Raw genomic sequence first — 288,358 nt, 5'->3', positions numbered from 1 at the left:
TTTCCCTCTCACTTCCCCTCTCAACTTTCCCTCTCCCCTCCCCCTCTCCCATACCCCTCTTCCCTCCCGCTCTCCCATACCCCTCCCCCTTTCCACTCTTCCTCTGAAACGCGGGCTAGACATGCCGAAATTCTCTCCTGCGCAACGCCGCGATGAGCTCGAGCGCATGCGCGTCCCTTCCCCTTCTCTCTCCTCTCCTACGCTGCCCCCCTCCCGCCCGCCTGTCGACCGCGTTCCCCGCTCGCCCTGTGAGAATTAACGGCCAGGCACAGGAAGATACGACGCGCGTAGCGTCCCTCCTCGCGTTCCACGACGCGAGGTCGGTAGCATGCCCAACGAACGCCAACTGAACGCGATCGTGCAAGTGCTCCGGCTTCGCATCGCCTCATGGTCCCCTTTAGCGGAAGATGGTGTAATTTTCTTATAGGACACTAGGGCCGAAACGATTAAGGCGGTGCACTGCGCTAGGCAAGGCCTAAGCACGGTTCTCGTGGAAATGGTTTTGCGTGACTGAAATGTCTTCCGATGCAGTTCTTTGCCTTGACGGGGCAGGCCAGACATTTTTCTGCACCGCTGGTTGTAGCACAAAGTGAACTGTAATAGCATTTTCTACAAGAGTGTCATATTACTTGTGGACCATAAAAAGTCACATTTTGCCTCGACTATTCGTTTGTCTGTATCTACGCAGCAAACTGGCGCTGAACAACATGATGCGGTTTCGAGTGATACTCCGGCATATGCTGTACGGCCAGCGCACCACGTCGCTGGCGCAGCTCTACTATCAGTACACACACTTCATGAACCAGCCGCCGCACGTAGAGATCCGCTGCCTAGATGCGTTGGAATTCATGGTGCGACCCTACTACCTCGACTTTTTGCGCCGACTTCACGTATACCAATACGGAGACATCCATCCCATGGTGCAAATACAGGTGGGTGTCTTAGCTACACTTTGGTGTGTATGGACAATAAAGCCGATTAGACTGTTGACTAAGGCTCTTAAAAGAGAGAACACGCAAGCAAATAAGACAGAGGTTTCCAGTAGAGCATTTTTGCTCTCTTTTTAATTCTACCTGTTCAAAGTGGACGGAGAAGGCATCAGCATTAGGATCTCTCTCGTTATTATTCAACATCGTGCGTGAACGAGACACCAAGGGAAAGGAAGCAACATTCAACTGCCTTTAAACCTGTTGAACAGTACAGCGGTACGAGGTTAAGCGCCTGCGGGTTCGGGAAGGATCGGTGCCGTTGATCTTCGTTGAAGCAACGAAAGACGCAACAGCTTGAATTTGGTTTTATATATGGACAGGAAAACCTTATCGCTCATAAGGGCAATTGAAACAAAACTAGAAGTTAATGCCGAGAAAGTGCTGGGTATCAGTACGCAGTAAAAATAATTAATGTAGGCTTCTGATCGAGACTGGGTTTCTGCACAAACGAAGTACTTCTTTCAGCAGCCACATTTCATCGACACACTAAGATTTAGAAGAAAAAATGGTGTCCTTTCCGGCGCTTTAATGAGGTAATGACGCTGGCTAAATTACCTTACTGTGATGGTAACTCTATGAGGAAAGTACAGATCCTGTAAACTTCGAAGGCCCTTTGTGCAAACTGATGGACCGTGCGATTGCACGCAGCTCGCTAGGACCTCGTTGTTTACCGTCGTACACCTCCAGTGTACGCGAGTAGATCGAGCGCAAGCCAGCGCAAGCGCGCACACCTCTTGCTTCTGCGGGATCTGTCTAGTCAACTGCTGAAGTGTCCGAACATATCGGCGCATGCGAGCTCCGAATGCCACAAGAGTAGCGGACAAAAGAGACGAAGGTGATGCGATCGTAGCTCCGAGAGCACAGCAATCGTATGCAACGCGCCTGGCGCGCCCCGTGACGTTAGCGCAGCTGCGCGTACACAGGCGCAACCGGCGCCAGCGAGCGTGCACGCGCGAGCGATGCTAGCGCCGCCAAGAGAGCGGACGGTGCGAGACATGCTACGCGCGGGCGAAGCAAGTTACGTCGCCCCTTCCTTTAACCTCAAATAAGTGGAAGTTTAGAGTAAACTACAGTGTAGGTTATGTCCAGAGAAGAACGAAAGGAAGTTCTGGCAACCATTGTCGATTTGGACTAAATTTACTTATAGGCGGAGGTTTTAGTCCCAGAAGAGGGATATCGAAGTTATTTTTGCGCAAAAATATTTGGTCGCCTGAATAAAGAATATACAAATTTTGCCCTCAGAAAACACTATTCCTCCAATTTCACAATTTATTAGATTTGAGCGTACCTAAGAAAAAAACGGTGCACGTCAGAAAACGGGCGCGCGTTTACAGACTACACTGAAACTCAGAGGCAGAGATCGCAATGATACAGGAAAGCTTTTGCTGGCGGGAAGCGAAATAAAGGGCTAGGTAGTTGGATGAGGAAAATTTTAGAAATGTTATTTACGCACAGTGTGCGTGGAATGTGGAAGATGGCGACAGTATCTAATCCGCGTAGAAGTCAGAGAAGCACGCAGTGAGAAAACTCCATAACATCACGCCTCCTCATTGTGGAATGTAATTACACATTGGATGTGGATTTGGATAGCGCCAATTTTGACAACGTCAGCTAAAATATTTGCTCGCGGGGCATCGCACGCTCTTGACTAGCGTATGATGAAGGGGTAAGTTGAGGTTGTAGGCTGAAAACTGCGTACGCGTTAGCCCTTTAGAGGGAGGCAGCAGCCCACCACCGCACACGCTAGACAAAAATAAGACATAAGAATACTACTTGGTTAAAGACAAGCCACCAGAGTGAAGTTCTGTTGCAGCAAAATAATGAAAACTGTAGATTTACTCAGAATGCATGCTGATAACAACCAGCAAAGGCACTAAATCCCGCACGCTGAGGATAGAGGATACCACTTTGGCCCGCTATATTAACGTAATATCGTTAAAGAGCTCGTTACGCAGAAATGCTGGTGCCGGCGTCGGTTGTCGGTTGTGAGCGAAAAATGACCGTTGTCCGTGAGCGAGAATTCTAGGTAGATACAAATACGGTTCGAGTGGGAGCGGGGTTTCGAACCTGCGACCCCTCGCTCTGTGGCGCGAAGCGTTTAGCCGCTCGGCCAATTTGCATACATCATCCGTGACACTAAGGTCAAGTTATTCATGTACACCATTTACCGTTGGCGGATGTGCCACAGACGCATAACTATCACCCGCGAGATGGCGCGCAAAGGGCCCACGGGCGCGCTTTTAAACGGTATCGCGCCGCCATGTTTCGTCGCGCCGCATGCATGGATATGGGAGCTGGATGGCGCCCGCACTTTGGCACTTGGGCTTTCTTTGCGGTACAGTTTAGGTGTCTACCGAGAACCGAAGTCACGCTATCGATTGGGAAGGCGATACGAACCTGGTGCAATTATGTTATCCCGTTGTACTCTTCAAATCGAAGTTCAAGTGTCCTTCTTTTTTTTTTGTTTTGTGAACAAAGCAGATGGGGACTTAGAATATTCAAACCGTGTTTTGGCTAACACAAGCGGTCTTCGATCCGAAATGTTCGTACAGATTTGGTTCCATGTTGTTCTATTTCATTTGTATTTAAATGAGCTTTTTGAAGAAACAGGACAAAACAAACTTTTAATTGAACATAAGTTATTGGAATGGGAGGAGCCTTTGTCGAGGGCCCACTGGCCTTAGCCGCCCCTTCAGCTGGTCGATCAGCGCTTGCTGGTCGGCCAGGTCAGAGCTCGACAGTTGCGCCTCCCACTATTCCAACGTGTGCGTTGGTGTCATTTCTGTGTGTTTCAGGTGTGGAGGATGTTTTAAGCAGCCCCAGGTCATGTGATGTAGTGTAAAACTCCCTCCGTACCAGGGGCAGGAACCTCGAGCACGTCAAACTCACTTCGTTAATTATCTTTTTCTTCTTTCGCGCTTCCTTTAGGGAGACAATATCTTGCTTGAATGCTGCAAAGGCTCCTTGCTATATTTGACAGTTTTTTGAAGTTTATGTATGGAATAGGAAATTCGCTAAAGCGCATCAAAGTTAGCAATCTTTACTTATTCGGGCCGTGTTAGCCATGTTTTCACTTTTATTTTTATTTTGTGGACAGCATAAGGAAAGCAAGGATGTAATTCACAGTGATGTGTATTAATACCCACAGAAAAAACTTTCAACACAACATTTATAATCTACGTTACGTTGGATGGTGAAATCGGAAAATATTGCTGTAAGAAATTACGCGACGCCCGCGCAGCCTCCTTCAACTTTTTTTTTTTTTCATGCTGGGAACGTTTGTTGGAAATTGAGCTTTTGGTTCCGTGTTCAAGGAGGAACATTGCGCCGATCCTCACCGTCTTGCGTGCGTATAATCATCCAAACCGCAAATAAACTTTGCAGCGGGATATCTCGGAGCACACACGTGCTAGAAGAATTCTTGCAAGTGGAACTGTGTGGAAACGCGACTGCCTCCAACTTTTAAAAACAAAAATTCCCGCTTGCTGCACTCATTAAAAAGCTCATTATTCAATCTAAGTTAATTGGATGGCTGACAGCAATAATTATTGTCTCACTTTGTGTCCCCCTGGAGGCATAACTTATATGCAAAGGTGTTTTTCACGTTTTTCCTAGTGCTGAATTTTAACAAAACCATAAAACCTAACTTTCAACGCCCGGTATATTAATATGATACCATTTTTGTCGTGTGTAACATCAGTGGCCTGCTCATATCTTTTGCACAATGGCAGTCACTTAATCATTTTGTATCTCTCTTCCTACAGGCGGAGAAGGCGCTGAAGAAGCTGATTGAATATATTTCGATAGAGCTCGGACGATCTGTTCTTGATGAGGATGACGTCATACAAGCAAAAAAGTTGGTTAGTTATTCCTCATAAAAGTAGGCACTTTCTTGCGTCAGTATGCAGTAAACACAGGCATTGTATCCATCCCCCAGCTTCCTTCCAGAGAGACAATTGGAAAGCCCGGTTCTTAATTCATATTTATTGCTTCAATGCACGTATAAGTACAGACTTTCTTTCATTTCCCTGTACTTAGCTTTTCAGCATCTTGAATGAGGGTGTAATACGTTTGCGTCACAGTCTCTACGGGCTTTTAACAGGTCATTATTAGCACTCAAAGAGCCGCTATGGCACTGTGGGTGACCAACAATCACGCCAAAAACATGGCAGCAGAGTTCATGACGAGAGATCATGTCTTTCTTGGTTTCTTCTTAACAAGAAAATCATGTGGTCATAGGAACGTTGGCCAATATTTTCTGCATCCTGTGTTGGTAATGCGACGGATGCATTCTGCTTAAATAACGGTTTTGCATTTTCGAATTTTGAAGGGACAGCTGGATAAAAACGTTTTAAATATAACGGTTTAGCATTTTCAATTTCGAAGGGACAGCTGGATGAAAAGTCCATTATTAGCGATGGCTGGAGGCGCCGCCGGAACCGTGCCTTTCGTCGTATGCTGTGGAAGAAAGTGTAGTCACAAGCAAGTAGTGTACAGCTTTGAAGTCATGAGAAGTGTATCGCAGCGAGAAGGTGCAGGTACTTTAATATCTGACAATAGAAGGATCGGAGCTAAAAACGGGCTCTTGCTACCGACCGGCAGCCTCCGGCTTTCCCAAGAGCGCGGTGGCACTTGCCGCGAGGGGCGGGACCGTCTGAGCCGCTGTTTCTGTTCAGTACTAGGCAGCCGAGCCATCGCATTGCCAAGACTCGGCGACCCTTGGGAGAACCGTTGGGCACCTGAACCTGCATGGTGATTACAGGACACCTAACCGAGTTGTCGTCCTTTTCAGCAGTAGTAGCAGCAACGTCGGTTGATTTCTTTCAGTGCCACCTTGGATGGAGAACGACTCCGCAATCACTATGGAAGCATAGCAGGGTCATCGCTAGGAATACCTAAGACCATCGACTTTCGGTAACGCGTTCGGAGGTCTGACGACAACCGCCCATCCATTTCAAAGATGACACGAAAAGAATAAGCAGTGACTCCATTGCCGGCCCTTCTTATAATTTTTCTTTGTATGAGGGCTAGTCCTTTTCGTTCCGCAGAAGCAAGCCGGCCCCACTATGCACTGCTCGTAACGAGCACACGACTATGCCCTTCCTTAATAGACCCCCGTTAGATTTGGGCACTGCAAAACCGCAAGCGTGGTGCCCCTTGTTTGTCGGTGTTGATCGCACCTGCATGCCTGTGCACAGAGCACTTAAGGTCGAAACTTGGAACAAAAGGGAACGTGCTTTCCTTCTTGAGGGAGATGCGAGAAAGCGCCGACGCAATAGGCGCATGGCTACAAACAAGCCCTGCACGGAACGTCACTGAGTATGACCGGTCGCTCATGCAATGAGAAGTCCGCAAGCGAGCTCCGCAAAGAAAATAGAGAAGGGCTATGGCTTGTCACGTTCATATCGCGCGCTCTCTGGCCTCTCGCAGTGGGAGTACGCTGTGCTAGCAGAGCACAACTGTGTCAAAGGGAAATATTATAAACTTCGGCAGTAAAACCCACTTCGAGGTGTTATTGTAAAAAGTGCGCTGCGCCATGCTCCCTCAAGCGCTGCGCAAAATTAGTGTCACTTCTTCCCCACAGCCACTACCGCCACTCATGATCAATCCTTAGTGGCTCCTTGCGAGCTGCCCGTCGGGTAAATCGGGGGCCGCAAAAAGTGACCTGTAAACCCACGTTACCACATGCGACGGGAGCGGCGTGTGGTTTATGGTTAAGGTGATAAAAACTGATAAGTTATTCTCTTATGGTGAAAATAGCAAGATTCCAAGACCTGTTCAGAAGATAACATGGCGACGGCGCTCTGTGCAACGTGCAAATGTAGAAAATGAATGAAACGCGCCTTGTGAACTGAAGGACTACTTATTTTTAACAGTATAGGTAAAGCCAAACAGTCAATATTTCATAAATGCAAGCTGCTTACTTGTATTTTAGTTGCATCAAAATACACGGATGTTGTTCCCGTGTGAAACTCCGCCATTCGGTGTCAGCTGCAAATGTAAATCCCGAGCAGGTGAAGAGGTTTCTTTTTCTAATATAGCCGAATCGATAACCCAGAACACGTAGGCTGTAATTTCGGTTTTATTTCCTAGGTACAAGTTCCCCATAAAAGAGTTTCGTCTTTAGCAGCTTCACAGCCATTTTCCTCACCGTCACGATCATGCGGCAACATAATAATAGGGGTATTCAGTCCCAAAGCCGCCATGTGATAATAAGGTACGCCCTAGCGAAGGGCTCCGGAAATTTCCACCACTGGGGCACTTTAACGTGCGCCCAAATCTTATATTGGCTTCTTTCATTCCGCCTCTATCGAAATGCAGCCGCCGCAGTCGGAATTCCATCCCGCCAACTTCGGGTCAGCAGTCGAGCTCCATAACGCACAGAAAACCACAGGGCAGGGGCTTACCCGGAAATTTTTTCCGGGGGAGGGGCACCTCCTTTATCTGAAGTGGGGGTCGGGCAGGGAAATGTGATCGAGTGTCATTTTCACCTCTGTATGCCATGGCAAAAAAAATCTGGGGGGGGGGGGTCACGGGCCTGGTGTGCCCCCCCCCCCCTCCGGGCTACGCCACTGCCGCAAGGGATAGAAAAGGGTTTCAGAAACCTATAACGAGTGCACTTAGAGACACTGACGGACTTAAGATAGATTGTGGTCATTGACACAAAGTGTTGATTTGGCAAGACGTCAGCTCGTTCGTGGGTATCAGCCTTTTCATTGCTGGAAACTAAACGAATACCAATGAAAACTGAGACACAAGCAGTGTCAAAGCTGCATTCGGTCACCGTCTACTTCACTTCCGAGTTAGTTCTTGGCACAGACAAACATGAAGTGACATAGTGCCATGCAGGGTTACTTCTTCATTTCCTCGTTACCGCGATTCACGCACAAAAGTTGTTACACGTGTTACCATGCGCCGCAGGCTGCGCCAGAATTAATGGGAACCTTCGCAATGGTTTTAGAAAGTTATCAGAATATACGCACGAGCTGAGTGATTGACTTGATTTTCTAATTTACAAACTTACATTACCCCCAGCGATAACGCTGAGATGTGCGAAGCCACTGGTGTAAATGCCGACGTGTGTTACCCGCTGAACAGATTATTGACGAGCGACGACTGTGCTCCCCGCTATTTTTGTAATTTGATGTGTCTTTTCCTGGGTACAGGTTTACTCAATAAATAACCTAACCTTCATGCTTCGTACTACTTGATTATTCACGATCACAACAAGGAGACAATATGATTAATAGAAATGTGGAGGTTCAGTGGATGCTGTTCATAAAATATTCCAGTCATTCCCGTCGCCAGAATTACCGAATCATTGCTGTTTTACGTGCATAGCAGTAGATTTCTTATCGTAACAAGACTGAAACTTTGCCTAGTTGGTTGTACTTCATGATGGACCGGCAGTGCAACCATACACAGGCACTAAACACAGCGGCCGCGCTGTGTTTTCGTGTTCATTGCTTTCTATGTCTGTGTGTGTTTTCGTGTTCCTTGCTTTATATGTCTGTTTCTATGTCTGTGTGTGTAAATTAATTTACTAAGCCTTGTTCGTCATTATATCTAGGCATTTCTACAGATTTTCAGACCGCAATCTTAAATAAATATCGAGTATTGCCACCTTACCTTTAACAGCGAAGATGTTTAATAACTGTGCGGCCTACCGGAAAACTGTCATCATAATGAACGGTTATGTGCCACAGAAACTGTGCAAATCCCACTGCTCAACTCTTGCCCACTAAAAATGAAGAAGGCAACACTCAGTCCAAGAAATGACTATCGTGACGGGTTCACTAAGAAAGAGAGAGAGAAAGCTATAGAAAGAAAGAGAGAAAAATATAAAGAAAGGGATGAAGGGATAAATAATGAAAGAAAGAGCGAGAAAGAGAAAGAAATAGAAAAGAAGAAATCCCAGCTGCGCTCTTCCTTTAGGATTGGCTCTACCAGTGCGTAGCTGCCATACTAATTAAAGGGAAAGGCAGCGGCGGGTGCGAGAAGAACTCGAAGCGATGTGAGCCATACGCCAACGTCGACGTGCCCGTAGATCTATGAGAGGTGCGAACGATCGGTTCTGGACATCCATGTCGTGTCTAACCTAGCAAAAGCCTAGCAACTACCTAGAAGCAACTAGATTAGACTTTGAAATCGTCCAGTTTCGCTGTTTCAAGCATTGCGCGACCTGGTGCAAGCTTCCCCTTTTTCTTTTTCGCGAGATCGCAACAAAAAAAAAGGAAACTCCCTGATTACTTTACTGAGAACTTGTGCGGGGTTGTTGCCGCTCCTCTTTCGTACAATAAATTATCTTCTTAATTGTCGAAATAGCATTCTGCGTGTAAATTACTTCGAATGCCTTGCAATTTTGGTTCTTGTTGCCAGCGCACATCACCACCTTCTGAGAAAGAGAAATAACAACCGTTTCTTCCAGCTGCAAGAAGTTCAGTTCAAACTGGTATACCCCTGGAAGCTAGGGGACCGTGGATCACATGCATTTGTGGATCGGCTCTTTGGCTTAACTGTAAGTATAATGGGTGTATCTTGAAATGATGCACTTTCTCCACTTGTGTATGTCCATAAGAGACGGCTGTACTAGTTAAGCACACCGTAATTTGTTTGAACATTAGGGCGTGGTAGTTTTTTTCGGTTTCAATGGCATATCATTTCGAAAATAAAAGTCACCCCGTTTATTCAAAGCAACGATGTAATTTCAATAATCTACTGCGCTGAATGGAACGGTAAACGTTTGCCGGCTTATTGACATTGGCGTGTTTTTTTTTCATTCCTATAAATTCAACACAGAGCCTTCTATTTATTATTGCTTCTCTTATATACATGAAAGTAGCTGTTCACTTCTTTCCTTTGGTGTTTACAGAACGTCGACCGCTCCACATAGGAAGTTTGTTTGAGTTACTCTCTTCGCTGTAACAAGTATATGCTCTGAATGTGTAAACGTTCGTCACGCAACACCTATTCAGCTCCAAAACTTCCTTTTAAATATACATAATCTTTTCTTTAAAAACTCTTAAATTTGTTCATTTGTAATTAAGTGCGTTGAGTGCTCCGTACTCAAGTGGCCTTCACTGTGCATATTAACTGAAATTTCCTTAACATTTCTTTTTAAGTTTCAAGCTGGCATATAAAGTAAAAGGATTCCCATAAACTACAGTGTTTCAAGTATCGCACGCGAATTTGCTTAAGAGATGCTAAGTAGTTCTGTCTTTTCATAGTAACAATAATCTCGTCGATTCACGTGCGTCGTATCTTTTTATAAACAATACGTTCGTTATTGTCATTGTTAGTATCAATTCCATGTGAACTAATGTCAAAATTAAAATCCAACGAGTCCTGGCAATTAGCATAGCCAGGAAGGTCAAAGACAAGTTAACTTGCTCATCTCCTCAAACAATAAACAGAAATTTTTAGCCCTGTCGTCAGCAGCTGGACGATATTCGAGGTGAGGGAGTGAGGATTTTATGAGCGTGAAGAAATCATAATTATAAACTTCCTGCCCTTAATTAAAAGAACAAGTTAGGCGATTCTGAACTGAGGTAACTACCAGATTCGGGAATGTGACTGGAGAACTTTAAGACAGCTAAACAGAGAAGTATTAGCACCTAAATGACACTCCTGTATCTTTTTTTATACGGTCCGTTTTTATAGCGTACATTTCTTCCTTCCCGGTGCTCGAAAACAGTTTGTAATGCCGTGGTGGTGCTGTATTATCTAAAACAGTGCTCCTATAATCCTTCAGACTCAAGTCAGTGATCTAAATCACAAGTCTCATCTTAATATGACGTCGACGTCTTTAAATATAGCGGGCTCCGAGAGCTGCCGCAATTTTAGGCTACCAATTTATTTTCACAACAAAGGCATTTTACCACGCTCTAGCACTAGGAATCGAGCGGCTTTGGATGCTAAACTGCAATAATGCTGCCGACGCGGCAGAGCATCGATACCGTTATCGCGTGCTCTGCAACATATATCGCCGTAGGGCGATTGCACGCTAGTCGCGAATAATCGATATTGTATCTTGCAGATTACTTCAGGTGAAGATGCGTTTAAATCCTTCAAGAAACTTATTAATCTGGGATTTCTGGACAACTTCAAGTACCGCGCCATGTGAGTATTACTAGAAAGGTACATGGGCTCTAGCTCTCGCATGATGATGCTTCAAGTGTATCGAATATTATCTATGGACAATGAAACCAATAACTGATCCAATATATAGCAGAGAGCCGGCACAAAATGACACAGGTTCAACGCAACGTGATGAACTTCGTGAAAACATGCAGCAGTTTCTTTTTTTTTTTCCGGCGAAGGGGGGGGGGGATCTTGCCTGCTTCGAATTTCATAGTCTCGAAATTAGAAACACAGTAAAAACAGGCTGGGCATGGATAGTCACCGCGACAGAAGTGGCTGAAAGGATTTTCGGACGGGTGTGTGCTTGGTGGCTGCATGTGATTATCATGTGACGTGATGGCCATAGCGATGTTCCCGGAGAGCTCTGAACCACCGTTTAGAAAGTGATTCGACGAGATCGAAATGCTGAAATCTGCAAAAGCAATTCCAACAGGGTAATTAAACAGATCCAGCACACAAGACATAAGTGCATCTTCATCCTAACAGATGCAGAGAGTATAAATGACGTCAATAGACCGTGTGTCCCAACCAGCTTGTGCCAAGGCGTTAAAAATGCAATACTAGAGGCAGCCAAGTGAAATCAGTTGCATATTTCTGACAGCCACGTCGCGCACTGTGACACCCGGCATAATCTGCGCACTGTGACACCCGGCTGTGACACCCGGCATAATCTGGATATTGCCTTTCAGCACAACAATCATGCGGGTACCAGACAGTGCAAAACCACGCGGCAAACGCAACGACGAAATACATTGTATCCGATATCGGCTCACCTTACCACAACTTTGCCGCAGTGGTCAGCGCGTTTAGAATCCGCGTCACAAAAGCGAACGTACAAAAAGCACACGCCGCGGCTTCTATAAAGCCAGCGTCAGAGTACAACCATCGGCTGGCAGCTTCCACTGAGAGTGCGCAACGGCAAGCGTGAAGTGTTTTTCTCTTACTAACACATTGTTAAATTTTTAAACCTAATGTCGTAATATCGGGACACTTCAAAGTGCCTTCCATGGACTGGAAACCCCCCCCATTTGGCACACGGGGAATTTCCCTAGGAAGGAAGCTGTCCTGGTCTTTTTTTTTTTTTTTTTGCTAGCGAATACATTTTTTAACGTACTCTTGGTGTTGATGAACACATATCAAGTCATAAATGGCTGTTTTTCTGCTGCTGCTTGTGTCCACCTTATTGAAAATATGTCAACCATATGGAATGGTGGATTCCACCATCCTTCATTTTGCTGTATTATGGTGCTGGATATGGTGGCATATGGTGCATGCTGTAGGATGCTGGCGTATGACGGATGCTGAAGAAAATGGAGCGTGGCGTCAACACAGGAACGCACCGCCAATAAACCTCTTCTCATACTGCTCAAAGTGACGCAGTTGGGTGTCACTTAAAATGCCTATATATGCGACACTGACAATTTGATAATCAGGTGACCTCTTGTCGAGTTACAAAATTAAATATCAATAATTCATTAAACCTCAATAATGAAAAATATAGTAGTGGCTACTCCAGTGTACTGGGAACAATATGTAATAGGTTTGCTTCGCGTAACGGAGTTCTTTTGAAATCTTGGTGCTCGATAGTTGGGACACCCTTTCTATTCTGTGAGGCAAACCGCGTAATTTCGGAGACGAATTGTTGAAGGTTCAGGAGTGGAGCCGAGCGTGGGCGTATAGAATAATGGCAAAAACACTTTCATTGTCCCTTGCACCCTAGTTTTTGCTCCTACACTCTTTATGACGAAGAAATAACACAGGCTACGAGTTACATGTACTTCAGCATTAGTCTTTAGGCTTCAAACTTTTCCTAGTCGGTTCATGCCTCCAATATATGTGCATTAGCGTTGCAGATTTTGTGTTTTCTAAGGATAAAACTAAGAAAGTTCCAGGTCAGCTAGCCTTACTAGCATACTATACTGATATGAGAACCAAAATAGAATATGCTGCCGTAATTTGGGGTACCCAATCTAAGCAGGGCATATTTAGAGATTTCACAAAGAAATCCCATTGATAGACTCATTTTCGATAAATTTAGAAGTGGTGACTCTCTTACTAACCAAACATAATACATGCTTTATCAGCATTGCCGATGGACCGATAACATGTTCCCGTAGTGTTATTGCATGATACAGGATGTTTTTTTTAGAATATACAAATTTTTTATCAAAATCCTATGACAGACAGGCTTCTGTCATTTTCGCACATGCAATGTCCGGGCGGGAACACTTTGCTACATCTAAAATTATATGTGTCTTATTAACGAAAACACGATAACTGACTTTTGAATTATTGAAAAACACCCGGTATATTGAAAGCTAAATTTCACATACCCATACCTTCCTACCCTGAACCAATGAATACCACAGGCTCGATAAACCTATTACGATGCACTAAAATTAATATTTCATTTAATTAACGCATTAGTCACAGTTTCTTTTCTTAAACTAGTTCACATTGAAACTATTAATGAACACTAACAGACAATAATGCCAAGGAAAGTATAGGGGATGTTATTAGTAGTAAATGTAAAGTAAATGTCAAGAAAGAAAAGTGGACGAAAAGATTACTTGCCGCGGGCAGGGACCGAACCTGCGACCTTCGAATAACGCGTTCGATGCTCTACCAACTGAGCTACCGCGGCGGCCATCCCCCCCCGTCCACTTTATTGGGTATATATGTACACTTAAACGTGGGAGCGTCAGTCAGCGCCGCCAGTAGCCTTGACGGCGAGTGTGGAACACTCTTTTTCTGCCTGTTGGCGTCACGTAGCACGTGAACTTATTACGAGCTGGCAGCTAACCAATAATCCCTCGCATACTACCTGAAAGCATCAAGTCGCAGGTTCGGTACCTGCCCGCGGCAAGTTTTCTTTTCGTCCACTTTTCTTTCTTCACATTTACCTTACATTTACTACTAATAACATGCCCTATACTTTCCTTGATATTATTGTCTGTTAGTGCTCATTAATAGTGTTACAACAAAGAAAAACGAGCCCTTAAAATTAACACTTCTTTCCTTCATTCACATTGAGACGGTATCCTTAAATACATTCATGAGGAGGTGGATCTTAAAAAGGCAGTGGAATATGCTGCTCCTTTAGTCTTTTTTTATATTTGTTTTCTTCAATTTATATATTACACCTGCAGTGATATAACTCTATTTGTTAGTGGCGCTATTGCCTTCGTGAATTGAAATTGTACAAGTTAACGTTTGATATTCCACTCATGCTTGTCCCTGTCTCTCTGGCAGTATCTTGAAATAAGTAAAATAAACGTTTCTCGTGGAGAAGCGGCGAACGAGAAGTCAGTCAGACGCTCAGACAGCGATAGGGAAAGATCAAGTAGACAGCCCGTCTGGGTAAAAAGGGAATCCGCCACAACAGCGCTGGGCAACGAGACCCCACATGCGTCACCATATGCGCAAGAAATGCCTTCGAGAAATGCTTCAGGATAACGCCGCCGACTGTTGACTGTGAATAAGTGCTGGCGAATATAGAAAGATCTTAGAGCTAGTTCTTGAATGTTTTCTCAAAGGTGTCCTTGTGTTTTTAGAGCTTGTAGGTCTTTGTTTACGACATTTGTAAAAGTACACATGAGATACATTGTAATCTAATCAGCCAAGTGTGTTTGTGTGTGGAAATGTTTGTGACTGCCTGAAGATTACAAGCTTTTTGGGTTGTGTATACTCTCAACATGACTTGGCACTTGTACGACATCCGGAATTGACTGGCGCACCAAACGACCTATTCTTAATTGTCTGCACTTTCGGGCGATGTTTCGATGAACAAATACATCCGTTTAATCAAAGATTTGTGGCGCACACTAAGAAGGAAAAAAGAAGTAGAATACAGGTTAGACGCCAGGAGAGGATTTGAAGACACGATAGGATTCGTTAAGTTATGCACCAACTCGCCCAACGGTATAATCTGCGAAATACTTTGAACAGTCCTTGGTAAATACCCGGCGACTGCCTCTCAGTTACTCGGTGTGAAAGTGTATTGTGGCTTTAGGGACAGAACCTTTTTTGGTGAAACGTTTGTCTATACGAAGGGAGAAAAACATCGGTTCGTACACATGTCACCGTAAAAAATTTTGCTTGTTCCACCACGTTTGCGCGAACCTGTGTGGAGAGAGCGTCTCGACAGTCGAAATATACGCAGGCCTATTTTTCAACGCACCTCGGTTTTGTTTAAAAGACGCCTTGCATTTTGAGAATCTCGTTGCCCTCAGTGAAGAAATGGCCTTTCAGCATTACGCTAAGAAAGTGGCTAATCCAAAGACAAATAACAGCTTCAAAGAAAAAGCAGCTAGCAGCTGAAATGGCGAAAGAAGAGATAGAGGCGAAGGAATGGCAGACAAAAGCTGAAATAGCTGAGAAATAAATATGGACATCATAATTTTGTGCTCGAACGACTCCGAATGCAACAGCACCTACACGTGCCCGTCCAGGCCAGATGCGACGAGGAAAGCGATGGAATTAGCTTCGATTTAAAACCAACAAAGCTGCTTGCAGCGTTCGATGAAAGCAAATATGACCTGCACGCTCAGTTTCACAGGTTTGAGACAATTGCTGAAAGCCAAAATTGACCATAGCATCAATTGGGCACGGCGTTTAGCACGTGATTCAGTGGCGAAGCATTTGAGAGTGTAATCGACGTAATCTTCTGACCAGCTTATTGCAAATAAGCTTGCAAGTATGCTTTGTGTGGCTTCGTGCTGCAAGTGGGTGGTTGTCAATTTCCCTTTCTGATAAGCTTAAGCGCGCAACGCGAACAGTAGTGTTTTTTTTTTCTGGAACTAACCTTGCCAGCAACGATAAAGCTGGAATCTTCGATGTCGCGGGTATAAAATTCCGGCGCGCTTTACTGCTGATCAGATTGACCGACGACTGTTCTCGCCGCTATCAGTGAACAGCATGATTTGCTTGTAGAACCTTGACTTTTCTTTTTCCCGGCACAAGTTCGCCCAATAAAGAGTTCCGTATTTCCCAGTCTTGCTGCAGCCTTCTTCGACGTCACAACCACTTGACAATATTAATAGCGGCCTAGTCGCACTCAGAAGCGGTAAACCAATATCGGTCGTTAATGCCGCAATGATACCAGGCCTGGACTTCTGGGTTAAAAGAATGCCTGTGCTTGCTCGAAAAATTTCAGAATAGCATATTGTTTTCAGATTATAAGGCAAGCAGCACTGTTAATATGCGAAGACACTTGGCCCACAAGAGCGAGCTCACGGGAATACCAGCATGGGTTACCCGTTCAGTGGTTTAGCCATGGCTTGGGTGATGTGGCGCGCCGGCTGGTTTCACTCAGCCCATAGAGTTTCATAGCCCTAAAATGGAGGGCAATCTGGCAATAGTATCTACGCCGGTTCCATGAGTGGTGCTTTAACCACTCATGTACAGGTTTCACCCGACGCGGTGGTCTAGTGCTCATGGTGCCTGACGTGAGTGCTTGAGTGAAAGGCACCATTATTGAAAACGCAAATTTATGCAGTTCCTTCATTGATTCAGGATGCAAGATCTTTGCGGAGTGGAGCGAGAGCGATGCTTTGCTAAAGCTCTCTGATGAAACCATGCAAAACTGCAATGTCGCCCCAAACCAGAAGACCTAGGGCGATTCAGCAACTTTCTCAAAAACAAAGCTTCAGTGCTTTGCGCTGCACCGCAAAACAATCAAGCAGTGCTAGAGAACATTACGCTAGAGGACCCACGCTACAGGACATCATACGCATTGCGGCATGACGAAGCAACTGCACGTGGAACGAGACCGAAAGATCACCTATCGATCGCTACGACGACTTTTAAAGCGAAATCGTTTTCACGTTCATGTAATAGGGTTTTCGATTTCTGTTGTAGGGCGGTCGCCAAGGGGAGCAATATTGAGAACCAAATTAGCGAGGCACCTTATGTGATCTGTACGTTATTACCATTCACGTTTTGGTCATGCTATAAAAATTGAGCCATATAATATGCAGTGATTACATTTTAAAGATCGCTTCGTCTTCCAGGGCTAATAAGGCACTTTGCTTTTTCTGTTTATTTGGGGTCTGCTGACTGTTGCTTTATTGATTGAACTTTTCAGCTGGCCTCTACACACGTTCGCTCACGAGCCAGTCTACGTTCACCACCAGAACACGCTCTGTACGTACCAGTCAAATTACGTTGTACTGGCGGAATGTAGGTAGTTTTCTTAGATATTGATTCATCATGCATCTCGAAACAATTATTATCAATCATTCAGTTATTGCTTTACGATTAAGTTCGCAGGTACCAAGCATTTCAACGCCTTCGAAACGGAAAAAAAAAAACATCTGTATACAGGCACTGTAGCTGTTTATACAGTGTTTTACCGCTATTTTTTCTTAGTACACTGGAGCACAGCGCATCTGCTTTTATTACCAGCTACAAATTTTACTTATACGGTGACGTGGATTCTCTTTGTCCTTGTGCCACATTAACGCACCCGTCACCGCTCACACTTCTGAATAGCAGACGGTAATTTATCGTCTACACACCGAACAAATACTTGCCTGCAAACCCGTTTTTGTATTCTTTTAGGGAAGTTACTTAAGCCAACGGAAATCATGCCACAGTATTCAAAAGCTCCCATTGAGGAATGTTCGCTACCATTCTCATGATGGACTTTTCACCCATGATGCATCTAGCATCAGGATTGACAAGGGTTTACACTTAAGAATGACAATAGCAAATTCAATAATAATATGCGCGTACCAATAAAGCGTTAAAAGTCTCTACTCAGGTTCTAGCGATTTGCTTAACCAAAACAAGTACCCCAGGCGATTGCTGCCTGCGTATAATGATGCCTCAAAAATTATCGCATGGTTGTCATAATCCTGTTTCGTTGACGCCTTGTTTTCAAGCATTTTTCCTTACAGATGTGCCCTACTCTGTCTTCGCGTGGGCCTACATGGACAGGAATAGCAAGCTGTAAGGCTTGCTTTATTTTGCACTTCATTATGACTGTGTGAGATCTAAAGTGTGACACCGGTCGTATACATTGTTACGTAGAAAACACGCGCACAGGAGCACTATACGCTAAACTAAAAAAAAACTGATCGCCATCTTCGAGCTTCGTTCAGCTCGTCCTCTTCTCTCCTGAGCCTGTTCTCCTCTGCCATCCCTTATGGCCTCGTCACGTCTCTTCTACGGGGATGGGGGAAGAGGTGAGGTCGGGGGAGGGGGGGAGACAGGGGGGGGGGGAGCCGTACTGTAGAGGAGTATAGGGGAATTATCAGCTGCAAATTCAGCTGCAAAAAGCGCTTCGCTCCGTTGCTCTTTCCGGTACTCGTCTGCGCGTTGACGATTCATCACGGTGTTCGATTTCTTTAGTGGATAGCGCGTTTCATGTGACAAATGTGCTGAGGAAAAATATGGCGTGTCCCCGGCGATCGGTGTTCAAGCAAGCCTTCCAGGCGGAAAGTCTCGTGCCCCAAGCGGCACACGACGCGGTAACGCCCTCGGGATCATGGAAGACATTTTCTAGGGCGTCCAGGAATGCGTGCTAAGCGTCAAACCAGGGGCGTAGCCAGAAATCGCCAGGCGTCATTTTGGATACGATTGAGGCGGACGACTTTCCTAAGCACTGCTTGCTTGAGCACGGGCACAGGCGTCAACAATGTGTTGACTGACTTGGAGGCAGCTCTGAGCAATTATTTCCGGCGAATGAGCAGGGCTATTTCACGGCAATCCAAGCTGCGGATCAAAAGAGATCAATCGCGTTTGTCCGTAAGCAAGCGAAAACGGGTCATTTGCGTCGTTTCTCGCATTGCTGCTCTGAGGGAAAAAAATCATCGGGAAGAAAACATGCCCAGTTCGTGTGTGAAGTGTTTACGCACGTTGCCAAAACATCGATGAGTGTGGTTTACCTGTTCAACAAGGCCGTCGCAGTGCGAGTAATTCACCAATTTAGTGGCGTGCTCTATTCTATAAGATAGCAATGCCGCTTCAAATTCTTGCTACATAAATTTCCGTCGTCCCTGAGCATGCGTTTGGACTGCCATGCCGCGACACAAGTTTGCATCGCAGGAATTGAACGGCCTGGTGCGCAGTCGTATCATGTACCGCTTCGGCGTCGATGCACTTCGCAATGCAATCGACGGTGACCAGGGTATATCCGTAGTCATTTTCGGCAACAGATATATCTATTATTGTCTTCGGAAAAGGGGCGACGGGGTCCATTCCCGTCATTTTAAATAAAGCGGTAGGCGGTCAAGAAGACTGTAATGAGTTTCGGAAGCACTGGTTGAGACTCAGCGAAATTGTGAAGTTAGGCATGCCGCGACTTAGGCTTTGACACTATTGCACGTACATGATCTTCCCCCAAAACCACTCGGAGACAGAGAGAATCAGCGAGAATTTCGGCACCTTGTTAAATATGAGAAAGATTGTGTCAGACAAACATGACATCAGGGCGAAATGTTTTTATTGCGCTGCAGGCGTTTCCGCGAATATTGCTACGAAAAAACAGGAACGTTCGTCACTTAGCAGTTATTGATTCCTGCTGAAAATGCGATTGTCACGCGCACTGTAAGTATCCCAATGCATTCTGTATAATAATATGGCAGTGGAAACAAGCCCTGCTTAATGATGCCAGAACTGCTATATCGTTTTTATTTTGCTCAAAAAGGTTTCAATTCAGATCGTCTCAAATAAATCAACTTTATAATCAATGCACTTTCCTGCTGAGTGCGGAACCATGAGATTTGTGGCGATTTGGGCCTTTTGGCTGTACATCAGAAACGATTTGTAGCGTAAGAAACACAGACACAAAAGAAGACAAGAGACATAGCGCCCGTATGTTGTCTCTTGTATTCGTTTGTTCCTGTGTTTCTTGCGCTAGAAATCGTCTTTGAATCATGAGATGTTACGTCTCAGCAAATTTCGCTGCAACAACGATCGCCAACGTGCTTAATTAAATTATTTGAATACATTCACCTTGCAGCCCCTTCAATCTCCCAGTCTACGGATTCAAGATTGTTCGAGAACTGTTCAAGGTCTTTGACTACCGAAGTAAGTCTCCGACTATAGGATGAAGTCACATACACGCGCTTACGCACACACCCGCGAGTGAGTGAAACCAAGCGCAATAGTGGGGTACATCTTTACACGTGGGTGCGAAAGTGTTATACCCATAGGTGTGAGCAGGGTTCCCCTTCGGGGGGGGGGGGGGGGGGGGTAGTCGCAGCGCCCCCCCCCTCTCTATTTAGTCAACGTATGGGGCAGACAATGCCCCCCCTCGTAGGTGAATACGGGGGGGGGGGGGGCGCCCGCCCTCCCTGCCCTCCCCCCCTTGCAGACGCCTATGGTTATACCCTTGTCGAACGGGCACTAGCAAACTCCGTTAAACTTCATAAATGTCAAGCTCTAGTCGACGGAGTTGGAGTCATGTCGCACGGTGCTTTTACGAACATTGGACAGAAACCGCAAGGCGGCCCATTAGGCACTCTTGCGCTTACGTCTGCATGTAATAGCTTAACGAAATATTTGTGGCGCACACTGAGACTCAATGAAAAGAAGAAAAAACGGGAACACAGTATAGGGCGCTAGGCCTTTATTAAACCATATCCTATGAACCTTGCATGGCTTACCGTAGAGGTGATGAGCCTAACATTGGGGTGGTGCTGGGTTGAGGGAAGAGGCAATAGTAAAGGGCCTTACGAAATACATATGCAGTATGACTTGGCGTTTTTTCTGGCTAAATTTTGCTGCGACGCGCCTTTTTTCACAGGTCGTCACGTGAGCCTTATGGTCTGACGTAACCCAGATGGCGCTTTTCGTGCACGCCCGGACCGATGTTTCGTTATCGCGTGGATTTCGGCCCTCACTTTCGATTATTCATATTTGAAACTACGTGTGCTTTTTGAGATTTCACAAAAAAATGAGTATGCCATCAATTGTCACGTCCTAAAACTTTTTTCAAGATAAATAATTGCCCTCAAGTTGATAATTGAAAGTTATTTAGGGACATTTTTTTGGTAATTGCTCATTTCAGTGAAAGTTTAAGCTGCGGCAAAATTTTTCCACCTCGGCGTAAAGTTCGTTTGCGATGGCGACAGAGGCCTGACAGTCATTGCATTTTTATAAAGTTTCTGTATTGTCTAAAAAAAACAATCAAAAAACAACCAATCAAGCCGAGCGCCAAAAACACGTATGACACAGAGGCGCTAACTTTAGCGCCTGTGTGTGACCGTGTTTTTGTCCTCGTCTGTTTGTGCGCTTAGAATTTATTGGTCACGTCATACCAACACGCCCAAGCCGTCACAACTGTATCCTTAAAAAAAACACCCTGTATTTCGTTAAGCTATAGCCCAACTCGACCAGGGTCTGAATGCAAGATTTCACGTCTAATCAAGCTGAAAATATTCTAAATAGCACGTGTAAGAACTATAAGTTATGCAAATCAAATCAAAAAATATTTTTTTGGCTTTTGTCACAGAAGCGTCTAACTGCAGGCGTGTTGGTAGCAATGTTTGCAGGCATATTGGTGCACGCTACACGTTTATTTTGGTACGCGTTTCCTCTACGCGCGTTGGTTCTCAACACACCGCAAGTTGTCATCGATTTCATTGATTCCGCAAGTGAGTTGCCACCTAGATCACATTGTCCTTCCAATATTGGATGAGCACTGGATTCACGTTCAGTCCATGAAGCACTTGCTGTGCATTGGTCCCACAACAGTTCGCATGTGCTGCCTGCACGACTGTACGAGGTGCTGCCTGCACGACGACGAAGAACCCGCGTCATTCACTACTATGACTTTTACGAATGTTGAAGTAGAATAAGCAGCCCGGTAATAATAACGGAACAAGGAGCACAGATGTAAAGGCAACGGCGCGCACCGACTCGGGGACACTTGTTCAAAATGGCAGCACGATGTTTTTTCGTGAGGCATTGTGCGGAAAGTAGGCGTACTTATATGCCTAGTCTTTTTAATATTTTTAATAGCCATAAAATTTATCTTTGTGATGATTGAGTCAGTTTTCTTTTCGTAACTGCAGACTGCTGGGGACGATAGTGCTTCATTTTGCCACTAATTGAAATCGCTGAGATCCTTTTGCGAGAACCCCAATTTAGCTTCCTTGGCGAAATGGGGAATGTGACGCGGACCACACATCCTTAGACGTAAAGATGAGGGAGTTAAGCGGAGTTCGCGGCTGACCGTGCGTCAGGGCTATTACATTAACTTCAAATGCGGAAGAATTAGGTTATAACGCTTACACCACCTTTGTTTGGCTCGGGTTCACTATCGCTGAATATAAGCGCTAGCAGCAGAGAAAAGTACAGGAGCTGCTGCATTTACGCAAATCTCTCACGCAGGTCAGTGGTGGGTCACTCAGCCTACGGGAACCATCGGGAAGTACCAGCAGGTACAGCAATGCGTGGAGAAACTCGAGAACCAGTGGGGGGTAAGCCAAAAGCTAAGCGAACTGCAACTTTTTACGGTTTCTCTTGCAACAGACACAGTAGTTGTCAGCTGGAATTTTTGGTCATAGTTGGCCAAGCTAACAAAATTTTACTGTTTACCGAATAAGTTTAGTGCGACTAAACTGTTTAATTAGCATTAATGCTGAATCGCATGAAAACTGTGATGCAAGAATAACAAGTGTTTCCTTTGACCTCGACTAACACCACCGTATGCTTATTCAGTCGACTGCCGCAAAACTTGCGGACAACGAATCCACTACTTAGAAGTATGCACTGCGTTTAGAACAATGCGAAGACATCCATGTTTGCATTTTCACCTTTGTCAATCACGTTTTTATTCGCATCACTTCTATTGCATCATGGCAGGCGTGTAGACCATGGGCTTTCGCTTCTGGTAGGACGATTTCCAAGCTTCAATTGGAAATGATCGATCAGATAATCCCAGAATTACTCAGCTGATACTGCGCTCAGTTTCGCGGTTTCGTATGGATATAGGCACGGGACCAAGAAGTCCCGTCTTCCGATTGAGCGAATACCTTACGCTACACTTGCACTGATGGGACAGGGGTGCAGGGTGGAAGTGAGCCGCAGAGCGGTGCTTCCTTCCTGGCACCAACTTTCGCCTCTCTCCGGCCTTCGGCATATACAAGACATTATTAATTCGGAATGAGTAGAAAGAAGATGCCCTTTTTTTCGCGCATTTCGGTGCAGGTGAAAACGGTAATTGTACATAGGGTAACATTGCCCATGTTTGATCTGATGTTGAGCTCCTTTTCAGAAAGTGCTCTTACTTGACAGCGTCAGGTTACGTCATTATAAGTCATTTGAAGCGTATTATCAGAGTTGGCAGTGAGTGAGACAACCAAAAATTCATAGACGTTTTCTAGGTGTCCCGCATTGCGGATTGCGGTGGGGGCTCGGGCTAATGTTCAATGAGAATGAGCGCTTGTGTTTTGAGATTCTCTAGCATGGCGAGATCTATTGTCTTACAACTCGAGTAAGCCCCTTCTGTGTTTCTCACCGAACAGCTATCAAGTTATGAGAATAAGTGCTGTTATCTAGTTCATGTGCCCTGACTTTGTCATCTTCGTCATCGTTTATCCTCTTCCCTCAAAAGCGCTCAACATGAAGCTTGAGCACATGTTTCGCGGGGAGGTGCACAACTCGGTTACCAGTGTAATCTGCTCAGATACCGAATGGCTTATCTGTCGCATATCCTGAAACAAGTTTACTACCGCTGCAAAGAAATATTACAGGTAGCCACAGGCAGATGATGGCACAAATAAATTTGCTATTTCCTGTGCCGGAAGACAATTTTTTTTCGCGCCGATTGACTTACCGAGTTCCGCTCCAATTGCTAGAAACAGAATTAAAGGCCTCGTTACGAATAGCGAAGGTGACCATAAAAAATAGATATTGCTTCACTTTTACATGAGAACTGCAATATATGCAGTTGGATTAACCAGCGTCAAATTGTACGTGAGCATTTGCAACCATACCATAAATATAAAAAATATTCCTAGCCTAGCTTACCGCACTCTTACTCAGTAGGCCATTGCTATAGGTACAGGTCAGAGTTCATAGTTATCAGCACAATATCATAAAAAGGGCAATAAACTGCGAAATTATAGGTGCTTTTTCGATCAGGAAATGTGAGATAACTGCCTAACTAAATTATGTGTTTCTTTAACAAAAAAAACGCCAGGCCTGCGCGGAAAGCGCAGCACAGTCACAGCGAAAGCTCGAAGAGCGGCATTTCTAGAGCCCGCTATAAACTCTCTTGTGGCTACTAATACAACTACACTAGCAACGTACCCACTACGCCACAAACGATAATTTTTGTGAAGTTGGAAGCACCCACCACGACATTACTCGTCATTCTGCGGAAAAGCGAGGTACCATCTGTAAATCATTATCTGCAGTTCCTTGATGCGACAGCTGATGACGATGAAGAATTATGACTGAGCCTTTTGTAATGGGTTGGAAGCTTTAAATGACCCACTAGTGTACGTAATCCGCATTGTGTGACGCCCGGTCGTTATTTCATTCTCCCACCACGCTTTATATCTTCTTGTGTTTACCGCGCAACCCATAGTTTCAGTCAGCACCAAATATACCAATGTTCCGTTCTGAACGAACCCGTATTTCTTAGGCTCTTACGCTGCGTTTGAGTTTAATCACTCTCGTTTATGTTTTCTTTCCGCAGGTGGAAAACTCTGTAGAAACATACGAGACTATCGCTGAACTCGCCGCTGCCAACCTGCTACACGACGTGAGCAACAGTTCGTGTTCTTTCACGCGATGCAATATTCGATACCGGCATTCTCAGACGCCTTTAATGAAAGTTTTACTGACGCTACATAATGAAAGGATTAGTGAAACCGCCATGTTCTACGACTGAAAACGACGACTTCGAAATACCATTGGTTCGCAACTATTCCCAAGCGGATCGTTTGCTAGTTGCTATGGGCATCTTTCCAATTAGTGCAATTCACGCGTGCTTTGACGCGCTGGCTCTAAGTAAGATCCGCAAATCTGAGACTTCACATAACATTCTTTCTGGGTCCACCATGCACGCGCGCTTACTGTCTGCAATCTTCATTTTTACGCCAGCCCTGTCATTGTATGTGTACTCGACTAATTGAGGGAAATTTCTTCAGACATTATGATGGCCGCGTCAAGCCACGGATTCTAACTTCGTATCTGAATGTTTGCTGCTATTTCTATCCTCTCCATAAAACGAGAAGCCTACGCTTAATACTAATGCATTATTAATTGGCTAACTGTTGTCAGTGTTACGGTGGTATATCTGAAAATGCATCATTCTTTTACTGGATATAGCCAAGCCAGGATATAGCCAGTATATTAGCCTTTCAGCACGAGCAAATTGGTGAGCTCAGCAAAGATTCATACACGCTCCTTCGAGAAACCATGCATGAGATCCGCCTGTGCCTGGTTTCTCGACCCTCGGGCTAAAGAATCGGCGGCCTTATTGCCAGGGTTTCCCGAATGCGCGAGCACCGAGATGAGCTCAGCACTCCGGGAGGTAGGGATGCTCTGGATCAGTATGTGGAAGGTGGTAAGGAGAATTCTGCCCCTTGTAGACATAGCGCAGGCCTTTCTGCAGAGAACAAATTGATGAATCGATGCAAAAAAAAAAAAAAAAAAACAGAAAAAGAACATGCAAGATACTTCCCTAGTGACGGAAACAGTTTAGTATATCTGAAAATTTTGACAGGTCGTTATTATAGATATGAAAACAAATTAAGAGCCACAGTGAATTCACGAATACTCAACGGTCATACAGCTATAGCTGTGTTAAAAGCGTTGCAAGCTGCTGAAAGCCGAGGTGAATCACTGGGGATCGTCGTCTGTACTTTCTAGACCTGCTGTGCCTAAGGCACCGCTGGTCTAGAAAGCTGGACCAGTGAAGCCTAAGGGGAAGAAAAGCAGGGGTAACGCTAAGTGATTACGATGGAAGGCTATTGTAGCGAGTCCGCGGAGGGAGGAAAACACTGAAGAGAGGGCCTGCAAGCTCGCGCGCAGGAACAAAAGTGTGCAGGAAACGACATCTTAGCGACCTTTTACACTGGGAACATTGGCGGCGTTGGTATGGTTATGCGGTGCGCCATGTTGTGTAGCGGCGGCACCATGTGTGCTTCCGTAGGTCTCGTACCGAAACGTGGCGGAGAGTATCTATTTTTTATGCGTCGTTGTTAGCTCCGCAGGGCTCTCCCGGTGGTTACTGTACCCGGCAAGGTTTACAAAACCTGTTTATAGCCACGGGGTCTGAACAGTGCATGGAACGGCCTAGCAGGCAACCGGGGACGTAGGCAGGACGGGGGGGGGGGGTTTCAACCTTTCCCCAATTTTGGGGGATTTTGCATATGTATATACACACGCACACTACAAACGCACGCACGAACGTACATAACGTATGGTTGAAACCCCTACCCCCCACCCCACCCCCCAACTAAAAAAAAAGAGCAACAATTTCTGGCTATGCTACTGCGTGCAGCGGATGAAGGATATCAAGTACCGAAAGATATGAAGTACCTGTAAGCCAAAAATGCAGAACGCAAACCTGACATCAGCGAATTCACACAGAGAACCGAAGAAGCATGGCAGCTGGCACGAAACTGCATTCAAAATTCAACAGCAACAGCGCATCGACGCGAACGAATACAACCCGCGGAGAAAAGAAGGTGACACCAGGTGACAGAGTACGGATATGGACTCCCGTACGGACGTCTGACCTCTCCCAAAATCTTCTGCGTCGTAATTTCGGTCCCCAATCCCCCGTGAGTGTATCGGTTGAGGTGTCCTCACTTGAGAGACAGTTTATCGTGCACTCCACACCCAATTTCTATTTTTATTTCTTTCTTCCTTTTAAGAATCACCCCCCCCCCCTTACCAAGTACTTCAACGAATCAGCACCTTGAACTACGAGGTGGCGCCAGAAGGACAAGTGCGCTCATCCCGATGCCGACGTCGCACAGAAAGTGTGCATGTGGTCAGAATGAAGCCATATTAGGACAGGCGATGAGGATTCTGCTAAACAGTTCTACTCATTCTCCAATATAACATTGAACAATGCAGATCGTGGACAACACCTGGTCAATAACCTTGCCACTGCATGTATCGGGACGATGCGTTCTTGGAGGGATAATTATACAAGACAGACATCGTCTTTAACCTACGCACGCAGGTCCGTGCGCCCTCTGGGAGAAAAACGGCAGGCTAATCAAACAAGGAAAGGCCGTGACGACACGCGCCTTCACCGCACGCGATTCTGCAAAGGGAAGAAGTGAAGCGCCGCTCGAGGACATTCTGGCATTCTTGATCCCCTACGAGCATCTCCCACTTACTTTTCGGGCACAAGGAGGAAGCCCACGCATAATGAATAATTATTCGCAACCTACCTGAATTGTGCGTTACAACAAATATATATATATATATATATATATATATATATATATATATATATATATATATATATATATAACCCGGAAGGCGCGAACTCGGCACTGTGGGGGAATATAAAACAAGAACTGTGCGCCGAAGTCGCAAACCTACTATTCAGTTGTAAGTCATCTTTGCCATCGAATGCAACAAGTTCATTTAGTGGTGTATTGTAGCGCCGGTGTGTCTATTTGTTATCTGATATCATTATGTCGATAACAAATAACTGTATTGTTTTCTATAGGACTTTATATAGTTTGTTGCGCAATACTAGTGAAAGTTGTAATGGCTTATTGACGTAATGCTTCTACTCACTGCGAAAGCTAGCGGCTCTGCGGCATGCGGTAGTGTTAGAAGCTAAAGCAAAAACGTTGGTGCCGAAGCTACACGACCACTTTTGCTCAAGTGCCGGCCTCTGCCCTCACGAATTCTTTTGTTATATGTATTGCTCTATGTTCATGTCTATGCTCATGATAATGCAGCGGTGGCATACAGGTAGGGCATCAGCCTCACGTGCAAAAGGTCCATGGCTCGAATCTTCGTTCCGCGTAATTCCACACCTGATCGAAAAAATGCGCGTGTTGCTGGAATTCCACAAAGAGGCCTGGAGTGCGGCCTCCTACCAGTGACCACAGCCAGAGAGTTTCATAATAGCACACTAGAGGTTAATCTGGTAGTGTCTATGGGAGCTGCCACGCATGACGCTTCGGCAGCATGGGAAGGATGGGTAGTGTATGGATTACGTAAGCTTCGTTCTTTCGGCTCCATTTGGCTCCGTGGACTGCAGCCGCTTTGTCACAGGATGAAGTTCAGTAAAAGCTGAGCTGTGCCACTGCGATATCTTGACCCTTTTAGGCTCACCCATTTAAATAAGCTCACGAGGGCCTTTATTTTATCCGAAACAAAAGCCGAAACACAACAATAAACAGAGCTACAAGTGCGGTCGAAGCCGCAAGCACGAATATTAGGCAAATCAGTGTACTACCCATGATTACTACGGTTGCTGAAGGATCCCAGCGACACACTTCCCACTAGAAAATGTTGTAGGAAACCCTCTGACAACAGCAGGTAATGCAATCCCTCAACAGCCGCCGCGGTGGTCTAATGGTTACGGTACTCGACTGCTGACCCAAAGGGCGCGGGATCCAATCCCGGACGCGGCGGCCGCATTTTTGATGGAGGCGGAAATGCTAGAGACCCGTGTACTTAGATTTAGGCGCACGTTAAAGAGCATCAAATGGTCGAATTTTCTGGAGCCCTCCACTACGGCGTCCCTCATAATTATACCCTGGTCTCGGGACGTCAAACGGCAACATTTATTATGATGATTATTCCCTCTCCATACAAGGATTAGCCACCCTAGTGCAGTACTTCGTCTCTACCTCTCGTATGAATTTTCATGTTGTGCTAAGGTGCATGTACCCTTCGGAAAATGCATGGAAATTACCTCATTAGATGACAAGACCAACGCGACACAATTTACTTGTGATTGGCGAGTAGAATATTGCAAATTGCAACTATGGTAGCGCACTACGCATTTGGGCAGCAAGTAGAATGGATGCACTGCAGTATGACTTGTAAGGATGTTGTCGGTACATTGCGCAGATCTTTGTGGAGCAAGTGAACTTCAAGAAGGAAAAATTCGAGGATATTAGATTGCCTTTCCTAAAGTCGGTGCCTTCCACGACGCAATTCTATGTGGCTATGGCTTCGGTAAGTACAAGCCAAAAAGGCTAGTAAAGTTTCCGTACTTCACCGGAACAGCAACAATGCACCAATAACACCATCTTGACTATTGTGACAACACGGCATAAAAGCAACGCATGGCTCACAGCAAGAGCACTTTAATGATATCGCCTACATGCCACGCATTTTGCCGCAGAGGCATTCGGACTAACTTGCCTTGTCTGCCATATACATGAGATGTCTGTGCACATGACATGTATGTGCACCTTTATGTGCACATCATGGGCACTTTAGAAGTTGTTGAATGAACAGATTGTTACATGCTGTGCAATAGGACAAGCGTTTGACAGTCTTATTTGTGCTTAATCTCTGGTTCTCTTCGATGAAGCCTAAGGATCTATTGTTAAGGGCGCGAGCGTGACTGGAAAAAGGCAGACAGAAGCAAGTGGTGCTTCCCTGAGAAGAGTAGCACACAATGCGATAACATTTCAGCGATGGTGAAAGATGGGAGGGGGTGTCTTGGCTGCTGCTGTGCGACCGTGAGGCTGCCACAGATTTCAACCACCATACACACTAAACATTTTTACACCCTTAAGGGTGTAAATCAGTTTGTCGCCAGACGGACACCCTTAGGGTGTTATTGACTACACCCTTCAATTAGGGTGTTAATTTAACACCCTAAAGAAAGGGTGTTCAGCAAAAATTTTATGGGGTGTTAGGGTGTTAGCTTGTATTAACACCCTTTTGTGTGGGTGTTGGAAGGGTGTACACCATTCATTTCGCGTCATGTGTAATGGCCGAAACAGAAGCTTTAGATGGTCACAAAGGGCGTCGTGCATGTGTTCCTGCAGATGTCATTAATTCGGGGTGTACTACCGAAATTCCACAAACGCGTCTTCATATTGGTTTGGCAAAGGTCGTGTTCGCATAAGGAGGGCTTGGTTGGAAAGACACCCCGAATTAGTGAAATCTGCAGTGATCCATGCGTAAGCCTCGTGTGTTCATCTGAAGCTTCAAATTCGGTCATCACCCACTTGTGCTGCATAGTAAGGATCATGAAATGAAATCAGAAGTAGTGCACACATATAAATATGTATATACAACATCATGTACGAGCATATGTACATACAAAGCAATGCTTCATATGGCTTCCACATCCAGTCAAACTGGTCTGCAAAACATAACACTTGATTTTCAAAAAAATCTAAAATATTTATTGTATGCTGTGATACAGGAAGGTATGAAAATTGGGAAAGAACAGGTATGGGTAATGATCACACTTTTTTTACGTAGAAGAAAATTTGCGTGTTATGTTCACTTTGACAACAAACATAAGCTGATCGAACCTGCCAATGAGGGTGCCTGAAACTTGAAAATGATTTGTTAAATTAAAATAATGAATTCCTTATTAAGATATCTTGAATAGTCAAAAAATCTAAAACGTTCTTACTGTGCTCGAAAACTAACAACAGACCTTTTATTATATCAACACTAAAAATATAATTCAAGCAAACAGATCCCGAAATTCGCCCGTTGTACTAAAAATTGCAAAACTGAAACGGGCGCTTTCATACAGCAAGTCGTTTCATTGTCCTTAACAGAAAATGTTCATGTTTGACCTCGAGGTAGGGGAAATCCGCAAAACCACAAGTAGATGCACTTGGAACCACTGGAACACCACTGTCTAGATGATGCAGCATATGGCACCTCTGAAATACCACTGTCAGTAGATGGAGCACAAGGGATTGCAAGAATGTCACCCTGCATTGAAAAATAATATGCATTGTGAGTGTGTACTGCATATGCACCTCGTACTACAGCGCAAACACAATCGTAAACACGTTCCCGCTATTTATTGTGTCATTGTGTGTTCGAGCACTAATACAACGTGAATACACACCTACTTCCCCAGACCCTTTTGCTACAGTATATTGTTCATTATTGTCCTGTACACTGCAGAAAATTTAGTGCCAGTGTAATGGCATGCATGATTAGTTGCGCAGGGAACAAACGGCAAAGGGAACAAAGCTGATGCTATGTGCGCTACTGGTCTCCCTGTGCATTAAAAAAAGAAGGCGCACACAGTGATGAACCTTTTCTACAGCTGCTTCTGTTCTACAAGATGGAAAAAATTGTTAATAAATGTGCACCTACTAGCTCTGTGATCAACCTGGGCGAAATATTGTGCTGTAATAACTGTCATATACGCAACAAATGAAACCAACAGACAATATTAAGCTCTGTCTAACAAAGAAACTAGCCCTCGAACAACTACTTTCCTTTAATAACAATCATAGTTGTGTACTTGATCGGTAGTACATAGGTGTGAGCATGTATTCAGAATTTCGAATACGAATCGAGTACTTCGATAATATAGATGGCTTGCACTGACGTCAATGAGACAGTCAGGTTGGAGCACCAACATAACGGGACTTGAACTCGGTGACGTCACGTTTGTGTTATCAGTACCTCGCATGCTGGTTCCTTCGTTATTCAAACACAGATGCCCAATGACGTTCCAGCGACGTCGTTATCACACTGAAGCAGGTTAATCGCCGCGTGATTATACTGCTTTGACGTCATCAAATCCACCATGTTGGAGCCATGTTGCGAGACCTTAACGTCACGTGCAAGCCATGTATAATAATTAGCATATTGGGCTAAAAAGTGTGAAATCACGCTTTTTGGAACATTCGGACAAATTCGAACAAATGAACACTTGAGTGCTACGCATTCATGTCTTTCAAGTAAGATATCACCAGTGATGCTACCGAGGACTTCTGATTTGGAGCAATTTTTGGAGCAGCAAAATTTCCGTTTTGGAGCACTTTGGAGCAGCAAAATTTTCATGTTGGAGCACTTTGGAGCAGACATTTTGCATCTGGGAGCACTCTGGAGCAGCGAATTTTACATCATGGAGTGCACTACAGAAGCATATTGCAATAACATTCAAGCACCGGAATATTACTATGGGGCTCTTATGAAGGCTAGAAATATTTCGATTCATTGCAAATCTCATGGAAAAAATCATATCCGGAGAACTCCATACTTCACTCGCGAATGAAAAAACAAGGGCTCATGCAGTTGAGTGTTCTGAATTAACCTCTTCGGCGATTATTTTCGACACTAGCAAATAAACAGAATACCAGATCAATAAAATTGCACTTTATGAAATAACACTCTAAATACATCTATGTGGTTATCAGCAGACATTGTAGACAGACGCCGTGATGTACAGCAGTGCCTCAATGCCAAAGAGCCAAACTGTCCCTAATGAATTCCCCTAAGAAAACTCCTAGGCGAAAGCCAGGTTCTCTTTCTTCTCGATCGACGGGTTGATCCTCCCCCTCCTTCTCTGCAAGCTTTCTGCACCTCACCTGGTTTTGCGCTAGCTCCATGATCGGCGCACCGATTACGGAAGCAGTGTAAAGCGACGATGACGTGATGGCGTCATCACCTGACATCACGATATATGACGCCATGATGACGTCACAAGTTTTGACGATCTATGACATGATGATGACGCCATCACATGATTATTTTTGCATCAATCGATTGTCGCCGCCGACGGTCAATTTTCGTGTTTGATAAAGCATATTGCGTATTGAACGTTAACAACCTGGCCTTACATACCAAACTGTCCTCCACCATACAATTTGATGGTATCGCGCACTCATTGCTTCGCCCTTAAGCGAAACTGAGTTTTTTTACCCGTCAGCTATTGACCCCCGAAAGCGAGGGGCGGACGTGTAACATGGGGTAGCCGCTTCACTGTGGGCCGTCAGCGACGGGCCCGCTACTGACAGCTGCGTATTTGCGGCTGCTCCGATCAGGATATATGCTTTTATTAATGAGATGACATTTTCACAAAGCAAGCAAAAAATTCGAATTGGAACCCTAGCACGTGAACTCAAAAGGGCAGGGCCTTTTAGGGGGTATTTACCGCAGAGTGATTAAACTCGGACGTGCTGGTATAAGCAATTACGAAAAAGCAATTACGAAAAGATCCATGGATAAAGTATATCTGAGGAAAAGTGTGAACGCGTTTCCACCGTTCGCGTGCCCTTCCATAAACGCGAAGCAAGGAAAATTCGATATTGTTCCATGTATATACTGCTAGCGATCCCAGATTTCATTCCGCGATGTCCGGAAACAGAAGTGACAGACATTTTAGCAGCATACATGTAGTTATTACTGAACATTGATTTCCTTACGTGCCGTGCGACGCTTGAAACGAGCTATCAGCAGCGTTTCTAGAACAGACGACGTCCGCCGATGAATCACCGTCGCACTTTTTCGCTACCGAGAGGCCTAGACGTCACGAGCCTCTGCGGAGAGCGCGTTTTGCTGTCGAGCCGACTTGCAGAACAGAAGCTGCGTCGGCACCGTGCATGGCATCGTGGCTTATTCGGGACGCACGCGCGAGCGCTGTTTATTCAGCGGAATAATTCTTGGTCCATGGTTGCGACTTTGGCAGCCCCGAGATCAAGCTGCACATGTTCTGACGCGCCGGCCGTGCGATTGCCGGTGATAGACGCCCCCCAAACCCGAGGCTTTGGCGCAGTTTGGCGCAATTTTCGTCGATATTATTAGGCTGGCGCAGTAAATACAATTTGGCGCACTTTGGCGCAGGAGTGGAATCACTGTATCACTAACACGTAATCGTTCTAAGCCTGCTAAGGTTAAAACGTAATTGCGACGAATCGCCCCTGTCGTAGTGGCTGGCCATATGCCTACCGGTTGGCGCATGCCGCTATCACGATTTCTCGCGGAAAGATTAACCGCGTCCCTCAACTCGTGATATGGCCGACGCCACGCAAAAGGTATTTCGTCCTTTGGGAAAGCGAAAGGCCTATCAATAAGTCTGACTTCAGCGCGAATGCATGCGGCAACGCCGTTACAGATAAACACCGGAAAGCACGAAAAACGCGGTTACGGCCACCTATGAACTTGCCAGTACGGCACAGCCCTATAACCATAAGAAAGTGAAGCCATCTGCCACAGCGCTGTTGTATGCGTGCTGCGCAGCGTAAATAGATGACGAGCCAAACGCGCCTGGCCGACATTGGCTGTCGTTCCTTGTGATGAACCGCGAAGTGCGCGTCCGTCGCGGAAACTAAAACAGCTAGCCTTCGCAAGGCCTTTCGCTTTCCCAAAGGACGAAAGACCTTTTGCGTGGCGTCGGCCATATCACGAGTTGAGGGACGCGGTTAACTTTTCCGCGACAAATCGTGATCGGTAGGCATATGGCCACCGGTAGGCATATGGCCAGCCACTACGACAGGGGCGATTCGTCGCAATTCCGTTTTAACCTTAGCAGGCTTAGAACGATTACGTGTTAGTGATACCTTACTTAAACGCGGCACCTGCGCTCTGATAGGAGAGGAGCGGGTACGAAGAATATTCTACAACAGGGGGTCGGCCAACTGAAGCCCGCGGGGCAGCATTATGTGGCCCCCCACACAACGTCAGGCCCTCTCCCCCCCCTCCTCTTTTCACTACCTATATCTGAAGGCCGACATGGCAGTTATGACCTCAAATGGGGTTTAGATAAGAAGAAAAATTGCTTGCGGTTGGCATTACAACGATTGTTTGTAAATTGCAGCCTCAGGAAATGCGTGCTAAACACAAACGTGATTTCTATTCCAGTTTTGCACGTTATTGTTCGTTCCACGAATTCGTTTGCTTTGACTGCAAACCGTCCATAACGCTGAGTACATGGGCCGTCAAAATAAGTTACGCCGCGCGCGATAGAGGCCGAAAGGGGAGGATCAACCGGTTGGAAAACGTGAAACTGCACGTGTCAAAGATGTGTGTGTGTGTGGGGGTGGGGGGGGGGGGGGGAAGCGACACCCGAAACAGCACAATGCAGAGAAAACACGAACAAGCAGCGGCAGCGAGTGTTTCGCTTACTTCAGTTTTCTCGTATTTTTCTTGTTTTGTGTGCAGCTTAACGCGGGCGTACTGAGTCCCCAAGTAGCCAAACTGTCGACCCTGTTGCATTATATAACCTAGGTAGGTGTCCCGCCGCATTGTACGAGCTCAGGCAGACATTCACTTACATCCGAGTATTACACACGCGCTTTGAGGTATAGTGACAAAATGGCTGTGCGCAGCGGTCCACAGCCTAATGTAACATGAAGCGCGCAACAGCCGCTGCCCGACAACGCGGACGGCGCACTTTCGACGCTGAAACGATTCGCTTCACGAAGGCAGAGAACAAGGCGCGGATTCGAAGCGCGGCCGGCGCGCCAGCAAACAACGAAAGGACGAAAGAGTTCAGAACAACGGGTGCTGCGCCTGCGCGAAATTCGTCAAAGGCGGCAGCGGCCGCCAAGCTTCCCTGTTCCATTCAGCAGTGAACCGCTCTGTACATACAATGACATCTCAAACAAGACACAAACGCTAAGCACAACAGCATAAAAGAGAAAGCAGGTACTCGCCTGGAACATTGGTGATGATAAGATCCCATACTGCCAACAATGGCGTCACAATGGCACGGCTGAATCTAGACGTATCCATTTTCGACAGCGTACAGCCACTTTCCCTACTTTCCCTGAGAAGACGCATGGCTAACGCACAACGTAGGGGCGACATCTTAGATCACACCACGCGCATATCAATCACAGCTGCACAACATATAAGTTAACACATCGCTGTACGCGAACAAAAACCTAACTATACCGCACGACGACGCACAACCACAGCCAAGCGAGAACGAAGCACGGCGCGGCCAGCGCGGCTTCCTCTGGCTTCCGGCCAAGAGCACCCCACGTGATTCTGCGCGCTATCACGTGACTGCCGACTGTTTTCATCGCCAGGAGCGCTAGGAGCCTTGGCTTCCTAATGGCTTCCGAGATGGAAGGTGCGCTATCTCGGAGGCGATGGCGTAGTTTGTAAGAATGGCAGACTGGGCGCGTCGGTTTAGCATATTTGAAGTGTAAGGCGCGGTAACGACGACGGACAGTACGCACACGCTTGTGACAGCGCGTGATGGGCATAAAAACTGTGCTGTTTTCGAAGTAAACATTGTTGAAAGTGGCGCTCTGTGTGTGTACCTTACCATGGTACCTTACACTTCAAATACGATGTCATAGCGTGCGTAGTTCTCGCTCCCTCCCGCAGTTGCCGTAGTCTTCGTCTTTTCTCACCCTTGAGCAGTGGGATGGGAGTTGGCAGTGCGTGCGCCGTGCCGTGCATCCAGCCATCATCGGGTTTACAGCATATGACTTGCACTTATTATCATGCCGTAAGTTTTACGAGCATGCGCGGTCATGCATGCGCTGCGCTAAATCGGCGCAGCATGTGAGGCGACATGTATACATGCATGGAGTTCGTGTGTCCTAGGAACTCTCTCATGCAAAGGTGAGCGCAGGGAGGGGGAAGGGGGGCGGCCGCTTTCTCAAGTAATCTGTAAGGGGGCGCCAATTCTGCCCCATACATTTACTCTGTTGAACCTATCGAGTCATCTTTAATGCGCAGGGTTATGGCTGCGCATGCTCTTCGACAATAATGTCAACCGAGGACCTTCGATGGTGAATACGAAGCGCAATTTACCTCCAACCTTTTTACCCCCGGTGGCCGTCGGGAGAAGCACGCCATCGCTTCATTTTCATTTTTGCGTCCATGGTTCATCCATGGTTGAGCTTGTTTTGTTCCTTTCCGACTCGACAAAGTGCAAAGGGGGGGGGGGTGCTGCAGTGAGTCTTGCCCCTCCCCCCTGATGGAGAAATCTGAGCACGCCTATGTTCTCATTTTCCTCGTTCGGTAGCGAGGTGCTAACATTATTGTTACTCATGTGTGTCCCCTTAAGGTGACATTAATTTCCTTCCGAGTCTTTGCTTACCTTTTCCAAGTGCTTCTGTGCGGAAATCATTAACGTGGAGAAATTGTGCAGCAAGTTTTTGGCTTGGTATACGGAACCGATAATGATTTCCCTGCAGGTTTCCCTTGCATGGATGGGTGGTACGAATTCGGGTGTTGAAGTGTTAGCTTCCGTAATGTTTACATAAGCTGCCTAATTAGTACCACAAGGCAAGTGTCATTGTATCCCATCTTGTTTAATGAACCTCAGTGAGGCCTCGGCTTACTCTAATGTTTGTGGACGAAAAATTCATACCACAGATACATTTTCCACTGCACGCACGTAAACAAGTGGGTCGTGAAACTTTATGCATCAGTGTGTAATGTATGCATAATTACGTATGTCAGAATTGCGTGCTCTATGTTGTATACATTCCACATGTACAATTGTACTATATTAGCCTATATCTTGGCCTGTTCAAAGTAATTCTTTTTTGTCTGTCTTATTGGCTAAGTGAACAATTAAAAGTGTTCATACCAAAACTTGTTAAGTGTTCATGCAGGCGGGAAGTCCTCTGTCTCACTTACAGCTTTATACCCAGAAAGTTTTTGTAATGAATTCAACTGTTGTTCTAAATTGCTTCTACATTTGTATACGTGCCCTCGTATAAATGTTCATGCCGTTGATATGTATAGTGGAAAATATGAAACGGTAGGGCACACCTCGAGCCTGTGCAAAAAAAAGTGTTTTCTGATTTTCTTGTACATTTTCGCGAGTCTTGTATTATTTTGTGAAGCAATGATACTTCGTCATTTGTCTATGGTATGGTATGGTAAACTTGATTGAGGTCCTGCAGGGCGTGTCTCAACAGGCAGCGGACCGCTCCCACGTAGGGACCGTATGTGAAAATAAAATATCACGAGAATTAACATTGTGCCAATGGCTCCACCATTTATTGTTTCCGTAATGTCACTGACATCGTAACGTTATAAAAGGCAGTACAACAACAGACGCATTGCGCAATGCACGCGATTTTAATATGCGTGCATGGATGCAGCTTACTGTTTCAATGTGCACCCTTCACTTCTTCCTTTAACACCCTTATGAAAGACAATAACACCCTTTTTCCGCGCACACCCTTCTCTTAGGGTGTATATAAAGAAAAAAGGGTGTTGTGCAATGGAAAAAAGGGTGTTAATGTCATTAACACCCTTCTTACACCCTTAAGGGTGTAAAAATGTTTAGTGTGTAGGTAACGGATTAATTTGCCAGATTTATTCCACAAGTGGCTCATATTGTTAAAACATATCGGCAGCTATATACAACAAGAATTATTCTTAACTGGTGGAATCGTGTTTCTTTTTAAATCTAAAGTGCCGCTTGGTATAGGTTACGTAATGGCTCGTGCTAGACGTACACCTGCGGCTAAAAACGTGCGCCTCATAGTATCAACGGATCAACGAGCCAAGCTTATGGGTGTAGTACTCGAGGCATACGAACAACTTCACAAAAAAGTTCCTTTTTCATAACATGTCCGCGCATCGGGAGCAGGGAAACTTGAGCAATTTGTTATCAGCGATCTTGCTGGCTATTTTTGTAGCGATAAAATACAGGTGAGGCTATTGCTAAGGCTTGAAGTCGCGATACTTTACCGGTCGTGCATTCGTTGTGATTCTCAATTATGTTTCTCTTTTCTTGCATGCGTGACCTTTCTGCAGGAACTCTGCGCTCGCACCAACGTCACAACTGCCTCGACTATGAACTCGGACTATGGAGTGAAGACGTCCGAACAGAGGCAAGGCAATCCCTGAGTGCTATTCTAGCTCCCGGGGAGTACTAGAGTGGTTATCGATTTAAAATGTAATAGTAGCGCATATAATGGTATGGATAATTCGAAATACAAGCCAAGCAGTCATGACAAGGCACGCAGTGACGCACAGCAGTTATACGAAGCAGGAACAATTTCACTGAGAGGTCCCTGCGTGGGAAAGTTGTTCAATTATTTAATACGCGTAAGTGGCTAAATTGTCATCATCTGACACAAGATAAGGGTAAATTGGAGGTCATTCAGAGAGGCCTTTGTCCTGCAATGGACGTGCTGATAGTGATGACAATGATGATGAATCCTTATATTTGCTTCGTAGATCTTATGGAACTGTTTCTACGCTAGTTCAAAAATTTCATTTTCCTTATAGCATTTACAATATGACATGATCAGAGAAGGTTTAAGATTAGGTTTTTAGAAAGCTTTCAGAACTTTGGGCTCTACACTGGATCATTTGCGAAAATTACTCTGCGAGTATGGTATTTCTTAAAGGTAATCTTTATAAGAAACAAAACACAGACGAGAATACATGAATTTCGAAATCGTTGTTGGTAACTGGAAAGTATGTCTTTCTGGCAGCTTAGGGGGTGTCCGTGATATAACTAGCTGTCGAACGTTAGCCTAACGACGTAAACATTTTGTCGATGCTCTGCAGAATGCTAAACACATATCGGTGCTTCCAAAACATTGTTAAAAAAGAATGAATTTATACCATACCGATTTCTACCGACAAGTGGAAACGCAATGTGCGAGAGAGCTTGCATAAATAGAGTTAACGGAGCTCTCAAACAGTCTGGCCGAAGTGTTTGCTTTGGCGCTTTGTGAACCGTGGCGGGTGTTGAAGGTCGTTGACGTTAGCTGTGGAAGTAGTAGGCTTCTGTTATCTGAAAGAGAAGGAACTGGTAAACAAATGACCACACGTATACACTCACAAACACACACACACACACACACACACATATATATATATATATATGTATGTATATATATATATATATATATATATATATATATATATATATATATAAATATATATATATATATTGACGAAGGCTGGCCCACCAGCCGAAACGTTTGTGATTATGAAAGGTGTTTCCCACGTATGTCATGTTTCCTCGCATCCGTTTTACTACGGGGTCAGTGTTATTCGTTCATACATATATATATATATATATATATATATATATATATATATATATATATATATATATATATATATATATATATATATATATATATATATATATGTATATATATATATATATATATATATATATATATATATTTTTTTTTTTTTTCGCAAAATTGCAGTGGCTTAGCTCGGCTATGCCAGGATATACGTAGCGTTAGCAAAGGTTCAGCTGATTATTCTTAGCTTTCCAGATTGTCTAGGATTAGCTTGATTGTCATGCTTTCTGCTGCTCCAATGACACACACACGGTATACGTATTTTGTGGCACATGCATATTTATTTTTGCTCTACGTCAGGTTGCTTCTCTATTGCCAGAAAGACGGCTCGGTGGTCAGTGAAGTAACACGCTGCCGTCTCTATGGCCGCTAATTACCAAACAACTACTTCGGAATCCGATGAGATAAGCTTCTCGGCTCTTCTGCGCCGTCGAGCAGCATTAGCGCTCTCCATCTCCAGGGTGTTACCCACCTGCAAACGCCAGTCAGAGGCGCTATCAAGCGGCCCCAGCGCAGTGTCAGACGGCGACTGCACAGCGAAGGCGAATAGCTAGCGCGCGCGCTGGCGCCACTGTGTCTCCGACGTCACTCCTCGAATGCGGCGCAGACCAGCAGCGGCGAGCCGCGCGCGGCGGTGTCGGAGAGCGCGTGAGATGCCAGCTCCGGTGACCCAGCTGTGTGACGTCACTGATCCTCGCGCATGCGCAGCACGGCTCATGACGTTCCACGCGAAATCGGCTCCGGCTAGGCAAGTGTAGCTAACGCTACAAATGTTCTGAAGGTCCGGTCCACATGTAGTCGCAGAAATGAAGGAGCACACTCACGAAAATTGCATATTTTTACTCATTTACGTTTCGGCTGTGGCACGGCCTTCGTCAGAAATGCAATTTTCGTAAGTGTACTCCTCCTTCATGTCTTCAAGTATATATATATATATATATATATATATATATATATATATATATATATATATATATATATATATATATATATAGTCGTGCGTGTGTCTGTTATGTTGTTAAGCCTTTAATGTAACACGCAAAGTATGACAAGGCGCGACTCACAAAGGTCAGTCCACCTATCTAAACACCGGTTGGCCTGTTTCGTGCACCATAACACTGGTTATCAATCTCCTGCAGGTCTTTATTAGTGTTTCGCACTTTGCGTTGGAACAACTTGTGCCCCAGCTAAACGCGTCCTGGTTGCACCTTTCTTGTCACGCATGCAGGCTTGCCATGATAGCGAGGCACATGCCGCAGTTCTCAGAGCACTTCGGCTGCACTCACAAGCACCGAATGCACGTGGTACGAAACTACCAGGAATGCCTCTTCTGGAAACGAAAGTAACCTCTTCCAGACTATCAGCAGTGTACCGGCTGTCAGTGCTATCCCCAACTCGCAGACAGAGACTAAAGCCACGTCGCTTCGACTGTCGTGCACTGACATGTGTGCCTGCAGTGCACCGCCATTGATGGGCAAATGGGTGCACCATTGTATTCTTGTAATGTGCTTTGTGAAGTCACCTTAGTGGACACTTTTATAGCGAATAATTTTGCATTGTAAATATATACAATTTAATTATCTTTTATGCCAGTCTCCTGACAGATGTCTGCGAATTACGGTGTTTCTGAGAAAAAAATATATATGTATAAACACTGTAGTCCATGGTATGTCCGCGAGTTTGGTGTCAGAACAAATAGCACTGTGTACCGTGACAGGCTTCCCTTATGTCGCCGGCTGACTGGAGGCGGCGAAGCGCAGAAATGACAAATGTTTGTCAAATGACAATGATCATAGTGTTCAACGAAGCGATGAAAACACCGCAAATGCGTATTCTCTGCGAACAGTTGCTGTCAAATCGAGTTCCTACATATTCTGGAAACGCTACGTAGTTTTATTACGCGAAGCGCAGCGAAATGAAAGCTGTACCTAGACCACGTGATGGCGCAATTCATTTTTGTCCGCTTTTACACGAGGCTCTCGCAAGCATTACCGATCTTTCCAATTACAATCAAGTTTTCATCTGTTTCTGTCGAGCATTCTATGTTGTTATTCAATTTCGTTTTCTTCCTTCATACACATATCTATTTCTATAAGATTCCGTTACCTACGCATGTAAGAATTCAAAGTTTAACATGATATTTCCATCTTTATTTCCACCAATATTCTAAACACCTTCGGCTTTTATCAACCGACGACCCATCCTCTTTGGACCCCGGAGGCCCGAAACGACGGTCTTTAGGCCGTTCTGAAAACTCAGCCATTCCGTTACAATTGCTTCGCCATACACCTGCATCATCCTGCTCTGAATAGCTGCTTCAATACAATTTGGCCCTTAAGCAATCAAGCAGGACTTCAAGTAGCAACATCTTAAATCTTATCTTCTTATAAGCATATATAATCTTGTCTTGCATTAGTAAATGATTCTGAGGTCTTCCTTCAATGTTTCGTATCAAATTTGGCATCGTTATTTTCCTTGTGAAAGACAAAACAAAGCAAAAAGACGGAAGACAAGGAAAGACGCAAGATCCAATCGTCTCGACACGTGTCATTGTCATTGCAAGATTTCTTCTGTATAATCAGCTTTTCGGTCCGATGCGTGCATAGAAATCGTTGCGTTCGGAGGAATAAAATATAATGTAGTTGTGAGTCAGCGCTGTATCAGCGCGTCCTTCCTTGTGTTCCGTCCTTGCGTGCTGTTTTGTCTTTCCCGACTTTGAAGCAGGTGCAATAATATTTTAGGTGATGACACTGCAGCTGGCGCCGCGTCCAGATTGTGTTCGCCGCCTGAGCTGTTTCCCTTTGCCGGCGACAGGTGGGGCGAACAGACATCACTGAGGAAGGGCTTCGATCGGCGCTGCGTAAGTTATTGCTGCGGAACCTCGCTCGTTTACCGCGCACGATATACCTATATGTAGGTGGATATCAATAGATCAATACGCTGGGCTTCTGCGCGAACGAAACTGATTATCTAATTGTATGTGCAGCTCATTTCTCATCGGCGTTTTTCTTATAAAAGTGCTCCGACCGCGACCAAACGTTGGTCTATATAGCGGTCACATTTTCTAGTTGCTTAGCAAATTGCAGCACAAAAACATCTATCAAAACAACGTGAATCAATGCAGCTTGAAGCTTACACTCGTTCTTAATCACAGACTTCAATCGACACGTCACCCCTGGCAATCTTACGCTTAGCGTTTCGCAAATGACTCCATTTTGGCCTCAGGCTATGTCAGCTCTACTTTGCGCCATTGCGACAAGCCGTGCGGACTTCAGCAGAAACGAGTGTGTATATCATGGTGTATATGAATCATACGGGGGAGCGAGTGATCCGAGAATCTTCCGCCATTGGACGAGGAGTCTTTGGTTTGCCTTATCATATTATTAAATCGTTTTGTGTCGGAGGTGCGCCTGCCTGGTTGCACAGTGTCGCCGGACGGTGACGAAGAGACGCAAGAGGTATCCTAAGGCGAGAAGAGCCTGCCTGTTAATATGAAGTCCCACTTACTAAGATAATCACATGAATATACCGAGCGTAAAAAAACGTGGCTTGGTCACACAGGTCGTATTCACAATGTTTTTTGTTCACTGGCTTTTCTAGAACATTTAATATTTCTTGCTCCTAATAAGCATAGATGACGCCGCTGGAAATCATGGCACCTTATAAAAGAAGAAATTACCTTTTCGGCTTGATAACTGAGTGCGTCGGTAGTGCATGGGCCTGCAACATATCACGCAGAATTCAAGGGAAACGTCCTGCTAGACATCCGAAAGAAACATGTGCTCTCTTCGGATGCTGTACCTACCATTTTTCCGGAACCGTCCGCAATACCTGACCGTGCAGTAAAAAGTGGAAACCTCTGCAAAAGCGGCAGGCTCTACTTCCGACGAGGAGCGCCAAGCGAGGAGAGCCAGAAGAGTCCAAAGCTTCTCAAGTAGCTCATCTCACCGTTGCAAGTAGGCTGAATTTATTGCGCGTAGACAGAGCGAGTCCAGGACATCATCATCATCATCGTCATCATCAGCCTGTCTACGCCCACTGCAGGGCAAAGGCCTCTCCCATGTTCCGCCAATCAACCCGGTCCTGTGCTTTCTGCTGCCACGTAATACCTGCAAACTTCTTAATCTCATCTACCCACCTAATTTTCTGTCTCCCCCTCACACGTTTGCCATCTCTTGGAATCCAGTCAGTTACCCTTAATGACCACCGGATATCCTGCCGACGTGCTACGTGCCCGGCCCATATCCATTTCTTCTTCTTGATTTCAACTATGATGTCCTTAACCCCCGTTTGTTCCCTGACCCACTCTGCTCTCTTCCTGTCTCTTAAGGTTACACCTATCATTTTCCTTTCCATCGCTCGCTGCGTCGTCCTCAATTTAAGTTGAACCCTCTTTGTAAGTCTCCAGGTTTCTGCTCCGTAGGTAAGTACCGGTAAGATGCAGCTGTTATATACGTTCCTCTTGAGGGATAGTGGTAGATTACCATTCATGATTTGATAATGCTTGCCGAATGAGCCCCAACCCATCCTTATTCTTCTAGTTATTTCACTCTCATGGTTCGGCTCCGCGGTTACTACCTGTCATAAGTAGACGTACTCCTTTACAACTTCCAGTGTCTCGCCACCTATCGCAAAGCGATGTTCTCTGCCAAGATTGTTCCACATTACTTTAGTTTTATGCATATTAATTTTCAGACCTACTCTTCTACTTTCCGTATCCAGTTCAGTAATCATGAGCTGCAATTCGTCTCCCGCGTTACTCATCAATGCAATGTCGTCAGCGAATCGTAGGTTACTGAGATATTCTCCATTAACTCTTATCCCTAACTCTTCCCAATCTAGGGCCCTGAAAACCTCCTGTAAACACGCGGTGAATAACATTGGAGAGATCGTGTCTCCCTGCCGTACGCCCTTCTTTATTGGGATTCTGTCGCTTTCTTTATGGAGGACTATAGTGGCTGTGGATCCGCTGTAGATTTCTTCCATTATGTTTATATAGCCTTCGTCGATGCCTTGATTCCGCAGTGCCTGCATGACTGCTGATGTCTCCACCGAATCAAATGCCTTCTCGTAATCTATGAAGGCTATGTATAGGGGTTGGTTGTATTCCAGGACATGTTGATGCCCAATCAACAGGCGCGCTATGTAAGATAGCGCGCTTGGACTTGAGCAGCGACGGGGCTCCTCCACGTGAAAAAAAAAAGGATATGCATTGCAACATGACGCAGACATTGTGAGTAGATCGCTTCCTATGGGAAGCGCTTCGCGCACATATGGTCAGTGGGCTGCAAAATTCTATCCTATCTCAGAATCGCCCATCGCCGCTTATCTAAACGCTCTGGTTCATGATGAGCCTTGCACATAAGGAGCGGTGCACACGCTCCGTACAAGTCCAATACCCTGCTTCCAATATGAGACAAAACACTTATTGCCCATGTCGAGGCGCAGCCAGCATGGACGCAGCTAACGGGCACTCGGCGTCGTACGCAGCGTCGACTTATACGATGAGTAAATCTCAGAATACGAATAAGCAAAACAAGTACACTCACAGGGCTCACGAGCACAATACAACGCGTGTATAAATCACGGAAAAGCCTTCACACTGCCAATGCGTGCGAAGCTCAGAATGCACGCCGCGCGGGCCCCTGAGACCCCATACCGTAGCGCCATATGTACTTGCGCGGCAAAAACTACTCATGGTTGCGAACACAATCTTCCCGCGCTCTCTCCTTACGGGGAGCGGCGAGTGTCGGAATCTTATTTTTCTTACACCGTGGTTTGACCACATTTTCCCAAGCATCCGTTTTAGCTGTCGTTTTCTCAATATCGTTTACTGCGATCGCTATTATATGGACGCTCCAGGCGCTTTTTTACCATTCCGTCGCTGTCAACGCCGCCGTGATGTTCCGTATGAAGTGCAGCCCGATACGCTTGCCCGGCGAGTCGTACGTTCTATGCGCGAGTGAAAGCGTGCGAAGGCGGCCCATGATCGCTCTGAGTGGAGAGTAAAGTCACTGGAACGGGAAAAGTACCGCGACCGTCCTGCCCGCCGCCATATTTGGTCCAGCGCGGCCGATGCTTCGGCGGCGCGGTGTTGATTTCAGCGGAGTAACGCATATTTTACGCATTCCGTGCACTTTTGCAGCCCCGAATGAAGCATACCGTTGTTCTCTAACTGATTCGGAAAGAAATTGCGGCAGTTTTCACTTGCCTACATGCGCGCGCACGCGTACTAACGCAATAAAGAAATGCGAACTGTGCGGCATTTACGCGCTTGGCTGTCGGCATTTATTAAATGGGAATCATTGCTTAGCGAACTTCTGCGACTTTGAGCGCATCTATCTATCTATCTATCTATCTATCTATCTATCTATCTATCTATCTATCTATCTATCTATCTATCTATCTATCTATCTATCTATCTATCTATCTATCTATCTATCTATCTATCTATCTATCTATCTATCTATCTATCTATCTATCTATCCGCCCACGACTATGTGCTCTCCTGGCCGTTTAGTTAATGGGACGTATACCAAATTCGGTATGACGTAACATGACTGTAGGACGAATATAAACTACAGGTGGTAACATGAAAACAATGACATGTACGGCATGATTTACATGCCACGCTCATGGAGCTCTCGCGGCCGCTTCGCTAGCGTGATACACACCAAAATTGATATGGCGTGACAAGAGTGTATGACGAACATAAGTTACTGGTCATAACGTGCAAATTATGGCAGGCATACCCTGTAAAACATAAGATACACGACATAGCCTCGGGGCGCTCGCGGTCGTTTAGTGAAATGCATATATACCAAAATTGATATGACGGCATATTTCTGTATGATGAACATTCGTGACAGGTGGTAGCATGAAAATCATGACTTGCATGTCATGTACAGCATCACTTACTTGCCACGCTCATGGTGCGCTCGCGGCCGGTTCGGTAGCTTGATATACACAAAATTTGGTATAGCGCGAGGTGACTGTATGACTAACATGAATGACAGGTGGTAACGTGAAAACCATGACATGCATTACATGTACGGCATAGTTGACATTACACTGTCCTTGTGCGCTTCCGGTCGTTTTGTTAACTGGATGTATACCAAATTTGGTATGGCATGACGTGCGTGCGTGACGAACATAAATTGCAGGTCATGCGTTGTGTATAACAGATTCTACATGCATGCATGTATGACAAACATGCGATATCTGGTGAACTAGATGTCATGACATCAATGAACATCAATGATTTCATCTGCCTCAAAGACGAACAAGGCGATATATGCAGCTCTTTGCTGGCTGCTTCGCATTAGATTGATTCCCACAATGCGTGGGATCTGCCGGATTGACACAAAAGGCACAATTATACAGCCACGTCACGCGCTACCAATCTTGGTGCATATCAAGCCAGCGAACCGGCCGCGAGTGCACCATAAGCATGGCATGTAAATCATGCCTTACATGACATGCGTACCATTATTTTCATGTTACCACCTGGTATTTCTTTTCGTCATACGGTCACGTCACGCAATACCAATTTTGGTGCATATCAAGCCAGCGAACCGGCCGTGAGTGCACCATGGGTTGGCATGTAAATGATGCCTTTCATGACATGCGTGTCATTATTTTCATGTTACCACCTGATATTTGTGTTCGTCATACAGTCAAGTCACACAATACCGATTTTGGTGCATATCAAGCCAGCGAACGGGACGCGAGTGCACCATGAGCATGGCATGTAAATGATGCCTTACATTACGTGCGTGCCATTATTTTCATGGTACACACTGTTATTTATGTTCGTCATTCAGTCACGTCACGCAATACCAATCTGTAGCAGTCAGTTTTCATGGCACGCTGATCATATGTGAGCCAAAAGGCGTCACTTTTGCGCCAAACATAATTAAGAGCTGCCCGGCAATGTTATTGTGCATGAACCTTCTGCAGCAACCACGCGAAACAAGCTGCACTAGTGCAGCGGAGACGCCAACATTCCCGAAACAGTATTTGCGAATTCTCAATAAAACGCTTGCCTCACAAAGGCGGGTCTAAGTCGTGGGAACAAATTTTTCGTGCCGTATTCTGTGCAGCCACACAGCCCGTCGCTTGGCATCCTTTTTCCTAATGGGAATAGCAAAGAGGGCTTTGCCCGCTTCCCGCCTGTTACTGCTCACGAAAGCGTAGCCGGCGCAGCGCCCAGTCCTTCTTCGATGCCTCAACAGGCTTGCGATGAAGTGTCAAAATGACGCGGGATGTCGTAATGTTCCTGTATGCTTTTCTGAGGCTATCAAAACAATCGCCCTTCAAAGCGCAGTGATTCGGCGGCCGGGAGACGCTAGCGAAGCGAGCGAGCTGGACCATTTATGTGGCGAAGCCGCCGAAAGGGCGCGGCGGCGAAGAGAAAAAGAACGCGGTACTTTTCCCGTTCCAGTGACTTTAGTGGAGAGTAAATGCGCCCGCCCTCTGTCGTCGCGCGAAAGGCCCGTGAGTGAAGGAGTAGGGGGGAGGGGGGCACCGCGTCGCTTCGGCAGGAACTACGTACTGCGATCTCTCGGGCGCAGTGGTGCGTGCCGTACCTGGGCAAGGATCACCTGACGGCTTATACCTTTTCACGTGCTGCGTTCGCACAGCTGTTTAACTTGAAGCGACAGAGACCACCAAGTAATCTTCTTTCCTTCATTCAGAGACCACCAAGGTCGCTTCGTCCGTTGCAGCGACAGCGCGGCACCGTTTTGTCGAGTAGCGCGAGATCGAATGCTAAAGGAGTTCTCTCCTCGCCTTACTTCGCATAGCATTACATTTTGTTCTCGCATTCACTGCTTCGCCCTTGCCGCTAAAGCGATGACTCCGAATTGTCACATACTTCGCACTTTAGCCGCGTATTTGTTTTCCTCCGCACTGCTAAGTCTCATTTGAAACCTAAATTTCCTGTGCGCTATAGAAGCATAGCCCATTTCATCTTGCACTGTTTAAATTGTAGTTGTCACGTGACCTATCGATTTCAGTCGGTGGCTCACTTTTGGCCAACTTCCAAACACGACAAAAGTTGTGAGTTAAAACACAGAACTAATTTTGTGAATCTTGCTTTTCGTACAATTACGCCATAACTCATTCCATGCACCATTTCAACGTGTAAGCCCGCATAGAGCACGAGATTTTTCTCTGCTGTTAACTTTGCTGCATTTTGCTTCGTATTGGTCACATTATCTTGTTGCAGTGATACGGAGGTCTTTCCTTCATTAATACATACACCTACCCTAATTCCTTTACAAACGCCGTCTGCCGAAATGATATCGTTTCACTACTTATTTGTCCGTTAAAAATTATTTCCTAATTTTATGAGCTAAAATTGCTTAATTGGCACATGTATTTGCGGCAGTATGCACATTCCTTGAGCTGTACACAGTTAAAACAATGTAGTCCGCGTGGATCAGCCCAGTGAACCTTTTTTGTCCACTCACGTAGATACTATGATTAAAACCTAATTCAATATTTTCCTGCCGTCGTTCTATGCCCTTAACATCAGGTTCAGTCTTAATGGAGATAGATATATCTAAGGCATCCTTTGTTCAGTCTACGGTGATTACGCTCTAATTCATTAGATTTCGGACCTTTCCAAAACAAATAAAACTCGTTTGCCTCTATATAACTTCATCAGGTTTACTAAATCGCCATCTAGGTTTTCGTGCTTGAATATACCCCATAACATCGCCCTGCCTAGGTTGTGGTAAGCTCCTATACCGGAAATGCTCGGCGCCGCTATGTGGAGAGGCAAAGATTTGCCCTAATCAAATTCGGATTCGGTGCCTTACACGGGTAAGTAAATATAGTAGAGCGGTAAGGAGGACATGAAGAGGAAATGTAACCGCATTCACTCAACAATGGTTGCAGAATTCTGTCTTGAGGGACAGGAATAGCACAAATAAAAGCTTGTGCATTGGGTTTCTTTGAGGCCACTGACATAGATCACTGTGCTCCTGCAGTGGACGACTCTTCCGGTTGTCCAGCACTGAGCACGTCACTTGCGTCTGGGCACTGTAGTGTGAGAAGGCATAGGCAGTCATGCAGCTCTTTTCAGCCCAGTGTGTCCACATGGTGTTGTCGGCCATTGCAATGATGCATGCACATATGACGCGATGCTGTAAAGGTATATTGTGGTCTGTCCGTATTTTCACACAGGTGGCATATATACAAACAAGGCTTAATATCGGGTTAAGATACGGATAGGGACTTCAAGTGAGGAAATAATTGTTGAACAGGTAATTTTGCAGGAACCCAAGTTTTCAAAAACGGGCTTGTCTTAGTCGGGGCCCTGGCGAAGACAACTCCACTTGTCGAAGCGTTGAATTGCCCACAAGGAAATGGAGCGCTCCACAGGCCATATTATACCTGTAGCGAAAATTGGTGCTCTTTTAGAATTACATGGACGGTTTCCAAGATGGCAAACCGCTGTTGAGGGCGGTGACGTTATTCAACTTAGAAAATCACACGCACAGTATTGAAAGAGCTGATGAAGCAGGGCTAAGTATAGATCACTGCAAAGTGGCTTTGACTTCAATTGAACATATTCTCATTATTATAATCATTACATGTTCTTAAGACTAAAATGTATCACACTCGTCAACGAAACATACAGTGTAAGAACTTCGACATACCCTCTCGCATTCTTCATATAATGCGAGTTCTGACTTTTTTAAATCTGTTTTGCAAAACGAAACAAAACTGTACAGCCGCACTACAGAAGTATTGTCTTTGCATACATCAATAATTCGCACACGCAAACGTCAAGCTTCAACGACTCAACAAAATAATACTAAACGACCACCGTATGCATCAATGCATCGTAGCGAGTATGAGTAGTATATCAGTGGCCCATTATTCATAACTATATGCATACAAACCATTCGTAGCTTGTTTATTTTATCATATGTTTCTATGTACAAAAACAACCTCAGTACTGAGCCATTGCTTTGGTAAATACAATTTTTTTGCGACATCTAGAAATGCTCTCCGCGCATAATGCTATACTGTCAGTTATACAGTGCACTAGTGGCTTTGCTTGACTGACAATGGGAAGGTTTCTTGACGCGGGATATCCACAGCACACTTAACAGTGACTCGGCCTACCAAGAGGAAAGCGTGGAGTGGCGAGCATTAAACGCCTACAAAAGCTTCGGTGTTGGCACTTAGAGATATCCGAGTTTATCATGCGCTATCTCACTTCAATTCATTATTTTCATGTTATGCAGGTGCTCGTCCACATTGAAAACAAAACAAAGAAGGCAGACTATAGCGTCGATATTTGGTGGTGATTGAGAAGATACGTAAATTACACAACGTTATCGTCGATTGCAGTCGAAATGCTCAATGTTTTGCTACATTCATAATGTAATAGTTTGGTCGAACGCATTCTATCGCTTAAGGCGTACGTGCCCTTCTCATTCTATGACACGGCATTGTCAAGATTGCCTTACACTGTCATTGAAGCACCTCCCATACAAAGTGATTGTCGTAGACCTCTACTGAATGAATTTCTTCAATGACACAGTGGCATGGAAAGATAAAATATTCCTGACTACAGAACGCAGAAAATGCTTTGGAACGTTCACATATTGTTTGTTGCACGTACTATACAGTCGGTAATATTTCGAAAACTTAGCTTCCATGCAAGGTTCTCAAAAGGACAAATGGCATCGTTTTCACAAGCATCAATTTCTCGCGCTGTAACAAGTCACTGATACCGTCGTCAGTGTCCTTGAAGCGCCTTTGCAGGGTCCTACTTAGTCCTTGAAGAAAGTATAGCTGGTGAGTGGCAGCATAGAAGTTACATTTTTCATATGTACACTCTCAATAACAATATGTGAAGCGTAGCGTGGGCGGCCTGTCTATTCCACCTCAAAGTTGAAATAGCGCGAACACAGCGGCTGCACACAGGAAATGTCCGCACAACACCACTCCACTGTATGGTGCTTGCTTTTGAGGAAGACGACGGTGGCACTACAGGAATCTGCAGTAAGGCTTGAAAGGAAGACAAGGCTGCCGTCGCATCTGTGATCCAGGGCACTGGGAGCGTGGCATTTCACAAGTCCATCACAACCACGACCATGCATCGCGCACATATGCTTGTCCTCCACATATTCCAAGACCACTGGTGACGTGACGAGCGCCCCAGCTAGACAGAGGATGCGTCGAAGAGGACCTTGACCTAGAAGTACACTGTCAGTTCGTTGTGGTCAGGAAGGTGGCTGGCAGCGGTCAGTGGTGTTACACTGAAGTCTGGATCCAGTGCCGTCTGAAAGAAACCACAAAAACGCAGTATCGGCATTATCACATATGTGTAAAATACTTTGCCGCCTTCTTTCGTTGCTTCATCGTGAGGGAGACTCGAAATAAACTTTCAATATTGCAAGTTCTGACATCCTAGGCATCACAGATTTCTCAGGACATTAAACAAATCAAGACACATGCAGTGTTACAGTATTGCAAGGGATGCGCAACTTTAGAGCATAAACTGGTCATAACTGACCGTGTAAAATTTTGCCACTTTGCCACGGTACATTGAGGCCCGATAGGTCCGCCAATATTATCGTGCTAAAACGATGCGCATGTAGAAATCTGATCTGTGGCTGATTGGACATAGCAGCTGCGACCGATCTCATGGGCTTTATAACGCGTCTACTGCAGCAGTAGGTAAGAGCGGCCTCAATAGTTGCACTATGGATGCTGCTTTAGACGAAGTAGATGAGGGTGACGATTTGCGCTTGTTGGTATGGTTGCATGATAATTGATAGCGCTGCGGTGTCGCATGTGCTTTCTTTTGTCCGTGTCTTTGGCCTGCGCTACCATCAATTATCACGTAGACGAAGTAGGATTTGTGTCGGCACCTGTTGGCGTGAATATTAAACGGAAAAAAAAGATCACGCCATATTCACGGAATGAATGATGATGAGTGGGGCGAAGCTCCAGAGGGGAGATCATCGGTAAAACCACAACTCTCCCGTGTAAGTTTGCCCATTACATCATTAAGAAAGACGTAAGACTCGCAAGTTCACTTCATAGAACTCGCAACTCGTAAGACTCGCAAGTGCACTTCATAGAACTAGGCGGTCACGTACCACGAAAAACATGCATGTACAGACCCACGGCTTTAGGATGTATAGCGTAGTGGGTTCCTCGCAAGTGCACTTAAAATTATGATGATTTATAGCGTAGTGGGTTCCTCGCAAGTGCACTTCGCTTCTAACATTATGATGTTTTATAGCGTAGTGGGTTGCTCGCAAGTGCACTTCATAGAACTAGGCGGTCACGTACCACGAAAGACATGCATGTACAGACCCACGGCTTTAGGAGCTTCGCCCCTAAAATATCAGCGTGGCCTGCGCGATCTACGGGGCTCCAGCGAAGGATCGCTGAAAGCGTAGCTTAGCACCCCCCCCCCCCCCCCCCACCACTCGGTGAAGACATTGAGGATAAAAAGCGTTGGCTGAAAAGAGGATAAATTAATTACCCGTACCTCCCTTGATTCAACATGTTGACCGCAAAGTAGAGCGTTAATGGACTGCTCTAGTTAGGGATCAGTCACTTACATAATTTAAAGAAACCGCCTCAGGGAGCCTTTGAGCGTGTTGAATTCAGTCTGCCGATTCGCAGAGGGCGTCCTGCTGTGTGCCCAGAAACATACCACGCAGCGATGAATGAGTAGTTCGCATTTACTGACCGATTCAAAGCTCACATGTACAGGCTGTGATGTCTTAGTACCGTGAAACGGCTAAAATTTCCGTTCCCGTTTTACAGACCTACAGCCACACTAGTAGCGCCACGCCCGTTCAGCGTAACTTCGGCCGTTAAACGTAACTTGGCAAATATTATAATTCTAAGAATAAGATATTGTAACCGCTGAGTACTACTTTGTATTTCCTCCATGGAACATATTTTATTGTCCCCGAAACTCTTCATGTGTCTGTCTAAGGAATAACAGAACACACCTTGGCCAACATGTGAACAAGCACCATGGTAGTCTCCGATGATAAAAAGAGGCAGGACCGATTTAAATATCGTAACCAAGGAGTGTACCAAACAAACAAGGCAGCTTCACGCCAGCGGTGCCAAGCCTGAACGAAGTGCGGAGCTGGGCGGAGTTGTGCGCTAGTCCGCGTCCTGTGTTCCTAGTCCCTGTCCGAGCATTTGCGCCATCAAATTCAACTTCAGCCATCTACCAACTAGCCCGGCAGCAAACGCTACTAAGGCCTTCTTTGTTTTAACAGCGAAGCTGTTAATGCTCGAGCCTTTCATGTCCGGGATTCGTGGCAACGCTTGTGGGCATCATAAACGGGTATGCGCCGCAGACATTGGGTAAATCCCAATACTCACCACTGGTCCACTAAAAATGAAGGCAACAATTAGCCCAACAAACGGGCATGTGCCATAGAAATCTGTGCGGCCTATCAGAAAACTATGATCATCATAAACGGGTATGTGCTACAGAAATTGGGTAAATCCCACTACACACAACTTCCGCTAAAAAGGAAGAAGGCAACTTTTAGCCCAACAAATGGCGTGCGCGTTGTCATAGTCACGCCACTGTCACGTAATACTATGTGGTCATAATAAATCGTGGGTATACTAATACCTCAAAGCTTAACAATGAGTGTTTAATAAAGAGCAGTGGTACAACCATATTAGAAAAAACAGCGTTTCCAGTGCCTTCCAGCGCACTGGGTCGCACTGGAAACGCTGTACAGTGTGTCCCAGTGTACTACAGCGGGCTGGGAGGCACTGGGACAGACTGTACAGCGTGGCCAGTGCCGCACAGTGCGCTGAAAGATGCTGGGAATACTGTGAAGTGTGGCCCAGTTCCTTACAGCGCACTGGGAGGCACTGGCCACGCTGTACAATGTCTGCCCGCGCACTAGGAACACTGGCAGCACATTGGAAGATAATAGGCGCGTCGGGTGGACCTCGTATGAGATTTGATATTGTATCGCGAGATGTCGAAAGAAAAAATTATCGAATATTTGCAAAGTATTATTCTATTCTGTGTCCTACACATATCTAGCTTTAGTTTGTTAGGCGACGGACGACGTATACGCTAAACACGTTCATCTGTCGAGCGCGCGCACGTGCGCTTTCTCTGAAGTGTACGATCGAGTGTCGTGAATGCAGTTCATATAACTGCATCGAAAGAAGTTATCATTCGGAACTCAATATGACAGTATTAGTCTGATAATCAACATCAACCGACTCTAGCTGTCAGTCCTTCCGTATGGGCTCGCGCCGCTGAAAGCCGCACGTCATCGGCAGCAGTTACCCGCTGTAACGCTCAATCTCGGCGTTTTTAGCTTCTGATTTGTGTAGTCAAAGATGCAAATATGACCTTGCTTGAGTCAGTTGTGATCGAAACTACATTTCAACGGTTATTAAGTTCTTCGTAATTGAATATCCACGATCTTCACGGCGATCGTGGCGCACGCAGTACAGCTCTAAGCCTAATGGTCGGGTCGGCTAGAGTGAACTATACCGCGGCTGTATAGTACGCGGAACGTAAATAAGACGGACAGAAAATATGGCCAAGCGGGTGACGAAAGCTAAAGTGTTCTTGTGCAGTTCAGATGCACGTTGTTTTCTACGCATAGATATGACTAACCGCTTAGTGATTCAGTGCGATTGCCGCAACCCATCTGCGGTTACGATAATATGTTTTGCGGCAAAACGTGCCAGATAGACGTTCTGATCGTAGGCAGCACATAATAAACAAATTAACTATCTTCTGTTGGGTTGTCGCGAGCACGAAGAGACTGAAATCTGAGTTTCTAAACGAGAAAATGGAAATACTGGCTACCGGAATTAGTTACAACATGAAGAATAAAAAGGCCGGCTCTTGTTTTCCAAGTGTGGTGTATCTGTAACGTGTCAGACTCAGGCTGTACGGTGCGTCGAAGTGGTCGGTTGGACTTCCGCCCGCTCGCTCGCATTTTTTTTTTCTTGCCGTAGTGCTCGTGTTTTAGTCCTAATTGCGATCTGGGCATGACCACAGTTTTGAAAAACAATTTAAAAGCCTGATTTCGCCCCGTAACTGGCGTCCCAGTGCGCAGCGAGCCAACGTCCCAGTACCCAGCGCCACACTGGCCCAATAATCATGCATGGCAATGGGACAGCGCCACTGCGTTTTTCAATACGAAACATACCTGAAAGACTCACAAAACATAGAAATGCGTCAGCCTGACTAAGGGAACGCCACCTGCTTCGCTGTTTCATCGGTGTCCGCGAAGCGGAGCTGGATGAATTTTTAAAAAAAATTTTATTGCTATTTCTTCTTCTCTATTTCTTTTTCTGTCATCTCACTATGTTTCTATGTTTTTTTTATCTGTGTTTATTTCTATTTCTCGCTTCCTCTTTCTTTCTATCTCTTTCTCTGTGTATTTATTTCTCTCACTTTCTTTCATTCTCTCTCTTTCTTTCTCTTTCTGTCTTTCTTTCCTTTCTCTCTCTCTCTCTTTTCTATGCTATGCTTAACTCTCTCCCCCTCCTCCTCTCTCTCCTGCTCACCCTCACTTCCCTTTCCCAACCCCCTTGATATACTGTACTGTACATGGCTATGCTATGCTGTGATTGCGTGCCTGAATAACTGAGTGGTCACGACGCTCGCCTTCGAATCACGGGCACGCGTGTTCGGTACTCGCCTCGCCAAGAAATTTTTGTTTGCCAAGAATTTCTCTTTCTTTCTATCTTTCCTTTCTCTCTCCCTCTTTCTCTCTTTCTTTATCTTTCTCTGTGCTCATTCTCTCGCCCATCAGTGTTATTGCATCTCACGCAGTACAAATCAGCGCACGTGTTCTGGGAGCCAAGGAGAAGATGAAGAAGAGGATGAAGAGATCGCGTGCCAGTTCAAGACGACGAATGTTTTCTCTTCCCTCTGCACGGACTAACGGTCGGCTTAAACAGCTCCGCTAAAGTTAAAAACGTTAATTATACCTTTCGGATATCGAAAAGTTTACGAATCGTATACCTTGTTAGGCTGGTCGTCCTCCCAGTTCAGGTTGTTTACTTTCATGGGCATGGACCCTACGGGCCACTGGATGTTTAACAGCTTGCCATTGCCCCTTAGCATTGGGCCACCCGGTGAAGTCATCGTCCCGTTGTGCAGCGGCTCCAGTCGGCCACTGGGCAGCGCCCTACCGTTTGGTAGCCGTCCGTTATTGTTGTTTATGCCGCCGTTTCGGATGGGAGTGTCCGGACTGTCGGGGAGCGTCTCTCGCTCGCTCATGTCCTCGGTCATGTCGTCCGACTTGGCGTCCGACAGACTGAAGATGGGATTTTCGACACCCGCAAGTGGCCTCGGCGGATTGATGAGCCTGCTGGTCGCACTGCGGGGAGCCTTTATTGTCGCCACCTGCATTCATAATTGGTGTTTCTGAACGCATGACTATGAGGTTTTGCCAATATATTGGTCACGTGGTTACGAGAGAACAACCGGAACACATTTTCGTCGCACACTGTTTTATAATTTCGGAAAATACCAAACAAGATGAAACTAAAACTGTGTGGAGTTCCTCGGGTCCCACTGGGCCAGTTAGAACCGCGCCTTTTTACAGGTAGATACTTCTTTGTCCGCTTGTTTTCTTTCTGTAATAGAACTTGTTTCAAGTATTAATCTACAACTATGGATTGTACAATTTCGTAGCGAAGTTTATCGTGCCTTATGCAGGCTTCATTGTGTCTAAAGGGAAGATTCCAATTCCTATTTAAGGCATATATAACGTCTTGTGTTTTTCCTCTTCTCTTTGTCCTCGTTTAAAACTCCGCGCTGTCCTTGACAAAATTACTGATCACCTACTCGCTCAAATGTGCATCCTACTGCATATATAACCACACTTCTAGTGCCAAAACATCCACCTGCCATGCATAACTTCACGAATAGTATGATTTCGAGAATAGCACACGCTCACAGTCAAATATCAGCCTGTGTTTACTCGGTGGAGCATGCATCGATTGCCACCACATGATCTGCAGGTTACACAAGCTCTATTGGAAATATAAGTAGTTATTTTCATTGCAATGCGGAACTGTACTACTTAGTACAGCTTTTTTATATTGTACTGCTATAAGCGCCATGTCGTCGGGTTGCAGGAATATGATGGATATTCAAAGCTCTGCCGGTAACCCATCCATAAGCTTGTTTTCAGCTAATGAGTTTCCTTCTACTTCGCCGTAATCTTTGCAACTTGATAATTTGAGGCAAAGTTGTCTTAAACACTGCAAGAATGAATTGCGTACTAGACATGGCAGAAAAGGGCAATGATATCTTATATCATTGTTAGGCGACCAACGCCTGCATAATTAGGTCGCACTGGTGTCATGCGTTCAAGACTCCGCGTGTCTATTCTCTGGAAATATTGGGGTTGATATCTGCAACCACATGTGGAAAATTATGGCAGTCTCAGTCCTAGCTGATGTCTAATGATGCCTTTGCCATTTGTTATAAATTTAGTAAGTAAAACTGGGATGTCAGATAGTTTGAGTGCCTAAACCATTAAAAGTTATTGGTTGTTGTAAATAATGTCGAGAAATACAGCTCTTTCAATTTTTCTTTCTTTACCATCCATTTCCTAAGTCTGGAACCGCTAAAGTTCATTTCGAAACGAATAAATTATAAAATAAACTTTCTAGTGGCCGTCATAGTATGTATAATCACGAAGCAGGCGTCCTAAAATAAATCTGTCCCGGGAACGGAGCTCATTACGCTGAAAACGAAACACCTGGCTTTTGTTTTTCAACTCAGACAATGCATTGTCTTATGCATATGTATAAGTGTTATCGTCATACCTTATTCAGCGCTGTGTGGCCATTGCCGGTGAAGGATAGCGGCAGCCTGCTGCGGTACTTTTTACTGGAAAACGAACCACAACAGAGAACACTTTTCACATACCATTCGAAATTAGAAGTTACTAGGTGCAAGATGTAGAACCATCAGACAGGCATTATCATACGTAGAATCATCGGAAAAAATTGAATTCTGTTAAAGGGACCCTGCGACACAAACGAAAGATGTCTTCAGTGCTTCCTCTGGTACTGTGCAATGTGGCAAGATGGAAACGCCAGGGCCTTCTCCGAAAACAATTTACTTATAATTTAATTTTAATTGAGAAACCCCTTCCTGATCCGGATAGAGCAACACACAGCACCGGTTTTTGGCATCTGAAGAGACGTTTCGCCATGTGACAGCGAAGGCAGTGGCTGTGCATTCTGAATCGGCTGTTTAGGCCCATTCGCGTGCGGAAGTCGTACGGTCACAGCTAACCACACTAATGTGAATTGAAAAATATCAAACATTCCTTATACTCTGTTACTTATGAAATATTTGTTTTTAAAGATTATATTTTGAAAACAACTACAACTGGACACAAACCGTTTCACGGGAGCGCTGTGCAACGGTTGCTAAAGGGCGCCACGAGGCGATACTTCCCGCGCGCCTCTACAAAAGGCTCGCGGTGATTGGTGGCAACCAGTGACGTCACTAAAAGAGTCAAATGCGACAGAATGTTCGCTCTCGTCGTCTGCTTTAGTTTTCAAATCTGAAGAGTAACACTTGCAGTTCCCGTGCACCATTTCTTTAAATAATTTTCTTGTGTTCATCTCAGTGTTCAATCCTACACACACTCTACTCCTACAAAGGGCACTAAAGCAACGTTGCCGGGCCCTTTTAAATATTTGGTTGTCATGTTGAAAAGATCAGCGCAAGAGGTATGAGTAGGGCTCCGTGTTTTCGGAGTTTATTAAAGACGATAGTCTTTCTTGGGGAACTTAAACGCAGAAATTTTGGTCTGTCTTTCTGTCTGTCTGTCTGTCTGTCTGTCTTTCTGTTTGTCGGCACGTCCCTCGATTAAGCCACTCTGCCAAAGTTGAACCACTTGCCCAAGGGCCAGCCGTCTTGAACTGGTACGGCTGTTCATACTTGTGAACGTTGTCGATCAAAAAGTAAATATCATGCATATCTGAGGTGCAACATCACTAGGTAAGTATTAGGTGGCGTGTTCCTTTAATAGAAAATGCATACATACGTAATTTTAAGGACCCTAGTTTCTTAAGCTGCGCTGAAAATGCATAAGAATGGAAGCTTGAGCGAGTTGGTATGCGTTCATCTTTGTTGAAACAGCGCTCACTAGACGACGACGAAGTAAAAAAGGCACAGGACAGGCGCTGCCTGTCCTGTGCCTTCTTTTACTTCGTCGTCGTCTAGTGAGCGCTGTTTCAACAAAGCTGAAAATGCGACTGCGCTGAAATTTGCCTTCCTCCGTGCTCTTCGCACGAGCCCATTGTTGTGTTTCGGTTTCGGTTCTGTATTGCACTGTACGAATGCCATGGGTTGGTGTTGAAAAACTTTAGTTTTGAGAAGGCCAAGAAGGTGAAAAAAATATTTAAAAAATTAAAAAGCAGCGTTGTGGGCGGCCTTCAGGCTGCCGGTTGTGGGCGCCGCTCTGGCGTTCCTGTTTTACCCAGGCGACGTGTAAATAAAAGAGTGTGTGGAGAGTACTCGTTGAGTGCGGACGTTTCTCTGCAAAGGTCTTCGCCTGCTGCTGCGCCGGGACTACCAGCACGCAACACAGCACTCATGTTTCCCGACGTATTGCCAGATGGCGTCCATATCTCACACAGCGCCTCTTCTATCGTCTTTACACGAGATTTGCAGCGAAGCACGCAGATACGCGGCCAATTTTCATCTTGAAATTCGGAGGATGTCTTTCGGAGTTTACTTTTTGGTGGAAATTTGGCGTTTAATCGGAGCTTATTTTGCGTACATTCTCAATTCTCCGAAATTCGAAGTTTAATTTTGCATTATTCTCAATACTCCATAATCTTAAATGAAATGTTATCTGAAAACGAAAGCATCAGAACGCACCAAGCGTACTTTAGTTGTCTGGGAGGTTTGAACGCACAACACGAGCACAAATACTCAATACAAAACACCTACGTTTGTGCGCATTACAACCTTGAAGCTTGTTGTAACATACGCAAGCATACCTTACGAAGTCCGTGTAATTGATGTCGTCTGATGTGGGCCCTACACGTATATCTTAAAGCCGTTTGTTAATTGTGCGATGGGTGCGGCCTACGAGATACTGTTGACAGTTAATATCGGGCAAACTGGCCGATATGTTAGTGACCACTAAGAACACGCTTTTTCGACAAAGAACAGGGTCATATTGGACATTAAGATCGGAGTTTGTCGTATAAATCCGAATTGTAAAAAATTTTACCGGCGAGTGTTTATCAGATTTTTTCGGATTTATTGGAAAACACGGAGCCCTAGAAATTAGGCATAATGCCAAGTGGTCTTACAAGACATCCTGGGCTGGGCATTTCTCTTTTTTTTTTCTCTCTTACATGTGTCTTGCGCCATCTTCTTAAACGGGGCTGCAACCAGGGGCGTAGCCAGAGCGGGTAAAGGGTTGTTCAGGCCCCATCCCCTCGAAAGTTTTCAGTGTTGCATGTGTATATGTACACGCACACAAACGTACGCACGAACGTACATAAAGTATGGCTAACCCCCCCCCCCCCCAAAAAAAAAGAAAAGAAATTGCTGGCTACGTTACTGCTTGCAACACTTGCCGAAGTAATCAGCAAATGAACTCACAATCGGAGTTTATTGCCTCATGAATCGTTTGCCATTAAGATTTTTCGAGTCTCACAAGTATGAGCGAAGTTGCAGGGATCCAGGGGCGTAGCCAAGGGTTGGGGGGGTTCACCCCCCCCCCCCCCCGTCCAAAAAAAATTTTTCAGTTTTGCTTGCGTATATATACACGCACACATACAAACCCACACACGAACATACATAAAGTATGGTTGAAACCACCCCCCCCCCCTCCGAAAAAAATTTCTGGTTACGCCCCTGCAGGGATGAGTCGCAGGCTTCAAGCGCTGTCTCCCTCCTTTAGTCCCGAAGAGCGCGCAAAAAGGTACAAAGGGAGCGATGACAAAGCGGCAAGAAGCCTCGGCAGCATGCGTCATGACCACCTTATTTTCGGTTGCTTTTAAACGCGTAGGCTCGTTTTCAGTGTGATCACGAGCGCGCTATTGTAATTCTACAGTGGGTAATTCTAGCACTTTTGGGGTGGGATAAAAGTTATTCAAAACCAAATCAGAGTGGGAACGGAGAGCACTACAGAGCGCGGATCGGCTATGTGACGGCACTTCGTGGCAGCCGCGGTAACTACGCAGCGCAAGGCACGGCTGGGCTAAAGGGGAGACGCGCGCTTTCACGTATCGCGTCTGCTCGCTAGCCCGGCCTTGAGCAAGAATGCACAAATCAGCCAATGGCCGTGTCCTTGCGCTATGTGTCCAGCCTTGCGCGTGTCCAGCTATGCCGTAGCTGGGCCAATCTATGACATAGCTTGTCGAGAGAATAGTGAGCGAATTATAGCCGAATATTAAACGTAATTGTAAATTACCTGCCTCGTGCTGCGCTATAATGTTCGGCTCACATGCCCACGGGAGCTTCGACTATCGATTGGTAGCTTTTAGATGCGAGGTATCTCTTGCTCTGGGGTATGTCACGCGGCGTGGTAATCTGCACGCGGCGTAGTAGTCCGCACTCACACTACGCATGCGCGACTCTCCTTCTTCCCTCTCTCCAACAGCTGCGCGTTACTCTTTCCACTTCTCTACCAGCACCTGCTTGCGCTTCTCCTGCGTTCTCGCTTCTGCTCTCACGGCGCATACGCTACTCTCCTACTCTAGTCTCCTATCCTTCAAGTGGTAGAGAGCTGCGCGCGTTCAGTCCAGCGCTTGCCTCGGTTGGCTCCTCTGAAATGCGGGCTCGACATGCCTAAATTCTCTCCTGCGCAGCGCCGCAATGAGGGCCAGCGCATGCGCGTCCCCTCCCCCTTTCTCTCATCTTCTACGCTGCCTCTCTCTCACGCGCCTGTCGACCGCGTTCCCCGCACGCCCTGTGAGAATTAACGGCCAGGCTAGAGGGAAGACATGACGCGCGCAGTGTTCCTCTTCGCGTGCCACGACGCGAGGTCGGTAGCATGCCCAGCGATCGCCAACGGAACGCGATCGCGCAAGTGCTCCGGCTTCGCATCGCCTCATGGTCCCCTTTAGCGGGAGATGGTGTAATTTTTTCTGACTCCTTCTACTCGTCAAGCTGAAAGGCACGTAACCTTGCTCTAAGCAAGCCATCGCGTATATGTGCTTATTGAACCTTTTTATAACACAGGCTTTAATCATCAATACCCAACAATATAAAATCGCAAAGAAATTTTGAAGACTACCACGAGGTGTGAAAGGGACTGCTCCATAAAAGAGGTTCCCGCATAACAAAGGGTACTTTACATTGCAACAGCGAACCAAACGTGGTAGACACGTGAGGACAACCCCACTTATTTTGGAGTACTTCCTAGCAGAATTTCCACGCTTAAATCAAATGTGTGCTAGGCCCAACAATACCTGATGGTTGTTATTTGAAAGCAATAGTGGTGTTTGATTCATTGCTGGAAGCAATGAAGAACGCTTGAGTGACTTCGAACGAGAGGGGTTTATCTGCGTACACTTACATATTTTAAACAACAGAGATGTAAAGCTACGGCGACTATAAATGAAACGCACGAAGCCCCAGTAAATGAGCCACTGCCACGCACGAAAATGTGTCGTCAGCATGCACGCATGAAGATCGTTAGTCCGTAATTGTTAGCTTTTGCGTGCGACAAGTCCGCTAGCAAAACCAACTGCTGGTCGTGTTCTCTATAGTTACTATAGTCAGCCGTCATGATGTACCCTTCGAAACCAGCCTGTAAGGTAGGTTGCATGTCGAAATACGTGAATGAATAAATGTATCAATGAACAGCCCTAGCGAAACTTCATTTGTCTCCGTGTTTTGAAACCGCTGCTGAAATATCAGATTCTAACATTTTCTCCACGGTATCCAGACATGCTTTACATAACCAGGAATATTGTGTTAGATATGAGCACATGCAGTCAACGCCTGCAAAGTTAGCATCACACAACATAACAGGGGGCAATTCGTGGCACAGGGTATTCTTAATGGCAGTTCATCGAGAAAAACAGGGCTTAGGTTGTAAAATTTTGAAAATATCAGTTACGAATTTTCAGTGGCATTACTACTAAATAAGAATATCCGTTTCAATGAATAGGTGATTGAATAGGACAAAGTAAGCGTTGCTGAATTGGGTCACTCTTCAATTGTTATGGGCAATAACTCTTGAAATGCTACTTGAGTAACATTACTGACATGTTGTCTAGAATTGAGGGTTCTCACTTCTTGAGTATGTACACAGTGAGCGTGATGATGACGAGTAGCAAGGAACCCAGAAGAGCGCCGAAGACGGTCATGATGACGAAGCTGCCCTCGTCTTCTCTGGGAGCCAGGACACTGCTGCTCATTACGAGGGCTTCGGGAAACTGCACCTCGACCAGCGCCGTGGACTTTCGGGGAGGGACACCGCTGTCAGTCGCCACGACCACCAGGTGCGTCCGCGATGAGTTCAGGTACTCGAGGTCCCGGATACGCACCTGATAAAGCACGTGCATAAAGTTTTATTACGCTGTAAGGTGACACAATTGGCTATTATAGTTTCATCGAGTCTTACGGAGTGCACGGCCTTCCATCAATATTTATATTTTCTGTACCGTCGCTGTTTCACGCAGCAGTGAAGTGAACGTTTGGACAAAAAAAAAAAGAAAGTGTGCGAAAACACCAACAACAATTATCTTGGCTTTCGAAACTTGGCTTTCGAAAGAAAAAAGTTTTCATCTTAAAAATTACCGCATATTTCGTTTAGACCGGCCCTCTCGGGGTGGAGGATTAGCAGTATTTATTTCTTCACAAATTGCTCATCGAGTTAAAATTACATGTCGAATAATGAACTTAGAAAGTGAAATTTTAGCTTTAGATATCTCTCTTCCGGGATGTCTTCCGTTTTCGTTAGTCAATGCATATTTTCCTACAGGTGTTCAAAATTCTACTGTTATTGATTCGGTGATATCTTGTTGCAGGAAAGAAATTATATTGGCAGGAGACTTTAATTCTCATCACATTTCATGGGGTTTTAAAACAGACATGAGTGGCAAGCGTTTGTGGGATTTGGTTTCCAAGAATAATTTATCATGCATTAACAAAAGAACCCCCACGTTAGTTTGTAATCAGTCCCGTTCTGTGTTAGACCTTACTTTCTGTAGTCCTAGCCTCTGTATTTCTACATGGTCTACATTGAACTCAGGTACAAGTAGCGACCATTTTCCTATATTGTTTGAGCTTGTATGCCCATTGACTTCAGTAACCTGCCATTCGATTACTCACGTAAATTTTAATACATTTCAAAAACTGCTACGTGCGGCTTTGTCGAAACGGACAGACGAAAATGATGAGAAAAATCCCATGAACTTTAGTGATATTGTCAAAGAAACGTTAAATAAATCTAAGTTCACAGTAAAGGTCTCTAAACGAGATTCTTTAAATCCTTGGTGGAACTCAAATTGTTCACGTGATTACAGGCTAAGAAAAGCTGCGTGGCGAAAATTGCTTTACAACCAATGTCCTAGAAATTGGATCGATTATAAATATGCGGCTGCAGTTTTTAAGAGGACGGTCGCCACTGCGAAGGAGGGTTATGATAGCCAACGTTCAGAGTTCCTTTCGAAGCCTGGCAACAGGAAACCCCTTTTTAAATTTCTTAGATCCAAAAAGGTAATCCCTTCCCCCATAAACATCGAATCGGTAGTTTCAACGCCAAATGAATTGGCTAGTTTTCTTGAAAATATTGCTAAAGGACTTGAAAATCGCTTCACAACTGCTTGTTCATACCTCTCACGGTCCCCTGTCAAAAGTGATGACTTTGAGGAGGTCACTGCTTCAGAACTAGCACAAGTTGTGCAAATCTTACCTAATTCTGCGCCAGGTCCTGATGGCATTACTGCATCAGTAATAAAAATCATACATAAGCTTTCGCCCCAAGATTTACTTGAAATTGTCAACCACTCTGTTAGAAATGCTTGGATCCCACCTGATTGGAGAATTGCGAAAATAATTCCTTTATTAAAAAAGCAAGGCTCTGGATATACTTTAGATAACATCAGGCCTATTTCGCTCACTTCTAATCTGGTAAAATTAATCGAACGAATATTGCACATTCGGATAGATAATTGGTTGAATGAACACATGATCTTGAGCCCATGCCAAATTGGATTCAGGCGGGGTTGTTCCATTTGGTGTGCCCATGTTGACTTAGAAAGCAGGATACAACTAGCCCGTGATCAGAAATACTTTGCCGCTTTAGTTACTCTGGATATTGCAAAAGCTTATGACAGTGTAGAACATGTTAAATTAATAAATTCACTTACATACGTAGGCCTACCACATTACTTCGTTGCATGGGTACACTCCTTTTTGAAAGACCGAAAGTTTTATAGCTCTCAATCTGGTATATCTTCTTTAAATTATAAACAAACTAGAGGTCTTCCCCAAGGATCGGTATTGTCTCCACTGCTATTTAATATTTTATTAAGTACCATTCCTATTCAACAGGGCGTACAGGTATATGTATACGCCGACGATATTGCATTTTTTGCTACAGCTGCAGATATACATACATTGTATCAAAACTTACAGATGTATATGAACACTCTTGAAACGTGGTTGGAAGGCATTAATCTGTCCTTGAACATTAGAAAAAGCGCAATTGTAATTTTCCCGCTCAGCGTTCCCGTTCAAATTTCGTTACTTTATCGCCAAGACGCTATCCCGCAGGTGGAATCGATTAAGTATTTAGGGGTTATTTATACAGAAAAACTTAATTGGGGTCCGCATATCGAAACTATGGCAGCTAAAGGAGCTCGTGCGGTAGGGATGCTTCGTAGGCTCAGCAATAAGCGGACAGGATTACGACGTGATGTGCTTCTTGTGATTTATTGCATGTATATTCGCCCGATATTGGAGTTCGGCTGCGTCTTGTTTTCTGGGGCACCTGCCTACAAACTTCGGCCATTAGTTCTTCTAGAACGCGAATCACTACGTTTATGTCTTGGGCTTCCTAAATTTGTTGCGAATAATATTTTATACAAAGAAGCGCGCCTGCCTTCTCTTCTTACACGCTTTCACATCCTGACAGTACGTACCTTCCTAAAGATATATGCATCACCCCTGAGGAGGTCGCAGTATGTTTTTATTAATCAGCCGATGTCATTTTTTAACCATCAGTGGTCTATATTACGGTGTCCACAAGTCATTTTCGCACAAAAACTCTTGGCAACATTACAAGTGAACCTTCGGGAAGTACTTGTGTCTAACAGATCTGTGCACCCAATTAAAATACAATTCGATGACATATTTCCTAAGAAATGCAAAGACTTACCTAATAGATACATAAAGGCCATTTTGGAAGACCATTTGTCAAAATTAGATGCTTCAGTTTGTGAAGAAAAGGCAGGAGTGGGAATTACATCATTATCTTTGGATTGGTCTTTCTCAATTCGTTTGCCTGATTTTACACCTATTTATCAAGCGGAATTACTTGCAATCATCTAGCTTTACGTAAATTACCCTTATCTATAACAGAAGTAGTCATTTTAACAGACTGTCTGTCTGTTTGTTCTTCATTGACGGCACCTAACATGTCATGTACCTTAGAAGTATTTTATTCTCTTGTCCCAAGACATTTACGTTTTATTCGCTTGGTGTGGGTACCAGGTCACAAAGGTTTAACCCTCAATGAATGTGCGGACGCGCTTGCAGTTGCATCACGTGATGGTCCCGTCATTTCTATTTTACCGACGTTGTCCTTTTGAAAAGGCGATTTGAAAAGTTTGCCACGTCGGTTGACATTGGTAAATCTCCTTTGTCAACATCCGAATTCCTTCACCTTGACTTTTCGTGGAAAAATCGATGGTGCTCCAGCAGAAGGGCAGAAATATCTATCACCAGACTACGATGCCGAGTTCCCCCACTGAACTTTTACCTGCACAGGTCTGGTCTGTCTCAGACACATTTATGCCACCACTGCAACGAGAGTGAATCTCTGCACCATTTCTTTATAACATGCAGATTGTACAAAAATCAAAGAAAAAGACTGCTAGAGGAACCCCTCCGAAGGATGGGGTTAAATTTATCCCTTCCGATGGTTCTTTCCTTTGGAGCAATTGAATTGAGCCACAGCCACAGGAACGTTTTCGAAGCCGTATGCGATTTTCTACGGGAGACAAAGCGAATTGCTTATTAGGTTATTTAATTTCATTTTATTTTTCAATCATACTGACTTCAAATATATATATATATATTTTTTTTTCTAATGTTTTTCTAGCCTTGAATATTAGTATGAGTTTTTCCTTACATATCCTTTTTACAAACATATTTGAAATGTAAAACAATTGTATCTCAAAAATAAGGTGCCGCCCGTTTCATGGCCGATCCCCCACAGTGGGTTGCGCCAGGTTGCCAAGGTCCAACTAAGCAACCAATCTCCTGAAAGGCACGTTACGTGCACCTCTTTGGGGACCAGGAAAACGACACAATCAAAGCAGACAAAGGCGCCGCATATTGCATCACGAGAGAGAAAGAAAAGCAAAGTGAAGGCTGGGATCAAGTCGTGTTTCGGGAATGATTATAAAGGAGTGATGGCAGCCTTATGTCAGCTTGATGCTAGTCAGCGCTGCGTGTATGTCGCCCTTTTTTTATTGAAATGATGAATGTATGGTGGCACCGGCTAGACCACCTCGCTTAGCAGAGGAGATATGAAGTAAGAAAATAATAATAAGAAAGGCACGAAATATAACACAGTAAACGACAAGAGGCGCAAATGCAGTACAATCGAGCGGCACATATGTCGCCCTTCGTCTCGTATTGCTCTGTGTTTCTTCCAATGTTTTACCAACACGCCCAAGCTTCTACACTAACTTGATGCTGGGCTGTTTGTACCCGCCATGGTAGCAAAGCAGCTAAGCTGTTGCATTACGAACTTAAATGACAGGGGTTCAACTACCTGCCATGACAACCTCATATTGATTGCAACGAAATTAGGACGGTGGTGCGCAAGAAACGATAACACAGGAGAAAGGAACCCGAAACCCTTTCTGTACTTAAGTTTATTTCCTCGTTAAAGAACCCTAGTTGGTCCAAATTTGTGCGGAGTCCTCCGAGACCGCGTCCCTCACAATCATGTCGTAGTTTCAGAGTGTAAAACTTCCCCACTCTTTGAATCCTCGATTTCTTGATCACAATGCCCGCAACATGATACAACCTACATGGGCGGCCTCCGACGAATGTAAACGTGCTCGCTTGTATAGACTGAAAGCGAAAAAGAGAGATTTCTACCAAAATAAATGTTATGTGATCAGCTAAAGTACTTCTTGCCCGCTGCTGTGCACACTCACATGGTAGATAGAAGCAAGGAAAGCAAGTGAAATAATGAACAACATAGTCATAATCATCAGCCCGACTACGCCCACTGCAGGGCAGGTACCTCTACCATGTTTCTCCAATCGACCCGGTCCCGTGCTTGCTGAGCCCACGTTATTCCCACAGACTTCTTGATCTCATGTGCCCAACTCAGTTTCTGCCTCCCCCTCGCGCGCTTGCCTTCTCTTCGTATGCAGTCTGTTTCTATTAACTACCAACAGTTATCCTACATTCGCTCTACATGCCCTGCTCTTGACCATTTCTTCTTCTGGACACCGACTAAGTTGTCTTTAAAGCATGCGTCTGTTCTCTAACCCACTCCGCTCTCTTTCTGTGCCTTAAAGTAATGCCTATCATCTTTTTTTTTCATGGCTCGCTGCGTCATCCTCAATTTAAATTGAAACATTTTCGTAAGCTTCCCGGTTTCTGGTCCATAGCTGAGTACCGGTACGATGTAGCTGACAAATAATCTTCTCTTGAGGATCTAGGTAAACTGCCATTCATGATCTGAGAATACCTGCCAAATGCGCTTCCCCTCTTTATTATTCTTCTAGTTACTTCAGCCCGATTGCTCAGATCTACGGTCACTACCTGCCCTAAGTAGACATATTCCTTTACCACTTCCAGAGCCTCGCTACCTATCGCAAATCATTGTTGTCTTCCAAGATTGTTGAAGATTAGTGTTCTGCATATTGGTTTTCAGACCTATCGTTCTGCTTGCCCTGTACAATTCAGTACACCTGCTTTGAAATGTGTCCCCTCAGTTACTCAGCCAGGCAATTTCATAAGCGAATCGCAGGTGACTGAGGTAGTCTCCTTTAACTCTTACCGCTATCTGTTCCTAGTCCAGGGCTCTGAAAACCCCTTGTAAACACGAGGTGACTAGCATTTGAGGGATGGTATCTCCGTGCCCTACACTCTTTTTTATTGGAGTTTTATTGCTTTCTTTATGGAGGGCCATGGATAAAATCTTGTATTGTCCCGAACAGAAGACGAAGAGGAGCGGTAGCGACAAGAGAAGACGAAGAAGATCGAATGTCGAGAATAAACAGTTGATCAGTCTCGGATCCCTATTTTATATTTGGCGCAGCCCGACAGGATGCGGATAGAAGTAAGAGTTGGTTCTACTGCTGCGGGACAACCGTACGTCACGTCCTACAAAGCTGAAGACGAGCAACAAGTCGAACTCCAGGAGTCAGCGACGTCACCAAGCCTGCTACAGTTCATCGCAAGCAAGGCGAATGTCAGCGAGGCGGACCTCATCAGCCGAGGTACGTGGAAAATCAATATCAAGATGTCAGGCTATGAAAAGCACTTCAGGCAGCTAACCAGTGACGAGCCGTTTTCAACTGGCACAAACCAGCACATAGCAGTGCTTATGGAGCAGCTGTTGCAAGTGCAGGCATTACAAACTGAGCAACATGGACGATTACTTGCTGTGCTAACGGAGACACTACGCGCTAACACAGGTCCCAAAAATGATTTAGTCAAACCGGACATGTTCGATGGGGCGTCCTCGTCAGCAACTACTTGGCTAAAATTCTTCGAGTACGCTTGTGAGAAGAATAGATGGACGACGTCACAAGACAAAGTGCAGAATATGAGGTTGTTCCTCATTCACAATGCCAAGAGGTGGTACGAGCTCCGAATATTAGACCATCAGGACGATTCCTGGAATCAGTGGACAGCAAGTTTCATCTCGGCTTTTGACCAAAACCCTGTCGACCGGCGGGACAGGGCTATATTTTTCAAGCAACGTTCAGGATCACTAATTGATTACTTCTATGAGAAGAGACGGCTGTTGCAGTTAGCAGACCCTGAACTGCCTGAATCATCTATTGTGCCTTTAGTCATCCATGGTATGACGAAGGAATGTCAAAAGCAAGTGCAAATAAGATCGCCCAAGACTGTTGAAGAATTATTGGGGTGTCTTAAGGACGTTGGCCATGAGACGTCTGGGCACTCTGCACAGCAGAACTGGACTCATTCAGTGAGAGTTCCTGCTTCATACTATCGGCCTAGCAACGGAGACCCCCAGGAGACAAAAAACTAATAAACGTGGGTGTACAGCCCCACCCGTGTAACCAAAATGAGGCTGTCTACTTGATTCAGTCAAATGTTTTAGAAACTGCACTGATTATAAATGGAAGAAAAGTAAATGCATTAGTTGACACAGGAGCTTCAGTAAGCCTGATCAATGAAATCATGGTGAAGCCAGAGGAGATGCGACGAGGTAAAACGATAACAGTTAAGAGCTATGATGGATCATCTCGTACACTGCATATCGGGACTAGAGCTAATGTACATTTGGTTGGGGAAGACTTCACAATAGAAGCACTGGTCATGCGTGATGTCGAATTTTCGTTTATACTGTCAAGACCCGACATGAAGAAGCTAAGAATGAATATTTCTTGGAAAGATGAAATCACTCTAGATTCCATGGTTTCATCTATCCAGATACCGACGCAGATGAGAACTGTCAAGTGTGCTCGTGATGTATGGACAGTTTTTCCGAAGCTTGTATGCTTGGACGCATATCCCCCTGCAGTTTTCGTACCCGAAGTACCTTTCGAACTTCGTGACACGACTATTGTGCGAAAAAGAGCCTATAGGATATCCCATGAAAAGAAGACATGGCTGAAGCAAGAACTGCAACAAATGCTAAACGCTGGAATCATAAGGCCATCGACGTCACCATTTGCGTCGCCTATAACTATTGTCCCCAAAGAAGATGGTTCACTGCGACTCTGTACCGATTACCGGCAAATAAACGCCCAAACAGAGCTATATCCATACCCTATGCCCTTTGTTGACGACATCATTAACGACACCGGAGGCTGCAAATGGTTTTCCCGAATTGACTTGTGCAAAGGTTACTGGCAGGTACCTCTCCAGGAAGAATCGAAGAAGTACACGGCATTTATAACGCCGTTTGATATATACGAATACAACCGCCTGCCATTCGGTTGGAAGAATTCAGGCGCTTGGTTTCAGCGCATGATGAACACTGTACTTAAAGAGTTCATAGGAGAATTCAGTTTATGACTGTTTGTGTCGATGATGTCATCATTTATTCTCGTACGGAGGAAGAGCATTGTTCCCACTTGTCTCGGGTACTAGAGGCACTGAGCAATTCACACCTGAAAATAAATAAGAAGAAAAGTGAATTCTTCCAGAGAAAAGTAGTGTTTCTTGGCAGAGTCCTCGATGGCTCCACAAAGACCACAAAGGAACAGTCCGTCCAACGCATCAAGGAGATGCAGAAACCCTGCGATGTCCATTCACTGCGCGTCTTCCTAGGGCTAGCCGGACATTTTAGGGCATTCATCAAATAGTTTGCAGCAATATCCAGATGCCTTACAAGACTAACTCAAAAGGAAGTCCCTTTCGTGTGGAGCGATGAGTGCGAACGTACATATCAAGAACTGGTGCGTGCCATATCTTCAGACCCAATCCTCATATTACCCGATTTCACCAAACCATTCGAGCTCTGCACCGATGCGTCCAATTACGGAGCAGGAGCAGTGTTATACCAAAGAGACATAACCCAAGACCGAAGCCACCAGTTGAAGGTCATCGGTTATTATTCCTACACCTTTTCAAGAGCTGAAGTAAACTACACGACCACGGAAAAGGAGGCCTTAGCAGTGGTGCTGGCGTTGCGGTACTTCAGAAGTTATTTGGAAGGCCGTCAGTTTAAACTTTTCACGGACAATCAAGCATTGACGTACCTTCTGAGCCTTACACAACCGAAGGGCAGAGTAGCAAGGTGGATAAGCGAAATTCAGCAGTTCACGTTTGATGTCAGCCACAGACCCGGCGACAAACTACCTGACGCGGACGCCTTATCAAGATTGCACATAGCGCAAACGAATGACTATCAAGAGGCGCACGTTGCAAGCGTATGGGAAGGCACCGAAGATTTAGAACTGATGAACGGAAAGTTTCTTGTGCCTCAAAGCTGCATATCAAAAATATTGAGGCTCTATCACGACAGTCCCCACTCAGGGGGCCACGACGGCTTTTGGCGGACGTACTGGAAAATTCAGAAACGTTTTGCTTGGAAGAACATGAAGGCCGATGTAGAAAATTACGTAAGAACCTGTCACCAATGCCAGACGATGAAAGCGAAGTTCCGCCCCAAAGGAAACCAGATGGTGATTCCTTCATATTCAGATGTGCCATTCGAAGTTGTCCACCTAGATTTTGCTGAGCTCAAAAAGAAAGGGGAGGGTGTACGCCGAACTCAGTCCTTTTTAGTGGCTGTTGACCAGTGCACACGTATGGCTGCGGCAAAACCCGGAAGAGAAGATGCGAACAGTGTCATTTCATTATTGGAAAGACAGGCATTTAGGCACACTAAGGTAATTGTTTCTGACAATGGACCTGCATTCCGCAGTGAGAGGCTACGACGGTGGGCAGAGGAAAAAGGTATCACCTTAAGATTCGCTACACCGTACCACCCCGAAGGAAATGCTCTCGCGGAACGCCTCATCCGTGACTTGAAGACTTTTATTTCCATATACGATGACTTCCGTGGAGGATGGAAGTGTGCCCTTGAGGCAGCGGTGAGGCATCACAACCAATCTCACACGGCTGGACTTAGCTGTAGCCCTCAGTTTGCTGCCTTTCAGAAGACGACGTGGCTACCAGCAGATTACGAACTTGGCATAGTAGGGAAGATCCATATTCCTGAACGCAAGAAGACGATCGAGGAAACCAACAAATATAAAAGTTCAATGAAGAAATACTACGACTTGCGCCATGCAACTCGCATGCCCAATATACAACCCGGAGACATGGCACTAGTGCGGAAAGGTCTTGATCATTCGAAGAATGCTTTTACAGGTCCTTATATCGTCTTCAAAACGGTGAAACAACAAGGTATACTGAAGTCTGTGCATTTCGAAGGACCATCAGGCAAGACAGAAGTGACAACTGTGAGTAACCTAGTGCCATACCATCCGCGGAGGGATGGCGATAAGAGACCCGGAGGATGTATTGTCCCGAACAGAAGACGAAGAGGAGCGGTAGCGACAAGACAAGACGAAGAAGATCGAATGTCGAGAATAAACAGTTGATCAGTCTCGGATCCCTATTTTATAAATCTCAGTGCCCTGCGATTCCCCACCGAATTAAAGAATAAATCCGCGTGTTGTGGAATAGCATAAAGTGGCCCAATGTGTGCAACCTGCTACCACACCTCCTCCTATACTACCACGCCTCCCCCCCCCCCCTCCCTCCATACTAAACTGCGTCCGCCTATGAGCAGGCAGATACATCGTACATGTGCAGTTATTGCATGAGAACTTTCCATATGTTTGTTTGAAGTGTAAAATTTCGCCCGATTTATATAGTGCCGAGGCACGAAATGAAGTCCCATATTCTTCAGTAAAGGTAGCTCTTGCGCAGAAAAGTCAGAGAGCGCCTGCAACGTGTCGTCAGAAAGTTTTGTTACATCACATATTTGTCTTGATCCCCACAACTTTCGTCAGTTTAGGCAACCTAAGCTAGTTGAGTGGCTCTTTGAATTGTTTTTTAAAGGTGTGTGTAGCCTGGCAATTTGTGCGCGAATTTTCTGCACCTGTTTCTCTGTTTCACTGTACGTCAATATCCTACAAAGTATATACATTATCTGAATATAGCGTAAATATTTGAATTTAATCTTTGACCCTTACTTTTCAATTTTTTTTTTGCCTTTAGAAGAACCTGAGCTGTTGCAGACACATGTAAAGAAATCAACTTTTTTGTGTGCAGTCAAGCAAAGACTTCCTTCTGGCATTGAAGCTCCGGCACGTCCAATTTAGCTAAGCTTTCCGAGTCACCATTTTTTTCCATTCTGGTAGCTGAATTAAACTTCCCTCTATTAATCTGTTTATTAAATATTGTTAGTTTAGGTGTCTGGTGCAATGGAAAACACACCAATATGCACTCGCAATGGCCAGTGTTTATTGTTGGAGTCACTGTAGAGCGTGCGCCAGGGCTCTCTTAGCAATCTGTTAGCCTTGACTGTCTTTTGGGGCGCTGTGCTCAGTGGCACCCATACAATATTAACATCCTCTGCATAACGAAAGAATACATCCCGCAGTATTGTGAGCAAAGTGAGGCATTGGGTTAGTTGGTTTTTCATGATTACAAAAACTGCGAAATACGAAATACGAAGGGGGAGACACGTAACGAAGTGGACACTTCGTTTTCAGTTCATAGTTTCCGCTTGTAGTGTCCGCAGTATTGTACTACGCGGATATTCCAATACCCTGAATATATATGCAGGTGTGTAACATACCACATGCTTGTGGAACCCCTGCCAGTGCGATGTTGAATAAATCGAAATGCGAGAAACACGATCGAACCGTAAGGCACGGCCCTTTATTGTTGCGCTCTGAAGCTGGCTGATGACGGCAGTTTGCTGCGCGCAGCCTGACGCTTCTATCACGTCTAGAAATGCAATCGTATTTCGTATTTGTAAAATCATAGACTTAGCGAAATTTAAAAATACACCACCTTCCAAGGCACCATGGCACTAACGCTGCCGCCCTGTTCAACACTCGACGATTACTCATCACTAGAAGCCCATATCCTTCTATCTTTCTTAAATTACATGAATATTTGCGGCTCCTCCGCGGCGTGCAATAAAATTACGCCAATTTGCTTTATTTATTGTTTTGACTTCGCTACTTACCTCTCCCTGGTTGTTAATAGTGAATAGGCGCGCCGAAGGCCCATCGATGGCTAGCTGCACAGAGTCACCGGCGTCCGCGTCCGATGCCTCGACTTGACCCACAAGAGAACCTTGGCGCACGGTGTCCGGCTCGGTGAGCATGAACGAGTACCGCGGCTGACTGAACTGTGGGTCGTTATCGTTCACATCCAGGACGCTGATGTTGACCCGCGCTATGTCGCTGTGTTTGCCGTCAGAAGCGCGAAGCTGCGGAAGAAAAATGCGACACAGTTGTCACACGATGTAGGCATTTACAATTGCTGCAACATTCCAAGTGCGGCACTTTGCCTGTATGATGTGCTCTTTACTCTGAAGTGACATTGTGTTGCTACAAAAGCCAGAATGTCACCGCCTCAACGGACTATTCTGATGTCAGAAACTGGTCTATATTTTTTTCCGTTTTAAATGCGAAGCATTTCTTAGCGAATCTTTGGCACTTTGAGCGTTTCCATCTACGCATCTATCTATCTATCTATCTATCTATCTATCTATCTAGCCGCCGACGTCTGCGTGCTCTCATGATCGCCTTCTTAACTTGGTGTAGACCAAGATTGGCATGGGAGGGTAAGAGGATTTGACAAATCTGACTGTCGGGTCATAACATGAATGACATGAGAATCCTGTCGCGTATGTTGACAAACCCTTTCCTCCAGACACGTGTGGCACATACCCGTTTACCACGAGCCGCGGTGTACGGGTATGCGCCACAGGTGATTGACAGTTTATATCTACCCAGGAACGGCGAGAACAGGCATTGATAACTTAAATGTGAGAGCATTAGGAAAAACCGACATCGGCAGCGTTGACCCGACGAATGGAAAGAACAAAGATTAGGATCCCAGCAGGAATCGAACCCAAGTATTCTGCGTGGCAGTCAGGTATTCTACCATAGAGCCACGCCAGTTGTATAAACTGGTTTGGAAAAACAGCCTATGCAGGCGTAATGTCAGTGCAACGACAATTGTGGTTGTGGTGCCGGCTCTAATTTTACAAGCAAGCCATAAACACTACACATGCACTCCTACAATACAGGCGTGATATCAGATTAACGCATGTGGTTCCATGCTGGCTCCGCTTTTATAGCAGTCTAATAAACATTACATTTGTATTCCTATGATTCAGCAAGCTTTACTGAAGCAGTTCTTGACCCGGAGGCATACATTAACGAAAATTACTTATGATATTCACATGACTGCACCATAAAGTGCATTCAGTTTCGATAATACTGACGTATGTACTCTAACCTGAGGGCTCACTTTACGTCGCACCATAAGTTACCCTTTAGACGCCAGTGTTGTCGACGTGCCTAGCAAGCCCACGATGTGCACACAGCTACTAGACTTACAAAAACATGTCGATCCACCTCGTAACACTTGGCTCAAAGCCACAAAATAAAGCATAGAAGTCCTCGCTGACTGCTCCGCATGAAACCGATTCCCACAACGCGTGGGATCTGCCGAATTTTTTTCTTCATAAACCTCGTGTACAATGTCAGCACTAAGTGTTGAGCCTATTAGGAATTCGCGTTTGTCGGCTACAAGCTGTTACCTCCGCTTGCGCAGTAGGAAACACAGAAAATAAGTGAAATCAGTTGATCGCGCGCGATAGTCTTGCGAGGCAAGGAAGAACGGATGGGTGGCTGCTGGCAAAGCAGTGCGGGAGACAATTCACAAGTGATATTTCGCTTGTGTGGGTCAATCGAAAGTATGTACCTAATGACGTCACGTTAATCACCGTTCTTGCATCACGAAGTGCGCCAGAAAGATTACAAACGCCAAGAGAGAATAACACGCTCGTTTTTGCATTTTTGGAGTCTGGTGAGGGGCCATTTAAGAGCGAGACCTTCCTGGCCCGGAAGCCATGCATCTGAACACAACTGCTATCTGACGTTTTCGTGTTAACACGACCATTCAATTCTGTCAGGAGCATCGGAATGTTTGGGAAGTCACTATGCTGTAATACTCCCATTCTTCTTCGATTGTAACAAATATTTCAATAATTCCACGGCTCTGTCTTAATTTTATCTGAAAAAGTATGCGCACTGTATGCAATGTGTTACGGTGATAAGCTTATTTCCACCAGGGAGAAGGACTTGTTCGGTCTGTGCAGAGGGCCACTCACTAGCTATATCTAGAGCACTTTATAAGCTGCATGGTAATGCCTAGCGAATTTCAAGTTCAGCTCTTCGCTGAATATAAAGTATATACAGAGCTCTTTTACCGAAAGATCTTCCGATGCTATCTTTCTATCTGGCTATATCAAGTGTATCTTCATAATCGAAATGTCAATGCTTTCGGCAAAACCATTCATCAAAACTAAGAGCTACGTCATAGTTACTTGCGCAAAGCTTGCAAAGGCCAATAAAGTGCAATATAGTCGATCCCACTTATAACAATACTCAAGTGCCACGAAAACTCCATTGCTATGACGGATAACTATTATAAACGGGTAGACAAAAAAACAACAAGGACAGAAGGACGGCAGGCTGTTGTAAGAAAACTATAATATCGGATGGAAAATGCCATTCACACCAGCAATAAGAATGGCGCAGCTGCCGTTTTTTCGCATGTGCTTGAAAATTCAGATGCTGTCACAGTACCGCCACGAGCCCCTTAGAGTCAATTTATAAAGAACTTCTGAAGTTTCCGACACTGAAACTCTTCCAAAGCTCTTCGAAGTCTCATTTTTCTGACTTTTTGCTTAGATTGCATGTCCGAAACTGCGTTAACAGAAGCAACTACCGCTGCCACGTCGATCATCTCTCAGGCTAGAACCAGCGCTGTCGCGAGTCGATCCGATTGCGACCATAGCGGATTTCCAAAGTCAGCTTTACCGCAATGCTGAATCGCTGTGCTGTGAAGCATGCCGTTAATGTGAAGGGGTGCGCATGGCTGGTAATAACGAGAAGGCTACAAAACAATTCAGGTTGCATGAGGGCGCGGTAGCCGTTGGGGTTGTGAGCTGGGGTGCTTGAATTTCTCGTTTTATTCTTTCTTTTTAAAAATTTCTCGTTCCATTACCTTTCGGCACGGACAACCAGCAGCCACAATTATCATACCCAGGAATTCGGGACATCGCTTCTAGTTCACCGTTTTTCACACCACGTGGCGTACGGACCTTCAACGTTCAAAATTCGCGCGATGACGCTTGCCGTAATCGCGCGGATTGAGAAAACCACAATACATAAAAAAAAGCACGACGGCGATATCCACTGCAACCAGCGAGCGCGAAGATCAGTCGCCGAGTGATAACCGCAACGCATGCGATGAGCGGCCGGTTGGGCTGTTCGACTGTGAGTCAGCAGTTCTGTTGCACTGAAAGGGTGCACCCATACAAGTCGCTTGGCTGTGCTTGATAACTACGAACTCTCGAAAGAGCGTGCTGCCCTTCTTCTCATCCCCTGCCTCTTAATATATTTCGTCCGATGATATTATTGTTGGCTCCGACGGGTTTCTTAAAAGAGACCGAGAACGCGTCCTTTAGCGCTGCTGTTTTTGTGAAGTGAAAAACCTAACTTCCAGAAAATAATGCAAGTTTGCGAGGCGGTGATGACGATCGCGGGTTTCCGAATGTGCAGAGTCTTGACGTCCCTAATTTTTGTTGGCCTCAATTTATAAAATCAATATTTTGCGCTATTATGTGAAGACGCTTGGCCGTCTTCTACTCGCTGCCACAGAAATTTTTCTTTAAAGCTCAATAAGCAACAGAAGTAACGGAAGAATACTTCTGCAAGCAGAATATTGTTTGATGATCTTCTTAGAAATAATGGTTTTAATAAAGTCGCTTTAGCTTTAACAACGCGCTTTTTGTTTCTAAATAACATACCTATACGTCGAAAGTGCACATTTACGCATGACATGCTACACAGGCCGCGTTTCTCTCTCTGCTAAGTGTTGGTGAAAGAGTAATGAGACAGATTAGATTCCTATAACGTATCGAGAAACCCGCCTTCTGGTTTGACTGCCTATGCTGGTCTGCAGAATTGTAGGACGTCGCGGATTGAAACCCCGCTCTTGCGGCCAGCTTTATTCGGGACAGAATAGCGCGTTTCTATTTTTACATGGTAAAGTTCGCTAAAAGGCCCCTCTTCAGGACCCGTTTAATATATTGATTACGAGCTGAAATATTTCATTTATTTGAGCAGGGGACGTGGAAAGGTCTCGAAAAGCCGTTTTATTTTTATTCTCTGTGTCGTGTGTTTGTTTACCGTAAGACAACGTATAGCACCTCACCGGGGATGTTTGGGGCAAGCTCAGCAACCTTTCACGAATGTCTTTTATTTTTTCTGTCAATAAGTTCGCCGTTCACTATTGCAGGAGTAGGAAGGCATTGAACTGCCCTGTTACTGTGCCACCAGAAGGTAAACATTGTTGTCAACGCAGGCATTGTCCGCCGCGGTGGAGCAGTGATTATTAAAGACGATAGTCTTTCTTGGGGAACTTAAACGCAGAAATTTTGGTCTGTCTTTCTGTCTGTCTGTCTTTCTGTTTGTCGGCACGTCCCTCGATTCAGCCACTCGGCCAAAGTTGAACCACTTGCCCAAGGGCCAGCCGTCTTCAACTGGTGCGGCTGTTCATACTTGTGAACGTTGTCGATCAAAAAGTAAATATCATGCATATCTGAGGTGCAACATCACTAGGTAAGTATTAGGTGGCGTGTTCCTTTAATAGAAAATGCATACATACGTAATTTTCAGGACCCTAGTTTCTTAAGCTGCGCTGAAAATGCATAAGAATGGAAGCTTGAGCGAGTTGGTATGCGTTCATCTTTGTTGAAACAGCGCTCACTAGACGACGACGAAGTAAAAGAAGGCACAGGACAGGCGCTGCCTGTCGTGTGCCTTCTTTTACTTCGTCGTCGTCTAGTGAGCGCTGTTTCAACAAAGCTGAAAATGCGACTGCGCTGAAATTTGCCTTCCTCCGTGCCCTTCGCACGAGCTCATTGTTGTGTTTCGGTTTCGGTTCTGTATTGCACTGTACGAATGCCATGGGTTGGTGTTGAAAAACTTTAGTTTTGAGAAGGGCAAGAAGGTGAAAAAAAATATTTAAAAAATGAAAAAGCAGCGTTGTGGGCGGCCTTCAGGCTGCCGGTTGTGGGCGCCGCTCTGGCGTTCCTGTTTTACCCAGGCGACGTGTAAATAAAAGAGTGTGTGGAGAGTACTCGTTGAGTGCGGACGTTTCTCTGCTTCAGCGCTTCGCGCCAAACCGCGTTTTCGGGCTGGCTGGCGTCCCCGCCGGTCGCGTTGGTCACCGCCGGTCTTCGCCTGCTGCTGCGCCGGGACTACCAGCACGCAACACAGCACTCATGTTTCCCGACGTATTGCCAGATGGCGTCCATATCTCACACAGCGCCTCTTCTATCGTCTTTACACGACATTTGCAGCGAAGCACGCAGATACGCGGCCAATTTTTGTGCTCGGCCGCTGACCCGAAGGTCGCGGCTTCGATCCCGGCCGCGGCCGTCGCATTTCGATGGAGGCGAAATGCTAGAGGCCCGTGTATTGTGTGATATCAGTGCACTGAAAGAACACCAGATGGTCGAAATTTCCGGAGCCCTTCACTACGGCGTCTCTCATAATCATATCGGGGTTTCGGGACGTAAAACCCCAGATGTTATTATTAACGCTGGCCTTACCTTTGCCAAGGCGATGCAGGGAAATAACTCTGCAAGCGGAGCTCTTTCCCTGCCTTCCCTTACGTATCGTAGGCAATGTACCCTGTTTTGCTTACGTGACGAGCCCCACCTTCTTTCTGTTTTTCTTCGCGGCGCCTTTAGAGTGACCGCATTGAGCGTCTCGCAATGGCAGGTTAACTGAAGTCACGTGCTGTAACCAATGACGCTAAAAGCAGTGTGCTGCAGTGCGCGACTCACATCTCGCAGGAAGTGTGGCGCCCTCTGAGATGCACGGACTACCTTTTATTATTTTCATACTTGGTAGACACGATGTTTACCTACCAATCTACTGACCTAATTGGTCAGAAATCTTAGATGGTGAAATTCTTCGGTTTCCTCGTATCCCTCATTATCATCGTCTCAATCATACAATAATGTCAATAAACACTTAGCACCGTCAGAGGGTGCTAAGTAACTATCATTCATTAAGGCGAGAGCGTTGTATGGCTCGTGATTTTAAAAATCCGGCTTTCGGCGGCGCGAACACCATTGGTACCAAACCTCGAGTGGGCCGATACCCGGAGGCTGTGCAACAACGGGTGAGGTGGAAAATGCTTCAGGGTGAGGGTGGGACGACCAATGGAATGGACTAAGGAGGACGTTAAAATAGTTTAATTAATGAATGTCTCTCCAGGGCATAGGCTACTGTGGTCTCCTTAGCGTCAGCTAAAGGGGTTAAATTTTATTACAGCGCCACCGACATAATGTGTATCCGCCGTAGGAGCGATTGGCAGATAAAGTGTGGCGCCGTTAAGCGCGAGGTAGCGGATTCGATTGCTTGCCATGGCGGCCGTATTGCTTTGACGTAGGACGCCATCTTGCTCTGATGTAGGTGCACGTTCAAGAACCCCAGGTGTTTAAACCTATTGCAGAATTCCCCACTGTGGCTTGCCTCATAACGACAATGTGGTTATAGCACGTAAAATCCCTTAAATTATTATTATTTGCATAAGCCGCTAGGGGACAACAGAAATAATACGTGAAAAACAACCCCGTACACACGCTTCATCATTAACGCGATAGTGTCACATACCGAGTTTTGCCTAAATTAATGTTGTGCATGTTCTATCATCTGCTTATTTTAAAAATGCGCAAGTAACCACGTGAACGCGCACGTGGATACTTCGGAATTACAGATGCTCTTGTTGCAGAATTACAAAAAAACATATATAAAGGGACAAGGTCATGATATTCCTCTAGCTTTGCTTGCTTTGCTCGCTAGGCTGTCTTCTGGCGCTGCTGTCGCATGCTAAAAGCTACACCGCAGTGTGCATTTTCGCGGGGTACAAGTCAAGAAATGGCTTCTCCTGGTCATTGTATTTTTTTTTTTTCAGTCATAATGCAAGATTAGAAATCCGTAACATGACTTGACCCCTAAGACAAGTGCGGTTTAAACCAATGCACTGAGGAGAAAACATTCAACCAGGTTGAATATAAAGGCTTCGAGCTTTCATTTTTGGTAATGAAATTTAAATAAACCAACACTCTACCAGTATCAAGTGTTGTAATAATAATAATAATAATAATAATAATAATAATAATAATAATAATAATAATAATAATAATAATAATAATAATAATAATAATTGTTGGGTTTAGCGTCCCAAAACCGCGATATGATTATGAGGGACGCCGTCGGGGAGGGCTCCGGAATTATTGACCACCTGAGGTTGTTTAAGGTGCACCTAAACCTCGGATTTATTCCAGTATTTTTAATTATGGTTCATCGAGCGCTGATTCCGTAGCGCCTGCGTAACTGCTGATACTCGACCGAATCAAATGCCTTCTCGTAATCTATGAAGGATATATATAGGGTTTGGTTATATTCCGCGCATTTCTCTATCGCCTCACTGACAGTGTCAATGTGGTCTATTGTCGAGTAGCCTGTATGGAATCCTGCTTGGTACTTTGGTTGACTGAATTCTAATGTTGTCCTATTTGTATTAGCTACTATCTTTGTAAACAGCTTGTATACAACGGACAGTAAGCTGATCGGTCTGCAATTTTTTAAGTCCTTGACGTCCCCTTTCTTATGGATTACGATGATCTTAGTATTCTTGCAAGCATAGGCGGAGAGTACGGGGGGGCTGGGGGGCTTGGCCCCCCCCCCCGGACTGCCTCAAGGGGGGGCAGAGCCCCCCCCCCTCCCCCCTGGCGCCGGCCGAGGGTATTTTTTAGGAGCTTGGCTTAGGTCCCCGGGTCGTCCTGTCTGGCAGCTATTTCACAGGAGGCTGTTTATGCCCGCTTCTTTTTCATTTTAGCCATTTAAAGTTCGGCACATGGGCCAGTGACAAGTCAAACATTCAATGAAAAAGTGCCCCTCAAACGGATTTTTACGTGCAGAATATGTTGTGCTGATGAACAACTCAAGCGACGACTTAAGCTATGACAAATTAAAAAATTCACCGGCGATTACGATACTGCCTAATTCGCTGAGCGCAGCCTCGTGTTCGGGCAACGCCAGCTGTGTTTGAAGTTTTGACTATCCGCAGTTGTAGCAATGTAACATTCGTTACATATTGCCACAGAAACTGCCAGCGCTCGAGTGCTACGCACACTATATGCTCTGTGCATTGCAGCTGTCGCGAACCAATTAAGTGAAACGCCCACAGCCCCGTTACGACAAGCGAAGCCAGCCGCAGTGCACGTGCCAGCCCTGCATGCGCACGAGCTACGACCGAGGTGCCAGCGCGCGCGACAGAGGAAGAAAGCGAGGTTAGAGGCCAGTATCTCGTGATATCGACAGACTCCGCGTTCGCTCTCTTTCGTCCTCGTTCGCGCTATCGGTTACGCCGCCGACGCCAACGGCGATGCCGCTCAACGCAGGAACAGACGCCTAAGAGCTGCGCTCTAATTGTCTTGGACCCCGTAGTGAATCGTTTTCAGAACACAAAAATGATGGGTGGTGGTGGTGGTGGTGGTGGTGATGTTGCAGCAGGCGGGGTTAGCCTGGCCTGCATGGCCGGCAATTGTTCCTCCTGAGCATCTCCTGAATTGTAGGGGTATGTCACCAAGTGAGGCGTTTTTTTTCGAAATGGGTCAAATCCATCCAAAGAGAATTTGAGAAAAAGGCAAAAATTTGCTATGCAAACTAAATACAACGCTGTCAAAGCTATTCTATGATATGTTTTACATGTCGGCTAGGGCCACAATCAATTAAAAAATATGCAGCGGATTTCGCCATTATTAGCATGATAACTTTGGATTTGGCTCATTTAGAATTGAGACATGGAATTCAATGCGGTATTCTTGAAAAAACTTTATTGAAATTCGGGCAGTGGCACATTCTTACTTCGTCGGCGTCGACATTGCTTCTGTTCACGATGTCGTCGACGTCTCGGGACCGATCTCTCGCCGATCTCTTCACTTCCATCAGAATCCATGATAATCCAGCTCCGAAAGGGCAAAAAAAAAAAACTTGCACCAACACCCAGAAAACAGGCAGAGTAGTCAGGCTAGGCGGGAAATCACACGGAGGCTTCCACGTTCGCCGAATCACGTGATCGCCGAAGCGCTCTACTGTCGGCATACTGGATTTGACTCATTTCGATCCATACAGCGCATGGATCTGGCTCAATTTCGTTTTGTAACGGGATCTGTGAGCACAAGTAGCTGTTGGTATTTGACTCATTTTGTTCCGATCTCTCTTTTAGAGGAAAGTTGAGAGAATGTACTTGCCAATGGAGCAATATTTGAGCTAGTTTCGGTTTCTGGATTTAGCCCATTTCGAAAAAAAAAAACGCCACAAGTGTTGAACAGCCCAGTGTCTCGCAGGAAAACCAGCAAAATTCGTTGCACGGTCCTCCTCGTTGCCGCGGGCACTTCAGGAAAAATGACGTCTTCAAATGTCCGGTGCCTATGACAACCTTTTTGCAAGGTGCGGACCATCGATGCTCTTTTCACTTCAAACTGTGGGCAAAGCCAACTAAAATGTTCTATGCCCCGGATGTCACCGCAGAAGGCACAAAACGGGGAATCGTATCGCCCAGTCTTGAATGACCAAGCCGTGGTGTATGCGGAGCCGGTTCTTACGCGGTACAACAGCGTCGCTTGTCCACGAGAAAGTCCGTGGATTACACATGCTTGGTGTGGAAACTTGTAGATCGCCTTGAAATGATTGCGTATCGCATCTTTGTTCTGGTAAGTTTTAGGAGTTCTTACTTTTGGAACAGATGTCCGCGCTTGGCATGCAAGGGCATCAGCCTTTTTATTGCCTTCAATGCCAACGTCGGATGGGATCTACTGAAACTTTATATTAAAGCTCTTGCCGATAAGGTGTTTTATGAGCGCCAGAGATCGCCTGGTGAATTTTTCTTGAGGTAGGCCACGATGCAGTCTTTGTAGCGCCGACTTGGAGTCCGTCAGCACTACAACATCTCGTGCAGAAAAGGATCGCAATTTTCGCAAAGCCGCGGTGATTGCAGCGCTTTCTACCGTTGTGGTCGAAACCACGCGATCCAGGCGGCCCGACCATGACACGCCAAGGCAGGGTATGCAGAAAGCCGCTGCGCAGCTATCCGTTTGTTTGCGCACTGATCCGTCGGTGTACACTTGTAGGTGGCCGTGGTACATGGTACTCAAGTGGTCCAGCACAAGAAACTTTGCTTCCGCGGCTGGAATGGTGCGTTTCGCTAGTAGCTTGGGTACGCTGAAGTTACAGGCAACATCCACAAAAGACCATGGCGGGTCCATAGGGCGCCGTTTAGGCAATTTCAAGCCTAAATATCGAAACGTGTTCAGCGCCGCGTTGAAATGTGAGCCAGTTCTTGCTCTTAGCCGCCGGGGAAGCGCCGTGCCTGCGAAGGACTCTCCCAGTCTTGACAGCTGCGTCAATAAGGCCTGAGACGCCAAAAGGTGGAGCGGAAAAGACTCGGCTTCATCGGTGACCTTCTTGTTTGAAGCCGCCTGAGGAACTCCCATCGCCAAGCGGAGACCTTTTCTATGCACTGCCTCTCGACAACAAGCTACTATTGCGACGTGCGGTTGATGGTATAGTCACTGCAACAGTGCAAAGGATCAACGCTCTTCGTCGCATGGCAGGGGTACGTTGGGTCAACAATCCTATGTCCATGCTTAAATTGAACGCTGCGCTCATAACAAGCCGCATTCTTTATCAGCTGCCGCTGATATCGCCATCACCAAGCCAGTTCGAACACAAAAATGATACTGAGAATACAAAAAAATCCCGACACAGTCAGTCAGTGAACGCTTTCGCACAAACCAACGTTTTTTGTTGGCACAAACTTACTCGCCAATAAAAAAAAGGGTGATTTCTTGGTTGCCTACATATTGATACCCTTCGACAAAAGTGCCGAGAAAAGATTGTACGCAGTTTTGATTTAGCAGTGAAGGGTTTTACTAAAAGTTCGGCCACCAACAGCCACCAATGAGCAACTCCATTACTCGTCCAGATTCATAACCGCAGCTTCGCACAAGGTGTAGTGGTAGCAAATGGTATTTCCTACCATCTCAGAATTACGTTAGGCCATCTTGAATTGAACTCACTGGCATATAAGTAAAGCTTCCCGTGATAGCGTTAGCCTACTGTGTCCTGTGAGGCGCATGTGAATCGATTTTACTCGACGCAGTCAACGATTCAACGTAAAAGGTCGCCTACGCGACCTTTTTCGCTTCGAGCCAAGAGTTACGAGGTGGATCGATGTCTTTGTGTAAATTGAAAAATAAATCTATCTAGAGTCTTCCATTTACAGATCTTGATTATGATATCGCGGGCACCTAAGAGGCTAAAGTTACAACAATAAATTCTTTAATTTGGAAGTTGGACCCCTCTCTCTCTCTCTCTCTCGCTCTCTCTATACATATATATATATACATATATATATATATATATATATATATATATATATATATATATATATATATATATATATATATATATATATATATATATATATATACACACACACACACACACATATATATAGGGAGAGTGAGAGAGAAATGTGGAAGAGCAAGTCAGGCCCCCGCCCCTTCCGGTAAAATGAAAACTCTCCGCCTATGCTTCCAAGATTTTGGTGCCCTCATGGTTAAGTGACATTTCGTATGCAGGGTGGCCAGTTTTTATAACACAGTGTGTCCACTGTCTTTGAACAGATCTGATGTTACATGATCCTCACCAGGGGCTTTGCCTCTTTTTCCCTCCAAGGCTTTCTTTATTTCCCCTGTCTTTACCAGTGGGATGTCCGATTTCCCTGGGCTACTACTACTTCTTACATTATCTTCCTTGTTGCCCCGGCTACTGTACAGATCTCCGTTAAACTCATCAGCTATTCAAGCTCTCCTCCCCATAGTGTTAGTGCTTTTGTCTTCCTCGTCCCTTAGTGCATGCATCTGGTTTTTGCCTGTACCAAGTTTTCTCTTCACCGCTTTGAGGCTTTGTTCGTTCTAGAGATGACTAATAGAAACATGGGACGAAGTTAGTCACGTGCGAGCCGGGCCGTGTCCCCTGCCCCTACAGCATAAATTAATTAAAACGATACAATTCGGCTTCCTAGATGAAGTTCAGGAGCGGTCTATGCTATTCGCCGATCCATTTGGAATCAACGTCCATCGACACTCTCGACCAGCTCAAGGTGAGGTTGTGATATTCAAAGAGTACTCCAGAGAGTATAGTCGGAGTTTACTAAAATAAAGTATACATTGAAGTATAAAGTATACTGAAATAAAGTATAGATAAACCACGTGCGCGTCGCTCGCCCCATATATGCATCAAACGATAAGCTTTTACCACCCTTCGTTGATACTAACTGCAGTTGTTGCATTTTAGAAACGCTGGTTGTGCTTTCGTATGTTGGCTAGCAGGTGAATGTATGCCGCAGATATGTATAGTCGTGAGCAAGATGACCTGCAACTGTGAAATTACCTTTTAAATAGGCCATAGCGGCTAAACGCAGCGAGCAAGCGCAAAAGTGTTGGCTACACCAAATGCTCAAACGGAAATGTGTCTATGGCGATTCAGATACGTCACATTTACATTAGGGCATTACAATTATTCGTACACTACACATTAATTCGGTGTTTGGCTCATATTGATGACAACAGAACGTCTTGACGGCATCGGCACGCGATAATGCACATGCCGTTTAAGTGCTACGTCCGATATACATACATACGCTCGGCAACACCTACAATGACTGTGTTATTCTTTTCACATTTCATGCGTAGAGATACATGCAGATGCGTTCGGATATGTGAATTGTTTTATGATGTAAGAATATTCAACGTGTTATTTTCGTTTCGTGCTCCCACTGCGCCAACGAGCAGCGGGCGACCGAACGGCTGGCTCGCTGCATGTACACACTTTTCCTATAGTGCTTCACGCTCCCGCGGGGTGTTCTGGGATTGCTTGAAAAAGGTTTATTAGCAAGAATTTCCCAAAGGGGGGGGGGGCATTCACCCTCTCTCTTTGGGCTATCAACTGATGCTTTGTAATCATATCCCTCAATTAATTTTCACTACATCTCTACACTTAATTATTATTTGCCTGTAACTATCAATTCAAATAATTACTCCTTTAATTTGCAAAAGGGTCTCTTGAAGGGCCAGTTGGTATACCTTTTACTGCGTTGAAAACAGCGCGAAAACGGGACGAAGGGTAACAAACAACACAAGCGCTGTTCTTATGTTTTTTAGCATTCGGGTCGTTTTCGCGCTGTTTTCAACGCAGTAACATGTAGCAACTAGCCCTTCAACACAGCCTTCTGCACTTCGTTTCTCTTACATCAGGCTCTTTCGCACTCAGGGTTTTGCATAACTCATCAATGTACCAGTGCTTGCGTTGTTTTAAATGCGAAGCATTTCTTAGCGAACATTTGACATTTGAACATTTCTATCTATCTATCTATCTATCTATCTATCTATCTATCTATCTATCTATCTATCTATCTATCTATCTATCTATCTATCTATCTAGCCGCCTACGTCTGGGTGCTCGCTTGATCGCCTCCTTAACTTGGTGTAGACCAACATTGGCAGGGGAGGGTAAGAGGATCTGACGAATACGACTGTCGGGTCTTGACTTGAATAACGTGAAAATCCTGTCGCGTACGTCGTCAAACACTTTCCTCCAGACACGTGTGGCACATACCCGTGTACCACGGGCGGCGGTGTACGGGTATGCGCCACAGGGGATAGAGAGTTTATATCTACCCAGGTACGGCGAGAACAGATATTGGTAATTTAAATGCGAGAGCGTTAAGAGAAACCGACATCGGCAGCGTGGACCCCACGAACGTAAAGAATAAAATTTAGGACCCCAGCAGGAATCGAACCCAAGCATTCTGCGCGGCAATCGGCTATTTTACAACAGAGCCGCGCCAGGTCTATAAACTGGTTTGGAAAACAGTCTGTGCAGGCGTAATGTTGGTGCAACGTCAGTAGTGGTTGTGGTGCTGGCTATCTAATTTTACAAGAAAGCAATAAACACTACATATGTACTCTTGCGATACAGGCGTTATATCAGATTAACGTCTGTGGTTGCTGGCTCCGCTTTTACAGCAGTCTAATAAGCATTGCATTTGTATTCCTATGATTCAGCAAGCTACATTGAAGTTGAAGCATTGCTCGACCCCGACATTAACGAAAGTTACGTATGATGTTCACATGATTGTACCATAAAGTGCACTTACTTTGTATAATACTGACGTATGTGCTCTAACGTGATGGCTGACGTTACGTCGCACCATAAGTTACCCTTTATACGCCAGTATTGTCGACGTGCCTGGTAAGCCCGCGATGTGCACACAGCTACTACACTTACAAAATCACGTCGATCCACCTCGTAACGCTTGGCTCAAAGCCATAAAATACAGCACAAAAGTACGCAATGACTGCTTCGCACGAAACCGATTTCCACAACGCGTGAGATCTGCCGAATTTTTTTCCTTAGCCTTCATCCAGTTTTCGCGCTGTTTTCAACGCAGTACTCCTTTAAATCGATATTCTATTATTTCCCGCCATAATATTATAATAATAAATAATTAACTATATTCTATTATTTCCCGCCATCGTACTATAACTGCATAGATTGATATACTAGCTATCTATCTTAATTATGTCCTACACTGACAGCTTTCACCCCTACATTTAAAATGTTGAATTCATCGTCGCCATTCATTAGTAATGCACTTCATGCCAAGGTGCGAATGTAGATCAACATATAGTAAGTCATTCTTAATGTGAATTCTGGGCTAACCTCATTTTAAATATTCGCGCAGCTTGCACTGAGTCGCGCAAAGCTGGGCTAGAGGGGAGCTGGTCGACACTTGGCTGGTCTTGGCTTTACCAGCCAAGTGTCGACACATGCATTCACACGCCGATGCAGGAAGTGTTCACGAGATCACATTGTAAACTACGAGTATAGACTAGGTGTTGATAGGGTTCGTTCGGGTATCGCTTGGCAATCACAGCACCAAGTAGGTCACAACACCAGTAAATCACAACACCAAGTTAATCACAAGTACCAATCACAAGTAAATCACAACGCCATATGAATCTGCTAAAGCAGATTAATTAGAATAATTAGCTTAATAGCACTGTAACGAAAAAAATCACAGCATATCCACGGAGTGAATATTGATGAGTGGGCGAAGCTGCGGAGGTTCATCGGTAAACCGTGAATCTTCCATGAATTCTGCCCAGTACATCATCACCGACGTGAGATCGGGCGCGTTTATACTAAAGGTTCGATGAGTTATGACGACTTGCAGCTCACTTTAATTTTACATGTACGCTGTGAATTTTCATTGTTTAGAAAACCATTGCTTTAGAAAACATCTGGCGTCTTTCGTTAAGCAGCTGGCGTCTTTTCGTTTTGCTTTAGAAACATCTGGCGTTCTTCCGTTTTGCTTTTACAAAACATCTGGCGTCTTTCGTTGGTTTATTTCATCAATCAACGGCGTTTTGAACAAAATTTTTACTGTTTAATCACGCACAGGAGAAATCTCACCAGGCACTACCTTGGAGGTAAAGAATGGCTGCTAATGGGAATGAGAGACAGAAGAAGTCGGCTTTTAGCTACCGCTGCGAATTTTGTATTGTTCAACAACGCACAGGAAAAATCACCCACCGGCACCACCTTGGAGGTCAAAGCGTAAGACTGGTTACGCACTACGACTACGACTACGAGGGACGAACGGGTGCCGCCTTAAGGAGCTTCGCCCCTAAAAATCACACCATCTCCCGCTAAAGGGGATAATGAGGCGATGCGAAGCAGCGTTTCGGCATGTAGAGCCCGCGTTTCAGAGGGGGAGTAGAGAGGGGAGGGGAGGGGAGAGAGGGAAAGAGGAGAGGGAGAGTGGAGAGGGGGAGGGGAAGTGGATAGGGGGTTTGGAGAGGGAGAGGAGGTGTGTGGAGATGGCTTGCGCATGCGCAGTAAGGGTGGTTTCGCCACACACCACCACCACCGGATTGAACTCCGCTATAAGATGCTTCACATCTAAAACAGCGCGAGAAGACAGGGACGAAAGGGGCACACACACAACGCTCGTGTGTGTACCCTTTCCGTCCCTGTTTCATGTGCTGTTTTTTCGTTACAATGCTACCAAACCAACCAGCCCACCGACATGCAGTAGCTTAATAGGTCTTAGTGGCACATTGGAGACTTGGTCCCGATTAGCTTGCATCCCAATCAGACAAGCCTTAATTATAACTTAATGAGCTTAATTAGCCTAACTCGCACATTCGAGGCTCGGCCTCGACTAGCTTGCATTCGAAGTCAATCTAAGCCTAATGAACCATTTAGCATAATTAACCCTAATTAGCGCAGCATAACCTAGTCTTAATTAGCATTTGCTCGGCACATCTTGCTGAGCGCGGCACGACTATGCAACAAGAATTTCAACTCGGATTAATAATCGCTAATTAGCCACTGAGTTAATGATGCCTGGCTAATTAGGCTTTGCCCTGCTCAGCTACGCTTAATTAGCATTGGCTATGATTCACTTGGCTTAACTAGGCACAGTTATGCTGAACACGACGACATAATGATCATTGTCTACATCGCGAGTCGGACAACGGGTGGGCATAGCAGCTTTGCTGTAAAAATAAATATTGTAATTGTGCTGCAGAGCCCTTAATTGCCAATTAGCGAAACACTCTAAATGTATTGAGCCTCTCCCTCTATAGTTTCATTTGATGCATTACAATAATATCGTCCTATTAATTTATTGACCATCTACCCACACTTGATAATTGCCTACAACGATCACCAATAAACTATAATATATGTTTCTCTTGCATAAAATTTCATTGTCACCTTTAATCATTCGGTTCCATAGATCTTCCCCCAAAATCATCCCTGACTACTAACCATCGATCACTACCACTAAAAGTAGTTGCGTGTTATTATCTATCGCTGATCGTAATTTCATACATTGAATGCCGTATGCATTTCATGTAAGTACGTATGCTTCTATACTGAAATCCTTCTATTATGAGTTTAAAATTTGTGATTTCATCGTTACAAGTGATGACTTATATCGTCAGTGTGCAAATGTGCATAATGTTGCTGAGTAAACCTCAGTCAGTGTGAATACTTGCGGGTACGTCATTGTCAATTTTGTTAATTATCCATAATAATTAAGCTAAAAGACACCTAATCGCGAATTAGCAACTTGATATTCTTACATCTAATTAAGCTAAAGTACCCTAATCACTAACTAGCAACTTAAGATTCTTATATATTTCATCCTCTTCGTCTCCACTCCATGTGATACATTACAACGCGATCCTCCGATTAGTTGATTCTTATTTACCCTCTTGTGTAAGTGTAGTGTAAGTATTAATAATTACAGAGTACGATTACCATATCTCTATACCTTTTATTAATAATTAGCTATAACAGTAGCTACAGCTAGTTACATGCGATAGCAATCTAGTATCAATGGTGTACGTTGCAATACTACCTATAAATATATATATATATATATATATATATATATATATATATATATATATATATATATATATATATATATGATACGTGTCCTTCTGTACTGACCGATTTCACCAATAATTTTTAAATAAATTGTTAAGTTCATCAGTACCTTTGATTACATATACTCAACAGAGGAAGATTCGTATGCGTATCAATGTCTCTTGTTAATTCTTACTTGCTTTGAATTACGAGGAACTATTCGCCTTTTTGATCATCTGCTCTAATTAACCTACGATTTCTCATTTGTAATTATCAACTGAAGAACTCCACAGTATTCATACCATCCATATCTTGAGCAGCTTCATTAAAAACAAACTTGTATAAAAGCACTGACATTTTCACCTGTTTTGGGGCCACCGAAAACACTATGAAGCGCATGCACCCCTATAAGGTGGTTTTGCTGCAATGCACCTTCTTACAAAAGTTCCCGTCGAACCTCAGAAACTTCGCCAACATCAGCCAAACTTCACAGGTGCGAAGATTGAATAATCGAGATTGGATCACTTTAGTGATTTAAGCAGGTGAGGGCGCATTGTTTTTATACAAATTTTTAAATTCTCTCCTATGGAGTTTCATATAGCACATAAAAGTGACTCTCGAACCCAGGAAGTTTATGGGAATAAAGCAAAACTTCTCGCACTGTGAGATGATGACTCCCAGATTATATGGACGAAGTGATTTAAGCGTATATTGAGGTGTTTTACTACAATAAATGTTTAAAGGTCGTTTCCCATTCAGTGACGCTGCCACTCAGCAGCCAACGCAACAGATGGCGCTAGTTGTCGATGTCCCGAATTCCTGGACATGTGTTATAGCCGATAACGCGGCATGCGGGTATTGTTGTAAGCGGGTTATTTCATCATAGAAAACATGCAAAAGTTGACGGAGCAGCAGCTTCTCATTGTCATAACAAGTATATTGCTAAAACCGGTATCGTTACAAGTGAGTTCGACTGTGTATGTTTAACTCCATTGCGAGTAGGTGTTGTAGCTCGACTTTGCGTTCAACAGCTTCACATTGTGAGTTGGGTCAAATTAACGTCGCTGATAGAGACTCGGTGATGGTTTAATTTGACATGAAAAATATGGTCTGAAGTTCCATCACGTTAGTTACATACCAGCAACAGAACATTTAATATTCCTATACTAGTCCGGGCGTGTCCGTCCTAACAGAGCAATCTCGCACCCTTCTCAACCTACCTTTAGCTTGTAGAACTGTTTCATTTCATAGTCCAGAGGCTTGGCAAGAGCTAGTTCTCCCGAGTCATGAATGACGAATGCTGCTGCGTCGTCATTGCCTTCATCCATGAGCTCGAAGTGGACGCCTCCTTTGTCGGAACCGCTGCGTGTCGTGCGCACCGTCAACAGCGTCTGTCCAGGAGGTGTGCTCTCTAGCACACGGGCCTCGTACTCGTCCTGCGTGTAGAGAGAGAAAGAGAAGAGGAAGGCAGGGAGGTTAACCAGAAGAGAGAGAGAGAAAAAATAATAAGGGAAGAAAACAATCACCACCACACACGCACACGAGAGCGTTCCACTCAAAGTCGTTCTGACAGGCCAGTAGACCGCAGAAAGGCTAGTAGCGCTTGTAAGGCCTTCTTTAGCAATGTTAAGTCTGGACGATGGCGTATTAGTCCTTCTTCTGATAGAGGCTGGTCGTCTAACTTGTTGAAAGCACGACAAAGAGGTTCTCACCGTGTGCTACACTCCGGAGAGTCTCACAGAACATGTCGAATTGCTTCTTCGTCGCCGCAGTGTTCACAGATGGCGGCATCGCTACTCTGCTACCTTTAGGTAGCAGAGTAGCGCATAGGTCCGGCTAGCAACCACAGCTATGCGGTAAAGTCGCACTTCGTTTTTGCAGGCGACATGCCTAACGTGTCGCCGATTAACCTGTCTGGCGTGTCGAAGACCGGCGATAAACATTGGCTGTCGATGAGAAGTGTTAATTCAGTTCGCTGCAGCGGCGGCGTCGAGAAATAAAAAAATTGGCCCAAGCGGCAGCTTCTCCGCAATGCATGGTTGCTAGCGGCGTTGGAAGACAGATGCGCAACTCTGCTACCTAAAGGTAGCATATACAGTAACTCTAGTGAGAGCTACCACGTAGCTCCATCTGCTGAGAATCATGAACACTGCGGTAGCTTGCTCGAGCACCCGCGCGAGCAGACAGCGGAAGGGCAAGGTTCGCCCTGCGCAAATATAAGAAGAAGCGAGAGAGCTGGCCGACGCCTTTAAGTGCGCCCGTCGTCGCGCTCCTAGCGCCATCTCGCTGGTAATGAAGAAACGCTTATAAGCGCCTCCGTCTCGGAGGACTGCAAACGGTAAAGGGTGTGTATATAACGCTCGCCGTTAGCTACGTGAGGTATTTACGCTTTGTGGAGTAGTGCTTAGCGCACCGCGCTGCGAATTGAGAGGTCGCTGGTTCGATTCCGCACTTCGGAAGCATTTTTCTGATTTATTTTTCTTTGGGATATTGATGTATATATACATACTTATACATATACGCAGCATGACGGCGGCGACGGCGACGGCAAAAACCAGCCGAGACTGTCCATATAATTGCTATCGCAATAAAAGCACGTGCAAAAACGCATGTCTATTCACGCAGGACTAAGTCTGAATATTGTTTGATAAATCGTGCCGTTAAGTCGCTTACTACTGATGTATCTTCAAAAAGAACCTTCATGCAGGATTAGATGACGTGAGCTGGCAAGAGTGTGAAATCAAATTTCTCTGTTCGCACTACCCTTAGCAGAGTACTATGTAGGTCCAGTCTGTGCACAGCTTACAAGGTAATGCAGAAGGTAATGAAATTAGGAAGAAAAGAGAACATAGAATGCAGGCCAGAAAGAAAATGCTCTTTTTGTGTTTTCTTTTAGGAGCAATGTTGCTTGCGTCGTTAGAAAGAGTGTTAATACTTCTCAGTAGAGATGCTATCCATCATCGTCATCATCGTTATCACCAGCATATTACATGTCCATTAATCCTGCAAAATTTTAATGTTCTAAGTTTTATGCCACGTCGGTCTTCCACTACTATAATGTTAAGCCTATCGCTGTCCGTTCCTTCGGACGTTGCCTATTCCTCAACTCCCTTGTTATTCCTCAACTCCTGCCTATTCCTCAGCTCCGTTGTTATTCTCGAAGTTTCCGCCCAATATCTACCTACTGGAAAAATGTAATGACTGCGCATTTTTTGTTATATTGAAAGCTGTAAGTCACCGCTGATGATCTGGGAATGCCTGTCATACGCGCTCCAGCCTATGCTTGTTCTCCGACAGAAGTAAATTCATATTAGTAGGCTCTCCTGTTTGTAATTTACCCAACTATTCGCCGCGAGATCGGGCTATAGGTGGCAGCACCGTCGCCGCGTTTGTGTGGATAGGCGGTCGGCGGCGCGTATACAAATGTACGCAGCGACGCGATCGCCGTATGCGGTTTGAGTCGATTGTTGGTGAGTAAAGCGCGTGGACTGCAGCCTAATGGTGATGTATGCGCCCTCCATTGCCACATCAATGCACGCAACCGTCCTAACGTACCTATTAATCACAAGTGAGAGAAGTGCAATCTGCCAATCAATGGGGTACTGGCCTTCAGTCACATTCGTGTTTCGCCCCGTGCTCGATGTTTTTCTTGTTTTATTTGCACGTGTTTAAATCGTGTTTTGCCTATACCACAATATAAACTGTGATGCGCGACTGAGCCATTGAAGTATTTACTTCTTGCTCTAGCGGCTACAGAGAAAGATAACCTGTATTTCTGCGTAATTAGACGAAGTAGAACTTAGTGCACTCTGCTTTTCTGTTTGCATGAATACGCGTATTGCTGTAGAAATGCGTGGTTTCAGGTCTTTTTTACCGCTTACCTTCCTTTGCAGACGATAGTTCATGCTTTGCGGTATCACAAGGATTTCCAAATCGCCAACACATCACGAGATGGTGTCACTAAAATTCTGCAGTCACACCTCGACATTTAGTACTTTTTTTTTCGTTTAGGACGAAGCCGAATGAATTATGTGACGTGCTTGAACGAGAAAGCAGTACTCACATTGAAATGATTTTGGCGAATGGACGGTACGATGGTTAGACCTAGCGCCATACCTACACGGTCGTGTACTCACTTATTAGAGTGCATGCAAGTCTCGTAAGGCGAAATGCTTATGTATATCGTGCAGGCATACGTACAAGCCTTTGATACTGTGCTAGCACAGCGGAATAAGCTGTAATCTGAGGACGCGCATGACGTACGCACACATGCGAACACGGTGTGGGTAGCAGACGCCGCAAGGAGCCATCCACACCGCGGGGTTTCGTGCGCTCGCCGCTAGGTGCCGACTCTGCTCGATCTCGCCGCCAATACCTACGCTTTTGCAGTTTCTAGGGTCTGTTAGAGAATCCTGAATTCTTCTTCTAGTCAGGCTTTTCAACGTTATTTTTATGTTGCGTAATTATATTCAGGGCCACTTTACTACTTTCCCTGTTAAAGTATTAATCATTGTTATAGTTGATCGCGGTTATTGCAGAAGAGCACATTCCCGCCTGTGAACCATGTTTTAGCAGCGGAGCTGTTTAGCGGCTAGGGTGGCGTTGCGCCTCGCCGAAAGTGGCGAGGAGGAGGAGAGGTTGAGAAAAGGAAAAGGCGCAACTTCTGCAACCCTAATTGGGAGCACGGCTCAGCGCCTGTAGGGGAAAAGGGGAAAGGGAGATAAAGATGAGAAGAGGGAGAAGAAGGAGAGGAGGAATGCTGTCCATGACCGAGGACGCGGCGGGCGGCTACCATAACCGGTTGGCCAGTCCACTGTCCTCAAGTAAGCGAAGGACCACCTTGAAAACCTGGGTGTGGTGCTGTACAGGGAATAGGAGGTCCCTCTGTGTAGCCGCGGGAGTACCCTGGCGACGGAGTGCGGCAAGCAAGGCGGCTCGTTGAAAGTGCCGATAGAGAGGCTCGCTCGGAGGAGAAGCCGAGGGGCGTCGTTGTACGCTCGCTCATATGGGGAAAGGGTGTACAGCCGCGGCCACATCTGTGTAGAGCGCGCGCGCAGCCGGTTTTTGCTCTGCGGGGCGACACCTTGAGGCAGTTTCGGGCTCTCACATGCCACGACTGTACATGCCACGACGCCTCGCCAAACTCTCTTGTCGAGGCGGGCATGTCATGCACAGCAGCAGCAGCTCCAACGTTAGTTGCGTCCCGGCGCAGCCGTGATAGTAATACGCGTTTTGGATGAGTGACCGGGTGGAAAGGGCCACGGAACGCTATCGAAGCATTCCGGCGCGGCCGTGAATGAGGATATCGTCGCACGAGATCGACAAGGATTAACCTGAAGAACAAAGAAATCCTTATAGCAAACTGCCGTAACTTAGGAACAAAATCTACTGCCTGACGAAAGGGGCGACAGCAGATGCAATATAATAATAAAGGGCTTACCGTCACATAGCTTTACAGAAGTAACAAATAATTAATAATTATAATAATTGTTGGCGTTAACACTCCCAAAACCACGACTTGATTATGAGAGACGCCGTAGTGGAGGGCTTCGAAAATTTTGACCATCTGGCGTTCCTTAACGTGCACCTAAATCTAAGTACACGTGCCTCAAGCATTTTTGCCTCCATTGAAAATGCGGCCGCCGCGGGCGGGATTCGATCCCGCGACCTGCGGTTCAACAGTCGAGCACCATAATCACAAGACCACCGTGGCGGGTAGAGAGTAACAAATAAAGAACAATGTTAGAACACAGCAATACTTCGAAGAGACTTGCAAAATAGAGAAATGCAATAGTCTGACGAAAGGGGGGCATCAGCTTCTCTGTTTCCACAGCTTTCACAGAGTGTATCTGGGTGAATGTTTTAAGCATTGGCAGTTAAACTTGATTACTGTTTTTCCTTTAACTAACACTTCGAATCGTTCTGAGCACAAAGAGCGTAACATTGGATAAATTGTATCTTCTTGCCGTGCCACTTTCTCTATGGTAACTTACTTTTTCACACGAAAGTGTTTTATGCGGGGACCCACCACGGCTCCACCCACGTATTTCCGCCACGGATATGACGTTGTAAAATATACACTATCAGATGGCAAAGAAAAAAAATAGAAGAAAGAGTTCCGTTGCCGGGAGTTCAAACTACGACCCGTCGCTCCGCAGCGCGCGGCGCCAAACCACTCGGCCACCGAGCATACGTTCTTCAGCTTACTAACGGCAAGCTATTTATATACACCATTTACCATTGACGGCACTCAGAGCTCGGTGGCTTCAGCGTGTTCTTGTTATCACTACCGAGATGGCGCGACGGGCGCGGAGGATGCGCTTTAAAGGTCGTCGCCCCACGCGTTGCTATGCCAGCGCGCCTCTACAGGGGGTGTCTCTCGTGCGCGCGCACTTATCTCGTGATGGGGGCGGTATGTACGTCTTGTGCTTTCCCCGCAAGTTTCCGTTGACGTTGCAGAGAGAAGTAACAATTGTGACAGCTGTTATTCGCGCTCGTCCTGCGTATGTTCTTTTCGTGCGTTCTTTCTGCTTTAGAGCGCGCTGCAAGTTTCGAGCTGCTTACCGTTCTTCGCGTAACGTTACAATTCGATGCAATAGCATTCATCCTTCGCATTTGTGGCAAAACAATGCACAATAAACGCTCAACTACCCGATTCCTACGAAAGTAGGATCAGCCATGTTTTTTTTTTCTTGTGGAGATGCAGGGTAGTTGTGGAGTCTCTGTAGACGCCGGCAAAGGCATCCACATATGCATCAAATGCTCCCTGACAGCGCAATGCTTCCAAATCTGCTGGAATCTCCGTTGTCTAGAATACCTTATGTTAGTATATCAAACCCACATGAATATTAGTGAGAACTAGCAGACAATAATGCCAAGGAAAGTATAGGGGATGTTATATGTAGTAATTAGGATATAAATCTGAAGAAATTACAGTGGATGAAAAGATAACTTGCCGCCGGCAGGGACCGAACTTGCGACCTTCTAATAACGCGTCCGATGCTCTACCACTGAACTACGGCGGCGGTCATCCTCCTGTCCACTTTATGGGGTATATATGTGCATTTAAACCTAGGAGTGTTAGCCCAACCTGGAGTTTCCTGGAGTTGTTGTCTTTGTACTTCCGCTCCACGTTTATTCCCTGGAAGGGGGCCGCATGTGCTCAGCGTTCTGGTGTGTGCATCAGATCTCGTGTTGCAGCGATTTTGAGCCATATTTTCTTGGCTAAGGTTGAAAGAGCTATAAATAGGGGCTTGTGTGGTTTGGCTAATAAGGTCTTAAGGTACGTAGATGAGTACCTATTTTTTGTTGACGCTCTCAATTTGAGCCACAGAATAGTAGGTGTGTTGAAGGTCTTCAAGGAAGAAGGGCTTGACATGAAGTTTTTTTTTTGAAACACCCAAAGACCAGATCATCCACTTCCTAGGCCTTCGTCTCGTGCTAGGCGGTTCGAACATTTGTTGGAAATACATGCCTCGTTCACAAAAAGCCCTGATTGACTTCCACTCCGCGCATTACAATTTGGTAAAAAAATTGGATTGCTTTTTCTCGCATCCCTTCAGCGGTGACCAAGTCATACCAGCATTTAATGCATGCGAGCGCATTGGACCAACTGAAAAAGCTTCGTGAGGCCGGCTACCCTGTAGGCAGCATCGCCATAGTGAGCCAAAAATTTTTGAAGTTTGTCAAAGCAAGAACGTATTGCGAACCCAATGTTCCGACGGAGGATAGAAATAGCTATGCCGTCATGCCGTATATACATGGTCGTTCTCATCGAGTGAAGCAGGTGGCCTCCCGATACAATGTTGACGTCGTTTTCAATGCTAAGAATAAGCTCAGTTCCATAAGCCCAGCTCTTCACAAACGCCTACGTAACCAGGGACTGCCGAGGCACACATGTAACACTAATCACAGTATGCCATTTGTTTCCTGCATATGGAACGTGGTTTAATTAATTATTTTGTCATGTGGTCATGGCTACATAGGTCAGACTGGCCGCTGTCTAAATATTAGGCTAAGAGAGTACCACAGCTCCCTAAAAGGTGCTCCCTTTTGACACCTCGCGCGTCACTGTCGACAGTGCAGGCGCAATACCGAACTCAACATCGTGGTTTGTCAACAAAACCACCGTTCTTTTCAGGCACCGAAACAAGATAACGAGAGAAATAATCAAAACTTTCCACATCCACAGAACTGCTCCCACGTGCGTCAACCTACTGACCTACTAAACAGTTAAGTGGCTCATCTCGATAAGTCTTTGGCGCTGGGAATAGATCAGCGGCAGCGACGCACACGCTTGGCATGATCCGGGTCTTTTCACCACAGTTGTTTTAGCTTAGTTTTGTGACCCACATGCGCAAAAGGTAGCTTTTGTTATTTTATTTTTGTTATGTTTTTTATCTTTGAGCTGATACTTGCTCGCCAATTGTCACTTTGTTGTTTCACGCATGCGTTTTCCTGTTGCTGTTGACTTTTGATGTACCATAAAACCTGGCCGCTTTCTGTCAATAAACTTTAGTTTGACGTGAGCGCTTGTCTTGTCTAGCTATTATTGTGTATTTTATGTGTGTTGCGCTTCCGTGTACCTTCGTGGGGGCTCTTTAGGTATTGCCATGTCAAGACATCGCGTTTGTTGTCTTCCCTTCACATTTTATGTATAGAAATGCGTAATGAAAAGGGCGCATTTTCATACATGAACAAGTGAATATCATATGTTTCTTGGTGCATTTCTCATCAGTTTCTTATCCTCGTGTGCTCGTCTGCTCCCTTCTGTTGTCCTCTGTCGTTGCTCTACTAAAGATGGTTTATATGTTCTTATGCGTGTATACTGAATGCAAAAATTTGGTCAATAGAGGTCTCGAGTAATACCTTCAGTATTAATTTTCGTGAACGTGAAGAAATATGAAACGGATTAAATTGATAAAAGCTGTACGTGCTTCTGCTGCATGTATCTTGCCTCTGTTGAGGTGTTTATTAGACGGCAGTCGGCGACGATGCTCAATGGCGACAGTCAAGCAAGAACACGAGCTCAGAGCGCGAGCGGGAAGAGCCCAAGAGGACGACCCACTACAAGGCTATAGAGAGCGCAACCCCTTACTCAACTCAAAGGCTTCGCTACAATTTCCCCGGGTACGAAAAGGGAGCCGTCCGGCGACCTAACAGCTCGTCACTATGAGTGGGTCATAGTAGGCCTTGAGGCGCTCCACGTTGACTATGTCGCGCCCTCGACGGCGCATGTCCGAATATGGTTCGATGGGTTCGATCACGTAGTTGACCGGGGATGTGCGCTCGACGACCCGATAGGGGCCTTCGTATTTCGGCAGTAGTTTTGAAGAGAGGCCAGTTGCAGTGGTAGGGACCGAGAGCCATACGAGTGCTCCAGGGAGGAACGTGGACTCAGAAGTGGTGGTGCCACCGCGAATGCTCTTCTGCCGCTCTTGTTCCTGCGTTGTAAAAGTCTTGGCAAGCTCGCGACACTCTTCCGCAAGCCTGGCTGTGTCAGAAATCGGCGCACACTCGGTTGAATCCGGCTTGTATGGGAGTATCGTGTCGATGGTGTGCGACGGGTGCCTTCCGTACAATAAGAAGAAGGGTGAAAACCCAGTTGTGCTTTGAGGGGCGGTATTATAGGCGTAGGTGACGAAGGGCAGAATGACATCCCAATTTGTGTGATCGGCGGCGACGTACATTGAGAGCATGTCGCCGAGCGTGCGGTTAAAGCGTTCGGTTAGGCCATTTGTCTGCGGGTGGTAAGCAGTAGTTTTGCGGTGAGCAGCATGGCACTCTTTGAGAATGGCTTCGACGACTTCCGACAAGAAGACACGGCCTCGATCGCTGAGAAGCTCCTGGGGTGGACCGTGACGCAGCATGAATCGGTGTAGCAGGAAGGAGGCAACGTCGCGCGCTGTAGCCGCTGGGAGGGCGGCGGTTTCGGCGTATCGCGTTAGATGGTCAACAGCGACGATTGCCCAGCGGTTACCAGCCGATGTCAGAGGAAGTGGTCCGTACAAGTCGATGCCCACGCGCCCGAACGGACGGTTAGGGCAAGGTAATGGTTGTAGACCAGCGGGTGACACGTACGTTGAAGGTTTTCGGCGTTGACAATCGAGGCAGGAGCGAACGAACTTCTGCACGTAGCGGTACATCCCTCGCCAGAAGTATCGTTGTCGAATGCGATGGTAAGTTTTGGATACCCCACAGTGCGCGCATTGTGGATCAGAGTGGAAGGACTCGCATATTTCAGAACGCAGACTGCGGGGTATCACAAGTAGCCACTGGCGGCCATCGGCGTTGTAATTTCGTCGGTGCAGTAGATCGTCACGAATGGCGAAATGGTGGGCTTGACGACGCAACGCGCGAGTGGTTGGTGTTGCCGAGGGATCAGTGAGCAAGTCTATCAGCGAGGCGATCCATTTATCCTTGCGCTGTTCGGTAGCGATGGTGTGAACGTCGATGGAAGAAACAATAATGTTACGTGACGAGCATGGGGTATTGTCGTCAGGCAAGGGCGAGCGCGAGAGGGCGTCGGCGTCAGCATGCTGGCGTCCGTTGCGGTACAGCACGCGGATATCGTAGTCCTGTAGGCGAAGTGCCCAGCGGGCGAGGCGGCCTGAGGGATCCTTCAATGACGACAGCCAGCATAGTGCATGATGGTCGGTGATGACATCAAATGGGCGACCATACAAATAGGGTCGGAATTTCGTAAGGGCCCAGATGATCGCCAGGCATTCCTTTTCGGTGACGGTGTAATTGGTCTCGGCTTTAGTAAGCGTACGACTTGCATTTGCCACGACATATTCAGGGAACCCCGGTTTGCGCTGCGCAAGGACAGCGCCAAGGCCAACACCGCTGGCGTCTGTGTGTACCTCTGTAGGGGCCGTAGGGTCGTAGTGGCGTAGTATGGGAGGCGACGCCAACAAATGACGGAGCGTTGCGAAAGCGTCTTCGCACTCTGACGACCACGAATGGAGGGGCCCGTTACTTCCGAGGAGCTTCGTCAGCGGCGATATGATAGTCGCGAAGTTTCGAATGAAGCGCCGAAAGCAGGAACACAGTCCTACGAAACTGCGCAGTTCTTTGACGGACGTCGGTTTCGGGAACTCGGTCACGGCCCGAAGCTTGGCTGGATCGGGGAGAATTCCGTCCTTGGACACGACGTAGCCGAGTATTGTGAGCTGCCGTGCTGCAAATCGGCACTTCTTTAGATTCAGTTGCAGACCAGCGTTGCTCAAACGCGTCAACACATGCCGGAGGCGTTGAAGATGCGTGGAGAAGTCTGGAGCAAACACAACGACGTCGTCGAGGTAGCACAAGCACGTGTGCCATTTCAGGTTGCGCAGAATAGTATCCATCATGCGCTCGAAGGTGGCGGGCGCACCTCCACCAATTTGTTGAGGTGTTTATTAGACGGCAGTCGGCGACGATGCTCAATGGCGACAGTCAAGCAAGAACACGAGCTCAGAGCGCGAGCGGGAAGAGCCCAAGAGGACGACCCACTACAAGGCTATAGAGAGCGCAACCCCTTACTCAACTCAAAGGCTTCGCTACACCTCAAAATGTAGAGCGTTTGTAACAAACGGATAAACGCCCGATATTTTTGATGGCTATGACGGCAAGAAGGCTACATAGTACCGATGGTTCCACCACTTGCAGACGCATATTACGCAACCCTGATTGGCATACAATAAACCTTAGACTTCCAAGGGCTACTGTTTAAAATTCAACTACATATTAGGGCGAATGATGTTTGTATATTGAGCCTCATTTCTTATTCGTCAGCAGGCTTAGCACCTTTTTTTTTCGTGTGGTATGCGTGTTACCTGAATGAAGTGTAGTACATGAGGCGGGAACTTGTCGGCAGTGAGCGTGAGCGTGGTGAGCGCGAAGCGATCCGGGTTGTCGTGCTGCGTGGCCCGCACCACCAACGTCACGGGCAACGCGAATCCTTCGGGCAGCGGCCGCACCATGGACACGTGACCTGTCTGCGGATGCAGGTCGAAGTACGAGTACTCGTTGGCATCTGCAAGTCGTAGAGAGAAAAGAAATGACGGTAAGTCAATATGAGCAGACCAGAAGCACGACGCGGCGCATAGAAAAATCTAAAAAGACGTAAGGCAAGCATGTTCGCCAGGAATGCGTTCGGTTAGCTACTTCGCGTTGGTCTATAGTCCTAAGAAAGAAATGGCAAAATTAAATAAATAGGCAAAAAGCAATCTTCCAGCAAAGTTCTGCACATGTTTTCTTATTTGCAATTTTCGTGATCTGCAAGATACTTCAAAACCCCAACATTGCTTATGAAACCACCTCTAACTGCGTTTTGACTCTCTAAATTCCATAGGACTTCAAGGAGTGCCCGCGAAGGAAGTGCAATTTGCGTCTATAGCATAAACGTCGGGCGAGCGGTGTTTATTGTGACTTAAAGCTGTTTCTTTATTATCGTCAGTGATAGGGATAGTACGATCACCGAACGACCATTCGCGATCAAAAGTGATGAACTGCGCCAAAAAGACAACGAATCGACCGTGACTGTTGGCGTTTCAGCAGTTTCTCCAGTGCAAGTAAGTGGCTTCGCGAGGGAGGCAGCCTTCAGAGCTTTCAGTCTCTTCACCGCCGCGAGAGACAAGGTTTAGAAGGCGTACTTTGAAGCGTACCCAGTAATGTGGAGAATAGGCGTGAGGATTAAAGATACGGGTGAATATGAAAATTAGTCATGGCACAGTGTAATTTTCATGAATGCGGGGCATTGGGGAGGTGTGAGGTAGGAAGGGGGCAGTCACCTTATAGAAACGCTGACATTCAATGCAGATGCAAGTGATAACTAATTAGCTATCGAAATATACAAAAAATATAGGTAGATAATGCAAGACAAAGCAACTGCAAAACATGGACATATATTTTAAAAAGAACAAAAAGAAACAGAAAGATAGGTATCACGCTATAGAGTACGCTGAACATAGAAAAGCCTGGTTAGATCATATTCGCTAGGTGTCAGTTTTTCACTGTGCTCTTTAGAACAAGATGAAATTCCCAATGACGATCATAATGTCAAGTTGACGTAACACGCTTCCATCACGTACACAGAAATAGAGCCTTCGTCGTCGCCCTTAGAGGCAATGCGCGAATGGTGCGGCGTATGGCTGCTCGCGTCCATATGCGGTCATGTCTGACCGAAAAAGCGAATATATTTTGGGATTGCTGGCAGAAATCAACATAATTATGCACGCCACCCCCGTACACGCGATACGCATGTGAGCAGTAAACTGCTGAAGACTACAAAGCGACGCCATCTTTTCCACTTGTGCAGCTGGACGACGCCCTTGTCCGCGGCGAACCGTATGGCGTGAATTTCAGTTCTCGGATTTTTTTCAAACTTGACAACGTTACTCGCGCTATGGTAGATTGTGATATGAAAAGTTGCATGCGACATCGTCCCTTTTGAATGAGGAAAAAGAGTATTTTTGTTGTGACCTCCAGTGTGCCAACGGTGCAGAAAAATCTTAACCTGTGCATGTAAATACATGACAGTGGATGTCTTATACGGGCTTGAATGTATACGTAAGGCGACTTACTCAAATCGGCGCGATTTTTTTGTCGCCTGTTCTTAGCCATCAGAAAAATCAAGTATAATTTACCATCTTATTTTCCTTTGCTTAATCTTAAGGTATGAGTCTCACCGTCATGGTGGCGGGTAAGCTGACGGCGGCGCATGGTAACATCGCGTTTTCGTGAGGCCTCGCTACGCTCCTCGCACCTACATGGTGTCGTTTTAGCAAAGTAAGCTGCTCAGGGTGTCCCTGTTACCGCGGCACCTCTTTTATATTTTGTTTCAGAGTAAGTAGCTCAATGGCCTGCGGCAGGGGAGACGTCCAATTGGTATTCGCAGGCCCGTCCACCTGGCGACGGCTCGTGGACTTTGTTTCCACGGCTTTATAGCTAGAACAGGCTAGCTGTAAGCCACGCAATGGATCACCCCTTCTGTAATCCTTGGGAGCCAGCATTTACGTGAACATCTGTTACACGATGTATATTGCAGTAAAAGAAAATAGTAAGTCATTCATGGAATTCGCACCTGAGTTAAACGTGTACTTGATGGGAGCCTTGATCTCTTCGTCAGGATCTTCCGCTTCTATTTTGCTTGGCTTCACGTTCAGCGGTGTGCCCTGCAAGAAGAGATTCCGATTTATATCTTACAATCCCTACTGAAACGTTCCGTATGCCATTCCAATAATTCCATATGTTTTCATACGGAATCCAAATGTTTTCCGTATATTTTCCATATGTTTTCCATATATTTCCGTAAGATTTTTACGGAAACATACGGAATTATTGGAATGGCATACGGAACGTTTCAGTAGGGATAGCAACTCGCAGGATGCATCCTCTACATTTCGGAGGCATGGCGGCAAGCTAACCTGAAAGAAGCAAGCTGAAAAGGAAGCCAGACGCCACCAGTGTACCATAGTCGCCCCTGTGAATTTTTATTATCGCGCTCGATACTCCATCCTCCCTCACCCCCCAACCCGGCCGGCTTTCCTAAAAATATTAACCTTTTAAAAAGTTATCTGCTTGGCTGTTTGAGCACTATGGCCACATATTTCTCACGGGTCTCTTCAGTTGCCCGTAGATTCGGCCTACGCCTAATATCAGAGCGAAATGACAACGCTATAACATACATCCAGTAAGTGTTGGCATAGCTGAGTCGCCCTTTTTTTTTTCGTGCGTTCGCGTCGCTTTGCCTTACCCTTGTGTCTCCAAGTTCCCGTGAATACAATTTGCGAGTTGATTGGTGGGCAGACATCACTTACCACAACTTGGAACGCAACGTCAGCTTACCAGACGAGTGTTGTTGCGCAGCTGCACGAAGTAACTTTCCGCCCCGAACCTGGGGTTCTGATCATCAGCGTCATGCACCACCACCACTAGTGTTGTATGAGAGCTTTGCGGGGGGTTACCCTGGTCCTGTACATAAAGAATAAAATAAGTCAAAAATGTATAATTACAGTCCTAACCAAAAATCTCATACGACATATATGGTGCATCTGCAATAATTTCGTATGAATTTTTCTATGGTCATATGAGTCACGCTTCGGTGGTACATTTAGCGACTTCGTGTTTCAGCATTCCGCCTTCATTCCAACGCTCACAAGGAGGAACAGTTTTTTTTTTATTTAGGATGCCCGTCCAAATTATTCTCAGCGTACATCCGTGACCAACCGATTGAATGTATCGCAAAAGGCTATCAATGCGCTAATGGCGTCATCAAGACAACACCTTCGGATAACAGCTGGTCCTCGCGGCTACGGTTGAGACGGAGCAAGAAGCGACCAGCACCGCACAGTCTTTGCGTGTCATGTGCTTGCTGAGGCATCTGTATTACGAATTGCTTCGTTTTGTTCATTATGGTTACACAAACAACGAAGCAAAGTATCTTCATTTTGCATTAGTAACGTGTCTCCATTGTTATATTTTCGTAAGACTGCGCACGCTTGTCTGTGCTCAAAGGTAATGCAGCTGAACAAGATAACGTCTGAGACCTCACCTGCGCCCTTAGAGTGATTGTGAACCTCGGCAGTGACTCGTGGTCCAGCTTGTCAGCGAGCAGCAGTGTGCCTTCCCACTTGTTCTCGAAGGCCAGCAAGTGCTGCGCGCGAGGTAAGAGAAAAGACTTTTGTCAGGTAAAATTGTGCGTGTTTAGGTCACAGGTAAAATTTTGTACGAGCGAATAATTACCCAGAAATGAAATATGCGCTATCATAGTCTTACACGACTTTTTTTGCGGAAAAGAGATGCCACGTGAAATAGCTAGCAGCAAACCGAAACAGCATCCCATATTCGTTGCTCGTGTAGTACCGAACGTTGTGCCTCTCATACACACACCCTTAGATATAGTATGTATGTATGTTTTTAGCGATAAAAAAAGTATCTGGCAGCGTTTTAGCTTTAATGATAGCGCTAAGTACACGCATTCGGCGTGGCTTTATAAAAGCGTATGGATGTGCGGGAGTGAAATTTTGAATAAGAATCAACTGCGAATGGAGCGAGCAACTGCCTTCAAATATCGAATTGAATATCGAATATGTCTTCATCATTTTCACCAGCCTTATGTCCTTACGTCCTGATCTTATGTCCATTTCAGGTCAAAGTCATCTCCCAATTATCTACAACCCACCATGTCTAGCGGCCGACAATTCCATTTTGCGTCTCCAAAGTTTATAATTTCGCCGGTCCACATAACCCCTTGCTACCCTCGGCCGCGCATGCGTCTTTTAAACGTTACAAAAGGAGGAGTAACAATAGCTTTCACTACTGTTTCAAAATAAACAGTCAAATTGCATGTCATTAGGCTGCAGCACATTGAACATATTTTTCGTAATGTTCTCATTGCAAATTATCCTGCAGTAAAATTAACTAGTATTTGATACGTTCACAAGGCGAGTACTCTTGTTCATATGTGCTGTAACAACACATATGAACGTTTGGGGAAGCTACACACTAGTGGTGTGAAAACTGAGAAAACAGCGGAGCTGGCCTTCCCGTCGTTTCTTTCCTCCTCAACCTCACTCCCTTTCCCACTACTTGCTCTACTGTACAAGACTGTGCTATGGCATACCCTATCCCCTCCTCCTTTTGATCCTTATCACCCTCACTTCCCTTTCCTACCCATAGCTATACTATACTATACGAGGCTATGCTATTCTTTGCACTCTCCCCTCCTCCTTTCCCTTCTCCTGACCCTTACATCACTCCTCACGTAGCATAGTTCGGCTTAAATTAGGACTAGCAAGATCTGACGATGCATAATGAGGTTTAACTTAACTAGACATGATTAGGCTTAGGTTAATTAGGTTTAATTAGACTTAGCATCATTATGCCTAATTACGTTTAATTAGATTTAGCTCAATTAGCTCGAATTCAGTTCTGCAATTCTTAATTAGACTCAATAAGACTTCGCTCAATTAGTCATGATTATGCGTGACATTAAAATTTGGCGTATCTAAGCTCAACTATGCTTAACTTTCCCTGAGCAGGCATCTCGCGTGCTAGGCGACCCGAGATGCCATCTAAGGTAGAGGTCATTCATGATGATGATATCTTTTGTTCAGGACGGCCTAACCTCGAGCTTAAACAGCTCGGCTGTTTACAAAAACCGTCTCGCTTGTGCACACTTCGACGCTTGCACATTGCCATCTCTCTTTCGAGGCATTGGTTTCCAAACATTGGCTAGGTAACATTCTAGGAGGTTACATTATTGTATGCGGTTATACAACGTGAAATAAAAACATCTGTTGTATCAGAGAGCAGCGTTATAGAGCTTAGTGAAAAAAATTGGCCGCGTATCTGCGTGCTTTGTTGCAAATGTCGTCTAAAGACGATAGAAGAGGCGCTGCGTGAGATATGGACGCCATCTGGCAATACGTCGGGAAACATGAGTGCTGTGTTGCGGGCTGGTAGTCCCGGCGCAGCAGCAAGCGAAGAACGGCGGTGACCAACGCGACCGGTGGGGACGCCAGCCAGCCCCAACACGCGGTTTGGCGCGAAGCGCCGAAGCAGAAGAAACGTGCGCACTCAACGAGTACTCTCCACACACCCTTTTATTTACACGTCGCCTGGGCAAAACAGGAATGCCAGAGCGGCGCCCCATGGCATTCGTAGAGTGCAATACTGAACCGAAACCGAAACACAACAATGAGCTCGTGCAGAGGGCACGGAGGTAGGCAAGTTTCAGCGCAGTCGCATTTTCAGCACAGCTTAAGAAACTAGGGTCTCTAGAATTACGTATCTGTGTATTTTCTATTAAAGGAACACACCACCTAATACTTACCTAGTGATGTTGCGCCTCAGATATGCATAATGTTTGCTTTTTGATCAACAATGTACACATGTATGAACCTACTCAGCCGTTCAAGATGGCTGGCCCTTGGACAAGTGGTTCAACTTTGGCCGGGTGGCTGAATCGAGTGACGTGCCGACAAACAGAAAGACAGACAGACAGACTAAAATTTCTGCGTTTAAGTTCCCCAAGAAAGACTATCGTCTTTAAAGGAAACCGCCCCTGTGGCCTGGGCGTCCGGTGGATAAGGCAGAAAAGGAGCATGAAGGTATTTCTCAATCATTTCAGCACAAGATTACCAATTTCTGGGAACGTAGCATAACGTTCCATGACCTGAACGGTGACGTCCAGCAACCGCGAAGTACAACGTAATTTAACGGGTACGTATTAGCAATGGTTTGCTTTAAAATCACAAAGTGTAACGTTTTTAAGTCGTTAGCCTTTCGTATATTCGAATTTCTCCGAATATTCGCCTCTTTAACAGCATAATCGGTCGTGCCCGAATTTTCGGGGAAATTTTAATACACATTTTTTTAATCAACCATACTTGGAATAAGGAAAATATTTTATTCGTAGTCGAAATATCAAATGTTCGCTCACCTCTATAAAACGTTGCGTGTTGCTGTAGCGGGCAGATACATTAACTTGCTTTGGCGCCGATTTTATTACTACGCATATTACACACCCATGGCCAATATGTACGAAGAACAAACATCGCTAGCACGAGGTCATGGTTGGACATAAATGCCATCGTAAGTACTCGTAGCGCAGCGAGACAGGACAACAGAGAGGAGCAGACAAGCACAGGCGCCTGTGTTCGTCTTTTCTTTTCTGTTCTGTCCTGTCACGTTGCGCTACTTACGATGGTAAGTCCAAACACCAACTCGCCCTACAATCTACTCTTTTGAGGTCCGGGTTGCCTGGAGATTTCAAGATTTGTAAATTTAAAAACTAACACCTCTACAGCAGAGAGCTTGAGGCTATGCGATAGGCGATTAAATAAGTAAAAATGAGCAATGAGAACGTTAGCACGGCATAGAAGAGCACAGTGAGATAACTGGGACACAAGGTACAGCATCTGCATTCTTTTTTTCTGCATCTTTGCTTAAAGCGTTCGTCGTCTGGTTTCATCAAATTCAATCAAGCAATGGCATGAAGAGAGGACAAGGGATCAGAAGACCGCAGCACAAAACAACTCTGCAAGTGCGAGATGGTTCATTGTGGTTTGATGGGAAAGACTTTCAGAAAGTGCAAAACACGGTAGAACATGTAACTTTCTCCTGCCTTTTTCCGGTGCAGTCACAGCACTACGTCGTCACTGGCTGTCATTGGCGGACGAGGAGACGGTAGCCCTACCCCAGGGGCTTACCTAGAGATCTTTTTGGGGAGGTGTCGGACCACCCGTTAAGAACGTTCGTGCGCCTGTTTGTATATGCGCATGTATACATGTATCTATACGATTAAAAACCGCAGTGAAACACGTGTAAAAGTATTTATTCTTATGTATAGGCCGGCAGAGTGGCATTTCTCAATAAATTAGTATGTGCACGGCGACAGAGTTAAAATACATTTTGCAGCGATACATACACAAGTACACATGCGTATACCGAAGGGATTTTATGCGTATCTGCTGTATCTATGCACATCAGTGGACGCAGATGTTAGTCCTGACAATGCACATCAATGTGCAACTGTCAGAACTACCAGTTTCTTCAAAAGTAACTGCATGGAAACCAACTCGTAAAGCAGGTGCTGTGACTCCTTGTATTGATTAATGGTAGGGTCTGCCCTATTAGCCCGTAAAGGATGTCGTGCAACCTTAGAGTGTGACTAATGGTGGTTTATGCCGACTAGAGTTCTCTTATGCTAGCAAAAAGATGACATGTTTCAGCAAATTTCGGCCGACGTAATGTCTGCTGTTATAAGAGCAAGCCTGTCTTCATTGAATCGCAATCCAAAGTTGATATCGCATGTGCACAGGCTACGATCTCAGTTTTTTCAGCCTGAAATTTTCTAAGATGTGTTTTTTTGTAAATTTTCACTTCAGGCTTATTCACGAAATCATAAGACTCTTCTAATGCATAACCACCAATTATCGAATGTGTAGTGGTGTCTACAAACCGTCGTTATTCATAAGTGCTCAGGAAGCATAAGTCTTCCGGCTCAAATCAACTTGCTTGGCTTTGCCAACCTGTCCTTTTCGCCTTTACCCATATTACTGTTTAATTACGGCGCACAACCTTGCCCGATAATTCTGCATTACCTCACGTAACTTTGTCATACACGAAAGTGCGATTTTTCCTCACTATTTGCTCGTGAAGTGCTTATAGTTAAGTTGAAGTAGCAATCTACAATACACACTACGATAACGAGCCACGAAGGTCGAATTTAAAAAAAAAAATGCGTGCAACATACTGAGTGTGGTCCCTCATCGACGTAGTACTCGACGGTGCTGAAGGGACCAGGCTGGTCCTTGTCCACGGCTCGAATGCCTTGCATAACCGTGGTACCAGGAACAGTGCTCTGTACCACGACAAAGGCACAAAATGATCTTGCTTCAATATTGTAGCATTAGAGGTCAACACAAAACCGCATTACACTAGTAGAACATTATTTTGCGAAAGTATTCTCATTTATTGCATTTACATGACAGGAAAACGTGCATTAGTAGCCAAAAAAATACACGACTTCTTTTTTTATTTTATAACCTATCCACAGCAGCCGCATAATCGCATCCAAGGCATCTAGCTTTGCTAAATACTACCATATTCACTAAACTATTGAGGCATGTAAAATTGAAGTTCTTACCTCGCTTACATTCAGGAAGTAAGGGGTACCCTGGAATTCCGGAGCATTGTCGTTAGCATCCGTCACGATTATTCGAACCGGAACAGTGATGCTCTGTGAACAAACGGAAAACACACGTCGGTATCTATGGGAACACATACTTTTTGTATGATATCTTGCTTGGCATTCGAGCAGTCCTGCCTGCCTGGCGATGTTCCTCCGGGGCAACAATACGCGATTACTAAAAGCATTCCAGCTATCTGCCAGTTTGGTGTCTCTGAGACGCGCCATTCGGTGCGTTTATCACTCATTTAAGTTCCCGAAAATTGCGTTTTAAGACCGCCTCTCGGAAGCTCTTAATTGAAAGGCCATGAAAGAAAAGGTTTCGTAAATCGCGAATTCATGCAGTGGTTTTTCGAAGCTGCATATTTACCGCCACATACATATTGCCGCCATGGAGTGCCTTAAAGGGACACTAAAGGCAAATAATTTATGTCAGAGTGAAAGCTCAATGTATGACAACGTCTAAAACGGCAATATTATCAACAGCAGTGCCCTACTTACCGAGAAATTAAGCTAAATGTATCACACGACCAGCGCCACAAGCGGCAAATTTTCGAAATGATCCCGATGACGTATGAGAGTCTGCCAACAATTAATCACTAGTAATCAAAGTAGCAGCAATAAAAAAAAGGACCTTCCGTGCATGAAGAGACGTAACAAAATGCTGTTTGTTCGTATCTGTTTGATTCATGGAAAAAAGAACCTCTTTGGCGTTGCCATGGGGAACGGCGCGCGTGGTTCAAAGGTTCCGTTTTCGCCGAACTGCGCTTCGCCCGGCGCCCTGCTTCGCTCACGCGGTCGCGTCTCAGTTGTAGTTTCGGTAGCGCGTACTGCCGCGTGTGTTTTGCGCGCTCGTGAAAGTCGCTCTGACAGAAAGTTCGACAAAATGCCGCATGCATGTGATGTTGCCGGATGCCCGAATGGTGCACGCTGCCAGTGCACGCCACCGCGCATTAAAGGCGGGCAACGTTGGGCACGGCAGTAGTGACGTGTGAAAGAATGATTTCAGGCGGGTGATTTGAAGTGCGCTAACGCGATGCGGACCACTAAAACGTGATTTTATTTCAAAATAAGCACTTTCTTGGCATAAAGGTAGCACTACAAGGTTTCTGGACCGCTATTTAAACAATCAACGTCGACTTAATATTTGCCTTTAGTGTCTCTTTAATTACGTGAAAGCAAATCTAAGTGATTTAATTAGGTAGAACTAAATTTAATTAAAGAAGGTACCGACTGACGCACAGATATTAAGCGGCGATTTCTTTTTCTCAAGTTGAGATAGCACTTATACGAACGCTGGTTGGGCATAGTAAGGAAAGCGCGTGAGGAGTTCAAGTAGAACGACAGCACAACGCACAGCCGGTCTGGAGGAGCGCATAACGCAAGCGCTTCTTTCGCCGACCTAAGCCGATGACGACAGAGGAAAGGCAGCATCATCTGTCCTTCCCTGCTTAGTGCTGTGGTCTGTCTGTTATAGATGACAACCAATTAGGACAACTGTGCCTGAACTTCCGATGCTAGCCAAGCCTGACGTGGCATCACGAATGGTTAAGTTCCCAACGGGCACAAACAACTTGTGTGAGTTGCCAAGCAGATCAACCACCACAAAACACGTACCAAACCACAAAACCGCCACAACCGCTACACAACCGCCACACAACCGCCAAAAAAGCACGTATACGTCCTCTTCTGGTGGTTGTAACGTACGCTTTCCTTCTGGCCAGACATACAGTAAGGACTGCTTAGGTTTGATATCCTCAGACGAAGAACACTCAAGCTATTTTCCGCTCATGTTTAGTCAGCTGTGAAGGAGCTTCTTCGAAGCTCCTTCACACGAAGCACGCTTCGAAGCACGCATCTGCAACGCAGCGAGCGCGGAGCGTCGGCGTCGCGAGGCGAGAGGGGGGGGGGGGAACTAGAGCCTCTAGATGGCGCGGCAGCGCCATCTAGTGAACACTCCAACAACTAGAGGTGGCTACCTACTAATACTACTACATACTACAGAGGAGGGACAGACCCACACCCAAAGGAGCTTCGCCCCTAAAAAGAGATGCGAACAATTGGAGAACAACAGTTTCACTCCGAGCAAACACACAGTGAGCGAGTGGCTCTTCATTAGTCGGCGCACGCACCGAAGAGACCCGCTCGCTCTCTTCTCCGCATAAGCATCAGACGTCAGGTCAGAGGGCGAACCACGCCGAAAATAATTGCCGCGGCGTCACCTACAGCAACGTAAAGTTAGTGAGAAGTACAACCCTAAAAGTTGAAATGCGGTGTCAGCGGTCACGGGTGCTTGGAATGCGAAAAGCAACGCCGCGTGGAGGGGGAACAACCCAGAGGGCCGTGCAGACTTCGGGACGGTGAGAAACATGACCGTGCGGTCAGAGTACGTTGGAAGCAGACCGGGCAGAACGAGGGCGCGCGTTTCATGTTTCCTTTGCATATAAATGAACGAAGACCAGCAATCACGTGGTTCTCGTTATTACAGTAAGCCAGGAACGTCAATCGGCCTACTGCAAGCAGAGGTGTTCTCGGCCCGATGCATCGCAAAGCAGTGTTCCGAGAGCGTATGCGAAAACTGGAAATACAAAACTTCAGTACTAGCACCACACATACACCAACCTGTCGGACGCATCAATTAAAATGTCTGGCAAATATGTCCTTTTTTTTACAGTGAAGCTGCCTTAGTCTACCCTTTGTCTACCCTGTGTCGTCGTCCTAGTAGTAGTAGTAGTAGCAGTAGCAGTAGTAATTACTACTACTACTATTACTACTACTACTACTGCTGCTGCTGCTGCTGGATGTCATACAGGTCACGCGGCCCGAGGGGGACTGAATAAAGAAATAAATAATGGCGAAATAATAATAATAATAATAATAATAATAATAATAATAATAATAATAATAATAATAATTATTATTATTATTATTATTATTATTATTATTATTATTATTATTATTATTATTATTATTATTATTATTATTATTATTATTATTATTATGACTTGAGGTATTTTGTACTGAAGTCGTCATTATCCGACGGCTTCACTGTGCGACGTGTTTTCACGGCGTGGGACTGGCTGAACTTTTTTTCCTATGATTTGATCTGCTGCACCACAATACAGAATTAAAGGTGCGCCTCTTACCCAGTAGATTTTCATGAATTGCGTAACTGCATGTACCACTACGGCCTCTCACCCTTTAATTTTTTTCTTTCACTTGCAATGTTTGTGATGTTTGTGTTCTTTTTTTCTTTCCGAAACTTCATTCCTGTCTCTGTAGTGGTCCGATACCAAGACACAGGCTGTTGTCGCCCATCTGCCGGGGATATCTCTGCAAGCAATCCAGGCATCTGCCACAGACCTCAACGTGTGCGACATACGCACATGTACAAGCAGGATACTTTTTTTCTTTGCTATCAGTGAAAGCCAACGCTCTGTATAGCAAAAAGGACGCAGAGAGGGCCGAGGGGTGGTTTGGAGTGGGTGGGACGCAGTACTCGATTACAGCGTACAGTAGACCCGGAAATGTCCCTCTGGGCGCCGTCTAGGAAGGCATCGTTAGTGGAAGCGCCTTATCACCGTTGTTATCGGCGCCTACCATTGCGAAAATTGTTCTCCTTAGCTGCTGTGTAGGCACACAGCACGTGACGATCTTTGCGTCAGCTTGATATCTTGGAAGCGCGACTGGCTGGCACCGCTTAGGTTGCCGAAAAGAAATTAGCCCTCATTAGCCGGCCCACGCTTCACTGGGCGCGTTTTCCTGCTTTCATCGCGTGAGGCACTCCCTTGTTTACGACGTCGAGCGAAGGGCAACTCCGTAGTAGGCTGCATGACCTGAGTAGCATCTCCGACTAGCATAGCGTGCTCATGAGTAAAGAGCGAGCTAGACTAGATTGTCGAAGGCGGTGTGAGCTTACGAGTGGGAAAAAGGCACTTGATTTGCCACGGCGTTGCTACGCCTCTTTGGCATAGTGCGTGCCTTGGGGTATGCGTAGTATGTTTTCTTCTTTTTTTTTTCATGTGACAGCTACAGTCCTGGTGCCGCGGCACCATCCCTTCCAGTCTAGTCACTATATATTGACCAGGGGACCCAGCATAGACGTCATTTCACGGAACAGTGTCCATTAAACTGAAGCACGGTCATAGCAGAAGCTAATGTGACTTGCGGGTGTCTCTTTTAGTCTAACGCCGGCCCAGTTTTGCTCTCTGCGCTCGCTAGGCTTTGCATTCTGGCGCTGCTGTCGCTTCTGGAAAACTCCAGAGTACGGCACCCACCAATAGCGCCTAGTGAGTAGGCACACCACTAGTGTACATTTTATCTGCGGCATGGTGCGCATGCAGATGAAAGCTCCGAGGTTAAGTGCTAGCCACGTGCTCCTATAGGCTGCCGCTGCCATGGTTTCAAAGAAAGGTGAAAGTTTTGCGACAGCGTATGTTCGCTTTCTTTCGCTCCTACACACGAACTCGGCCAGAACTCTCACTACTCCAATGCCTTCTACGGATTGTTGCGTGCCTGCCTGCACTCTACGTTCTAAAACCGGCATATTCGACGCGCGAAATCAGCGCCGAACACAGCGCGGAGTTTACACTGTGGGGAACCCACCGAACGTCTCTTCCTTCTTCTCCAGGATGAGGACCTGCTCTTTTTTATTCCGAACGATATTGTATCACCTGGAGGCAATAGTGCTCTGAGTGAGAAAAACACTTGGGTAACCTATATTAGAAAGCAACACGTGTATTCGAGCAGCTCCTATTGTTCACGCACCAATTGCATTATCGATACGCAACTGCGAATGCAGCGGTGCCCTCAGCGTTGGCTCAGCTCTTCATCTTACGTACACTTCTCCCGCCGCAGGGCAGCAAAGCGCACAGAGCAAGCTTTTGCGCTACTCGGAGCACGTCCTCATATCCAGTGCCATCAATGATTCTACGTATCACGGTTTTTTTACCAGTTAAATCACAGATTTTGTCCCCATTGGCACATTGTACATGTTGAGCATTTTCTTTCGCCTATGTGCTTGTACTGCCATAACTTCTTTTCAGTAGGCGTGTCGATACGCTGCGGGAAATGGGCTGCAAAGAAAGTGGTTCTTGTTTGTCTTAATTTTTTTTTCATAACGTTAGCAGAATGCGACACTTGCGCTATGGAGGGCTGCATTCGTACTATCGCCAGGAGTCGACACCGACTCAGCTGTCCGCATATAGAAACAACCTTTGTGAGCACACTATAGGTAACACTGGTGACACAGCGCTGAATGCTTTCATGCAGTATAGTTTTCGCTGTATATTTCAATGATAAAAGACGCATCTCCTGCTGCGTTCTATAAACGCAGCGATGCAGTTATATGACGAAACTTACAGCTACCACGAGTGGAAATGCGCCTGAAGAAGTTATTTACATTGAACGAATTATAACCATTGATATCTGATATTTGATTCGAAATATTGATATCTGATAATTCCCTACAATCGGCTTAGAACCATTTATGATGCATACAGGTGATGAAGCGGAGCCTGGCAAGCAAAATATTAGCTTTAGAAGGATGATATCTGCTATTATAAGCTATTATAAGCTGGAAATAGGTAGTCATTGTTGACTTCAATTCATCGAAAAACTGTGCTGCTGAAAACACCGCTACAGAGAAACACCAACGCATAGGCACGCTGGTCACTTAGTATTCCCCGTTTTTATTCGCATGATGAGTCGGAGCAATGTAATCAGCAATGTTGATTGACAAGCGCGGTTGATTTTTCCAGTCTCAGGTAATGTCAAGCGTTGTTTTTATTACAGGCCACACAGTGTCATATTCCTATGGCTCAACAGATGGCCTCTCTTTCTGATACTTGAAAAGCCGGTAATTCGCGCTGTTCAAGTCTGCACTTTTTGTGGGCATAACCGATTCCAAAGTAGCACTAACAGAGCTAACTTCCTGGACATCAACGAAGCCCGAAAAAAAAAAAACGCCAGGCCTGCGCGGAAACCGCAGCACAGTCACAGCGAAAGCTGGAAGAGCGGCGTTTCTAAACTACCATTGTAAGCTCTCTTGGGGCTACTAATACAAGTACACTAGCAAGGTACCCACTACGCCATAAATGACAATTTTTGTGAAGTTGGGAAGCACCTACTAAGCCATTATCCGTCATTCTGCGGAGAAGCGAGGCACCAGCTACACGTCTGTAAGCATTGTGTGCACTTTGTTGACGCGACGACTGATGACGATGAGGAATTATGGCTCAACCCTTTGTAATGGGTTGGAAGCTTTAGACGGCCCACCAGTTATGTAATTTGCATTAGGTGACGCCCGGTAGCTATGTCCCTCTCCCGCCATGCTGTATAACATACGTTGACGTGGGAGAGAGAGGTGGGGGGAGCGAAGAACTTTACTGAGACCCCGAGGAAACGGACCATGCGCTTATGGGCTCCCTTGGCAACTAATACGACTGCACTTGCGAGGAACCCACTATGCTATAAATCATTGTAATTTTTGAGAAGTAGGAAAGCAGGCATTATGCCATTTTTCGTCATTCTACGCAGACCCGTAGCACCTGCTAAACGCATGTAGGGCATTATGCGCACTTTGTTGATGTTGTGCCTGATGACGATGAAGAATTATGGCGGAGCCCTTTGTAATGGATTGGAAGCATTCAATAACCTTCTCGTTGCGCAATTCGCATTGTGTGACTCCTGATTACAGAATTCGCGTTGTGCGACGCTTGGCATTTATTTTACTCGTCTATCACGCTATATTGCATGTGTTAATGTGGTTCCTTCCCGACATGAAGCCTGCATAGGACCTTTTTGCAAAGCAGTTTCAAGCACCGGCATGGCTCAGAGGTTGAATACCGGGTTCCCACGCAGAGGTCCCAGGTTCGAACCTCGTTGCATCCTGGAATTTCTTTCTTATTTCGTTTTTTTTCTTATTTCAAGCGATAGTGGTTACGGACACCGGCGGCGGCGGCGGCGGCGGACAACTACGGCGCCAAAAACGGCAGGTGAAATGATCTCATAACAGCTTTCGCTGTAAAACAAATAAAATAACACTACATAGAGAAAATAGTCTTGGCGTTGGGCGTCCACAGATCATGGTTTCGTCGCCCCAGGGCTTTAGTAAAGGGGACTTCCGAATAAATTCAAATACCTGGGGTTCATTCACGTGCATTATAGATCTAAGTACGGGAACGTTTTCTTGCTTTTTGACCCACGCCAAAATGCAGATGCCACGGCCGGAATCGAGCCCCCGACCTCGAGATCGTCAGCGCAACGCTAGAACACAAGGCTGTGCGCTCACATGGCGGTGCGCTCAAGGAAGGAGTAAAATGAAGAGCAGTAATAAAGAAGATCCAAATTTCGGACGAATTGCGTATGCTTAACTGAAGAACGTGGAACGAGAAAGATGTAAATAGTTTGTGCCTCTGGTTCACCTTTTTTTTTTTTATTGACATGATGTAAGGAGATGTTGGCGCACAAATAAGGCGCCGGCTACTCCTTAGCTCTTGGAGTACATAGGGTTCATAAAGATAAAGTACATAGTGTCCAAATTTTTAATCACAATTAACCCGTAGTACATAAAATATACAACTTAGCGTATCAGTCAAGACATAACAGTCAAAACAACATATTCAACAATCACATACATGTATACACACGGTGATGTTAAAAGAAAAGAAACATGCAACTGTTGCATAAAATATCCAAGACAAAAATAGTCAACACACATAAGTATACACTCTGTCGTTAATACAAAACAAAGCTTAAATGCGCTAGTAATGGCCAAGGATGCCACTCTCTTCAAGAAAAATTTTCAATGCTTTTAAAGCACACTTCTGTAAGCCTCTTGTTGGCCACGGGCCCAGAAGTTTCCTTGAACTTAGTGGTCTGCGGTCTAATGTTATTAACGATGATTGAAGTCGGCGTCTTGGTACGTCATGCTGTGGGCATTCTAGAAGGAGGTGATATATGTCTTCATCTACGAATCCACAATCACATTCAGGAGTTTCAGCGCGGCCGATTTTGTGTAAAAAATGCTTGGTGTAGGCAGTTCCTAGCCTTAATCGGTCAATAAGAGTTTCCACACTTCTGTCTAAAGACAACGGAATTTCAAATTCGATAAGTGGATTTACATGATATAAATCACAGCTTTTAGAATTTTCGTCGAACCACGCATTTCTACACATATTGAAAGATTGTGTCTTTAAAATGCTTCGCAATTCATTTTTCGATATTGGGATAGAAACGATATCTTTTTTGCGGTGTGCTTGTCGTGCTGCTTCATGTTGCAATGTCCCGGTATCCACTGGAACATTATTTCATGATGCTTTTGATCGGCCTTGGTGAGCTCTTTAAGTGTCTCGTAGATCAGACTATTATTAATTGTTTCTGCTTTTGTGCTACAGAGTGATGTTAGTGCCGCCTGCGAATCACTGAAAATTACCCATTTCTGAGCATCTCTTACAGAATTGATAAATTTTATAGCACTTAGAATAGCGAATAGTTCAGCTGTTGTAGACGATGTAACGCGAGATAATTTAAATGAATCTTGTACCTTGAGGTGCGGTATAATAAATGCTGAAGTTGAAGATTTTGGTACACTGGAGCCATCTGTATAGACATGTATGTCGTCCGGATATCGCATATATATCTGGTAGAGCGCTGGTTGTTGGGCGGCTAGAATGAACGTGTCATTTTTTTCTGATTATGCCGTCCACTGACACTTCGACCTTTGGTAGCGTAAGTAGCCATGGAGGATAATCAGCGTCAGAGTTAAAAAATTCATTTCTTGGCAATATACTGGCTCTTTCCTTAATTTCTTTATGAACATGGCTTCTATTCCTTTGTAATATCTCCAGAGCCAATGGGTGGTTTTTATGTTGCGTCTGAAGACGAAAAAAATGCCGACATGTTTCTATACTTCTCATGACTGTGAAGGGAGATTGGCGAGTCTCTGCTATTACAAGGGAACTGGAAGTCGCTCGTGGAACTCCTAGACATATGCGTAATCCCCTAGCTAAAAGCCTTTGAAGCCTCTGTTCCGACGTGGGTGAAAGGCCGTGTAAGATTGCCGCAGAGTACGCAATCCTTTGTCTTATTAAAGCATTGTGAACATTGAGTAGGGATGACACTGATCCACCCCACGACGTACCAGCAATTCTGCGAAGTATATTTACTGTTGCATTAACATCGTTTTCGAGTTTTTTTATGTGTGGTGTCCAGGATAGCTGCCGATCAAGTACTATTCCAAGGAATCGATGCTGTGTCACAATCAATAAAGGTCGTCCTTCCAGACTAAGATTAAAATTCTTTAACTTCTTACGGGTGAAGGGCAACACAGCTGTCTTCGCATGCGACAGAGCCATCCCTCTCTCTATTAAAAAGTTGTTGATGGTATTAATGCCCTCTTGTAGTACCGTCTGAATTAACTGAACATTAGTTCCAGATGTCCAAATGCACACATCATCTGCATACAGCGAGAATCGTAACTGAGATGGCAGTCGTCTTGCTAAATCAGCCATGACACAGTTGAATAGAAAAGGGCTAAGCACACTTCCCTGTGGCACTCCTTTCTTGACATCGTGTTCTGCACTCTTTCCTTCACCCGTCTGGACAAATATTTTGCGATCTGATAAAAATTCAGAAATCCATCGCAAGGACTTTCCGGACATTCCGAGTTCCAACATACTGAGTAGAACATGCACGTGACTGACGGTGTCGAATGCCCTCTTTATGTCCAAGAATACTGCGACCGTCACGTTACCGCAGGCGCGTTCGTGTTCCACGTACGTTACTACGTCCATTATAGCATCCATTGTGCATCTCTGCTTTCTAAAACCTGTTAAGTAGTTGGACAACACATCCGTTTCGTTGCACCACCACTCAAGTCGCGCGCCAATCATCTTTTCCATTACCTTGCATAAGCAACTTGTCAAGCTGACTGGACGAAAAGAATCAAGGCACAAGGGCGTCTTTCCAGGTTTTAGAATCGGAATAACTCGAGCGACTTTCCAAGGTTGCGGTACAGCTTCTTCTGTCCATAGATTATTATAAATGTCTAAAAGAGCTTTGGTGCCTGTCGGCCCGAGGTTTTTTAGCATATTGTAAGTAACGCCATCCGGCCCAGCAGCAGACTTTTGACGACATGAAGCAATTGCACATTGCAGTTCGCTTAATGTGAATGCGGCGTCTAGTTGAGGATGTTGTGCCCAATAGCAAGCATTAATTTTCTGCTTTGCTAACGCAACAGAATTATTAAATGTTGCATAATTTGATGTAGAGCCAGGTCTGCAGATAAGTTCACAAAATTCATCTGCAACCGCTATTTCCTGCGTGTCTAGAGCTAAAGCGAGGGCACGAAATGGGAAGCTCTGTGTTACAGGTCCGTTAAACGCTCGAATTACCAACCATATTCTCGGAACAGGGGTGTGAGGAGAAAGCGTGCCGCAGAAACCACGCCAGCGCCGTTTTCCTAAATTTTCCATCCGTTTGCGCATGACATTGTGGATTTTCTGAGCGCTTTTGTAAGCTTCTAAACTACCGCTCCGTCGGTACGCTCTTTCAGACCGGCGTCTAATGGCTCTGAAGTGTTCGTATTCTCCGTCAACTGCAGCGTAGTCTTTCGGAATTGGAACCTTCTTTGTGCACATGTTCACATTATCCTGTAAAAATTCCGTAAATTCTTCAACGCTTGTATGTTGACTAAGTTGACTGCTTAGGCGAAACCGAAAAGCTTTCCAGTTCGTCAATCTGCTGTAGCGCCGGATGTCATCACTCCGCATGTTAGGGTGATTTACAAGGACTGGAAAATGATCACTTCCGCGTGTTTCCAAATCCGTTGACCAACCCACACCATTCACTAGATCTTGTGAACATAAAGTTATATCTATACAGCTAGAGTAATTATACCCGCGAAGGAATGTTGGTGATCCGTCATTTAAAACTGTCAAATTGCACTTGTCTATGGCGCTCTCTACAACGTTACCACGTGCATCACAGCGATCACTGCCCCAGATAATATTATGTGCATTAAAGTCTCCACAAATAAAGATATTAGAACTAGAAATTTTGAAGATATCCACTAGCTCGTCCACAGAAGTACGGCTTGAAGGTTGTAGATAAACATTAATCACTGTTATGCACAGCTTATCAAACAATACCTTACATGCGATGAATTCCGGAAAGTCAGAATCGCTTGACTGAACTTGATATGATGGTAGGTCCTTTCTGACACACAAGTGCACTCTGCTAACTCCACCTCGACGAGACGACTTGTATATCACGTAGTTTGAGAGACGAAAATCATCATTCATTCCAGCCTCTTGAATGCAAAGTATTGGAAAGTTATACTGCACAAGCAGTTTACGAAAGTCAGCACACTTCCTTCGAAGACTGTTGGCATTCCACTGGAATATGGAGACATTTTTGTAGCGGTTATTCATATGCTACTTGCTGCAGGTTTGACCCGGATTGTTTGCACAATAGTGCTTCCAGAGGCAACAGGGCTTTCACTTCTGGTAGGTTATTTGCTTCCGGCAGAGCAGACAGGATTGCTCTAATTGCAGCGAAGAGCATTGGCAGAATGAGTTCCGTCACTGATACACTGGTGTGGTCGGTATTGGCTGGTATTTTTCCTGAGGGTCCCTGAGAACGACGTGGAGTTTCACTCGTATAGCTTGTGCAAACATTAGAGCTCTCGGGTCCATTACTTTCTGCCGGATGTCGCGGGGGTGTTCGCAGCTTTGAAGCGTAAGTAGGGGCACTTGGCCTTTCTACCCTTGTTTGGTCTTTCGGTTGTACTCTTTGTGGTTCTCTTGAAGCGTCTCTTTGATGTGGTGGTTGCGGTTTCCGCTGAGGTGGGTGATCGCGTACAGGATTCACAATCGCAGGATTTGGAGAGGCTTCGTTGCGGCGCGGTTGTCTTCCGTGGATAAGTTCATGTCGTCGCATTTGTGCAGCAGCCTTGTTCTGCGGGCAGCCTGAGTAGGAGGCAGCGTGATTGCCCGCACAGTTCGCGCACTTAGGCTGAAGAACTGATTTGCACTCCTTGTGATCATGGTCTTCTGAGTAGATCTTGCACCGACGTGTGCTTCGGCAACTTTTCGCCATGTGTCCAAATCGCTGACAATTATAGCACCGAAGTGCTGGACCAAGATATTCCTCCACTGGATGACTGGTGAATCCCAAGTAAATTCTTCCTGGAATTGGGCGGTCGTCTTGGAAAGTCAGTATTACTGTGTGAAGTGAACGCGACGTCACTGCTCCATCTTCCTGGCGGTAATACTTCATTTGTCGGCGCGCCGATATAACCCCAGCATCTTTCAAGTACTCTAAGAGTTGTTCGTCCGAATACTGCAGAGGCACATTTGTCACTTTCCGAACGTTTCGCGTGTATGACTCTGGGATGAAAGGCCTGACTTCTAGGCCGCCTACATTCGAAAGCATCAGAAGGCGTTTTGCTGATGCTAAGAAAGCAACGCTGACACTGAAACTTCCATCTCTGGTCGTCCTGAATGACTGCACTTTTTCCTTAGCAGCGGAAACTATTTCGGCTGACACTCGATTGGGGTTCACTCGCCAGAAACTAGTACCTTCGCCTGTTGGACGAAAGACAACTGGGATGCCCTCTGCTCGCTTTTTCTTATAAGTCACCAGCGTAAACGGCTCATCTTCGCCCATGTCTTCTTCATCACTGAAGTCATAAGTTGACGTTTTATCGTCGAACTTGTTCTCTTCTAAGCGGGGCTTCTTGCTCTCCGCTTCATCGTCATCCATTGCTCCTGAACTCGTTGAAGCCGTTTCACGGTTGTGAACGAGTAAACGTGCGGCCTTTATGGTGTTTTGTCGCGCCTGTAAGCCCCCAGGCTTTTCATTATGCCCTTGGTTATCACTCATATGGCTGGACACGCTTGGACGAGCATAGGGCTCGTGGCGATGGCTGCCAACCACCGTAGCGGTAGCGTATCAACCAAGCCTTCGATAAAGGAACGTCGTACCTCTAAGGCGCCGAGCCCGCGGAGTCTTCACCCGACGTCTTGTCAGTACACCGAGGAAGAACCTGATGTCGGCGTAAAAGTCCAAGAAAGGAGAAGAAACTGAGTCGCGCACAAAAACAGCGACCGAACAGAACCACTTCTTCTTCCTAAACCTCATTCCGTGAATGAAACTGTGACACAAAGCACGTGGTATTATAAGGACAGGGCCCAAGTGTACGATGATATCGGGATAGTTAGAGCGACTGAGATAGCAGAAGAGATATGAGGAGATGTCTTGTTCACACTACAGACCAAGCCAAAATGATTGAGCACACGTTCTGAGGAGCATGGATTGGTACGTGGAGTGACAGATCTCTTAGAAGACTTTCGCTAGCATGATCAATGTGATTCTAAAGTGTGTCTTTAGAATCCCGCGTCATCTACTCTGGGAATGAGCAGCCGCATTAATCCGGCTGCAATAATAAACTGTCAAGTCTTGAAGAGGTGGTGGTGGTGGTGGTGGTGGTAGTTGTGATATTGCAGCAGGCGGGGTTAGCCTGGTCTACATGGCCGGCAATTGTTCCGCCTGAGCATCTCTTGAACTGTAGGTGTCTGTAACCACGTGTTTAACAGCCCAGTGTCTTGCAAAAAGGCTGTCAAAATTCGTTGCACGCTCATCGTCATTGCCGCGGGCCCTTCGGGAAAAACGACATCTTCAAATGTCCGTTGTCTATGACAACCCCTTTGTAATCTGCGGACCATAGCTGCTCTTTCCCTATCAAACCGCGGGCAAAGCCAAATAAGATGTTCGATGTCGCCGATGTCACCGCAAAAGGCACACAACGGGGGAGCACATCGCCCACTCTTGAATGATCAAGCTGGGGTGTATGCGAAGTCGGTTGTTATCCGGTACAGTAGCATCGCTTGTTCTCGAAAAAGTCCGTGGATTACACATGCTGGATGTGGAAACTTGTGGACTGCCGTGAAGGGATGGCGAATTACATCTTTGTTGTTCTGCTAAGTCTTAGGAGCTCTTACTCTTTGAACACATGTTCGCGCTTCGCGCACGAGGTCATCAGCTTTTTCACTGCCTTAAATTCCAACGTGGGATGACATCCAGTTAAACTTTACAATAAAGCTCTTGCCGATCAGGTGTTCAATGAGCGCCAGGGATTGCCTTGTGAACTTTTCTTGAGGTAGGCCGCGATGCAGACGTTGTAACGCCGACTTTGAGTCCGTCAGCACTACTACATCTTGTGCGGAAAGTGATCGCAATTTTCGCAAAGCCGCGGTGATTGCGGCGCTTTCTACCGTTGTGAACGAAACGACACGATACAGGCGGCCCGACCATGACAGAGAGAGAGAGAGATAAGATCCTTTAATGAAATGCCCGGAGAGGTTCGCCTGGTTTGTCGCCTGGCTTGCTACTCCAGGTGTCGGGTGATGACTATGGTATGTACAGTGATCACATATACACCATATACACACAAATAGTACATACAGTCACAAACACAGATATATACATAAAAAGAGTCCTTCACAAGCTGTGGTAAAGCTGAGTGTCCCTCGAGAACGCCAACAGTGCGATTGTGCTGCGCATCTCACAACTGCTGTCTTGCCACGGGCCGAGAAGGTGCCGCAGCTCCAAGCTCGAGCCGCGTTGCGAATGAAGTGCTGCCTTCAGAATTTGTCGTTCGGCGTCGTAATGGGAACAGTCGCAGAGTACGTGCTTTAGATCCCGACCATGATAAGTCAAGGCAGGGTATGCAGAAAGCCGCTACGCAGCTATCCGTTGGTGTACGCACCGATCCGTCAGTGTACACTTGTAGGGGGCCGTGGTACACAGTGCTCAAGTGGTCCAGCATCAGAAACTTTGCTTCCGCAGCTGGAACGGTGCGTTTCGCCGGTAGTTTGGGTACACTGAAGTTACAGGCAGCGTCCATAAAAGACCATGGCGGGTCGATAGGACTCCGTTTAGGTAATTTCAAGCCTAAATATCGAAATGTGTTCAACCCTGCGTAGAAATGTGAGCCAGTTCTTGCCCTTAGCCGCCGGAGAAGCGCCGTGCCTGCGGAGGACTCGCCCTCTCTTGATAGCTGCGTCAGTAAGGCCTGAGACGCCAAAAGGCGGAGCGGAAGCGACTCGGCTTCATTGGTGACCTTCTTGTTTGAAGGCGCCTGAGGAACTCCCATCGCCAAGCGAAGACCCTTTCTGTGCACTGCCTCTAAGCGTTAGAACTGGCTCGGTGATGGTTATATCAGCGGCAGCTGATAAAAAATGCGCCTTGTTATGAGCGCAGCATTCAGTTTATACATGGACATAGGATTGTTGCCCCAGCGTACCCCTGCCATGCGACGAAGAGCGTCGATTCTTTGCACTGATGCAGCCACAATACCATCAACCGCGCGTCGCCATAGGAGCTTGTTGTCGATGATAACGCCCACGGAACTAACACTTGTTGCAAAACGAATTGAGTGGCCTTGAATATTCAGCGACAGGCGTGTTGATTTCCGCCTCACTCCCGGGAAGAGCACGAAGGCGGATTTTTCCGCTGATAAAGACAGGCCAAATGTCGACAAGTGGCGTTCAGTGATTCAAATGACGCCCTGTGCTATGCGGGCCAAACGTTTGTGTGGTACTCTGAGACCCAAATGCATATGTTATCGGCGTATGAATGAATGAATGAATAAACTTTATGGAATGCCCGGCAGTTTCCTCCGGGCAAGGCGGGGGTAAGAGGGGATTAGATGGATATTTTGACTGCTTTCAGAGATACGTTCAGAGCATCAGGAAGGCTGGTCATGGCAGCGTTAAAGAGCAAGGAATATAAAACACTTCCTTGTGGGACGCCGAGGGATACGCTTCGCTCTCCGCTCGTTATATTTCATGCTTAACCCGGGCACATCCGTCTCTTAGAAATTCATGTACGAAGCGAAGCGCATTTCCCGACACACTCATGGCTTGGAGTCTGTTGAAGATGCCTGTCTGAAGCACATGGTCATAGGCTTTGTCTTGAAAAGCTGCAGCGGATGTTTGCTCAAGTTTACACCAGAAATGTTCAAAATAAAGACGCCCTGAAAGCGGCAGCATTCTAATTCCATCTGTGGGGCACACAAAAACAAACACACACATACACAGGGTTGTGTCCTACAAAGAAACGAGGTCTCAAATTTCCCCCTTGTCTCTTTCATGCACAGTGTTTGTTACTTGGATAACGAAGCACAACTGCGCACTGCAGTTTTTTAGAATACAAGATACACATTGGCTAAAATATGGTATTAATAGCGATATCATATTCTGGCGATGCATAGCGTTTACACGACGGCTTATTGAGCAGTCTCAGCATAAGCAAAATTTTCTAGTAAGTACTTGTGGCATACCGAAAGGTATATTGTTTATTGCCAGGAGACATAGTAATTGGTACTATAGGCATTAATTGCAGAAAATAAGTGCCAATTCTGCCAGACAAATTCCGTTAGTGCTATTTTCTTTTCCACAAGTTCGAACAAATTTTCAGTATTTCTTGATATTGTCAACTTTTGCGTGAGGGGAAAATGCGTTTTCTGAATGTCCTAAATGACGCAAGTTCACTGTAGAGTACTCCTAAGGACGCTTGCGATGCTTGTACAGGCGTTATCCATTATAAACGAAGTGGAATAGTCGAGTTATATTATACGAGCCGAAACAGAACTGTCATGAGGGCTTTGAATGCAATTCATAAAGACTTTGAATACAAGGAAGCCTACCTTAAGTAACTTTCAACATTGAGCTGAGGCATCATCAATCCCATGAAACGAGTCGAAGGTGACACTTTGGACATGACAGCTCCTTGAATTCATTCTTAATTATTAAGGCGAAAGCCTTAGATATCTCACCAACCGCAAAAAATTGACCGGCGTCCCACGTCGGTGGCGTCAATACGAGTGATGAAAAAAATCATCATCACGTGTATGACGTCACTATATGACGTCATCATGACGACGCATATCGCAAAATAAGCCATGAAGTCATGAGGTAACTGTGCCATCACCTAACGTGACGTCACATGGCGGTCTTCACGTGACATCATTGTTCGGCTCAAAGGTGGGCCGATCTGGGAAGCCGCGCAAAGCAATGTGCGGTGCAGAAAGCTTAGAATGCCTTCGATCCTGGAGGCATTGCAAAACCGCGTTAGTTCAGCGTTAGTTGCAGAAAGCTTTCGGAAGGGGCGCGGGAGGTTCACTACATAGACTTAGAAGGTAAAAGAGAAGAAGATGGCTTTCGCCTTCGAGCCGACTTAGGCGGATGCATAAGGGACCTTATGAGCTTTTATTTATATCCGAATCTATCTACAATAAATATGGAGCGAACCGGCGAGGAAAAGAAACAAACTCATCTATAAAGCACTTTCATGTTCCTTTCCTTGCTTGGTCCGCATTAGCGTTGTGCACTTCACCGTTGAAAACAGACGATCCAGGTCCGACAGCATGCTACAGTGCACCTTTCAGTTCCACACCTGCAACGCGGAAGGAATGAGAGCGCACCGACTCACCAGGTGATCGTTTTTGCGCGTGTGCCTGGGGGAGCAGATGACGTCCGTGGTGACGGAGCGCAGCCCATCACGGCCTTCCTTGTCGAGCTTTCGCCGCAGCACGAGGCTCTTGGTTCCTGGCAATAAGGTGAGCGGCGAGCCCTCCGGGTCTGCCATGCGCAGCTCGATGTCACCGTCGGGCTCGCCCGCGTTGCCGACCACCTGTAGCCGGCCTACGATGCTCTCTGCGAAGTATTGTTGTACGGGATGGGGCGCCTTCAACTACCACTAAACATATCATTTATTTATTTATTTATTTATTTATTTATTTATTTATTTATTTATTTATTTATTTATTTATTTATTTATTTATTCTTCTTGTTCTTCTCTTCTTTCATTATTTCTTTTTTTCTGCCTATATATTTCTGCGACGCTGGCATTATTATTTCGTCTTTACATGGCGTATCAAATGACATTCATTCATTCACTTCATTGAATCACTGATTTAATTATTTGCCGAAAAGAACAGCAAAAAAAAAGCAACACATAAAATAAACTTAGTTAACAGTAATACAGGAACCCCACAATGAAAATCATTCAAGGACAGACATCGGACGAACAATAAATGCAACAGCTACAGAAAATAAAGATCCTAACGCAAGATCTGTTGTGTTACCATACGTGTATAGCGCTAAAGGTACAAATTGAATCTACATAGAGAACACTCGGATTACGCATGTCAAGACGAGGCATGCAGAAAGTTAATGCTGGCACGAATTGCGGACACGAAAAGTGGTTGTGAGTTAACTTCTACAAGGATAGGTAATTACAGTATTTTGCCATTATTTTCAAGGTTTAGTATTGAGAATACGCAGTACACGGGCATAGTCACAATACACACGGTACTAGAAACAAGAAACCAACAGCACAGGATACGAGTGAAAGTAGAGCGAGCATAAACTCCTGCCGAACGTTTCTAACGTGAGGCGGCATTGACACCTCACATTTCTCACTTGAGAACGGGAAACTTAATGGTTAGCCTGTATAGCGCTTTTGCTTTCTTGAGACATTAAATAGAGGCTTCAGTCGTTAATAGCTCAAGACACAAATTATCGTGTTAACTCACTCAAGGCTTGTACAGATTCCGTTTTTTTCTTTCTGAAAACTGGCTTTACACTAGGCAGGTGCACATGGATATATATGTCGCTAGTTCCTCGACTTCGTTTAGTATGACACGTGCACAAAGTTTAACGTATATGGTTCATAATTACCGAGGTCTATTTCGATGTTCGATATTTACAGCTTCCGTTCACAATACATCGTCAAAAGATTTACTAGGTATGTAAATTTAGTCATAGCTTTTTTTATCCCATTCACGTTCTATATGAGGCCAAGAGCCTTCACAGACAAATGACTCCACAAAATGATGTTATGACTCTAGCATGGCGTTTTGGGTTAACAGATATAAAGCTCTTTGGTACGAATGGCTCGTTTTCGCACCATAACTGTATGAAATTTTCTGACGGTGTTATCACCAAAGCAAGCACAGCATAGTTTACGCTACAATAAAACTGAATAATAAAACAAAGATTATTCAGCAATAAAGACTGTAACACTGTTACAATAATTATTCCACCGAAAATAAGCGTCTAATGGTGTATCAGACCCAGTGAAGCAATTCACCGTCGAGTTCTGACGCTGAAGAAGCGTTTAGCCGTTCGCTTACATTCCCTATTATTGTCGGTGTTTTCTGCACAGTTTTCGACGACTAAAATGGCAACGTCGAAGCGAGATCGCCTGGTAGACTTACCCACTGGAAAGGCTTCGTTGACTGTGAACGTCTCGGATGACCCACCGTGCGTCAGGTAGCACAGGTTGTCTGCAGGCAAAGAATGAAGCAGAATGTCACTGATCCTGTGGTACAGTCAAGCATGCCCTTTGGTAGGGCACCATAAACTAAGTCATGGCGACACGTTCGCCTTTCCTTCAGCTGAAACTCACTGATAGCACTTAGCAATAACTAGCGCACCGTGTGTGTTTACCTGACACGCTCCTCCATGTTGAGGCTATAATTTTACCCCGTAAAGCACACACCGTGATGCGCTTCTGTACAATGGCGATTCTCCGCCTTTGATTTGCTCTCTTTTTCTCTCACTTTCTATTTCCCTTTCTCGCTTTTTTTCCGAGGTACCTAACGTTCTAACTACGAATGACCCCCACCCTCCCTTCGTTTTCATTCCAGTTTGAATAGTAGAAGAACAAGCCTTTTTTTTTGGATACCAGGAGCTCTAAATATCACTGTCAATTTTATGTGCTGCCTGTTTCACACTTTTCCTCCAACCCACCTCCTTCCTTCCTTTCTCCTTCAACCCCACCTGAATGTATTGCTATATGAAATAGAAGCTCGAAATTGCGTTTTCTGTGGTGGTCCATCCCATTGCAGAAAATTTGCCACAGTTCCATCGTGTCTTCTTGTCTTCAGCTTTACTATATATTCGGAAAGCGATCACAAAATTGCATCCTGCAACAGTGGTGGAACAGCAGCCCCGCTCCGTTACGCCCTTTGCGGCCCTGCGTGTAAGCAATCTCTCCTCTTTGTGTTTGTTCTTTTCTTGGTAGGAAAATAAAATAACATAACCTACAGTAGCACAAAACATAACTCAATCGTCTCGCAAATTCGAACAAAAATTGGCTATTAATACTTTCTGGAGTTATACTTGACAAGTTTTCGACCACCTGTGGTTGTTTAACGCGGACGTAAATCTAAGTGCACGGGCATCTCGCATTTCGGCTGCATCGAAATTCACTTATCGCGCCCGAGATTGAACACACGTCTTTCGGGTCAGCAGCCGAGCCCCGCGACCACTGTGCCACCGCGGCGACGACTAGAAATTGATGGGAAACGACAATCAACGGCGTCATTAGAGAGCTCGTATACTCCGCGTACCACAAGTAATAAATCAAGGAGGATTTCACCGTCCACCCAAGGCCGTTCTTATCTCTATGAGATAGAGAGATAACAATCTTTGATGAAATTCCCGGAGATGCTAGCCTGGTTTGTCGCCTGGCTTGCTACTCCAAGTGTCGGGTGATGAGTATGATATATAGAATATGGAAAATTCTGAAACCTAAAAACCAGTCACACAACATCGCGTTCGTCTTCTCCGATGGCACTGACGTATGACTTGCTCAGTGAGCTGAGCTGACGTTATAAATTCTTATTTCTCTTCTGGTCTTTACCTGCGAGGCCTTCCAGAGTGTACCAGTGCTACCTCGTCAATGTTTCAGCGGTATGACTCCGATCGCCATCTCAGGTCAGGGAATTTCTGAACTCATCGACAACCTAAAAACTTCAGGTGCACCAGGGCCCCACAGCATGCCGTCCAAATTTCTAAGCAGTTCAAAACTTGTGTCGAGCAACTTTTTGCACATTATTTTCACCCTGTCGCTTTTGGAAGGCCAAATTCCCGATGACTGGAAGATGGCGAAAGTTACGCCACTCTTCAAGAAAGGTAACCTTTCTGATCCGTCTAATTACCGCCCCATATCGCTGACATGTGTATCTTGCAAAATATTAGAAGACATCATATTTTCCCACTTTGGCCGTCATCTTGAAGATAACTCTTTCTTTTATAGTAAGCAGCACGGTTACCGCCCCGACTTATCATGTGAAACGCAGTTGGCTGAAGTCACTACTGACCTGCATTTAAACCTGGATGCCTCCTATCAGACTGACGCCATCTTAATCGACTTCTCAAAAGCCTTCGATCACGTTGCTCACCGTCGTCTCATAACTAAGCTTTGCACACCAAATCTCGACCCACTTATACTATCATGGATGGTAAGCTTTTTGACAGCTCGCTCACAATTCACTTCCATTCCGGGGTTCCTCAAGGTGCGGTCCTTGGCTCTCTCTTGTTCCTCATATTCATCAATGACTTGCCATCCGGAGTTACATCGTCCATCCGTCTTTTCGCTGACGACCGTGTTGTGTATCGCAGAATCACCAACAGTGCGGATCAAACATTACTGCAGCAAGGTCTTAACATCATCGAAGCATGGTGCTCTCGCTGCCTCATGGAACCAAATATTTCCGGATGCAAATACATGGTCATCTCACGTCAAAAAATCCAACCTTGTTTTTCTGTATTCCCTAAACTCCACTGAGATATCTCAAGTTTGCTCCTACCGCTACCTGGGTGTCCTCATAAACAGTACCTTGAGCTGATCAGACCACATTGTCAAACTCGCAGCACACTCCTGCAGGACCCTTGGACTTAAAAAAAAAGACCTCTGCGGCTTTCCCCTCCCGCTGTCAGGGTACTTGCGTACGAAACGTTCTTGAGGACTGAACTAGAACTTGCTTCCGCCGTTTGGAACTTCCATCAGGATTATCTCATCACCCCACTTTATCTATTCTGGATATTCACTTTCACTGTCATTCTTCAAACACTGCACTTGTATCATGACTTGTCCTTACAACATTTATCTGTCCCCCCTCCCCCCCCCCGCCCTTATGTAATGTCTTGTATAGGCCTTTAAGGGTTAAATAAATGATGATGGTTAAATGATACGCACAGTCACAAACACACATATACTTCAAAATAACCACTGCGTTAAGAGAATTTCTTACCCCGCACAAATAACTGAACGAAAGAACTGAACGACTCTTTGCTGACGATTGCGTAATCTATCGTAAGATAACTTCATCATCAGATCATCTAGCTCTCCAAGAAGACCTAGATCTCATAACTAATTGGTGCTCACGCTGGCAAATGTCACTCAATACCGATAAGTGTAAGCTAATGACCTTCACTCGCAAGAAATCGTTTTCCCTCTTTAACTATACCCTTAATAACTGTCATGTAACACGCACATCATCTTACAAATACCTTGGCGTGCATCTATCACCCACACTGTCATGGATCACACATATAGATAAAATTTCAGCACAGGCATCTCGCACTCTCGGCTACCTTAAACGAAATCTTAACGACGCTACAACATCGACCAAATCACTCGCATGTCTAGCATTCGTTCGTCCTACACTTGAATTTGCCTCATCAATTTGGTCACCTCATCAGGCCTACCTAATCGACGTCCTTGAACGTGTACAAAACCGCGCCGCGCGCTTCATTGCTAAAAATTACGGCCGACATGCCAGCATCACTCACATTAAATCTTCGCTGTCATTGCCTTCATTAGATTCCCGCCGAAAGATCGCTTTGATTTGCTTATTTCATAAAATAGCATCCGGTAAACACATAACCACACTCCCTCTTTCCAAACCGACACGAACGTCCCGCCGTTTGCACAATAACCGTTCCTTCAAACGCATTTTCGGACGCACTAACGCATTCAACTCATCAGCATTGCCAGTAGCACTTGAATTATGGAATGGTCTTCCCGATAACGTTGTCAACATTGATGACCCTATATTGTTTCGTCACGAAGTAACCACCATTTTTTCATGACTAGTGGCTTCTACCTTCGATTAAATCATATACATGCTCTTCTCTAACTATTGTATAATTTGTTGTTGTCAAGTGATGTAATCCTTACAAATGAGTATCTCTGCATTTTGTTTATTAGTTGTATGTCACGCTTGTTCTCGCTAACAATTATATAACGTTGTTTCATAGCTTTATGTGGCATAACATGTATAGTTTTTTGCTTCCACTTATGTGATCTTATACAATGTATAATCCCCCCTCACACAATACTCCTGCTGGAGCCTGTGGGGGTTTTGTGAATAAATAAATGCAATCACAGAGCTTTCAGCGTCTGCGCGTTCTGGTCGTGGTAAGAAAACAGATTTAAAAGACCGCGGAAAACGTGCGACCACCTCCACCGTCGTGCTGCTAAGTGGAAAAATTCTCTCACTAAGAGAAAACAGCTCCTGCAGAGTTAATGTCATTAAGACACATCACGTCAAATGCCTGAATCATCTGCGCGTCCCTCCAACGAACAATTGCAACATTACAGTTTCAAACCGGTACAATTCTACGCGAAATGAAAACCGCGCGCTCTGGTTATGCACAAAGGCGGATCGCGAGATAATTTATTTAATTACACCCAAATTCCTGTGATGCCCTTTTGGGTCAGCTGTGTGAGTGTATATTATAAAACAGAACCACCGTTTCGATATCAACTAATAATCTTCTAGCCGCTGGTCAGTTCGGTTTTTTCAAGGTCATGAGAAACCGCTGCTCTTAGATAAAGTACCACCTCGTTGAAAACATACAAGATGCTCACACTGCGACTGCTTGTGACATCTAAAAAGGCTTTTTATTTTCGTCGTCACAACTGTGTTGAAGAACTTTCCATTCTATGGAATTTAATATACAATAGCACAGCTTCCGTAAAAAAAATTGTATTTGACTGAAACTCCCATTATTCAAATTTAAATATTGTATATTTTGAAAGCAATCACGTGGAGTAGGGTACGACCGAAGGGTGTATACTGGAATCCAGTTTTATGCAGTGATGATGTTGAGAGTATCAGAACATGTTAAATCATCGTGCCATATGCGCACGATACCAAGGTCACTCACAAATCAATCAATCAATCAGTCAGTCAGCTTTAATTCTATCCATAAATAATACAACATAAAAGCAAAAAGTTGGAGTTCGGAGCAAAACGCTGCATTTCCGCAGCTTAACTAAGCTCTGACCACCTTACAGCAGCAGTGAAAGGATGGCTTGTGATATAGTTCTTCTATGCAGACACAGCACATGGTTTTTATCCGCACACGCATTGGCAACTACAGGAACAATACAGCCACGCGCGCTTCTTTTGTTATTTTTGCGTAACTAGTGCGTTACACGCGTAGCCGCTGCCTTGCGCAAGCCGTGCCCTAATGTCTCGGAACCTTACACATTGTTTCGTAATGTTCTGATAGGCTTGAGCGTGCAAACACGAACTGTTCAGCTTATTCTGGGACTCACGCGACCACCAGCGATAAGGCTCGAATGTTGAATGCCGCGTGCATAAATGCCGGCGCGCCTTACCGCAGATCACATTATCGACGGCCGACGCTCTGTTCGCCGTTATCAGTATACAGCGTGTATCACTTGTTTGCAGTTTAACTTTCCGTTTCCCGGCCCCAAGTTCGGCCAAATAAAGAGTTTCATCTTGGACACGACGACTGTTACCTTCGTCAACGTCACGACCGCGTGATATCTGGCGGAGGTGCTGTTCGTTCATGTTCTGGACGCCCCCGCCAAGCCGTGAACCCAGCCCACGTTGCGAAGACAGCGACACCATCCGCGACATTCGAGCGAGCCGCAGACTGAAAGGACTACCCCCACAATACGGACCCCTACCGGACAAGCCAAAGCCACGGCGACGAAGACAAGCACGATGACTACCGCAGTGTCCCCTGCGGTAGCACCCTGCGGTGATGCAGCTGCCCAGGGAGCCGCCGACATTCCGTGGTTCGCCATGTGAAGACCCTGAAACCTGGCTGGAGACGTTTGAAAAGTATCGACATTTACTAACTGGAACTCCGACGACAAGCTGCGCCACGTGTACTTTTACCTGGAAGACGGCAGCAAGGACCTGGTACGAGATTCGGGAGCCCGCACTTCTAACCTGGGACGTCTTTCGCAGCACTTTCTTGGCGACGTTCACGAGCGTCGTCCGAAAGGAAAGGGCAGCGGCCTTGTTGGAGACACGGGCGCAACACCCGAACGAAAACGTCTGCATCATCACGGAAAAAATGAGCCGACTTTTCCGCCACCCTGACCCCGACATGCTCGAGGAGAAGAAAGTCCGCTTACTCATGCGAGGCGTCAAGCAAGAACTTTTCGCTGGGCTGATGCGCAACCCACCCAAGACTGTCCAGGAATTCCTGACTGAAACAACAGCGACCGAGAAGACGCTGGAAATGCGTACGAGGCCATACAACCGCCGCATTCTTACGACGACCTACGGGGAGGTTCAGGAGCGGCAATCCGATGACCTGCGCGCCACCATCAGAGCCATCGTGCGGGAGGAGTTGCGCAAAATGTTGGGCTCCTCTCAGCCTCAAGTGGACCCGATCGCCCACGTCGTACGCCAGGCAATCTAGCGATTTCTGAGAGCACCTGAACCAGTGCAGCCTGAGCCACAAGCTATGAGCTACGCAGCCGCAGCACGCCGTACCGCTCCCCCAACCCGCCCACGTCAAGACGCTGCACCGCCGCAATTCCGCCGCCAGACACCACCTCCGCCACCACCGACGTCAAACCGCCCGCCTGCCGGCCAGCAATACCGGCCGAGGAAAATCGACATTTGGCGCGCCCCAGACAACCGCCCTCTCTGCTACAACTGCGGGGGAGCCGGCCACACCTACCGCCGCTGCCAGTACCGAAATATGGGGCTACGCGGTTTCGCTGTCAACGCTCCGTGTCTACAGCAAGGTGAACGACCTCACGACATCGCTGACTACCTCGCAGGAGCGCAGCGGACACACCGACAACCTGCCCGATTGCCGTCGCCAGGCCGCTACATGTCACCGCAGCGCCGCCAGTAAACCGGCCCTACTCGGGGCCGTTCCGCAAGCCCATATCCGGAAAACTAAGGGCAGCAACCTATAGAGGTGCGGTTGCTGTACGACGTAATACCGAAGATCCTCCGGCGCCGACGGCGACGCCGCGACAGAATACGCCGCAAGCCGAACAAGGCCCTGACGTCGAAACTTCGTGGCCAGAAGAATACATCACGAGGCTCCGCGGAAGCAGCGGAACAGACCGACGTACCCGTGATCCGACGCCACGACCTAACCGCAACGCTAGGCGACGAACTAGCGACCTCGACGTTCTCATCGACGGCCACAACGTCGCCGCTCTCGTAGATACTGGAGCCGACTATTCTGTCATCAGTGGGTCGTTCGCCGCGAAGTTGAAGAATGTTAGGACTGCTTTGGAAGGCCTCGAAATTCGGACCGCTGGAGGACACCTAGTGACACCGGCGGGAATCTGCACAGCGAGAGTCACCATTAATAACTGCATTTATCCTGCGAGCTTCGTAGTGCTACAGCTTTGCTCGGGAAATGTCATCCTTGGTATGGACTACTTAAGCTTACATGGCGAAGTAATTGACCTGAGATCCACGTCGATAATATTATCCAGAGAAAAAGCACTACAGCCGCACCCGATGTCAGGAAAACACGGCTTGAATGTGCTGGAAGACCAGGTCACCATTCCCCCTCGCTTCAGCGTCATCATTTCCGTCGTCACTCAGAAAGTAGCAGACCAGGCGTCATTGAAGGCGACCAGCACCAGTTGAATAACCGCGAGATTTGCGTCGCAAGAGGGATAGCCGAGGTGCTGGGAAGGAAAGGAACAGTGATGCTCACTAATTTCAACAACGAGTACAAGCACGTGAGCAAAGGCACGATGATCGCCTACATCGAAGAAATTGTGGAAGCCACCAATGCTTTCACCGATTCTTCCGAGCCTACTTCGACGAACCACACTCCTCAACCAGCTTTTGACGTCAATCCCAGCCTTCCGAAACATAAACAAGAACAGCTCAAAACCCTGCTCTTGCAATACAAGGACTGCCTTTCGTCGTCGTCAAGAATTCGGCAGACCCCAGTCGCAACACATCGCATCATTACTGAGGAAAGTGCCAGACCACTCCGTCAGAGCCCATACAGAGTTTCTCCGCGATAACGCGACGCCGTAAAGGAACAAGTCATCGAAATTCTACGCGACCACATCATCCTGCCGTCCAAGAGTCCGTGGGCGTCACCCGTGGTGTTAGTGAAGAAGGACTGAACCCTACGTTTCTGCGCCGATTATCGTCGCCTGAACAAAATCACAAAGAAGGACGTGTATCCTCTCCCACATATAGACGACACCCTGGATCGACTTCACAGCGCGAAGTACTTTTCGTCGATGGCCTCAAGACCGGCTACTGGCAAATCGAAGTCGACGAGAGAGACCGAGAAAAGACTGCCATTATAACACCAAACGGTCTATTCGAGTTCAAGGTCATGCCCTTCGGTTTTTGCTCGGCACCTGCGACATTCCAATGCGTTATGGATACAGTACTGGCAGGCTTGAAGGGGCAAACTTGTCTCGTGTACTTGGACGATGTCATTGTGTTATACATGCGGCATCGACAATACATAATACCACTACATATTTAAAAGAAGCGGTTTCGTTATATCTTGATTTCAACACATCAGAACGCTTTCATAACAGTTACACAAACAGATCCTGTAAGTTTTTGTTAGTAATGGTTAGGAAATGAACAATTTTCCTTTCCGTAATGTGCATACGAGTAAGGAACAAAGTATAGCGTGTTATAACTGAACGCCCCGCCACGGATGTCTAGTGGTTATGGCTCTCTGCTGCTGAACCGAAGGTCGCGGGATGGAATCCCGGCCGCGGCGGCTGCACTTTCGATGGAGGCGAAAATGTTTGAGGCCCGTGTACTTAGATTTAGGTGCACGTTAAAGAACCTCAGGTAGCCGAAATTTCCGGAGCCCTCCGCGACGGTGTCTCTCATAATCAAATCGTGGTTTTGGGACGTTAAACCCCACATATTATTATTATTGTTATAACTGAAAGGGTAAGAAACAGGTGTGTTCCTAAGATGTGCTAGTTTTTGAAATAGTTGCACTCTACCTGATGTGGTGTGTTTGTATGTTGTTAATATTTTATAATTGTACGTATTGCTAACAAAATGGCTGTGCTGTCTATTTATGACCGATGTTGAAACGTTGTTTACTTCAAGAGTTTAATACCTTAATTGCACGAGAGCATTCTTTTCTACGTTTCACTATATACACTGACAAACCAAGGACTCCGTCAATGATGATGATGAGAACTTCTGTAATAACAAGGAAGGGAATACGGGCTACGGTCATTCCTAGTCCAGAACATCTATGACGTCTTCAGTGATGACCTGCGCGTGCCGCATAAGTGTCCGGCAAACCTCCGAGAAGGAAGTAGGAAAGACCTGTGCTCCACAAACGGCAACGCTTCGTTACTCCCCAATTATAAAAGTGTCGTTTGGGCGGCGGTATTTTGGCACAGGAATGCGAGCTTATTCTCTATGTTTTTTGTTGTTGTTGTTTTTTTTCGTCATGATGGCCGTCATATCACGCTCCCGCCCAATTATTGAGATTGCGCGTGGAGGAGATTTGTAAGCGTCGCGTCGCAACAGGCAGTGCCACCGGCAACAAAAAAAAATCTAAATATAATTCACGCAGAAGTGTTCCATCATAGCCTGTGATTCCAGCAGGGCATTCACGTTCTTAGTTCGAGCGAAATGCGCGGGCAGTGGCCACCCGCGCAATAAACGATATTATTTTTTTCTGTATGTTTTTCTACGTTACGCTACTTAGCGATTGAGCGGCAGCCGCTCCGAAAGCAGTGGCAGCAATTAGCGAAATGAACTCCCGACACTATGCGTACGACCATTTATTGTGGCGCCACGAAGCTTGGGGGACATCGACAGAAGGGAGGGCGTGATTTTTCTTTCGGCGTGAAGCTGATAAAGGCCATGGAGTGAAATCTCCTCAAGCAGACGCCTTAATTATATAGAGGGTAAGAAGGGAAAGTGTACAACAAAAGCTATGAACATAAAAAAGAATATGCGTGTGGCATCGAAGGGGCAAATATATTTACGCGGGGGTTCGGTGCGTCGGAACTACCGAAGCATTGCGACCCCGACGATATCGGTCAGTGAGGGTCGCATCCACCTGTTTGGACGCGTACGCGCGACGTGTGCGATCAGAACATCCAAATGGAGGGCGTGTCACTGTTCCCATTTCATGGAGAGCCCGCACCGTATAACCGAAAAGGCCGCAGGCGTTCTACAAGGAGTCATTTTGTACACGTCAGAAGTTTGCGAAGTAGGTAAGATTTCGGAGTTAATTATGCATACGTTACGTCAGTATAATGACGAAGCTGAATTACGAAGCATGAAAGTCGATGCAACCAGCTGAAATCAAAGAAAAAGTGCCATGGGTATATAAAAGCGAGCAGGGTTGCCAATGTCTACACGCTGTAAACACATTGCCTATGGCAGTTTGGCGGCCGAAGGCAGCGCTAGTTGTGTAATTACTCTCAGCGCATCGTTTTTTTTTTATGTATATATCTTAGCGAAATTGTTTCATTTGGATGTATTTTAAAACGAAGTTGCCAAAGGAAAATTGCCAAAGTGAAAGTCGTGATCGAGCAATCGAGGTCAATGAAAAGGCATGAGGACGCAGAATTACGCATAAGTCGCAAAGAAGAAAACAAGATAAAAGAACAAAAGAATATAATAAAATGTTACGTGAATGTTAATTTTTCTTTAATGGTCTAAGTGATGGAAAGATGTATGTGTCGATCATTTCAATAACCATGTGGTAATTTCAACGTAATTCCAGGAGGGGGAAAGTGCAAATGATAGTTGCAGCTTCAAAGAACCCTGCGTCTCGTGCGGATCGCAATTCTAAATTACTATTTCTATCGATATTTCTATCGAGGAAGCAAAGTAAATTCTAATGCAGCCTTCTTTCCATACAGAACACCTGAGCAGGCAAACCTCGTCGACTAGGAGGTTAGCTATGTTGTGTTGTGAACTGTCAGCCATTCAATGGCTACACGTTGCCGTTCACTCAGAACCTACTAGTGATCCACTCATACCTGGTGTCCTGCTAATAAGCCATGCAGCACATAAGGGGCAGCAGAACCTATAAGAAAATGCTTGTGCGTCATTGTCGTTGATGTAGTTTAATGCTCCTGTTTCTATTTATGTCCTCGTTATCGTCACGGTAATTGTTGTGTATTGATTGTGGCAAAACAAACCAAATCTGAAACAACAATTGTTGAAAGTAGTAAGGATGTGTAGAGCAAGTCATACACCTCGTCTACGTTGGAGTCTCAAAAACACCGGTGTGTCCTTGACAAAACAAACTCGCCTGGGTGCCGCAGGGGCCACCAAGAAAATGGGTCACACGCTGGAAAGGTATGCATTGAAACGAGCGCGCTCATCCCTCCAACGGTTTGCTCGGCGGCGGTTCCGCTATAACCTGGCGAAGCGAATGTTACCGACCCCGTAGAGAGCGAAGAGTTTCTCGTCCCGTCTACGGCTCACGTCGTTTAAGTATGCTACACACGTGCACCACTCCGCTGAATTTTACAGGGGGAGAGCCGCAGAAGACGTGGCGACGGAAGGTCACCGTATGGACACCGGTGATTCTTTCCGGTCTGCATATATTCGCGTCCCCGCGTGTGTTCTTGCGTGTGCATGCGTGTATTCTACTTAGGCTATGCCGATCGTCTTCGGCTCGAAACTGGGCCTCGCGCCGATAATTTTTTTTTTTTTTCAATTCTCCGCTAAGATCGAGATGTTTCAACAGGTCCAGCGCTCTAGTTATCGTGTGGGCCATCTGCACACTTCCGCCGCGACGATAGGACAGGTGCTAAGAAGCGTGAGAATCGGGTCTTCTGCCTTAGAGACATGGGCAAATTCTCTTTCACGCTCCCACCTCCTCCTCCTGCTTCAGTGCATTTCTTTGCAGGTTCATTTAGTGTGCGATACTGCACTTTCCTTATTGCAGGTGCGCGTTCGCGTCTCTCATAGGCAGTTCTCCGAAGCCACTACGAACGCAGCTTCAATTGCCACCCGAACTGGCGGAACACTCTACGCAGTAGGGTTCATTCTTACGTAAGCTACAGCTATCCCACCATTGGTTTTGTTGATGTTGTTCACAGTAGTAGTAGTAGCAGTAGTAGTAGTAGTAGTAGTAGCAGCAGTAGTAGTAGTAGTAGTAGTAGTAGTAGTAGTAGTAGTAGTAGTAGCAGTAGTAGTAGTAGTAGTAGTAGTAGTAGTAGTCGTTCTATTCGTGATAGCACTTGCAGAAGAAGTAGCAGATGTACTGCGGAGCGATTAAACTATAAATGTAAAACATTAGAAAAGAAACGAAGCGTGCTAAGAAACTCATACAATCGCCACAGGGCTGCTTTCTCGACAATGAACGTAGAGAAATATAAAGCCATGGGCTGTTACATACTACGCGTGTGCGAGAACAATACACCTCAGGCCTACTCTTGCTTGTACTGATTTCAGTGTGGGAACCTTACATGTCACTGGAGAGCAAACAGCTCCAACAAGGAGTGATCACTAATAACGCCAATGTTTAATAAAGTAGCCCCGGTTCAGTCATGCCGCAACATTTGTGACATCCGGTCCCTTCAGGCGCACCAATTGCTTTACAGCATGACACTCACAGCCGCCCTCATTCAGTATTTGCCTTCTGTGTGCTCTGTTTTATCCTGTTCTAATACAGCACACTTGTATCAAAGCTACAGACTCCCGTGCACGCATCTATATTGCTGCAATCTTTGAAGATGTGCTTGGAGAAGTGCTTGCCCGCCACAACCCCCCTTGAGCGTCGTTTATGGCCATACAACTGGCGAGCAACTGAGAATTCGAGATGACACCGGTCTCAGAGTGCGAGCCAACAGTGCCGGATCCGGCAGTGCGAGGGACCCAGTTTTGCGGAGTGCCGCTTCGTACCGGGCGCCGACCAAGCAGGCCGTCTTTCGTCGACTCCGGAACCTTGCCGGTTCACTCGAGCTTCTTCCTCGTCTATGAGCCTCCACCTTTACTTGGGTGATCTGTGTTGTCGGCAAGACCCGCCTTCAAGATAAAAAGAAACACATATTTAAAAGTTAATTCAACGTTATCCGTCATCCGAGATGTTGAGTAGCGAGCAAACCACAATTTTTTTTTTTCCAGTGAGGAAATAAGTCTTGGCGTGACTTCCAGTTTTAGTGATTGCGCGTATAGTTTCGTGATGAAGTGTGCTTTGCGTGCTCCTCTTCATGGGTAGCTCCGTATCCGGCAATCACTCAGTCTACGTTTCCTTTGTTTTGTTGCCCTATAGTTGTTGCGAATAAAATTTACACAAGCCTGACAGCCCTGCCAAAAAGAAGTTGGAGGACGCTTGAGATTCGCTTCAAGAGGAAAATGCGGTGACGTGGTCCGGCCCCTTTCGCATCGCCTTATCAGTTGGTAGCTTCGCTTCTCTTCTCGATGGACACCTCAACCACGCCGCAAGAATAGGAACGTCTGTGCGAGTAACATTAGCCATTTAAAACTATCCTGGAATGCCTACTGCAAGTACAGTTGCTCAGTGCCCACTACGCCATAATTATTCCTTTTGCGAATCAGAGAACCACCCACTACGCGTCCGTAAGGCAACACGCGAAGCTACGCAGCCGATTACTTTGTTGATGTTTTTGCTGATGATGATTATGAATCAATATGTCTGAGCGCTTTGTAATGGGCGGGCCTTTAAACCCCTCACTCGTTATGCCATTCACATATCTGGACGCCTGGCGCGATTCTACGCTTCTGTCACGCAACATTACATGCGTTAAGGAGACTTCCAGCTTAACATAGCATTCATAAAGGGTTTTTTTTTCGTCAGCCGTTCCACGCAATGGCATGGCTCTGTGTCAGAACACGTGTTTGGCACGCAGAAGGCCTGGGTTCGATTGCCATTCGAGTCTAAGTTTCTTTTATTATTTATTTATTTGCATGTATCCCAAGTTTTCGCTCACGGAGAACGCTAGTTTTCGCTCGCAAACGATGGTGCCGACATCGACGCCTGAATTTCTACGAAAGGAGCTGTTTAACGCTCTCGCGTTAAAATCGCAGCAGTAATCTGAGCTATACTTCTTTCTTCAGAAGTATAGCTCAAGTTGCAGTTATAGTTGTCCACGAGCACAGTCTTTGGAAAGTGCACTTAATCGGTTCTACAGCAGCAATTCACTGTCAGAGTAGAGACAGCAGCTGAAGCCATCGAAATGATGTACGCTGCTTTCTCTTCGTCGATAGTCTGCATATCGCAAAAGTGACGAAGTTTCGGCGTGTTCGCAGCTCATCGTGCTGCAGAAACCACAGCGCCAAAAACTAACCGGGGACGAGAAAGACAGGACAAGCGCTGCTCGCTGTCCTCTCTTCATCTCGTACCCTGTTCGTTTTTGGCGCTATGGTTTCTGCAGTTGCTATACTGAAGCAACTTGTATTCTTATGCGCAGGAGTAAAGTATGCGTGCTCTCTCACGAAATTGGCATACTGGAGAGGCCTAACTATTGTGCAAAGGATAAAAATAAACCCCATGGACTTGGAAATAAACAAATCTATAGAATGAAGGGAGGGAAAATTAACGGAAGGAATAACAAATACTGCAGTAATTCCGAACTTCAGCAAGAAACATACGAGCAAAGCAAACAAAACTTTGCGCTCCATCCCTTGAATGCATTTCAGTCAAATAGGTCAAGTATTGGCGATGTTGTGTTTAAATATAGTCATTGTATGCAACCAACCGCTTCGTCTGAACGATCGCTGTTTGTCCAACCACGCATCGGAGTCTAGTCTTTGGAGGCGGTGGGCGCAAGTTTGAGTCAACGTAACGCGCCTCGCTGAACAATAGCAGGGAAGGCTGGCCTGCCTTAAAGCCTATCACATACTTTTCATTTATTTATCTTTACTTTTTTCCTCAGTTTGATGGTGCGGTGCGTACGTATCTGAAGAATGGCCATCTGATCTATGTGACACGGTTGGATGCGGCCGCCGATCAGAACATCCCGCTTTACGAAGACGCCGGCGTAAACCTCAACGCGGCGCCGTTCCTGATAGAGCGCGTAAAAGACGCAATACAATACGCCCAGCAGCGATGCCACTAAACCACCTTGACTTCGCGTTTCGAATACGGCGAACACTTGATGGTTCTTGAGGGTTAGAGAGGGAAAAATTGTTGTTCTTGCTTCGCGCCTTTATGGGGTGGCTTGGAATGCAGGCTTCATTGAAGCGGTGCTCGTAGCGAAGGCGATTCCGCCATCTTCGTTCCTTATTAAGGTAAAAGCCTCACGTGGTTCACGCCGTCCTCAAATTAAGTTATTTCACTAATGGTTCACGAGTTTTAAAAAATCCTGTGTCCGGCTGCGTGAACACGAATGCGACCAAAAGTTACTTGGGCCGATCCCGGAGGGATTGCAATAGGTTTTGGAACGAGTAGTACGGCTGATGTATGTTCGTAAAGCTGCTTGTGCAGCTCTTCTTAGCTCTTCTCTCCAATCATATATGCGGAGTCAGCGGGCAAATACGTTAACTTGAAGCTGCAGATACATCGTATAGGTACCCACTGCCATGTTGGCTCCGGCCATTTTGCAAAGGCTAATAACCTAACAGTGAACATTAGCCTCTACTTTTGGTAATAACAACAATTTCATCGGCAAACGACTGCAGGAATGAGGCAGGCGCAGCATACTTTAGGAATACCGTATTGATATTCTTCGGGAATTCCTTTCTTGATGTCTGCTTGCTTCCTTCTTTTAATTTATATACGAAAACATGGGCAGGTAGGACAGCCGGATATCCCGACGTGACGATATAGATAGTGAAAAACACACAAAAACAATAAAAGCAAGAAAGAATAACGGAATAAAAAGAGCAAAACAAACAGATATTTTTATCTGGCATTGTGTAAACGTGTTAATTAAGTAAGTGAAAATAAATTTGAACATTTGGGCAGCGGAAGGTACGCTTCGCATAGAATTCACATATTAACTAAAGTTGTCCTGGATGCGGGTAGTAAATTGGGCAAGTTGAAGGTTATTCACTTATGAATAGCAGGAGCGCACTCGGAAAGGAACACGAAGGAAGGAGCATATATACACAACCATTATCGGCTGTGCATACCTGCGTAATTGGTGTCCTTGTTCATGTTTTTATATTCTTCACATTATTCGTCATTTGTGCGAGTATTGTCCGCATCGAATCCGCCCGGCCTGTTGTACGACGAGCTAAACGGCCAAACGGCACGCATACGTACGCACGGGTCATTTTCATAAGGGTCGCATGCCGGCCTGAGCGCATTTATACGCGAGACGCTTCCTAATGCTTGTACCTAAACCGTTACCCGGCGGTAATAGGTAATAAAAGGCGCGACGGCCTCACGTTGCTACGTGGGTCCAAGGACTGTGCGCACAAGTTTCACGCATGCCACCCGTTGCTGACTGACAAGAATGCCGAGAGCAGCAAGGCCCGTTATACACTGGACGCGCCGTATAGCCGAGCACCCGCACTCTCGTGGCCCATTATGTGCACCTTTTTAGTGAGTTATACGAACGCCAGTGCTTTAGCAGCGCTAGAAGCCACTTTTGTTGGTATTGCTGCGCGCACCGACACACCATAAGCGAGCATACACTCTTAAAAAAAAAGGCCCTTGAATACGGAAAAACCTGTAGGTAAAATGCTGCCGACCACTCTTCCGCATAAGGTAAACGGTAGACCAGAGATGACGTAGAATCCATGGCACGTAAAGCCCATTCATGCTATTATGAAGCGCTCCGCAATGAAGAAATGAAGCAACAGATGCTACAAAACGAGAGCCGTTACGTGGACCATTTCTCACACATTATTCGTAATGCCATTACCAAATGGACGTAAAAAATTAATGTGTTTTCTGTTACGTGGACGATTTCTCACACATTATTCGTATTGCCGATACTAAATGGACGTAAAAAGCTAATGTGTTTTCTGTAAGTTCAACATTAGGCATACGTAAAAATCAGATGTATCTTCAGCAGATACGGGGGTAGTCAAAATTTCGCAGGTCGCTATCCCACGTAATCCTATGGCAGCATGGCCTGGGAACTTTTGACCAGCCCTGTATATGTAAAAAACAAACGCGAAGAATATATGAAGTGAATTCGCATGCTTAAAAACCGACAATGTCAAGTTTTATCTTCACTGAAATCAAACTTTATTGTCCTAGAATTATAAAACAAAATACATCAAAGGCATTCAACATATTGTGTAAATAAAAATTGTCAGAGAAGCTTTATTTTATTTAATTATCTTTAAATCTCGAATTTATATTACATAGAAGGAATATCAAAACTTCTTAACACCCATGGTACCTGTATGATTTCCACAATGCAACAGTATTGCGCAGATTTGTTCACTGAAAAAGAAAAGAGAAAAAGATATCGTGTTAGTACAATCACACCAGGCAAGTACAACAGCAAAATAGCGCGAGCTCATTTAGCAGTTCTATGAGTACATTACGCTGCCATTACATAGTGCAAAAATGCAAGATAATACATGGAACCTCAATCTGCGGCTAAAGTGTAGAACTTCACACAAAAATTTGGCAGATTCCACACATTGTGGGAACCAATGTAATGCAAAGCAGTCAACAAGGAGCTGCATAGACCGCATTCTTTGTTTTCGAGGCAAATGAAGGCATTCACGTTCCCCCTGTAATTATTGTTCGTCATAGAGTCATTCCACCCCATAATAATTTTGGTACATATCCATTTAACGAAACGACTCCAAGCGTCCCAAGACTGTGGCATGTGAATCAAACCGTACATGGCATACATGTTATGATTTGCATCTTACGCCCTTGTCACTTATGTCACTTTTTTAGTCGCTCGTTAAGGCATCTTCCTCTCTGCCCTATATATTTTCCTCCACACAACAGTGGGATTGAATAGATGAAGCCTTCAATACAGTTTACATATAGGTCTACGTGCTTTATGGAACACAACTGAGGCTGCTGCCTTCCTGTTTCGTTTACTTTGTAATGTCTATTCACTTTGGTTTGGTTTGCTCGTCTATTCAATCCCACTGTCCTGTTTAGGAAAATATATAGGGCAAACAGGAAGATGCCTTACTGAATGATTAAGAGAGCATAACTACAACGTAAACAGTGCGATTAGTGGCCATCTAGGCCTCCACTGCAGGGATTGTGGCTGCAAACCAATCTTTTCAGAAACAAAGTTATAGCAAAAAACAAAGATCATACAACCAGAGAAATAACTGAAGCTGCAGAAACAGAATGTATAGAAACTAACTGTGTCAGCATGCCATCTGTGACCCTTTCACAAAAAAAATATAAGATTTTTTAAACCGTCGGTGATATGTACAGCACGTGCTTGTGGTGCTCAGCGGTGATGCATGTTGACGAGAGTTAGGGGCACCAACCTTGTTACTTTATTTTTAAAATTTTCTATTTTTTGACTGTTATGGTATATATGTGCCCACATGTCGAAAAATAGGATCAGTTGTAAGCCAGCACTGTTGTCGTGCCTTCTTCGTCTTGTGTCCTGTCATAATTTTGCACCGTTTTTTTCCCCCGTTATGTCTGAATGACAATTCCATGGACGCACCACAGTGGCAATCCAACATGCTCTTTTTTTTTGCATCTCAACACCACTTTGTAGTGATGCAATGAACTCTCACTCAAGTGGCTCCCCCCCCTCCCCCCAACGCTTGGCACACTTGTATTTACTTGTTCACAAATGCCTGTCGACTGACTGTTCTCAAGCTGTAAACACGTGCTTTTTGAACTTCTGGTAATTCAAACAAAATTGGGGGGTCCCCACGAGTTTGAATTATCGAGAGCCTAGTGCATGTTGTTAGTTTTGCAGTATTGCTATTGAGGATGTAAGAGGTTGGAATGCGAGCTGCATGACGAGTGAAAGACATGTTTTGTTTCCAATCAGAACTGTTTAAGGTCAGTTTGTAGGGATTGCAGGCCAGTGTGATTGGTAATGTTACAGTAAATCACACAGTCAGCAGCGAAGTGTCGAACACTACATTTTACACAGGCAGGCACATCATTAATGTAGATTAGAAAAAGCAGAGGACTGAGCACACTTCCTTGGGATACACCACATGTCATATAAGCAGAATGAGAGTTAGAATTATTAACAGAGGTGAACAAAGTTCCGGAAGAGAGAAAGTCTTTAATCTAGGTGAGCACATTAGGATGAATGATAAGCTGTGTTAGTAAAGTCGATGGTGAGGAACCCGATCAAGAGCTTTAGAAAAATCTGGAAATACTGCGTCAGCCTGGGAGCCCACCTCAAGCAACAAATGTAAGTGGTTAAAAAGGCCAGCAGGTTGAGGTTGAGTGCCACATAAAAAACCCTTACAAAAGCTGTGCTGATATTTGAAAATAATGTTATGATCTTCGACGTAGTTACTTGGCTGTGACCGACATTCTTGAGAAGTTTGCAAAAGGTGCTTGTTAGTGAAATGGCTCGATAGTTAAGTGGGGAGGAATGTTCACCTGACTTGAATATAGACATTACCCTGACTAAATGCCAGTCATAAGGAATTAGCCCATTTGACAATGATTGCGAAAACACAGGACAAGACAGAACAAATGCTTTGTGATGTACTTTTAAGCAAATTATTTTTAAAGCCGAGGTGACGCAAACTACTAGTAATTTTAAAGTTGTTTAGCAAAGCTGAAATACGCTTCATCAGGAACTATTTCAGGGGTGCAAATGTCATGAAATGTATTTAATTCAAGAAATAAGCTTATATCTTTATTGGTAAAAACTAATTAGAATGAGTCATTAAAATCTCAGCACAATCACATACATCAGTGATGACACCGCTAATATCTCTAAGCAAGATGTCAAGATGAAAGCTAAGGTTTATAATGTGCCAGAATTTACGAGGGTTGTTGGTTGACAGAGATGACATGTCATAACTGAAAAAGTGATGCTGAGTGTATTTTAGGAGAGACTCTTTGCCACATTTATACTTTTCCCACTCGTTTAAAAGACTGCTTTTTTACTGTCTGCTGGTAATATCACTTTTTCTAGGTATTCATCCGCCGCAACCTCTGATTAAACCATGGTGTGCTGCTGCTACATCTATTGGATATGAGAGGCATAAATTCATGGCTAAGTTTAGAGAGATTATTTTTAAACAAATTCCAATTCTGCTCGACAGTGTGCAAGGAATAATGAACTTAATAATAATAATATCTGGGGTTTAACGTATAATGAATTTAGCAGAGAAACTATCCAATTCAGTTAATTATGTTGGCTCTGCTGCAACACCTGATTTGTTTAGCAGCAGTTTTCTTTTTTGTTAAATGAACTGATAATGCATCCTGTTATTACGTCATGATCCAAAATGCCTTCTAAATTAATTATGTTTGAACAAACATCAGGATTATTTGTTACTACAAGGTCAATAATGTTGGCGGTGCTTGATGTGCGACATGTGGGATTAGTAATAGGTTGCAATAGTAAAAAATCAACACACGACTAAAAAAACATATGAGCTTCGCTCTCACTTGCTGTGAAGGATTGCGTGAACCAGTATATATTAGGGAAAGTAAAATCTGAATATGACAGAATATGAACACAGTAGAGTTAGGGAAATGTGTACATATTTCACACAGAAGTCGATGAAATTCTAAAAAAAAAAATCATTCATATTAGGTGACAGTAGATACCACCAATAATTGCATCAATTGAACAGAATTTTAAAGAAACACACACATTAACGAATTGAACTAATTAATGGCATCTACAACAAGTCATCATTTATCACCAAGATTACGCCACCTCCTCTGCAATTTGATCTATCCCATCGAAATATATTGTAATGTGTTTCGCTGACAAACACCAAGTTCTTCAGAACAACATCAGTGAGCCATGCTATTAGTGATGTGCAACATGAGTCGATTAGCAAAAATATTTCGGTACTCTTTGACATGGCACGTCTGATGTTAGTGTACAAGAAAAAAGGGATTTATCGGTTTTAGTGATTGAGCATTTTGAGTGATGTGAAACTGGGGTCTGACCTGAGATCAGAATAGAAGAATGTCTATCTTTCATGAAGTGTTGAGAGAGACAAACAATGCGACCAGCCTCATTGTCCCACACATTGTTATTGTAATGCTTATTAAAGGTAAGGCAAATGCAGCCACCGTCTTTCCTTACTGATTTTGTGTAGTGCCTTAAGTGATAGAGTTTATACCCGTGTCACACGGGCATTTGAAAGAGCTTCGAACCGGTAGTCTATTGACTCAGTGGTCAAGCATGAGCTGCTACACAGGATGCTTCAAAGGCCGTCGAGTCAATAGTCTATCAAGCCAACGCAGCACACCACAACTCTATTGAAATGTCGATAAGCATTCAGCAGCGCAAGCGGAAATAGCGCGAACGTGCCCTCTCGTTCACAGTGTGCTCGTACTCCCGATTAGAAACAACAAATCTAACCAGTATGCTTTAAAAGCAGTACATGTGAGCGTTACTTAATCAAGTATATTCGCCACTTTAAATGTGCGAACTGCACATATTTTCAACAGCAACGTGCTTGTCTTCATCATGTCGTCTTGCCGTGTATCGTTCACCACAGTTTCGGTGCTCAACAACTTAAAAAATTAAATATGTATTCATAACTACGAATAAACAATTTATTAAAATGTTTAAACAAAAACAACAGACATATCCATGCTTTTAAGCAGATTTCTATTATTTAACTTTCGAAGACAAGAATACGAAAATAAATATCCACAGCACCATGCAATCTTTGAGAGAAACAGCCCTTCAAAACTGCATTGTAGAAGCATGACAACTCCATCGAATCAATAGAGTTGTGGTGTTTTTATGGCCTTCGAATGAACAGCCGTTCAAAAGTGCCTGTGTGCACAAGTATTAGTCTGGACGGCCTCGGAATAATCATGAGAGGCGCCGAAGCTTGTGTTCTTGAGCTTGAAGCTATCAGAATCGAAAGTATAGTCGCTGTTTAGTCGAACACCTTTGCGGCACCGCAACTCGTCCCACAAGGAGTAATGCACACTCTCAACGGAAAATTTGGATGCTCCACTGTGTGCTGTTTGATTTTTCGGACTCCTACTGGCTGTTTGGGTACGCCATCAAACGCAATGACAAGATGTCAGCGATGTTTACAGTACTTTTACTATGCTGCCAGCACTCGAAGTTTGCATTGGCTATGGCTGGAGGTCGTGCCAGCGTCAAAATCCATGCAGAAATTGCATTTGCCGGTGTCGAAGGCTATGTTTGTTGGCTATGTGTAATGGTTGCCTTTGGGTTTTAGCCAGTCAAGTATTGATTGAATGGCTACAACGGCCAAACCGCACACCAAGCCACGCTCGGAGTCAGCTCGGTTGGCACTGGCTCGGTGTGTGTGGCCACAGCTGTGGTGTGCCGTTTCATGGTTTGATCAATTTGATGTCTAAGCGAATGACAGCACTCACAAGACGGACGAAGAGAGAATGACAGCACGAGCACTGCAACACCAACTAGCCCAACATCGTTTCCTTTTGGCATTTGAGGGTTTGTGTTTTCTGTTGTTTCTGCGGCTAGGCCTCATCTGCATCTCACTCTCTCATTTGTTGCTTGGTGTGTGAGGCCTGATCTGCTGGGATGGCTCTGACGCCACCCGTTCATCTGCGTGGTCAGGACTAATGAATAAACCTGGCAACTGTAAGACACTGCCGATAGTGCAAAAAAGCGATTATTCGTCAGGTGGAAGGTGGCCAACGTCACTCCGATGTTGCTCGGAAGTTTTCACCGAGCTGGACAATGTTGAGATGACGCGTCGGGTTCTCGAACCAGCGCAGGTGGACAGTGACTCCGATGATGATGCGTCGCCCTCACCATAGCAATGAAATGCGAATTTAACGCAGCGCTAATGACAGCCTACAGCGATGGCCAAATACTGGCTGAAATACAAGCTGAATTGTTTGCGAGTGTGTGTGTGTAAATGTGTGTACAGACGTACATTGACAAGTTTTTCCAGCCACTGGGCTAATAAGGGTGTTTTTTTTTTCTAGCAAATCCTTTTTTTTTCGGACTTTCGATTTGTCTGACTTTTCAATGATTCCCAACGAGTCTGAATGAATGGTTGGCTACTGTACGACACTAAGCCTATTGCTACAAAAATCGCTCATGAGTTGCTCTAAAGACGTGCAAATTTCATTGCCTCTATCTGGAACACCATAAAAAATAACACCAGATGTCTTCTTACACATTAGATGTTTCTAAATTAGGCGTTAATAATGGCTGTGCAGATGGCACCGCTGCGATTTTCGATTCTAATTCAGCAACATGTTGTGTCCAAGTCATTTTCCAGGGTAATACGAATGTTAAGGAACTTATTCAATGATTCCAGGACTGTATTGCAGCTAGTTTACAAATGTGGGACAGAAAAAGTCAAATTGTTTAATTCGTCCGTCTGTGCCTTAGTCCTAGGCTTAGGGTTTGATTCAACGTCGCTACCAAGAAGTAGAAGTCAAAGGTACATCAAGGTATTTGGTAATTTGTATCTAGTAATCATGTACAGAGAGTACCAGCACTTTCTCCTGACCTTGGGAGCCTCTTCTGTATATCCTTCACGTTGTAACCATACTATGCAAAATAAATGTTTGATTTGAAAAAAAAAGGCAGCACGAGCCCATTTCAAACAATTCAATAGCGACAACACCACAACAAGGGAAACATCGTCTTCATGGTACCGGTGTGTTTCCTACTGACCATAGGTCGGCAAAAAATGTGAAGCTCACTCAGACTCACTCATACAATATATTTTGCCCTTAGGGCTCACTCAGACTCAAACTCACCAAAATTTTCCTCAACCAGACTCACTCGCGCTCAGACTCACTATAATTTTTCTCAACCGAACTCATTCGGACTCAGACTTGCAAAACTTTACTCATACAGACTCACTCAGACTCACGTCTCGATACGAGTCTGAGTGAGTCGACACATGAGTGAGTTTGCCGACCTATGGTACTGACTAACCTGGAAGAACGTCAACAATAAGCATGGCATCGTAACTGCAGTGCCAAGGCCCCATGCATAGAAGAAATAGGTGTGCTTATGAGCTGCTTGGTCACCTGACTGTTCCATCTTGCTGAATGGAGAACGCTGTACCATCCAGAATTGCGAGGCGGGATGCGGTGGAAATGATGATGCTTCATACTTTGCTGACGATGTGGTCACACAACAATTCTCTGCGACATCAGGACACCAAGACGCTTGTGGCAAAACCAGTCATAGTGGTGCCGGCGTGATGGGTGACAGCTGGCGCAAGAACAATAGAAGCAGCACCTGAAAGAACATCAATGGTGAGTGCGACATCGCAACTTCAGTGTCGTGGCCCATTCACATGAATAATGTGACATGCCTGTCCAATACGTCATGAAACCCTTTCCCTTTGTCATGTGTGGCCATACTTGCACACCACGGCCTGTGGAATGTGGGTATGTGCCCCACATGATTCACGGTTCGTTAACCTAGGAAAGGAAAGAATGCACTTTGGTAATCTTAATGTGATAGCACTAAGGAGACCGCGGCAGAGAAAATATGTTGCTGGTGTCAACGGCTTCTCAGAGAGAAAAAAAATCCCAATGAAAGGAAACGATAAATATCAGTTTGGGATGGATTTGAACCCTGGTGGCGTGCAACCTGATGACTGTGCTTTTAACGTGAGTGCCGACATTGCATCATAACATAAGCTACTCCTTAGACATCAGTGCACTCAACATGCCTGGTAAGCCCTCGATATGCCTACAACTACTCAGTTTACACAAAGACGTCAATCAGCCTAGTAAATGCTTGGCTCAAAGAGTAAAAAAATGCAGCATGGGCAGCTTCTCACTGACTGCTTCGCATAAAATCTATTCCCACAGAGCATGGAATTCGCTGTACTGTGTTTTGATTTAATCCATGCGAATGTGTAAAGAGCACCACTTTTCAACATTATTTTCATGCCTTCTACTGCAATGTGAATAATAAGTATATCCCATGAAAACACCAGAAGTACTTTTAAAAATCCAGTATGTTTAGAACAAGTGTCTTAAGTTAAAAGTATGCAACAGAATAATGAAAGCAAGGGCATCTGGGCTTTAGAAATACTTCACTAGCCAACGTGAGCAGATCACTCGCCCTGTCAGATTCATAACGAGTTCTCCCTGAAGAGAATAAGGGCTTTCCAATTTTGTCACGAAATGTGATCGCTATTGCAACCCATCATGTAAACCACATTACATTTAGGAATTATTAATGACAATTGGATGTCGGCTTGAAAGTGTGCAAGAAAAGCAGCTGTTGTGTGAAAGCAAAAGCTTCTGCTGAAATAAACTGTCATGTAAAAAATTTGCCAAATTTGCAGTACACAAGACAACAGGAATGTGCGAATAGTCAATTTTAGAACCGAATCAAATACGAATCGAATACTATTCGAATAGTAAAGCAACCATTTTCAAAACAGCTCTGAAATTTCGTAACATTTTATTTTCAAGAAATATTCAATTACTTTTAACCGACGAAAACTACTACAATTATGTAAACTGAGGTAAGCGCGTATGCATCAGCAAGTAGAGCATTCAGGAGATTTTGTAACTATACAATGAAATACAGCAGTCACTACATTATTCAAGGTGCCACTTTGTCATCAGCCTTTGATTAAAACTGAAGTGTGGCATAAGAATTAAGCAATAATGAACTGAACATCACCCATGCAGCTAACCATTTAGTGAAACACACAAACTGGTATTCACTTCATGGGCCTTGGCCCCAAGGGAGCTAAATATCATGGTTGAATACTGCATCTGCAAGAGCAGTTTACATCAACATAACATTGTGTCTGTTGTCAGTCATGTAAACACGTACAAAAATTGCACTTCTGAATCCGAATGCAGCCGTCATCCCCACAGTCTCATGACCGATCTCACGGTGATGATAGTGGGTTGGCGACACATTAACTTCTGTGACACTGCAGTTTTTAGCAAAAGCGCCTTTATCCGATGATCAATACAGTGTCGATAGACCGTTAAAAGCTGAAGCTGCATGTACCTTGGTAATTCAATTGTAAAAATAAGTAAAAATGACCCCTGGCAGTTGCAATGCATAGTTACTGCGGGGTTTTCCCGCCCATGCTGATTATTTGAAAACTATTCGAAAAATATTTGGTATTTTCAATACACACTATTCGATTCGCATGAAGATTATTCGATTTGTTATTTGAAATTTTTGAATATTCGGACACCCCTACAAGACAAGGTGGCTGCTTGCAAGCTCTCAACAGCTTTTTGTAATAGTAGGCATTATGTCACATTAGGATATTGAGACCACGCCAAAGACAGGCTTTTTGACAGAGCACAATAGCAAAGGTCAGTGCACAGGTATAGCAACCTATTAAATATATATACTTAATAAACATGACACAAACAGGCATTCTATGTATAATAACTAAGATTATCGCCTAAGAACTATCCTTCAGTCACTATTTGTCACTCCCAAGTGACCCACAATCCATACTTAATACTAATCTATGTTAATTTAACTGACTCAATGCTTCATAACTCTTGTCTATCTTAGACAACCTGAAGATAAAGGCCCAATCAATGGTCACCAATGGAATGCATGACTACTACAGGAGAAAAGAATGTGTTTTTTAAATAAAATTTTGAAGTTCATGAACCTGAACAATTGATGCTGCCCCTCTCTACCATGCTGGCCTCATTTACTGCCTCAACAAACAGTGTCTGCCCTAGATTATTAGTTTGATTAATTTATATTAGATTTATATTAGGAGCAAAGGTGTGCACTAGCTTATTAGTTGGAGCCGATCACTTGTCCAAAATCACTGACATTGTTTAAAATCATCCGTCAACGTATCTTCACACAGCTGCTGCCTAGATAGCACGACAGCTCAGATGGTAGAACCAGTTCATCCACAAATGCAGTGAGGATGGGTATGGTTTGTAGGGTTTAATGTATCAAAGCGACTGAAGCTATGAGAGACGCAGTAGTGGAAGGGTTCAGATCATTTCGACCAGCTGGGGTCCTTTAATGTGCACTGACATCACACAGTACATGAACCTCTAGCATTTAACCTTCGTCAAATTGCGACCATCACAGCGGAATAGAACCCACGTCTTTCACGTCAGCAGACAAGCGACAAAACCAATAGGCCACTGAGCCGGCTGGTGGTGAGGGGTATGATTTCCAGACTACAACTAAATTTCTTCAGCTGTTAAGCTGCATGCAGTTCAGTGAATACACAACACTTTAATGATAAAGCCTGACATGCACTCTGCATGTGTTACTGAACTGTAGTATGGCCACATAAGCAAGATGGAGAAGGTCCATTATTATGCATAACCAACTCTGGTAAAAAATTGTCGCATGAGATCCCGAACCGTAATATGGAAGTACTCATAGCCCACAATTAGCCCGATGCCATAAAAAGAGCACTGCAATAATGACTGCCTTTTTTGCTTGGTGAGGTAACAACAACAAAAAAAAAACGAAAAAAAAAAACAAGACGCGTGACCACGAAATACAGAGCCCACACAGCTCTTGTGTGGGCATATGCATTTCCTTCCTGCTTTTTTTGCAATGTACCTTTTTTATGTCAAGAACTGCATGTTAAAAGCAATTTTGGCATACCTTGCACAGCAGCGTCTGCCGGCGACACATCTTTTGCAACAATGAAGGCCCTTTGGCCCATGGGCACCTGAGCTGCAACGTCTTGAAATACTTCCAAGCTCCATCCGATCTAGAAGGAACACCTGTCGCAAAACAACAGCACCATAAGCTCAAACAATGGCTACAAAACTTGATTTCCTTTGTCTAGAAATGGTGTTAATCAAACAAACGTTTCATCTTGCCACTGTAACAAAATAAGTTACTTGGGAGAGTTAGTGGAAACTCGAAGTTGGTGCACACTTTCAGACATCACACTACGGATAACTGCTGCCAGAGCCCCGTGGTACAGCAGCCTGTGTGGTAGTACTCATTAAATGATCAAAGGTACCCACTTTCCTTCAAAAGTGGGAGCAGAGCTGCCTCTGCTATGAAAAGCATGTCATCCTCACACTTGAATGCACGAAGAAGCAACTATAGCCATCTGATTTTCTTTTATTGTTTTACATTTTAAAGCAACAATATTAACTTTTTCCTTTTCAAGCAGAACAGAATACATTTTGTATTGCTATATGTAACCACATATCCACACAGGCTTCCCCTGTTATGGTTACCATATCCTCTTTCCAACCACACTTGTGCTATGACTAGTTCTGCTAGTTAACCTGCCACTTTTCTGCTTTATTCTATCTTTTTGTTGAACAAAGGGTAACTAGACACATGGAAAACTACAAATGCATGTTAGACACAAGTAAATTGTAGCTAATAGATGCACACTTATTCAAGGTAGCAAAGCACCACATGGAGTGTGCTTTGATGATGGAATTATGTGTAAGAAAGTTGGAAGGCAAGATATTCTCAGTGGTTTCACTTCAGAATACCGGGGCGTTTTGAAACACATCATCATCTTAGAGCTGTTGCAGTGGTGAAACAGGCACATCACCTTTCAGTACACATACTGATGTATTAAAAAAGCTGATCTGCCACAACAAAAACCACTTCAGAAGCAGTGTGAGATGCAGACTTACCATACAGTTTCAACATGAATTAAAATAGTCAACATACCATATGTGGCAGGTCAGGCTATATTTGTATCAACATTGCTTTCGAAATTAAATGACCAGGCTAATTTCATTCAATTTTAATAGCTTGCTCTTCTCCATGGGTATATCATGGTCTAAAGCCATTTTTAGAATTTGTACTTGCAGCATGCTTACACATCGGGCATGCAGCAAGCAAGCAAACATAAAACAAAAAAGATTTAAGAGTAACTATGAATACAGACCATGCCTCAGTATGTGCACAACTGAGCCATAGTTACAATGAGGGCATATAGTACGTTTCTTCACCTGTAATGCGCAAAGTTTATTCTTGACAACTATGCATTGTGTTGTATGAAAGCTCCTTAAATTGCAACCATAGGCAGCAGTGGTTAGGCTTCCTTCTTTTTTTTCTTGAAGCCAGGGGTTGGGTACAATGATGCTGCACTGTCATCTACTATGCTAAACAATTCGCAACGAAACATTCACTGAAGCTGCTTTTTCACCTGAAAAGCCTCTTTATCAGGCTCGCCATCACAGTAGCACGAGAAAAATAGCTGCGCAGCATCAGAACACTAAAACTCCAGCCAGAGAGAAACGCAACATAATTAAACTGCAGGTGCTATGGATTGCACCGGCCATGTTCACGACTATGACCCCTCAAGTTTATTACCAAGACAATGATGGCATGCTTTAGGTCTTCAATTAAATTTTACGAGTTGGCTAGCTTTTGTGCCTCTATGGTGTAAGCTTGGAGCATTTTTTGTCTAAAATGCTGTTTGGTAGAGGAAAAGCAGGAAAGACCACTTTCAGTACAATTTGGCGCAGCTGTTAGCTGCTTATCGGCTGCACTAGTCGTGCAACAATGTTGCATAACAACGTAAAAGCCCTAAAATGCATACAAATGTTTTGGTTGGGAAATACAGGCAAGCAATAGATTACCCACGTCGAGTTGTTACCTTTGCACTGCTTGAACTGCAGATACCTTACTCTTCCGCTTGCTGTTAACGTGTGGTGCTGTTTCAGCAGTGAGCATTTCTTGATAGCATAATGTGCTCTTCAGATATTGAAGAGAGGCAGGACTGCTGTTTCTGCAATGATGAAAGCAACTTTACCATTCGGCACCCAAAATATTTTTGCGCTCATAAACCAACCAAACTGCTTCTAAAGGCAGTTTGGTTGGTTGGTTTATCAGTTTAGAGGTAAATAACAGCTCTAAAGAGATACACCACAGTTCTAAAGACCAAAACAGTGTCGGCCTTTTAACGGTGCTTAGCAATTCTGATACTGAACTGCAACAGAACCCTTTGCAAGCAAACTCAATTCCTAATGCAGATGCTGTTTTCCACTGCAAAGCATGGTGCACTCAGAAATGATTAAAAGTGAAACGTCTCTAACTGAAAAAAAAACATGGCTGATCCCTCCGTCATAGGAATCGGTATAACACGAAAGTGAAACGTGTCTTCACAGAAGTTGCGCTTATCGTGTAGTGATATGAGAGCTTGTACAATGTCTATTCGTGTTTGGCAGCTATAGCACCATTTGACGTCGATGCACCCATGTTGACACCTAGTGGCATGTCTCCATCGCGACGACTAACGCCCATGATCATGATTAAACCGTTGTGGTAGCTGAAGTTGTGAACATTTATTTGGAATCAGCGAATTGTGAATCGCGTGTGAAGATGACATCAACAAGCTCATAATCAACACTGGTACCCGATATGCACTTCTTCAAAAGTTCGTCAATTAAGGAGAGAAGCGGCACGGTGTGCGCTTACTAGTAATGGGTTACCAAAGCCTGTGTTCATGCATGCACTAACACACTGTGCTTCAGCAACACGGGAGGCAGATGTTCGTAGCTTGAGCCTCAAGCGCGTGCGTCCTTCTGGCCTCTGTCTCGCTCCACCAAGGCACGACATTCGCCCATCGAAATCGCGTCATTTTTGCAACGCGTATTGCAGCAGTTTTGTTAGTCGGTGCTCTCGCAATCGAAGCAGTCGGCGGCGGAGAAACCCCGTTGGTGCACGTGGAATTTGCACTAATCCGATGAGATGGCGCAGGCTAACACGAAGCGAAAGGCAAAGAACGCAACTGCGTCTAGGTTCCCTCGGCGACGCCAGCGCGGCAAGTGTCCCTTGCGGGTATCGAGACGCTTTAACCATGTCCTCCGATATCACGCGCAATCTCGGAGTAAGCGCTAGTAAATGTCGATCGTGACGCATTACTTCTTTTTACCTCTCGCAGACGGCGGCACCGCCCCGCTCCGCCTACCTACACCGCCAACAGAGAGCACCGTGCGAGAGAGAACGTGTGAAAGGTATAAGGCGCGTTCGTGGAGTGTCCGCCATCTGCCAAGTTGGCTTAGTCGGTTGAACGTCGGGCGCTTACCGTCGCAGCCGCAAAGTCGTGGGTTCGATTCCCAGCAGCGGATCTTTTTCTTAATTTCTTTCTTTCTCACCCGTTGGCGTCCATTTTATCAACATCATAACCGTGACGGAAGTACTTGGTGGACCCCGGCATAAAACACTTTCGCGTTAAAAAAAAAGTTGGTTCATTTCAATCCGGATTTTTAGGTATCAACTGTGATCCTTTCGAAGAGGGAGTGAGAACGAAGATGGTAGGTCGCGCCTTTTCAACTTCAAATAGAACTGAACAGAAAGAACGCAACTTCTTCTCAGAAACCAATTTTGTGGCTTGCCTACTCTCAATGTTTGACTAAGGCGTCGCGTTGTCAAGTGTAGGTTCTGACATCATTGTTGTGATGATGCTCCTGCTGTTTTTTTTTTTGTTTTTTTCCCCACTGTATGCTGCTTGTCAGTCTGAACAACTGGTTTGGTAGATAACCCCTTTACTTCTACAGTAATACCTCGTTAACTCGAAGTAGTAAGAACCAGAACAAATTTCGAGTTAAGCAGGTTGAAAGCGCAAAAGACGAAGACAGAGAAGAGGCTTGACACACACGAGCGCTGCGTGCTCGTGTGTGTCAAGCCTCTTCTCTGTCTTCGTCTTTTGCGCTTTCAACCTGTGTCATGCCAAACCAACAAGCCCAAACATGCAACCCTAGTGAACTTCGAGTTAAGCAGATTTTTGAGATAAGCAAAGTTGCGCAAATTCTATTGAGAAGTCCAGTCGTATCTAAAAACGTTATCACTACCGACCAGTTTCTTAACAGGAGGGCCTAACTGACTCTTTGTAAAGAACTTAAAGAGAAATAATGACATACCAGAGCTGTCAACCAGCTGTGTTTTCGGCGCTACCTTTGTATTTTCGGCACTGCCTCGCAGTAACACTTGCACCTAGCAAAGCTTTCTCGAGTTGCTTAACACACCGCATGTGGCGATCATCCGCACCGCTGCACTTTTCGCATCATACGAAACACATTTCTTGTCTCAGCTGATGTCGTCACCCCTGGAGTAGCTGCGTCGACACTGCCGCGATCACCGTGCGTGACGTTAAGTTGTTTCACTTAAATGGTCAAACCAGTCGATGTTGCAGGCGAGATCAGTGTAGCCCACCACTAAGTCCAGAGAATCGGCCTTCTCTGTCAATGTTGTGACTCGAAGGGGCACCTCTCGCACGGTGCAACCACACAATCAGCGCCGTTTTGACGTCCGGAACTTCGAGCCTCGAATCCGCTTCTTTGATTAGTGCTACCTTTCTTTGCAGCATCAGTGACTTGCTTTGCTTTTGGTGGCGTTATCCTCACCACATCGCACGATCGACGAAAAAATCCACGCGACGTGCCTTGCGTAAATGAAATGCTGAAATCGCATCTCTGACGGTAAACAAAACGTGTACGACCCGAGCTATTTTGCAGGGCCTGCTTATGTGCACGTCTATAACGTCACATGACGTGACACAGGGTTGCTCGACAAAGTCGTTATGCCGCTAGGTTTCGACTTTACTTTCGGGAACAGTGTCCACTTCGTCGTAAACGCGGCAGCCTTGCGCGAACCTTGTGAAACGTATGACATTTTGCCGCTAGTATTTTGTGAAACGGTTCGATGGCGAAGTTTTGGTTCCATTCTCAGTCGAGATTTTGAGATAACCGAAAGTGGGCACAGAAATACTTCGAGATGAAGGGCAATAAATACATTGCACCTATAGGAAATCGTTTGGTAGCGAGAAAATTTCGATTAGCCGATTTTTCGAGATATGGATTTTGGGGGTCAGTAGAAGGATGATATTTATATCTTTCTTTAAAATTCGGCTGATGACTGCACTGGTACCTATACATAGGGGAGAGATAAATTAACACAAGATACTTGTTTTTGAGCATTGTTCTTGGACATGCTTTCTTTCTGCCAGGTTGTCTTATGAAGAGATGTGGGCAGGCTGTTTTTTTTTTTTTTTAACACGAAAGTGTTTTATGCCGGGGTCCACCAAGTACATCCGTCACGGATATGACGTTGATAAAATGGACGCCAACGGTGAGAAAGAAAACCAAGAAAAAGAACGAGGAACATTTTGACAACATAAGCAGCTTTGTACGTGCCTATTTAAATGGTTTACTATTGAGTGTTAGCCTGAGTAAACAAGAAATCCAGCCCCTACTTAAAGTGCGTTTAACCACGTGCAGCTGTCCGCTGACTGCTCGCACAGTGTGCTTACGCAGCAGCACATTACCTATACGCTAGGATTGAGAAGCGGGAAGAACACTATGATTAAGAAAAGGATCTATCAAAATAAAAAAAAGGATATGTTGCATGGTGAATAAGTTGCAGTTATGAACCAACACATGGTCAATGGTAAAACATGGTCACTTGAATATGAATGTGTTGGTTCATGACTGCATCTTATCCTGTTTTTTATCTTTATAAGATCTTTTCCTAATCGTAGTGTCCTTCCCACTTCTAAATCTTAGCGCATAGGTAACGGGGTGTTCCACACATCGGTATTACTTCCCGGTGCTGTAAAAGCACACTAATGGGGCCGTTAGCGGAGAGCTGCATGTGGCGACCACATGCACTCTAGTATGGTTCGACTTTCTCGTTGGCTCAGGCTAAGATGCACTAGTAGATCACTGAAATAAGCACGGACAAAGCTGCTTATCGTGTCTAAATCTTCCACATGTCCGTGCTGCTTGTACTTGCCCGCTAGGATGGATTGCTACGAGGTATAAACACGCGCAAGTACACAGACTGGCAGAACACAAGTTCAAAAATATTTTTCTCGCTTAAAGCACAACATTATTTTATAAAACTTTCTCAATCAGTAACCAATGAAGCTTACTAGTAAATGCGTTATTTACCATATTTTTACTAGGGCGACCTCAATGGTAAATTTACGACCAAACATGTGCAAAAAAAAACATTTTTTTGCAAATTTGTCGCCAGCTGTACGCATTATTTCACACTATATACATCTCAAATTATTTTTTACCTACAGTAAAACTTCCTGACAATGAGTTAATAAAACTATCACATATCACTGAATGTTATCTTTGTATTAAAAAATCACCAATATAGACCATATTGCCCATATAAAGGCAGTATAAAAAAACCACTAAAGCGTCAAAGTTTGTAAAACTTAATTTAAAGGGGTCATGAACCACTTTTCCAAGTAATGATCTAATGGCCTCAGTATCGGAGTGTACTGCCTCCCGAATCGATTGCCGCAAAAATTTCTCGAATCCGTCAAGAATCAGCGGAGTTACGGGGGTTTGGCGCACGCTCCCAGCGCTTTCTCTCTTTTCTCGTGCCGACGAGCGCACTGGAAGCTAGACAGGGAGGGATGGCATGGGGGAAAGAAGTTACGCCAGCGCGCGTCATGAAACGCGATCGCTCAACCGCTGTGATTCGCTTGCGCGAGTGTGGCTACCATGTACTGAGGAGTGCGGCGCCGGCAAGTGGCGGCACCCCGCGGCAAGAAGCGCATCTGATCCGAACGCCGCTCTCGATTTACGTCGGCTATCGGCCAATAAGCATGCTATGTCTCTTGCGACGTACAGCCAGTACAGCGGACAGACGCCCCGCCCACCGACGAGAGTGAGAACCGGCCTCTGTTTGAAAAGAGGGTTCCTGGGGAAACGGCAACTTCGCGCTCCTCTTGTGGCCATTACGCGGCGCGCACGACTGTAATATTTGGCAGAGCAGTTCATAGCCGTGTCAGCTTTCCGCAGGATGTGTTTTTTCAATCAGCCCAAGGGGTGCTTCATGACCCCTTTAAGTAAATATCCTACCATCGTTGTACAGGGGAAATTTTGTCCTAACCTAATTAAGGAAACGCAGATTTTCTGACAACGCGTTTCACGAGCCGTGGCTTCTAAATAGCTTTCCGCAAAAAATTACATGCTGCTTGAGTTCCCTTGAGTTTACAGTTCCCTTCTCGGGCTTCTCGTGCCTTTTATCAGACACCGCGGAGGAGATGCACTTTCGCCCGACGGTGATCACACGCGTGAAGGCTGCAGCGCGCCACGATTTCACGGTAGATCGTCTCGTCTTTCGGAGCAGCGGCATATTGGCAGTGTAAACAGAGGCTCACCTAACGGCGCCAGCACTAAGAGAGACACACACATGAGCGGCTGCGCTCCGGCACTGACAAGCCTGAACAGTGCTGGCAATCGCAATATTCTTGTCCTTAATTCCTTGTGCAGGCGCAGAATAAAGCGTAATGCGACAACTGCGGCGAAGTTATCAGCGCGAAACGAAAACCACAAGCTCGAGTTGTAAACACGACCTACACGATCATTCCGCGATTTCCGTAAATGCTGCAGTTTGTGCGCTCACTTTGAACTCCGCCTCAAAAAACATGCACGGTACAATCCGCAAGGGTAAGAATCATACTAATTATATCTGCGTAGTGCGGGGATCAAAGTTTAACGAAAACGTTGGCGTAACCCGCACATTTCCCCGCCTTTACTCGAGGCGGCCTCGTCTCAGATATTGCTGAGCGTGAGCATATGACAACAGATCGATTTTTAGCGGCACGATCTACAACCACAAAGGCGAAAAGATGGGAAGTCAATCACTCACCTCGAAGACGTAGAGCGTATGAAAAAAGCAGCTCCAGCATGGTCCCGCCGTCCCGCTTCGTGCGTACGGCGTTAGGGTTAACCGTTAAGGGGGTAGCGGCCGTGGACGAATGAGTCAACGAGTGACGATCGCAGTGCGCCCATGTGCGCCCCCTCGGTTGATATGTCGAATGGATTTCTCTTTCCGCGATGGCCTCCTGAACTGCCGTTTGGGATCAAATACAGTTTCGTGCAATAACAGAGGTGCAAAACGCGTAGTCGCAGCGATGGTATGCGACGACCATGTTGGTATGAATTCCTGGAAGTCATCCGTATTATAAGAGATACTTGCGGCCGATTTTTGTCATGAAGGAGGAGACGCTTGTGTTTTGCACTATTCAGCGAAAAAATATTGTTTTACGTGTGCCGTGTCCATGATATTCGCGAAGTATTCGAGTCATTCCGTATTGTAAGTCACTACTTGCTGCTGATTTTCGTCGTGAAGGAGGAGACGCTTGTGTTTTGCAGAATTCAGCGAAAAATTATTGTTTTAAGTGTGCTATGTCCATCATATTTGCGAAGGATTGGAGTCATTGTTTTTCCTGGATACTGTATCCGCTTTCTTGGTTCCTAAATACGGAAATTTCTTTGAGTGTAACGCGTTCTACAGGTTCCGTCAAACCATGACAAATGTTAGTCACCGTCAGCCTCGGTGGTACAGTGTTTATAGGGCTCGGCTGCTGACCCGAAAGCCGTAGGTTCTATCCTGACCGCTCGGGGTCGTATTTCGATGAAGGCGAAATGCCAGAGGCATGTGTAGTGTGCTATGTCACTGCGCGTTAAAGAACACCAGATGGCCAAGTTTTCCGGAGCCCTCCACTGCGGCGCATCTCATAATTTTATCGTGGTTTTGGCATGAAAAACCGCAGATATTATCATTAAATGTTAATCACCGCGGACTCGGGTGAGTGCAAGCGTGCACACCCATACTACATTTTTTGTCACCAAGAAGTGTTTACATTGTACAGGCTCTTTACTAATCCATGTGGCTTGTTTTTTTCTTCGCCCTCGCACATCTTGTACATTCTTTCTGATATATTTGCAGCATTGCTGCTGTCATTTAATATAAACGGCGCATACATAGGCGACTACAGCGCGAGCTGCACGCAGGACGCAACCAGCGATCGATTGCGTCTTTCTAGAGTCAGTGGTGGCTCCAATAAGTCAGTGTTCTCAGATGGATTTGAACGCGGTAGCATTAAAGATTCCGTGTTGCAGAAATGAAATTCTGGTGTCTGTGTCGGTTGTTAGGAGAAAATGACTATTGATTCACATAACAGAAGTCAGGGGTTCTAGCCGGAATCGAACCCAGGCCTTCTGCGTGAAAGTAAAGCGCCATACCATACAGCCACGCCAATACTTACTTGGAAGTGTTCGAGAAAGCAAAATATACATGCGTCATGTATTGCGAGGAGGCGCGTTAACACATATAACATTGCGTGGCAGATACATAGAAATGCGCCAGGCGCTATGTGTGTATTGAACAATGAAAGGGCGATTTAATGGTCCACACATTACGAAGCGCTCAGGCATAATTGATCATTATCACAAGCCACAGCATCAACAAAATGTGCAGTTCCGTAGGTGCATGTACTGCCTTGCTGACCCGTAGTGAGTGAGTGAGTAATTCACAAATGAATAAATATGGCGTAGTGCACACTTTGTAACTCTACTTGCAGTAGGCACTCTAGGAGTTTTAAACGGCCAATGTTACGAGCACACGTTCCTTTCCTTGCGGCGCGACTGAGGTGTCCACCTAGAAGCAAAGCGTGGCAAAACAATGAGAACGCGAACGGGGCCCGATCACGTTATCACTATCACGTTCTACTCTTGAAAGTGAAGCTCATGAGTCCTCCAAGTTTTTCCCAATGTCCTTTATACAACATGGCAGCGAACTCATCCGGTGCCTTCATAGGCACTTACATGCGCCCAGTCCATTGTACATGTCTTCACCTTGAGACATGCCTTGAGATCCGTCACCGCATTACTATTTCAACAGCCTTCGCGCGCTGTTCCCAGTTTTTAAATGCGACGCATTTCTTAGCAAACCAAGGGCACTTTTAAGGTTTCTATCTACGTATCTATCTATCTAGCTATCTATCGCTCTCGTGGTCGTCTCCTTAACTTGACATATACCAAAATTAGCATGCGCGGGCATTGGTGTATGATGAACACGATGAGCAATAGCGTGAGATACTTGACGCGCACGTCATGAAACCCGTTCCTTCAGCCACGTGTGGCACATACCCGTACACCACGGCCCATGGAATGCGGGTATGAGCCACAGGTGATTCACGGTTTGTATCAACCCAGGAACAGCAATAACAGACTTTCAAAAACCTTTACGCGATCGCGTTATGGAGCTTGTGTCGCCGAAAATGCGGGGCAGGCGTCGGCAGCGTTGTCGGTGAGGGAAGAATCAGAGGGACGGAGAGGCTGAAAGTCACGGTGGAGCCGCAAACGAACCAGGCATCCTGCGTGGCAGTCAAGTATTTTGCCAAAGACCCTATAATGGCGTCATATCGCAGCAACGTTAACTGCGGTTGCAGTGTTCCCTATCGACTTTTATAACCACGCAATAAACATTACATATTAACTCCTGGAACTCGCCAAGCTATGGTCAGTCATTGCTCAGCCCGGAGGAATACGCCAAAAACCACTTCTTATGACAGGCACATCCTCGCACCGTAGCGTGCAGTTCATTTCGGTAAAACTGACATCCGTGCTCTAAATTAAGCACCGACGTGAAGTCGGACCATACCAGGCACATCGACTACACTGACGCCCTTTACAGGCACCCTTACTTGCCGCCATTACTGGCTTACCAGGCACGCCACAGACGGGGGCTTACCACCGTCACAAACAGGCTTGCCATTTTTGGAGGGGGGCCGAGTAGCCCCCCCTTCCCAAATTGTGGCTTCCTCAAATAGGTATTTTGCTCAAATAGTTAAGGCCTTCAGTAAGTGCCTCCCCTCACCCATAGAAAAGATTCGTCGCTACGGGCCTGCCCGCGATATACCCATACCTACTCAACATGCACAAAGAAGTTGGTGAAACTCGAAATGCTTGATTCAAAGCAATAAAAAAAATGCGGTATATGCCACTGTTTGCCTAGTGCTTCGCATGACATCGACTACCAGAATAAGAGGCATCTGCCCAATTTTTTTTTTTTTCGTTTCTATTTTTATGAGTCCTGTGCCTTCTCCAGCCCCATTTAATCGTCATGTTTACGCTCTAAAAACAGTTGCGCACTTTGGATAGTTGTTATGTCACACAGCAATAATCGTTTCATCGGTTGCGTACGTTTCCTTGACAACGCCACGCGTCTGGCACTTCCAAATGTCAAAAGGTACGGGTGCCATCCCCGTGACATGCATTCTTCATAGAAAATTGTAGCATAATGATAATATCTGGGGTTTAACTTCCCAAAACTACGATATGATTATGAGAGACGCCGTAGTGGAGCGCTCCGGAAATTTCGACCACCTAGGGTTCTTTAACGTGCACCTAAATCTAAGTACACGGGCCTCGAACATTTTCGCCTCCATCGGAAATGCAGCCGCCGCGGCCGGGATTCGATCCCGCGACCTTCGGGTCAGCAGTCGAGCGCCATAACCACTAGACCACCGTGGCGGGGCATAGAAAATTGTAGCAAGCGCCGAGTTTTTATGAAAAGAAACGCAAGTGAAGCAGATGGTGGTCGTCGCTTGTGACAAATAGACGCTCCAAAAGCATGCAACTGTTCCAACCATGAGCTATTACTCAGGTAAACGGCATTTTTCGAAGACCGATAACAATGAAAGATTTTTAACTTCTTAGTAGCGGAATCATTCTTTCGATTGCGCACACAGCCAGGCTTTTCACAATGTCGCAACACCGCACTAACAACACTCTCCACCTTTCGTCGCGAACCTTGTAAGACATGTAAGCGTCTTTCTATGAAGGCGCATGCGCAACCCCGAAACCTCGATCAGCGACCAAACTATCACGGTGCGTCAGGCACCTGCTCTTCAATCACTGTTCGTACGTGATATCCACGTCAGAGCGGCCGCCGCAAAAGCTCTAGCTCGTGTTGGGAGCGGTCCGTTTCGTTCATTTACTAGATTCCCGGGCAGCGAGACAATGGACTGCGGCGTCCGTTGAAGCAGGCAAGAAAGCGGCCAACTAAAAAGCTACCGACACAGCACTGCTTCTACGACCGCTCTTGCCTTCTCGACTTTTACTTTGTGAACCAATGGTCCTACGGAACGAGTGATCGTCCGTTTCAGGCGCGTTCACGAGCACTTGTGGGAGCACCCTCGCCAAGGGCTCTGCTTCGCTTCTGTGCATCGGGACTGGTCACGCAGACACGCCGCCGGCTTCCTCTGTCAACGATTGGGAAGAAACCGCGTGGCTGAATCAGTGGGAGCAGACTGACTCTGCCAGGAATCACAGTGGTGATGCTCCTCGTGCACAATCAAACGATTGCTTATGCACCGCTTGCATGCGCCGAGATACCAGCGAGTGAGAGAACTAAGTAGCGACGTAGAGCTTCTCTTTTATATTGTTTGTCACGAGCCCGCTGTACGTTTCGTTCGTCCTTCCAAGACACAGCAAATTTTGTTTGTAGCCAGTGGCTTTACAGGTTATCCGGTTTCCTGTCATATGCGCAATCCTGCTCTCATTCCAGTGACGCCGAGAGATGTAATGTGTTTTGTGTTGATAAAAACAAACAGATACACTTTTCCGTCGTCAACGTTAATTCGGCTTATATGATGAGCCTTCTTTTTTTCTTCTAATAGATGTCTTAATTATTGCCGCAAGGAGTCTGAGACAGCTGTCACTAGCATTAATAAATAAATAAAACTGCTGAAGTGACATTTTTTTTTGACAAGCTAATCCTTCCATTACACGCTCGTTTACGACCTATAGGAATCCGAGTTACCATGACCGTCTTCCTTTATTCCGCATAAAAAAGCTACGGATGCTTCATTGAACTTGCGTACACCTTGGTGAAAATAAATGGAGTCGACCTCGGCCCATGGATACGTGTATGCTACAAAAACAACTTGATGCACGGAATGGAGACAAAACAATAGGCTACTAACATGAACGAATGGGTTTTCGGTCACAAACTATTGAATTTCCCATGGGCAAACGTGGAGAGACCGCGGAATGCCCGTTAGTGAAGCAAGACAGAGTTTTGCCTCGCTCAAGGACTACACTTGGGGAAGCCAGCCACTGCGTGCGTATGCGGCCTCGTATTGTTGAATACACGACTCAAACGTACATTCACATGTGTGACTCAGACATGCGAATACAGCGGTCATCACGTAGCTTAATAGCGATGAGTTCTCTCTCTCTCTCTCTCTCTCTCGCTTTCTTGCTCGCTCATTCGCTAACTTGTTCGCCAACTGAGCTCCCAAAGGCTATTTCTGCGTGACGAAAGTACGGGCAATGCGTAGCCGCTAGATTGAGGTATCCCTAATCATCTGCGGAACAATACCGTGCCGGCTGTGGTTGCTGCTACCTGTTCTCAATGGGCGCATCTTAGAGTAAAGGAAGACGACGCCGTAAAGGACAGCGCATAAACCTTGCGTGCTCTTATCATTTATGGAGTCAGGGACAACGCGCACGCACTATCGCGGCAAGCGAAGCGGAAAGCTGCGACACAGCTGGGAACGGCGTTGCCGTGTTCTATACATGACTACGCAAGCACGGGTAAGAACAACCACTCCGGCGTTTGTGTCGACATCACGCGACGTTATGTAACCCCATCTAAACGACGGATTTGCGCGATTATGTGTCCTTCGGAAGCACGTTGGGAATTAGGCGCATCACTACACTTAAGGGGAATGGCGTACACCGCAGGGCCCACGAAGCGCGTTTTCATAATGACCATTCTCGCAATATCTCGTCTCCATTATGTCAGTACTGCGAGACTCCCGGGCTACGCCGTTGTGTGAACAGATGGAAAGTGAAGGCAACACCGAACAGTTTAGTCCTAACTTAGTAAAACTCCGTGACGTTATTGCGCTTGCAATAACAGCAATTTGTGAGTGCAGCCGCGTACTACACTGTGCGTACACTCAAATTATATGCAAGCAGTAGATATATGGCAGTAGCGTCAGCGTAGCCCCACAGGCGACTACCGCGCATTAACACCCCCCCCCCCTTATGAGGCATACATTGCTGGAGTTACCGGGAAGTGCCGGACGAAATGGATATCAATTCTGATATTAGGGCGTGCTTCGATTACATGCCACGCTAGTACAGATTATGATGCAGCAACCACGGTGCGGTGTTCGCGCACTGTGGAGCGCATTGCTTGGAGTCCTCTTTGTACACTATCAAGACATCCAATGCACCGCTGTACAGTGATTCAGAGCACAAAATCACCGGTGCATCGTCCCACTGCAGCGTTCGGGAGGCGTCATTTGGTAGCTCGAGAAAACTATTCCATCGTCGCTCTAGAGACTGGTCTTAAGCCAGGTGAGACGTACTACCAAGGCCAAAGCAGTGTGAATTAACCTATGCAATATTATTACACCTCACGAGTGAATCGCACTTGCGCACGACCACGCACAGGGCCAACACGACTCTGTACATATACCAGCAAAACAAATTTATTCCCTAAATTATTGTAGCGACTGCGTTTCGTGCCAACGTAAATTATAGTTAAAGTGGCGTTACCGGAGCCTTCTTTCTTTCTGGGATTCTTCCCGCGAGCACGCGGAGAGAGGCAATGTCTGGTATAAACTATTATGTAACAAGATGTAAAAATTTCAATTCCGCGATCCATAGAATGCGGAATCTGTTTCCATGTCGGTATCTCGTAACATTTTATACCACGCCTTCCTTCGTAATAACTACATTTATATCTGCTAGCAAGAGAGTCGCAAATTGAGATAATTGCGTATAGCTGTCGTGTTACGGCCGAGAATGTCATCGATGACGGCTGATGCCATATCTCATTTCCAAAGATCTACGCCAGCGATTCCAGCAGTTTCCAAAAAAAAAAAACTATACAGGTGCCCTCTAGTGGGAGGAGTCACTTCGACAGGTGTAATATTGCGTGGCTAATTAATCACCGGCATCAGCCAACGCGTCGACGTAGCGTGCAGCTGCGTAGTTACTCGTATCGCCTTACGGACGCGTAGTGCGTACTTTGCTCTTGGCAAAATATACAATTACGGCGTTAATTATGGCGTGCGAATATAGAATTATGGCGTTAATTTGCAGATGTACTTGCAGTAGGCATTCTAGGATAGTTTGTTACAATTCATCAGTGAACAGTGGTTTTAGGTATGAATGAACGTGCGAAAGGTGATGCGCGACAAACGATCCGCTTCACTTTACATGAGTGATCAGATGTGACGGTAGTTGAAGGTGGTTCGAAGATGCCATCGCGCACAGAGTTGTGGTTGTGCAGTATGTGGAAGAGCGAAAGGAGACTGATTTCACGGTTCCTGAAATTTTCATTAGTAGCACGAGCCACAACTGACACTCTTGTTTCTCTTACAAGCACTTCCGGTCGTGCACTTCCTTCCGGTTTCCCGAATGTTAAAAAAAATTGTTTAAAGAAATAAGACTGGTACGAAATCCATGTTCTGGTTCAAGCTCAGAGTTATATTGGGTACATTCGATTTCTGAGCATAAGTTTACTCAAGATGACGACCAATTCACTGTCACGATAAAAAATGAACATTAATCGAATGAGTTCATTGAAAGAGCAGACGATTTGCTTGTGCGCAGCTGCAATCGTTGCAGAAGCCAGCGGAGTATGTCTCAACCACGCGATTCTTTCTACGCCGCCTCTGAGATCCGCTTCAGCAGCGCGCGAAGCACGAAGGCCACGCAAGGAATACACCAGGGCACACGAACACCGACGTGTGAGAGCCACTACCAGATATCCAAGTCGAGGATTACGGGCGCCTCCAGACTTGTTTTGTTTCTTGTCTAATGTATGTCCTCTCCAGCCTGAGGTCTCGAAGTAGCCCGCTCGTGTCGAACCCCTTCGTGCGCTCCTCCGCCTGCTATTTCGTCGCGTGCATGGTACAACCCTCTGTTGTCGCAGCAGCCAAGCGGTCGACGCCATAACCGCGCCCCTTTACGAAGCTTCTTTGTGGGCAAGCGGCGCGACCAAAATAAACAGGTTGCGCCGCGCCACGACGAAAGTGAAAAACGCCCAAGCTGCCACACAGTTATCGTGAACGTCCAACGGCGCGGGTATTTATACCATACGCGCCTGCGCATTTAGGCACATGCAGAGGTGTGACCTGCCAAAGTTGGGCGTTGAAATATAGACCGCTACAAGTAGCCACACCACTGCAGACAAGAACAATTCCGTGAAACGAAGGGCCTCCCTTGCGATCACGAGCGTCGGCTCACTTCGCGTGCTGTGTAGACTTTCATCATTGTGGCTTGTTTGAATTCGCGCATTGGACGGTTGAACATAGTGCATAAATATCCAAGATATCGCTCTGCATAGCCTGCACCTTCTTTTAAATTTTAATCAGGGTGGGAAAGAGCCTTTAAAGAGGAAGCGTGGAAATAATAGCAGTTATTCTTCTCTATCTGTCTAATCTTTCCATTTGAGGTCACCAACACCAGAACGTCTGCAACAGCGGAAGTTGCTGAAATGGCGGCGCCATGCGTTCACGATGTTGTGTTTATCCCGAGATAGATGCAAGTAATCGCTTCACTCGAGAGATAGAAGTTGTCTTGCAGTATTTTTAGACAGCTATCTTAGCAGACAAGACTTGCCTAATGGACGATGTAGGTCTGACGTCACGTTTAATCTTTTCCTTTTATCCGTCATCTTCCAAACACTAGAAACTACCCTTCACCAGTTTACATTATTACTCACCGATTGCGCATTGATAAAAATTGCTCTGCGATGTGCATCTGTCTGGCGTATTGCCCCATAGTTGCAGGCGGTCGACAAAAAAGACCACGGTGCGCATGTGATGGCTCCACCGCCAATTCGGCAAAGAAATTCACACCGTAAACACAAATATTCATTTAATCAGTGAGAGAGGAAGAAATTTCACTCAAGCAGGGACTGTGAGAACGCAATTGTATGTCCTCCTTCAAGGTTAGAAGAGCGCATTTTAGGTTATTTCAAGATAAGAGGAGCGCATTTTTAGGTTATTCGTAGACCCTGATGCTCTCCGGACCCTCGAGTTCGCATTACGCTCATCATGCGGCTTCGGTTCGGACAGCGGCTTCACAGTGCTCACGTTCAGAGTGACTAGCTGTGGTACCTCTACACCACTCTTGGCACATCCATATTTACATCACCAGTTTCAACTCACAGGGTACCCTATGCGTTCGCCTAAGATGACTCGAAGGCAAAAACCATATCTTTCTTCCTAATCAACTGAATCAACTGCATTGATCCCCCGCCACCAAAAGCTTTCTGCACTAGCGTGGTTTTGCACTGCCTCCGGGATCGGCCCACCGATGATCAAGCGACGATTGTGTGTACATATATATATATATATATATATATATATATATATATATATATATATATATATATATATATATATATATATATATATATATACATTAACAGACAAGAAATAGTAGATGGATGTTCACGCTTTTGCTATGTAGAAGACAAGCAACATTTTATTGCATTCAAGCAACTTTTTATACTTTTTAAGTATTAATAACATAAGCTGATAGGAAAGAGCGATAGTCTTTCCCACTACCCTTGAGAATTTATTCGTGCTAACAGAGCCCATTTCACGCCTGCTGCACAGAGCCGAGGTTGTAACGCTTACGCGATTACGTCGTGACTCTAAACGAGCACAAGTCACGCGCTGTCGCTGTAATGACTTTCCTTATTGATCTACCACCGCAGAGGCTAAGCTCGCGCGCAGGAGCGTTTTTAGCAAGAAAGCGTCGAGAAGATATCTCGCTTTTACCCCGCGTGCATTCTGCAATCCACCTCTAGCAGGATCGTGAACAGTCGAGTTCACGAACGCCCATTGCCGGGTATCGCCTCCCGGCTGAAATGCATCCAGAAGCTTTGCCTACATGATGTAGTACACACATGCATAACGAACGGCCGGGCCGTTCTCTAAGGAAGCCGCAAAGGCGTGACCGCGTCGCCATCCATCTACTTGCGCGGTAGGGAAGCAGGCTTCGAAGGATCATCAATTTCAACGTCGCGAAAATGTCTGAGAACAGCCTCGGTTTGATTATCGTTCTTTTATTTTTGTGTTAAACAGAGCCTTTGGCCATAAAAACGCTGCGGACGTGCAATTTCGGGTCTCTGTACTGGAAGACAGCATCCGTCTTTCTCATCAATATAAAAAAAAATTGGACCATCTCCCCGAAGGGAACGCTGATGGGATGCGAAGCAGCAGCGTTGCGCACGGGTGGCATCACGGGTTGAACGGCGCTAACGCGGGTGCTGCGGTGAGCGCTGGAAGATTCGTATGAAGCGAAACTCGGTGTAGCGTTTACTGGTGTAAACGTTTGTTTGAAACGCAGACACGGGATGCAGCCGGCAGCTGCGGCGCTCCGGCGGGTGAGGGAAAGAGTGACGTACGCGCACCTGCGAGGGAAGCGTGCGAGGGGTGCGTGACGTCAACGCCCAACTGCGGCGTGACCTACTTGGCACCGCTCCAACACCTGTGCTGAGGGAAGCGCGTTGCCTCGCGTTTGTGCGCAAGGACGGCGTTACACAGGCTAGTCAAAGAGCTGCTACGCATCTAAAAAATGTTAATGAGGGTTCGCAGGCGTCAGAAGCACTATCTGAATGAAGGATGAAAAAGGCAACGGGCAGTACGTCCTTCACACCAAAGAACACCAGAGCACTGGCATTAACTTTGTCCGTGACGTCAAGATGAACTACATTAAACCTATGGAAGGCAAAGTAATTTTCAACGTTTAAATGCACAGTGAAATCTTTCTTGCCAGTTAAGGCGGAAAGATGGGCTAGTTGGTATCGAGCATAATAGGACATGATTACTAGCGTAAAAGGAGAAGGGACGAGCATAAATACGGGATTGAGCTACAACTAAACTTTATTACATTCAACGTGCAAATATATATACAAAAGAAATAGTGACCGCATGCGCGCGGGAGTCCCGTTAAACTCATAAAATATAGGTTGATAACCCGTATGGTATCCATGTCTTCGCAGATAAACAAGCTCCTTGTCAGAGAGAGCCGGCGAGGGACTGCTAACACACGCGTCAGTTTCTTTTTCAACGATGAGAGCCTCGTATACGTCCCTCTCCCCCTGCGTTGAGAAGCTGCGCAGCGCTGTGGTTTCGCAGTACGGGCGACATGAGCATATCCTGCAATGGTCCGCAAGGCGCCCACTCCCAGCCAGTGCCTGCACTGCCACACGGTGCTCCCGCAACCTTACCTTTATACACCGTCCAGTTCGGCCGACGTAACAATGGCCACAGGACAATGGAATCCTGTACACCACTGCGGCTTTTCACTGAAGAAAACGAGTGTCATGGGTGACTTTACATGCCTTGTCTTGGCGTCTCCCGTTCACCGCGGCACACAAGCGTGCAAGTTTACTCGGCGCAGTAAAAACGATGGGTACGCCGCACTTTTCCGCAACCCTTATCAGGCAGTGCGAGATCTGCGTGGTGAGCCACAGGCACAGGACGTGCCTGCGGCTCACCTTCATCCGGTCTGACAGCGTGGCCGTCAGCCTTCACCTCCTTGACCAGACTCTCTATTACGGACGTAATTATCAGTTCAAGAAATCCAGCGGACTTCAGGCGTTCAACTTGGAGTTGCACGACTGTCTTTTACAAGGTGCCGGCACGACTTAGCAAGTGTAGCTCGCAAGCAGTGCTTTGCTATCCCTCATTTTTACAATCATTGAGAGGGCCGAGTTATATCCAAGGATCGATTTTTTGATCGAGGTCAATATTCCCAGCGAATATGATCGCTAATTTGCAGATCCAGAAATTGCAAGCATCCCTCACTTAGCAGCCCTGGCACGAACCTGCGACCCTCACCACACAATTCAAACAACTGCAAGACTTCCTCTCTGGCATTGGCCCTCCCTTGAGGCATACTTCTGAGCAGCACAAGGTAATCATCGACTTACCTAAAAAAATTTGCAACACGTAGCGTCAACGGAAGAGGAAATACGCTTGTCATCATATTCTGATCAGTTCATCCCGCGTCAATTTTGAGGGACGTGGCAGGAGGGATTTCGGAGGGCGAAAACTCCCACATCCCCACAACATTGGGTAGCTATTTGCGGTGGACTACAACTTTGACAGTTAGGGTTGAATTCGCCGTTCATGATACCCCACGAACGGGAGAAACAGTTTACCATTGTTTCTTGGGCCGAAGGGGTCGCTTCCCGCGTGGGACACCCTGAGGCGCAGGGCAGTTGACGTTTAGAGAAATAAAGTTGGTACCAACACCACCTGCATCATATTCTAAGTTACGCACCCTGAATACGATGCACAAACCGCGCCAACCACGCGCGTGTTAACGCCTATAATCAACCTCTCATCGCGAAATTCACAAGTTTAGAGTTACCAACACAACTTGTCATTTGTATGTGTATAGTAGTTTTTAAACTCATGCCCATACAAGAGATCCACGTATTTTTCCACCTTGCCTGTAAGCAGCGAGTACGCTGCAGCTTGGAAAGCAAGCTTAGGTTATTGTTTGGACATACCGTACGTATTAAGTACCCTTCAATGAGTCAGCCTTAAGATGAGAATCGCCGTGAAACAGATAAAGCGTACAGTAATAAATATTCCGATTAAATTTTAACCGCGGAAACAAGGTACCAATAAAACTCGTGCAATGAGATACAGCCCAATCAATATGCCTATAGGCTGCAACCCTTCTGCGTGTTGTCTTCGCCACGGCCATGTCCCTGTGACCTGGATTGTTCCTGTCCAGCGGTAGCACCATCCGCTATTACGGTGAGCGATAATCTGGCTGCGGGGCGCTTCATTTGCAACTCTTCCGCGGCAAGGGAGTTACCTGCCGAAACTACGGCCCACACGCGGTGGCCATGTGGTTGGGCCGGTGATTGACTTTTGGCCTGGCCGAACTCTTGACCGCAGAAGGCATGGGTAATTGTTTGTGTGCCGCAAATGAAGTATAAGAAAGTCCTGTTAGTTTATGATTTCTTTTCTTGTAACCTGTGCATCGCGAAGTGTCCCGTCATTAGCAAAACACACACACATGAGGCCGTGTCACTTTGTCCACGATTGCCTTTCAATATTTTGAAGCAAGAATCGATATGGTATAAAGAATTATGACACATTCAGTCAAGGATGGAGATAAATAGTAGCTGCTCAACTTTTGTATTAGATCAATATAAATCATCGCGACGAGATTGTTGCCCTTCGGGTCTCCAGAATGGTGGCCTCTTGGTATACAGCAATTTCAATGGCCTCTGAAATAGACAAATTTCTACAGCGTCCTTTAAAATAGACCATATATATCTTCAGAGGCATCATCATATAAATTTTGAAAGCACCCCCTGAAATCGACACACACGTAACGATTTCCTTTTTGAGAGGGCTTTATAATGTGAAATATTTGTACGGTCTGCGCTGACAAGAGCATTTTGATTTAAACATTTCATCACTCAGATACATTCTTTCGATGGACGGCTAATTATGGAACGCTATCTCTGATATATCAAACCATGTCGCTTCTTAATAAATTAGAACGAGATTTGGACTTCGATGTTAGTCCAAACCTTTTTAAGAAACAACTAAAGAGGGTGTTGATCTATAAAGCATTCACTTTCAGGTTATCACATTAGAGTACATGTTACTTCCTTTATTGTGTATATGCATGCATTTTTCCTTGTGGATAATGACCCACCGTGCAGTTCTTTGGAAGCACTTGTGCTTTTACGTTTTTGCTTTATTTGTTGGTTACTTATTTTATTTATTTATATTGTGACACAAATGTTGTGTTAAACAAATGTACTTAGCATGTATTTACTCGTTTTACATATTGTTTGTTACTTCAGTGCAAAGGAACCTTTTCTAGTGCTACCCCTCGGTATTCTTCCAAATTCTCAGCGAGCTGTGAACTTATCGAGCTTTTTGTATATCTTTACATGCTAGATTTAAACAATGTTTTGGTGTGTTGCGAAAAGTTTGCTATGTATTTGTTGTTTAATATTTTTGTAAAACGGGTACAGAGGCCTTTTGTCAGGTATTGCTATACCTTTAGCTTCTGTACCTTTCTTGGTGTAATTCAAGAAAAATAAAGAATCTGAATCTGAATCTGAATAATACTCATATTCTTTAGCCACTGGAGATCAATAGTCAGACAGTTAACTGAACTTTGTTATTAAGCATAAAATATCGCAATTTACTTCTCATCTAGACGCTAGCAATATAGAGACTGTAACAGTGCCGTCGCAATGACTTACATTAGTCAAATTTTAAAATTTTCGAACAGCTGCAGAAGAAAACAACCGGCATATGCCATGCTGAATAACAATAAAAAAATGTACAATAAATTATCTCGTAATGACACATGACGATAATGGGCTGTAGTGTTGATCGCTATTTTACAATAATAATAATCAATTAATCAATCAATCATTTATTTAACGTGCCCAGGAACAACCGTGAGGTCTTTGTGCAGGCACACGCAAAAAAAAATCAATAAAAATAAACAATACAATACAGACAGTCTTCAGAAATAAAAAGAGCAAAAACACGTAGACAAAGAGAAATGAACACAAAAGGGGAGGAGTAAAATAAGACAATATGAGAAATATTGAAGGGGAATAAAAAATTAGATTGCACATATACAACTATGCGGAAAGACGGAGAAGGGAAGACTTTGTACATTGTGCCATACTATGTCAAAACAGTGCAAAGCTCAGATAAAAACAATGATTGTGGACTATGAAAAACGTCAAGATCAAGAAAATTATTATTATAAAGACTTTGTATTCTGTGAACGGTAGAGTGTTGGAAGAAGCAGGCGGGTACATGAAACGGTCTGTTCTCTCTGGTTAACTTACGCGGAATTCGAAAATTAACACAATTGAGAAGTACAGGGCAGGATATGATACCGTGGACTAGCTTGTAGAAAAATAAGAGATCAGAACGATTTCGTCGGCAGTGAAGTGATGGCAGTGATAATGATTCAGCAGTACTTGAACGAGATCCAGAGTCATTTTTAGCAAAGCGATGGTTATATATGCTCAGGAATTTTTTCTGGACTCGTTCAAAGGTGTTACCGCTGGATTGAGCAATGCCATTCCATATCACGGACGCATACTCAAGTTGCGGAAGACATATTGCCGTGTACAATTTGTGTAGGGCCATGGGAGACCTGAATTCTCGAGATATTCTACAAACACATCCGAGAGAACGAAGGCCCCGCATAGCAGCACGCTTAACGTGAGAAGAAAAGTTTAGCGCGCTGTCAACAATAACACCAAGATCACTGATTTCATAAACCTTGCATAACGGCGCAGAATTGACAAAGTATTGAAATGACACGCTAGATGTTTTGCGAGTAATAGACATGAATTTTGTCTTTGAGGTATTTAGAGAAAGGTTATTGCCGTTGCACCATTCGGATAAAGAACACAAATCTGACTGCAGCAAGCGACAGTCGTTAACTGAATGAATTTCCTTAAATATCTTGATGTCATCGGCATACAAGAGGAAAGAAGAATTACGGATGGCAAAAGAAACATCATTAACGTAAATTAAAAATAGGAGTGGGCCTAATACCGACCCTTGAGGGACCCCACTAGTCACTTTATACAAAGAAGAGGTTTGGCCATTCACGGCAACATAACAAGATCTATTGAGCAGATAGCTGTGCAAGAGATTCACAATCGACAAGTCAACGTCAAAGTTCGCAAGTTTAACCATAATCAGTGTGTGGCTGACTACGTCAAAAGCCTTGCTCAGGTCACAGTAGATTGCGTCAACCTGTCCTCTCTGAGAAATAGGTGTGGAGATCTGCGTCATGAAACTAGCAAGATTTGTGGTAGTTGAGCGGCCAGCAAGAAAACCATTTTGATTTGGAATCAATGAGTTTTTCACACTAAAAGACAATATTTTGTGAAGAGCCAGTTCGAAGATCTTTGATGTGGCACATAGTAGAGAAATCGGGCGATAATTAGAAACATCTGTCTTAGAGCCCGACTTAAATACTGGGAAAACACGAGCAGTTTTCCACATGCTAGGAAATGTGGAAGTGTCCAGGCAGTTATTAAATATCATAGTCAGTACTGGGACAAATATAGTACCATATGCTTTTAGTATGGCGGAGGGGATGCCATCTGGGCCACATGATAAGGATGGTTTTAAGCGCTTAATGCATTCGTTGATAAGATTTTCATCCAGCGACAAAGCACTGGATGAGCTAACTGCCTTGGGCTGTTGTCTGATATCAGTGCTGGAGTCTGAGGCCTTATAAACGGATGAGAAATGTGTGGCAAAACAGTCAACGACGGCATGCACTTCTACCCCATTTGAGTCTAGTAGTCTGAAGGACTCTCCGCTTTTGCTAGACCGTTTACGCATACTTCCAAAACTCAGCCGGCCTGTCAGAGGCGCTTTTTTCTAAGAATTCAATGTACGAACTATGATCCCGTTTATATAGGCGTTTAGAGAGAGTTCGAAAAAAGCTGAACTCTTCCTTCCACTCGCTGGATGGAGAACATTTAGATTTCCTGTGTGCGTGATCTTTATGCTTCAGTGCACTGATAAGTTCAGATGAGAACCAGTGGGGGTATTTACGTTGTTTAGGTGTATACTGAGGAATAAAATTAAGCATGCTGCTCAGTACAAGCTCCGTAAACCGATCAACCTGGTCATCAACACTAGGTTTGTCAGTAACCTGTGACCACTCAACGGTGGACAATAATAATAATAATAATAATAATAATAATAATAATAATAATAATAATAATATTATTATTATTATTATTATTATTATTATTATTATTATTATTATTATTATTATTATTATTATTAATAACAATAAGAAGAAGAAGAAGAAGAAGAATATCTGGGGTTTAACGTTCCAAAACCACGATATGATTATGAGGGACTCCGTAGTGGATGGCTCCGGAAATTTCGACCATCTGGGGTTCTTTAACGTACACCTAAATCTAAGTACGCGGTCCTCACATTTTCACCTCCATAGAAAATGCAGCCGCCTCGGCCGAGATGCGATTCCGCGACCTTCGGATCAGCAGTCGAGCGCCATAACCACTAGACCACCGTGGCGGGGCGATCGCTATTTTATGATGTCTAGCATAAAATAACCGGCTTGAATGAACCTTCACAGACCCTCGGTATCATTGACCGAATTTGAGTAACCATTAACCAGTGGATGCTATGTGAAGCAATACATGTGAACTTTCATATGTCCTTGCTTCCCACGGCATCTAGGTAGAGCCGAGCCAGTTACCGTAGTTTAAGCGAAACGCGCGTATGCGTTAAACAAACTGCAGTTTGCGTGGGAGTGTGACTGTTGCGATCATTTATAAATGTATTGACACGGGGCTCCATGCAAATTGCGACAGCAACGCAGTTTGTACACGCACCACAACGTGTTTTCGCAAGACTGTGGCCTTTGCAAAAAGAACAGTGTTAATAATTTGCATACAGGGCGATGGTTCCGAATCCCGCAGTGTCTATTCCCAAGAGTTTGTGTGGTCACCGACTGCTGAGTGTGTGCACTCGAATACAAAATACCGTGGTGAGGTTCCCAGCTGATGTGGCCATGTAGTGAATTAACGCTACGCCTACAATAGTTACTTGAAATTCAAAAGACAGTTTCTGGGCACACCAAACATGCGTTTTCAATTCTCCAACAAGCATTTTCTGCTGTGGTACGTACCGTAACAACTTAGACAAATGAGATGCGGCTGTTGCTGGGACCTTGGGCATACGTCTAAAATAGTTATATTACATGTTCGCAAGAGTGTTTATTGGCGCAACAAATATGCGTTAAAGCTTCTAGAGGGGCTTTCTACCGTAAACAGAGCAACGCTAAAAAAGTAATGTTTTCGATATGTCCAGTCCAAGAACAAAGTAACCTGCGAAAAGGACAGACAGCACTTGTTCTTGTTCCTTTGTGCACAGTATCTATCCTTACGCTGGCCATATCGAAAATAGGATATCAACCATCTCACTCTCACACCTGTCACGTTATACGTCGATTTCGCTGGGAATTGTTCATTATTTTACGGCTGCATTGCGACGCAAGATTTCAGCGTGCAGTTTAAAGAAATGCGCGCGACAAGGGGAAGTGGCTGCCTTGAAAGTTTCAGTGCAAGATGTTAATTTCGTCATAAAGTGGCACTCAATGACAAAAGCCTTGTGCACTTAAAGGGGCCCTGCAACACTTTTTGAGCAGGGTCAAAAAGCGCTGCCAATCGGTAGTCGAGGCTCCCGAGAACACGCGAGCCAAATATTATAGCGAAGCGAGCGGCCTGGAATTTACAATAAATTCTCAGTCAGCTGAAAATCGCTCCCTCTTCTCTCGACAAATGATGTATTAGTCCGCAATATATGACGCGATTGTCGGCAGTTCCACCATTGGCTGATGTTATAATCACGATAACACCCTCATTATTACCTTAGTTGTTAATTTTGAGTTCAATAAGTAGATAATATGTATGTTTATATTGTGTTATGCCGTTAAAACACCGAACAAACATTAATATTAGCACTTCCGGTCTCACCGACAGCTCGTCTGCTCGTAGTTGCGTGGTTGCGTTTTCTTCACCATGTGCAGTGCCGAAATCGTGAATATTTCTGTGCTTTTGACCATCGCCGGTTGCCGTTGAGAGTGGCAGCCGTTCGAGTGTTGCCTCGTCAGCTGGAAACTGCATCGTCGGCACGTTCTCACGACCGACCGAGGCAGCCGTGCAGCATTTCTCCGATAACAACGCTGGCGCCGGCTAGCCTAGGATACCTGTGTTCGCTGTATGGCGAGAGTCCCGTTCGCTGTCTGTTCAGTATGTCATCGAGCCGTACCTCGGCGTATCCTCCCCGTAGTCTCAGGTTCCCGAGAAACCGCGGCACAGCAACCAAGCAGATTCGCATTTTCACGGTAGCTACAGACAGCAGGGGGATGGGTCCGCGCCGGCCCGATGCCCCACGATCCTTTCTTCTAGTCTGTAGTTCTTTGTTGTCAGCCCGCACTCGCTGTGCGCCCGCATTCGAAGAGCAAACAGCATCGAAGTACCGCCACTGGGAGAAGGGTGCACGCAGCTTTGCCGTGTTGAATACGATTCAAGCGCGAGCAGTGCGAAGAGGCGGTGTATCGGAGTGTGGGTCGAAACCCATCTCAGCTGTCATTCGTTCCAAACGCGCACGCAAGTTTGCGTCCGTGGTTGGCAGAGCGATGAAAACACTACGGCAGTTCGAGGTGCACACCCAACGTTACCAAACCGACTCGCAGTTTTCAAGCACGCGCGATACACGGTGCCATGGGCTCCGCCGCTCAACGACGACCGCGCGAGCTGACCGGAAGTGGCGCCACAGACCACGTGGTTGCGCCGAGACGCCAGAGAGAAAAAAATTTAAAAAAAATGCCGCCGGCGCTCACGTCGCCTCCTTGCACCTCCGCCCTCCCTCCCTCCCTTCACGCCGCGCGCAGCTTTCCGCGCGCTCGCTGCGTTGAATTGAGGGAGAAAGCTGCGGAACGTGATCTCTATAATTTGGTAAAACCACTTAGACTTGACGGATTCGAAAAATTTTTGCGGCATATGACTCGTGAAGAGTCATACGTCAATAATGAGACTATTCCAATATAACTAAGAAAGGTGTTGCAGGGCCCCTTTAAGAGCAAAATGCCATTGTATTTGACCAACTCGTTGGTAACACCTCTATCTTACTAGCGAGAACAGGACTGTAGATCTAGTACGCATCCTAAACGGTTTCGATGACTGCTGAGCGCGACTGCAATTATGCATCATAATTACCACTCAGAGACGCTCAAGATATGAAATAAAATGCCAATTGCTCTTCATCAACCAACCAAGATTTATTTTTTAAAATTCGGCAGATCCCACGTACCGTGGCAATCGGCGTTATGCGAAGCATGTGGCGAGAAGGTGGCTAAGAACACTCAACTTGGGAAGCTACTATCATTCTGAAAGATGTCCTTTGCGCTGAAATTCTCTGGCTGCGTTATTTTTTGATTCGCTATGCTTGGACAAATGGAGGGACTGGGCTAGTTGATAGCTCGCGCACAGAGATAAAAGCAGCGGTGGAAGTACAATTCGTTCTTTTGTTCATTCTGCTCGCAGCCAATGCCACCATAGACTATATTTTGCTAACTGACGGTGATTTTCAAGGGACAGCTTAGCGCTCTCCCGTAGTACAGAACGCAGCACTCTAAATGGTCAACCTTTGTTTTCAGAACTCCTCTATACGATGTCTTAGGCCGCTGAACTGCCAAGACATTGTCCGAAGCAGTGCGAGCTCAATATTTGGGATATCTACATAGAGCTCTCCCAAAGTAGAGTGCATAAAGTTCTCAAAATCATGTGTCGGAACTCGATACGGCACGAGGAGCACCGTTTACAGCGCGAAATCAGCTTCTTATACGTACCACGTCATTTGCACACACTACCGATTAGAACGTTTAACCTTTCCGCCACTCATACGCTAATCCCGGCGCAGGTGGGAAGTTCCGTGGCGACAGCTGCAGACTCGCACCTTTCCCTCCGCTTACCTCCTCCACCACATTCATCCCTCCACTTACCCTTCCCCCTCTTGTAAATTCTGCGTGTTCGAGTGAAGGCCTATTGAAGTCGTCGCTTCCCTTTCACTCATTCCCTGTAAATCCTTCAAAGTGCGCATTTGGCGGAACCTTCCGCGCTGGCGCAGTGTGGACAGTACCTGTGGAAACGCTTAGTCTCCCGCGAGGCTCAGCGGCACCGGCGCCCGAATCCAGGTGCATTCTAATTTCACATTACGGAGTGCCGTAATCCGCGGTGATCTTTCTTATTTTCTTTTATTAATGGCCGGTTGTGATGGAAGAATATAAAATAAAAATAGTTAAGTACGCTCTATGTATGATTTCAGCAAATTATCGTTACTGGTATTAGCCTAACTCAAAATCATTGTTCCGTTCAAAGAGCAGGCATAATTGTGCTGCTAAATTTAAAAATAATAACTGAAGCCCATAAATTACTCGCATGTGAGCACCCTGCACTACAGATGAATGCAGTCTCTGAAGAAGTTTTCCGAAGATTGCGCTTAGGCCGCCGTCTACCTGCAGAGGTTTGAATCGTTATTTCTCACGAGGAACGAATGCTCTAATAGACCACAATAAAGTATATAGTTTTTTGTTTTTGTTTTATTGCGATAGCAATTATATGGACAGTCTCGGCTGGATTTTGCCGTCGCCGTCGCCGTCGCCGCCGTCATGCACCGTATATGTATAAGTATGTATATATATATGAAGGCCCCAAAGAAAAATAACTCAGAAAAATGCTTCCGAAGCGCGGAATCGAACCAGGGACTTCTTGCTCCGCAGCGAGCGGCGCTATCCACTACGCCACGAAAGGCAGATCCTCCACGTAGCTAACGGCGAGCGTTATATACACACCATTTAGCGCTGGACGGACTCAGAGACAGAAGGCGATAATAAGCGTTTCTTCATTACCAGCGAGGTGGCGCTAGGAGCCCGACGGGCGCATTTAAAAGTCGTCGGCGAGCTCGCTCGCTTCTTCTTATATTTGCGCATGGGAGAACCTTGCCCTTCCGCTGTCTGCTCGCGCGGTTTTCTCGTGGCGCGGGGTAGAGGAATGTTTCACGCTTTCACCGTGATGTCCGCGCTCATGTTACGGCGCGTACGAATGTCACTCGAGCTCAGGGACGCCGCTAAACGAACAAACAGAAGATGAGCGCGAACTATCAAGTGTCACAGCTCGACACTTGAAGCGCGCTAGTTTCCGTCGCTGCTTCGGCCGCCTTTGCAACAGAAGCGCTGTTCGAACTGAGAGTATCCATTGGCGAGCCTCACTTCGTATAGCATTAGTTCCTTGCTATCGCATTCATTGCTTCGCCCTTGCGGCGAAACTGTGACTTTTTTGTTTTTTACCATTCATCGCCGGTTTTTCGAGCGATGCAACGTGCTCGAGTTCGTGTGTGGGCACCCACGGCTCGTTCGTGGAAGCAATGTTTCTGACGCCTCGTTACGCAGAAGCATCGGACACGATTTTCTCGAAAGGTCGCGCCAGCCTAAGTCGTGACTGCCGCGGGCGGTGCTGACTCCCCGACGATCGCAGGCCCCAGCAGCTGCAACAACTCGCTCGCCGCTGCTACCGCAAGACTGCGGTTGTAAACGCCTTGGCTAGTTACATGATTGTTGTACCGCACAGATTTATTTTATTCCTGCATTGTTTACTCCTGTTACTGCTTGATGAACGCAGAACGCGCCCTCCTGTCTGAAATGCGGAAATGCTGGCCCTGCACGCAACAAACTATGATGAATCTTTCCGCAGCGTCGCTCACATCGTAAGACCAATAAACGACGGGAGCGAGCCCTAATGAGCGAGCACCCTCTTCACCTCTCCAGGGGGAGGGCATGGCCAACGAGGAAATGCTATTCCCATCACTCATTCTTAACCACATATTAAGGCTGGTTAGGTCGGTAGTGAGGAATGCCCTAGGGTTGGCGTCTCATCCAGTCTGCCTGACGAGCATGCGTACATGGTAGCTTCCGGTGAAGTTCGGCAGCTGGTCGCTACTGAGGGCATCATGCACTATTCCCCTTTTTCTTGTGTGTGTGTGTGCGTGTGTGCGTGTGGGTGCACGTGGGTGCGTGCGTGCGTGCGTGTGGGTGCGTGCGTGTGTGTGTGTATGTGCGTGCGTGTGCGTGCGTGCGTGCGTGTGCGGGCGTGCGTGTGGGTGCGTGTGTGTGGGTGCGAGCGTCCGTGTGTGTGCGTGCGTGCGCGTGGGTGCGTGTGTGCACGTGGGTATGTGTGCGTGTGTTCGTGCGTGTGTGTGTATGTGCGTGCGTGCGTGTGTGTTTGTGTGTGTTTGTGTGTTTGTCACACGGTCATTCGTGCATTTGCCTAAGTCATCTGGAAGGCGAAAGCCATCTTCGCCCTTTTCTCCTTGTTTTTCATCAGAATCTATTGTATTGATACACCGACCCCCGAAAGCCATCTGCACGTAACGTGGTCTTGCCCTGTCTCCGGTATTTGAGGCAGTGCAAGCTTTCTGCACATGCGCAGGACAGCCTCTGTGATCGGCCCGCCTTTGACCCATAGAGTTAGTACAGCCCCTGGAGGAAAAGCTGGGACGAAAGAGCGCCGGCCACAATAATACCGCTAGAGTGTACTAGAATATTCTAGTACACTCTAACACCGCCATTGCGCTACCGTTTTCATTGTTGCACGGGCAATTATTTACGGAACGGCTAACATTAGCGCTATGAAACGCTTCTAATACTAGCAATATAAATCAAACATGATGTTTTTACGCATGAGAAACGTTCGAACAAGTTTGACGTTTATTTGGAATATTTTTAGGAAAGATTCAAGTCCATTCAGGAAATTTACTGAGGACTCGTGGCGCAGAAAGCAGTGTTTGCACGCGCTTTCGCTATAGTGCCACCATATACACTCGAGTCGGAAATCGCGGCCTTCTGCGCGTCTTGTGAATCCCAGTGCGTATTCGTCTGCACTTTCTGCTGACATGTGCCTCCAACTCTCATTTACGTGACCTCACATTCGTTATCTCCGACGAAAACTGGATATTACCGTCAAATCTAGCAAGCGTCTCGCAGGGTGGTTCGCAGGGTAGTGTAATGGCGGCTATGGCGGCGCCCTTGTGGTCGCAGATTCTAATTCCTGCGCCCGATGTGGAGCTTTTCCTTCGGAGTCTGTACTAACTCTATGCTTTGATCAACTGACGATGTTGTGTGATGACGCCACTACTACTGGGAGTCTGTGACGTCGGGATGACGTCATTGATAACGTCATGTTACAATGAGGTCACGTGATTTTTGGTACGCCGACTGCATACACCAGGGGCGTAGCCAGAAATTTTTTTCGGGGAGGGGGGGGGGGTTGGTTCAACCATACTTTATGTATGTTCCTGCGTGCGTTTGTATGTGCGCGTGTATATATACGCAAGCAAAACTGAAAAATTTCGGGGGGGTTTGAACCCCCCCCAACCCCCCACCCCACCCTGGCTACGCCCCTGGCACACACATTCATTTGAGTATCACCTGAATTTTGACCGACATTTATTATTTAGCTGCTTTCACGGTAGTTTATTAATTGCGTCATTTGTAATGACGCCTACACCTCTCTTGCAATACATCGCGAAGCCTCACCAAATCTCGAAAACTTCTTGACGTATGAGCTATATAAGGCTTTCGCATTAAGGCCTATAATGCAATGCACAGGTTGTATTGTGCAGCTTGAACTCTGCGCTGATTATGGCGACAGACAGACAGACAGACAACGAACTTTATTGGATCCTGAGGAGTTACGACCCCCTAACGGGAGGCCGTTGTAACTGCTGGCCGCGCCCACGTAGAGGACAGAACGCCGTGACGCTCCGCCCTTTCCTGGGCCCTCTGGATAGCCTGGGCTTGCTGTCGGAGTGCCGTGCTTCTGATGGCCTCCTCCCATTCGGCTTCGCTGGAGAGAAGGGTTTGAGGCAACGCGGGACATCGCCAGAGCATGTGAGCCATGGAGCAAAAGGTTTCACTGCAGTCGGGGCAACCGGGGTCAACGTCCGAGTACATCTTACTGAGAATGCCCCGCGACGGGAAAGACCCCATCTGCAACATTCTCAGAGTAGCTGACTGAGCTCTGCTGAGCTTCGGGTCAGGAAGAGGATAGACTCTCCTGCCAAGTTGGTAATGCTTTGGTACCTCATTAAATGTCAGAAGTGGATCATTCTGCTGAGTCTCTTCCTGCCCCTCCGGAGCCTCCAGACCGCCGCGGCGCGTGAGTTCTCGCGCACGATCGTGGGCCAGCTCGTTGAGGTTTGGGAAGCCCTCGAGAACGTTCTTCCCCATGTGTGCAGGAAACCAAGTGATAAAATGAGAGCCGGGACAAGCCCTCTTCTCTAGAATGGAGGCCGCCTCTCGAGCGAGGTTGCCCGATTCGAAAGCTCTGATTGCCTCCCTCGAGTCGGTGTAAATGTAGGAACGCTCTGGGTCAGACAAGGCCAACGCTACCGCAATTTGCTCCGCTATACCCGGGGTGGCCGCCCTTACTGAGGCGGAGGAGCGAAGCTCCCCCCGCCCGTCTATAACCGACAACGCGAACATTCTCCTGTTCCCGTACTGCGCTGCATCGACAAAGACAGCGGAGTCCATGTCATCTTTAACTCTCCTCAAGATGGCTCGTGCACGGGCTTTACGTCTACCCTCGTTATACTGCGGATGTACGTTTCGCGGGAAGGGCCCCACCATGTAGGTCGCCCTCGTTTCCCTACTCAGTGTTGTCCGCCGTTCCTCCATGATCCTAGAAGCCATGCCAACCTCGTTAAGGATTCTCCTGCCAGCCTTTGTTGACGATAGCCTAACCACCTGGGCAGTGACCTGCGCATTTATTATCTCGTCTATGTTATTGTGCATCCCGAGTTATGGCGGAGTGAGAAAAATAGATATGATGCTGACAGTAAGACGCGATAAGGACTGGAGGCGAGCAGAATTAGGGCATTTGGGACGGGAGTCCAACGTTTTCTCATGCAGAAGCCGTATCATGTCTGTACACCTAGGGCAGCCCATTCGTGTGGGGCATGAGGGCACAAACTAATAATTTTCCTAGAATAGTGCAGTGGAAATGATTGCTAGAGCGAACAGGTTCAGTCTTTGCTGTACATGTGCATGTACGTACCACTGTATCAAATTGTATGCGCGGCTTGTGCACATTTCAACACTCGAGCTAGCGCCTATAGAGAAAAGCGTGTTGTTGGGGCCGGGGCTGGGCGGCTGGGGGACGTTCAACCTTCCTCCCTCCCCCTGAAATTTTTCAATTTTGTATGTACCGTATTTAGACGATTGTAAGTTGACTCGAATGTAAGTCGACCCCCTAAAGTAGCACGGTAAAAAAAAGAAAAGCGCGAGCGCATTTCATAAACGCAATTTATTTACGACTTCGCTGAAACAAACTCGAATTCCGGTTTGCAAAGGTGGCTTCACGGGACCGCTTCAAAGAAGTGCAGAAAAGCTAGCTTCATGGCAATACGCGGGGATCATTTTTATAATATTTTGCGCGAATCATTGCTGAGGGTGCGCGTTATAGAGATAAAATATGGTATATGTTACAGCTAGAGACGGAACGTAAACGTAAGGTCGTAACCACGCCACAGCGTGCCTGATTTCTCGTTTGTTTCGGTTACGGATGAAAGTCAAGTTTACAACCAAACTAGTTTCGGTTTCAATTGTATGTCAACAACACGGCTTCGGTTACAAATTTAGATGAAATGTGTCGACCTATAATCGTGTATATACGGTATATGTACACGCTCATACAAACGCACGCACGAACATGCATAAATTATGCATGTTCGTGCGTGCGCTGCATCAAGAATGGGTACCAACTAGCCCAACTTTCTATCCTGTTGCATAAATTATGGTTGAACACGCCTCCCGCCCTCCCTGCGGGAAAATTATGGTGTTTAGGGCACATGTCGAGGGCACATATCCGAAATTCTCCATCGCTCATCGATAAGTCAAAGATATGCGGCGCTTCAGGCAATACTTGTTTAGCACGCCTACTTACATTGTTGTTCGATGATCCGATCGTGCGCACTAGCGTTCCACGGAAAAGTGATGTGCTTCATTGACCAAATACAGAACCCCTCGTTTGTCAGCAAAGATAGAATTTTTACTCTGCACGTTCAGCAACCGTTTCTGCGGCTGCTTATCATTCACCTCATTACTCATAGTTGCATTCTTTCGGTACTGGCTCGAAGCGCTAAATGATCCATGACACAACGCTATTATGTAATTAAGCTCAACCACAAGTGCATAGCGAAAATTGTATGCTAGCCCGGTTGATACAAAAGACGGTAACTTCTATTCGTGTTTTGCAGATGTTGTGAAGGCGCATGAAAGTGCGGAATGTGGTAGTGCAACGAACATTGTTGTCGCAGGCGATTTGGTGTCCGATTTGTTAGTGATCTGGCTTGGTTATCACCTGCTGGACGTTGTCTTGTTTCTCGTAAAATCTGCTTTCAATGGCAAAAGTATATTTCAGGCACCTTGCGGCGTCTTCTACTGCAAAGCTTTAGCGGTACAGCCCATTGCGGAATGAATGGCGATAGAGAGAATTGTTATCTCATATTCTGCACTTTAATGCACAATATCAGATAAGAGTTATCATTATCCATTTATTCCTTTTCATGTTCATGTTCTCCTTCTTTTATTTGAAATAGCAGGCATCCACGGCTAGGTGTTTCCTCGTACATTTCTGTGTTTTCTCTCCGCGTAAATAAAAGGTGTGCTCGGAGCGTGGCACTCAAGAGTACTATTATTTTCTGGACGCAAAATGGCTGATGTTTCTTGCCATTTTTTCAACTGCATGAATATTTGTAGCATGGTACGCGAACATAGTTCATGCGAATAATAATATAATAATAATAATAATAATAATAATAATAATAATAATAATAATAATAATAATATAATAATAATAATAATAATAAATCATTTATTTAACGTGCCCAGGAACAACCGTGAGGTCTTTGTACAGGCGCACGCAAAAAAAAACAATAAAAATAAACATTACAATACAGACAGTCTGCAGAAATAAAAAGAGCAAAAACACGTAGACAAAGAGAAATGAACACAAAAGGGGAGGAGTAAAATAAGACAATATGAGAAATATTGAAGGGGAATAAAAAATTAGATTGCACATATACAACTATGCGGAAAGACGGACAAGGGAAGACTTTGTACATTGTGCCATACTATGTCAAAACAGTGCAGAGCTCGGATAAAAACAATGATTGTGGACTATGAAAAACGTCAAGATCAAGAAAATTAATATTATAAAGACTTTGTAATCTGTGAACGGTAGAGTGTTGGAAGAAGCAGGCGGGTACATGAAACGGTCTGTTCTCTGTGGTTAACTTACGCGGAATTCGAAAATTTACACAATTGAGAAGTACAGGGCAGGATATGAAACCGTGGACTAGCTTGTAAAGAAACAAGAGCTCAGAACGATTTCGTCGGCAGTGAAGTGATGGCAGTGATAATGACTCAGCAGTATTTGAACGAGATCCAGAGTCATTTTTAGCAAAGCGATGGTTATATATGCTGAGGAATTTTTTCTGGACTCGTTCAATGGTGTTACCGCTGGATTGAGCAATGCCATTCCATATCACGGACGCATACTCAAGTTGCGGAAGACATATTGCCGTGTACAATTTGTGTAGGGCCATGGGAGACCTGAATTCTCGAGATATTCTACAAACACATCCGAGAGAACGAAGGCCCCGCATAGCAGCACGCTTAACGTGAGAAGAAAAGTTTAACGCGCTGTCAACAACAATACCAAGATCACTGATTTCATAAACCTTGCATAACGGCACAGAATTGACAAAGTATTGAAATGACACGCTAGATGTTTTGCGAGTGATAGACATGAATTCTGTCTTTGAGGTATTCAGAGAAAGGTTATTGCCGTTGCACCATTCGGAAAAAGAACACAAATCTGACTGCAACAAGCGACAGTCGTTAACTGAATGAATTTCCTTAAATATCTTGATGTCATCGGCATACAAGAGGAAAGAAGAATTACGAATGGCAAAAGAAACATCATTAACGTAAATTAAAAATAGGAGTGGGCCTAATACCGACCCTTGAGGGACCCCACTAGTCACTTTATACAAAGAAGAGGTTTGGCCATTTACGGCAACATAACAAGATCTATTGAGCAGATAGCTGTGCAAGAGATTCACAATCGACAAGTCAACGTCAAAGTTCGCAAGTTTAACCATAATCAGTGTGTGGCTGACTACGTCAAAAGCCTTGCTCAGGTCACAGTAGATTACGTCAACCTGTCCTCTCTGAGAAATAGGTGTGGAGATCTGCGTCATGAAACTAGCAAGATTTGTGGTAGTTGAGCGGCCAGCAAGAAAACCATGTTGATTTGGAATCAATGAGTTTTTCACACTAAAAGACAATATTTTGTGAAGAGCCAGTTCGAAGATCTTTGATGTGGCACATAGTAGAGAAATCGGGCGATAATTAGAAACATCTGTCTTAGAGCCCGACTTAAATACTGGGAAAACACGAGCAGTTTTCCACATGCTAGGAAATGTGGAAGTGTCCAGGCAGTTATTAAATATCGTAGTCAGTACTGGGACAAATATAGTACCATATGCTTTTAGTATGGCGGAGGGGACGCCATCTGGGCCACATGATAAGGATGGTTTTAAGCGCTTAATGCATTCGCTGATAAGATTTTCATCCAGCGACAAAGCACTGGATGAGCTAACTGCCTTGGGCTGTTGTCTGATATCAGTGCTGGAGTCTGAGGCCTTATAAACGGATGAGAAATGTGTGGCAAAACAGTCAGCGACGGCATGCACTTCTACCCCATTTGAGTCTAGTAGTCTGAAGGACTCTCCGCTTTTGCTAGACCGTTTACGTACATACTTCCAAAACTCAGCCGGCCTGTCAGAGGCGCTTTTTTCTGAGAATTCAATGTACGAACTATGATCCCGTTTATATAGGCGTTTAGAGAGAGTTCGAAAAAAGCTGAACTCTTCCTTCCACTCGCTGGATGGAGAACATTTAGGTTTCCTGTGTGCGTGATCTTTATGCTTCAGTGCACTAATAATAATAATAATAATAATAATAATAATAATAATAATAATAATAATAATAATAATAATAATAATAATAATAATAATAATAATAATATAATATTCAATCAATCAAACGTTTATTTTACGTGCCCAGGAACAACCGTAAGGTCATTGTACTGGCGCACGGTTAAAAAAAACAAAAAAAACAAAGGCCAACATTCATAATAACATATCAGGGATAAAAAACGTTATAAAACTGCACATATACAACTATGCGCAGGCAGAAAAAAAATGTCAACAGTGTACGAGGCTATGTAAGTACTGTGCAAAGCTCGGAGCAGAACAACGACTGGGAGCCGTGAAACACATCGAGCTCTAAAAAAGTAAGCATTGTAAAGACGTTGTATCCTGCCAATGGTCGAATGTTCACAGAGGCAGGCAGTTACATGAAAAGGTCTATTCTCTCTGGTCAGCTTACGTGGAATTCGGAATTTAGGACAATTGAGCAGTACAGGGCAGGATATGATACCATGCACAAGCTTGTAAAGAAATAACAGATCAGCGCGATTTCGTCAGCGGCAAATTGATGGCAATGATAATAATCCAGCAGCGTTAGAACGACATCCAGAGTCATTTGTAGCGAAACGATGGTTGTAAATGCTTAGGAATTTTTTCTGGACTCGCTCAATGGCGTTGCTGCTGGAATTAGGAATGTCATTCCAGATCACAGATGCATACTCAAGTTGAGGAAGACATAGCGCGGTGTACAATTTTCGGAAGGGCACAGGAGAACGGAATTCTCTAGACATTCTGCAAACACAGCCTAGGGTGCGAAGACCCCGCAAAGCAACACGCTTAGCGTGAGCAGAAAAGTGTAAGGTGCTATCAAAAAGAACACCTAGATCATTGATCTCACATACCTTACACAACGACACAGAATTGACAGAATATAAAAATGGCACACTAGATGTTTTTCGAGTGAAACTCATTACCTTGGTTTTTGAAATATTTAGGGAGAGGTTATTGCTCCTGCACCATTCAGAAAAAGAACACAAATCAGACTGCAGCAAGCGACAATCGATAACTGAATGAATTTCCTTAAATACCTTTATGTCATCGGCATACAAAAGTAAAGAATTCCGAATGACAGAAGAAACATCATTAACATAAATTAAAAAGAGGAGTGGGCCCAGTACCGACCCTTGAGGAACCACACTAGTAGCTTTGTACAAAGAGGACGTTTGGCCATTAACGGCAACATAACACGATCTATCAAGTAGCTATGGAGGAGATTCACAATTGAAGAATCAACATCAAAGTGTGCAAGTGTATCCGCAAGCAGCGAATGGCTGACAACGTCAAAAGCTTTGCTAAGGTCACAGTAAATAGCATCAATAATAATAATAATAATAATAATAATAATAATAATAATAATAATAATAATAATAATAATAATAATAATAATAATAATAATAATAATAATAATTATAATAATAATAATAATAATAATAATAACAATAATAATAATAATCAAACGTTTATTTATTTATTTAATGTGCCCAGGAACAACCGTGAGGTCTTTGTACTGGCGCACGGAAAAAAAACAAACAAAGGCAAACATTCATAATAAAATATCAGGGATAAAGAACGTTATAAAATTGCACATATACAACTATGCGCAGGCAGAAAAAAAATGTCAACAGTGTACGAGGCTATGTAAGTACAGTGCAAAGCTCGGAGCAGAACAACGACTGGGAGCTGTGAAAAACATCTAGCTCCAAAAAGTAAGCATTGTAAAGACGTTGTATCCTGCCAATGGTCGAATGTTCACAGAGGCAGGCGGTTACATGAAAAGGTCTATTCTCTCTGGTCAGCTTACGTGGAATTCGGAAATTAAGACAGTTGAGCAGCACAGGGCAGGATATGATACCATGCACAAGCTTGTAAAGAAATAACAGATCAGCGCGATTTCGTCGGCAGCAAAGTGATGGCAATGATAATAATCCAGAAGCGTTAGAACGAGATCCAGAGTCATTTCTAGCGAAACGATGGTTGTAAATGCTTAGGAATTTTTTCTGGACTCGCTCAATGGCGTTGCTGCTGGAATTAGGAATGCCATCCCAGATCAGAGATGCATACTCAAGTTGAGGAAGACATAGCGCGGTGTACAATTTTCGGAAGGGCACATGAGAACGGAATTCTCTAGACATTCTGCAAACACAGCCTAGGGTGCAAAGACCCCGCAAAGCAACACGCTTAGCGTGAGCAGAAAAGTGTAAGGTGCTATCAAAAAGAACACCTAGATCATTGATCTCACATACCTTACACTACGACACAGAATTGACAGAATATAAAAATGGCACACTAGATGTTTTTCGAGTGAAACTCATTACCTTGGTTTCTGAAATATTTAGGGAGAGGTTATTGCTCCTGCACCATTCAGAAAAAGAACACAAATCAGATTGCAGCAAGCGACAATCGATAACTGAATGAATTTCCTTAAATATCTTTATGTCATCGGCATACAAAAGGAAAGAAGAATTCCGAATGACAGAAGAAACATCATTAACATAAATTAAAAAGAGGAGTGGGCCCAGTACCGACCCTTGAGGAAGCCCACTAGTAGCTTTATACAAAGAGGACGCGTTTGGCCAATAACGGCAACATAACATGATCTATCAAGAAGAGAGCTATGGAGGAGATTCACAATTGAAGAATCAACATCAAAGTGTGCAAGTTTATCCACAAGCAGCGAATGGCTGACAACATCAAGAGCTTTGCTAAGGTCACAGTAAATAGCGTCAACCTGTCCTCTCTGCGAAATAGGCGTGGAGACTTGCATCATGAAACTGGCAAGATTAGTGACAGTTGAGCGGCCAGCGAGAAACCCATGCTGATTCACAATCAATGAATTTTTTACATCAAAAGACAATATTTTGTGAAGAGCAAGCTCAAAGATTTTGGATGCGGCACAAAGAAGGGAAATAGGGCGGTAGTTCGAGACGTCACTTTTACAGCCAGACTTACACACTGGGAAAACACAAGCAGTTTTCCACATGCTAGGAAAAGTTGAGCATGCAGACACTTATTAAATATGGTAGTCAATACAGGTACAAGCATACTGTCATAGGCTTTTAGTATGGCAGAGGGGATGCCATCTGGGCCAGCTGAAAAGGATGGTTTCAAGCGCTTAATGCATTCTGAAATAGAATCTTCATCTAGTGACACAGCATCAGCTGTGCCAACTGCCTTAACCTGTCGTCCGTTACTAGCTACAGAGGCTGGAGACTTATAAACAGATGAAAAATGCATGGCAAAACAGTCAGCAACGGCTTGAACTTCTACTCCATTTGTGTCCAGTATCCTGAAGGACTCGCCACTTTTGCTCGACCGTTTGCGCACATACTTCCAAAACTCAGCCAGCCTGTCAGACGCGCTTTTTTCTAAAAATGAAATGTATAGACTGTGATCCCGTTTATAAAGGCCTTTACAAAGAGTACGCAAACGACAGAATTCTTCCTTCAAATGAGTTGATGGAGAACGTTTATACTTCCTGTGTGCACGATCTTTATGTTTCAGTGCACTTATAAGTTCTGATGAGAACCAGGAGGGATATTTGCAATGATTAGGTGTATACTGGGGAATGAACTTGCGCATGCTGGTCAAGATAAGTTCCGTAAACTGATCGACTTGATCATCAACTTTGGGTTTGTCAGTTACCAGTGACCAATCTGTGGTGGACAAGTCATAGTACAAGCCAACGTAGTCACCTCGCTTAAAGGCAAATCTGGGCGTTTTGTCGATTTTTCTGGGAAAGCTTGGTTTTTCTGGTGAAATACAGAGTGTTAGTTTGAGTGGTGGGTTAAATTTGTCAGGACGAACAAGAGAGATGTGAGAGAGTGATACTTCGATAGGTTGATTATTAGAAATACACAGATCTAAGACGTTACCACAGGAATTGGCTATACTATTGTGCTGCTGTAGGAAATTAAAAGCGAGAAAATCTAACAATACGCTGCATTTGTTCTTCAAGAAATGATGATAATGGGAAAAAATAAGTGTGGTCCAGTCAATTCCAGGTGTGTTAAAATCGCCAAGTACAAGAATTTTGTGCTTCTTATGTGAAATTACCATACTTTCAATAGAAGAGACGATCTGATTAAAAGCAATTGGTGAAACGCTAGGCGATACATAGAAACATCCAATCAACAATTTTTCAGTGCTCAAGACTAATTTCGATCCAGATTGATTCAGGAATTGTTTCTATGTCCTTGCGTCTAACAGATCTTAGAGAACTGTCTATCGCCATCAATACACCACCACCTTTTTGTTTAGTTGCACAGAAGTCCCGATCACTGCGGAAGGTGGTGTAGTTCGACGGAAGATAGTCACAGGAAGGAATTTCACTGCACAGCCACGTTTCAGAAATCGCAATAAGGTCAAAAGAAGACGAAACAACATTAGCAAAGAATTCGCGCGTCTTAGTGCGAAGACCACGAGCGTTCTGATAAAATATATCCAAATTACACGGCACCGTTGCTTACGGGTGCGCACTCTGAGGGATGGAGCATGTCTTCGTGGAGAATCCCACGGAATGGTTTGAAAATGCAACCGCACGGCCACATTGACGGGTCATTCAGACGTTTCGATGTATCTTCGTCAACTGTAACGCAGAAAGAGGTGTAAGAAGGATATTTTGTTTTGAGCCGCCGGCAGGAAATGGCAGAAAGGTCAACAGACTCAATGTGTTTCTGGAGGTCAGCAGATGTAGTGTCAGGGCTCAACTTGGACACAAATATAGCCCACTGCCGCTGGGGTCGTGGGGGATTTGAGCCACTAACAAAGTGGACGAGTCCATGGCTCCAGTTGATATTTCTTTTTGTTTCCTTCCTTGCACTCACTGTGACATTGGCCGAAGAGGTTTCCGTACGATCCACAACGCGTAGCTTCAAATCACGCTGAAAACCTGGTGGTGGGGTAAAAGGTGGAAGCGTTTCGGTGTTATGAGTCGTATCCGAGGTCGCGGGGGTGTCAGAGTTCAGGGAAGACTTTGCCGTTGGAGATGTTGGAGACTATAATAATAATAATAATAATAATAATAATAATAATAATAATAATAATAATAATAATAATAATAATAATAATAATAATAATAATAATAATAATAATAATAAACAGCCTTTCATCGTGAGCAAGCTAGGGTATAAACGGTATTTAGATAGACAATATTTGACGCACACGCGTTTGCCTTTCATAACAGTGCAGCTATTGCAGCTTTGCATAATCCTGGAAGCATACGTAAACTATTTGAAGTCAGACCGAGGAAAGCCGATTCACGAATCTCGAGGAATGTGCAAGCGCTCATTAGTACTAAACCGCGATGACGAGCGATAAAAATCCCAGACACGGCCCACATTCGCTGTTGAGTTCATGCCGCTGCACGCATGAATGGAAAGGTAGAACTTTATTTAAAACAGTCTATGTAAATGTGGTTGGGCCCCTGGCTGGACGTCTGTAAGCCCCGTGGCCGACATGTCAAGGCAGGCCCGGTCCACCAGCCACAGCTGGTCGTCCGAGCCACTGGCCTGTGCTTAGGGGTCCGTATAATTTCGCAGCCGCTACCAATAGACACTTGGTAAGGTCGTCCCGCGAATGAAGAAACGAAACTATGTCATCATTCAGTTATACCATCAAACAAAAAAATTAAAACTGCTTCATAGTCATTAGAGACGCTGAATAGCTTTATAAACTGCGAGCACTGGAGCTACTATAGATGGAAAGTGCGCGAGGATTGGAAGACTGAATGTATCGCTACCGACAGAGAGCCCACCCTATGGCTTTGCAAGAAAGTACCCGTCTTAACGCAATTAAAAGCCGTATGAAAATATTTCGTGTCGGTTGTATACGTGTCACATGCACGCTAGAGTTTTAATAAAGCCTGCCCTGAGAGAATCAGTTCCTCACGCCCTGTTAAGCAAAAACGTGCTTTCCGGGGTTTCCTTAGATTGGTTGTGAAACACCAGCAAGTCAGGGCGGTGTGTCACGGTTTGCGGCTCTCTGAAACGTAGGAGTCACGGTCCAATTGAGAGAAAAAATGACGATTTGCTACACTTGCCACAAACACCACGCATCGTACGACTCTATACCTGCTTTGGGAACCCAGAGTTTTCATGGACCAATTAAACCTGTTGTAAAGCGGCATTTGAACGGTAACAAAGGGAGCAGTCGAAATGAGAACAACGTAAAAGTGAAATCTGAGAGACCGTAAGCCGACGTAATGCCTGTTTCTGACTGTACACAGGGCAAATGACTACCGCTTCGGCATGATTTATTTCAAAGCTTGTCTTCTAGTCTCTTCAGAAAGGAGCAAGGAGTAAATTTTAACAGCGAGGCCGTTTACGCTAGCCGTAATTTGTTCGACATTTCAAGTATGAGCCACTGTGCGGCCTATAACAAAAAACTATCGTCATCATAAACGGGTATGTTCCACAGAAATTGGGTAAATCCCAGTACTCACCGCTGGTCCGCTAAAGATGAAAAAGGCAACAGTTAGCCCAACGGCCTATCAAAAAAAATTCATTATCATAAACGGGTTTGTGTCACAGACACTGGGTAAATTCCACTACTCACAACTTCCACTAAAAAGGAAGAAGGCAACAGTTAGCCCAACAAATGGCTGCGAAGCGACGACAGCGAGCCGAAGACCCGAGTACGTACATGGAGAGAATACTATAGGGAACGGTAAAGGCAACGGCGGCTGCGAGAAGACCCCGAAGCGATGGAAGGCCTACGCCAATGACGACGTGCCCGTGGTTTAAGTCGAAGCTCTCTCCGCCGAGAATCAACGTAGAAACAACCTAGCATCACCTAGCTAAAGCTTAGCAACAACCTAGAAGCTACCTAGAAACAACCTGCATCACCTAGCTAAACAACCTAGAAGCAACCAGATTAGTATTCAGAATCGTCCAGTTTCGCTGTTTCAAGGGTTGCGCGGCTTAGGGCAAGCTTCGCCAACTATTAGATGCGAAGTATCTTATGGCGGAGTTCAATCCGGTGGTGGTGGTGGTGGTGGTGGTGGTGTGCGGCGTGACCACCCTTACTGCGCATGCGCATATCCTCTCCACTTCCCCTCTCCCCTCCCCCTCCCCCATTTCGTCTCTCCACTTTCCCTCTCCCCTTTCCCTCTCCCCTTTCCCCTCACCACTTTCCCTCTCCCCACCCCCTCTCACTTCCCCTCTACCCTCCCCCTTTCCACTCTTCCTCTGAAACGCGGGCTAGACATGCCGAAATTCTCTCCCGCGCAACGCCGCGATGAGCACCAGCGCATGCGCGCCCCCTCCCCCTATCTCCTCTCCTACGCTGCCCCCCTCTCGCACGCCTTCCGACTGCGTTCCCCGCTCGCCCTGTGAGAATTAACGGCCAGGCTAGAGGGAAGACAAGACGCGCGTAGCGTTCCTCTTCGCGTTCCACGACGCGAGGTCGGTAGCATGCCCAAAGAACGCCAACGGAACGCGATCGTGCAAGTGCTCCGGCTTAGCTTCGCCTCATGGTCCCCTTTAGCGGGAAATGGTGTAATTTTTTTTGGATCCTAGACATATTGACCAAGCCTAGACTCATTGACCCCTCCCAAACTAGCGAATAAGAAATGTTCAAGTGCTAAAAGATGCCTATTTCGACCACATAGGCGCGCAGCGCAAACAGCCACTAAAATGCACTGATATATGCTGAGCGGTGTGATGTACGCTGTGAGCAAGAGAAAACAGCTTCTCTCTTGCTCAACACTAGGCGGGAAAAACAGAACGGAGAATGTAGGGTAATCGTAAGCTCCTGAGAATCGAAACGGGAGCTGCCCGCAGCAGCAGAAGCCAGGGGGCGCCCCGTCGCGATGTCCGCTGCGAGCACCTCTTGCAACGCAGCTAGAGGGTAGAGGCGAAACGCAAGGCGGCGATCGTTACACGGAACTCGGTCGCATTTCGCCTCCTTGTCTTTCTGTCTATGTCATTCTTTATTTCCAGAAGTCTCCCGTGCTTATCGCCCCGCGTTTCTCTTTTGATGAAGTGCACGCAAGTCCTCCGTGTCGTGTTATATCTCAACGAAAGAAGGCGTTTTCCATCTTCGCCCTTTATTTTTTGCTCGTCGTCTTTCGGCAAGTACACTGAGACCCCATAATTCATGGGAGCAACCGCTGAAAGGAGATCGTCCCGTAGGCAAGCGCACACCCGAAGCGGAAAGAAAAACGCGGAAGCGAGCTGTTAATTGAACAATGTTATTGATGCGTCTCGGGTGAGTCATGACCGATTGTGAGTTTCAGAAGCAAGCTGCAGTACACATGCTCTAAAAACTATCAAATAAGAAGAAGCTACAGCGTACGCAACAGTGCGAAGCATGAAATATTTATTGTTGATCGCTCTTTCTTCCTATACAACTTGTGTCGCAACTCTGCTCGATCGTGTGCTTGTTTACTTGCTCGCAGGCCTGCTTGCGCACCCACTGCCACATCTTATTTTGATATGCTTTACCCTAGCTACCTACGAACAGTCTGAACCTTGCTGCCAGTGCAGAACCAGACAGACAGAAGCCACAAGCTCAAGGTGTTCAGCTCTCATAACTACTTTGTTTGAAAGCAGGTTTCATACCTGCTTTCTTTATTCTCAAGCAAAGCTTGTCATTGCTCATATATTTCGGTGGCGGCGTCGTAAGCGAAAAAAACATCCCCTGCGAGCGTGCAGAAACGCGGCCCTCGAAGGTGCATCGGTCACATGCGCATGTGTATGCGCTGTTTTCCGATAATTGATGCTCTTTGCATCGTGGGCCTGTCAGCGATCAGCCATTTCTGATATGGCAATGTGACCTTTTCTCGAAGTAATTTCTCATTTCACGCTGCCACATTTCACTCTTGCCTGGATGCGAACGCATGACCGTCGTTGTTGCCTGTAGTAACTGTAGTGTATTGCGCTGCTAAGCATGTCGATGAATGTCCAATTTCCGGCTTTCGGGAAGGAAACAGTTAGGAGCGAGCATTGCGCAATGTGAAAGAAAGAAAGAAAGAAAGAAAGAAAGAAAGAAAGAAAGAAAGAAAGAAAGAAAGAAAGAAAGAAAGAAAGAAAGAAAGAAAGAAAGAAAGAAAGAAAGAGTGTCAGGCACGCACATGGCAAGCTTCACTTGGCCCCATTTTCCCGATAGGGCAAGGCTCCTGATTGTTTTCGTCAACCACCCGCGCCAGCGGTAAGCGGAACAGAATTGAGATTTATGAACAGGTGTTGAGGATCTCAATGGTGTTCACCCATCCTGTTTTGAGTATTGCCTCTCCGCTGCTTGTGCGATCTGGAAACGTGATCCCTGTCCAGAATACACCTTGACCGTTCAGTTGCTCGCAATTGAAGATTTGCTTTAAAAATAGCCTTTTTGGGGAGTATTTGGCTCCCAGGAAAACACGCACCATCTAATTGGCTTGAGTTTCCTATTGTGATAGCTCGGCGCTCGCCATTTTTCCATAAAAATGCTGCGTCACGCTGCAAGCGCGCTCACCCTTAGTTAAATTAAAGTACCGGGAGTGTGGTTTGAAAAGGACGAATTGCCAAGATAACTGGAGATAACTGTTCTGGGACAAAAAAGACTGCTCAAAGGGTGCAACTGTTTCTAAAGGGTGGCTGTGTTGGTATGTCACAATTCGACCGTTCGTGAAACTAGTGATCTTGAGGACTCCGAAACTCGGTACGGTTTGTACAATACCCTGGAGCATAGGAGCAATGCATCTGTTCGAATCACGTAACGCCGATCGAAATCTTTCAAGATCCCGTCTGTGTGGGACGAATGTAGGAGCCGCACGTGCGTAGCAAGAGCGGCCGCATTGTGCGATGATGAATGATTCGATACAAAGCCAATGGGCTCTTTGAGTCACCTTGCCAGTTCTTTAACTTCTGGAATTACTGGGTCGTTGCGGGCCTTTTGTCCATCATTATGGTGCCCTCTGCGTTCCATTGTGAAGACCTCCGTTCACCTTGAAAGCAATTTCGTGGCTGGGAGTTGTTCGCCAAGGCAGCAATTGAGCTAAGCTTTCGGCAAGTCAGTGTAGACAACCCAGTGTTTGGCCAAAAGCGCTGCGTTTATTCCGATGTGTTACGCAAACGTTAGCGCACACAAATCGATACTCTCGAGCTGCTGTCTGAAAGAATATGCGCGCGACGGCTGTCCTTGAATACGTCATATTGACATTCAAAGAAAAAATGCATCCCTTAGTTGCAATGACGACTCTCACATGCATTTTTCATTGCAGCATTGCAGCATTGCTCTAGCTTTTGCTGCTAAAAGAATCATTAGTGAAACAAGTTAGTGCTAAAACGGGAAAATCATGTTGCGACGCTACGCAATGGTTTGTGCCAAATATAGGCATTTTTTCAGCGTAATTAGCTTGTATGTCCTGGAAATGGGCACTATTGTTCCGTACTTACGAATGCCGACAAGACAGCGTTTGAACCGTCAATCTTTTCTGGAGGCAACTCAGATGAACTTTTCAATATCTCAACGACATGATCAAAACAATTACTGTCACACAAAGCAAAAACGAATATCAGGGACTGTCAAACAACATAAATAAACAATATAGAACTATATGGACAAAGCACTATGCCAGCGCCTTAATATTTCAATAATATTGCATGTCTGGCCGCAGCAGTGGGCAAATATATTCTTTTACCCAAAGCAGAGCTTTCATTTTGGCATTACGGGACATTCGTCACCGTGACAACAACACGACTGAGTTATATAAACTCCTAACGGGCTGTCGCTTTGTTTCTATATTAGGAGTTACTGGTCCCCAGGAAAGATGCGGGGGATGGTCGATCAATTTTTTTAATTGATTAACGACGGATTTTTCACCGCGTCAGCCATTAATTGATTAATCCCTATGGATAACAGTTTTTTCATCGATTAGTCGATTAATCGACATTCTTGCCGGGTGAATTAAGAAAGGCTGAATCCGTTTAGAGTATACTCATCTAGAGCTTATACAGTTCCATCTACCCAACAAAATAAATAGAACCCGGGTTCTATTGAGTTCGAAAGCCTGAGTTCAAAACGAGCGGCGCCAACAAATGTTTTTTTATACATTCTCTTACTCGTATCGATGTTCGTTTTACGTGACAGAGGGACGTATAGACGGACGGACAGTTTTCTCGTTCAGTGGGCATAGGAAAGCTCTCGCATCATTATGCGCGCACAAGGTTACGCGCTGCGGTCCATAGGGACACGCAGGTTCTTACGTTCGACATTATACGACAATGCCCTTTACTTTAGACGGAGACGAAGTGTCTTCACTTCGTCCCCATCCTCTTTGCGCCATACCAATTTTTCTCGTGTAGAAGGAAAGCAGCACTGTACAGTTACCGCTGCAGGTAGCCATACCATACCAGCTTTAGTGTAGCATAAATGATGACTAATGCCGGCTACTGTTTGGTAAATCATGACTAATATTCACTTGTGACGTTTCAGTGACGGGTAGTGTTGGCTAGTGTTGGATAACGCAGGATACAATGTTGCCATGGGCACTTGGTACAGTGAGAAGGCCCGCCAATTTAACAACTCTACATAGAAACGGCGCAACGCTATCATACATGTGCGGCATCCGCACCGCATGGCGACGCAGACACACTTGCCAGGCCTTGCTAATTTTGTAGGCATGTGGCGGCACGAAAAACATCTCGGCTACTTGGGTATTTTACCTACTTTTTGTTCCATTGATTTCTCCCAAACTATAAATATCTGGTGAAGTCACTGACGCTGGCTTTCGAGAATGCGTTGCTAGAACATGGCGGCCATAGCGTGTTTCTAGCTTGGAGAATTGAGTTTCGCGTTTGTATAGCACGAAAAAAGGATGCTTTGGGATATGTGTCTAGTACTCGCGGAAGACTGTCGTCAATCGCCTGGGACAGTATGCTGAGATGATCGTGAAAAGAGACAGTGACGCCTTGCGTGCCATATAGTCTGACATGTTCAGTAATTAAATCAATTACTCGCTCTTGATGTCATTGTTGCACTGGCCGTTGGTGATTTCGAACGCATCTCAACACAAGAGTGAGCACACTGTACGAGCGGCGAGCGACTCGAGTGTGGCTTTTTCGAGCATATACTGGCTTCTACGCAGTCGCCAGGCTTGACTGTGGCTGTTTGAAATATAAGAAGTGTTGAAATGCTTCAAACGTTTCTTGTGTAATTGCTTCAAGCCTCTATAAGTTTTGAAGAATGTGCGCTTTTGTGACATGTGTTTTGGTTATCAGTTTAAGCAGGCGTACTCAGGAAATTCAGCTGTGACCTGCCGCCGCAGCGACACGGCATCAACAATTCAACAGCTTACCGGCGAGCATACACCATACGAGAAACGCACTGTTCATGCTGCTGGCTCGTTCAAAGAACACATAGACAAAAAAAAATGAAGTGCTTGCTAAACAGCGATCACTGAATACACTGCACGGTAATGCTCGCTGAATGTTTCAGCGTAATAAACGCTGTTCAAGTCTACCAAGTAACAATACTAGAAGCTACCGTCTAGGTCACTGGAAAGCTAGACTTTACCACCAACTGACAGTGACAAGGTGTGTTCGTTATTTCCAGGCATGTAAAAAGCATTGCAGAGCACCGTGACGTTGCTGGAAATACACGTTGGCGCTATCACTTTCCCGGTTGTACTCAGTAGCGAATCAACGCGCATCAGAGGCGACAATTTGGAAATATCGCCTTCCGCGATCATCTCGGAATACGGCCCCTGACTTTGCACTCCACCTTTGGTGAACACAATCCCCCACTGTAGTTGGAAGTAAACAGGACAATCGAGGGCGATCCGCATTCCACGGCATTAGAAATTGGATGTCTAAAGAACTGCTTGTGTCAGTTCTGATGATGATGTTCGAACTGCTACTAACCCATATTAAATGCAAAAAAGAAAATGATCGCGAAAATAAGCACTTCAATTTATGTTTCAGTCCCAGAAAATGCGATTTGCGGCCACTGATGCCGTATTTGTATTTTTGGTCGTCAAAAGGCTGTTACTTCCAGCCCTTTTGCGAAAATTCACGCAAGGCGCCCGAAGAGCGCCATTCTTGCAGCAGTGTAAGACACTCCATCATCCCGCTCAAAATTACTGCTAAAGCCGATAAATTATTCCCGAGTCCGAGCACTTCTGAATATTAAAGTGTTCATACCGTACTTACATTTTCGCCAAGTGACTGGTACATTTAATCGTTTAAATAAATATATTGCGGATGTATTCACACAAGCGTCGCTACTTTTGGCTATTTTTGCTGCCCTCAGCATAAGCTGGTTACTTTCTGGCAAGCTTTTCCGATTTTTCGGCTGCATATTGTCTTTTAGACCTGGCAACCCTGGACGTAGCATACTTTAAGCTTCAGTGGTCTGCCCGCGCCACTTCGCTGCACTTAACATACGGTTCAGCCAATTCATTCATTCATTCATTCATTCATTCATTCATTCATTCATTCATTCATTCATTCATTCGTGGCTATGGCTATCAGTGGTTCTTTTGGTTGGACCTGACCCTTGCTTGGTATTCGTAGCAGACAATTAAACGGCAACATTCCAAGCATTTTTCATTACTGTGTAGTCGTTTGCTTAAACGATGAAACGCGGAGTTAATTTGTATTTGGAATACTTTTTATTGTCTAGGTAAAAATTAAAGCTATGTGAATAATAAAGAAGAGTTCTGCAATGTAACCAGATCGAGCACGGAGGCTTTCCAGAATGAGTTAAGCTAAGTGTGTTCATGAACAGTGCTCGAGCTTTCCCCTCTTTCCTTTGTGGTATCACGGTGCAGGACACCTAACCTTGCTATTCTTATAACCACTGCACAGTTCAAGAGAAAATAACAGTAATCTACATTGTTCTATTGCAATGCGAGAACATTTTTACATGGCCCATTGCGCGACCCCGCTGTCTCCGGATAGGCGTGAAAAAAAAGCGAAACATGAATTACGACATCCTCGAGGGCATGTACGTAGTTGCACGGCGTAGTTGTTCGGAAAGCAAGCGTTCGAATACTGAACGTTGGCAAACGATTGATAACACTGCGTTTCATACATCAGGTGCAACGCCACGGAAGTTAGCGAGACTTCTCGCAGAAGATTCTTTCGCACCGAGAGGTATTTCAGTGATTTTAGCACTCGTAATATGATTGTTTTTCGTTTTTAGACTGAATAGTAAATGACGATCTTTTTCTCTTAGAGATAAACAGACCTCTTTATTTATGCGGTTTTTCAATAGGTTGTTCTGAATCGCTTAGCGTCTCTTTGAGAGAGAGAAAGAAAGAAAGGTTAATCGAAAGGCAGGGAGGTTAACCAGAAGAAAATTATCCGGTTTGCTACCCTGCACTGGGGTAGGGTTAAGGGGGACGAAAAGGTAAGGAAGGGAAAAAAGGAGGAAGGGTTAAAATATATTATGGAAATAAAATGCACAAACATTCAAGCACGGGAGTGTCATAGTTGTGCAGCGAGGCCCGTTGGCTGCAGAAACTTCAGCAGCGCCTTCGTAGCTTTCTTGTTGGCAGCTCGAACGTTCCGGCACTCCAAAATTAATTGTTCAGAGAGCGGTTGGTCATCTAGACGTGCTAACGTTGTTGAGAGCTGTTGTCTCTGGGAGCTGTAGTGAGAACAACGACAAAGGATGTGTGCATTGGTTTCCTCGCTGCCACAGTGATCACAGGCATCACTGTCTGCCATTCCAATTCGGTAAGCAAAGCTGTTCGTGAAAGACACTCCGAGCCACAGGCGGCGGAGGACGGTTGTTTCGGATCGGAAATGTCTGGATGGAACTTGAAGTGACTAATCCAGACGGCGAAGGTGGGTGTGCAGAAAGCCGGATGTAGTCCACATTGCATGTGTTGCATCACGCGCGAGCGAGCGAATCTTTGATGCGGCATCGGTTTTTTATAGTGGAATGGCTTCCTGCACACCACTTTCATAAGCATTCCATGCAAAATTGTCGGCCTATTAATTGCCGTCGATGCCTCAGTGGCATGTAAGCCACTGAAATGTTATATCATGCCCTTTGTATTTTAAGTACTGATAGGTATGTCTTATTTTCAATAATAGTTGGTCTTGTGCACCACGACGTAAAGCTGATGACAGATACTGCAGGGCCGATTTCGGGTCTGTAAATATGCCCTATTTTAGTGGTGACTCTAGTTGAATCCTTCGAAGTTCACTGGTGAGTGCCGCAAGGCCCACAGCATTTGACGTAGTCCAATAAGACGTTATAAAATGACGGTTTTAGGCTTTTGCTGGTAAGATAACGGCTCCAGCAGATTCTATAACAGTTGTCGAGCCATCCCTGTACAGCTTAACATCGTCTTCGTATTCGTCGTGCAGCGTCAGCAGAGACAGCTGCTTTCAAGCTGGCGTCGAGAAACGCCGCCGTTTTACGAATTACTGGCACTGTCAGACGAAGTTTAGGTCGGTCGAAACACCAAGGGGATGTCAGGATTCTTTCAGGAGGTGTGTAGTCCGTTGGGAGGCACTCGGTAAGCCGAAATCCTGCGCTATTGCAGGAGGCAAGTCATAGTGCTCATGGGCTTATTGCGCACATCGCACAGCGGCCAGTTAGGATGCGATCCTAATTGGTTCACCGGACGATCTAGCAGCTTCAATGAAATCTTTTCCTTCGAGGCCGTCGTGTATCTTCCATTCACAAGCGAGCTGTACTAAGGGACCGTAGAAAGCATCCTGACGTGCTACTGGGCAATTCCGGAAAATACGGGTTACAAAATTGGCCGCGTGTCTGCGTGCTTCACAGCAAATGTCGTCGAAAGACGATAGTCTTCTGCCGGCCGTACTACATGAGTTCTGATCTCGTCCGCGGCCACCGGTGATGCTGTTCTCAGGGCCACTGCCAGGTGGAAGCACCATAACGGCAGCAGAGGGCTGTTTACAGCGAAAGCTGTTGTGAGATTATTTCAACTGCCGTTTGTGGCGCCGTAGTTGTCCGCCGCCGCCGCCGCCGGTGTCCGTAACCGCTATCGCGGTTACGCGATAGCGGTTACGGACACCGTAAGAATAAGAAAAAAATTTCAAGGATGGAACGAGGTTCGAACCTGGGCCCTCTGCGTGGAAGCCCAGTGTTTTACGTCAGAACCATGCCGGTGCTTGAAACTGCGTTGCAAAAAGACCCTATACAGGCTTCATGTCGGGAAGGAACCACATTAACATATCTAATGTAGTGTGGTAGAAGAGTAAAATAACAACCAGACGTCCCACAAACGCGAATTTTGTAACCGGGCCTCATTCAATGCGAATTGCGCAACGAGTGGGTTGTTGAATGCTCCCAACCCATCACAAAGGCCTCTGCGATAACGCTTCATCGTCATCAGCCCCAGCATCAACAAAGTGCACATAATGCCTTACAGGTGTTTAGCGAGTACCACGGTTCTCCACAGAATGACGAAAAATTGCGTAGTGGCCGCTTCCCTACTCCACAAAAATTATGATGATTTATAGCGCAGTGGGTTCCTCGCAAGTTCACTTCTATTGGTTGCCAAGGAAGCCATAATTCTCCCATGATCCATTTCCTCAGGGCCTCAATAAAGTTAATTCTCTCTCTCTCTCTCGCTCTCCGTTTCTCCGGTTAACATATGTTATAAAGTGTGGTGGGACAGTTAAATAACGACCGGGCGTCACACAATATGAATTACGTAACTAGTGGGTCGTTTAAAGCTTCCAACCCATTACAAAGGGCTCAGCCATAATTCTTCATCGTCATTAACCGTCGCATCAACAAAATGCACATAATGCCTTACAGATGGCACCTCGCTTCTCCGCAGAATAACGAATAATGTCGTGGAGGGTGCTTCCCAACTTCCCCAAAATTATGATTTGTGGCGTAATGGGTACGTTGCTAATATACTTGTATTTGTAGCCACAAGAGAGTTTATAAGGGGCTCTAGAAATGCCGCTCTTCCAGCTTTCGCTGTGACTGTGTTGCGCTTTCCGCGCAGGCCTGGCGTTTTTCATGCATAGCGTCGCATTTTCAGCGCAGCCTAAGAAACACTAGGGTCTTTAGAATTACGTATCTATGTATTTTCTAGTAAAGGAACACACCACCTAATACCTACGTACTGATGTTGCACCTCAGATGTGCGTAAGATTTGCTTTTTTGATCGACAACCCTCCCAAGTATGAAAGCAGCTACCAGTTCAAGATGGCTGGACGTTCAGCAAGTGCTTAAACTTTGGCCGGGTGGCTGAATCGTGTGACAGACAGACAGATAAACGGACCAAAATTTCTGCGTCCAAGTATCCCAATAGGGAACCCAAGCTCAAGTTTGCGGCGCGACGACAGCGCCGCGCCAGCCGCGCTGCGGCTCTGTCGGAAAGCTCTGAACCTTCGGCGCGGCCGACTCAGCCCCTTTCACGGTAGCGGTAGTGCACTTGCGCACGCGTTCTTCTCTCGGTGCGGATAACTGGGGGGCCGTCAGCTGGGTACGTTGAACCGAGAGGCTTGCTGTGCGAAGCTGCGCATTTCAGCGATGGCAGAAGCGACCCCGCGGAAGCGCAAGCGTGGTCCGAAGTATTGCGGTTTAGCCAAGGTATATGTAAACTAGTAGCGTAACTTCCGTAGAAGCCCACGTGTCAAGCCGGTGGCTAGTTGTTGCAACAGTCGCCATCTATGTGAGGAGGGGACAAACAGAATTTAAAAAAAAGAAAAAGATGACGTCACAACCGGAAGCGGAAATGACGTCACGTTTTAACGCGATGGGCGCGAAATTATGAAATTTTTTGACAGGGCGCCGCTTCTTACTTTTTTTTATAGCTGCATGTTCTTTTTCTTATCACTATGACGGCTCCATAATGGAAGCCTGCAAGATAACGGGAAGACGAAAAAGACAGATTTGATAAGGTGTATTTTATTGGTGAAATATTGCAGTTCAACAGGATATTACCCCAAAATATATAACACAGAAATCAGAAGTAGGATAACAATTCAACGTGCACACTGTGATGGTGTAATGTGGGCCCAGGATCCGAAATAATTCAACCCGCAGTCAGGTGATTCCGTACACACAACACAGACTAACACAACCGATAACTCTGACGATTCACACACAACACACTACAGCATTCCTTATTTACATCTTAAACGTCCTACGCGCCTCGCACACAAACTGTCCTACTCGCCGTTATGAACTGTTGCCACTGCGGCGAGGTCGGTCGTCACCGGCACTCCTTGGGCAGTCAACAGTCACGCTGCCTTGACCGTGGCGAGGTGGTAGTGGTGGTGATGATGGCACTGCAGGCCGGTAGATCACCAGGCCACTGCAGCGCAGGTTAGCTGCCCGTCGCCAACATGAGCCGCGGCCACCTCGCGACACCACTCGGGCCCCAGGACCTCAGGCCAGGGACAGACTAGGCTGCCGGTCTCTGTGTCAGCACCGGGCACAGAGCGGGAATCAGGCTCACCAGGTCCACATGGCTGCCGGACGCCTGGTTAAGCGATGTCGCGACCCGAGCCGCCGACCAGCGGCTGCGTTTCGTGTAGCGCTCCAACTCCTCGTGTCGCGCCGTGTCGCGCTCCAACTCCTCGAGCCGCACGCCCCGCTCGCGCTTCCTTTTCGTCGTCTTCCCCTCCAAGGCGTACCGCAGAGCAGAACTGTCGTTCCCTCTTCGCCCCGTCACGGCCCACACAATCCACATCATCACACACACAAAGCTTGCACACGTGTTGCTCTTGCATCCGTAGACAGCGCAGCGTTTCTTCGCGTGGCGTGGCGGACTCATCGTCCCGAAGGGCGACAGCACGCCGGCCGTGCGCTGGCAAAACACAGTCACTGAAACGGTTCCCGATGGCTGCGATGGGCTATATTACCTTCTGCCAAGTACCGCGACTAGAAAGCAACGCTTATGCGAGGAAATCACCTACGGACGACAGGCACAAATCTACTGCACAAAAACGAGCGACGCCATTTGCATCTCAAAATGCGCAAAACCGTTGGCCCATGTTACCAGACTGCCTGCATGTGCCCGCTGTTTCTGAAAATAAACGAAAAAAATTGGCCACTCAACCACATACCCAAGACTAAAGTTTGATTAAAGTAATCTACTAATTTAATTCGTGACAAATAAAATTAAAACTAATGAAAATAAACGCTTAATTAATTTTTTGTTTTCATTATTTGTCCCCCCTCACCTAGTAGCGCTTTAATCGTCACGCGGGTGTTGATGTTTGTCGCAATAGGTTTCCGACCACTTTTCGTTCCGAGTTTCGCGACCTATTTAGATTGACCTTGGTTTAGCGGCCAGCCACAACAGTGCAGACAACACCAAGGCACGCGATTCACGTGTTAAACTGTATCGTTTCCCGGGCGTGTCGTACGAGAAATAAAGGCGGCAAGCGTGGATAGCTGACAGCGCTGTCTCGCCTTCTATTTTGGCTGTCTGAGTTCATCGCTTTCGTTCGTTCCGACTACCTGAATCGGTAAGTAACGCGGCGCATGCACGCAGCGACTACATTAATGATTACTCGCTGTCTTCTCGTATTGTTAAAGTCCAGTTACGGTTGTAGGTGAAGCAACATTATGTTTTGATTCCCCGTGTTCGTGAGACCTACCAGTCGTTGTTGAACGTTCACATTCGCGTTAAACCGTTAGCATTGCGCGGTTGGTTGAATTCAACTGAACTCGGCACATCGTCAGAAGTTCGGCGCCTGCATTTCACGCGTCGGGAAGGCTGCTTTATCACGCCGGAACGGACGTCTGTGCATTTGCAGCAAGCTTTGACATCGTTCTGCAGGTTTGCTTTGTTTTTGTCATTTTATTAGGGTGATATATATTTAAGCCGCTAAATATAACTGGCACTTAATACATGCTTTGCAATTGCAACCTTCAAGTAACCACCTTCTGACTTTGTGCGATTTTCTAGCCGCGTTCACGCAGCAGGTTTTATACGCCTGTCAAGTCGATATCATAAAAAGAGACTGCAAGCATGACGCGAGAGCCGAAAAAACGAGGCGAGCAGTTCATCTTGCTTCACAGTGGTTAAAGCTCAGCTAGCTGCCTCACGTCTTAATCGGCGGGTGATTCTCCAGCAGCACGGAGGACTTCACTCTAACCTTCTCAGGAAGCAGTGCCATGGCCGTATAATCTTTTTTTCGCACGCCGCAAACGTTTGTTCACGAAAAACACGGCTGCTACTGTAAGCATGCCATATCAAAACAACAAACATATGATTCGTAGTCCACGCCGCAGAACATTGATAGCGTGTACGGCTTCATTTCGGAGTGCATGTGGATCATTATTCATCTTTAACATGACAGAATGAGACTTACCTCGAGGTATACGTCCTACACGGTGTAATCGCGACTTGGGAAATGCATTTCGCTTTGAGTTGGGCGTCGTTGTTATCGATCGTCTGCTCTTCACCGTTAACGTGATTGACGAGCCTTTCTCATTTTATCAAGTTCGCTTTTCGGAAGTGCCAGTCAAGCTTGAAAATCCTTTTGAAGCCGCACTGTAAGCGGTACATTGTGAGGCGGCGCAAGTGCACCGCGAGAGCTCTGCACGTGCAAAGCGAGCGGCAACGCGGTGGAGAGAAGGGAAAACGCGCGCTGCTAACACCCCAGTTTCTCTTTTTCTGCCAGAGATGGCGCTGCCTGTCAAGAGCAGCAGCGCCACTAAGCGTTGCTTGGGAAGCCTATAGAGACTTTCATATTTAATATGGTTACAGGAGGCGCCCGGTACCAGACCTGGTCTCGACACGGCGTATACTTAGAAGCAGTGTTGGCGGTAACGCGTTACAAGTAACGGCGTTTCCGGTAAAGCGTTACTTTTTTCGGTAACTTAATAATGTACTCGTTACTATTTAGGAACTGTAACCGGTAAGGTACTTACGTTAACATTTTTCGGTAACGTGAGGTGTCATGTTACTCTTTACTTCTTTTTCAATTATCCCGGAAGTTTTACACAAAATTCCCTCGTCTCATAAGCGCCACTATTGCAGAGCTCGCCCCGACGTTCTATTATCGCAGTGGCGTACTCATGCCGGCCCGCCAGTCGTTAAGAATAGACTGTTGGGCGAGTTGGTAATTCATGATGAATGAAAATAGCGCTAAAAAACGTAGGACGAGACGAAGAAGGCTACAGCACATGCGCTTGTGCTGTAGCCTTCTTCGTCTCGTCCTACGTTTTTTCGCGCTATTTTCATTCGTCAGGCGTTAAGAGTACCATCCAATGCGTCCTTCGAGTGTGTATTTAGTGCAGGTGCGGACATATTCATTAAGAAGAGAGGCGATCTGTCCGATGACAGCTTTGAAATGCAGCTGTTGCTTTATTTCTACAAGAATCTGTAGTTATTAGAACATTCTCCTTGCAATAATCTAGCGATGGTTATGAAGTTCGTTTTCAAAATGAAATTTGCTTGTTTCTATCGGCAAGTGCGGGTACACGTTTCTATAGCTGTCAATTTTTCAGCGAACGAGGCTGCCCTTGAACCCCTTCACATAAACGCTCTCAATTTTTGAGGCAAGAATACAGATTTTTCAAGAGGAAAAATGCATATGCGTGCAAATCTTTTTTCCCCAAAACCAAGCCGTTTAAGCGTTTCTTTATGACTACTTGATCAACGGTGTTCTTAGTAGAAGTACTCCGTCATAATTACTGTAAATTTGTTGAGAGTTGTGGTTTTTTCTTTAAGGAGAGCGTTTATGATAAAATCTAATTTTGTGTTTAACGTCACACTGAGAAAATGAATTTACCGTGTGCCACAGAGTTAGCAGCCATCACATGTAACTGTGCAGGCGACTTTAGGTCACTCCACAATTGCCAAGCAATGGTGTTGCCGGAAGGGGGGGGGGGGGACAGGGGGAGGTTGGGGGGTTCAACCCTCCTCCCCCGTCCCCTCGAAATCTTTCAATTTTCCATGCGTATATGTACAGGCACACATACCAACGCACGCACAACCATGCATACATAATGTATGGCTTAACGCCCCCCGCCCCACCCCCGCAAAAAAATTCTGGTTACGCTTCTGTTGCCATGGTACGACACATTTGTGCAACCTGTTCTTGTTAAATTGGTACTTAGCGCAAGAATTGTCGTTTGTGATAGAAGTTTTGTGTGGATTATAAATATCAGCTTCATAAAACTGGTATTTGGGGTTCCTAAAGTGGAAATGCGGTGAAAAATTTCTGACCATAGAGTAACGGCAGAAGTAACGTCCGTTACTTTTTTCGGGTAACTGTAACGGTAACGCGTTACCTTTTTTAAGAAGTAAGGTAGGGCGGTAATGCGTTCCTTTCTTGTTAGCGTAACGAGTAACGTATTTAGTTACTTTTTCGGTAACGCCAACAACACTGCTTAGAAGATAGACCTGCAAGAAACCCTGATGCTTTCTGTGCCATATCTGCACCGCCCACCCTGTGCCTTAGTGAAACATCCGTGAATACAGGCTTTCAATTCTCCACTTCCTTCCTTTTTTTCGAGTATGAAGCTGTTTTGCGTGTTTCAAAAACGTGTGGTTTCAAATATCATCACTGCTTTCGTTCTGTATTTTCGTACTAGTAGACAGACTCAGAGGACGCCTTTCCATAGATAGAGTTATGGTTCATGGCTCAGGTTTTGTAAGCGTCTTTATATATACTACCTCCTTCATTCATTCTTGAATCTGGGCAGGCCGCAGCGTGCAGCAATGGCAATCCTTTCTGCCCACATTCCGGTTATCAGCCACCGCACCTAAATGGAAATATCTTGTGCAGGCTTGCTCTCCACTTCTCTGTGCTTCCGCTTTGAACCGTTTATTCCCTCTGCAGTGACCGGTGATCCGCACCGCCATAAGTGTTCATCTATTCTTCAGACTTGCTTAATCGAGCTGCTGTGCGTGTTTTAGCTGCGGTTCCAGGTCTCATTCACCTCTTCCGGCTCAGTAACGCATGTATCTTCCCTTTCCACTATTCAATGCTTCCCACAATAGCAACCAAATAACCCGCACCAGCCGGACCATGTGGGGGAGATCTCAATCAGCGAAGCGCCAAACGGTTAATACAACTTTGCTACGCGTTCACTGGCCACTCTAGCTGTGATAAGCGGTCAGCATATGCGTTTGGGTTCTTTTGCAAGTACGCTCAGCTCTGTTACACAAACCTCCGCTTTCTCCGTGAGTCACTTCGGTTTTTCGCTACCGCTTCTTGCAGAATTCATTGTCGAGCAAACCAAATGGTGACATATTCTGAAGAGTGACAGAATGAGTTACATGCCGTGAAGAAATATTCGTTTGGAAACTAGTGGTGTCGAATAGCCTGATAATATCTGCATGGCTTGTTCGCGCGGCCATGAACTGGACGATTTTGAAACGGAAAAAGACACACACAGGGTGAAGCGCGTATTAAGAACTGTATATTTTCGTGCCACACACTTCCTCGCGCCAACTAGCCCCCATAGCAGCTTTACCTGATAATATCGATTCTCAGGCTATTCCACATCATTGCAGCTGTTCAGACGCTACACTCATGACCAGATAAATGTGAGGGCGTTCTAAGCAATATTTACGGACTGTTTTTTTTATTTTTTTCTGCACATTGTATGTTCTATTACGAAACTGACGGTTTCTCTTAGAAGTAACTGATTCTACCGGCATTCATCTGCAGCTCTATGTACGCAAGAACTGAACGCCGCTTTACGTGCCTTAAGAATTCAATGTTAAGGAAAGCTTTTATGAGTTACAAATATCGGTGAGGGCGGTGGCTTGGTTCTCGGTTCTCGGAAAATCCGGCGCTGGCCTGTATACGGATATGCGGTTGTACACAAATGAGGCCCTCGAAGGCGCGCCGGTCACGTGTGTATTTCTGTGCGTCGTTTTCTGATAATTCATGCGCTCTCAATCGTGGGCTTGTGGCCAATCAGCGGTTTCTGATATGGAAATCTAACCTTATATCGAGGTCACTTGTCATTCCATATTGCCACGCTTCCTTGCCGCCTTTCATTGTTTCACGTATGACCGTCGTTGTTGCCTGACGCAACAGAAGTGTTGCGCTGTTAAGCACGTGGGTGAAGGTCTAATCCCCGGCATGGAAGAAGGAAAACCTCAGGAGGGAGCATTGCACAGTGCGATAGAAAGAAAGAAATAGTGAGTCAGCCACGGACACGCCAAGCTTCGTTTCACCTCATTTTCCCGATAGGAGAAGGGTTTCTAATTTATAAATGCGATGCATTTCTTTGCCGACCAAAGGCCGTTTGACCGTTTCTGTGTATCTATCTATAGCCGCCTACGTCTGGGTGCTCTCGTGGTCGTCTACTTAACTTGGTATAAACGAAAATGAGCGTAGGAGGACATGAGTGTATGACGAACACGATTAACAGGTTAGGACATGAGCAACGTGAAATGCTTGTCCCGTACGTCATGAAACCCTTTCGATCAGTCACGTGTGCCACATACCTGCCTACAACGGCTCATGGAATGCGGGCATGCGCCACATGTGATTCACAGTCTCTATGAACCCAGCAACTGCGAGTTTAGACTTTTGAAATGTTGACGGGATAGCGTTAAGGAGCCCGTTGGCACAAAAACACGACAGGCGCAAAGAGCAAAGACCACGGTCCCAGCCGGAATCGAACTCAGGCATTTTGCGTGGCAGTCAAGCGTCCTACCACAAAGTCACACCTGTGCTTCAAACTGCTTCCCACAAATATAGGTGGATAGCAAAATGATGCCTTCCGGTTCGATGCCTAGCTCTTCGCTGTTTCAAGGTGTGTGCCGTTCAGTGTAATCGGGGAGAAAACACGTACTTTCTGCGACGCGGTTGTTACCAGTTATCTTGCCTCCTCCCTGATTACACTGAACCGCACACAACTTGAAGCAGCGAAGAGCTGAGCCTTGAAGGTTCCGTGAACCGGAAGTGCTGTAGCAGACGACGCGCCGTTTTGCTATCCACCTATTGTTTACAGGCGTCATGTCGCGAAAACATCACTTATGGTTGCACTGTTGACTAACCGCTTTGATAACAATGAAATAAACATCAAGCATGCACCCCTATTACTCTGCAAGCTATCATCAAGCGCTGTTAGAACGTGGAGGAATGCAAAAGTGACCGCTAGTTACAATACGCACGCCATCGCACTGTAGCGTGCACTTCTTTTGACAAAACTGACGTATGCACTCTTACCTGAGTGCCGATCCTACATTGCACCTTGAGCTTCCCATTACGAGCCAGTGAAGTCATCGTGCCTGGTAAGTCCTCGATATGGCCCAAACTGCACACTTACACAAAGACCTCGATCCACCTTGCCGATGTCTGTTCTCGCCGTTCCTTGGTAGATATAAACTGTCAATCATATGTGGCTCATACCCGCATACCGTGGCCCGTGGTACACGGGTATGTGCCACACGCGACTATCGGGAAAGGGCTTCATGAAGCACGCGACAGGCCTGTCGGATTATTCATGTCGTGACTTGATAGTCTTGTTCTTCATACCCTCATGCCCTCCTATGTCAATTTTTGTACATATTAAGAAGACGACCGCAACAGAACCCAGATGTAAGCGGCCAGGTAGTTACCTTGAGCTTCGATTTCAAGAGTAGAACGCGATAGCGTAATTGGACCTTGTTCGTATCGCCTTCCCACGGTTAAGATGTCGGTATAGACATCTTAACCGTGCAGCAAGTAAAGCCAAAGCGCGGACGCCATCCCTCTCCTATATCCATGCATGCGGCACGACGAAACACGCCGGCGTGATGCCATTTAAAAGCGAGCGTGCCCATGGGCCCCTTGCGCCATCTCATGAGTGACATTCAAGCCTCTGCCTCGCTGAAGAACTTCCGAGATGTGCGTGCCACCAACGGTAACCTGTGTACATAAATAGCTCGCCGTTAGCATGCTAGACGATGCATGTATGCGTGGTGCCGAGCGGCTAAACGCATTGCACCACGGAGCGAGGGGCCGCAGGTTCGAATCCCCGGCCCCACTCAAGCCAACGATTTTTTTTATTTCTTTATTTGCATCTACCTCGAATTTTCGCACAAGGACAACGCTAATTTTTCGCTTGCAACCCAATACGCCACCGCCAACGCCGGAATTTCTGCGAAACGAGCTTTCCAACGCTATCGCATTAAAACACTCAAAGTGCCTTTGGTTCGCTAAGAAATGCTTCGCATTTGAAAAAAAAAGAAGTTAAAGCAGCTTCGCAGTGGTGCCAAGCCTGAAGTAAGTGCGGAGCTAGGCAGCCTTGTTTGCTTCTCTTCGGTTTTGTCTTTCTTTCTTCCTCGCTTTCCTTCTTTTTCTAATTTCAAGTTTCTTCTGTCTTTTTTTTTTCTCTCTTTATTCCTATTCATTTCTAATTTTTTTCCTATTTCTTCCCTTTCTTTCTCTCTCTTTCCACTTCTTGCTTGCCTCGTCTTTTCTATTTTTATACGTGGTTTTGTCTGCGTTACGCCAAGTGACGACAGCATACGACAGCCCGGGCCCCTATAGTGCTCCGCACTTGATATCACCATCAAGGCGCTCGAAGAACAAGAGCAAGGAGACTTCTTTTTGGCGCGAGTGAGCACTCAATATGCTTCAGATCGCTATGCTATACGTGGTTTTTCCTGTGTTACGCCAAGCGATGACAGCATAAGACAGCATACGACAGCCCTGGCCCCTAAAAGGTCCCACACTTTAAAGATGTGCTATAGGCAGCTACTCGCTGCATGCATGCTTCGCATGAAATCAATTCCCACAATGTGTGGGATCTGCCAGAATATTTCAACCTGATGTTTCCGAATGCGACGCATATTAGACGTCTGAATTCTCTCAATTTTAAGAGTAATTAACCTTGAGAATGGTTTTCACTAATTAGTTAGTCCTAAAAAAACTAGATTGCCAATACGAAGGAAGCGAGTATACTAACAAAACGTAATTGGATAAACTTTCGTATCTCAACGAGCTTTGCCCGACTAGGCTGATACAGGCCCATACATCCATCAGTAAATTTCATTTGTGAGAAAAGTGCGCGTCTTATCTTGTACTTCGGCTGTCTACTGTTTCACGCTCTTAAAGAGATATTATTAAAAAAAATGACACTTTACACTAATTGACTGCACTATCAGATGGAAAATTAGTGTCAAGTTAATTGATCAAACATGTTATTATTCATATTGCAATTATATGGACTAGAAACTCCACGAGGAACTCATGAAGCTTCAGGACGGTGGGACACGGAGGTGCCTCATAAACAAAAATGCGGCAGATCCCACGCGTTGTGGGAATCGGTTTCATGCGAAGCAGTCAGCAAGTACTTTATGCTGTATTTTATGGCTTTGAGCCAAGCGTTTTTGTAAGTGTAGTAGTTACAAAAACGCTGTTTTTGTAAGTGTAGTAGTGGTGTGGATATCGTGGGCTTACCAGGCATGTCGACAACACTGTCGTTTTAAGGGTAACTTATGGTGTGACGTAACGTCAGCACTCATATTAGAGCACATACGTCAGTATTATCAAAATTAAATGCACTTTACGGTGCAATGATGTGAATATCATGCGTAAATTTCCTTAATGTATTCCTCCGGGGTCGAGTGACACCTTAATTTAGCTTGCTGAATAATAGGAATACAAATGTAATGGTTATTAAACTGCTATAAAAGCGTAGCTAACACTGGAACCACAGTCGTTAACCTGATATGACGCCTGTATCGTACGAGTATATATATGTAGTGTTTATTGTTTTCTTATAAGATTAGACAGCCACCACCACAACAACCGACGTTGCACCAACACTGCGCTTGCATAGGTAGGCTTTTGTTTTTCCAGAGCAGTTTCTGGAGCTGGCGTGGCTCTGTGGTAGTATACCTGACTGTCACGCAGAATGCTTGGGTTCGATTCCTACTGGGATCCTAATTTTCATTCTTTGCGTTCCTCGGAGTCTACGCTGACGATGTCGGTTTTTCTTAACGCTTTCACATTTAAAAAATTCGGCAGATCCCACGTGCCGTGGGAGTCGATGTTATGCGAAGCATGCGGCGGGAAGGTGACTGTGGCGTAATTTTTTTACTGAGTGACACGTCAGAAAATGACGCTAAAGATTTGTATAAATTTTATACCCCCACATATACGTTGAAGAGCCGCATATGTGTTATATACACCAGTTATTTACGGTTGGGTAACGCTTCCAACGGCAACGTGGGTATTACCAACACCACAAGCGGTAAGCTGATATGTAGTGCTTATACTTGTCCCTTATGATGCAGAACGCACGCACGTTTCACGAACCCGTGTGTGGAAGAAGTTCCTGACAGTTCTTGAACAAGGTCATCATCACCGTCATCAGTGAGCACCAGCAGCTGGTCATGACTTGTTATAGGATCCGGTCGTGATCGCGGTGAGGAGGAGTCCATGTGTAGTGAAGTATGTGGTATTGTAGAGCTGTTGGAATTCTTGGATGCCTTGGTCACTTCGTCGACAAATTGTGAGTCGATAGAGCCGGCGACATGTCGAAACCTGAAGCCACCCTTCGCGCTGGTGAGGTATAGGCCGTCGAGGCTGGTAGGTCTGGCTAGTGCTACGTAGACCAACATCAGTGGATGGCGCTTGTCGTATTCGTAGACTACCTGGGCGTATGTGGCCTACGTAGCCTAGCTTACAAAGCGGCTCCCAACCAATCTGGCATCATCCTCGGACATCATTAGGCCATCGGCCAGCCTCGTAAGAAATGAAGAGGACGCTGCGTCGTTCTGGCGGACTAACTGCACATTATGGTTCGGTGTTGTGAATATCATATGTAACTTTCGTTAATGTATTCCACCGGGGTCGAGCAATGCTTCAATATAGCTTGCTGAATTATAGGAATACACATGTAATGTTTATTAGACTGCTATAAAAGTGGAGCCAACACTGGAACAACAGACGCTAATCTGATATGACGCCTGTATCGTAGGAGTACACATCGTAGGAGTATCATGTACTGCTCATTGCTTTCTTGCAAAATTAGATAGCAAGCACCACAACCACAATTGACGTTGCACGGATATTACGCCTGCGTAGGCCGTTTTTACAAACCAATTTATAGACTTGGCGTGGATTAGTGGTAGAATACCTGATTGCCATGCAGAATGCTTGGGTTCGATTCCTGCTGGGATCCTAATTTTCATTCTTTCCGTTCGGCAAGTCAACGCTGCCGATGTTGGTTTTTATTAACGCTCTCGCATTTAAGTTACCAATGTCTGTTCTCGCCGTTCCTGGGTAGATAGAAACCGTCAATCTCCTGTGGCGCATACCCGTACACCGCGGCCCGTGGCAAACGGGTATGTGCCACACGTGTCTGGAGGAAAGGGTTTGACGACGTACGTGACAGGATTTTCACATTATTCATATCATGACCCGACAATCATATTCGTCAAATCCTCTTACCCTCCCATGCCAATTTTGGTCTACACTGGGTTAAGGAGGCGACCACGAGAGCACCCAGACGTAGGCGGCTAGATAGATAGATAGATAGATAGATAGATAGATAGATAGATAGATAGATAGATAGATAGATAGATAGATAGATAGATAGATAGATAGATAGATAGATAGATAGATAGATAGATAGATAGATAGATAGATAGATAGATAGATAGATAGATAGATAGATAGATAGATAGATAGATAGAAACGCTCAAAGTGCCAAAGGTTCGCTAAGAAATGCTTCGCATTTAATATCAATGTCTGTTCTCGCCGTTCCTAGGTAGATATAAACTGTCAATCACCTGTGGCGCATACTCGTACACTGTGGCCCGTGGTAAACGGGCATGTGTTACACGTGTCTGTTGTAACGGGTTTGACGACGTACGCGACAGGATTTTCATGTTATTCATGCCGTGACCCGACAGTCATATTCAACAAATGCTCTTACGCTCCTATGCGAATTTGGTCTACACCAAGTTAAGAAGGCGATCACGAGAGCACCCGGACGTAGGCGGCTACATAGATATATACGTAGATAAAAACGCTCTCAAAGTGCCTAAGGTTCGCTAAGAAATGCTTCGCATTTGAAATCATCAGTGGAGTTTGTATGATTTGCCGAATATTTAGCAATATTGCAAATACTGATTGGTGTGCCGCTGTGCATCTCCAGCCAAGGCCTTTAGAAATTGAACAAAATTCCGGCTTACTGCACGCGTCGTGGAAATCGATGTCATGTAAAAAATACAGCCTGTGCCGCATTGTCTGGATATTAGCCAACTGTGTCCGCAGAACTGTTGCGGACGCTCAACCAAAACTGTCTTTTGACGCTACTAGGCGCTCACGTGTATATCGTAAACAGCGTTTGCTGACTTATTTCTGCAGAACCGACCAACGCTAGTATATACATTGCTGAGTCATGTAGCACGTATGTGACGCTTATTACATTGCTACAAGAGCGGAGAGCTAACACTGCAACGCATATGATGTTAGAGAAGCACCACTACCACAACTGCTGATGTAATACACTTATGTAGGATCTGAACGGCGTTGTTAGTTGCTGAGGGTCGTTGCGGCACGTTTGTTCACGGTTGTCTGCTTGTGTGATGTCTACATTAAATACATTAAAATCGTCACCTATCACAAATTATATTTCTTTCCCTCGGTTAATCTGCGCAAAGTGTGTTCTTATAGAATTCTTAATTCCTATTTCGCTTGTTACTTGGGGGATATCGAGTTTAAACATTAACAGACGTGCGCCGTGTGCCCGCATTTCCAGGGCTGTCGTGTGTGAACCTACGCCGCACGTGAACGGGGGAAGGAGATTCGCGACGTAAAATTTGACATATCATGTTATTCTCCCTATGTCCTGTCATTCATATTTGCCGCGCACCCACGCCCTCCTGTAGCGGTTTTGGCATATGAGGTGTTAAGGAAATGACTACGACAGCACACAGACATAGGTGGCTATAGGTGGATCCATGGATTGATACGGTCAATGTGTCTTTGCTTCGCCAACTTAAAACTTAAAAGCAAAAATTTTAAAGGAATTTGAAAGGAAACGCGAACTCCAATAGCGATATTGCGAAGTATATGCGAGCCGCGGGAGCGCAACGCCTCACTTTTACTCGCCTTCCAGACCACACAACGATATATCATGCATATGCAGTGCCGCACATGCGTCCTAATTCGCTCTCTCCCCTTTGCTCCTCCTACTTTTTGTCTTGCGCTCTTGCTACGTACACTCGGACGTCTATCTGTGCTCCATGCAGGTACTGACCGGCCTTCGGAAAGTGAGGCCCAGGCGAATTTGCACACGAAGCGTCGTCCGCGTGCAAGCCATTGTTCTTCGCCTTCTTTGCACGCGCTCTGCTCGGTCGAACCCGCGGAACCAGCTTTCGCTGCATCTATACGTGCTGCGCTCGTGCGGGACCGAGAGCGTATACAGAATCACGCGGCTGGTGTAACGGGGGCACACTACACCTTTCAAATGGCAGCCACCTTATATACCAGCGCTCTCGCATGTTTTCGCGCACTACGGGTCGGCGAATAGGGTGTGGAGTTTCCGTGCGCTTCTTTTAACACACAGGGCACGATGTTCGTACGCAAAGCTAATAGCCGAGGCTCAGTGCTTCCCTACACATCCGAACTGCACCCAAGCAAGTATGAGAATGAAAGTACTGTGCGCTGCATTGTTTCTACCCATGTGGGCACGCAAGCGTGTGAGATGCATCCGAAAGTGCACGCGGTACGCGTTTTTCTGCGCAATGCCCGCACCAACGCTGACGTTTCACGGCAGCCATATTATATATCAAGCCACGCAGAATCGCCTCCGTAATCTGCTAGCAACTGCCTATCTGACCGACACGGCCAGCCCGTAGTAAGGCGTTGTTCATCTGCATTTCACGGTGCCGAACAAACCTGGGGAAATGCCTCACGGTAAGCGTATAGATGCTTCCTCTACTTCTCTGCGCACTTGCATGTTTTCTGCATTGTTTAGTTACTGCATATACGGTCGCGGTTTTAGTAGCGCTCACGCTCGAGTATATCGCCCTACATCTGGTCATCGTAGACGGTAGAATTTTTAATGAGTGTCTCGCAGTTTATAAAACACAAAATGAAATGTTAGGTACGCACCCTGCAATTTAAGTTATTCTTGTTAGCTTCGTAACGCTCCCACGTTTGATGCTGCCCCGTTTGCTACACACACACGTCTATATATACTATAGCGAACGGGTGAACACTAATAAAATAATGAAGCGCGCTCTGCTCTGCAGTTTCATCATGACGCCAACTTTTCTATTACACATGTGGTTGGAATGCTTTGTATTCCATAAATTCTTTGTAAGAGAATGAACCGAGCACGGTAAAAGCTTCTCAGGAATATCCGTTCCTCGTACGTACCATGCAATCGCTTTCATCACCACGGGAATCTTCGTTTCGTGTTTTTTTTTTAACATAGTCCTTCATTGCTGGGATGCATGTATTCACACGGTCAGCGAATGTTCAATGGCGACGTCTTTAAGCTGCCCTTTAAGACTGCGGTCCAGGCACGTACACTGCATACACGCGTTTGTTCACATGCAGTACACAAGCTCTGACCGACGCCTGACGTCTTTCTGAGAAATGCAGATACAAGGGCGCCACTATCGAGTGCGACGCATATACCATCCAAGGCGCGGTCGACGCTCAGAATGAGCGCAGTCTCGGCGTGACCGACAGCAGGGCACCTGCTCAACCAGCTAGGGCCGCGGCCCTGTTTCGAAGTATGCAGCCCGTCGCCTGCCTTCGCCTACCCGAATTTGACGCGGGCGGCGGCCGCCTCTTTTCCCATCTAGCGTCGCAAAAAGCCCTGACGGTGAGCTAACGCACCTGATCCCGTCTGTGAGGCGTAAGCTTCGTGCTCACAGTTCTGACACGACCCGCAGCAAGCACAAGCGGCCGCTACACTCATACGTCTGCTTCGGAAAGCTGGAACTGGGTTTCTGTGAATGTTCGTGTTTGCTTACATGCGCGCGCTTGTGTGTTTGTGTGTGCACGCTTGCGCGTCTCGATCCGTGCGTGTGTGTGTACGAGTGTTTGTGTGCGTATCTGCGTGTATTTGTTAGTTTGATTAAATAGTGCGTGTGTGAGAGCGAGGGAGAGAGACACAGAGAGAGCGTAAAAGAGATCTTACGGGATGCGCATAACAGTACGGTGTGAAATACGAATAGTTTAGAATATACATATAAACATGAAAACCTGAGTAAAGATAACATTTCGAGAGTACATGATACCTAGCGTTCAGTGGCGCCACATCGATTCTTGTCTCGGGATGACTCACCTCGTTTTGCTCTGTTTCTATCGGCGCGCACCTCGTAGCTTTCACACACACTACGCTGCTTCCAGATAACCGGAGCACTTGCAGACGAAGTGTCCCTAAGGTGTCCGACGCTTTTCCGAGAATAGACTTTTTTAACGATGCCGAGAGTCCCCGATGCATACATATCCGCTACGGCGTGAGCTTCGGTAAGGGTGCGCGCGCTGTCTCGAGCAATATGATGGATGGGCGTTTCCAGGTCCCTATCTCGAGGGCTCATATGCGCGCGTACTGCATAGTCGCCGTGCACTTACAGAGTCACCGCCGTTTACCTGCCACAAGAAGCAGAGCGCTCAAGCCGCGCAACAACGAACACGTAATGCTTCTCGAAGCACTAGCGCTCACCTGCCTGGGTATGCTGTGGAGTGGAGGCCACTGCATGGCCACGTGTGCCTCTTACTGTGCGCAATAATAGCAACCAATCTCTCTCGGTGCCAGACATTTATATTTCTTTCATCCATTGTTGAAAGCGTAGGGCGGGGACCGCTTTGCATCGCACAGACGCGTGCCCGATCGCCTGCGCGTCATCACCCACCGGCCATCGATAATAGACACGCAGGAGTACTTCTTATCGCTCCCGACTTTGTTCACTGCCGTGTTTGTGGTGTGGAACGCGCTCTTTTCGGTGGCCGGATCGGTAGAGCTCAATGAGGGCACCCGATCAGTTATCACAGCTGCCTCAACTCAGGCACAGCGAAAGCTCGTCGGTCCAGATCCTACAGAAAGATAAAATATTCGAGAGGGCGAAGCAGGTTGTCCTCCGGAGGCTCCTGGAGGGCGTGGCACTCACACCGGCAAAAATAAGGCACTGGTACCATAACACACTCGAAGTTTGCATCTTAAAAGATTGTCCACTCTACGGGGGCAAAGGTATTGGTGTATGCGCAGGTCAAATTATTACTGAGCTATTGCAATGCAACCTCCAGCAGCCGCTCCAAGTACATCAACCACGTAAACTTTGAGGCCCACCACATGTGAACGGTGGCCTCTCAGGAAGCTGCTTAGCCGAGGCTAATTATTCGTATTTTATTTAGGTCAAGTCAATATTTAGATTGCTGAGACCATTGTTAGCAAGCGTTCTCGCAATCGATCATGAAGCCGGAACCGAATGGAGCATCCCACTACAGGCATGCTGCCTGCGTCGTTTGGTGAAGTAATGAAAAAAGTTGCCTCGAACACGTGGGCTTCCTGATGCAACAAGCGCTTTTTGATATTTTCTTTATTCATCTTCCCTTTATTCTGACCCACTTTAGTAAATAATGTGGTGGCTTTTCAAACGAGAAACTCCCACTCCACTTTGTCACTCTCTATACACTTTGTTTACTCTGTCTTCAGCTCTATCGCCGTCTCTCTTTTCGGAAATCTTCTAAAAAATGCTGTAGCCCTTTCGAATAATTATTGGAGTCTCAAGTTAGCGGCGTAGTGACACGGACAGAGCGCAGGGTACATGGTGCGACGGCAGATTGAATTGCACACGCGGCGCCCTAGAAAACCCGATTCAGCCAATGCTTGGGTAATGCAGGTCAGTGCTTTGGCAAATAAAAATTTCCCGATATCAATAAAAGAAAAAAAGCAAATTTGGCTTAATCATGTAGTCGAGGGGACTCTTATAGTAATCGGTACATGAAGAAATTAAAATGAGCACGAATAAAATTTTGCCATTCATGTGTTGGAGTCAGTGTTGGCGGTAACGCGTTACTTTTTTCTGTAACTTAGTAACGTGCTCTTTACTATTTCGGAACTGTAACGGGCAACGTACTTACGTTACCATTTTTTGGTAACGCGAGGTGTGACGTTACTCATTACTTTTTATTCCAACGATCTCAAGAACTTTACGTCTCGTAGGAGCTACTTTCCCAGAGCTCTCCCCGATGTTATTTCATCGCAGTGGTGGGCTGCTGTCGGCCCGCCAACCGTTGACAAAGCGACCACGCGCGGCGTCCTTTGTTGCGCGGGGAAGATTGCATCTAGGAGCAAATTTTCGAAATTAGTTTCGGCTACCGTGCTATCGAGGTTCAAGTTGTCGTTGATCGTCGATGAATCGAAGCGAAATGCGGTCCTCGTAACCGTCAAAAGCGAGCTGTCGAGATTATCTTGGCTTGCGGAGATCAAGACTCGGGGTATAGCGGCCTGCCTTAGCTCAACCATGACTTATTCGGAAATGCATTCTCAACAACATCGCCAACTGTAGATGAACAACTGTCTCGGTACATTTGGTGCATCATTACATTGCGCTGAGTGGGTTCAAGGTAAACCCGCGCGTTGACCAGCTTTTTCTGAAACTTAATACAGGAGTATCACAAAGCGTGTCCGTCCAGCGCCTACTTAGCGTAGGTGCGGACGTAATCACCAAGAAACGTATTCACCATTTTTTGTTGCTAAAAGGTTGCGCATTAATTTTGTTAGTAGAAGCACGCCGTTATAATTACTGCAAGTTTTTTCAGTGATGTTTTCATTGCGGAGAGCGTTGATGGTGTCATTGATCGTCTTATATTTAATGTCACATTGAGAAAAATGGCCTGACCATGTGCCACAGAGCTAGAAGCCATTAAATATAACTGTACAGGCAACTTGAGGCTACTATATACAGCATTTCCAAGGAACGGCACATTTGTGCAAATCATTCTCGTTAAATCAGTACGTTGGGCTTTAGAAAGTCTTATTGTGGGTTCCTGCAACGAAGGTGCAATGAGTAAAATTTCTGATTATGGAGTAACGGCAGAAGTAACGTCTGTTACATTTTTTCGGTAACGGAACGGTAACGCGTTAACTGTTTTATGGGTAACGCAGGGCGGTAACGCGTTCCTTTTTTGTTAGCGTAACGAGTAACGTATTTAGTTACTTTTTTTGGTAACGCATACAACACTGGTTGGAGTCAACCACATTAAACATTTATCACTTTGATGCAAGACTGCAGCTCTGCCATAGGAGAGAGAGAGAGAGTGTGTGTGTGTGTGTGTGTGTGTGTGTGTGTGTGTGTGTGTGTGTGTGTGTGTGTGTGTGTGTGTGTGTGTGTGTGTGTTCCACGAGGGATGTAACGCTGTGTGCTGGAACACCATAACATCTTTGTTGTGTCTTTAGGTCACAATATAAAACCATAAAAAAATCCTAGAAATAACGCTCCGAATGAAAGATCCATATCATTTAACCGAGGCGAGTAATGTTAAGAGCAGGAGGAAACAAGAGTTGTCCTTACGTTTTAAAATAGGCATGAATGCAGATATGTCTTTACATGTGTGGCATTAAAGTTTATGCATTTATTTAAGTATATAGGTTAATCGAAAGAAAGCGCACTGTATGTAATTTTTCTTCCAACATTTCTCATGTAATTGTGCACAAAAGGCCAAGGACAGGGGCGTAGCCAAGGGGGGGTTGGGGGGGTTCAAACCCCTTCTCCAAATTTTTCAGTTTTGCTTGCGTATATATACACGCACACATACAAACGCACGCACGAACATACACCCCCCCCCCCCCCGAAAAAAATTTCTGGCTACGCCCCTGGCCAAGGAGTTCAATTTCTTTGCTTTTATAAACATCAGCGCCTTTTCTATATGCAATTCAACACACATGCGTACCCAGAAGGCCTCGCTGATGAGCGGCAGCTAGAGTCAAATGGCGAGAATACGGTTCATTTTAATCGGTTACGCAAGCATGACAGACATTGCCGGCAGTGCAAGTGACATTACGGTGTGTAAAAAGCGGAATAGCAGCGTCGCCGTGGCTGTGTACGAAGGCGAGTGAATATCGTGTGGCACAGAGTGTCGCACGGCCACGATTACTCCGGCCCAGCGCAAGCGAAGAATGGTCGACGGAGCTTTCCACTGCGATCGCGATGCGATGCCATAGAGTGCAATTGCTGCCGAAAGTGGGGCACACTTATTGCCCTATAGGGCGCGGGGCCCCGTCCCTTCAGGAACCCTTCCCGCCCCGTCCATTTTTCTCCAGTCTACTTGGTCAGATTTAATGTGCCCTGATTGACGCTTTCTCTGCATATTAAACCCGATAACCGGCGCGATGGAAGGGGAAAGACGGTATGTGTGCGGGTCACAGTCACTTCACCGAACACGGGTGGTCCGGAAGTGTAGGCCGACCGTGGGGGTGCATAAATTGTGGGTCTAGTCATGTGAGTCTACAGGTGGCACGAAGCTCACTCTCCGGCTAATCGACGCGATCGTCGAATATCAAAGCCGCCCTTCCTTCAAGAACCCCTCCCTGCCACATTACTTTTCTTCGGGATAAATAACTCACAGGGTCCCAAATACATTCGCCTATGACGACTAGAAGGCAAAATCCTTGTTCTTTTTCTTCTCAGTCGACGCATTTGTTCACCCGCCGCCACCCTCCTCCGAATGCTTTCTGCACCTAACGTGGTTTTTCATTGCCTCCGTGATCGGCCACCCTTTGAGCAAGCGACGATGTCATGTCATGTCATCATGTGACGTGATGCCATGACGATGTCAAAATGACGTTATGATGACGTCACTAGCTCTGGCGATCTGTGACGTCATTATGACGTCATATGGCGACGTTATCACGTGATATGATTTTTTGCATCACTCGCGTTGACGCCGCCGAAGTGGGACGCGGACGCCAACGGTGCCAGTAGCTGAAGCAGTATGCACTTCTTTAGTTCGCTGGTTTCATGATGTCCATTACCGTCTCAAGCACAAGAGTAATGTGCTATGGCGAATAACACTACAGCTGCGAAATGGCATGGTTCCTGTACAGTCAACGGTCGGATTATTACATATTTCACTTCAAGCACATATTAAAGAAGAAAAGAAAGAAAGAGATGGTGTATGGTCAATAAACGAAAACAAAGGAAGAGTAACACGGCACAAGCGCTGACTTTCATTTGAAGACGTTAATGAAAATAAAACGACAAGTCATTACATTCTATGAAGGCAGAGGGCCAGCGAAGCTGTTTAGCCCCCGACTTAGGGGTTACACAGAATTTTCAATAAAAGTAAATACTTCTTTAGTGTCTGGACCGGCATTAGGCGACACCGACATGACGTGCTTTTTTTGCAGCGCTCGTCAGCTCCTTGGGCGCTGCCTTAAATGGCGGGCACCGAAATGTACGTTTGACATCAAATTTTCCCAACGAGGGAATTTTTCTGTCGTGCACAATTCGCCACGTTGGCTTTACGTGTTGTCGTGCAGATGACTTTCATACAACTGCCACGAAAGCCAACGAAGCACTGCGGTTACGACACATTTACATGGTTCAGATGTATCCATTTTCTGCGAGCATGGGTGTGTATCCCATTCGCCCGCGGCGCGTGGGGGTCCGGGTTGAAGTCCACTCAGAATATCAATCCTCTTTAGGTTTATTCTCTTGTTTCTGGCAGTTTCCTGTCGTCGGACGCGAGTCATATACACCTTCGCTGTAATGCAGAGTTCGTACGTCTTTTAACTGCGCACGCCTGTTAATGCCATCAAGGCACAACTTAGGCGATGATTTTCAGAGCAGTCACAAACGAGGGGTAAGTGGCCACTGCTATAAGATATCCCACAGCAGCGTGCTGCTCATTAACAGCGAGTAACCGCCACTTAATAAAGAATATTTTCTCTTCAATAGGTATGGATTCACACAAACTGGTCCTGCTTTCGGTATCCGTAGGCATCATAAACATTCAATTGAAAGTCAGTGCTAAGTGGTGTGTCTATGCGCCATTCTTATGCGTTTTTGGGCACAGGACCCATATTCGCAAGAGAGGTTTAAGCTCAAAGCGTTTGTAAAAGAATATTCCAGGCAATTCTAATGCTACACTTCCCACTGGAGCATCGCAGAAGACGGTCGGTCAATGGGAAAGACTACTTACGAAAGCGCACTTTTAGATGCGAAGTATCTTAAGGTCGAGCTCAATCCGGCGGTGGTGGTGGTGGTGGTGTGCGGCGTGACCACCCTTACTGCGCATGCGCATACCCTCTCCACACACCTCCTCTCCACTCACCCTCTCCTCTTCCCCTCCCCACTTTCCCTCTCCCCTTCCCCTCTCCGCTTCCCTCTCCACTTTCCCTCCCACTTTCCCTCTCCACATTCCCTCTCCACTATCCCTCCCCCTCTCCCCTCCCCCACTCCCCTCCACCTCTCCCCTCCCCCTTTCCACTCTTCCTCTGAAACGCGGGCTAGACATGCCGAAATTCTCTCCTGCGCAACGCCGCGATGAGCTCGAGCGCATGCGCGTCCCCTCCCCTTCTCTCTCCTCTCCTACGCTGCCCCCCTCTCGCCCGCCTGTCGACCGCGTTCCCCGCTCGCCCTGTGAGAATTAACGGCCAGGCTAGATGGAAGATACGACGCGCGTAGCGTCCCTCTTCGCGTTCCACGACGCGAGGTCGGTAGCATGCCCAACGAACGCCAACGGAACGCGATCGTGGAAGTGCTCCGGCTTCGCATCGCCTCATGGTCCCCTTTAGCGGGAGATGGTGTAATTTTTTTGAACTCGGCCGTTTTTTTTTATTACTAAGACGTGTACCAAAGCCAACTAGCACAGTTTCTGTATTTTTTCTATTCCAACGGCGGAAACGTTTCTTCCAAAGTTCAAAAATAACTTAACTAACACTCGCAAGTTTCAAAATATAACTAACACACGCACTTTCCTCAAACTTTCATCATTACAGTGTCGGGCTTGTTCCTCTCAGCTGCAAGCATTCTGTGGGAATGTAGGCAATAGGTCATTCTTACTGATCCTGTCGCCTATTCGCCTATGTAAAAAAAAGACATCTTAAAACTAACGTTCTCACAAACTTGAGGGAATTTTTCCATTTCAAGTATTCTGTCGTGTGCAGCCTGCTAACTGGACCATTTCACAGTGACGCTTGCTTCGCCATTGAATAAATTATACAAGCGGCAGAGCATTTTATAGTCAGGTATACCTGTCTCTTTTTCTATTCGACTGTTCTGTAATTAACACTAAATGTCTTCTTCCGAGAGTGTATGAACACCGGACGATCTCCCAAATTCGTATGAGCTTTCGTTCCTGCTCAAAAAACTGGACCAAAAACACACGTTGTTGTTGTTGTTGTTGTTGACCTCAACAACCTGTTCCGTCGGCGCTGCTTTTCCCGCTTCCTTCCCTTCTCTCTTATCTCTTCTTATTCTCTTCTTCTTTTCTAATAATTCTCTTCTCTTCTGATCATCACTATCTTCGAATGTGATTGATCGCATTCATTTGCTTGTAAATTTGCATTGTTTTAGTGTCTTCGTATGTTCATCCACGTGGGTAATGCGACCATGTTATATACTATAGCTACCGGTATACCCAATTTTCACCTTCAAAAATGGCGCTTTTGTCAATCGAATTACTGATCAAGCCGGTCTGTCAGAACTAAACCATCAATGAAAGCAACGAAACATGGGTGTGTATAAAGATTGTACTATTCTTCGCGAAATTACGCTGTCGAGTTCCGATCCTAAATTTGTGTGTGTGTGCATAGATGTGGTCGTGCGCCCTTACGCTCGTCCTGATTTCGTGTGGATTATGAGTCAATAAAGCACTAAATGATATCTTACTGTGGGTTCTATTGGTTAAAAAAGAAATATCGTACTGGGATCATTTCCTGGAATTGTAGACTAAGCCTTTCCGTTCCGAACGTGCGTTTTATCCTTGGCAGCCCCTCTTTGTTAGGATATTTTCATGCTGATGTCGTCGCACCTGTTCAAAATAATTGTAATTGAATGAGGAGAATTTTCTTTGTTAAAATCACAAAGAGCGGTTTTTTTTTATTTTCATCGCTCAATCCAAAAATTTGATTCCCTTTATTTTGCATCTTAGAATAACAGAGAGCTGAGCTAGTTGGTAAGTATTCATTCTAAAAAGACAGGGCGTGCAAACACGGACACAAGAAAGAAGTCAGGACACCACAAACACCGACTAACAACTGAAGAGACGCACAACGGCTGAAAAGAAAGAAGGCTTGTGTCCGTGTTTGCACCCCCTGTCTTTTTAGAATGTTCATTTTGCAGTCCGAAGGTTGCAGGTTCGGTCCCTGGAGACAGCAAGTTCTCTTTTCATTCACTTTAATTTCTTCACGTCTATATCACAATTGCTACATTACACTTAAAACACGACAATTAATGTGCGCTATATATACCTTGGCTTCATTATATGCTGGTTTTCATTAAGGTTTTGTCAAACCAAGAAACGAGCCTTCAAAATTTCCTTCCTTCAGTGATCTGATTAAGAGGCACGTACTCTTGAGGGCCTGTGGAAAACCTCACAGGGTCCCTTATTCATTCGCCTAAGGGGACTCAAAGGGGAAAGCAGTTCCTTGTGGCTATTTATTCATCATCATCAGCATCATCACCGGAGCTTGAGAGGTCATGTGAGTAGCGCTGCATATTTTATTGATGCTGTGGCTTATAATGATGATCAATTATATCTGAGTCCTTTGTAATAATGGGTAGGCAGCTTTCAACCACCCACTCGTTACACAATATGCGTGGTGCGACACCTAGTACGACTCTGAGCTTCTGCCACGCAATATTCCACCTGCCCTTGCCCTTGTCTCAGAAAAGGGACTTTTTCCAATGCCGTTTCAAGCGTGGCTCTGTGGTAGAATACTTGACCACCACACAGAATACCCGGGTTCAATTCCCGCTTGAACACTGATTCTTGTCTGATATTTATTAAACTCACTAAGTTCGCGCGGGTTTTCATGCCGCTTGTCGAGTTCAAGGCCAGCGACTTATGACACACTTAAGGCGCTTGCCTCAATAAATTTTGCCGTTTAAAGCTACTTGACATGCACCTAAATCTGAATGCGTGAGTTTTTGGCATTCCAGCTCCATCGCAATGAGGTAGCGGAGCTCAGCAGCGCGACACCTTACCTAATAAGCTACCGGAGCGGGATGCGGAAGTTCTCATTAGTGGTACAAGTAAAGCTGCTATGGGGGCTAGACGGTGCGAATACATGGCTTGTTCGAGCTGCCAGGAACTGGACGAGTTCACGAGTGTGTCTTTTTCTGTGTCAACTAGTCCAGTTCTTGGCAGCGCAAACAAGCCATGCATTAGTGGTACAATTCGCATGGGTGTATTTATCTTACCTCACTTTGTTCTTGGGGCACCAGCCGTTCATGAAGGCAAACAGCGACAACGGATTCCGACGGAGTGCCACGGCAGCGGCCAAGTATCGTGAGGAAGCATCGCGAGGCTGCAGCGGCGGTCCCTCCTGCGTGCTCTATGAAGCGTGTACGCATTTCGCGGTCAATGCCGTCCTTGGCGGTGACGGAGACACCGCATCCGACTCGTGTCACGAACGTGCACAAGGCGAACACCTCAAAGTGCAGCAAACAGAGCCTTTGCTTCGTGGCCGTCCCTTTCAGCATTGCTGCGGCGGCGTGGGTGCTCGACCGTAAATCCAGTTTTTGTCGCCGTATTATCTCTTCATGCCACCTTCACCAAGGCGTGCGCGCAGCTTACGAACAAAATAGCGCAGAAAACACGCGGACGCACAAGAGGATGACAATCCGCAAGTTCTGAGCTCGCAACAAAAGATTTACTCTGGAGGCAACCAACGCATGTATGCACTCGTAACTTACGCCAAAGAAATAACACACACAAAAAAAAAAGAAACCAAAGTTCAATGGTGCGTATACCAAGATCTGCACCAGTTCTTCATGCTGCCATTGGATTTGGGGGCGCCTGCTGGCGGCTATTTAAGTATTATCGCTAAAAGTAATTTACATGGCGTCCTAAGGACTGTTGTTAAGCCAAGAAGGCGAAAATACGATAAAAATACTTTGAAATACCCGACATCACGTCGACGTACTGGCGCCGGGATTCAAGCGTGAATTCAAGGACTTGCCGTGGTTGACCGCGGCTAAACGATGTTCGCCGAGCGATAGCTTGTAAGCCTCACGGCTCGACGTCCCCACACCTGCTACGTCGTGCTCCATGCCTGGTTTTGGCGTAGCGGCTGCAGACAGGCTCTTTGGCCGGCGTTGCAACGGCACAACATGCGTGTGGGACTAAGCACATGATCAACGAGATCATACGGAGGAGAAACGTCGGTGTCTTTAGGCACGGAAGACAAGAAGTCTACACGCTTCGGCTATACGCCTCAACAAGGGAGTCAATATCTTGCTCTGCCAGACAACACACAGACGCTGCTCGGCACCCTAGGCGCATACACGCAGTGAACGTCTGCGCAGCCAGCGCCTCTGGCGGTTATGGCACGAAAGACTCGTCTTGCGCCGCTGTTCGTTTTCGCGAACACGGCGCACTAGTGTTTCACTGCAGTCTTTCGCCGGAGTTGGCCTTCGCTGAGCTTGAAGGCCAGATTCCTGTAGGATGGCATTTTCTGAGTTGATACCGGGAGGAGCTAGCTCTAGCCCTAAAACGCGCTTTCGCTTTTCTTCTTTTTTCCAATAATAAAACTATAATCGTGGAATTCACTGAAATAATAAAGAACAGTTTATCAAGTTAAACTAATTAAGCGGTTTATTTTACTGGTGCTTAAACGCTCGCAAAAGCAACAGAGATAACGCATGTGCTGATGAAATTTCTCTTTTAAGCTGTTTATCGCGCACTGATAATTACGTCGGCTCTTTTGAGAATAGGCCTTTAATTGCTGGCTCGGTACTTCTTCGGTGTAGATCGTGTCCATCGGTCCCCGGGTCTATTTTCAACTGTTCTAATTGTCCGTAAGTGTTGGCCCACGGCACCAAGCAGGACTTTCAGTGTTTCTGCTTCACATTAAAGTTACCGCGCTCAAGCTTTGTGTTTATTCGTCGTTAAACTCTTCAGGGCGTCTATTCGTAAAACGTTGTACCGCGTTCGCAAGAACGGAAGCCAGTTAGTGGAATTCTTGAACATATTTCACTTCGTAGGCGTGAATCAGACACAACGCATGCGAATGAGAAGTACTGTGCATTCTGCCTCTATTTCTCGAGCAGCAACGTAGTCTGCGGTGCAACAGCGTTGCTCACCCGTACATTCTGTGTTTCCTTTACGACTTTAAAAGGGATATTCACGCGAAATATATAAAGAATACCGGGACAAGAAGAAATTGTTTGTGACGCTCTATAACTGGAGCTCGGTGTATATATAAATAACGTTAGACACAAAGAAAATCCGAGAATCTACTGATCCCTGTGACACTGCGGAAACAAGTGCTGTTGCCGGTTACTATTATTGCCTCTAACAAACAACGAGAATTCTGTGCTCTTTGCTCGTAATGGGCGAACGTAAACCGCGGATGAAATGCCGAGAAAGCTTTAAGAAACTCATTTAGCGATATACTACATAGATGCTGAAAGTCTCACTGACATTACGCTGTACGTTACGGAAATAAACGTTTATTTGCGTTAGCAATCTTTGCTTTATCTCACTATACCAGAACCGGAGTTGCTATTATGCTGCTGCTGTAAACAAATTCAGTGTCTTATTGCAGCGCCAATGAGAGTTACGCCTGTTAACCAAGTTAGAGGTGTGCACGGGCACCCTTTCGGGGTAGCCCGAAAGCCCGAGCCCGACCCGGCCCGCGGGCCGGGCTCGGGCGGGCCGACGTATTTTCACCTCGGGCCCGGGCCGGGCTCGGGCTACTTGCAGTTTTATCGGGCCGGGCTCGGGCCCGGCGCAAAGCCCGACTCAAGCCGGAAATATAGAGAATGAGCGGGAATTATTTTCCAGCACGCATATAGCGCCTTTTACGCGACCGCCCTTTACCGCTTTTCTTTTCCATTCGCTACTTTAAACAAAAGGGGAGCAGGTAAAGCACTGCCCCTGTTGCACTCCGGCAAACAGAGAAGTAACACCACCTGAGCTAGTGACGGCGCCACGGCCCACACGACTGTTCCGCGTTAGATTTAAGGCCAAATCCCATATGAGTGAAAATGCACGCGACAGCGACGAGCGACCCGACGTTGATCGCCTTCATGCAAGCTGACGCGCTGACGCTTGCATGGGCATACCCCATACACGTGACGGCTTTGGCAAGCGAACTCCATTGTTGCTCGCATGAGGCCGTCTACTTGTATAGCAAAAGTGCCGCGCTGTCGCAGGTATGCAATGAAAATAAAATATTTGTTGCATATTGGTACGTAAAACGTTTACCATTGTCACGCAGTATTTGTTATATGCACGTGAATAATTATTACGTTATTTGTTGGTGTACAGCTGATGTGCTTAGTACGTCGCTGATGTACATTCGGTTCGGGTGTTTTGTGACTTCCGGGTGATGAGCGACGGTTTCCAAATGTGAAAAAACCGAGCGATCGCGCGATTTCGACCACGTGATACATTGCGCGGGCCGGGCCGGGCCGGGCCGGGCCCGGTATGGTGTTTGCGTACGTCGGGCCGGGCCGGGCGGGCTCGCAGCCCTTTGCCGTCGGGCTCGGGCGGGCCTTCGACAAAGTCAGCGGGCCCGGGCCGGGCTCAGGCTCGGAAATACGGCCCGTGCACAACTCTAAACCAAGTACCTCATAACTAACGGTCATGCACACGGTCCCTGTGGGCTAGCCTTACATGCTGCGCCGCCATTGTTCTGCGCCTATCCAAGTGTATACAAGAGCTCGATTTCAGAGTTCGCCCTAAAAGAGAGATGGAGTACGATATTTCGGCTACTGCGCCCGTCCCAACCATGACTCTAAATTTGATGCTAAGGAAACCTTCAATTATGTGCTATACAGAGCACGGGAAAAAGAAATATTGCAAAAGTGATGAACGGAACGGTTGTGCCAAGTACAGCCGACGAGGCATACAATCAAGGGCGCCGGCTCTCCATCAATTCGCAACTCACGGCAATCAAGCAGGTGTAGATTGGAGCGCATGTCTGTGGTGGTTCTCTGCTGCGCGGCATGTTTGAAAGGCTAGCGATCGTAATTCCTCCTCGTTTGAGGAAAAGCACCGCGCCTTTCTTATGGTGGTAGTGATGAAACAGCGTCGACTTGCGCAGTCGTGCACGTAAACACACCATCCCACTCTTCACGCGCGTGAAACGAACGAACGAACGAACGAACGAACGAACGAACGAACGAACGAAAGAAAGAAAGAAAGAAAGAAAGAAGGAAAGAAAGAAAGAAAGAAAGAAAGAAAGAAAAGAAAGAAAGAAGGAAGAAATTAAGAAAGAAAGAAGAAAGAAGAAAGAAAGAAAGAAGAAAGAAAGAAAGAAAAAGAAAGAAAGAAAGAAAGAAAGAAAGAAAGAAAGAAAGAAAGAAAGAAAGAAAGAAAGCTCGGGCTTTGTACATATAAATGTTTGCCGGCTGAACGGTTGAATGAGTTTGATAAGTGACTCGGATATGAGCTCCGCTTGGACGCCATCATGAGGAGGTGTAGGAATGTTGCCCCTTGAGCATGGTAGCATCGCCTAGATTCGTGCTTGGCGTGAAGGAGCCTGCATTAGCGAGGTGGACGGGTCTGGAATACGGATGCCGTAACGTAGCTCTTTGGAGCCACTTTTCGCGTCATTGCGTGCACGGGTTCAAGTCAGTAGCCGTGAAAATGATAGAAGGTGTGAAAGTGGGAAGGCATGAGTGGAATGAGGGGGATGTAGACATTTTCAGGCAGCAGGCATTGTAATGAAGGAAAATGTGTCTTTAGAATAAAAAGTTATCAAACTACCATGAGTTGCGGCAGGTGCCGAAAGAGTGTGTCCTAAATACACCATCTTATGAAAATGTGCCCGCCACGTCGTGTATTTCGAATAAAAAACAGTGATCTTTTCGTTGTTGTTTTTTTTCATGATATGCAGTCAGTGTTACGCAGACAAGAAAAATGCAATGCTAAGAAGAGCCCAGGAGGAAGCCTATGCTCTCGTGACACACTCATTCAATCCAATCACATGGACGATGTTAGTCGATTAGGTTGTTCTTACTCGTGGCATTGTAACGGAGAATTCCGGATTACTTTTTACCACCTGACGTTTTTCAACAAGGACGTTTCACTGCGTAGTAAGAATATCAGCTTGCCTTGCCAAATATACGCTCTTCTTTTGTCGTTCCTTAATTGTATGAACAATGTTATCAATAATGTCCTTGTCAGATCTGCTAGGCTGCCTTATCGAAGAGGTAAATACACATAACAAACTGCAGTCTTTCAACAGTTTTTACAGCAGTATAAGGAAGTCCCAACTATTCTAGTTCATAAATATAAAACTTTTTCCCTTTAGCACAACTGTTATGGATGTTGAAATGACCCCGAGCATTACCACAGTCTCATATAAAAAAAAATCTAACAGAAGCTATGCGCCCAACCACCAGTTCCCAAAAAGTAGACCTCCAAAACCCCTGGCCGGATGTTTTGATGCCCGGCTTACGCAGTAATAACATGAAAAGCTTTAATGTTAGTAAGTATAAGCTGCCAGCGCGGCATAACTGAATGCGCAATCGTGGCGGATTGTTTATCTCCTCTATTTGGCTGTCGCGTAGCTGCTCCTCAGTATCGTTATTGTCATTACATTTACTGTATATTTAACGCAGCAAGTCGTCACGCTGACTCACGATAACCGCCGGAAGACAGCAGCCTGTCATCGTCTAGCTATAACGACTTGACACAGTGTCTGAACAGAACTGACTTACATGCTATTGATGCTTTCATGTGGAGTACAAGACGTAAGATTAAGTCTACCCGTACGCCACGTTTCTCGGTAAAAAGCTGTTCCTCGCTATCTTTAGTGTCGCTCCATGGGTATAATAAAACGCGCTGTATTCTTTGTATGTCGCTGGTGCAATGAGTATTCTTATGCTCTAGTGATACCACGCTGATCGTAAGGTCGATAAGTTGAAGTTCTTACGCAAAAGTCATGATATGGGTGACCTCTTTTCATCTAGTTGCAGTCGCTGAAAAGGTACGCGCATATTCGAACAAGCAATTTAAGGAACGCCCTAAGGCGTTTTAGAGTTACGCCGCATAGTCTTTCAAAACTGTGCATGGTGGTGTTCACCAGAGTGAAGCTTGTGTTTTCAAGGAAAAGCAGTGCGTAATCGATCACACGACGCGGCAACACGCAGAACCAAACGAAAACCATTATACGTACATACGTACGTCCCATTTCTGCGATCGTAGTCGAAGATATCATCCTCTTTTGCTTCGCCAACGTACTACATTCAACAACGGGTCCACGCTTTTAATTAAAGCAAGCAAAGAAATGTCCCGAGGAAGGGGTAGCCGGCCAAATAATAACGATGCCGCCTGCAGGGGACTACTTGGTCGATTGCTTCAGTGTCCTCAGGCAGGCTCGTCCTGGTGATACCAGTTTCGGGAAAAAAGAAATGAGGAGGGGCGCCTACATCTTACTGATGAAACTGAGCTGCTGGCTAGCGAAATCTGTTAGAGTGCTTTCTTTTTGTGCTACCGCCTTTAAATGGTAACTAATAACGGCGATTAAAAGACAATAAGAAGAACTGGGGCTTGTTTGCAGACAAGGTCTGTAATCTTTCAATCGATTACCAGAAGTGTGTTCCCACTTGCACAAAATATGATTCTAAAAAAACGCGTTCTGCAGTTAGGTTACGGCGGCGAATCTATGAGAAAATGGGAGTTCTTATGTCTGACAATATTGCATCAGTGAACGAAAACAGAGTGAATGGATAACTACGGCAAAAAAAAGGGGGAGGACGCTAGGGACGAGGTAGGAACCCATGACGTCTAAAGGCTCAGAAATGTAGGAAGTTACAATGGTTAAAAAATGAAAACATAGCTGCCCCTTTTCACCTGTATTGAATTAACGTTCTAGATAAAGCGCCACAAGCTCCATCCAGTCTGCAATAAAAAAATACAGAACTTATAGTGCCTGAAGATTTCCAGTGCCTAGTCATGTCTGCGGCCAATGTTTTTCGATCTCTGATTCTTAACTTGCTCTTTCAGTTTCACCGCATGGATTTAGCGTCGAATTGGTCGGATGCACATGGGCACGCAGCCGCAGACTTCCTACTTCGGCGCTGCTGCGACATGTCGGCGACTCCTTGCTACAGCATGCACAGTGAAGCCTGCTTCTCTGATCTACATGGCTGTTCTGGCCCACAGCTGCCGTTGTAAATGTGGGCTTTATCGGACCACGCATACGATGACACTTGGATGGTCACCTGCTTGCCATTGTGGTCTACATACGCCATTGTGGTGGCTTAGGCTTGTTGGCATGGCATCTTGCGCAAACGTTTTGAAAAGCACGATCAAGTGACAAGCAAATTAAAAAGAAGACAAGGTTGGATGTTAAAGTTCTTCTTACTTGCGCTACTTATTACGCTTACACAATGCTAGAATAGTGCATCACAAGGAGTACCAGAACAAGTTGGCGAGAAGCACTCTGCTGGTGAGACGTTCACTTGAAAATGAATGACGGTGAGTGTTCGCGTCTGAAATCGAGGTCACGATCGGTCCTTGTGATGCGGTGGACAAGGAGATGAGAAGAAAGGAATGACAGTCACAAAATACGAAAGGTCTTCTCCCACTTCATTCCTTAGCTTTCACAGAAGAAATACCCAGGCAGCACACGACGTCGGACCGATATTGGTTTTACGGCGGCTGTTCGCGGCCCCACCTCGGGCCAGCATTGCCAGCCTGGCGCCGATATTGGCGGAGCCGTTGAATTTTGCCGGCAAAACTGGGCCGACTTTGCCGCCTTTCAGCCGATGTCGGTCTTCCACAGGCAACATTGGGCCGAGTTATCCGGCCTTCTGCCGTCTTCCCGCCGATATCGGCTTAGCAGATTTCTCTCACCGGCAACACTGGGCCAAGTTTGCCGGTGTTTCGCTGTTCTTCCGCCGATATCGGCTTAGCCGATGGCTTTCACCGGCAACATTGGGCCGAGTTAGCCGCCGTTTTGCCGTACTTTCGCCGACATCGGCCGAGCCGATGGTTTTCACCAGCAACATTGGGCCGAGCATGCCGTCATTCTGCCGTGCTTCAGCTGACATCGGCGGAGCCGATGGCTTATCGACGATGTTGGAACTTTTTTGTCTCCCTTCAGACAGTTATACATGCCCTGTTGAGAACGTCCTCCTGCGTCGCGGCGCTCCAAAAGTCCTCGTCACCGACAGAGGTACGGCTTTTACGGCAGAACTAACGCAAACCATCTTGAAATATAGCCACACAAGTCACCGACGGACATCACCCGCAGGCGAATGGCCTCACCGAGCGGCTAAATGAAACCCTCGCCGACATGCTGGCAATGTACTGTACGTCGAACACATGACATGGGACGCCATAATATCTTCCGCACATAACCTGAAGTTAACACGGCAGTGCTGGAAACGGCGCACATATGACGCCGTTCAAACTAATTCACGGAAGCCCCCCAACGACGCTGGAAGCCGTGTTGCCGGCCGTCAGTGACGAGAATAACCTCGACGTTGCGCTCTACCTTTAGCCCGCTGAAGAAGCCCGGCAGCTCGCCCGCCTGGGATACAATCGTAATGCAATAGAGCATTAGGCGCTTGAATATTTGTAGCTTAAGCTGTAGAATACCGCTACATGGATTGCTGTACTAGCACAAATAACAAAGTTCAAATATTGTACCGTGCTAATGCCGCACGTACGACTCGGTGCGCGAAGTATCGCCGACTGAATAGCTTGCATTCTCTTATTAGTTTCTGCTATGACAATGACTAACAACTATCACTAGCACAGTCACTTTTCTACCAAAAAAGGTGGTCTTTAGAAGAATAACTGACTGAAATTAGATGGCCACTTCGTTGACCCGTTGACCAGTTGTTCAACGCTATCAAAAGTGTTGAAACGTTATAACACATACCAATAACTACATGCGCCAAATTCGAAGTACTTCTGTTTCGTGAATGTTTTTGCCACTGGTCGGCCGACTTCACTAATGTATCCAGCATCAAAATTCACCCAAACATTCCCGCACGAATGCTTTTAGCGGAAGAAGTTTTATGTGAATATAAATCGAGCCTGTCATCATATTTATAGCGCTATATCCCTTCAGCCGCTCAATGTGTGGCGCCAGCGCTCATATACTACACGAACAGTTTCCGATCTCTGTGTTTACACATATTTACTCACGCGCGTGTTTGGGTGAAGCGTAACAAGCGCATTTGCTTCAGTGATGTCATATTTTACTTTATGAAAATAGTAAAAAGCTCAGCAAGGCGTGTTGCTGAGCCAGTTGGTTCATTACTTGACAAAAATAAGTATGGTGCAAAAAAGACCGGGCGAAGTGAAGACCCGTTTTCTCGTTTGAATGTTTACAAATCAACTAGCCCGCTGACCATCTTTAACGAACTGACAAACACGTGTTTCCCACGTGTTTGTCAGTTCGCATTTGCACTTCGTTGCCGTCCATTTTGTGACATACATATCTTTTTCAAGTAAAAATCTCGCTCAACGATTACTTCCCACGTGCTTTCAGAAACAGTCGCATAAAATTATTATTGTGGCACGTGAAATACGATGAAAAATGCGGCTACAACGTGGTGTACGCAAAGTTTTCATGTAGCGACATGTGGCAACAAGTGATGCATTGAAAATTCGACGAACGCCTTTCTCAAACAGCATGCCCATAGACATGCTGGGGGGATCGCACACCATTGTGGTAGGCTGAGCCGTGCTTTCAAGAATGGAGAATTCGCATTTTTTTTTCGTCTTCTTTAACCTCTACACCCCCCCCCTCCCTCCCTTCCCCTCGTTCAGCGTCATTGTCGCGAAACTCGCTTGACCAGGCAGGGTAGGGTAGCCGTCCAGACGGAGGGACAGTCGTAGCTGCGGGAGCAGGTTTTTTTCACTCCGGCCAGCAGAATTCTTCAAGAAGTGCGGTGTGTGGACATGTGTGGTGGAAAGTCAAAATCGTGCACGAGACGGATACGCGGCAGCATTCCGGCATTGTTTTCGGCAGAGATCACCGTAGCGAGAAACCACTGGCCCCCTGCTTCCATGTTGAACTCGCTCACCTCATATAAGGCCGCGTGTTCACTACTGTTACGTGTCATCAGATTTTTGTTCTCTTCTTATCGCGTATTCTCTATTGACCATCGTGTTTTGTGTATTCTGATGTGGTGCGCTTGCATTTTTTATTCGCTCGTGTTTTTAGCGATCCAACGGGCACACGTGAGTGGTTTTTATGCACGATTCCTTTCTGTTACAATCTTGCCTTTAGATTAGAAATGCGTGCGTGTCTATCTTGTTTAGATGTAGAGTTCATTTGATCGTGTGGTACCGCTCGCAATGTTACTCGCGTCGCGTGCAGCAGTTTATCCATCTTTTTGGCCCTTAAGATATCACTGAAAAATTGCAATCCCCGCTTAAAGGATAACGCTAATTTAATTGCCAGTCATGCGTTGCGAATGCCTACCGTTCCTTGGTGAACTTAATAAACGTGGGGGAAGGGGGTGCTCCTCTGCTCGTAATTAGCTCACGCGTATACACAGTCTTCTAGTCTAGTTGCCACTCTTAATCTCGCTTTTTCGGCAAGCCGCCTAACATTATCTTTCTTTTCTTCGGGTCCTTCTTTAATCCTTCGTTAATGCTGCCTTCGTTTACATCTCCAGAATTTTTTTCGTGATTCGGCACCGTCGTTACTGAAAAGCGCGATATCGTCCACAAAACGCAAGTAGCTAAGATATTCTTCGTTAATTCTTATTCCTATTTTTGCCCGTTCCAGTTCTTTCAATATTTATAGTGAATGTGCCGCGCATAACGTTGAAGAGATTGTGACTCTTCGCATAGGCGTGCGCACAGTGGGGCAGGGGGGCGGCCAGCCCCCGTAGTCACCTAAGAAGAGGTGGGCGCAAGGTCTGCCAAACACATTGACTTAATAGGGAGGGGGGGGGGGCGCCGCGATAAACCTTCGCCCCACCCCCCACCCCCTCTGAAGGGGAACCCTGCTCACGCCTATGATTTTGCGCCTGATCCCATTCTCGATTAGGATTGTCCTGCTTTTTTTGAGAAATACGGTGGCTGTGGGGTTGTTTTAGATGTTGGCTACGGTATCTATAGATGTTTAGATATTCCTTATTGGCATAATTATTCCGGAACTGCTGGCGTGTGTTCATATCTGTGAATAAATTTGTGTTTATCACCTTGCAAATGTGTTGCTCCTTAATTTCTCAGACGCATGCGTAGTTGGTGCAGCAGGCCTTTCATCACTTTAGTTGTGTTAGAGACAATATTGACTTTCGTTCTCGGCCTTGCACGGTTCGACAGAATTGTGGGTCTTAATCGCACACTAAGACATCAGTGGAGCAGTCGTTCTAATTAGGAAGCATTTTTCGAATAGGCACCAACGGCAGTCGATGAATGTCGTTGGGCCGCGAATAGTCTATTTTAGCGCTGCTGACTTACAGTACAGTAACCACAGTAATACCGAACTGCCGTGGTCGGCACGCAGCCATTTTACTTTATAACACATGTATCAGCCTGCCTGATCAAGTTACTTTACGCATCGAGCAACTACCGCCGGTGTCTCCATATAAACTAGCTACGTGCAGACCACGATGGTACAGTACTACCGTACTTAACGCACGGTAAGCCACCACTGCTAAAACATAATAACGGGTGTAAACGGTCACGCCGGCGGCTACCCGACGTCGGCGGGTCCGACACCGCGCCAGCATCGGCTAGCATACATAGGCCCAATGACGGCTTGCCATCATCGGCTGAATAACGGCAGGCCCGTCTCGGACCGACGCCGGCTAGCCCACGTCGGCCCAAAGGCGGCTAGCCGACGTCGGGCCGATGCGGGTGAAAGTAGCGCGAGCGTGATTTGCCGACGTGGGGCCAATATTGCTGCCGTCATTTGCCGACGTGGGGCCGAGATCGGTCCAATGGCGGCGTGCTGCCTGGGTACTCATCAGGACATGACCAAACAGTGACCGATGCATGTTGGCCGTCGGCCGGAGTTGATTCTCTACTTTGCCTCAGCATTTTGCACGCCATATTTCTTTCTATGCGCACTGCAAGGCGAACAGCCAAGAAAACATCTCTGACATTCACTGCAGAACATCTATCCCAGGTTTGCTAGGGTAAATACAAGGGGTTGTTGACGCTACGCTGCTGTCAATTCAGTCACTGCGTGAATGAAGCCTCGGACACATCACGAAGGGGAGAATAGAAGCAGATAATAAAAATCGACAAAAAGACGACTAATTTTGCAGTGATATGGCGAAATCAATCACATGTACTTGTTGAAAGTGCTGCCCAACGTTTGCGGCGCTCATGCCTTTCGCAAGTAATGGGCACCAAGTTGTGGACTCGTGCCTTTATCCAGTTGCAGCCACTGCTTCGTAACTCTTAGTGCGGTTTTGTGGCGCAAGGGCCATGGGTGGCCAAAGAGCGCCAGCTTCGTAACTCTTTCACGGCCTAGGAATCTGACAAATAAATCAATGACGCTTCTCGGATTTGTATTTATAGTCTTTCTTTTCCTACCTATTCATTAGTTTATGGATACCGCACGGGGATCCTTCGTGCTCATTATTACTAGATTGCGATAGAAATAAGAAAAAGCCCTTGTCTAAGATTTAAACAAATGAAAATGACCAGTACGGGTCCCAATGTTTGTTATGCGGTGGCCTCGTTTTCGGGTTTCCTAAAATGTTTTCAGGCTCCTTTGTTTCTAATGAACTAGAATGGCTAATTGTCGAGAGTGACGGTAGATTCCGGTTTTTGAAGACTACCCTGCAATTTTACGGGTACGTTTTACCATGTAGATGTGTACATAGTAACGCGGTCTTAGATTGTACTACATTAGTCATCCTATAGCAACTCTAGGTGTAATAATTATCAAACTTAGGGCGTCAAGTGAGTTGTGAGACATTCTCAAAATCGTTTCTGTCGAATGTAGGTGGCGGAGAAATTACATCACGTAATGTTTTTTTTTCTTTGTGCTTAGTCAAGACTGTGGCCGCAGGAGAGTAAGCTATATCGCGTTCTGCAAGAGTAATTTACATGTAGAGTTTCAGTTAACCGTCCAGCCATATCTCTCACAAAACACTCCTGATTAAGGTACACAATAATAACGTCATCCTTACAGTTCTCTTTGCATAAATGTGCAACTACATTGGCTCCATATGTATGTAATCGACTGAAACATTTCACTTAAGCTCAACGATATCATTGCGGAGATGTTGACGTTGGCGTGATGACTCGATCTTCTGGCCTCAAGAGCCTCTCCTGATGTCACCCACAAGTACTGAATAGTTTTGGACCCTCACCTTGATTTGATGCAATACTCTGCGGCAGGCACTCTGCTGTAGTTATCAAAATCAGAGCCATCTTCAGTGTGAGCCACCCAACTCCGTGGAACTGCGGCTTCCGTCGCTTTGTCCGTGGATGCGAAGTCGGCGACACCTCCATGACGCCACTCCACTTTCATAAACCTGGGAATCCGTGAAAAAGACAAAGAAAAAAATTTCAACGTCGTGAAATTGAGAGGGTGCCAAGCATTTGAGCCAGAAGTACACGCTGTGAAGGCAAATGCCTGTTGTCTTATCGCGCGTTCGCACGTAAACGGTACGCGCTTTATCGCGACTGCACAAGCCGTGCACAAAACAGCTGCATTTGTGTCTCCCTTTAGTTTATTACTGCTTCTAGCTCCTCAACTTGCCGTCTCCTTAATGGTCAATGGCTTTTACTGAGGCACGCATGAAGAACGTGTTGTGGCTGCGGATTGCATAATGTATATCGCCGCCATATTAAGTCGGCACTGTTGCAAAACAGGGAAAGCAGCATGCTAACAAATATGTTCGTTCTGAGGCGATTGTTCCCGCAGCCACGACGAATGAGAATATTTAGAAGATATCAGCACTGAGGATCGTATTACGCACGACTCGTATTGCATTTTATTGATGCGGCAAGCCCACAGCCCGATTTTATCCTCCAAAACACTCATAGGTCGGCGAACTCACTCATGAGTCGACTCACTCACACTCACTCAGACTCAGATCGAGTCATGAGTCTGAGTGAGTCTGGCTGAGTAATATTTTGGTGAGTTTGAGTTTCAGTGAGTCCGGCTGAGAAAAAATTTAGTGAGTCTGAGTCCGAGTGTGCTCTAAGGGCAAAATATATTTCATGAGTGAGTCTGAGTGAGCTCCACATATTTTGCCGACCTATGAAAACACTACGTCTCATTTTATGTTTGCCCTCTTCAATCATGTGTGTAAAATCTTTAACACTATAGAGGATAGATATGAGCAATGCCTGCGGTTTTTATCCTGAGAAGGGCTGTCGCTGAGCCCTTTCATGACTGCTTTGGGACATTGCAGTTAAATGCTTCGTTTTACACGCAACGATGGACAGTTGTGTAGTGCAGCTCAGTAAATTTCGTCAACCGGAATTTCACTAGTTTCTTCAATGACTTCTCTTACCAGGAATACCAAGCCGATACGGTGCATGCAGAGTCGCTTTAGAAATTAACGAAAAGGATCTTTGCTCGACTCGGCCCTCGCTTGCTGTGTGCTTCACTTTCTGAAGCCGATTGCCACCCGTCTTCTCATGATTTATAACAATTCATTTCTTCATGAAGTAAAGGTGGAAGGGCGCTGTGGTCGCTAGCTTAATCCGGCAATCGCAGTTGCCTATGCGACACTCAGCCCCACTAAAAGACACTGTAAACGGATTCCGTTAATAAAACCCAGTTCGTATACAGATAGCGCGAGCATAACGGGCCGATGCTAGCATCCACTGCGGAGACAAGCAACGCGGATTAACACGTAATCAAAGCATGTATTCGCGAGACAATTTCACACACACCTGGTACGCAGTCCTGCAAAAGTGCAGGAAACATTCATAAGTTGCTCAGCCACGTATTGACGTACGACTTCGTGTTTTAACGTATATTAGGGGGCTGATTCTCCCTTTTGTAAAGACAGCCACCTTTCATGTGAGCATCTAGTGAATCGGGTGTGCCCCAGTCCGTCGAAATCTCACATCGCGGTCGTCACGAGTAAAAATATGAAAGCTTGCCTTCAGTTACACGTTTCCTAACATAACGTCGTCGTCGTTAGTGTTGTTTTTGTTGAGTGCCATCAAGGTAATGGCGAGTTTTGGTGGTAGCTTGACCTCCACTGAGACCAGTTTAACACAGATTCTTTGAGCTCATCTACGCTTTTCTTGCGGTCTCCAGAATACTATCCAACTCTCTTTCAAACACTGAAACTTTCAAACTATTTTGCGCATGGTCGGGTTCGTCTTTCCTTACCTTCAAATTTGGCTAGCATTAATTTTGTCTTCGTGGAACTGGTTCCTTGCACGAGATCGCTAAAATAAGAACGTTCTAGTTGTACTACATTTACTTCGAGAGCGTTGAGGTTTTATTCTACGTCAGCGCAATCGCTACAGAATGCAGCCTTTTACAACCAAGCTGTACCTCACTGATTCTGCGGGACCGAGTCCGCGGACAGAAAAGGCGAAGAATAACAATATTTGGCGAATCGAATAACGCGACTAAACGAGAGCTTTTGCTTCGAAAAAAAAAAAGGGACATTGGCATAAAAGTAAACGTAACGTGTGATGTTGGCGATATATGTCTGAGTGACTTGAACAATTTAGCCTTAAAGACAAGACCACCTGCATGAAGAACGGACGTCATGCCATTTTTGTATTATCGAAAGAAAGGGTTTTTTTTATGCACTGCAGCATTTCATTTTGAGACCGCCGTTGATGAGATAATATGCGTCAAGCGCCTGAGAAAAACTGTTTTTTTATATTGTATTTCTCTTTATTTGTTCAATATAGTCAACAATGATATATAAATTTACTATAGCAATATTCACTATAGCCGCAGCTCCGCTGGCTTCCGTCTTCACAGTAATGAAGAGGTTCTGAATTTATTGTGCTTGTATATTTGCGCAATATACACGTCTCGCATCCAACAATAACACACGAAAGATCAGCGTGTACCAAAATAATTTTGGTTTTAAGGCTGATATATCTCTCTTTGAGTCATCGAAACCCGGAGGTAGATGCCTTGCCTGAATTTCCCACAGTCACATATGAATCGCGAATTATCGCTAGAAGTGTTATATGTAAACCATTGCCCAAATGACGCACACATCACGATCACGCATATGCATTACTCCTAATTTCTTTAGACTAATACATGAAAATTTTTCTTCTTCCCTAGAACCGTGTAAAAGTGCAGCTCCAGACGCATGATGCAGCGACCTTCCTAATGAAGTACGTTGTCCTTGTTTTCTGATGTGTTTGTATATTTGTGTAGTTCTTCGTAATTATAGTGTTGCATTTATGGTATTTTACTTCGTTCCTTGTAAGCAATATTTATTTATTCATACTGTACATCAAAGCAGGTGTCGTAACAGGTAGTACGGTAGTACATCTACAAAATTCACAATATAAAAGCAACAAATTGGCTACGCTTAGATATCAAGTATTAAAATGGAAATTAGCAAATGCATAGCCAATGTTAGGTATTAATCTCAGGATAATAGCAAACCGAACAATTCCGTAGAGGTAATAAAATAAGTTGACAAATTACTCATAAGAAAACGAACAATTAAAAAAACAAGACAAACAAAAAAGTGCGAGAAAGTGATTTCAAGATAATTTAAGGCGCCCCGCCACGGTGGTCTAGTGGTTATGGCGCTCGACTGCTGACCCGAAGGTCGCGGGATCGAATCCCGGCCGTGGCGGCTGCATTTTCGATGGAGGCGAAAATGTCTGAGGCCCGTGTACTTAGATTTAGGTGCACGTTAAAGAACCCCAGGTGGTCGAAATTTCCGGAGCCCTCCACTACGGCGTCTCTCATAATCATATCGTGGTTTTGGGACGTTAAACCCCAGATATTATTATTAAGATAATTTAAGGCTGGCGACTTAAGAGCAAACGAGTGCCCTTCCTGCAAGGAGCGACTTGTGCTCCGCCGTGTGTAAAAATAAAAAAAAGTAAAAGAAAATGTACGACTTCTCTTCTTTAGAAAAGACATTCTTCGCTTTATTTACTTATTTTTTCCAGAGCTACCGCCGGTGTCAAATCTTGATCCTAGGCAAACGCAGCGTTCGGCAGCATTTACTACTCTGCTATTTATTTGAATATTCTCAGCTACACCTGTCACCACAACTTTAACCATGTTTTTGTTTAGAAAAAGTCCAGCCTTCTCGTTTTTTTCTTGTTGTGCTTTTTTGTTCTTTACGTTGAGAATAAACGTTTTGAAATCTTGTATCCTAAACAAAAGGTATGTATAGTCTCATATGTCGCTCTAATAAATAGTACGTATTTTACATTCACGGTGGTATAGAGTTCGCCATATCGGAACGTGTTATTCCACTCTATGACATTCTGGGATTTTAGCACCAAAGCCGCAATCGATTTATTGCTGTGAACACGTTATGGTTGAATATATATTTGCTGTTCCGTTTCATTCATCTTCCAGTGGTACAGGAGGTATAATCTCACTGCATTGACGAGCCGCCAGCTACGTGAGCGCGTTTATGTCACGCTCGCAGCCATACGAGCATAAAGCATCTATCGCATCAAAACTAGAAAAAAAATAGTCGAGTAGCACTGACATCGCACAGCTGGTTGTATCTTTAGTGTGCAGAACGCCACACAGAAACAATGTACTCGGCGGAAGGACTACACCAATATGCACTCTCAATAATCAAAGCACAGAAGGTCCTCCTCTATTCTCTTCTTTTTATTTATATTGCAGGAGTCACGATGCAGAGCACACCGAACCAAGACTATGCGCTTAGTGATGAAATGAAACTTGTTTACGAAAGCCTAACAGCAGATCTTGGCAGCGTCAGTTGCAAGAGTAGCCGTGGTGTCGTTACCAAACCCGATCACGCAACTGCGCGCTTTAGATGACATTAGTCAAAAGTGGAACCGAAAGAGAGGGCCTGAAGGTGGCAGAATGTTCAGCTGTGTGTGGAATAAAGCCCTTGCGAAATCTCATGCCTCCCCCCTTTCTTCTCTCCGTCCAACCATCCGGCACGCAAAACTACAATTCATGCGTGACCACTTCAGAAGTAATAGCTGCTTGAGGGCCGACTAGCTCGACGCGGGAATGCTAACGCCCGGAGAAGCACCGCTAGCTTCACGCTATCGCGTCATCAACGGTACCGTCGGTACGCAAACTTCGTAAACAACCTAAAACAAGTCCGTTGTTTCGTGCGCTAATTAGTTATGTCTGTAGTCAATATGCACCAACTAGCCCAACTCCATTCTCTAATAAAACAAGAAGTGCGAGGCTATTAACAAGATGTGTCACGGACGATTTATAAGCGCAACGCATGTACGTGTAGTTGTAGCGAAAATAATGTTAAAAATTGTTTGGCTAATAAATCGCCATTTGATGGCCCCTCTCGTTTCTGGCATCTACTAACGATCCAGCCTCGTCCTTCTCCCTTGAATTCAGCCCCGAAGCTGTAGAATTACACATCACACTGAAAAGAAAACATGAAAGCAAAGCGAGACTGATTTTTGTTAACCTTGATACTGCCCTGCAAACCACGGTAGCCTAATGTATAACAAGACAGCAAGTCTCTCGTTCTAGCAGGTGCCTACTTGAGAATAATGAGCGAGAGAGAGAAGGAAGAAAAATCAGTGTACGGGAGGGCATTTCTCCAAAAGATGCACGTCGTGATACCCGGCAATCAGGGATGAAGCCACCGCCGTGGTCCGGAGAGCAGCCCAATTTTTCGTCGTCTCTGGAGTTGTTGCGGAGCTTCGATAAGTGCGGCGGGTACGTGCCGGTCAGAGAGCCGATATTATTTCTGTCTTTCTCCGTTGATCTGCTCGTCTCTATTCTTATAATCGTCGGCGCTGCGCCTAGAAAACGCAACAGCCCTTGGGCTATACACTGTAGAAGGTGCGAACGCTCTGGTATTCTTAGAGCCAAGCAAATGCAAGAGAACGCGTAAACTAATCTGACAACTATTCTGAGCAAGAAAAATTTTGGTCTCGCACAATTAGGTAAGTGAGTGATTACGTATAGCGAAGTTTAGGCACGAGCTGCGAGAACATAATATAGGAACATAAAAAATTAGCTAGGCGTATGAACGTCAGAGGCTTAGAAAGCTTAGTAGCATTTCAAGAAAGCGAAATTATCCACTTTGTGGGCAAATGATTGTGCGAGTCCTTGAAAGCGGCTTATCGAGCGCCAGCTCAGGCCACGACTTAATACGATTGTTTTCTTATTTTGGTCTAATAGAACTCATTGATGGCCTAGTGTTTTACGCATGCTTGCAAGTATAAGGGTGCGCAAATGAAAATACATGTTTACAAGAGAGGGAAAGGGGACACCGCAAACTCACCCTGTTTATTCATGGCAGAAGCAACAAATAAATAGGGAAAACACGGCACAAAGAGCTCATGCGCGAAGACAAGATTGAAATCAGTGCCCACTAAGAAACACCTTTTCTGTACAGTTGTCTTTTTTTTTCATTGTTTTAACCACCACTTTTCCTAATGATACTGTTGCCAAGAATGGAATGAAACATATGTAGTTTTTTATAATTCCTGATTACAGCGTTAATTACGTCAACAATCAAGTGCACAATAAGCTACATTTATTTGCGTTAAGTAATGATATTATTACGATGTTTCCTTCGGAACGACAATTAACTGCTACATGAAAACCATGGGTGCCTGAGTATGTGTACAGATATCCGCCTCGTGCATCGGTATGGTGGCGCCACCGCTCGGCTAAGGCGGTTGTACCCTCTCCCAACCCCCCATAGGATCCCATGCATTTTGAATGAAGTTTGCGATTTCGTTGCGCCAAAACAAACTAGCGCCATCTCTCGACAATACGCCACACCGATGACGCAACACTTCCTCTTGCTTCCACCGACTGGCCATGCTCCAAGCTAACTCCTCTCTCCACTTTCTTTTATTTCTTTCGGTGGCCGTGAGAGCGCGCGCTGTGCACTGCAGTAGCGCACCCGACAAGACCGGCTGGGCTCGTCGCTTTCGTCGCGTCTTCCTTGAACGTTGCAACGTTAATATTGTTTTAAGGCGGTGGCCACACGTCGGACGATGAGCCCTGATTTCGTTCAGCTGCCATCTCATCAACGGCAATGTTTCAGACGCGTCAGTTGTGTACTTTTGTCCGTTGGTTGCGGGACAAGATGGCCTCCTGCAAGACCGCGTTTTTCCAAGTCAGCTGTGTGTGTAGTTCTCGGCGTCGTAGCAGTTTGATGACGCGAGGACGTCAACTGGTGCTACATCGTGGGAACCGCTGAAGTGACTGCAAGCTTGACGACATTGTGCCAGAATATTCTAGTGTACTGTACGCGCACGATTGTGCTACACTTAAAATACCGCGCTTGGCCTCGAGCGTCAACCTGGTACGCCTGTGTGCAACAAGCGTGTTGTTATCGTTGTTGCGTCGGTTAATATTGAATTGCAAATGGAATACCGTTTTTGCAAAGGTAAGTGAAGCTGTAAGTAGTTGTCCTGCTATATGCTCGCTACCCCACGAACATTACTTCTAGAATCGCATTTTATTTTGAGCTGCACGTACCAAAGGAGAATCTAGCATACGAGATACATTACACGCGTGCGCATTTCCTCTATAAATCTGAGTAATGCCACGCGTGCGCATTTCCTATATAAGCGCATTTCCTATATATTTAAAGCGCATGTGTTAGAGGATTGTGGCTTCAATGGTGAAAGTGATTAGATATTCCGAAATATGTGATTGCAATGCAGTTAGAACTTTCTCATATGTTAACACGGTCTGTGAACAAAAAAAAACGCTGTGTGAATGTTTGTTGGTCATTTGCTAAAGTACTTTCACGCATTATTATGCAGCTGTGTGACGGCTGTTAAAACGTTCAGCAAGTTAGATTTCGGTTTTCTTGGCCTAGTTGAGTGCTACGAGTGTTGGGCGAAGAAAAAATCGCGTGTCTTTTGTGCGTTTCTTAAGCAGGCATACAGCCGTAATAGTCATTGTTGTTGTACTGTTTGGGGTGTTCAATAAAACAAGAATGCTGTTTTGTACTGCAACAGTTTTTATTTCATCTGTGTTAACAGATCACGCAAACAACTTGGACACATGCACGTAAGAAACGTACGCAGTGCATCGCGCGCACGCATAAAAAAACGGGCCTGTCATTTTAAAACAAATAATATAGAACAATCGACGTAACAGACGGCATGGTTGTCTAGTGGAGCAGCGTCGGTAGTACAAATATCAAACCAGAATGAAACATGAATAGAAAAATGGAGAGTAACAGGCGCTTTGCCCACAGCTTCTATGAGCCGCGCGTATCCACCTTTCGCCACCGTTCGCCGTTGGTGGCGCCACCAGTACCACTGAAAGCAGCAGCGCACGAGGCGGATAGCAGTGCCCGTGGTTGACAATTTTCGAAAACGACCACCAACCGAACTTTGGAGATGATGCGAAAATTCTCAACCACGCAGTTTATCACAAAATGACATAGTCAGGTGACGCGCATATTCAAACAACGCTTAAAGGGGTCATGAACCACTTTTCCAAGTAATGATCTAATGGCCTCAGTATCGGAGTGTACTGCCTCCCGAATCGATTGCCGCAAAAATTTCTCGAATCCGTCAAGAATCAGCGGAGTTACGGGGGTTTGGCGCACGCTCCCAGCGCTTTCTCTCTTTTCTCGTGCCGGCGAGCGCACTGGAAGCTAGACAGGGAGGGATGGCATGGGGGAAAGAAGTTACGCCAGCGCGCGTCATGAAACGCGATCGCTCTCCCGCTGTGATTCGCTTGCGCGAGTGCGGCTACCGTGTACTGAGGAGTGCGGCGCCGGCAAGTGGCGGCACCCCGCGGCAAGAAGCGCATCTGATCCGAACGCCGCTCTCGATTTACGTCGGCTATCGGCCAATAAGCATGCTATGTCTCTTGCGACGTACAGCGGACAGACGCCCCGCCCACGCCCACCGACGAGAGTGAGAACCGGCCTCTGTTTGAAAAGAGGGTGCCTGGGGAAACGGCAAGTTCGTGCTCCGCTTGTGGCCATTACGCGGCGCGCACGACTGTAATATTTGGCAGAGCAGTTCATAGCCGTGTCAGCTTTCCGCAGGATGTGTTTTTTCAATCAGCCCAAGGGGTGCTTCATGACCCCTTTAAAGCGGCGTCCCATGTGAAAAAAAAGGACACAATTGTCCCTACAGTTATTCTAAATGAGAACGAATAACTTGGACAGGAAGACAGCTCGTTTGCATGTGATAATTCCTGGCAAGCTTCATTCTCCTTTCGAGTCGAAATGGCTGACAACCCGTTTTGTGACAACTGTGGCAGCGAGGAGACACTACAGCACATCTTCTGCGACTGTCCTCCCTACAATGCGCAGAGAAAATCACCCGCAGTCGCTCTTGCTCGTACAGATCCTACACCGATGGCGGCAGAAACCATTCTGGAATGTCGTCCTGAGAGGTCATCGCGGGTGAAGGCGACGCAGGCAGTGCTCAACTTCTTGAAGGCATCAGACTTGCACCGGCGGTTATATACTAACGACGTTAGCATGACTGTAAGATGTGTGTGACTTTGTGCGTGCACTTTCTCTCTCTCTCTCCCTTTCTATATCATTAACGCTCCCCCATCCCTTCCCCGAGTGTAAGGTAGCTTACCGGTCCTTCTAGACTGGCTAACATCCCTGCCTTTCCTCACTCTCCTGTTCCTTCCTTCCTTCCTGGCAAGCGTCGTGAATGGTTGTAAAGCAAAGATAACAAAATACATTTTTAAAATGTTCGAAATGTTTCTCTCTTTTTTTTTTGTCATCGTTGGATCAATGACAGCAGCTACATTTTAATCCGTGATTTCATTTTAAATTCCAATTTCATGGGAGTATTCACATGTCAAATAATTAAATTATTGAACAGATCCCTATATACGCGTATGTATGATCTTATGTGGTTATAATTAGACAAATTCGTTCGCAGTATATAATCTATTTCTTACGTTCTTTTGGTTGGCTAAATATTGTTAGCGACGAAGACTGCAGCAAGACTGGGTAATGCGTGACTCGTTATTTGGGCGAACTTGTGCCCGTCAAATGAAAAGTCAAAGTACAAGCACTTCAGCGGCGAGAAAAGTCGTCGGCCGTCGAGTATATTCTGACGAGCAGTAAAACGCGTCGCCATTTTATACCTGTGGCATCCAAGGCTCCAGCGCTATTGTTGGTGGCCGGATTAGTTCCGGACTGAACTCTACTGTTCGCGTTGTGCGCTCAAGCTTATCAGTAGATTATAAAATAATCTGTGAGCTTCCCAGACATTCGGGCGCGGTTTGCGCAAGGCACTGGCTATACGTGTAACGGACCGGTTACATAAAAATATGAAAAGAAGCGCGCGTGACATTGGCGCCGCATACGTCTTCACTAATACTACAGGCTATAGGCGTGCGCAGAGTTTCCCATCAGGGGGGGGGGGCGACAGTTCATCGCAGCGCCCCCCACCCCTTCTACTAAGTCAATGTACGAGGCAGATTTCGCCCCTCCCCCCCCCCCTCTTGGTGACTAGTGGGGTCAATGTATGGGGCAGATTTTGGCCCCCCTCTTAGGTGACTTGGGGGGGGCGCCCCCCCCCCCCCCCCCGCCCACCATGTGCGCACGCCTATGCTACAGGCGACGCCCACGGACTCTCGGATGGTTGTATGATGTCGTCGCGCAGCATCTCGTCGACTTGTTGTTTTATGGCTTCTCTTTCTCGCGTGGGAACTCGATAGGGACTCTGAATGAATGGACGGGCACCTTCTTCCGTTATGATTCGGCGCTTCGCAAGCGAGGTTTGTCGAGCCCTTGACGAAAACGAAAAACAGTCTATGTACTGTTGGAGAAGGCTTCGGAGCTGTTCGTATTTCCAAGTCGGAAGGCTTGCGTTGATATCGAATCTTGGTTCATTTGTTCGGGACAGCGTTGTAGCTTCGGTAGCATCGTAGAAGGCAAAGGCATCGCTGACGGCCTCAATTTCTTCTAGGTACACCTTCATGTAATCGAGCAATTCCTCGCGCGACAGAAATTTCATGGTCTATCAGGCCGTGTCGATCACTCTCGATAACGCCTTCTATTTCAGCTGGTGTTTTTGTGCCGACTTGTATCATGACAGCGTGGCGGAATCGTCACATGAATCTCAAGCACGTTGAAGGAACGGTCACGCAGGTCTGTATCCAGCGGCGTCGCTTTGTGCGTTGATAGCGTTATTGACTTGGTTCTTAAGTCGATGACTGCGCGGTGTAGGTTAAGGAAGCCCATGCCAAAGATGAAATTCCTCGAGCACTGCTCCAGAATGACGAAGCTCGTATGATAAGTCCGGCTAATAATCGTCCCTCTTGCTGTGCAGATTCTAGCTGGCGTTATTAGGTGGTCTCCGGCTGTGCGGATATCGGGGCCTTCCCAGGTGGTCTTAACTTCCTTCAACTTCGCAGCCAAAGGCCCACTGATGACGGAATAGTCGGCGCCGGTGTCAACCAGAGCGACGACGTTGTGGCCGTCGATAAGCACGTCGAGGTCAATAGTCTGTCGTCTGAAGTTACGGTTAGGTCGCGGCGTCGGGTCACGGCTGCATCGGCTTGTTCCGCTGGTGCTATGTTGCGCCGTCAAGTCTTCTCTCGGCGGCGAGGTTTCGTCGACAGGGCTCCGTTGGGCTGGAGGCGAGTTCTGGAGGATTCGTCGGAGCGTCGTTGTCGGCGGTGGAGGCTCTTCGGTATTGCGACGAACAGCAGCCGCACCTGCATCGGTTGCTGCTCTTAGTTTCCGGGATGTGCCCGTCCATTAGTCAGAGTCCCTATTAAGTTTCGACGTTAGAACGAGAAACCATAAAATAACTACTCGACGAGATGCTGCGCGACATCATACAACCACCCAAGAGTCCGTGGGCGTCGCCTGTAGTATTAGTGAAGAAGTACAGACCCCTGCGATTATGCATCGTTTACCGTCGTTTGAACAACGTCACGAAGAGGGACGATAGAGGACACTTTGAACCGCCTGTGCGACGCAAGGTACTTCGCAAGGTACTTCGATGGAATGGAACACGGGTTACTGGGAAATTGATGTCGACGAAAGGGATCGAGAGAAAACCGCCTCACGCCAGACGGCCTGTTTGAATTTAAGGTGTTGTCATTTGGACTCTACCCAGTAGCTCCACCAAATGAAACGTGGTGTGACGGTGACGAAGGCTGCAGCAAGAGTGGCAAATGCGTAACTCCTTATTTTGGCGAAATTTTGCCCAGCAAATGAAATGTCAAAGTACTAGCAATTCAAGCTGTACACATATAGCGGCGAGAACAGTCGTTGGCCGTCGAGTAATCTGACCAGCAGTAAAGCGCGTCGGCATTTTATGCATGTGGCATTGAAAGTTCCAGCGTTATTGGTGGTGGCCGGGTTAGTTCCAGAAAAAACACCACTGTTCGCTTTGCGTGCTCAAGCTATCAGAAGATTCTAAAATAATCTGGAAGGTTCCCAGACATTCGGGCGCGGTTTGCGCAAGGCACTGGCTATACGTGTAACAGACCGGTTACATAAACATACAAAAAGAAGCGCGTGGCGATATCGATAAGGAGGCAACATGTGAGTCTAGTGTTACAATTTAAACAATAGACTGCAGTACGGCACACCTCCAGCCGCACCTGAAAAAAGAACGGAAAGTACGTGACGAAAAAAACACTGCACAATGACGCCCGTATGATAACGATAGGTTTCTATCCTGGGTCCTTTCTGAATAACTATGGCATGCTTCTTCAGGTTTGTCCAAGCGTATGAGGCTGACAACACCTAAAAGATGATAAATTTATCTCGCCAGTTTACGCGTACTGCTAGAAACGACCAGTGTTGTTACATTGCCATTTATCCTCCCACGCCTGCGATTACGAAGTCCGCCGTGCGTAAATTGCACCCCTCTTGGCACCTGCCTGTCCACGCAGTTCGAAGACACGCCCTTTTAATATAGCATGAAGGCTTTTAAAATAGCAGAAACAGCGGCTTCTATAACACGGATTCACACTCCTGACATCGGTCACGGCGTAGTCTTGATAGTGATCCCTGTTAACTTGACGGCAGTCTCTCTATGACATATAGCTTCTAAGCATATAGCATTTGGTGCTTGAAAATGGGGCAACTATAGCTTTCCTTAAATAAAGGTTACAAATATGACACCACAGAAAATAATTTCTTTTCTCAGGCTACGAGCGCCTGAGTGCAAGTGGGGCTCGCGGCATTAGTGTAACCCAACTCAAACGACCATTCATAACGCGAGTGCTTTCGTGGTCTCCATGTGCGTAACCTGCACGAACGGTAACTCATGCACCCCATTCAGTTTTGTTTTTAAACGAGCAGCCGCATCCATTTAGCACCGCAGTTCGCAGCACCGATCTGGCCCGGCCCTGTTCGGTACAATGAAAAGGCCCATATTTACCCTCGACGCCTGAAGTACACAGGAGAAGAGCAACAACGCGCACAAGGACACGCTCTTCAGCCAGAGAATGGTCGCTGCAAACACGTCATGAGCCAAGCCACTTCGTTAATTTCGGGTGAACTTTGAAAAAGAAAAGCTTGCGCCAGGGCGTACACCGCTTGTGGTGCAGCTATGGAGGCCGTCTTCCAGCTTACTGTTCAAGCGGTGGCGGGTGATTTCAACCACGATTATGGGCGTTCGCAGCGTAGAGTAAAGTAGTGCGTGCTGCACTGACCCGTGGACGGCAAGCCTTCGACGAAGAGCGAGCCAAAACGCATGATGCCGCTCGCATGCCCCGCCGTCCGGGTGACCCGTTTGCATATTTCGCACCTCGAAGCCGCTGAGCCTTTTGTTTCGCTCGCTACCCTCATGGATGTATAGCGGAGGCGTCGTTACTGCTGACCCTCTTTTCACTGGAAAACCGGGTAGCTCGCTGCGCAATGACATCACGGCTCTGGAGACAACAAGCTGTTATGCAGCGGACATAGGCAATAGAAGTAAGACCAGCAAGAATACCGCCCACCAAACTTCACTCCAAGGGAGCGAGTGGTGCTTTGGATGGGCGGTGGTCTCGACAAACCTCTGTTAGGTTGATTTAATGGCAAGACTTGCGAATATATAGCGTGCGTAGTGGCTGTGTTTTCCGCGTTCTTATACATTGGTCGCACCATTCAAGCGTGTGGTTGCGTTCCATAATTAGAACGTTCCTAGGTATCACTCGCTTCTTACTCCAATCCGTCTAGAATTTCATGCTAAAGAGTGAGTGCAAAACTTACGGCACAATTCACAGTGTGGCGAAGGTGCTCTGCAACAGTTAGACGAGCTAAAGCTTCCACCACCCAGCGAGGGGCACATCTCTACTCCTTCTCCTTTTTTTTCGGAGATCAGTTGTGTGATAATAAAGAAACGCCCCAGACGAGAGCGCACGAGCCCGGTTTAAAAAAAAAAAAAGTAGACACGGAAATATTCTGTAAAGTTTTTATTTTTATTTTTAATATGGAAGGCCGTATATTTGGGACTCTTCGGCCTTGACATTTGCCAACTCATACCTACGCACAAAAATAAAACAGATTGTTTCCGAGAATCATTCATCATTGACATTCATTACGGCCTCCAACGTGATCAGTGTACACCATTGCAGAAGTACCTACACGTGATTATCTACATGTAACCGACCATTTTGTTAGTGTTATGCATTCCTTACTGCGCGGTAACTCGAGTTCATGCGAGCACAATCGCGCGAAAACTTTTTTCATACTCCATTATCTATTAACACATGGGCTATATTTCTCTTATAGCCGCTAACTCGGTTACAGAACGTGTACATAGGACAAAAAAATATTTGTTCTCGTAATAAAGTTCTTGCAATGCCATGCCATGCCATGTTCTCGAGGCTAACCGGAATAATGGACGCTCAGTGAAACGGGGAAACCTCTGAAATAATGAAAGCTGAAGAAAAGTAACAAGGGAAACAACACGCGAATCACTGTTGCACCTTGGAATAAATGTCGCCGTAGCAACAACTTTCCGGCGCCCCACTTGCTTGTAAGCTAGGGTGCTATTAGGAAAAAACAAACAGAAGAAAAGTACAAACGATGATTGCGCACAACTCGCCTGTACGTTTTAAAATAAAAGAATATCGAACTGCCCACCGTCTCTATTTGATAACCTTCCGAGGGAAGTACATCGCGCGTACGGGTGGCCAATAGTTCTCAAATGACTAGTGGAGGAAAAAGAAAGGTGCGCGTCAAGCAGCGAGCTGGTCGCAATGCTGTTAAGAGGCGCGCCGCGCGGCCGTCGTCGTGAGTCACCCGTTTGTGCTCTCGAACAACATGAACTACGGGGCTGTCAACACTCGATTCCACAACGTGCAAAGCATCAGGACTTCCGTCGTGTTTCTTTCTTTTTTTATCTTGCCTTAAATTTTACGTTTCACACGCTGGGAAAGGCGCACGGCAGCACACGAAGTCTTGCGACACAGCCGCGTAACATAGCGAGCAACTTGTGTAGTATGCGACGCGTACAGTGCGTACATCGCATCAGTCCGCCTACCCATCACGACTGACACACTTTGCGTCGTATGCGCAGAAGCCGCCACCGCTCTCAGCGGGCAAAAGCGTACTTAGGCCCTTCTTTGTTTTTCAGCCAGCTTACCGGCTTGCTTCTTTCCTTCCTTGTTTGGTTGCTTCCTTCCTTCCTTCGTATACATTATATAGCTTACGTGATTCAACAGGGAGAAGCTGTGATAAAGCGTCACCTTCCATCGTGCGATCCCTGGTGGCGTGCGCAATTACGCGATGACCCTTCTGGCGTCCGCGACGATTAACCGCCACGAAAGACCGGAAGTCTCCGCGCACCTATGCCCGAAAGGAAGATGCATATGAAGTGCTTCCGAAGCAGACAGGAAGAAAGAAGTTCGTGCGCCACGCTGTCTCAAGGAGAAGAACTAAATCAATCTCCAGCATGCGTGCTCCTGGTTACCCACCAGTGAGTGCTTCGCAGGCGAGGATCTTCCTCCTTATCGGTTGCACGCCATTTCCTGTTTCGTCATTCCTTTACATTAAGGTGCAGGTGTCACTAAACTTAGTTATTACTTAACTTACAGGTACACTAAAGGCAAGTAATATTTTATGTCAGAAAGAGAGATGAATCCTTGGGAACCTCTAGATTCTAGAACGTGAATATTATGCACAGAAGGGCGTTCGTAATCGAAAACTTAACAGAAGTGCACAACATGATTTGCGCCACCAGTGGGATAATTTGGAGCAAGATGCCGATTACGTGGACCATACTCGGCACAATTAATCACCAGTACTCAAACTACTCATAATAGACACTAATAATAGACTTTACAGGACGGAAGAGAATGCACTTGTGCGTTTCAGTTTCATTTATCGAAAAAATAACTTCTTCACGTTACCCATGAGAACGAAACGCGTTCCGTTTTCGACGGGCTGTGCTCCGCTGCACCGCAGCGCCGGCTTTCAGGTAGGTAAGCGCGGCCACGGCGAATGCTACGTCAGAATGCCGTTCACGGAGGCCGGAGGTTTGAATTCCGCTAACGGTATTCGGACCACTAAAACGTGCTTTTCTTTTAAACTAAGCATTTCCTTAGCACAGCACAAGCACTACGATGTTTCTGGGGCGCTATTTGAACAACACACGTCGACTAAATATTTGAATATTTGCCTTCCGTGTCCCTTTAACCGTAAGAGAAAAATATTCGCACACGAACCTCAAACCAATCGGCAAGATATTCCTCTTTGGTGTGAGATTTGTGCGCTTTGATCGGAGACTGGTATGCAAAATATGAAACTGGCGTTGCACGGCTTCCGCTGTGTCCTTAGTTTACGCCAGGTCAAGTGCTTGAAAAAAAATCGACGACTTCACACCACAAAATAACAAACGCTGCGCGTGGTTCGAGATATTCATCATGAAATTTTAATGGCCATGTCAAAACTGACGGTGCCCAACGCGCGCAGAAAACGCGGCCTCTCTGTTACGTCAGAGCGGAACTACCCGTGATAGGGAAGCAAACGTACGTACAAGCAAGTTCTCGTGTAGAGTACCAGGACGCCCTGTAGGACTACATGGGTCACAATTACGAAATTGCACATGTTGAGCTAAGGAATGCTAAGCAATAACAGAACAAGAAAAATGTTCGACACATATCGTCGCTGCTGCAGAGAAAACCTCCATACACAGCGCGATTTTAAATTTGTAGTGCGAATAGCGCTTTAAGAGCGACGTATGCGCAGCGAGGTCCTACTTGTGACGGCTTTCCCCACCTGCGCAAGATATACTGCTAGAACTGTTCCCCAACATATCCGGCGCAATTCGCTTTCACTTACACGCGCGTTCACCTTCACTCGCTCTCAAACCTGCCGGCACATTACCCGCCCCCGCTTTGCGGGACCGTAATGACGTAAGCGTTGCGTCACTTCCCAAATTGAGAGAAACCCTCTCCGCAAGTTATGTCTCCGTGTTACCACGGCACCGGCTACGCGTCGAAGCACTCTCGAATCTGGCACATGCATGCAAGGCCGGCCGCTGACTGGGCGTATATGTGCGTGCAAGGTATACAGCGGATGTTTCCTTTGTGTAGGCTGCGTGGGCGGCTCATATAACTGCAGTGACCGGCCGGCACAAACCCGGAACCGAACGATTGGCATCTCCGTCATGCGTGTTCCAGTATAAGGTCGCGGCCGATTTGTTCGCACGCAGTTGTAACGGACGCTGCGTTATCCTAGCGCCATTCGTATTCAGACGCCGCGGCGAGATACGGGCCGCAATTCACTTTGAAAGCAGCCGCTCCTTAGTATCACCTCCTCTCCCACTCCTCCCTGACGTAAAGAAGAAGAAAGAGACACGAGAGAGGGAAAGAGAGATCAGGTCGCTATGAGGTACGGCACATTATGCCGGTGAGACGCTCCTCGCATACTCGACAGCGACAGATAAAAGGGCGAGTGTCTTGTGTCAGACTTCTCTTCCTAAAATAAAGAAGCAAAAGTTGCCAATATGTTCAAGGCTCAAATGGCCGCGTTGCTCAGTTTTATTTATGCCTCACCTGGCCTCACCTCACCAAGCCATGTCGCGCACACGTTCTAAGTTTAAAAAGCGTATTCTTTTTTAAAGTTGTGTGTTCATGGATCGCTTCTTCCCACGTTCTGTAACGAGATATGATGATGTGCGATGTATGCTTTATGACAGAAACAAACATTAAGAAAAGTGATAAAAGGTAATCGATGGATCCGCAAGATGAGTTGAACACGGCTTTTCGGATGTCAGATTCTTGCAAGAATCATAAACGAGCTCCGTGAAATGAGTGAACACGTCTTAATGAAATGTCGGAAAAGAATTTATTCGAAGCAGATTGAGTTGAAATAGTGTCCCTCTTAGAGATACGTGTCTAGCAGGGACATTCGAATCAGAACTGTGCATAGGGAAAGGTCTTCCCGTTGCTATTATTATTATTATTTGACGCGCGTTTTCATTCCGATGACAACTGCTGCGCTGCGAGGTTAAGAATGTGGTTTTGCGTGACCAAACGGTATTTTGCGCCGTTGTCTGTAACAGCTTTGACAGAGAGAGAGGTATACAACAGGCAAACAGAGATCACCGAGCAAAACAGACAAAAAATGTACACAGTTGCACCCAACGTGAAAGCTGTAGGAAGTGCGGAGCAGTGATTCGCCTGCCCCTCAGCGACGCTTGCGTTCACGGGCAAGCGCGCGCTGGCGTTGCAAACGTGCAGCCTGCTCAGCGTCCATGGCGGGAAAGAAAACCTTCATTTCTGATCCATTCGCGCCCTCTCCGCTCCTCCTTTCCCTCCTCCTCTCCGTCCTCCTCATCCTCACTTCGCTCTTTCACCCCCTATACTAAACAATGCACGGCTATGCTGTGATTTTCCCTCCCCCTCCTTCTTTCCTTCATCCTCACCCTCAAATCTCTGCTCCTCACTCTACCTTTCCTTTTCCACCCCTTTGCTCTACTATACTATAAACAGCTATGCTAGGCTTTACCCTCCCCTCCTCGTTTCACTCCTCTTCAACCTCACATCTCTTCTCCTCATCCTCACTTTCCTTTCCCACCCCTTGCTATACTATGCCTACACATGGCTATGCTATACTATGCTGGCTATCAGAATCAGGATTTTATTGATACAAATACAAGGATATTACACGTGTTTAGTATACATACATGCTATGTTTTATCTTCTCCCCTCCTTGTCCCTATCCTCCTCACCCTCACTTTCATTTCCCGCCCCCTTGCTATAATATACTATATATGGATACGCTATACGTGGCTGTGCTATATAATGGTTTTGTCTGCGTGATGCTATACATGGCTATACTATGTTTTGCCTTCTCCCCTCCTCATTTCCCTCCTCCTCACTTTCACTGCTCTTTCCCACCCCCTTGCTGTACTATACCGTACACGGCTATGCTATACATGGCTATGCTACACATGGTTTTGCTTCGTGACGCCAAGCGGCGACATGAGATGACAGCATACGACAGCCCGGACCCTAATATGCTCCGCACTTAAAAAAAAGAAACGATAGGTGTTAACATTGCAGTCAAACATGTAACCTGTACACTGGAACAGACAGGGTGCGGTAGTAACAACAGAAGAAAATGAAAGCGTGGCCCCCTGCTTCAAAAACACGCACAAATACGTGGTTTGTTTCTACAAGATAAATTTCTACGTTGCAAAATATGGCTATGGGGAGGTGGCTCCACTTGCAAGGTGCGCATGCTTGTGAGCCTGGGCAGTTTCATAATACCAGCAAGATGCTTTCGTACGAGCACCATTACGAATGCTTATGCGTTAAGGCAGACGCACTACAATTGGCCCACATACCCACCCACGAACACATACCACATGTTCACACACACACGCGCACATACATACATACATACATACATACATACATACATACATACATACATACATACATACATACATACATACATACATACATACATACATACATACATACATACATACATACATACATGTACGCTGGCAATTCAGAAATTCGCTTCGGCGTGTGTCAAGCGGAGCACTGACCAACACAAAACTTAGATACGCAAGTGGACAAGACTACTCGCTGCGTAGGCTGACGTGCGAGTTGGCATGCCTACTTTTGTTCCCCCCTGCCAAAGAGGGAAGCTATAAAAATTTAGGGGCAACCAACAATATAAATACGAACTTTCAATATCTCGTCCGAGACAGCCGAGGATGCTTGCCATGCGTTAAGTCACCGTTCTATAGAAAGCCTTAGTGTTGGCTACCGTTAGATTCGTATACCTACGTGCATCACAAACTCATATCTTCACATCACGCGCCGAAGCCCACACTTCACGCTTGCGTGAGGAGCGCCCATCCTGCCTTCTATTGTATGCGCTAGACGTCGGTTTACTCTAGATGAACTCGATGTCGAGGCGGCTCTTGAAAAAAAGTGGGGCGCTGCTGCCGGTGTTTTGAATGTGAGCAGATGCCGGGAGCAAAGAGCGGCTTTTCTTCGAACGATGAATGCGCAAGTGCACGACTCGGGTGTGAGGGTCACTTGATGGATCGCGCTGGTCTCGCGTCAGTTGTTTGCATATCTGAACGGGTGCATCGATGTATGCGTGTCCTAGTTGCTCATGTGCCGCTGTGTTAAAAGCGATGAATTGGGCTGCTGAGCGCGTAAGCTGCGAGGGAGTTGCAGGTTGCCGTGCGTAATACTTGCTACTTTCTCGTCTCTCTAAAAAAAGTTACGACTACATCGGCATAGGAATAATGCGATTAAGCGTGCAAGGATGCCAGGTACGAAGGGAACAGAGGCCTGGTGACCACTGACATCACCGATTTAATCTCGATATGGCAGTTATGCAACCATATTGTCCGGCTACCAAGACAACTGGTTCATACACTCATTCGTGACTCTTGTCAAAAATTTCAAATTTTGTCTTGCAAAGTGACTTCACTGGAAACACGCTGCGTGTGCCTCGCCATCTTGTATTTTTCTTCGCTTGTTGATTTATTGTTGTGCTCCTCTTTCACATACTCTCGGCGTTGCAAAATATAAGAAAATAACGTTTATTGGGGAGTATTTCGGTTTAGGCATACATGCCTAATAACTTGAAAGCGCGCATGCGCGCATGATACAAAAAGGGCGCGAAAGCGCAGGACTGATACCGAGGACGCAGCATAATATTTGGGCTATGTGTTCGTGTCCTTACATCATCGTCTTCTTTTGTAGCACATCACATGTCTGTGTGTTTCTATCTTTCCTCCATCATCTTTAGGGCTGGTTAACTTGCAATTGACGTGTTTTAATGCACTCAGTGTTCAGTGAAGTAGAAGTAGCAGCAGTATATGGTTTGATGGGAATGCATGTGGCGACTGAATCAATTTCTCGCTGGTGGGATTCCAATACTTGGCATGTACAGTCGCAAGCAATATAAGAGGGGGCACCTAATTCCTGTTTAATCATTGTAATGTGCTGATAATAATGACACGTATTGAACTGCAAGAGATAACTTTCTGCTTCAGCATTTATTGTCATGAACAGTTTCGAGCTTACCAACTGTCTTTAGCCGCCATGACCACTAAAACGTAATTTCAATGGTCCTTCTCATATTGCTCACTACTGTACATTCACTCTCATTTCCTGGTGTTGGACGATTTCTACGCAGCGTGTGTGGGCTCAACGTATGCACTGTTAGAACTTAAGCCCATATGCCTGGGTGTAATGTGCAAGCCACCGATAAACTACCACAATTAACAAAGTGCAATTTATTTTTCCTTAACGTCCGCTGTCAGGGCATTACATCAAGGAGGGTAGGTGCTGTTAACAAGGACAATGACATGATTACAAAAGTTGCCTACAGAGTAAAGGTGTGTATTTCTTTGAACACTGAACTAAGAGGCACGCTTTGTACAACGCGATAAAAAGCTACAAATAAAACTAAAGATTAGAAAATAAAACATATTTCAGCGAGCCTATTCCCAATATAAATGTTGCGCGACTTCATGTGTGTGAACTTCCAATATCGCAAATTCCCCTGTTTGAACAGCCCGTGGTTCTCCCGTGGCTTTTATCATATGGCGCGTCAACTCACCGCATCAATCACCAAACATGTACACCAGATTAGAGCAGTCAAATATAACTTTTAGTCGGCAAGAAAATGCACTCGCTCTCCCAGGTAGGACGGAGCGAACAAAAAAGGTGTCAACCGATATTCGATGTGCATGCACGCATCGAACACGTACAAAAAATATTTGTATCATATCGTCGTTTTGGGACGTTAAACCCCAAATATTATTATTTAAACATAGTTGTAGATGAAGGGAACAAAAAAAATGTTCATACCTGCGCGTCCTGCGCGTTTGGTTTCGATATCGCTACAGAAATTCGGTTATCCGTAACTTAACTTCCGTGCAATTTTCTTTTTATTTCTAAGCAATTTGGGCGCGCTATAGATTACGACGACTTTCGCATATATAAAACTGCCCTCAGATTAATGATCATCAATTAATTTTAAAAACTTACAGTAATTGGTCTCTTCTCGTCAAACTTACTTTAACTGTGGCAAAATATTTCCGCCTCGACGCATAATTCGTGCGCGAAAACGACAGCTGCCTCACTATCATATCTTTATTATAAAAATGTGTATTGTCTAAAGAAACAGGCTCTATGCTTTCTACACTGAAACTGCTAGATGTCGTCTAACCGCATAAAGGCCAGTTCTGTGGGATATACAAGAGTCGGGTTACATTTTAGTGTAACATTTCAGTAGTCTATAGGTCTTCATTGGTTAGAGCGATTTCTTGCACACTAACGCAGATGTCGCTGCATCATCCCATCTTAGCAACCTCATTTATACTTTTAGTTCTTACTGAGTCACTTCTACCTACAACGACGCAGCCTCCAAATTTCGGTCTGCAACCAATATCCCTGCAGCTCATCGCAAAATGATGCGCTGTGACTCGCCTGACATTGTTTTCATGTTCAAGCCTTGTCCTCATCTGAACGAAGAAACTGCTGGGCTGTGCAAGTACACGGAGCAGCAAGGCGTACCACAACGGGACTGCAACACTAAGTCGCTCGTCAAATGCACCGTGAGGTGTTGTTTACAATATCCCGCCCTCGTGCGGCGAACACTAAATAGGACATGAGCGTGCGTGGCGTTGCATAGTGGTTCATTTGGCTACACACTGCAAGGAGTGTGGTTGCAGCCCGAATTTCGAAGGCAGTGTGTCGTAGGGAGAAATCGCTTAATAAGAAAGAGAAACGTATTTTAGGATGCTGGCATGCAAACACGTAGAAACACATTTGCTAGTGTGCCATCAGTTACCGTAACTGATAAGAAGCCGGAATACTTGAATGTTAACCACATCCTCAATAACATGCAGGGGTAAGTTTTTTGCGATTAAATGACAGCAGTGCGCCTGCGCTTGCAATTTTAGCGCAAAAATCTTATAATTGTTGCCTCGGTGACTAAACGTTTAGTTGGAAATCAGTGCTGTCCGTCTCGCCATCGTTTCATCCATTCCCCTGCAACCACACGATAAGAAATTTCTCGTGGTGGTGGTGGGGGTGACCCTATTTGCCCCCTACGTTTCTGCCTGACATACATTTACGCTATCAGAAAGGGTCTTAAGAAATATATGGAAGCGGGGGCCTATAGTTAGCTCCAGTTGCTTTCTCCTTTCCTTCTTTGCAGTAAACTTCCACATTTCATTGAACTCGAACTTCAATTCCAACGCTAATTAGGTGGATTTCTCGAGCGTAGACGACCAACAGTCGCGGCACTATTAAATGCGGAGCAGCTTAATTAAAGAAAGGCCCTGTCGTCGTCTCATTTCTCGCGTTGGCGTCACGCAGGTTCCTCGTTTGATTCACATAAGCCGAGCAGACTGCACCCTTGTAACGCCAGCATGCGCTCGCCCGTGAACGCCAGGCGTCACCGAAGGGCTAATTCGTCTGTCGGAGCTAGCGAAGCGGCAGCGAAACTCCAGACTGGATGACCGGCCCTTTAATGAAGCAAAGATCTTAGGAGCCTGGTCGCGTAGCATATCAGCCCAGAAAGCCACACGAGCCCTCCTGCGGTACTTGAAAAGAACCCTATTGAGCGACCGCCTGTGAAACTCGGCACTGTGTGTGTGAGTGTGATGTGACATGTGTCTATCCTCCTCTCTCTCTCTCTCTCTTTTACTCCTCTTTTCCCCCTCCCAATGTGTAGGGTAGCAAACTGGACGCATAGTCTAGTTAACCTCCCTGCCTTTCCTACATTTCTTCTCTCTCTCTCTCTCCAGCATCGGGAGTTAGACACAGGCATATGGAAGGGAGAAGCGGAGGCGAAACGCCAGGGCCTGGAGTTAGACGCGTCGCGTTGGGAGCAGCAGACAGTAGAAAAGCAGCAGAGCCCTTATTATATAATCACAAAAGAAATCAAATAATCGCAAGGAAAGATATTGCATATATTTTCTTGTGAAATATCGCACAATCACACGAAAGGAACAGAAAAGAGCAGACAAACACGTAATAATAATAATGTTTTGAGCTTTATACATTCCAAAACCACGATATGATTATGAGGGACGCCGTTGTGGAGGGCTGGGGAAATTTTGGCCACTTGGGGTTCTTTAATGTGCACCCAAATCTAAGTACACGGGCATACGGATTTTCGCCTCCATCAAAAATGCGGCCGCCGCGGCCGGGATACGATCCCGCGACGTTCGGGTCAGCAGTCGAGCACCATAACCACTAGACCAACATGGCGGAACAAACACAAGAAAAGAACACAAAGGAACAGAAAAGAGGGGATAAAACACCACGTAAGCACATGAGAAACACAGGCGAATCAACGCTCCGCACATGGGGTGGAGGTGGCTTAGGTTTTTTCCCTTATTTCTTCGAAGATTACAAGCTGTCAATGCCTATTGCCTTCGAGTAGTTCTTTAGATCGCGTTGCACACTATGTAATATTTTTCGTGGGCCACCACAAATATTCATTCCCGACCACATTTCGTTCCCCATCTTCCCGCCGCTGCCACTTCGCTGAAGGAAGTTTATGAAAACGAAAACGTCATTTAGAAATATTTACACTCCAATAAGAAATCATTGGTGGAAAGTAATAAAAACTACCGTGTCTACATTTTGTCTTCGTCTCGTTCAGCTCTGTCTCTGGCCCTTCAAGTGTTTACACACAAATATAGATTCCCCACTAACACCGACAGCCGCCCAGCGAAGTGTCGACCACATCACGCTTGCACCAATTCTTTAGCGCTTTAATACATGTGCAAACCTTTGGTGTACTAGCATCCAGCTTCGGTGAAGTCAATCAGCGAGTGATACTGCGAACACGTTCGATGTATCGCACAAGTGTACCTCTTGCTGTGATGCCCTTATAAAAAATGAATATTTAGTTCTCATTGAAATACCATTGAGCATTTATTGAAAGAACGGATTTTCAGTTACATCGCAAAGCTCTTGAGCTTGCTCGAGATATACTCAGTGGTTTTTCCTGTTCATTATGTTACCAAAAGTGTCGTTGACAAAAAAAATGTTGGCTTGTGTAACTATTGAATACCAGTGCGTGCATAAGCGGTATTTCCAAGCGTGTAAAGTAGCGAAAGCTTTTTATGGATGAAACCACACAAAGTAAGCAGCCCATACCACCAAAGAACGCATATTGTACTCGTTCAGTGCATCAGCGGTCGTCTGCCGCATGAGATACCAGCTGCCTTTGGCAACTTTATTTCTCCAGCTTGTCCGTCTTAATTACATCTAACAGAACGACTCACCACATAGCTCTTCACACTGAAACGATGCATAGCTGACTTCTTGCTGCAGTAACCGAAGCGACGCAAAAGTGTAACCTCCGTCTACACAGCCGCACGCAACAACTGCACTACAGCTGAATCTACCAAGAAAGCTGAATTCCTAAATTCCAGCGTTTTACGTGCCACAACAACGATATGATTATGAAGCACTCTGTTGTGGAGGCCTCCGGAAATATGAAACATCTGGAACTTTATAACGTGCACCTAAATCAAAGTACACGGGTTTCAGGCATTACCGCGTCCATGGAAAATGCTACCGCCGCGACCCGATCGAACGCGCGACCATCGGGTCAGCAGCCGAGCACCGTAACCATCGCACACCCGGCAGCCACAAATGAAACTTTGTTTGAGAATACCTTCGTATACAGTGTTTTAAGGTAGGGGTCATTCATGTACCGCCGTGAATGCGTACAAGTAACTAAAATGGGATGACATAATAAGAGTCTGCGGTGTATTTTCTTTTCTTTTTTTAGAAAATAGATTTTTTATAAAAATCCTATGACAGTTAATAACAAGTTTTTGTTAATTAGTCGCCTCACTGTCAGTTTAGTTGCGGTAAAGTATTTCCGCCTAGACATGGAGTTTATGTGCGAAAACGATGGGAGCCTGACTGTCATAGAATTGTTATCAAAAATATGTATTTCCTAAAAAAAACACCCTGTATACCCAGCGATGGTGAGCCTCCTGCGCTGAATACAGCGCCTGCCTATTCGGTCATCGAAACTTGCAGCTGGGCAAATTGGTTCGTACTTCAAGGAAAACTGACATGCTCAAAGAAACAAACAGCGGCACAGAAGGCCAAGCAAGGACGAACGCTCGTCCGTGTTTGTCCTTCTTTGTCCCTTTTTATCTTTTTGCGCACACCTGTTTTCGTTGAGGATGCCAGTATAGTGTTGATACGACCGTGGATTTCAAATTTCGCCGCAACGAGCTATTAGAGGAACGTGATGTACCGGCGACTATCATTCCTTTTCATTTTATTTTATTACTACTCCCGCAGTTGGCGTTGGCAAACTCACGCCGCCCACTCCATTCAGTCCATGCGTAAACCGTTGCAACTTGAGCACGAGCCTGCGCGCCATATCTCAGTGCGACAGAGAAGATAACGCTCGAAATGATAAATTTGTGAAGTGTTGACGTTGCGTCAGCAATCATGAATAGTTCAGTGTTCGTTCACCAGGAAGCTTTAAGTAACTTACTAATAGCGATAACCGTCTAATTTGCTGACGGACCTTGTAGCGCTCATTCTGTATCCATCCGCGCGGCCGTTGCTTTAGCTGTGTCAATTGAGATCGCGCAGTTTGCACGTGCTGGTCGCACTTGCCGCATTCGTCTCCTCTCGCTTCATTTTGTGTTGGGTTAATGCCGTGATTCACGGAAAGTATGAACGCAGCCCGGAAGAAGCTACTTCGCGGCATGTTCAACAATTGTGGACCTGCATGCAAGTGTGTTCCTAAGGAGTGACTGTTAGTGGCTGTTACGTTCACTGGGCGTTAGGCTTAGGGCCGTAACATTTCCTGCTGAGATATGTACGGCTCAGCTTGCGTGCGAGACTCTCTCGCAGCTTCCTTTCTGCTAAGCTGGAGGAACAGACGTGATCACCTTGATGTCCGTTTACCATTCCTTGGATTTGCGGATTCTGTATACCGCAGGCCTCTGCCATTATTGAAAGTAAGTTCACTTTCTTTAACTTCGCACTCTTTTATTAGAAAACCACAAGAAATGGAGGAGCGTGTTTTCTTGCATCGCGGTTTGCGTGCGCGAATTGTTTCAGGAGTACTTGACTGGGTGATACTTGCGGAATACACGATTAAGCTTTCCTAACATAAAGGCAAATTACGGTTTTCGTTCATGTTTGAACGTACTGATCTTTACTGGCCGTGCTTACCGGAGTTTGTTTCAAGGCATATATTAACTTTTACGTTCAAGCGCCTGTACTACTATTCTGACTCTGCAAAGCTGCCTAAGCCAAGTAATTACTTAGTAGAATTTACGGTATGTGTCGTTTGCTTTATTCTGTCACTACAACAAACCTGTGGATAAGACAATGCTTACACTAGCAGATAGCATGTTCGTGTATTCCTGCACAGTAGTATCTCCATGTAACGATAGCCTGTGTGGGCTCTTCTAGTATAGTTTTGAATGTGCGAGGGTGTGAGTGCGAGTGTAAGAGGCACGTTTTAGGGAGAGGAGTTGGGTGTCTTTCCTAGTGTCTTGATGTTTCTTTGCCTTGACTGTTTCGACGCGCGCCTGAGAACATGTGGCTTAGCTTCCCGTCTATGTTAACCTCTCACCTCTATGTCTGCACCTCTCAATAGATGCATGAAAAAAATGTTCTCTCGCACGTCGCTTAAGCCTGGTTAATTGTAGCGTGTTCGTCCCTCGGTAGCCGTGCGGTGTTATCGAGTTTTCGCCTTTTCACACCACCCTCCTGTAGGTACCAGTTTCTGATATTTTTTTGCAGGTACGACTCACACTTCATATCTTGAAACAAGGCGCCACATCAACTAAATTACGGCTTTCTTCTCTGATGGTGAGTTATTTGCAGTTGTTTGTATAAATGAAGATATATGTCCGCAAATTTGCGTTTTCTCGTTTCCTTGCGTACTTAAAAGACAACAAAAGGTCACACAACTTATAAAAAAAGTTGACATCTCCGAGTGTCTGTGTGTGTATCATTCAATTGACTTATGTGCTCGTGTCCTGATATATTAGTTCTCGTCCAGTTTGCCTTGTTTTTAGGTTTACGAGCGTTTTGAAGAATCGAAGCATTATAGCAGGCAAGAAAGTTTTTTCTAGTACACTTCTTGAAAGCGCTATACATATTTTCATTCATTTTGGTGAAAGTAAATTCTCAAGATTACAGATTTCTAGATTTAATACACAAAAGCTGAATAACATTTTAAAAGAATTGCAGAACTTGAGTGGTTCGTCCTGAAATTCGAATATCAACAAAAAGCACTATGTGCTTTTTAATCACGTCTACGCTGTCACTGAACTGGGGAAGTGACCTATTCAGGTAGCGTACTTTCAATTATTTGTCTACAACAATCCAACAACTATTAAAACATATTTTGTACAACGTATTTCTACGACGAAATTCCAGTACTGCTTCAATTTTAACTCAATAACTATGCAACGGAACCATCACAATTATTTCCCAATGCTCAATGTACTTTCAGTAATAAATGTGCGACGATTCAACATCGTCTTCTGCAACAAAACATCAATAAGATGTCGCTGGCCAATTTTCAACAGGTGTCAACAATAAGCTCAATGATACTTCAATAAGCAGACAATTACTCTTCAGTACAGTATGTCAACATTAACCAATGGTGTGTCAATTATTTCTCAAACAAATATTTACTAAGGGATATACACCCATGGTGGCGAAATATGCAAGTCGCCTTTTCTTTACCGCAACTAAACAGGATTTAAACGCTGTAAAGAGGCATATGGCCTGAGTGATTCCGTCTTGTCGAGTTGCTATGCAAACATGCAATGTTTCGGGTTCAGCTACTGAGTTTCGGATTGTTATCAAGAAGAAGCAGCGAGGTTCGGCGGCCGACCGAAGGCTACAACAGCCTCAAGACGCTTATCTGTTCGCACATTTTCGCCGAAGCACTCAGCTGCGATAAGGAAAAGAGACGTAGCTGAACATGATACGGGAACGACTGCATCAACATAAGTACAAAAGAAGTTTCTGCACTCATATGCGTCAACAAGCCGCAAGCTGTTCTTCCGCAATATCAAATGACCGCGCGAAGGTCAGAGCAACAGGACAGCCGTCACACGACACAGTTTCGTGTGGAAAGATAACACTGTCGTAGGTGCGCTATTTAAAGGGGCCTCTGAGGGCAGTTGAAAGGCACACAAAGCCAGCATGGGAATCGAAGTGAGAGCAAGGAAGCCGCTGACAGTCGTCACCGCAACGACGGCTTCGATCGAAGACGTCTCTGCAAGGCGGCGTCTTCTGCACCATCTCCCACCTCGTAAACTCTTCTGGGACCCTGTGCATGGAGAGATATCCCTACACCCGGTCTCAGTGGCCATCTTGGACACACCCGAGTTCCAGCGGCTTCGCCACATCAGCCAGCTGGGCACGGCCAATTATGTCTATCCGGGCGCCTCGCACACGCGCTTCGAGCACAGCCTGGGAACGGCACATCTGGCTAGGCTCTTAGGCTCACGTATACGGGAACGCCAACCCGAGCTGAATATAACGGACAAGGAGTTGCTGTGCTTGGAGTTGGCCGGCCTGTGTCATGACCTGGGTCACGGGCCCTTTTCACACGTCTGGGAATCATTCTACCGCTCAGGAGCCACCAGCAGAGGCCTTGCACCGCTTTGGAGCCACGAGACCATGTCCTGTAAGCTTCTCCGGCATCTGTTGCGCGTTCATGGTCTCCAAGAAATCTTCGATGCGTGGGAACAGCACTTTGGACAGGGATTCACCAGTGAGGACCTGAAATTAGTCCAGGATCTCATCTTGGGTAACGTAGATCAAACTTCACCTTCCCGGCGATTCCTCTTTCAAATAGTCTGCAACCCCGACTCAGGTCTTGACGTGGACAAGTGGGACTACTACCTGCGGGACTCCCACGCTGTTGGCGTGACGTGCGGATTTCAGTACGAGCGACTTGTAAGCAGCGCTCGCGTAGTGTTTACTGAGGACGGGGAAGCGCACATTGCCTTCCGCGACAAAGAGTTGGAGAACGTGTACGAGATGTTTCGCACCCGCAGCCGGCTGCACAAGACCGTCTACCGCCATCGCTTCACGGGCGTCGCCGAGACGATGATCTGCGATGCGATTCGGCTGGTTGACGAAAAAACGCGCAACATCTTCAGCCACGAGAACCGCTTCCTGCGCTTCTGGCAAACCACTCACGACGTTGCCCGTCCAGATGCAGTAAGAGCGGCGATTGAAGAGTTCGTCGCACTCACTGACCGTTCGGTAGAGCTATCAGTGCGTAGCTCGCGCTCCAGCGATCCCGACGTTTTGCGAGCTCAGAGACTGTGGAGGTCCCTATTGAAAAATTCCATATGTACGGAGTCCGCAGATACGGACTTATTGGAATATGGAATGCCATATCACCGTATCATACGGATATCCGTATCTTACGGATTTCCGTATCATACGGATATCCGTATCTTACGGATTTCCGTATGATACGGTGATATGGCATTCCATATTCCAATAAGTCCGTATCTGCGGACTCCGTACATATGGATTTTTTCAATAGGGGTCGCTCGAATGTCGGTTCCAGAAACCGCGCTCCCTCTACCGTTATCTAGGAAACGTGCCGCACCGTGAAGGTGTCACAGAAGAAGCAGTGCGGGCATCATTCCTCGACGCCTTACCAGAGGATGTCCGTCCACCGACAGAGGACCTCGTGCTGAATCTCGAAAATGTACACTGGGGCCGCGGTACGGAAGACCCTGTCAGGAATGTGCTCTTTTATCGGAAGTCTCGGCCAGACGCTCCTGTCCGGATCGATGAGTTGCGCACTTTGGGACGAGTGTACATGGTCCCTTCAAAATTTCAGGACTCTCTCTGGCACTTCATTTTGCGAGCGCCCCCAAAACCAGGTTTCGAGCAATATTTGGACCAATGCCTCGCGTCGCTGAGGACAACCAAGTAAGAGAAACGGGGCTCGGTAATTCCGGGCGCATCGAAAATACCTGCAAACCGAATTATGCGTCGCTGACTCATAATCATAGAGTGGTAGCTCCTGCGCAGAAACTCCAGCACATAAGCCGATTTGTCTCCATCTCTGTGTTGGTGGTAATAGATATTCTGTCTGCCCACTACATCATTCTGAGACACCTTGTACATTATATCGCGCACAGGATAAAGTGATTCTAAAGGCGAATCCGGAATAATTAGATGAAACATATGAAGGCGGATGCGTACGTAACTGCGTGAAAGTGGTTTAATCTCATCCTTTTAAATATGTTTTACCACAGAGCTGTTACGGTCAAGGTTTCCCTTGTGTCGTAGATAGAAAATAATCATCATCACCATGAAACGGCACGCGCTCGGTCACCGCCCAAGCACTCTGTACAGATGGTTAGCAAGATAAGCTGAAACGTGCCTCCACTAATCGGTGTTTGCCGCCCGTGTGTTCGCTTGTTAACTTTTAGTGCACCAGTGCGGTTAGCAGTAGGCTTTGCCCAATTTATGTGGCACATGCGCGCTATCTGAGTCTTGCAGCAGAGCTGTTATGGTCGAGGAGTGCAAAAAAATATAGAAAGCGAGAGAAAGACTATAAAAAAGTGAGAGAGATAGAAAGACGCATACTCGAGAAACATTAAAAAAAGAGAGAGCAAGCATAACACCGCATATATATATATATATATATATATATATATATATATATATATATATATATATATATATATATATATATATACATATCATAGCAAGGGTCTGGTGCAGCAAGTGTCGCAAACGTGAGCAGATGGCCATTTTGCCCATGCACAGAGAGACAACCAGCAGCTAGCATGCAAAATAGAATACTACACAGCAAAAGAAACAATGCTTTTCGCGTGAGTGGCATATTAGTCATGCAGTCATGAGAAGTCGTCAAACAGAGAGTGTCGCCAGCAAATGTCCACAGCGGGACGGGGGGGGGGGGGGGGAGAGAACATGGTTAGGTTATTTTCCTGCTGCATCTGCTGAACGTCAAGGGTACCACGTTCACCCTACATAAGGGTAAACATCTGGATAAAGAGCCTTAGATAAAACCATCATCTATTCAGGAACCACCGAAAGAACATCAACAGCTGAAAAGAGCACAGCGACAAATTTCACCCGCGCTCAAGCTAAAGAACAGGCAGAATCATTTCCTTTCATACCTCCTGCCAAGGAGAATACAGCACGAAAACTGAACGACTCAAAGGAGGCTCGCGTGCATGTACTATACAATGCTGTTCCTCAAGCACTGCCGGTCACCATACCGCCAGAGAAAGCGCTCTATGCAAGTTATATCGGAATTTTCCGAGAGCAACCGGAGAAAATGAAAAAGCAGCCTATCAAGGAATGCTTATAAGCAGAGCTCCTCCAAAACAGAAGCGCACGTAGCCGTAGCGACGTCCCCGCAGACAAGTAGCCACAATCACCTGCGAGTGAAACCACAACACTGTCGGCCGCTCGAATCGCAACACAACAGTCGCCTCAGTCTTTCAAAACAGCGACGACAACCTTATGAACACGGCTAGACCTCGCCAGAATGAACAACACGCCAACAAACTATGCATGAGATGTCTCCCACAGGTCTATCGCTTGGAACGCTTCAGAAAGAAGAAAAAAAAGAAAAGAAAGAAAAAGAGCAAGCGAGCAGCGCAAGCAAGCGCGCAGGCGAGGGAAAAGCGAGGACGTAGGGGCCGATTACCTTCGTTAAATTTGAGATAGCATGTGTTTAATCATGTTTCTTTGTATGAAATGTATATTGCGAGTCAACCCAAGTGTCTATTCGTGCATCATTTTGTAAACAATGCTGTCACAGTATTTCACATGATGCTTGTAAGTACACAATTGTGCATGTTCGAATTGTCATGTACCACATGTGTTATTGACAGTAGTATCTATGTTACGTGCACTTATCTGCAAGTGCAATGTAACATTGCATGGAACTGTCAATTTTCTTGTGACTGGGAAGTGACGCACAATATATGATGTACTGATCTACGGACGTATGGACTCATATGTGTGAGACTTTTGCGTGTGCTCTTTTGTGTTTCTAGAATTTTATTTCGGAACATTCTTAAATAAGTGGAGGGCAGCGTCACAAAAGTGCGCATACACAAATCATGCACCGCCGTTCCCAGAGCCAGCACCAGTTTACAAACGCCGGAACGCGATATCTCGCCAAGGACACAGCGCCTGAGTGCTTCAAATCGCCGGAACGCGAATCAACGAGTCGATTCTAGAAGGCTCCGCGTAACACCACGGCACCGCGAGCACGCCAGAGATCGTCGACAGCCGACACCCAGAGAACGTACGTACTGGAACTTTCTATCCATGGCTTCACTAGTGCTGAAGGCGGAATAATCACATCGATAGCTCCAGAGCCACGGCGGAAGCCAATGTAAGCGAGCATAAACGGGGCAGCTGGCAGTCAGTGAATGAATCTATCAGGACTGCCCTACGACCAGCACAACGAGGGAGGAGTACCAGCGCTACAATCACCATGTGATAGCACAGTTTGACCCGATGCCGGGATCTCCTGACTCGGAACATCGGTGAATACCAAGGACATTTGAACTCCTTGGACATTCGCTTATGCATCTGTAGTATTCTAGCGCAAGCTGATTATTGTTGGCCTCCGTGTTGTTATCTTGATGATTACTTTAATCCATCTCAATATTCGTGTGGTATAGCCACCATGTCTACATGCTGATGACTGTTTGTAACTTCCTGGACTGAGAATATACGTTTTGTGTATTTATCAACTATCTGCCTTGCATCAGTCTTCGGACAAAAACAGGCGTTCGATGGTGCAACGAAAGGACCTGGTCTTAAACTGTTCGTGCTT

At 45.8% G+C, this 288,358-nt stretch overlaps 2 protein-coding genes and 1 long non-coding RNA gene across 3 annotated transcripts; 1 reads left to right on the top strand and 2 right to left on the bottom strand.

Moving 5' to 3' along the window:
- Positions 1-50,958: 50,958 nt before the first annotated feature.
- Positions 50,959-254,467, bottom strand: LOC119386682 (protocadherin-16). Its single transcript, XM_037653973.2, has 15 exons — positions 254,312-254,467; positions 133,753-133,821; positions 131,964-132,187; positions 114,426-114,518; positions 114,033-114,140; positions 109,326-109,427; positions 108,620-108,745; positions 107,856-107,946; positions 105,607-105,806; positions 95,008-95,223; positions 76,141-76,386; positions 64,329-64,582; positions 58,877-58,940; positions 57,060-57,443; positions 50,959-52,346 (listed from the first exon to the last, which is right to left on the bottom strand). The coding sequence occupies exons 1-15, from the start codon at positions 254,451-254,453 to the stop codon at positions 52,260-52,262; spliced, it is 2,406 nt and encodes an 801-aa protein (XP_037509901.1). The 5' UTR covers positions 254,454-254,467; the 3' UTR covers positions 50,959-52,259.
- Positions 150,792-163,232, bottom strand: LOC119386683 (uncharacterized). The gene is made up of 4 exons (XR_005182344.2): positions 163,153-163,232; positions 161,178-161,299; positions 157,619-157,832; positions 150,792-150,907 (listed from the first exon to the last, which is right to left on the bottom strand). It is a non-coding gene; the product is annotated as an uncharacterized LOC119386683 (long non-coding RNA).
- Positions 254,468-283,704: 29,237 nt separating the features above from the next.
- Positions 283,705-285,463, top strand: LOC119385519 (deoxynucleoside triphosphate triphosphohydrolase SAMHD1). The gene is made up of 2 exons (XM_037652939.2): positions 283,705-284,866; positions 285,138-285,463. The coding sequence occupies exons 1-2, from the start codon at positions 283,705-283,707 to the stop codon at positions 285,461-285,463; spliced, it is 1,488 nt and encodes a 495-aa protein (XP_037508867.1).
- Positions 285,464-288,358: the final 2,895 nt, after the last annotated feature.

Source organism: Rhipicephalus sanguineus, chromosome 3, assembly GCF_013339695.2.
Source record: "Rhipicephalus sanguineus isolate Rsan-2018 chromosome 3, BIME_Rsan_1.4, whole genome shotgun sequence".
In the NCBI taxonomy this organism is placed as follows: Eukaryota; Metazoa; Arthropoda; class Arachnida; order Ixodida; family Ixodidae; genus Rhipicephalus; species Rhipicephalus sanguineus.
Note: the sequence above shows the minus strand (reverse complement) of the source record. Positions and strands in the feature narration are given on the sequence as shown.

Bases quoted from the DNA above. Each gene is read 5' to 3' on its own strand.
- LOC119386682 (XM_037653973.2), bottom strand. From the start codon at position 254,453: ATGGAGGTGTCGCCGACTTCGCATCCACGGACAAAGCGACGGAAGCCG. The intron at 114,141-114,425 runs GTAAGAACTTCA...GTCGTGGTACAG, and splicing joins ACTTCCTGAATGTAAGCGAG to AGCACTGTTCCTGGTACCAC. The intron at 52,347-57,059 runs GTATACGATTCG...GGTTTCTTTCAG, and splicing joins AGGACGACCAGCCTAACAAG to ACGGCACTGGATCCAGACTT.
- LOC119385519 (XM_037652939.2), top strand. From the start codon at position 283,705: ATGGGAATCGAAGTGAGAGCAAGGAAGCCGCTGACAGTCGTCACCGCA. The intron at 284,867-285,137 runs GTACGGAGTCCG...CGCACCGTGAAG, and splicing joins CCTATTGAAAAATTCCATAT to GTGTCACAGAAGAAGCAGTG.